At 42.9% G+C, this 254,706-nt stretch overlaps 8 protein-coding genes across 18 annotated transcripts; 5 read left to right on the top strand and 3 right to left on the bottom strand.

The window, feature by feature from the left end:
- Positions 1-57,684: 57,684 nt before the first annotated feature.
- On the bottom strand, positions 57,685-64,590 carry LOC129827737 (uncharacterized). The gene is made up of 9 exons (XM_055888848.1): positions 63,932-64,590; positions 63,146-63,374; positions 62,901-63,025; positions 62,731-62,767; positions 62,352-62,620; positions 58,668-62,116; positions 58,376-58,542; positions 58,174-58,255; positions 57,685-57,884 (listed from the first exon to the last, which is right to left on the bottom strand). Exons 1-9 carry the CDS (start codon positions 63,982-63,984, stop codon positions 57,727-57,729), a joined length of 4,569 nt encoding a protein of 1,522 aa, XP_055744823.1. The 5' UTR covers positions 63,985-64,590; the 3' UTR covers positions 57,685-57,726.
- A 17,838-nt stretch (positions 64,591-82,428) lies between these two features.
- LOC129827714 (carbonic anhydrase-related protein 10-like) lies at positions 82,429-113,375 on the top strand. Its single transcript, XM_055888810.1, has 9 exons — positions 82,429-82,861; positions 84,964-85,038; positions 91,641-91,786; positions 100,628-100,813; positions 101,556-101,651; positions 101,792-101,864; positions 103,998-104,152; positions 104,296-104,470; positions 105,599-113,375. The coding sequence occupies exons 1-9, from the start codon at positions 82,804-82,806 to the stop codon at positions 105,619-105,621; spliced, it is 987 nt and encodes a 328-aa protein (XP_055744785.1). The 5' UTR covers positions 82,429-82,803; the 3' UTR covers positions 105,622-113,375.
- Positions 113,376-116,593: 3,218 nt separating this feature from the next.
- LOC129827684 (SWI/SNF-related matrix-associated actin-dependent regulator of chromatin subfamily E member 1-like) lies at positions 116,594-123,341 on the top strand. Of its 7 annotated transcripts, XM_055888747.1 has the most exons (12): positions 116,602-116,701; positions 117,062-117,240; positions 118,412-118,463; positions 118,913-118,956; positions 119,409-119,513; positions 120,334-120,426; positions 120,788-120,919; positions 121,033-121,204; positions 121,299-121,471; positions 121,549-121,650; positions 121,919-122,189; positions 122,402-123,341. In XM_055888747.1, the coding sequence occupies exons 3-12, from the start codon at positions 118,457-118,459 to the stop codon at positions 122,620-122,622; spliced, it is 1,320 nt and encodes a 439-aa protein (XP_055744722.1). In that variant the 5' UTR covers positions 116,602-116,701; positions 117,062-117,240; positions 118,412-118,456; the 3' UTR covers positions 122,623-123,341. The 7 variants fall into 7 exon arrangements, with proteins under 7 accessions (XP_055744747.1, XP_055744757.1, XP_055744774.1 ...); XM_055888772.1 differs by lacking the exon at positions 117,062-117,240 and having other exon boundaries at positions 116,594-116,701; positions 119,409-119,507; XM_055888782.1 differs by lacking the exon at positions 117,062-117,240 and having other exon boundaries at positions 116,594-116,701; positions 120,334-120,414.
- Positions 123,342-123,613: 272 nt separating this feature from the next.
- si:dkey-283b1.7 (von Willebrand factor C domain-containing protein 2-like) lies at positions 123,614-130,411 on the top strand. Its single transcript, XM_055888823.1, has 3 exons — positions 123,614-124,043; positions 124,473-124,602; positions 129,595-130,411. The coding sequence occupies exons 1-3, from the start codon at positions 123,687-123,689 to the stop codon at positions 129,834-129,836; spliced, it is 729 nt and encodes a 242-aa protein (XP_055744798.1). The 5' UTR covers positions 123,614-123,686; the 3' UTR covers positions 129,837-130,411.
- A 1,138-nt stretch (positions 130,412-131,549) lies between these two features.
- Positions 131,550-135,979, bottom strand: LOC129827730 (60S ribosomal protein L23). Its single transcript, XM_055888834.1, has 5 exons — positions 135,880-135,979; positions 134,653-134,736; positions 134,262-134,390; positions 133,897-134,010; positions 131,550-131,678 (listed from the first exon to the last, which is right to left on the bottom strand). Exons 1-5 carry the CDS (start codon positions 135,890-135,892, stop codon positions 131,596-131,598), a joined length of 423 nt encoding a protein of 140 aa, XP_055744809.1. The 5' UTR covers positions 135,893-135,979; the 3' UTR covers positions 131,550-131,595.
- Positions 135,980-139,641: 3,662 nt separating this feature from the next.
- Positions 139,642-171,993, top strand: LOC129827663 (rho GTPase-activating protein 27-like). Of its 4 annotated transcripts, none has more exons than XM_055888718.1 (19): positions 139,642-140,009; positions 146,765-147,832; positions 161,129-161,620; positions 162,009-162,218; positions 162,325-162,408; positions 164,132-164,254; positions 164,767-164,853; positions 165,174-165,236; positions 166,747-166,814; positions 166,901-166,988; positions 167,157-167,258; positions 167,380-167,478; positions 167,568-167,652; positions 167,810-167,935; positions 168,042-168,140; positions 168,236-168,313; positions 168,430-168,564; positions 168,717-168,822; positions 170,879-171,993. In XM_055888718.1, the coding sequence occupies exons 2-19, from the start codon at positions 146,855-146,857 to the stop codon at positions 171,054-171,056; spliced, it is 3,201 nt and encodes a 1,066-aa protein (XP_055744693.1). In that variant the 5' UTR covers positions 139,642-140,009; positions 146,765-146,854; the 3' UTR covers positions 171,057-171,993. The 4 variants fall into 4 exon arrangements, with proteins under 4 accessions (XP_055744693.1, XP_055744703.1, XP_055744686.1 ...); XM_055888728.1 differs by having other exon boundaries at positions 139,643-140,009; positions 161,129-161,614; positions 167,807-167,935; XM_055888711.1 differs by having other exon boundaries at positions 139,643-140,009; positions 167,807-167,935.
- A 976-nt stretch (positions 171,994-172,969) lies between these two features.
- LOC129827656 (cytochrome c oxidase assembly factor 3 homolog, mitochondrial-like) lies at positions 172,970-175,917 on the top strand. The gene is made up of 2 exons (XM_055888698.1): positions 172,970-173,188; positions 175,393-175,917. The coding sequence occupies exons 1-2, from the start codon at positions 173,017-173,019 to the stop codon at positions 175,497-175,499; spliced, it is 279 nt and encodes a 92-aa protein (XP_055744673.1). The 5' UTR covers positions 172,970-173,016; the 3' UTR covers positions 175,500-175,917.
- Positions 175,918-176,003: 86 nt separating this feature from the next.
- On the bottom strand, positions 176,004-253,529 carry LOC129827646 (serine/threonine-protein kinase WNK4-like). 2 transcript variants are annotated; one of them, XM_055888676.1, is made up of 21 exons: positions 252,348-253,529; positions 217,797-217,969; positions 216,874-217,094; positions 215,330-215,487; positions 198,066-198,154; positions 197,081-197,300; positions 196,511-196,925; positions 195,374-195,573; positions 194,724-194,794; positions 194,100-194,144; positions 193,583-193,709; positions 193,298-193,414; positions 190,905-191,078; positions 189,083-189,137; positions 186,862-186,993; positions 181,806-182,701; positions 181,489-181,582; positions 180,399-180,999; positions 179,430-179,635; positions 179,249-179,343; positions 176,004-179,035 (listed from the first exon to the last, which is right to left on the bottom strand). In XM_055888676.1, exons 1-21 carry the CDS (start codon positions 253,077-253,079, stop codon positions 179,033-179,035), a joined length of 4,824 nt encoding a protein of 1,607 aa, XP_055744651.1. In that variant the 5' UTR covers positions 253,080-253,529; the 3' UTR covers positions 176,004-179,032. The 2 variants fall into 2 exon arrangements, with proteins under 2 accessions (XP_055744651.1, XP_055744659.1); XM_055888684.1 differs by lacking the exon at positions 194,100-194,144.
- Positions 253,530-254,706: the final 1,177 nt, after the last annotated feature.

Below are 254,706 nucleotides of genomic sequence, written 5' to 3'. Positions count from 1 at the left end.
TTATTTCTCCTAAATTTAAGTTTCCGTCCTCATTGGGTATTCTCTAACATATACACTGAGTGTACAAACCATTGACTGACCAAGTGAATCCAGGTGAAAGCTATGATCCCTTATTGATGTCACTTGTTAAATCCACTTTAATCAGTGTAGATTAAGGGGAGGAAACCGGTTAAAGAAAGATTTTTAAGCGTTGAGACAATTGAGACATGGATTGTGTATGTGTGCCTTTCAGATGATGAATGGGCAAGACAAAAGATTTAAAGATATAAGTGCCTTTGAACGGGGTATGGTAGTAGCTGCCAGGCGCACCGGTTTGAGTGTGTCAAGAACTGCGATGCTGCAATTGTTTTCACGCTCAACAGTTTCCGTGTGTATCAAGCAGTGGAGGTTCCTCAGAGGAAGAAGGGGAGGACCATCCTCTTCAGTGAATTTCATAAAAATAAAAATAGTGAAACATAAAAAAAAGTTATCCTTTTTAGATAAAACCATACTAAATATATTCACGTCATCAAATAATTAAATAAAACACACTGTTTTTCAATGGTATACAGTAGCCTCAACAGCACTCTGTAGGATAGCACCATGGTGTAGCCAGAGGACAGGTAGTTTCTGTCCTCCTCTGGTTATATTGACTTCACTACAAAACCTAGGAAGCTCAAAGTTTTCACTACCTTCCACAGAATTACACAGTAATTATGATGACTTCCGGAGGACGTCCTCCAACCTGTCAGAGCTCTTGCAACATGAACTGACATGCTGTCCACCTGATAAAAGGATCAGAGAATTAATCTAGTACTGAAAGAATAAGCTACAGCTAGCACTGCAGTGCATATATTGTGGTGAGCAGTTGATTCAAAGAGAGAGAAAGACAATAGTTGAACAGTTTTTGAACAAATTATATATTTTTTAAATGCAAGAGAGATAGAGAGATAGCTATATTTTGTTGTATTTCTTTCACTTTCACTTACTTAGTTAGCAAATGCAGCTAGTTAGTTTAGCCTACTCAACATCCCCCTCTGTTTTGAGCCGGGTGTTTATGTTAGCTAGCTGACTATGGCTGTCCAACACTGGAACTATTCCAAGTCAAGGTAAGCTTTTGATTTTATTAATTTATTGCCACCCGGTCCGCCGGTGTAACTGCTTAACTGCTGGCTGACTGTACACTGTACTGCATGATTGTAGCGGGTTTACTAACGCGTTAGTTTTAGTAACTATGTTGACTATGAAGTTAGCTAATAATGGTGACAACGATGTAGGCTGTGTGTAGCGGTTAGCGGTTATGATATGAAGGTTTGGCTTGGAAAGGTTTCTTCACCTGGTCACAAAGAGCTGTTGTGTTGTCCACAAGCGAAAGGAAATGGTGAGAGGAGGAGAGCGCATAGATGCAAGATGGAATTATATAACGAGCAAAGTGATCATGCTGTTTGTATATGATGCTATGAAAGTGAACTGTGTTTGCGGGTGATCAGGTGTGTATTCATTTCGCCGATTCTGTTGAAAAACAGTTCTTAAACGGAAGCAAACGGAACTAAACAGGGATAAAAATACATTAATTTGCAACTAATAATTACACCCTAGATCAGCTAGATGCAAGCAAGAGTGGGCAAGGCGGTATTGAATGTGTCACTGTCACCTTGATTACTCAATTTGTTCTCTCTACCTGTGCAGCTACGTTGTAAACTTTCATTCATAGGCTAGTTTGTATCAACCTCATGATGTGGTATAGGGAAAATGTGAGTATCATGTAGTAGCCTAAACCTATCTATGTTACATTGAGCTGGGTGAATGGAATATGAATGACAGTCATCCAATATGCTGTCATAGAAATAAGACTATGCTCATAAAAAAATAATAATCCAATAATCTTGCTCCCTCATTCTAAACAGCATCGACCGCCACTGGTATCAGGAATGGTCCACCACCCAAAGGACATCCAGCCAACTTGACACAATTGTGGGGAAGCATTGGAGTCAACATTGGCCAGCATCCCTGTAGAACGCTTTCGACACCTTTTCGAGTCCATGCCCCGATGAATTGAAGCTGTTCTGAGGGCAAACGGGGGCGCTACTCAATATTAGGAAGGTATTCCTAATGTTTTGTACACTCAGTGTAAACTTAACCTCCCAAAAGTTTTACATGCTTTTATTTTCTTTTTCTTTTTTAAATTTTACCCCCTTTTCGTGGTATCCAATTGCTAGTAATTACTATCTTGTCTCATCGCTACAACTCCCGTACGCGCTCGGGAGAAACGAAGGTCGAAAGCCATGCGTCCTCCGAAACACAACCCAACCAAGCCGCACTGCTTCTTAACACGGCGCGCCTCCAACCCGGAAGCCAGCCACACCAATGTGTCAGAGGAAACACCGTGCACCTGGCTCCCTTGGTTAGCGCGCACTGCACCCGGCCCGCCACAGGAGTCGCTGGTGCATGATGAGACAAGGATATCCCTACAGGCTGCGACAGAGCCTGGGCGCGAACCCAGCGTCTCTGGTGGCGCAGCTAGCGCTGCGATGCAGTGCCCTAGTGCCCACTGCGCCACCCGGGAGGCCAGGTTTACATGCTTAATTACTAACATCATGAGTAATTGCAGCTGCGTTGGTCGCCGCTGGTCTCCTCTATTTTGGTCTTTTATCATTAGGACCTTTTTAGGAATGTGAAATGGAAATAGACATTTAAATAAACACCCGAGACATGCCTTCATTGCTTTATAAGGGGGTGTTGAAAACCTGGGGAGAAATGTAATGGACAAAGATAGCCAACACACTGAACTGACACAGACAGATGCAGCCAGAGAGGATGGATGCATTGGAGTTTCTCTCTGGATGACAACGCACTGAAATGCTGACCATCCTCCCTTTCGGTAGCCACAGAAATCACTGGCAGGTTACCAAGAGTGACCCTCTGGAAGCATCAGACATTTACTGCTTTTGTGAGGCAGGGCTGTATATCATCCGAGGTCATGACCTTTAATGTGGGGGCTGGGTTCATTGGTGGGATTTTGTCAAGTTCGGCATTGTACTCACGCTCTGCACTGTTTGACTAACCAATATGATAACACAATAGATTATTGGTAGTAGCTCCTGGTTACAAACAGATTTTGTTCAAAACAAAATAACTTATCAAGGTTAGACCTAGGTCATTAGCTCATAATAATGTTTGTCCTCTCTTGGATTAAACTGTTGGTACTTTTTAGAGTGTCCAATAAAAAAAGCATATTTTGACCAATGGGTAAATTAAGATGTTAATTGTGATGGTGATCCTCTAAGAAAACCAATGGTCCAAGCCTCGTCTCGATCATAATCTGTTCAGAGATTGTTGAAGTTTTTACCCTGGTAGGGTGGTCAAACTAGGAATTTAGCGTGGCGTTAGCTGGGTCAGATGCTGTGCGAGAATTAAGGGCTACCACTGAACTTGTCATCTTTGTCCTCAAATCTGGAGGACATAAAACAGTATAAAGGTAAGATAGATATCGATTTTGAGACATGACATTTATTCATATTTTCGTATACGCTGTTCATATTAATGAGAAGTTCCTGTTCTTTTTCAAAAACTTCTCACAAAAACAAGTGTATCAATAGTTAGGTTTCCATCCAATTGGTGACAGATTTTCATGCAAAAATTCTGCATAAAAATATTATGCACATTTTTCTACCAGAGATGTTTCCAACAAATTGACTTGTTGCGGATAAAAGGCTGTGCGTGATGACATAGTGCACATAAAAATACCTTTTGCAGTTAAATTCCCATCTGTTCCATCACATTTTTAACTCTACTGATGGTTTTCTCACAAGAAAATGTGCGATATAGCAAGTGTGCCCACTCTGGTATTGGCATGTGTGCGTGCTGTTGGCTAGAGCGCATGCATAGCCGACATGATAAGACTGTTATGGACAAAAAAGCACGATTATTTTTATTTGTCAAATAGCAGACAAGCATCGATGATCATGTCACCAGAATAAGACCCTCGATATTTATTGGAAAGGAACATCTACCGTATTTTGTTTTGTCAACATTTGGAAAGTTTTCCAAAACAAATGATGTTTCCATCGGGCCTGTCATGAGATTTTTTTATCCGACGCACTTTACTCGCATAAAAAGGTTGGATGGACTTTGGTTTCTGTGAAATGTCAACGGAGCACGTAGGATACCCCAAGCTTTTTTTTTTCAAATCCTTTTACATTTAATTCAGCTCGAGTCATTCTAATTTTGCTATTTGCAACCTGTGGAAACAACTTGGAAGACTATGTCAACTAAATGTAAAATCCTCAAAGGTTTTGCCGATAAAGCTGCACAGCTCTGTCAACAGAGCTCGGTGCTTATTATCGGATGTAAACTCAGCAAAAAAATAAACGTCCTCACACTGTCAACTGCGTTTATTTTCAGCAAACTTAACGTGCAAATATTTGTATGAACAGAACAAGGTTAAACAACTGAGACATAAACTGAACAAGTTCCACAGACATGTGACTAACAGAAATGGAATAATGTGTCCCTGAACAAAGGGGGGGTCAAAATCAAAAGTAACAGTCAGGATCTGATCTGGAATGGCCCTAGCCCTCACCCTCCGATCCAACAGGTCCCAGGCGTGCTCAATGGGATTGAGATCCGGGCCCACGCTGGCCATGGCAGAACACTGACGTTCCTGTCTTGCAGGAAATCCTGCACAGAACGAGCAGTATGGCTGGTGGCATTGTCATGTTGGAGGGTCATGTCAGGATGAGTCTGCAGGAAGGTTACCACATGAGGGAGGAGGATGTCTTCCCTGTAACGCACAGCGTTGAGATTGCCTGCAATGACAACAAGCTCAGTCCGATGATGCTGTGACACACTGCCCCAGACCATGACGGACCCTCCACCTCCAAATCAATCCTGCTCCAAAGTACAGGCCTCTGTGTAACGCTCATTCCTTCGACGATAAACGCGAATCTGACCATCACCCCTGGTGAGACAAAACCGTGACTCGTCAGTGAAGAGCACTTTTTGCCGGTCCTGTCTGGTCCAGCAACGGTGGGTTTGTGCCCATAGGTGACGTTGTTGCCGGTGATGTCTGGTGAGGACCTGCTTTACAACAGGCCTACAAGCCCTCAGTCCAGCCTATCTCAGCTTATTACGGACAGTCTGAGCACTGATGGCTGGTGTAACTCCGGCAGTTGTTGTTGCCATCCTGTACCTGTCCCGCAGGTGTGATGTTCGGATGTACCGATCCTGTGCAGGTGTTGTTACACCTGGTCTGCCACTGCGAGGACGATCAGCTGTCCATCCTGTCTCCCTGTAGCGCTGTCTTAGGCAGCTCACAGTATGGACATTGCAATTTATTGCCCTGGCCACATCTGCAGTCCTCATGCCTCCTTGCAGCATACCTAAGGCACGTTCATGCAGATGAGCAGGGACCCTGGGCATCTTTCTTTTGGTGTTTTTCAGAGTCAGTAGAAAGGCCTCTTCAGTGTCCTAAGTTTTCATAATTGTGACCTTAATTGCCTACCGCCTGTAAGCTGTTAGTGTCCGAATGACCGTTCTACAGGTGCATGTTGTTTATGGTTCATTGAACAAGCATGGGAAATAGTGTTTAAACCCTTTACAATGAAGATCTGTGAAGTTATTTGGATTTTTATGAAATATCTTTGAAAGACAGGGTCCTGAAAAAGGGACGTATATTTTTTTGCTGAGTTTATTAGGTTACGAAATCTGACTTTTTGTCAATATAAGGTCCCACAAACTGAGCAATCGGGGAGAAAGCCCTTGGTCAGAGAGGTGACCAAGAACCTCCAGAGTTCCTCTGTGGAGATAGGAGAAACTTCCAGAAGGACTACCATCTCTGCAGCACTCCACCAATCAGGTCTTTCTGGTAGAGTGGCCAGACGGAAGCCAGTAAAAGACACATGACAGCCCGCTTGGATTTTTGCCAAAAGCCACCAAAAGACTCTCAGACCATGAGAAACAAGATTCTCTGGTCTGATTATATCAAGATTGAACTCTTTGGCCTGAATGCCAAGCGTCACATCTGGAGGAAACCTGGCACCATCGCTACGGTGAAGCACGGTGGTGGCAGCATCATGCTGTGGGAATATTTTTCAGTGGCAGGGACTGGGAGACTAGTCAGCATCGAGGGAAAGATGAACGGAGCAAAGTACAGCAAGATCCTCGATGAAAACCTGCTCCAGAGCTCTCAGGACCTCAGACTGGGGTGAAGGTTTACTTTCCAACAGGACAACGGCCTTAAGCACACAGCCAAGACAACACAGGAGTGGCTTTGGACAAAGATCTGAATGTCCTTGAGTGGCCCAGGCAGAGCCCGGACTTGAACCTGATCGAACATCTCTGGAGAGACCTGGAAATAGCTGTGCGGCAACGCTCCCCATCCAACCCGACAGAGCTTGAGAGGATCTGCAGAGAAGAATGGGGGAAAACTCCCCAAATACAGACCCAAGAAGACTCGAGGCTGTAATCACTGCTAAATGTGCTTCAACAAAGTACTGAGTAAAGGGTCTGAACACTTATGTAAATGTGATATTTCAGTTTTTTATTTGTAATACATTCTTTCTAAAAACCTGTTTTTGTTTTGTTATTGTGGGGTATTGTGTGTAGAAGATTTAATCATTTTTAGAATAAGGCTGTCACATAACAAAATGTGGAAAAAGTCAAGGGGTCTGAAAACTTTCCAAATGCACTTGCTCTTTAATAAACGTGTCTGCCCGTGTAATATCAAAGGTTTGACTTTGGCCTGACATGACTTTCTTCAGATCTAAGATAACTCTGAGACTAAACAAAAAAAACAGTGCTGGCCTCCGCAGTGGCACGGTGGTCTAAGACACTGCATCGCAGTGATAGCTTTGCCACTAGAGATCCTGGTTTGAATCCAGGCTCTGTCGCAGCCGGCCGTGACTGGGAGACCCATGGGGCGGCGGTGAACAATTGGCCCAGTGTTAGGGGAGGGTTTGGCCGGCAGGGATGTCCTTGTCCCATCGCGCTCTAGCAACTCCTGTGGTGGGCTGGGTGCATGAACGCTGACACTGTTCCCAGGTGTACGGTGTTTCCTCTGACACATAGGTGTGGCTGGCTTCTGGGTTAAGCGGGCATTGTGTCAAAGAAGCAGTGCGGCTTGGTTGGGTTGTGTTTCGGGGGACGCGCGGCTATTGACCTTCGCCTCTCCCGAGTCCGTACAGGAGTTGCAGAGATGGATACCACAAAATTGGGGAGAAAAAATGATAAAAATAAAAACAACAGTGCTGAATATTTTATCACATTGATTCACAACAACAGAAGGTTCTGTCTACTGTAGGTTTAGTCTGCACACAACACACAGGTTTCCTCCTGTGAATAATGCATCAACTTTACTGGTTTCGTACAGGGTGTGCTTGTTAGTGTTTGGAGACTTGTGAGGGTCAGTGTTAGTGTTAGGGTTGATATTGAAAAGGTTCCCCCTGGATGTTGCTGTATGTCTGAGTTGGGTTGTCTGGAGGCTTTCACTGTGTTTGTGTCTGGTGGTGCTACGTAGACAGATTGTATAAACAGAACTGTTTGAAGATATCTGTCTCTTTCAGAGTGAGGTGGTAGACCCACGCTTTAAATCAACGTGTAGGGGAACCTCAGCCTAAATAAAAGCCGGACATAACAGGGATGAGAAGGGTGACAACAGACTATAAATCCACAGACCTCTTCGATGTTGGTGAGTCCTTTGGTGTGGATAATTAGTCCACCATCCCCCGCAGAGGGGGCAACACCCACAACACTCCCACCCAACCTGTACCTCATCCTCACCCTGGCCGCCACTGAGCTCCTAAATCCTGGTCGTAAAGTGAGGGACCCTGTTGCATAGGGAGGTCACAAAATGTTACTGCCAATCAAGCAATGGCAACCCCCTATTCTCCACTTTTTTTCCACCTGCCTTTGTCCAAGTGCCTGTACTACTTTAATGAGATTTGGTGACAAACACTTCCCTTGGGGTCTCTTTGTACAAGCTGAGGACAGAGAAGTGGATATCACACAGAGGTTGTTCTTGGTCCATTGAATCTCAAACGTTGCTTTGTTGCACGAAGTCACACTTCATGGACAAAATTGATTTCTTTACAGTCTTACGGCTCTTTTTTAAAATGGTGGGGATCATAATCTTTACATTTCAACACTCGAAGTAGAACAATACCTTGAGAGTGGATGGCCTCTCTCAAAATCCGATATTCCTTCAGATGTGAGTGCCATGTAGCACAGTTAACACTTGGACTGGTCCCCCTCCATATTTTATCCACCACAGCTATTACAGCCCCAGCAGGAGAGACTGAACCATGTGTGGTACAAGAGGAGGGGGGAGGAGCAGGTGGAGGAAGAGGGGGAGATGGATCAGTCGGCCCCTGTAGAGAGGAGATCTCACCTCAGATCTGCTTATCTTGCAAAGGGAAAATGAAGGTCTCAGACTGTTTAGCAGCAATGCCACTGAAATACCCTGCTGGTTTTCCAACCTATTGGTTTGATTACCATTGGTACGTTCAATGAGCGCTTGGATTATTATTTGACTGTCTCATTTTGAAACAACTGAGCTCAGCCAGATGTGCTGGGGAACCAGACAAAACAACAGTCATAGCCTTGACATGGTAACACAACATGGCAGAATAGAGTAGAGACTACACAAGAAATAGTCACATAATAACACCATGTGAAGATTTGTTCTTCTGCACATTGGTTAAGCTTGGCATAGAACTGTAAATAAAGGGCAATTTTTGTAAGCCAATCAATGTAAGCCAATCACTGTCGGGTTTGTCTGCGTAATTATGACTGTCATGCACACACAAAAAAAGAACCTTGGTAAATTATATCATGCAAAAGCCTTCTTTTATCCAGGATAAAAAGCCACATTTTATGACAACCATGTTAATCCAATGAACGCAGGAGCTTTTTCAGATGAAGAAAACACTGTATGAAGTCAATATTACTGCCCACATATTTCTGTGGAACATTATACGTTAGACTGAAATGGAACCAGCACTGATGTGTGTAAAGACGAGCCTCCTCATACAGGCTGACATACGTACAGTATGCACACATACACGTTTTCTTCCTTATGTGTGTCAATAGGGTGGCATGAAAGATCCTTCTAACGTAGATTCACCTTGGTGAAGACATAAGGAGACATTTCAGCTTGGTGAAGACATAAGGAGACATTTCAGCTTGGTGAAGACACAAGGAGACACATAAGCTGGTGAAGACATAAGGAGACACATAAGCTTGGTGAAGACATAAGGAGACACATAAGCTTGGTGAAGACATAAGGAGACACATAAGCTTGGTGAAGACATAAGGAGACACATAAGCTTGGTGAAGACATAAGGAGACATTTCAGCTTGGTGAAGACATAAGGAGACATTTCAGCTTGGTGAAGACATAAGGAGACACATAAGCTTGGTGAAGACATAAGGAGACATTTCAGCTTGGTGAAGACATAAGGAGACACATAATCTTGGTGAAGACATAAGGAGACACATAAGCTTGGTGAAGACATAAGGAGACACATAAGCTTGGTGAAGACATAAGGTGACACAATTGTTTTCCTTTTTTGGATATTAAAAGGTTGGGGTGTTGGATCAGGTAAGACTTGCCTATAAGCATTTAGGCTCATGGCCAGGTTTTTCCCATAAACCTGTAAATGTTAGAGTTTTGAATGGAGTAGGTGAACCAGATCTGGGACAAAAATAGCGGTGCAGGGTGTCTTGGTTAAAACCCTAGGAAGTATCTATGGGATTGTGTTTCAAAACATGCAATGCCACATGATCCCCACGCTGCCACCATCTGTAAATATATACGTGTGAGAAATTCACTCTTTGCCTTTATTTTTGGGATCGTGCTGCTACTGATATACAGTAGATACGATTAATTAATTGAATTAGTTCCCCCCTCGAGAGATTTGTTAGCGCTTGCCTAAGATTACCCAGCAACCCATCTGGCCCTAGTCAGAACACATGGCCAGAGTCACACCACAGATTTGAGGGGGAAAATAGGACTCCAGAAACCATGGCTCTTATCCCACACACTGGTCGTCAGGGGATAGATGTTAAAGTACTTTGCCCCCTCTTTTTATGACAATCTGCAAATAACATTTTCTCCGAGACAGACAGACAAACTCAGGAGAGAGTGCCTTGTTGACTTTCTTACCAAAGCTAGTTTGGATATGGTTGTTACCCTATCAAGTGTGAATCTGTTTTTCCCATTTCAGAGATCATCCAGACGGTTTGACTTTGGATTTTCCACCCTGTGGATCAGTGGTGCAGACAGGAAAAAGTGGAACAGAGTAATAAAATAGGAATTCCACACATGTCATTTAGACATTTATTTAATCCTCTTTAGATTTCATATTTCTAGAACCAGGCAGTATCTTCTGAGAACATCCTCTCACATCCACCACTGATGTTATCCTTCTCCATATATATTATTAATTAGCCAACTTCCTGCTCTACTTTATAGTATACATACAAGTATGTGTATATATTTTTGTGCGGCTGCAAATGACAGTGTGTGTGCCTATGGAGGATATGTAGTATAAAAGTGTACATGCATATTTGCATACTGTAATGTAAGGCTAGGTAGAGAGTATGGGCTGACCAACTGTCAAGTGTCTTCACTGACATTTTCAACCTCTCCCTGACCGAGTCTGAAATACCTACATGTTTTGAGCAGACCACCATAGTCCCTGTGCCCAAGAACACCTGCCTAAATGACTACCGACCCGTAGCACCCACATCTGTAGCCATGAAATGCTTTGAAGGGCTGGTCATGGCTCACATCCACACCATTATCCCAGGTGTCGATGTCCCATTATCCCAGACCCACTCCAATTTGCATACCGCACCAACAGATCCAAAGATGATGCAATCTCTATTGCACTCCACACTGCCCTGTCCCACCTGGACAAAAGGAACACTTATGTGAGAATGCTATTCATTGACTACAGCTCAGCGTTCAACACCATAGTGCCTTCAAAGCTCATCACTAAGCTAAGGACCCTGGGACTAAACACCTCCATCTGCAACTGGATCCTAGACTTCCTGACGGGCCGCCCCCAGGTGGTAAGGGTAGGTAACAACACATCCGCCACTCTGATCCTCAACACAGGGGCCCCTCAGGGGTGTGTGCTCAGTCCCCTCCTGTACTCCCTGTTCACTCATGACTGCACGGACAGGCACGACTCCAACACTATCATTAAGTTTGCTGATGACACAACAGTGGTAGGCCTGATCACCGACAACGATGAGACAGCCTATAGGGAGGAGGTCAGAGATATGACCATGTGGTGCAAGGACAACAACCCCTCCCTCAATGTGATCAAGACAAAGGAGATGATTGTGGACTACAGGAAAAGGAGGACCGAGTACGCCCCCATTCTTATCGACGGGGCTGTAGTGGAGCAGGTTGAGAGCTTCAAGTTCCTTGGCGTCTACATCACCAACAAACAAACATGATCCAAATACATCAAGATAGTTGTGAAGAGGGCATGACAAAACCTATTCCCCCTAAGGAGACTGAAAATATTTGCCATGGGTCCTCAGATCCTCAAAAGGTTTTTACAGCTGCACCATCGAGAGCATCCTGACAGGTTGCATCACTGCCTGGTATGGCAACTGCTCAGCCTCCGACTGCAAGTCATTACAGAGGGTAGTGCGTATGGCCCAGTACATCACCGGGGCCAAGCTTCCAAGCATCCAGGACCTCTATACCAGGCGGTGTGAGAGGAAGGCCGTAAAAATTGTCGAAGACTCCAGCCACCCTAGTCATAGACTGTTCTCTCTGCTACCGCACGTCAAGCGGTACCAGGGCGCCAAGTCTAGGTCCAAGAGGTTTCTAAACAGCTTCTACCCCCAAGCCATAAGACTCCTGAACAGCTAATCGGCTACGCAGACTATTTGTACCCCCTCCCCCACACACTGCTCCTACTCTGTTATTATCTATGCATAGCCACTTTAACCAACAATGCAGTTTTAAGAAAATACCGGGAAAAAAGTAAGTGATAAGAAAAACAAATAATTAAGGAGCGGCAGTAAATAACAATAGTGGGGCTATATACAGGGGGTAGCAGTTCAGAGTCGAGGTAATTGAGGTAATTATGTACATGCAGGTAGGGTTATTAAGGGCTTGTAAGTAAGCATGTGACAAATAACATTTGTTTTGATTTGATTTGAGTCCACTTTTGTCTAGGGTGTCAATAGCGGTACAGTAGGTGTCCACTCAATAATGTAGGCATGGATGGAGAGATATCTGTTTCTCAGAAAGATGGAAAGGTAGATAAGTATAACATTTGCAATTGTGTGTGTATAAGGGAAAGGGGAATCCTAGTCAGTCGTACAACTGAATGCCTTCAACTGAAATGAGTCTTCTACATTTAACCCAACCCCTCTGAATCAGAGTGGGGCGTGGGGCTGCCTTAATCAACATCGTCGGTGCCCAGGTAACAGGACGGGCAGAAAAACAGATTTTTACCTTGTCAGCTCGGGGATTCAATCAAGCAACCTTTTGGTTACTGGCCCAACATTCTATCCACTAGGCTACCTGCTGCCCCTTAAAGGCCTGTGTGTACCTCTGCTCCCTCCATTATAGCTGTGTGAAGGAGAGCATTGCTCGTGTGAGCTGCAGTCCCCGTGACTGCACTACCCCGTGGTGCCCCCTCAGCAGCCATTACGGAGGGAGCACTCTCCGTGTGTGTGTGTGTGTGTGTGTGTGTGTGTGTGTGTGTGTGTGTGTGTGTGTGTGTGTGTGTGTGTGTGTGTGTGTGTGTGTGTGTGTGTGTGTGTGTGTGTGTGTGTGTGTGTGTGTGTGTGTGTGTGTGTGTGCGTGCGGGGCAGGGGTGTTACATAGTAATAAAGTAGGTGCATCAGTGTACATATGTCGACAATTGGTGGATAATTGTCTGTATGTGGGGGTACTAGGACACATGGACCTCAAACTGGCTCTGCTTTTACTTCAAAACCATCTCAACTCTACCAACACATATTCAACTAACCTCAGAGAGACCCTGGCATCTGACATCTCACTCTCTATAATGAGTGGGTGAAGAGTCTAGACACAGTGTCCATTTAAATCTTACACTTTCACACAAAATCCTTTAAACATTTTACTTGCATACAGTATTCTAAAATCTTTATAGCTATTTTGGGGTTATGTATCCAGTAGCACTTGGTTTGTCAGAAAAGACAGTGGTAAGTAAGATAGCTAAGTAGTGATTACACTGTGGTTATAAACAGACACTTGAGACAAATGGTATATGTGCAGTTGGTTGCTGTGTATCACTGTATCACATGATTGTCTTGACTCATCTGAGAAAAAACAATTATTACAGTATGGACTTACAGTATGGACCTATAAGCCAGCAGCTGACGTGTTTGTGCTCAGTCTTTGTACTGTCTGTACCAGTGCATACATGTCCCCTTACCTGGGGTAAATACAACCACAGCCTGAGTCAACAGTAACCCCTCTTTCTCACTGTGTATGTGTCAGATGTCGCCTTGTATGTGTTCTCCCTGTCAATGTGTCAAATAAGCAAAAGCTTTGTTAAACAATAAATAAATAATTAAAAATGAGAATGCATTTTGTACATATTCCATAAGTACAAGGGATAAATGATTTATCAAAGAAATGGTAAACATCATTAATATTGACAATGACAAAGCTTTTCATTTTTGACAGTGTTAATCCCCAGTCCTATGCATTTGGCTGACGATTGTCCCCTGCTGCCCAGTATTTGTCTGCTAGTGGATTCTCTCTCTGTCTTCTCTCCCATATGCCCCTATCCCTCATCTTCTTATCTCTCCAAATCTTTGAAAAGCTCTTTTCCCATCTCTGTTTCAACCAATTTCTCCTATTTTTCTCTTTCGCTGTGTCTCTCTATCTCTGAGTCAGCACTACATTGCTCTGTTCCTCTCCTCCTTTTCCTCCTTTTCTCTCTCTCTCTCTTCCTTCTCTCCCTCTACCTCTCATATCTTATCTCTCAATCACTTCTGCTTCCCTCCTCTTCCTCCTTGTCTCTCTCTCCCCCTCAATTTCTATCTCCTTCTCTGTCTCCTTCTCCCTTCTCTCACTCCCTCCCTCCCTTCTCTCTCTCTCCCTGTCTCTCTCTCTGTCTCCCTCTCTGTTCTCTCTCTCTCTCTCCTCCATGTAATTGCAGCCTATTGCAGAGCTCTTGTACTCCTCCACAAGAGCCCCTTTGTGTGTCACACCTGGGAGGAGGTAATCCACAGGTCTGTCATCCACTCGCCTGTCTGTCTCCTTCTATCCATCCCACATGGCCACACACTATCCTCATTGTCTTCCACTCTTCCACTGTAGCATCCCAGGCTCGCAAGGCTCAATTATCACAGTCTTTCGTATACGCACCCGAGCAACCCAAATTAACGGCCCTGTAATTATATTGTTAGTGTAGTGTTCTCGGTGTCGAGGTGTTCTTTGCATTTGTGGTTTGCATCACACATTGTAATGTGATGAGGAAGAAAACAGCTATTTTGATGGATCTCAGTCTCAGACCTGTGTATTTAGAATGAAAAGGACCCAAATTGGAGATGCATGCGTGCGTGAGTGCGTGCGTGCGTGAGTGAGTGAGAAAGAGAGCAATAGGAACACAAGCAAACATGTTTTGTATTGCTGTCCATCTGAGTCACCTTGCCTTTCGGGACTCATCATCTCCTTTCCTCTCTCACAGGCATTGGCCCTATTCCCCACTGGGAGAATATTATTGTGCTTATGCTAGCTAGCACCCTCTCCCACTGTGAGTGTTTGCTTAATAATTCTGGACAGACTTCAACTCCAAAATGACAGAATTTCTTGGAAAATACTCAAAATATATAGCGAACATTCCAATTAGCCTGTTCAACAGCAAGAAGATACCTCTAAAGGCAGTATGCCAACATTTCACTTATCAAGGACACCATTTCAGCACCAATGCTACGTGCAGGCAGGTTGACCTGAGCTTTAGTTAGAGCAGGTCTGTCTGCAGCCAACCTGGGCTCCTTTTCTTCTGACATACTGAGCTTCTGACATCACAGAGTTAAACCCTACACACCACCACAGGTCACCTGGGTCCCCACCTGAAGCCTGGCACCTGATAGGAGGAAAACACAGAGCCGGGAGGACAAGGACAGGAAGGGCTCAAGGAATACACGTCATAGGGACACTGTGTAGGAGTCAATTAAGAACGTACATTGTCATGGAAGGAAAAACATGACTGGAGACTGGGGAGTTGGGGCTGAGCCTTATATAGAGCCCATCGAAATTTGATGCACAATGCACCATGGGTCAAGACGTCTTTCCAATATGTCATCTTTTTGGCAAATACAGCTCGTAATGTTTCCTTAATGTTTTATTGATTTATTTATATTATTATTAGAGGTGCCCCCACCCTCCAATTGACCCCTCCACTCCTGCTCTTGAACCCTTCTTGACCCCTTCTAACAAGTCTCTGCAGACAGAGTCACTCAACACTTTCTACACAGCTCATTCCAGTTCCAAGCCTCTGACATGACACGATCTGAATAAAGGTTCTGAGTTCCGACTCAGCCATGACAGAGTTCAAAGGATCACGTCGCAGTCAGGCCACATACCCCACTCCACAATTAGCCAATGGAGGGAGAGAGAGGGAGAGGGAGAGAGAGAGAGAGAGAGAGAGAGACGGAGAGAGAGAAACGGGCAGATTAAGTGCTGGGGGGACAGCCAGGGCTAAATATAGCTAATACTGCAATTAGGAACCAACCGCCAAGAGAATGAAATACGGAGGGAGGGTGAAGTGGAAGGTACTGTCTTTTTATGGATGGTGGCGATGGGTGCCCGGGAGAGTTGAGCTGATTTGACCCTATGGAGTACGAGGAAGATAAAGTTTGTGGTGTATGCTCACAGTCACAGTTGAACCATTGCTAATCCTATTGATTTAGTTTAAACTCACCACAAGTTAATATCCAACATTTAAAACTAATTGTTACAATGCACATTTTTTGGCTCCTGCTTATCAACTGCCATATCTGTGCCAATGTTCATGGTATACAGTACCTCATTATCATTTTCAACTATTATGTTATTCATGTGCAGTGCTCCAGTTAATCTAGAATGTTTTTCCCTTTTATGGAAATCTGCATTTAAGTTACACATCAACAACGGAAGCTTGTTAGAAGTTCCAGTGGAGAGAGAAAAACATTTACGTCATTTCTATCTTTGATATGATCATGGTCCATTTAAAAGTCATCTGATTTGCATGTCTCCTGCCTGTCTGTCTCAGTGATAGAATGTCCTCTTCCTCTGTGCCACCACAAACCACACTCCCTGGTCTGCCTGAACACCCAAGCAAACACATAATTGTATGTTGATGCTATGACTTCCTGTTGAAGATGGTACACTAAACGCAACATACAACACGGTAAATTCCATGTTTTCCAACTGATCCTTGACAAACAACTAGGCCTACGTAATAATAAAAAAGTAACCTTCATTTAACTAGGCAAGTCAGTTAAGAACAAATTATTATTTACAATGACAGCCTACACTGGGCCAGTTGTGCACTACCCTATGGCACTCCCAATCACAGCCAGATGTGTTACATTCTGGATTTGAACCAGAGACTGTAGTGACACCTCTTGCACTGTGATGCAGTGCCTTAGACCACTGTGCCACACGGGCATTTTTTCACATTGGATATTCAACCTCATAACCATTTAAAATTATATTTGACACAATGTATACCGCCCTCACAAAAATGTCTACTTTTCTTCCAACTCCTATTTTCAGTAATGGGTTTTCCCATGTCAGGCCTGGTTGCCACAGCAACAGTTTGGTTTCCCTTGGTGGTTACAACATCTATTATCTCCCTGGAGAGGTTGCTCTCCCAATCTAAATAGCTGGAAATTAGGTTTATTTTTGCGGCTCTGTCAGGGTCGAGGGTTAAGTGACACATTTGGTGTACTCCTTTCCCTCAGTAAATGGAAGCTTTTGAAGACTGCCACCAAAAATGTTAGTAGACACTACTGTATAGAGAAACAACCAAGAACAAGTTGAGGGTATAGTTTTTCAATATCGTTTATGGTTTTTGGGAGACAAGCCGTAAGCAGTTGACCAGTTGACTAACCAGCTTATGAATCATGCAAGCCCTTTTAACTTGAAATTGTTTTCTCCAGGGTCGTCTTCTAGGGACATTTTGATCTTGAAAGGCGTGATATGAAATGGAGACCACATGAGAAGTAATGAGGACCACTTATGGGCCATTGTCATTGGCAGAGACAGGGTCAGGGTTAGGGTGACTCCCGCTTCCCCCCCTGCGGGCGAGCGTGTGCAATTTGTAAGCTCAAGGTCGAGGCTTGTCTTTGTGTCTCTTTGTTGTGGGTTTCCATCATCCCCATGCCTGACCCCCTCCCCTCCCCTCCCTGACCCCCTCTCCATAACCCCCAAACCTTCTGTTCTCCACTCTCATCAGATATGCAGGAGGCTCAGCTCCCTATACCCTCCCACCCCATCCCTTCAACTACCACGATGGCACGCCCCCACCAATGCCTTCTGGGATTTCCAGACCCATATGCCCGCAATATCAGCTGTGTTTGAACCTCTCAGCAGGCCAGTCTTATATCTCTGTGTGAAGGGCAGTCAAGCATATTAAAGGCCTAATGCAGCCGTTTTTATCTCAATATCAAATAATTTCTAGGAAACAACTAATACCTTACTGTAATAGTTTTCCATTAAAATGGTCAGAAAGAAACAAAAATGGCTTCAGATCCGCTTTAGCTAACATCCGTAAAGCAGTTGTTTTGATGGTATCGGAGGTGGAACTGCATTATATCTGTCAAATCCACAAGTGGCTCCTGGCATTACACCTAAAGTGGACGTTGCCATTGGCTGCACGGAGTCGCATTAACAGAAATCCCACGCAGCCTTTTTTATAAGTTGAAAAACTGGAATGTGAGATGTAATCTACACCTCAACTAGGATGATAGAAATCCTTATTATTTAGTTGATAGTTTTTTCAATTTGAGCGTAATTATTTTTATATAGCCTACACTTTCTTGTTCTGAATGGGTGGGTGTGGCTTCATGACAATGATCGCAAGAGCAGCTGCTCACAGATTTAATTTAATGGCTTCAATCCAGTTCTACCTTCGTTTAACCTCTGACACCGCCGAACCATCCCCTCAAATCAAATCAAATTTTATTGGTCACATACACATGGTTAGCACATGTTAATGCGAGTGTAGCGAAATGCTTGTGCTTCTTGTTCCGACCGTGCAGTAATATCTAACAATTTCACAACAACTACCTTATACACACAAGTGTAAAGGAATTAATAAGAATATGTACATACAAATATATGGATGAGCGATGGCCGAACGGCATAGGCAAGATGCAGTAGATGGTATAGAGTACAGTATATACATACATGAGATGAGTAATGTAGGATATGTAAACATTATATAAAGTGGCATTGTTTAAAGTGACTGGTGATACATTTATTACATCCAATTTTTAATTATTAAAGTGGCTAGAGATGAGCCAGTATGTTGGCAGCAGCCACTCAATGTTAGTGATGGCTGTTTAACAGTCTGATGGCCTTGAGATAGAAGCTGTTTTTCAGTCTCTCGGTCCCAGCTTTGATGCACCTGTACTGACCTCGCCTTCTGGATGATAGCGGGGTGAACAGGCAGTGGCTCGGGTGGTTGTTGTCCTTGATGATCTTTTTGGCCTTCCTGTGACATCGGGTGGTGTAGGTGTCCTGGAGGGCAGGTAGTTTGCCCCCAGTGATGCGTTGTGCAGACCTCACTACCCTCTGGAGAGCCTTACGGTTGTGGGCGGAGCAGTTGCTGTACCATGCGGTGATACAGCCCTACAGGATGCTCTCGATTGTGCATCTGTAAAAGTTTGTGAGTGTTTTTGGTGACAAGCCGAATTTCTTCAGCCTCCTGAGGTTGAAGAGGCGCTGCTGCGCCTTCTTCACCACGCTGTCTGTGTGGGTGGACCATTTCAGTTTGTCCGTGATGTGTACGCCGAGGAACTTAAAACTTTCCACCTTCTCCACTACTGTCCCATCGATGTGGATAGGGGGCTGCTCCCTCTGCTGTTTCCTGAAGTCCACAATCATCTCCTTTGTTTTGTTGACATTGAGTGTGAGGTTATTTTCCTGACACCACACTCCGAGGGCCCTCAGCTCCTCCCTGTAGGCCGTCTCGCCGTTGTTGGTAATCAAACCTACCACTGTAGTGTCGTCTGCAAACTTGATGATTGAGTTGTACACGTGCATGGCCACGCAGTCATGGGTGAACAGGGAGTACAGGAGAGGGCTGGGAACGCACCCTTGTGGGGCCCCAGTGTTGAGGATCAGCGGGGTGGAGATGTTGTTCCTACCCTCACCACCTGGGGCCGGCCCGTCAGGAAGTCCAGGACCCAGTTGCACAGGGCGGGGTCAAGACCCAGGGTCTTGAGCTTAATGATGAGTTTGGAGGGTACTATGGTGTTAAATGCTGAGCTGTAATCGATGAACCGCATTCTTACATAGGTATTCTTCTTGTCCAAATGGGTTAGGGCAGTGTGCAGAGTGATTGTGATTGCGTCGTCTGTGGACCTATTGGGACGGTAAGCAAATTGGAGTGGGTCTAGGGTGTCAGGTAGGGTGGAGGTGATATGATCCTTGAATAGTCTCTCAAAGCACTTCATGATGACGGAAGTGAGTGCTACGGGGCGATAGTCGTTTAGCTCAGTTACCTTAGCTTTCTTGGGAACAGGAACAATGGTGGCCCTCTTGAAGCATGTGGGGACAGCAGACTGGGATAGGGATTGATTGAATAAGTCCGTAAACACACCAGCCAGCTGGTCTACGCATGCTCTGAGGACGCGGCTAGGGATGCCGTAATGGCCGGCAGGCTTGAGAGGGTTAACACGTTGAAATGTTTTACTAATGTTGGCTGCGTTGAAGGCGAGCCTGCAGGATTTGGTAGCGGGCCGTGTCAGTGACACTGTATTGTCCTAAAAGCGAGCAAAGAAGTTGTTTAGTTTGTCTGGGAGCAAGACATCGGTGTCTGCGATGTGGCTGGTTTTCTTTTTGTACTCCGTGATTGACTGTTGACCCTGCCACATACGACTCGTGTCTGAGCCGTTGAATTGCGACTCTACTTTGTCTCTATACTGACACTTAGCTTGTTTGATTGCCTTGCGGAGGGAATAGCTACACGGTTTGTAATCGGTCATGATTCTGGTCGCCTTGCCATGATTAAAAGCAGTGGTTCGCGCTTTTAGTTTTGCGTGAATGCTGCCATCAATCCACGGTTTCTGGTTGGGGAAGGTTTTAATAGTCACCGTGGGGACAACATCACCGATGCACTTGCTAATAAACTCGCTCACCGAATCAGCGTATACATCAATGTTGTTGTCCGATGCTATCCGGAACATATCCCAGTCCACGTGATCGAAGCAATCTTGAAGCGTGGAATCAGATTGGTCGGACCAGCGTTGAACAGACAGGCGTTTACTGTTTTAGTTTCTGTCTATAGGCTGGGAGCAACAAAATGGAGTCGTGGTCAGATTTTCCTGAAAGGAGGGCGAGGGAAGGCTTTGTTTGCGTCGCGGACGTTAGAGTAACAAAGATCCAGAATTTTTACCAGCCCGGGTCGCGCATTCGATATGCTGATCAAATTTAAGGAGCCTTGTTTTCAGATTAGCCTTGTTAAAATACCCTGCAACAATGCAGCCTCAGGATATGTAGTTTCCAGTTTACATAGAGTCCAATGAAGTTCTTTCAGGGCCGTCGAGGTGTCTGCTTGGGGGGGGGGGGGGGGGGGGGGATATAAGGCTGTGATTATAATCAAAGAAAATTCCTATTGGTAGATAATGCGGTCACCATTTGATTGTAAGGAATTCTAGGTCAGGTGAACAAAAGGACTTGAGTTCCTGTATGTTGTTATGATCACACCACGACTCGCTAATCATAAGGCATACAGCCCCGCCCAGGGCCGGTTCCAGGCATAAGCGGCATAAGTGGTCGACATAAGTTAACTTTTGGGGGCCCTAAGCGACATTTTGTCTCCAGAGTCGGCCCTCTATCCTCTAAGCAACAGAATTTGAGGTTTGGAACTCTCTTTGTTATTGGTCTACATTAAATGATGATGTCACCAGACAAGCAAAAAACTCCACCCTGATAGATTGTATTTTCAACCAGCAACTATCAGGAAATAACACAGATCTAATTTATTCACACTTTTACAGTGTTAGTTTCATCAGCTGTTGTACAATATGATACAAAACAGAATTTCGACTGCACTGGGCCTTTAAATAGTGATTGAATAATGCCCTGTGATTAGCCTATGCTGTTTGAGACTCACAAAGGGAACATTTTTATTCAAGTCTGGGGATAAATATTTGGTCTTCAAATGCATTTTTTATTTCCAGACATATTATAGTGGTTCTAAGGAATGCAAAACTTCTGAATTTAATCTCAACAATTCTAGCAGACATTTTCAGGTTGCTGAAAGTACTGAAGAATCACTAATGCATTTCCCTCACATATTCCTAAAATGAACATAGCTATTTCTCTTCGATCAAAACAACATTATTTACCCCTTGATGGACATTAATTTACTGAAGGCCATCATCAGGGCTTCAAAGTTGTTTACAAGCAAAGATTGTCCGTCCAGACGTAAATAGAATCTTCTGTATATTGTGTATTGTATTGTTTTCTATTGTCATTACAGATGTAGGATCTTAATTTGAGCCAGTTTGCTACAGCAAGAAAAGAATCCTGCAGCAACAGGAATTGTGAATTATTATGTGGATTACAATTAACTGAACATTTTTGTAGGGGTGAAAACATTTTTCATTAGGACAAATCAAGTCTGACATTTTAAACTGGAAATTACAAACTTTAGAAGCCTTTTAAAACCTCAAATACACTACAAGGAAAATTCTCAGCAAAAAAAGAGTGATCAAATTAAGATCCTACATCTGTATGTACATTTACTGCCCAGGAATTGCAGTCTTCTACAACACTAATATTATGTGCATCACATTGAATCACATGGGTGCTTTCGTTTTTGTTTGATGGGATGTCCCAGTAGGACACAGGTCTATTGTTAACCTGTCCTTGAATCATGAACTCAATACCGGAACAAACTGGAGTTAGTAGAGGTGTTGTTCTAGATAAGAAAGCTCTGTAAAAACAGAAAGATCACAAAATAGGGTCAGTCAACACTAAAAATAGCCATCTCCCATACGCACACATACGTATTTACAGTCTAGTATGGTACCAACTATATGTGTTGCTATGTTGTGTTGTGTCTTACTGGTTCCTCTGAGGGACAGTAGAGGGGGATTCTAGGCCGGGGAAGCAGTTCTGACAGATGAACTCAACAGCCACAAGTGACTGGGACTTTAGGAAACGAGGGAGGGGTCTGTGTGAGAGGTGTGTGGTTGTGAGGGCCTCAGTGGAGTGACATGGGTTTTAGCTATGAGACGTATTCTTCCAATCGACCGGCTCTCAAACTCACTTTCAAGATGTGCACATTGAGACCACAGCAGGTTTTTGTTCATACAGAATGTGCAGTACAGTAACCCTGTGGTTATGATAAATTGATATGACCTTTTTCCTTATGAAAGCAAAATCATTTAAAACCTCTAACTCATACATCGCAAGAGACACCATTTCCTTTCAGTCAGGTGGAATGTTCTTGTCACTATATTTAGCTCTCTACCAAACATTTCCTATAGACTTGACAGGCAAACTAAAAAAATATAGCTTCAAAAATGTGGGAAACTGCAGTGGTCTATCTCAAATGTACACCTGTTGTCCAGTGCAATGGTAAGATAACTAAAGTGTTAACCATCCACCACAGTCCCCAGGTCTCTTGCCAAGTGTCTGGTAAAAACATTTCTCCTGTTTAGGCTACTGTATGTCACCAGCGACTAAAACAAAAACACTGCTGCAACTGGCCAAAGAAAACAAGTTCACAAGTCCCATCCTGCCTGGTCCACCATGGCTATATTTAGACAGTCTGTTGAATGGATCTCAGCGAGACAGAGCAACATCAGGACTGATAATCAGGGCCTTGGTGGCTGGAGCTGGCTGGCTGGGGAGTGTGTTTGTTTACAGGGGAATGGAATGAGGGGAATGGAGGCAGTTAAGCAGGTATAGTAAAAACCCAATAATGCTCCCATAGCAACCATGACACAGCCAAGTAAAAGTAATATATGCAAGAATTTCAGCGAGAGTAAACAGAAAGTTCTAGATGTTACTAAACCTTTGCTTAATGTATGTTCTGTATACCCAGATTTAGAATGTCACGTTATGACAATTGGAAACCATGTGTAAGATGGACAGGAATGTTACTTAATAACTAACCTAACGTTAGCTTAGCATAAAAGAGCCTAAAACCTGCCTGACTAACCTCTCTGCAAGCTTAGGACCCTGGGACTGAACACCATCCTCTGCAACTGGATCCTGGATTTCTTGACGGGCCGCCCCCAGGCGGTGAGGGTAGGCAACGTCACCTCCGCCATACTGACCCTCAACACTAGGGCCCCACAGGAGTGTGTGTTTAGTCCCCTCCTGTACTCCCTGTTCACACCCCCAAAACCATCATTTTGCTGACGACACGACAGTGGTAGGCCTGTTCACCGGCAACGATAAGAGGTCAGTGACTTCCTAAACTTATTTAGGCTTGCCATAACAAAGGGGTTGAATACTTATTGACTCAAGACATTTCAGCTTTTTCTTTTTTTATTAATTTTATTAACATTTTTAAAAACATAATTCCACTTTGGCATTATGGGGTTCAGGCTGTAACACAACAAAATGTGGAAAAAGTCAAGAAATGTGAATACTTTCTTGAAGGCACTGTAGCTTCTTTCTCGTGTTCTTCTTATTTTTATTTCTCGTGTTTTTGTTCTACCCTGTTATTTTTAGTGCTACATTGATATTGATCACTGCATTGTTGAGCTTGGAGCTGCAAGAAGGGCATTACACTGTACTTGTGCACGTGACAAACTTGAAACTTGCAGGGAGCAGCTGTGGATACAGAGGAATGACAGAAATGCAGGTTTTCTGGAAGAGAAGAATGAACCAGGTGGTATTTGTGGTGAGTCAACATGGGGAGGAGAAAACAAACAATAGTAACATAGTTTGTAGGGTTTCTTTAAGAAAACAATGGTATCATAAAAGTTGTGAAATACCATTTAGGTGAGATTGTAGACTGCATTGTGTTGTCATAGAAGTGTGTGTGTGTGTGTGTGTGTGTGTGTGTGTGTGTGTGTGTGTGTGTGTGTGTGTGTGTGTGTGTGTGTGTGTGTGTGTGTGTGTGTGTGTGTGTGTGTGACAATCCTTATCTTTTTTAGATAGCGATTGGGCTGAGGGACTAGGGCTCCTAGTCAGCTATCACACATATTTTTACCAAACACACAGTCTTGGAGTGTCAGCAATTGTGTTTTATTTATTAAATGTTTTATTTAACCCCTATTTTACCAGGTAAGTTGACTGAGAACACATTCTCATTTACAGCAACGACCTGGGGAATAGTTAGAGGTGAGAGGAGGTGGGATGAATGAGCCAATTGGAAGCTGGGGATAATTAGGTGGCCATGATGGTATGAGGGCCAGATTGGGAATTTAGCCAGGACACCGGGGTTAACACCCCCTACTCTTATGATAAGTGCCATGGGATCTTTAGTGACCAAAGAGAGTCAGGACACCCGTTTAACGCCCCTTCCGAAAGACGTCACTACACAGAGCAATGTCCCCAATCACTGCCCTGGGGCATTGGGATATATTTTTTTGACCAGATGGGCACAGTGGCCAAAAACAGATTGATAACTTATTTTCAATGTTACAGCAATGGATGTCACCAAATCTTTTTTTCTGATGTGACTGGTGACCGACATCCTTGTTCAAATATGTACTTAATCACCTTTCAGACAAAAACATTCCACAGCACTGCACACTGTGTGTTTAACCTACCTCACACACCTCCACCAATAGCACCCAGCTGAGTGATGCGACCTGCTTGCTTTATTGTTATAGAGAGAAGGAACCCGTATGCCCTCTCAACAGGGTGATCTTGTTCGTCAGGTCTGTGCAGTGTGGCATGAACAGTCCAAACTGTACCAGGCTACACAGCGCAGTGAATTCTCAAGTCATGCCAACACCTAGTTTACAAACATTCTCAACATACCAAATGACACCATGGCATTGTGAATAGGAAATTAGGTCACTAAAGTTAACGAGGTAGCCCTTATGATGGCATGAGGCTGTGTAATATCTTATTACGTCTGTCCCAAAACCTAGCATAGCAGTAGTCATGTATAATTAGACAATAACATTCAGTCATGAATGTAAAACCATAAGAAGAACATAAATATAGTTTATACAGCCAATGAAACGTTTCATGAACATCATGCTTGTTTGTTGACTATCAACAACAACTTCAATCTAACAAAGATCTGTGTGCTTCAAAAATGAGAACTCTTCATGACTTTGTAGAAAACAATGAAAGGATAACTTTTTTTTTCTAAAAGCCTTTGACTACCCAGGAAGGATTAACACAAAATACAAGTCTCCCTGGCATCTGCTTGGCACATGATTCATCCGGACATGATCCATCCCCCATGCTGGTTGCTAGTAGCACCGCCGACAAAACAGAGAACAAGGATAGGCTTGAAGCTGCTGCTGCTTTCATGCCATGGGTGTTCCCTGGTCTCTCCCGGCCTGGCCCAGGTAGACAACAAGCATTAGTTCTGACCTCCTGCTCCAGTTACCCATCTTTTTATCTTTCATCCATCTTATTTCTCAGACTCAAAACATTAAGATTGATTCGTCAAAGCTTGTCGTTACATTCATGGGATTAGCAAAGGTGTCTATGTTAGTGGGCTGTTAATGTGTGTGCTTCCTGTGTCAAGAGTTTCTGTTCACTGCTCGTCTACTGTTCTGCTTCACTCTCTCTCCCTCACCCTCTCTCTCTGTATGTGTGTGTGTCTGTGTGTATGTTCTGGTACTGTATATCCTGATGTACTGTGCTGTGCAATGACATGGTCCCAATCCAGAGGCTCATTGATTCCCAGAATGACAAGCATGGAATCTCCCGAATGGGCATGCAACCCCAGTATCAGTCTCTAATGCAAACAAGTATGAGTGGCAGGCTTGCATCACTTCAATCACCACCAGTGACCTCATTCACAACGACTGGCTGACCCTGGTTCAGTATCTTAATGTGTGGACTATGGCAGGGAACTGACCCAACTCACACAAACCTGAGCCTGGTTCAGCAGAATATAATGTGTTAAGCTGGCAGCCAACTCCCTCAGTCATACAGTACAGTAGGAAAACTAGGATTCCAGTAAGTGATTAAGTATAAAAGTGTTGTTTCTATCTCAAGGGCATTTTTATAACTGCAATGGCTTCCATTTTGTCTGTCCGGTGTTAGGTGGGATGAGAAATAGTGGCAGCGGTGAGATTTTCTAGAATACTCTCTTTTATCCAATTGCACAGAGTATTATTAGAGGAGGCATTTTACCCTTCCGATCTTTACTAGACCTTGCCACATGATTACGTTTCTGCATGTTTTCTTCTCCCTGTGCCGCAAACTGCAGCACACCTCCAGTCAAATGGCATATCAGATATCCACAAGCCCTCCTGCTGGAGCCCTGAGTCCTGGTGAAAAGGAGAGAAAAGGAACAGTGACTAACTAGAACCAGACACCAAATGTTCCTTTTATCACATTACAATTCATCTACATGAGCACAAAACAGACAGTATGTCATAACATCATTTCCTACTGTTTCCCCATCATTGCTGAATCAAGTACAAGCTCATAAATAATATAGCAAAAAATATATACACATAGTCATTTTAAATCCATAAAATGCATACAATACATAATAAAGGGAGATATGGTACTACAAGAGGCTGCAGACCTTGTTTGATAAAAGAAATGTGATGGTGGACCAATGAGTCAGCTCTTACAAAGAGGCCCAGGGCAAGGAGAAGTAGCATGGCTGGCAGATGCAGTGAATCATCGTTTATTATGACCGCTGCACTGGGGTGCCCCAGCTACTGCCCACATCTCAGACAAACAAGCTCAAACCAGCAGAGACCATCGTTGGGCATCACAGAGGTGTGGTAAACAAAGTATTTTACTGGCAGTCCACCTAACTCGCATTATAATGTGCAATATAAATGAGACAATAAAACACAGCATTGATTTGTGGTAGAAGAGAAATAAGTACTGGAGATCCAGAGTAAATGAAGCTTATGACCCAGACCAGATCAGATAATTATCTGTACATCACTTCTACTGTTACTTATCAGTTTATCCGATCTGGGAGGTGTTTCTGTTCTTTTGTGTGTAAAGTGCATTACATAAGTGTAGTTAGTCATTGCCTTATTTCCATATTCATTTGAAAAGTCAAGTGAATTTACATAACTGCACACTGCCTATTGTCCCTGAAGATATTCTTGTTAATGATACTTCTATGTACTTAGACGCCTACATATTACTCCACTTCATAAAACATGGAGCTTTGGTAATAGATTACAATTTTGTGTACAATTGTTAATTAAAAACATAACAGATTACCTTAAAAGGCCCAGTGCAGTCAAAAACATGACTTCCTATGTTTTATACAGTATATTTTTCCACACTATGCGGTTGGAATAATACTGTAAATTGTACAAAATTATGATAATGCCCTTTTAGCATAAGAGCTGTTTAAAAATATTGGCTGAAATTTCAGCCTGTTTTGGTAGAACGGAGTTTTGACCTGCCTGGTGACATCACCAGCCGGTATAAGTTAATGGACCATTCTGACAATAACAGCTAGTTTTCAGGTTACTTATCCAGGTTACTTATCCATTAGGCTCGTCCAATTAGGCCCTTCACTCAGACCATTCGTAGACAGTCCTGGAAAAATTCTTGCTGAGAAATTGCTCTTTGCTAAGAAGCTATTATTGTTTCTTTTTGACAATTTTAATTGAAAACAATCACAGTAAGGTACTTAATTATTACCCAGAAATGATTTGATATTGAGTTAAAAACGACTGCATTGAACCTTTCATACTGTAGTGGGTTAAATCAGGGTCACACAGAGTGATCCTTGGTTGTCTTAAAAAAATCTACTTTGAAAACAAAAGTATACACATCACACACATGGTTATGGGCTTAAACAATAATACACCTGTACTATGTAAGATATAGAGTTGAAATGTATTACATTTTGAGTTTGCATCCCAATATTACACTTTATATACATCACAGAAGACTGAAATGTAACAAAATTGTTATAAACATAGAAACACCGGACATAAGAAGCTTATTACCTAAAATGGATCAATTGAAAGTGTGGGTTCACAGCTCCAATCCAGATGTGTTGGTCATTACTGAGACGTGGTTAAGGAAAATTGTTTTGAATACTGATGTTAACCTTTCTGGTTATAACCTTTTTTGGCAAGACAGATGTCAGCAATCTTTACCAAGGATCACTTTCAGTGCTCGGTTGTCTCCACCAAGTCTGTCCCCAAACAATTTGATTTGCTGGTTTTAAGCATTCAACTTTCAAATAGCTCTTTATTGACTGTTGCTGGGTGTTATCGTCCTCCATCAGCACCGGCCTGTACCCTACCTGCCCTAAGCTCTTACGTTAAGGAGCAGTTCTCTATCTGTGGGTATAACCCCAAGAAGTTCTGGAAAATGGTTAAAGACCTGAAGAATAAACCCTCCTCCTCACAGCTGCCCATGTCCCATAATGTTGATGATGATGTTGTTACTGACAAGAAGCACAAAGCTGAGCTCTTTAATCACCACTTCATTAAGTCAGGACTCCTATTTGACTCAGCCATGCCTCCTTGCCTGTCCAACATTTCCTCATCTCGCACCCCTTCTAATGCGACCCTCCCCGATGCTTCTCCCTCTTTTTCCCCTGCCCCGCTACAAAGTTTCTCCCTGCAGGCAGTCACTGAGTCCGAGGTGCTAAAGGAGCTCCTTAAACTTGACCCCAAAATAACATCTGGGTCAGATGGTTTAGACCCTTTCTTCTCTAAGGTTGCTGCCTCTATCATCGCCAAGCCTATGTCTGACCTTTTTAACGTGTCTCTCCTTTCTGGGGAGGTTCCCATTGCTTGGAATGCAGCCATGGTTCATCCTTTATTTAAAGGGGGAGATCAAGCTGATCCTAACTGTTATAGGCCTATTTCTATTTTGCCTTGTTTATCAAAAGTGTTGGAAAAACTTGTCAATAATCAACTGACTGGCTTTCTTGATGTCTATAGTATAATCTCGGGTATGTAATCTGGTTTCCGCTCAGGTTATGGATGTGTCACTGCAACCTTAAAGGTCCTCAATGATGTCACCATTGCCCTTGATTCTAAGCAATATTGTGCCACTATTTGTATTGACTTGGTCAAAGCTTTTGATACGGTAGACCATTCCATTCGTGTGGGCCGGCTAAGGAGTATTGGTGTCTCTGAGGGGTCTTTTGGCTGGTTAGCTAACTACCTCTCTCAAAGAGTGCAGTGTATAAAGTCATAAAATCTGCTGTCTCTGCCACTGCCTGTCACCAAGGGAGTACCCCAAGGCTCGATCCTAGGCCCCACGCTCTTCTCAATTTACATCAACAACATAGCTCAGACAGTAGGAAGCTCTCTCATCCATTTATATGCAGACGACACAGTCTTATACTCACTTGGCCCCTCCCCGGATTTTGTGTTAAATGCACAACAACAAAGCTTTCCTAGTGTCCAACAAGCTTTCTCTACCCTTAACCTTGTTCTGAACACCTCTAAAACAAAGGTCATGTGGTTTGGTAAGAAGAATGCCCGTCCTCCCACATGTGTTATTACTACCTCTGAGGGATTAGAGCTTGAGGTAGTCACCTCATACAAGTACTTGGGAGTATGGCTAGACGGTGCACTGTCCTTCTCTCAGCACATATCAAAGCTGCAGGCTAAAGTTAAATCTAGACTTGGTTTCCTCTATCGTAATCGTTCCTCTTTCACCCCAGCTGCCAAACTAACCCTAATTCAGAGGACCATCCTACCCATGCTAGATTACAGAGACATAATTTATTGATCGGCAGGTAAGGGTGCTCTCGAGTGACTAGATGTTCTTTTCCATTCGGCCATCAGATTTGCCACCAATGCTCCTCATAGGACACATCACTGCACTCTATACTCCTCTGTAAACTGGTCATCTCTGTATACCCGTCGCAAGATCCACTGGTTTATGCTTATTTATAAAACCCTCTTAGGCCTCACTCCCCCCTATCTGAGATATCTACTGCAGCCCTCATCAGAACACCTGTTCTGCCAGTCACATTCCTGGGTCGCTCCTCCTTTCAGTTCGCTGCAGCTAGCGACTGGAACGAGCTGCAACAAACACTCAAACTGGACAGTTTTATCTCAATATCTTCATTCAAAGACTCAATCATGGACACTCTTACTGACAGTTGTTTGTGTGATGTATTGTTGTCTCTACCTTCTTGCCCTTTGTGCTATTGTCTTTGCCCAGTAGCGTTTGTACCATGTTGTGCTGCTGCTATGTTGTGTTGCTACCATGTTGTTGTCATCTTGTGTTGCTACCATGCTGTGTTGTCATGTGTTGCTGCCTTGCTATGTGGTTGTCTTAGGTCTCTCTTATGTAGTGTGGTGTTTTCTCTCTTGCTGTGGTGTGTGTTTTGTCCTATATTTATATTGTATTTATTTTGTATTTTTAATCCCAGGCCCCCGTCCCCGCAGGAGGCCTTTTGCCATTTGGTAGGCCGTTATTGTAAATAAGAATTTGTTCTTTACTGACTTTCCTAGTTAAATAACAGTTAAATAAATAAATAATGTAAAATATTAATGACAAAATGATGAAATCTTTTAATAACATTCCACCCATGAGGCCACAGAGGACGCTTTTGGTCATTGACTGCAGGGAAGGTCTACATGACTGTCTGCATCAATTTAAGGGGATTAAAATCCAAGTTGCATTCCATGTATGCCCATGGCCTACATTATGTTCCCAGATCTAAACCTAACCTTGACCAGTAGGATGTAATAACTTGGCTCACTGACTAAACATCAGCTTTATTAATTTCCTGTTCAAGTTTTACTGCCTTGGCATGATCTGACTTGGTCGAGGATATGACTTCATCACAGGATGATAAGCTTCCTGTTGACCCAGGTGTACATGTCATATCATTTTATATCACATCAAGTCATATCACAGAACAGTAGGCCTGCATCACACAGCAAAAATATGTTACAGCCTTGTTATAAAATGTATTAAATCATTTTTTTCCTCCTCATCAATCTACACACAATATCCCATAATGACAAAGCAAAAACAGGTTTATAATTTTTTTGGCAAATCTATAAAATATTAGATTTACGTAAGTATTTTTGCAACTTTGGCAGTGATTATGACGCTAAAAGCTTGGCACACATTTAATTTGGGGAGTTTCTCCCATTCTTTTAATTTAACTAGGCAAGTCAGTTAAGAACAAACTATTATTTACAATGATGAAACAGCTGCTTGTTCAGGGGCAGAACGACAGATTTTTACCTTGTCAGCGCGGGGATTTGATCTTGCAACCTTTCGATTACTGGCCCAATGCTCTAACCACTAGGCTACCTGTCACCCCACAACAGGTTACTCTCAAGCTCTGTCAGGTTGGATGGGGGGGGCACAGCTATTTTCAGGTCTCTCCAGAGATGTTTGATTGGGTTCTGGTTGGGCCATTCAAGGACATTCGCTGGTAGACTCAAATCGAGTTGTAGAAACATCTCAATGGAATCTCAATGGTCAATGGAAACAAGATGCACCTGAGCTCAATTTCGAATATCATAGCAAAGGGTCTGAATACTTATTTAAATAAGGTGTTTCTGTTTTGGATTTTTTATAAATGTGAAAAAAAAAATCCTAAAAACATTGTCATTATGGGGTATTGTGTGTAGATTGATGAGGAAAAAAATATATTTTAGAATAAGGCTTTAAGGTAACAAAATGTGTAAAAAGTCAAGGGGTTTGAACACTTTCCGAATGCACTGTATAATATTATACAGTATATAACATTATACTGTAGCTATTGAATATTGCACCAAAACGACTCAGTGATTGACTAAGAGCACAGCTATAGCAATGATAATACTGTAATGAGGGCACGTGATTATTGAACATGTTTGTGGTTGACATTGTTCATTCTTTGTTGAACAGTCATTTTGTTGACTAATGACCTCACCGAGACCTTCCATTAAACTTCATAGCCTCTTCGGCTCTGCTGTCTTGCTCTGATGTTCTCCTTCATTAGTTACCCATTCGTCCTCTGTGGCTCAAGAGGTGGTGTGTGTGTGTGTGTGTGTGTGTGTGTGTGTGTGTGTGTGTGTGTGTGTGTGTGTGTGTGTGTGTGTGTGTGTGTGTGTGTGTGTGTGTGTGTGTGTGTGTGTGTGTGTGTGTGTGTGTGTGTGTGTGTGTGTGTGTGTGTACATGTGTGCTTGCATGAGTGAATGTGTGTGTGAGGCTATATGGCTCTCTTAGTAAGTAACAATATGTGTTTGCGAGTGAGTGTGTGTGGTATCGACCTTGGCAGCCAATGCAACGTGTAGGTTGATGATGTCACAGTGCAATAGCCAATCCTGTTCTTTTCTTCCTGGTCGTGATTAAACATACTCTCTCTCCCTCCCTCCTATCTGCTGATGAATACAGTATGTAGGTCAAAGCTGGTAAGCAGAATCCTGCCCATAGTCACGCAGCACACCAAGGACACTTAAGGGGAAAAAGACAGGAAGGAAGTAAATAACCAAGCAGTTACAGAACCCAGCAGGGAGTCTGTGGAATTTTCGATTGCATTGACACCCAGAAAGACGGTGTCCTTGGTTTGTGCTGCTGTGATCTGTGGCCCGCCAACAGCAGAGCAACTTCTCTGACAAGATCTGAATGCAAACACACACTCACACACATTCATACACTGAGGCACGCACGCTCACAGATATGCACACAGGCACCCATCACACTCACACATACACATGTCCCATGGGAGGTGACAGCGGGAGTGTGCCAGAGCCTGAGGACATGCCAGCTGCTGGAGCCTCGTCCTGAGCTGGCATTGTTTGCTGCAATGCGGAGAGGAGGGAGAGAAAGAGAGAGTGAGGAAGAGTGGAAGAGTAGAGAGAGGGGCATAAACTCCCTCACACATAAGCACATTAATCCAAGAGCTCCTTGACCCCCCCCCCCCCCCCCCCCCCCACTCCCCACTACAAACCACCTCTCTTATCCAGGGTGAAAATTAGCAAAGACAGCCCTTTCACTTGAATTATTAAAGTCATGCAGCTTTAAAGAACAACTTTTCTTTTTTCTTTTCATTCAAGATGGAGCCCTCCTGTTTTCTTCCTTTTCTAAAAGGACAAAGATGAAGCAAGAAGACAGACAAGGATCGATAGGTTGACAGATCTGAGATTCTACATTGCCGTTTTTGAGTGTAGAGGTTTTTGACAGCTGAAACTATTTTATGTGATAATGCCGCCACTAAATACTGATCTTTAAGTACACAACGTCTTCTATCAGAATGGAAAGCTCCCTCTTTTATTTGTTCATTCTGCCTTTCTGACGGTTAGTTTTTCATTTTTCAGACTGCCTCCACTGTAGGCTCCATATCTAATTCATAACCTAAACAAAATAACCCTAGAGGAAGTGCTCACTGTAAAAGTAATGAGACTTCTAAATGCATCATATTCTTTCTTTCTACAACTATGAAGGAAAAAGCAACACAAAGTAGCAGGGGCGGATTGGCCATCTGGCAATTCTGGCAAATGCCAGATGGGCTAGACAATGTTTTTGTTGGGTGGGCAGGTCGAAATTGACACACCAAAATATTTGTTGGTATATAAAAATAAAACAATGAAAATGTGACATGGCCTGCAGCCTTTTAATAAAAATGTTTAAGGTTTTTGTGCAATTTCTCTGTTATACTAATCTGTAATGAGCCTTTGAATACCCATGACTACTGGCAGTGGGTATTCTATTTAGAGTTAGCGATCTAGTTAATGTGTTTTGAGTTTCAAACTCCTCAGGTGTTGAACCTCAAATTAATTAGCCTGTGATATTAGTTAGTACACATACGTAATTACGTATGTAATTTATCTCTATTGAAAAAAACCTGTAAATTCTGGAGTCTATTTTAATAGTAAAATATAGCAACTATAGACTAATTGTAAACACAAAATGCATGAAAATCACTGGATTAGGTTGCACATAAAAATATCTTTAATCGTGAATTCCTACTTGAACGTGATAGAAGAAACAACTTATTTATTGAATACCTCAGTAGTCAATGTATTACACTTCTTAATAAAGCACTATGAATTATTTTATAAGATGAATACTCATGACCAACTGTAAAAGTTAGTGGCACCAGTGACACCAGTGGATCATGTTATTCTGGATCCCTGTAATAGTAATTAACACTAAGGGTAGGTGTTGATTCAGGGGAACCTGTTAGTCTGGAGCCCTGTAATAGTAATTAACACTAAGGGTAGGTGTTGATTCAGGGGAACATGTTATTCTGGATCCCTGTAATAGTAATTAACACTAAGGGTAGGTGTTGATTCAGGGGAACCTGTTAGTCTGGAGCCCTGTTATAGTAATTAACACCACAGGTAGGTGTTGATTCAGGGGAACATGTTAGTCTGGATCCCTGTAATAGTAATTAACACCACAGGTAGGTGTTGATTCAGGGGAACCTGTTAGTCTGGAGACCTGTAATAGTAATTAACACTAAGGGTAGGTGTTGATTCAGGGGAACCTGTTAGTCTGGAGCCCTGTAATAGTAATTAACACTAAGGGTAGGTGTTGATTCAGGTGAACCTGTTAGTCTGGATCCCTGTAATAGTAATTAACACTAAGGGTAGGTGTTAATTCAGGGGAACATGATAGTCTGGAGCCCTGTAATAGTAATTAACACTAAGGGTAGGTGTTGATTCAGGGGAACATGTTAGTTTGGATCCCTGTAATAGTAATTAACACTAAGGGTAGGTGTTGATTCAGGGGAACATGTTAGTCTGGAGCCCTGTAATAGTAATTAACACCACAGGTAGGTGTTGATTCAGGGGAACATGTTAGTCTGGATCCCTGTAATAGTAACTAACACTAAGGGTAGGTGTTGATTCAGGGGAACATGTTAGTCTGGATCCCTGTAATAGTAATTAACACCACAGGTAGGTGTTGATTCAGGGGAACATGTTAGTCTGGATCCCTGTAATAGTAATTAACACAACAGGTAGGTGTTGATTCAGGGGAACCTGTTAGTCTGGAGACCTGTAATAGTAATTAACACTAAGGGTAGGTGTTGATTCAGGGGAACATGTTAGTCTGGAGACCTGTAATAGTAATTAACACTAAGGGTAGGTGTTGATTCAGGGGAACATGTTAGTCTGGAGACCTGTAATAGTAATTAACACTAAGGGTAGGTGTTGATTCAGGGGAACATGTTAGTCTGGAGACCTGTAATAGTAATTAACACTAAGGGTAGGTGTTGATTCAGGGGAACCTGTTAGTCTGGAGACCTGTAATAGTAATTAACACTAAGGGTAGGTGTTGATTCAGGGGAACATGTTAGTCTGGAGACCTGTAATAGTAATTAACACAACAGGTAGGTGTTGATTCAGGGGAACCTGTTAGTCTGGAGACCTGTAATAGTAATTAACACTAAGGGTAGGTGTTGATTCAGGGGAACATGTTAGTCTGGAGACCTGTAATAGTAATTAACACTAAGGGTAGGTGTTGATTCAGGGGAACATGTTAGTCTGGAGACCTGTAATAGTAATTAACACTAAGGGTAGGTGTTGATTCAGGGGAACATGTTAGTCTGGAGACCTGTAATAGTAATTAACACTAAGGGTAGGTGTTGATTCAGGGGAACATGTTAGTCTGGAGACCTGTAATAGTAATTAACACTAAGGGTAGGTGTTGATTCAGGGGAACCTGTTAGTCTGGAGACCTGTAATAGTAATTAACACTAAGGGTAGGTGTTGATTCAGGGGAACATGTTAGTCTGGAGACCTGTAATAGTAATTAACACAACAGGTAGGTGTTGATTCAGGGGAACCTGTTAGTCTGGAGACCTGTAATAGTAATTAACACTAAGGGTAGGTGTTGATTCAGGGGAACATGTTAGTCTGGAGACCTGTAATAGTAATTAACACTAAGGGTAGGTGTTGATTCAGGGGAACATGTTAGTCTGGAGCCCTGTAATAGTAATTAACACCACAGGTAGGTGTTGATTCAGGGGAACATGTTAGTCTGGATCCCTGTAATAGTAACTAACACTAAGGGTAGGTGTTGATTCAGGGGAACATGTTAGTCTGGATCCCTGTAATAGTAATTAACACCGCAGGTAGGTGTTGATTCAGGGGAACATGTTAGTCTGGATCCCTGTAATAGTAATTAACACCACAGGTAGGTGTTGATTCAGGGGAACATGTTAGTCTGGATCCCTGTAATAGTAACTAACACTAAGGGTAGGTGTTGATTCAGGGGAACATGTTAGTTTGGATCCCTGTAATAGTAATTAACACTAAGGGTAGGTGTTGATTCAGGGGAACCTGTTAGTTTGGATCCCTGTAATAGTAATTAACACCACAGGTAGGTGTTGATTCAGGGGAACATGTTAGTCTGGATCCCTGTAATAGTAATTAACACCACAGGTAGGTGTTGATTCAGGGGAACCTGTTAGTCTGGATCCCTGTAATAGTAATTAACACTAAGGGTAGGTGTTGATTCAGGGGAACCTGTTAGTCTGGAGACCTGTAATAGTAATTAACACTAAGGGTAGGTGTTGATTGAGGGGAACATGTTAGTCTGGATCCCTGTAATAGTAATTAACACTAAGGGTAGGTGTTGATTCAGGGGAACCTGTTAGTCTGGAGCCCTGTAATAGTAATTAACACTAAGGGTAGGTGTTGATTCAGGGGAACCTGTTAGTCTGGAGACCTGTAATAGTAATTAACACTAAGGGTAGGTGTTGATTCAGGGGAACCTGTTAGTTTGGATCCCTGTAATAGTAATTAACACAACAGGTAGGTGTTGATTCAGGAGAACCTGTTAGTCTGGATCCCTGTAATAGTAACTAACACTAAGGGTGGGTGTTGATTCAGGGGAACATGTTAGTCTGGAGCCCTGTAATAGTAATTAACACTAAGGGTAGGTGTTGATTCAGGGGAACCTGTTAGTCTGGAGACCTGAAATAGTAATTAACACTAAGGGTAGGTGTTGATTCAGGGGAACCTGTTAGTCTGGAGACCTGTAATAGTAATTAACACTAAGGGTAGGTGTTGATTCAGGGGAACCTGTTAGTCTGGAGCCCTGTAATAGTAATTAACACTAAGGGTAGGTGTTGATTCAGGGGAACATGTTAGTTTGGATCCCTGTAATAGTAATTAACACTAAGGGTGGGTGTTGATTCAGGGGAACCTGTTAGTCTGGAGCCCTGTAATAGTAATTAACACTAAGGGTAGGTGTTGATTCAGGGGAACCTGTTAGTCTGGAGCCCTGTAATAGTAATTAACACTAAGGGTAGGTGTTGATTCAGGGGAACCTGTTAGTCTGGAGACCTGTAATAGTAATTAACACTAAGGGTAGGTGTTGATTCAGGGGAACCTGTTAGTTTGGATCCCTGTAATAGTAATTAACACAACAGGTAGGTGTTGATTCAGGAGAACCTGTTAGTCTGGATCCCTGTAATAGTAACTAACACTAAGGGTGGGTGTTGATTCAGGGGAACATGTTAGTCTGGAGCCCTGTAATAGTAATTAACACTAAGGGTAGGTGTTGATTCAGGGGAACCTGTTAGTCTGGAGACCTGTAATAGTAATTAACACTAAGGGTAGGTGTTGATTCAGGGGAACCTGTTAGTCTGGAGACCTGTAATAGTAATTAACACTAAGGGTAGGTGTTGATTCAGGGGAACCTGTTAGTCTGGAGCCCTGTAATAGTAATTAACACTAAGGGTAGGTGTTGATTCAGGGGAACATGTTAGTTTGGATCCCTGTAATAGTAATTAACACTAAGGGTGGGTGTTGATTCAGGGGAACCTGTTAGTCTGGAGCCCTGTAATAGTAATTAACACTAAGGGTAGGTGTTGATTCAGGGGAACATGTTAGTTTGGATCCCTGTAATAGTAATTAACACTAAGGGTAGGTGTTGATTCAGGGGAACATGATAGTCTGGAGCCCTGTAATAGTAATTAACACTAAGGGTAGGTGTTGATTCAGGGGAACCTGTTAGTCTGGAGCCCTGTAATAGTAATTAACACTAAGGGTAGGTGTTGATTCAGGGGAACATGTTAGTCTGGAGCCCTGTAATAGTAATTAACAGAAAGGGTAGGTGTTGATTCAGGGGAACATTTGACAGGCACAAATGTGCAATATACTGTAGCCTCAGTTTTTTGCTTGGCTTTTAAAACGTATAAGGCTTGAGCATTGGCAACAACACCTCCACACTGACACAGGGGCCCCCCAGGGGTGTGTCCTCAGTCCTCTGCTGTACTCCCTGTTCACCTACGACTGTGTGGCTTTGCACGACACCAACTCCACCATCAAGTGTGCTGATGACACCATGGTTGTAGGCCTGATAACCAACGACGACGAGTCAACCTTTAGGGAGGAGGTAAGTGAACTGGCATTGTGGTGTGATGACCAAAACCTCTCCCTCAACATCAGCAAAACAATCAAACGAGGGTTGATTGTTTACTTCAGGAAGCAGAGGAGGGAACATGCCCCGATCCACATCAACGGGACTGCAGTTTCCACATCACTGAGGACATGTCATGGACCAACAACACCACCACTCTTATCAAGAGGGCACAACAGTGTCTCTACTTCCTAAGGCGGGTCCTCTCCAAGTACTATTGCTGCTCCATCGAGAGCATCCTGACTGGTTGCATCACAGCCTGGTACGGTAATTGCTCCGTCCACGACCGCAAGGCTCTCTAGATAGTGGTGAAGACGGACTAGTACATCCCGGGACCGTGCTCCCACCCATCCAGGACAGCCGTGAACTGTTCTCTCCCTTACACCCCATCGGGCAGACGGTATCGGAGCACGAGGTCTGATACCAACAGGCTCGGAGACAGTTTCTAAATACAAGCCAGTAGACTGCTGAGCACTTGAACTGGACTGACCACCTGTTCTGATTCTCCACACCTTAGCACACATGTACTCACTCACACACACACACACACACACACGCACGCACGCACGCACGCACGCACACGCACACGCACACACAAATCACAACTGATGCTACCAGACTCTTATTACTGCTCAGTTTATACACTGCCCCCATCCCCCTTTCCCAATACACATGTAAACATCGGACTATAAATTGTACCTTCCTGTATTATACTTATACTGAAATGTTTATTCTATTCTACTGAGCCATTTACTTTATGTTCATATTCTTATGTTTTGTTATTTCTTATTGTTGCTGCATTGTCGAGAAGGAACCTGCAAGTAAGAATTTCGTTAGACAATGTATACCATGCGTATCCCGTATATACGACTAATAAAACTTTAAACATATTTAGTACACTCATAGAAAAAAGGGTTCCAAAAGAGTTATGCGGCTCTCCCCATAGGAAAACCCTTTTTGGGTTCTATGTTGAACCCTCTGTGGAAAAGATTATACAGTTAACCCTAAGGGTTCTACCTGTAATCAAAATGGTTCTACATGGAACCAAACAGGCTTCTCCTTTATTTGGGAAAGCCAAATAACCCTTTTTAGTCATAGATATCATATTTTTTCTAAGAGTGTGGGTTGATGCCACAATATTGAAATGGCATGGCTTTGGTTGGCAGGGTTTGAACCTCAGGTCTCAGGTTGATGACGTCACAGTGCAATGCTAACTTGGCCATCCACTACATACTGTACTCTAAGGACCCACAGCAGCAGGTCATTTCTGGCCAGGTCAAACTGCACAACCCCAGAGGCCAGCAAGGACTATGTGAATGACCTAACAAGATTAGGACCATCTGATCCTCTTGACAGAAGTCTTTCCTTGACGTGACCCACAACTTAATCTCTGTGACGTCACTCGCAACATGGTGACACCAGTATTGACGGGAACAATCCGGTTCAGTTTCCGTTTTTTGGGGTGGAAGTCCAAAGCTGAGCCACAGCCCTTTTTGTGAAATCACATTTTCACTTGCGAAATAGCTGTTTTCACATGTTGAGCTTAAATTTCAGATACGAAACCATATTTTCACATGTATTAAATTTAGAGTTCAAATGTTAAAACCACCTTTGCACACACTGTATATAGATGTTTCTATTGTGTTATTGACTGTACGTTTGTTTATCCCATGTGTAACTCTGTGTTGTTGTTTTTGTCGAACTGCTTTGCTTTATCTTGGCCAGGTCGCAGTTGTAAATGAGAACTTGTTCTCAAATGGCCTACCTGGTTATATAAAGGTGAAATAAAATTAAAATAAACATGTGAAATTTGCGGTTTCACATGTTAAAGACTTTCTCCCTTGAGAAGCTCATGTTCACATGTGGAATTGCATTTGCAGTTTCACGTGTAAGAAAACTCCACATGTGAAAATCTTGGTCTAATGGTCAAGGTGTTGGCTTGTCCTGTAGAAGACCCTGGTTCTAATCCTAGCAGTGACAAAAACACATGTGAAATTGTGAAATGTTGGAAAACCACGTGTCTGAGTCATGTGAAACTTCACATGTGTCCGAAGACCAAGTGTCATGTCTCAATTTTGTCTTTTTTTCCCATGTGATTTGTTCTAGTTTTTTCACATGCTCTTTTCACGAGATTTTTTTGTAAGGGAGAGTTCCACTTGCTGTTTGTATACAGTATTTTGATGTCTACTAATCTCTTTGATTTAAATGTTTTGGTAAAATTGTCAGTTATCCTTTCATATAGAAGCTTAATGCTGAGACAGAGACACTGACAAGCTACTCCTCCTCCGGCCGCAAGATTTGTGTCTCCAGAAGAATTTATGTTTGTGTCTTTCTATGCTTAACAAACAATTCACATTGTTGCTTGCTGGAGTAGAGGCTCTTCTTGTGTGTGGGTGGATGTGTGTGTGGGATGGGAAACTGTGTCAAGGTTGCAGCCATTAGCTCATGTGGCATTCTGTTTTGAAAGTGCTAGCATGAGACAAGTCTATACCACTTTACTACTGTCCTCCTCCCTCTCTCCAGTCAGCCGCTGTACAGACAGCAACAGCAACCGAAGCCAAGTGAAGCATATTGAATTATCAACTTGGCTGTTATGGGCTGCGGGCTACAGCAGTATCATTATTTTTATTGTCGGCGGCTGAGGCAGCACTTACTGTAACAGATGGGACAATTATTTGTCAAGCTCCATTAAATATTAATGGTTGGGGGTTGGATATTGGGGGTGGAGAGACATTGTCTGCAGTTTAGCTTTATTGCTACAGTACATGCCCCAGACTCCACCATCTCATCTCAGAAACCCAACCTCAAGCTGAGCAGTTGGCACCTGTTTTTTCTAGTAACATTGTGACTGCCTCCACTAACTTACACACACACCCACACTGCCCACTGTTCACCCTTTCCTGCATATGTTAGCATGTACAGTACCAGTCATAAGTTTGGACACACCTACTCATTCAAGGGTTTTTCGTTATATTTACTATGTTCTACATTGTAGGATAATAGTGAAGACATCAAAACTATGAAATAACACATATGGAATCAAAAAGTGTTAAACAAATCGAAATATATTTTAGATTTTTGATTCTTCAAAGTAGCCACCCTTTGACCTTGATGACAGCTTTGCACACGCCTGGCATTCTCTCAACCAGCTTCACCTGGAATGCTTTTCCAACAGTCTAGAAGGAGTTCCCACATATGCTGAGCACTTTTCCTTCACTCTGCGGTCCAACTCACCCCAAACCATCTCAATTGGGTTGAGGTCGAGTGATTCTGGAGGCCAGGTCATCTGATGCAGCACTCCATCACTCGCCTTCTTGGTCAAATAGCCCTTACACAGCCTGGAGGTGTGTTGGATCATTGTCCTGTTGAAAAACAAATGATAGTCCCACAAAGCGCAAACCAGATGCGATGGCGTATCGCTGCAGAATGCTGTGGTAGCCATGCTGGTTGTGTGCCTTAAATTCTAAATAAATCACTGACAGTGTCACCAGCAAAGCACCCCCACACCAGCATACCTCCTCCATGCGTCAAGGTGGGAACCACACATGCAGAGATAATCCATGCACCTACTTTGCGTCTCACAAAGACACGGCGGTTGCAACCAAAAATCTCAAATATTGGACTCATCAGACCAAAAAACTGATTTCCACCGGTCTAATGTCCATTGCTCGTGTTTCTTGGCCCAAGCAAGTCTCTTCTTCTTGTTGGTGTCCTTTAGTAGTGGTTTCGTTGCAGCAATTCGACCATGAAGGCCTGATTCACGCAGCCTCCTCTAAACAGTTGATGTTGAGATATGTCTGTTACTTGAACTCCGTGAAGCATTTATTTGGGCTGCAATTTCTGAGGTTGTTAACTCTAATGAACGTATCCTCTGCAGCAAAGGTAACTCTGGGTCTTCCTTTTATGTGGCAGTCCTCATGAGATCCAGTTTCATCATATCGCTTGAGGGTTTTTGCGACTGCACTTGAAGAAACTTTCAAAGTTCTTGAAATTTTCCGGATTGACTGACCTTCATGTCTTAAAGTAATAATGGACTGTCGTTTCTCTTTGCTTATCTGTTCTTGACATAATATGGACTTGGTCTTTTACCAAATAGGGCTATCTTTTGTTTACCACTCCTACCTTGTCACAACACAACTGATTGGCTCAAAAACATTAAGAAGGAAAGAAATTCCACAAATGAACTTTAAGAAGGCACACTGTAATGAATACGATGGGAGACAGAGTGCTGGTTTCAAGCGCAGGGTGCAGCAGGAGTTTATTAGCAAAGGAACACAGGAAGAGGCATGTAGCTGGGTCCAGGGACAGGAAGAAGGTCATACACAGGGACTCCAAAAAGGTATCAGTACAGGCAGGGAAAAGGCTAATAATGTAGTCCGGGAGATCAGGCAAGCGGTTGACGACAGGAAATCTGATAGGCAAAAGTACAGGCAGGGAATAGGCAAAAAGCCGTTGTTAGTGAGGATGGCCAAAAACTATGATACACGGGAAGACTAATACGGCAATGAACAGCGCTCCGGCTAGAACGTGTAACAAAACAAACAATACCTCATATTGATGGGGTGCAAAGAACTGAACTAAATAGTGTATGAACAGGTGATCAGAATTCAGGTGATTGGGATCTGGAGAGTGAGCTGCGTTCAGGGGATCTACGTGTTTGAGAGTGTGAGTTGGAAGCAGACGTTACACACACCTGTTAATTGAAATCATTCCAGGTGATTACCTCATGAAGCTGGTTGAGAGAATGCCAAGAGTGTGCAAAGCTGTCATCAAGGCAAAAGGGTGGCTACTTAGAAGAATCTCCAATATAAAATATATTTTGATTTGTTTAACACTTTTTTGGTTACTACATGATTCCATATGTGTTATTTTATAGTTTTGATGTCTTCACTATTATTCTACAATGTAGAAAATAGTAAAAATAAAGAAAACGCTTGAATGAGTAGGTGTGTACAAACTTTTGACTGGTACTGTATATGTGTAAACACACACACACAATCACACACACACTACAACACAAGGACACACACGCACACAACATTATTCCCTGGATTTCACAGTTGTTCTAGGTTTAATAGAGTTATTGTGAACCCAAACAGAAAAAAGAAGAGAGAGAAAAATAATGAATGAGTCTGTCTTTAGACAGTAGACAGAGATTGGACAAGGCCGTTCAAATCTCTTCTTGACTGCAGGTGGAGGAAACCCTATCTGTAGTCTGAAAGCAAAACAATGGGTCTCTTCTTGAAGCAGTGAGCTCAGAGGGAGCCCAGCCAAGACAGAGTCTGTTCCACAGGAATAGACCTTGGCAGAGCCACACAGGTCATCTGCTGAACAACAGACTGACACGTAGACAACTGGGGCCCTGAAGTCCTCTGTACAGTCACTATAACACTTATCTACTGTACAAACAGACTGACACGTAGACAATTGGGCCGTTACAACAACAAAAAGGTGACATTTTGAGTTTCACATGTGGCTGTTCTCACATTGAGCTTAAATTTCAAATTTGAAACCATATTTTCACATGTACTAAATTCAGAGTTCACATGTTCAAGTTAACTCAAGTTAACTTTTTGTAATTGATATGACATTTCTCACATGATTTGTTCATACATGTGTGTTTATACTGTACATGTGTCCGAAAACCACATGAAGTCCTGCGTCCAGTTCCTATAACACATATTTTTCTCGTCGTCATATCAAGTGCATAGACAATATCGCTGTTGGTTTGTGTACATAGGCTACAGGTAGTATGTTTGTGTACATAGGCTACAGGTAGTATGTTTGTGTACATAGGCTACAGGTAGTATGTTTGTGTACATAGGCTACAGGTAGTATGTTTGTGTACATAGGCTACAGGTAGTATGTTTGTGTACATATCCTACAGGTAGTATGTTTGTGTACATAGGCTACAGGTAGTATGTTTGTGTACATATCCTACAGGTAGTATGTTTGTGTACATAGGCTACAGGTAGTATGTTTGTGTACATAGGCTACAGGTAGTATGTTTGTGTACATATCCTACAGGTAGTATGTTTGTGTACATAGGCTACAGGTAGTATGTTTGTGTACATAGGCTACAGGTAGTATGTTTGTGTACATATCCTACAGGTAGTATGTTTGTGTACATAAGCTACAGGTAGTATGTTTGTGTACATAGGCTACAGGTAGTATGTTTGTGTACATATCCTACAGGTAGTATGTTTGTGTACATATCCTACAGGTAGTATGTTTGTGTACATATCCTACAGGTAGTATGTTTGTGTACATATCCTACAGGTAGTATGTTTGTGTACATATCCTACAGGTAGTATGTTTGTGTACATATCCTACAGGTAGTATGTTTGTGTACATATCCTACAGGTAGTATGTTTGTGTACATATCCTACAGGTAGTATGTTTGTGTACATATCCTACAGGTAGTATGTTTGTGTACATATCCTACAGGTAGTATGTTTGTGTACATATCCTACAGGTAGTATGTTTGTGTACATATCCTACAGGTAGTATGTTTGTGTACATATCCTACAGGTAGTATGTTTGTGTACATAGGCTACAGGTAGTATGTTTGTGTACATATCCTACAGATAGTATGTTTGTGTACATATCCTACAGGTAGTATGTGCATGCGAGGATGTGCGGTACGTTCTTGTTCTGTCGGTTCTTGTGCCAATTGTAGTGAATATATGTTTATGAGGTGTGCGTGCGTGCTTGCAGGCATGTGCGTACGTGTGTGTGGATCAAAGTAGATTAGACAGAACATAGGGTTTTGTATTGTTTGACGCATACATAGTACCACTCACGGGTAAAACAAGCAGTGGTCTCAACTGTGAAGCTGTAATGGACCTTAATGGCCCTTGGAACGGAGACATGTAAACATGCTCAGACATTGAGCCACATGTCACGCTCTGGGCAAACATATCCCATTAAGTGCCTAAAGTAATCCTCACACAGTAATCTTCACTCTATCATCTGTGATACTATCCCCATGCCTAAGAATTTGTTTATCCAACATCTAGAGTGAGGATGTGGGCATTGTTCTCCATGCACCGTTTGCATCAAGGATTTATGTAGACACACGCACATACACACCACACGCTCACACATGCACCGCCATCCCCATCCCACAACCTGTCCCATCCTTTCCACTGTCACAAAAGTAGGTCCCAGAACCACAACAGACTTTTCCCATGGTGCGTCTGCCTGTTCCTGATCTGTCATATCACTACAAGTCATAGGCCGCTTTTCTGGCTCACCCACTCACAAGCCAGTCTCTCACAGAGCGTGCTACAGGCTGGAGGATCTGCCCGGTAACAATGCCATGACTGTACCCAGAGGGCCGTGCAAGAGGCAGCCTCTGCTGCCCTAAAATGAGCCTGTCGTGCCTCTCCTCTCAGCATCACGCTAGCGAGCAGGCAGGCAGAGGAGCATGCTCTCTGGGGGTGAGTCACAGACAGTCAAGCCATCACGACACAGCGAGAGGAGGGTGACGCTAGTCTGTTTACTGAGTAGCACAATATAGAATGGGATGAGAGATGAGAGAACCACTAAAGTGTCTCAGAAGTGCAAACAAACCTCACTTACATACAGCACAGTGGTTATGTCTTCCCAGTGGGTGAAAGGGACTGCAATGCCTCATGGTTCATGAAATGGCTAGCGCTTTAGGGCAACTGTCCAGGTTGGTTTACTCCAAGTAGATGTAGCCAGTTACTAAATATCTTTTTGTTTCTCAGAGAAGAGCAAAATTATGCCAACTTTAATCCACATATGTGTAATGGCTCTCGTTTGTGGAAGGAACAGTGGACCAAGGCGCGTGTGGTAGGCGTGTGGTAGGTGTACATCATCTTTTTATTGATGACACCAAAACAAAATAACAACGACAAAAAACAAACGCGAACAGTTCTGTCAGGCACAGACACTAAACAGAAACCAAGATCCCACTAAACAGAAAACACGATCCCACAAAACCCAAAAGGAAAATGACAACTTATATATGATCCCCAATCAGAGACAACGATAGACAGCTGCCTCTGATTGGGAACCACACTCGGCCAGAAACAAAGAAATAGAAAACATAGACTTTCCCACCCGAGTCACACCCTGACCTAACCAAACATAGAGAATAATAAGGATCTCTAAGGTCAGGGCGTGACAATATGACATATTTCATCTATTTATTGGGCATAAGGGATGATTGGCATTAGATCAGGAATGGCTATCTCCCTAAAGCCAGGAAAACGATTTCTGGGGAAAAAATATAAAAATTGGATGAAGCCTGTAATGGGCCTGGCACTCGTATTACTGGTGGAAATGAGTTTAAACCATTAAATAACTCATTAAATAACTCATTAAATAACTCATTAAATAACCCATTAAATAACCCATTAACCTCCAGATCTGTGCCCACCAGTGTTATGTTAGAGAAGAGCTTTGTGGCTATGAATGAGATCCGAATTTCTCTCTGTGGATGAGTAATAAGCCCATGTCAGGGGATACTGTTCTGCCCTCTTCTTGTGGTATAAATAGCCAGTTATGATACAACATAGTTGGCTCTGTGTTGTTGAAATGTCCTCTTTTCAATGTTATACTAGCTGATCATTATAAACCCCAGAGGTTCAAAGAGCCACGAGATTAGGCTGGGACTCAGGTCGGTTGAGCCACGGTCAACCTGCGGACCGTAAACTAGCCTTTAGTGTGTTAACCTGTCGGTCAGTTTAGAGCAGACCTCCTTTGTGAGAATATCAATTCTTGTCTCATCTTGGTGACTGCCACAGTGGAGTAATTGGGACCCATGTGGAAAGTGAGGTGTTAAGAGTGTTGTGGGGGACAGACAAGAGTCAAAACTTTCTTTTGTTAGCAGGATTTGGCCCAGATTTAGCGCGTGGTGGATACTGCCTGGCTGTGAGAAACTCCAACACACTGAAAATTGGCATGCTTTCAAAGGCGAGAATGCCTCTAGATCTACTCTGTGGGGAAGAAGGAAGAACAGCTGCTATGATCACATTGGCCCCTGAGCTTACTGTATATAGACCCAGTTTTCTTCATGTATTAATGATTACATTCATTATTAATAACATGTGGTTATTGTATAGGATTTATTCTGTAATGAATCTGCCTTATAGGTGATTAAAGGCCCAGGGCAGACAAAATGCAGTTTTTTCTGTGTTTTATATCATATTGTACAACAGCTGATGAAACTTACACTATAGAAGTGTGAAAATATTTGATCAGTGTTATTTCCTGATAGATGCTGACTGAAAATACAAATCTACACAGGACCTTCTAATCCCAAGGTTTACTGTACATGGGCAGAGTTTTGGCTATCCATGGTGATATCACCATGTGGTAAATTAGTTACTAGACCAATAAGCTCCAAACCTCTCTGTCAATAACAGTTACTTTTCAGTTTCCCCTTCCCACTCAGACCACTCCCATACAGTCCTAGATAACTTTCTGCTTGAGAAATAAAGTTTTGCTAAAAAGCAATTTTTTGCACATTTTAATGAAAATCTAATACAGTAGCTAGGTTTTCATCCAATTTGTGTCAGATTTTAATGTGAATATTCTAAAATCTGCATAAAACAATATGTGCATTTTCCCACCAGAGATGTTTCCATCTAACTGATTTTTTGCGGATAAAAGGCTGTGTGTGATGATGTAGTGTACATAACAATTACTTTGTGGTTAAATTCCCATGTATCAAATAAAAAATACAAGTTAAATGGGTTTCCATCGCATTTTCAACTCTACTGATGATTTTGTCAAAAAAACGGTTGCATTATATAGCAAATGTTCCCACTCTGGTCTTGGCACATGCGCCCAAGTCAACAGCCAGCCAATACAGTGTGGGTAGGCTACCTATATTACATTATGAGATTATTATGGATAAGAGCAATATTATTTGTATTTATCAAATGGCAGCCAAGAATCGATCATCATGTCACCAGAATAAGACCCTCAATATTTATTGGAAAGGAGCATCAAGCTCATCACCTTGCACATTCACCACCTTGTGAAGTATTTCATCTGTAGCCTAATGAACTACATGCTTTTCCGAGTCGTAGCGAGAGTATCACACAACACATTGCGTGTTACGCTCGTAGTCAGATGATAAATGACAGGACCAAGGTGCAGCGTGGTAGGCGTACATTCTCTCTTTATTTAAAAAACGGAACACCGGGAAAAAACTATGAACACAAACCGAACGTAAAGCTAGTCGTGCAAAAAGCAACAAACAAAGACAAGATCCCACAATACCCAAAAGGAAACTGACAACTTATATCTGATTCCCAATCAGAGACAACGATAGACAGCTGCCTCCGATTGGGAATCAAACACACCAACATAGAAACAGAAAACCTAGAATGCCCACCCTAATCACACCCTGACCTAACCAAATAGAGAAATAAAAAGGCTCTCTAAGGTCAGGGCGTGACATTGCGTTACTCCAAGTTTACTTCGATATGATGGTTATTATATCAATATTTGCGCATAAAGGCATTTCCACCACCATTTCTCGCATATTTAATTTTACCGACACAAAAAAATCCCACCATGTCGAAACAAACAGACATCTATACATTTGTACCGGCATTTCATGTTTCCATCAGCTGGGTTGTGACTTTTTTCATGCATCAGGTAATTCATCTGAATGAAATGGTTGGATGGAAATGTGGATAGTAAGGTACTTAATTGTTACCCAGAAATAATTTGATATTGATATTAAAACAGCTGCAATGGGCCTTTAAGAATTCCATTTACAGGTGCTCAAGTTAAAGGGTAGCTAAGCTATAATTATATCCTGTGAGTTGTGGGCAGGGCACGGCCCATTATTGTAGCATGAATGACAACGTATTAGCATACTCAACGGGAGACTTAATTTTCCCTCTGATTGTTTGATACTAATTATGGCTTGCAACAGCTGCTCAATCATAGTAAAGATGAAGTATCACATCACCCACGCCCCAATGTCTATTGAGATGTTGTTTGTGTAATGTTGTTGATACAAGAGCAGGGAGAATAGCATGGGAGGAGAGTGTGCTGTTCATGCATTAGAAACCATCAGTGTTACTCTAGATGAGCTTAGTGATAAGACCGGTGTTCCCGCCTTCTTTATCAGTGTTTCTACTTCGCTCTCTAATTTTTCACTTCCATTTTATGAATATCACTGAAAGAGCCCATTATACAAATCAGTTGGCCATAAAAATGCATCTACCTCGCATAGTCCTTCTAGACAAGACTTCTCATTTCAATATCGTCTGTCTTCTTACAGCAATGTAGTACTGCAGAATAGCCAGAGAACAGTATCTTTCAATCTATCTTAGACTCAGGCTACATATTGGACACAATGGTGTCAGTCGGAACTTGACTTATATAACTAACTATAACTGTATAGTACAGGGCCCAGGGCGAGGGTTACTGACTCCTCGCTCTTTGCACAGTATCAGTTCTGTTCCTGCAATACGATGTGTAATGATGTGCAGTGGCCCGTGGCCTGCCTCTCTCTCTTTCTTTCCATCTCTCCATCTCTCTCACTCTGCCTCATTCTTCCTTGCTCTCGCACATAACTGTGGAGCCATGCCTGTGTTTGAAGCGATAAGCCCAGGTCACTCACACACACAACAGAGAGGTTGGTCTTCCCATTAGTGATGCTGGCCTCATTGTGACCACACAAAGAACATGCCCTGGGCTCTCCCTCTGTGGAACAGATCAGCTGCCTCTCTTAAGTCCTTTATTAATGGAATCACAATCTCTCCATCAGCACCGAGCCCTCCGTTTATGTAACCAGAGTACTGTAAATCCAGTCCCAGAAAACCACATGAGTACAGGCCATGGTGGGGATCATCAGATGTACATACTGGTGCCATGCTACCCTTTATCTGTAGTGCTAATGGAGTTTGCCAGGTATGGTCAGTGTCCAGCGAAACAGCAAACGTTTTGGTTTCATTGTATTTTACAGTTAGTCCGCTAAAACGAATCAATGTCTTGATGCTCTGTGCTAGTCTAGAATACATCAAATAAGTGGTTCGGCTGGGTACACTCAAGGAGGGGTTAGGATTGGAAACACTGCCTTACTGTAGATATACTGACATGTACTGTAGCTATATGGGTCTGATTTATACGGGTGTCTACTTGGTGACTAGGTGACCTGGTTTCTATGGTCTGTTGAGCTCCAACTCTCTCATCTGAAATGTACTCTTCTTCTAGCGATTCAATGGCTTCTACCTGGCTGGAGCACGGGTATAGCTTACTGTGACCCTGGCTGGGTTGGTTGGCGTTTCTGCGTCAGTGGTTGGTGTGCCATAGAAGTGAGCAGTTCTGTCATTGCTGATCACGCTCAGGACCTGGTATGGAGATAGGGCTGAGATGGGCGTCATTCATGAGAACCAGTCCTGTTTTCCAATTCCATTTTTTAATGGCTTTATTAGTTTTGGTTAGTTCTGGGTCATTTGTCTATAACTCAGCCTGTGTCTCAGCTCTATTGAGCTGACCACGATGACTTCATAGCATGCAATGGCCAATGTTTCTTAATCCATTCCTGGGAGACCACAGTTTGACCACATTGGTGAAGACTACAGAAGTACATCTAGACTGTCTGGGGGGGGATGTGGCCATGTGGTAAACTGGTTCTAATTACTGCTGACCAGAGCTGAAGTCATCAGGTTTGCAGGCTGAGCTCTTTCATCAGTATGGATCCCATTAGATTACGGTAACCAGTCCCCTGAGAGAGGAGAAAGAGAACAGAGAGATGGATGGATGCCACTCACTTTAACTGCCGCTTGGATCTGCACAGTGCAGTCCTCAGTCAACTGTTGTTATGCCTAGTAGAGACACAATGGAATAGTGATCAAGTTAGCTATCCAGCAGATTTGTTGAAGATTGGTTCAGATATCTCCTCAGGAGATAAACTAATAATAAAACTTCTTGGTGGAGGACAAGTGTACAATAAGCTATAGATATAGCAGTACACACAATAACAAACATATTACCAAAGATTGAGTAGTTCCATTACCAACCAGCTATGATGACAGAAAACAACATCACCTAACAGGGAAACGGTTGTCAGGTTACGTTGACAGAGTAGTTGAGATCTAGGCTAACAGCGGGGGGACTAGCTTCGGTAAACACAATCCTAGCGCTGTTTGTTAGCCTATTTGTGTGGAACAGATCCAGCCTCTGCAACTCATTCTCCACTCTCACCCGATCATCCTGTCATTATACACAGGCCTCTCTCTCGTATCCTGCTGTTTCCCCCCTGCAGATAAAATTACTGTAATCTGCTCCTATCAGGCAAACAGAGAGAGCCCCTGCTAGCCAGCGGCGAGCTATCTAACTAGCATATTGCAGCTTTCACAGCTAATAACACCCCTAATGGGGTTATTTGTGCAGTGGAGATTGGAAATGTTGACAAGGTGGTTAGATAAAGCTGGAGAGGGGTCGGTGTGCTACAGTAGGTTACTGTAGGGAGGGTAAGGTATACAGATGGTTTATTCAACGTTTGTAACCCGAGTCTCCCTGACCATGTCAGAGCGTGGGAGTCATACCTGAGCAATTGGTGAAGTCTTGAAAAGTATAGGGATGATAGACTTATGTGGGGTATACAACATGAAACCCAACTATCAGGTCTTTATCTGGGTACTATGGAAACAGCTGTCCCAGTTCAGTGAGTCAAGACATGCTCACAGTGAACTAATAACATTAGTCTACTTCCCAATTTGAGTTATTGAGGCAGTCACACAGCCATATAGGAATAATGAATAGGATAAACACCCTTTCCCTCCTAGAGACATTTGTAGTAGGCTATAACAAGAAAACATATTAAAATACTTATGAATTCTACATGGGAAGGATTCAACATTGAGGATTCACCCAAATGTGCTCCTCTTCAGTATTCAGCCCAGTAACATCAGATGTGTAGAGTCTTCTGGGAGAACTCTGCTATCACAAGGCCCACGCAAAACCCACTCACTGACACCCTTACACTGCCTGATGACCCATTTATGTGTCTGTGTGTGTATATATATATATATGTGTATGTGTGTGTGTGTGTGTGTGTGCGTGTATATATATATATATATATATATACTGTATATAAATGTGTGTGCGTGTGTGTATATATATATATATGTGTGCGTGTGTGTATATATATATATATATATATATATATATATATATATATATATATATATATATATATATATATATAAGTGTGTGTGTGTTTGTGTGTGTAGGTGTTCTGTGCACGTTTATAGTATGTTTGTGTGGGTGGAGGTCACTGATGGGTGAAAGTGGTTTTTGGAATCCTTTCATTTTACAAATCCTTTGTAGAAAACTTTTCTTCAAAGCCTGTTCAGATTTCTGTCAGTACATTTGGAATCAATGTCAAACACTCACCCAAAATAGGTTGATTTTTTTTACCCCCTTTTTCTCCCCAATTCCGTGGTATCCAATTGTTAGTAGTTACAACTCCCGTACGGGCTCGGGAGAGACGAAGGTCCTCCGAAACACAACCCAACCAAGCCGCACTGCTTCTTAACACAGCACGCATTCAACCCGGAAGCCAGCCGCACCAATGTGTCGGATGAAACACCGTACACCTAGCGACCTGGTCAGCGTGCACTGCGCCCGGCCCGCCACAGGAGTCGCTAGTGCGCGATGAGACAAGGATATCCCTACCGGCCAAACCCTCCCTAACCCGGACGACGCTAGGCCAATTGTGCGTCGCGCCATGGACCTCCCGGTCGCGGCCGGCTGCGACAGAGCCTGGGCTTGAAGCCAGAGTCTCTGGGGTCACAGCTAGCTAACACTGCGATGCAGTGCCTTAGACCACTGCGCCACCCGGGAGGCACTTAAAATAGGTTGATTTTTAGGGGAATGATAGTCAGGGCACAAAAATACAATGGGTACAACAACTTCTGGTTGGTTCTCCAAATGCAGACATGCGCTACAGTATCAGCAACGTCTGGGTTAGGGTTTGGCCAGGGTAGACCGTCATTGTAAATAATAATTTGTTTTTAACTGACTTGCCTAGTTGAATAAAGGTTCAAATAAAAATATCAGAAAACTGCATCTCTGCCCAAAACTCACCAACACTTTTTGTTGAGGGCCAGGGAACACTACAATTGCATAGCTATTACACGGCATCATGTCAGATAGATTGTTGAAGCCATTTGGTGATGAGGCATGACAATCCAATAGCTTTGCTGACAGTAATGGCTTCATTTAAATGCAGAACTTTCACAGTGGCAAATCCAATTAAGTGACAGATGTTGTTTTTTTTTACATTCCTTTTTAATACACAGCCAGAGAGCTGTCTTGATTCAGCCTTGTAAAGTGCCAGAGGACCGAAATACTCTAATCTGGTTAAATGTTTGTTCTGTGTGGGGAGCCTTCTGGTGGGTCACTGAGGCTCAATGGTCCGGATATGTGGTTATCCCCTTCTCCCTCACTCACACACAGCCAGACTCACACTCCACACCCTCACAGGATTCAGCTGATAACCCCTGTGTGTGTGGGTCTAATCCTTCAAGTTGACAGACAGATGGTTATTAAGCACCGCTGTGCCATTGTTCTGAGGCCGGGTCTGTAGGAACTCCATTGTCTTAGAAAAGTGCCTGCTCGAGTAATTTGGCAAAATATCTCCTATACTGTCAACACGGACAATAGAGCCAGAGGACAGACAGGGGAGCTGCGCTCTCTAGAGCACCAATGATAGCTGGAATATGGGGGCTTATTGTGTTGTACAAAATGATGGCTAAAATATATGAGTTGTTCCAGTGAGGTTCAGCCATAGACCGTATAAACAACCGTACCTCTCAGGCTTCTTTGGTTATGGGCTGGGGAGTCTGTCGAGCCTAGCCTAATGTGATACATGAAACATAATGAGACAAATGTAATGCAGATGTGTTGTAATGAGTGAGAGAAAAAAAGGGCACATCATTTAAAAAAAGAATCCACAGACAATTTAGTCTCAATAGCTTTATAACTGTAATTTTTGTCTAGATATTCTGTATAAAGACATGAGTGATGCTGTTAAGACATTTTTGGACATTCTATATTTCTGTAATTCCTGATGTCAGTGTTGAGGCACTCTTTTTGAGCTCAGGTATTGTGCACAAAATGGAGGGCACCAACATCTTTCTTTCAGACGTAATGGAAGGATGAAAGTGGGTTACATTGCACACTCCTCCTTGATCAGCATGATGACAGCTGACTACGAAAAACTTTAGCCAACTTTTCAGCTACTTTTCCTCCAGACAAAGCTCATTTATCAGTTACGAATGAGAGCCATGCCCAGGAAGCTACCTAATGTACTGAGCCATGGAGAGGAGGAGGAGCCATGAGAGGAGGCTTAAAGGAGGAGCCATGGCCTGGCCTGTTCTGCACCTGACTGTGATCGCCCCCTGGGGTTGAGAAGGAGAGATACAGGACTGAGGAGGCAGGTGGTTCTTCAAAATTAAACAGGATGTAAAGGACTCACTACTACAGTAAAGGACTGACTACTGGAAAACATATGTCATAGCTACACAGGCATACATTTTAGGTATCCTAGTTAAGACATTTTAAAAATCCTAGTTATCACTACAAAATGGAAACAGTCACATCCAATAAATAAAAATGACTTCTGCACACACTCCTGTACACACATTTTATGATGTCAACATTTGTCAGTAGTATGACCAGTAAGACATTTTCTAAGTGTCAATAATAACACCCCCCCACCCCCCCCGTCCCAGCTGCTCCCTTTCTGCCCAATGACTAGATGCTAAATGATCTCACGTAGATGACCTCAGTCCTGCAGAACAACATGTGTCATCAGGCTCTATTTAGCTGTCTGTGTTTGGCTTATTGACTAGCTCAGGGCATTGAAAGGAAATCATTAGGATCTAACTGATTCCCATGGTGGCCATAGGAGCCAGTACCCCAATGAAGCTTTTCTTAATCAGGACCTGGTGAAGGCAGCTGACATCACTCTCATCCTTTTGTCCGTGTGTCTTTGTTCGAGTGATTGGCTACGTGTTTACTGTTTACAAAGCCAACTGTGTATGTGTCTTAGTGACAGGCACAAAAACTCACACTCTAGCCTCCCTCAGAGAAACATCCATAAAATTATACAGCCCACTGTCCTTAAAGACAATATTCCTTTTCAAAGGGTTGACCTTACCACTAAACTGACAATGCCACGGATGTGAAGAATGATTTTTAAAGTCCGTTTTTTTACCATTCACAGTGCCCAGTGAAATACCACCTGATTATAAAACATGGGTGTGAGAGGGGGTGGAAGTGGGGAGACAGAGTAGCCCCTCCCCCTAGGGTTCCTTTCCCGCCCACTGTATTAGCGGCAGATTGTTCCTCGCCGGTTGTGTCTGATTGGATAATGGAGGTTGATTAGGTTGGATGATCTTCACAGGGGGTTGTGTATCTGTGTGAGATGACATTTTATTTTGGAAATGAGGTGAGGGGGGAAGGGAGGGGTTAGATCCTGTGTGATACACACACACACACACAGTCACACACACACACAGTAGGGTGAGTTCATCTGTTTCCAAACCACTTGCTCTTGCCCTGGGAACTGGTGCAGGTAACTAATTACTAACGCCAAGGATGAGCAATGCGGGTGACTCATAATTGGCATTTTGTACGTTCAATGCTTCAATTGGCGGTGGCCCTCGAATGTAGAATTCTAAATAGGGCAGTTTAGGAACTAAATCGCTGGCAGATGACAGCAGCAAAGCACATCTGACAGTGGAAAACATAAGGTTTCATCCATAATGTATGAGACACATCCACAGACAGTCACTATATACCTCACAGCACCGTTACTCCTCTCTTCATCCTGGACCATTGGCTGATTGACCTCATGGGGCTCTGCTGTTTTTCCTTTGATCCCTTCCATTTTTTAGGGAGAGGGGAGTAATCATTTACTTTGCCTCATGCTGAGAATATTATTCATAGTGAATCACTGTCCAGGGGCGAGTGTACGTGTCTGTGTGTGTGTGTTTGTTGGGAGGCGTGTGTCAGTCATTTACCCTGTCTTCACAGATGACGAAGCAGCACCAGTATAAGCTGTTGACTACTGCTGAACAGAATATGAGGGTTGGTCCCAGATGGTATGTGCAGGGTTAGGGGGCGGATGCCTGTGTCACGGTCAGAGAGGCATATTCATGATTCAACAATGTTTTCCATCTAAGTGCTGTGGGCTCAGGGTCGTGTGGACAATATTACATTATTAGAATCCTGAGCAGAGCCCTCCGTCGAACAGCTTTCAGTGCTCTCTGAACTCATCAGTCAATGCCATCTGTCAAAATGCTAATGTCAATGTGAGTTCTAATATAGACAATTCTATGAATGTCAGAAATGGCTTGCTACTGGATTTCAGTTACCTGGTTTGAAGTCTACTTCCTTATTGTTGACATATTTTACACTCTTTTCCCTATTAAGACTAAAATACCATGAGCAAAGCCTTTGATGTCCTATATTACACACAAAAATAATCTGTCTGATGTTCCACTCAAACATGCAGAACTAAGATATGATCAACAGGGGTAAAAATAGAGTGAAATTCCATGATGGAGAAAGACATTTGGTGTTGAGAGTGACCCATGTAATGGATGGTAGGATGTGCTGTATACCCTTCGGAAAAGCCACACTGTTCGAGGAATTCCCATTAGGAAGACTTATAGTTTCATCACTCAGTCTTGGCCCATGTGCTCCTCCACACCTACTACATTCATTGTGTGCATCAAACTTATGAGGCCTCACCCTGTTTATTCTAAGCGATCCAGATCTAAAAAAGAATGATGAAGTACTATTGTTAAACCAGCCATAGCCAATAAGCTAGGAGTGGGATGAGTGTGATACTGTGAGAATTATCAGTGCGTCTCGGGAGTCTTAGAGGTGGGTAGGTGGGGATTCTCTATTAGACATTTGGAATATGGGCTTGCCACACTGAAGGTGTGGTCCCTATAAGAAGCAATATTTAGTCTTTATCAGTATTCCACAATCAATGACCATAAAAAGTCTACCACTATAAAGTACTAATAACAAGTACTAATCTTAAAATAAATGCAGTAATGTTTATTAAAATCAGGCACTTATCTAGTGCTTCTTCCCTAAAGCTCCTCTGAAGGGGCTGGTGATGGCTCGAGAGAGGGCCCGAAACACCCTAACCACGAAGGGGCATTTACGGGACTGGGAATCCTGTGCAGTAGGTGCAGGTATCAGGTCCTCCATGGGCGGGGAAGCGGAAGGAACCTCTGAAACCAAAAGTGTGCAATGCTGTCATCAAGGCAAAGGGTGGCTACTTTAAAGAATCTCAAATATACATATAGTCTGATTTGTTTAACACTTTTTTGGTTACAACATGATTCTATTTGTGCTATTCTACTATGTAGAAAATAGTACAAACTGGAGAAAAACCCTTGAATGAGTAGGTGTGTCCAAACTCTTGACTGGTACTGTATCTTTGTTCACTCTTGCCAAGATCGTAACAAACTGGTCATATGGTGATTAATTAAAATGACATAATCAATGCTTATTACTCACTCAGTGACATATCACTGAAACGTTTTGTTGGCAGCGCTTCCAGTTCAGGGTGCTTCTTGGCTTGTCCTTTTCTCTTGAACACCTGTTGACAAAATATATCCTGACATAAGAGCCCTCACAATATCTCATAAACACACTGGCTGTGGGATAATTAAATCCCAGCCCTAATTTAGAGGCAATTCCAAAACACAAAGCTCCCTACCTTGATCCTGATCTTCGGGATCTTAGGCATTTTGAAAAGGGAACGCCACTTCTTGCTATTCTTTTCACCTCCAGCAGAGCGAGGCATCACCTCAGCATTGCCATCAGCTGGGTTATTAAGGCCCCTGGTGGGGAATTCATCTGGTAGGACTAACCTGGAAACTAATTCTAGGAGAAGTAGAGACGATACATTAGGCACAGTTGAAGTCAGTAAACTTTACATCATAAGAAACAATCTATTGAGCACGTTACAAAAGATTCCTCTACAGAGTTAAAATGGCAATTTAACTTACCATCCTCTGACTTCACTGTGGGCTTGGACACATCAGTCAGGGTGTCCATCACTGTGTTGGTCATTATCTTAGTGACCTGATCCATCGTCTGCCTTACTCCGGTGGAAAAGAGCGACACATCTAAACACTGCCCCAGGAGAGTCCTAACAGAATTTTCGGCAAAGCTGTAGGCGAGCTCAGAGGCATCATTCCTTGACAGCTTTTTCAGGGCTGGCTTTGGCAATGCCGGTTCAGAGAAGCTCCTGTGGCCAGCCATGGATTGACGTTGCCGGCTTATTGTGATCTCCTGAATGAGACCATGGACCTTTGTGATGAGGTCGTCTGACACACCTTGAATGGTTTCAATGGAGACGAGCCTCTCAAGGTTTTCCTCTGCTGAAGTCTTCTTTGATTCGTCCTTCACCAGCGTTTCCATTATAGTTTGCAATATAATGTTGGTGTCAGACATGGATGTTGGTATCTGGCATGATGGTTGACACACAAGCTTTGCAGGGGAAGAATCATGGTTCCTCTCACGAGTTGACAAGTATTTTGTCAAGGATTGCTTAGACAGTGATTCTGGCACATCTATTGTGATCAAGCTGTGGGATGCTGTCCCCTTTATCTCATCTGCAGTCAACTGGTCAAGGCTCTCAAGAAGAGAGTCCAACATGTCAGTTGTCTTCTGTCCAACAGATGAATTATCCGAGGCAACCACTCTGCACTTGATCACATTTAGGATCTGGCTGAGGGTGTTCTTGGCAGATTTGGTGAAACTCTGCTTAGTGACTGGCACTGTTGAGTCTTGGAGAGCCAAAAGTGGTTGGCAACTTTCACTCAAGAGAGAAAAATCTCCTTTCAAACTGTGATCACTCAACACTGACATGCTCTTGGTGGGTGTCAATGTGAAGGTGTCAAAGTCTTGATTTTCTGTTGACGGGCCACCCTGAGACGCAAGGGATTTAGACCTTTCAACATTGGCTAAACTGTCTTTTGTCAACATCTTCTCACTCCTGACAGATTGAGGTCGCTCCAGGACATGAGCAGTGTCAGAGGCCTCAAAGTATCCATGTTTTTCCACAGGCATGGAATCCACCAAGACCTTCAGCCTATCCCTCACTCGGTAGTAGATGTTGTGAGCCACATCCAGGAACTCGTCAAAAACTATTTTAGGTGTGAGGTGGGACTCTGTATCCATGGTCTCTCTCTCTAGTTCTTCCACAATAATGTTCACAATGTCCGAGGCTGCTGCAAACAGATGTTGTGAATAGGTAGCAGGCATTTTCAGTAGTTCCAAATGGTTGGCCTTGCGAGGAATGAAAACAATTGCAGCTCCAGAGATGGCCTCACTCACGATCTGGTTAGCCTTTGTGTGGAACTCCACACTTAGAATACTCCGGATGGAAATATTAGAGGTTCTGCTGCTGCTGACTGCACTTTGTGGCTGTGTGAGCGAGGAAATCTCACCTGAAATGGGGAGGTCCTCCAACTTTGAGATGAGAGCATCCAACTTCTGACTGAACTCCAAGAATACATTTAATGTCCTCCCTCCAACGGAAGAAGAACAGTCTTCCTTAGAAGCCTCAACCTTCAGAACTGAGGCCACCTTTTTGATGACCTCTTTAGTGCATGTGTTGAGGGTTAGCTGGTTGTCTGAGATATCACTCAGACACCTGAAGGACATGCCAGAGCTGTTAATACTGGTCTTCTGCACAGGAGATACCTCCACACAGGCCTCAGTTAGGAGTGGTCCAGTTGCAGAGAGCTTGGTATTCAGAGGGACATCTTTTTCCTCAGTGAGATGATGTAAACTGAACCACTTATTTAGTTTGTTCCGCACATTGGTGTACAGGTTTTGTGAACTTGAATGTACTTCCACCCAGAACTTTTTGCGACCAGATTTTGTGGCTGCTGAGACCTTATTTGCCTCAAATGCCTCATGCAAGTCTCCTAATACGCCATCAAAAAGATCAACCGATGCCGCTGCAATACTTTCAGGGGAAATATGGGCAGATAAGATTTCCTCTAATCTATTAGTGTCGGTCGAAGGGGTTTCGTTCAGATTGGCAAACGTCACATCTTCCTCCTTAAGGCCCTGAATGATGTGAGAAACATCTATGTCCTTAAGACTCTGTGACAGAGAAAATACCAGGTCTCTGGCAGCAAGGTTACCCTGGGAGTCGGCCTCTGTGGCTGGGTTGAGACTCAGCTCAATCTCAAGCTCATTTTGAATTGCTTGGCAGGCAGTTGCCACAGCAAATGCTGAGTGAGAGCACAAGAACTTCAAGTCAGAGTCTGAGATGGGCAGAGATGGTGAGTCGTGAGTCATGGACATGGCCTCTAGACTGCTCTCAGAAACAAAGGGCTGGAGTTTTACGGAGACTTGTCTGACCATCTCCCCAGCAACACCGCTGATGTCTATTGATGAGCTGGCGCTGGTGCTCTGCGGCCTTAAATGTGTTTGGCTGTCCAAAAGTCCAAGATTATAAAGAACATCCCCAAACACAACATCCACAATATCAGTCGACAATGCTGTAATTCTGTTGCTAGACATAAACTTAGCTGGATGCACGTCGTCTGAGGTGAGAGTCCAATCACAAAGGGATTCTTTGGACGGGCACATGGACAGGCTCTGGATTGTTGGAGTTGCTGATATGCAGCTTTCATTGGTAGACTCGCCATAGAGTTGTGACATTTTAATTTGAACGGCTTTCACGATCTTGCCCTTGGAGATATTCAACAAGTGGTCACTGATTGACTGCCTGGAGGACTGTCTACTTGCAGATCTTTGAACTACCATGCTTTGAATTTCAGCAGAAACTGCAGTAAGGAAGTAACTCAAAGGGGTGGTCCGTTCCTGCTCAGATCTTCCATTGTCTTTAGTCCTGAGGATACTATTAATGATGGTGACTATTACCTGTCCAGCCAGAGGACCCAATATGGCTTCAAGCTCCCCCTCTAATTCAAGCGGAGACTTTTTGGACTGGCGACTGCTGAACTTGCTTCCGTGCGCAATATGCACCATGGCGTGGGCATACATTGATGCAATTGCCATGCTCAGCATCTCTTGAGCAAACTGAATGCTTGCTGAGTTGCTGCCATGACCTTCAGTTCCCTGATTACAACCCACATGTAGCATTAGCTGAGCTAGCCTGGAGTTGATGACTTTCATCACCATCTCCACGATTTCCATTACCAACCTGGTGTCTGCGGAGACGATGATGGGCATGAGCTTCCTCTGCCTACTCTGGCTGGACGGCAGTACAATCTCACTCAGCGACCTACATGCTCCACTGTGGACCATTTCATTGAAAACACAGCTCCGAGAAAGGCCAAACACAGACCTGAGTGGTTCTGAGCAGGGTCTGTCCTTCACCTCTCTATTGTCCCCCTCAGGTGTAGAGAGATATGTGAACTCTCCAGGGATCAAGTCTTCATCGTCCTCTTCACTCAGCAAAGAGGTCATGGACCTAGAGAATGCACACAACAGAGACATAGCAACAAAAATGTCCATAGCGATTTGGACTCAACCTCATTATTATTAATACTAAAAGGAAGTAAACCAATAAACATTTTAGAGCGCTTGTATCCATCTAAGCAGTATCTCTCACTAAGTAGGGATGGTTATTGGTACACATGGTGGGGGGTATGGGAGTAATGTGTGAGGGTAGAACTTCTTGGAGGGAAGTGGATAGTGGTGCTTACCTGTGAGTGGAGGGGAAAGGTGTGGGTGTCCGCGAGCTCCAGGAAGTTTTAGGGCTGGTGCTCCTGCTGGGGCCTTGAGTACAACTTAATCTCACAGTGCGGGAGAGAGAAGTTTCTGCCTCTTCACTTCCTGATCCAGGAGAGCCTGGCAACTCAGTCAGCTCTATCTGCATGGTGAGGTCAAGGGCTGGAACCACAACTGTCGATTTGATCTTCTTCACCCATGTGACAATGTCCATGCACTTGGCAGTAAACTCATCTCTGGTTAACTGCAATGAACATATAGAGAAGTTAGACAGTGTACTGATATAATGACTTAGAGCCATGTGATTACTCACCATTTCACTAACCAAGCAGACAGGAACTGACTTTAACTCACCTTGGCACGCATATTCTCACTCAACAGATTCCAGTGGCTGAAAAGTAAATAACAGATAACTTTTCTAATGAGGAACATATCAAGGAAGCCCAGTTGAGTTGGGCATCTAAAAGATTTATAATACAATCAAACAGTCAAGGGGAGAATAGGAAAGCCACAGAGCAACATACTTATCAGTCATGTCCTGCACAAAGGTGCAGAGAACTGGAGAGCTTCTTTGCAGCCTGACAAGGCTGTTCTGGGACGTTGCAGCCTGGGGGGCCGTGGGCGTGGTGGTGAAGGTCACATCAGTATCCTGGGGACGGCAGGAATTATAGTTAGGCTGGAATTCAATCAACTCTAGAACTCTCTCCTCCCAAACACACACACACAATGCAACTAGTAGATTAGATTGAGAATTGACTACAGTCCTCACCTCCAGTTCCAGGTCTCCAGAGTTGAGTAGAGAAGTCTGGTGTGGCTCCTGTACATGGGATGGGCCAGCTGTCTCTAGATCAGCCTGCATCTCACTTTCTATTTCAGCCTCTAGTGACTGGGTTGGGTCAGCTGACTTCAGATCAGCCTCCTGCATCTCTGCCTCCGGTTCAGCCGCTATTGACTGAGTTGGGCTGGCTATTTCTTGATCAGCAAAGAATTGGGCCAGGCTTAAATTTGGACAACAAAAAATGTCATCGGTAATTTGCTGCGTGATGCTTGTTTGATCGAATAGAAGTTTCGTAATGGTTAGGTTGTTTGGAATGCACTGATATAAGCGGACACTCGTGGCATTTCAGCAACTTTGAAAAAAATCGACTTTATATTGGAGTTGTGCCTGTTGTTCCCACATGCATCTGCCCTCTCCTTGGCTAGAATGGTCTCACCCCCTCCCGCCTGCCTTCTAGCGTATGTATTTCCATTGTTAGAGTGGCCACACGACTATCTTGTCAATATAATTGATCATCTTTGCTTGCACCCAACCTAAGGGTCATAACCTTTGACCCCCTGAAGTCATTAGAAAGAAGGCCTACATGCTACATCTAGCCTATCTTTACAGTAGCCTATGACTGGTCTATTACTTAAATGTTTTGGTCAATGACAGCCTATAAGCTACCTTTTAACCCACATAAATTAATACAATTGGATGTTATCCTGCTGTAAAATCTGTACAATGATTCTTCTTCTCATTTACAATAACCACAGTATTGAAAATAAAGTAACATACCTCAGACACTTTACTCTCCATGTCTTTTCCTTGTAAAATAAGAGAATGTGCATCCAATGATTAACACTAGGTTGTCCAGTCAACAACGAAGATAAGACTGACCAACCAGTTTTTCTGTTCGGTTTTAAACCTCATCAATTATGACGTAACAATGTTATGAGTATTTTACGCAGTGGTAAAATGCACCCCCGATTCAACGCTTTGTTTATGGCCTACACATTGAAAGTACTGAATTTTAATGAACGTTCTGGGGGTGGTAGGCCCATGTTTTGGGCTTTTGACGCAAATGTTGAGTGCGATGCAAAGCAACATAAAAGGTGATACACTAAGTTACATACCATAACGTCGCAGTTGAGCTGGAACTATCCTCCTATAAGATCATGAGAGTTTTTGAATAAGGTCGCAGTACACCAGTATCTATCTGTACGTTAGAGGTATCGTCGTCATTAACGCACGGGTACTGGGGCAGGTCGCAGGTATAGTTACATCCCTGCTCTGATTACTCCTGTAATTCAACCAGATATAAGGAGAACAGGACAATAAACTATCACTGCACAGTCAATACCTATTACTGACAATCTATATTCACCCTAAAATCGATAGTTATATCCAATCATTAACATCGGTTCAATAAACTCTGCCCAGCCTATATAGAGGACTTCAATAAATAAGGGTGGTACATAAAAAACTAACTAAAGGACATATTGCCCTCTTGTGGTTAGTAAAGGTAATGACGTGATCCCAGTCTTCAAAAGTTTCTGACACTAAACTCTCGCGAGGCTCGGTCCAGAAGTACCGCTATGAAATGAACACAATAGACTAATAGTCTGCTTTTATGGTTTAATGGATCTTTGAGGTTATTGACCTTTGGCCGAGTTTTTAATCAATAACAGACAGTGGATAGTAAATCAAAAAATGTATTCGAATACTGGACTTTGTTTCAAAGCATTGTGAGAAAATAATTTAGCAAATTCAAAAATATGTGGACACATAGTAAATCAAAAAATGTATTCCAGCAGCATACCACCCTGCATACCACTGCTGGCTTGCTTCTGAAGCTAAGCAGGGTTGGTCCTGGTCAGTCCCTGGATGGGAAACCAGATGCTGCTGGAAGTGGTATTGGAGGGCCAGTAGGAGGCACACTTTCCTCTGGTCTAGTAAAATATCCCAATGCCCCAGGGCAGTGATTGGGGACACTGCCCTGTGTGTAGGGTGCCGTCTTTCGGATGGGACGTTAAAACGGGTATCCTGACTCTCTGAGGTCATTAAAGATCCCATGGCACTTATTGCAAGAGTAGGGGTGTTAACCCCGGTGTCCTGGCTAAATTCCCAATCTGGCCCTCAAACCATCATGGTCACCTAATAATCCCCAGTTTACAATTGGCTCATTCATCCCCCTGTAACTATTCCCCAGGTCGTTGCTGCAAATGAGAACGTGTTCTCAGTCAACTTACCTGGTAAAATAACGGTAAAATTCAAATACTTGACTTTGTTTCAAAGCATTGTTCCAAAATTATTTAGCAAATAAAAAAGTATGTGGACACACCTTGAAATTAGTGGATTCAGCTATTTAAGGCACACATGTTGGTGACAGGTGTCTAAGCACACAACCATGCAATCTCCATAGACAAACATTGGCAGTAGAATGGCCTTACTGAAGAGCTCAGTGACTTTCATCGTGGCACCGTCATAGGATGCCACCTTTCCAACAAGTTAGTTTGTCAAATTTCTGCCATGCTAGAGCTGCCCCAGTCAACTGTAAGTGGTGTTATTGTGAAGTGGAAACTCTAGGAGCAACAATGGCTCAGCCGCGAAGTGGTAGGCCACACAAGCTCACAGAACGGGACCCCCGAGTGCGAAGCACGTAGAGCGTAAAAATTGTCTGTCCTTGGTTGCAACAATAACTACTGAGTTCCAAACCGCCTCTGGAGCCAATGTCATCACAAAAACAGTTTTTTCTGGCGCTTCATGAAATGGGTTTCATGGCCGAGCAGCCCCATACAAATCTAAGATCACAATGTGCAATGCCAAGTGTCGGCTGGAGTGGTGTAAAGCTCGCCGCCATTGGCGTAATGAGTCATGCTTTACCATCTGGCAGTCCGACGGGCGAGTCAGGATTTAGAAAATGCTAGGAGAACGCTACCTGCCTGAATGCATAGTGCCAACTGTAAAGTTTGGTGGAAGAGGAATAAGGGTCTGGGACTGTTTTTCATGGTTTGGTCTAGGCCCATTAGTTCCTGTGAAGGGAAATCTTAACGCAACAGCTTACAATGACATTCTAGACGATTCTGTGCTTCCAACTTTGTGGCAACAGTTTAGGGAATACCCTTTCCTGTTTCAGTATGACAATGCCCCTGTGCACAAAGCGAGGTCCATACAGAAATGGTTTGTCGCGATCGGTGAGGAAGAACTTGACTGGCCTGCACAGAGCCATGACCTTAACCCCATCGAACACCTTTGGGATGAATTGGAACGCTGACTGCAAGCCAGGCCTAATCGCCCAACATCAGTGCCCGACCTCACTAATGCTCTTGTGGCTGAATGGAAGCAAGTCCACACAGCAATGTTCCGACATCTAGTGGAAAGCCTTCCCAGAAGAGTGGAGGCTGTTATAGCAGCAAAGGGGGGACCAACTCCATATTAATGCCCATGATTTTGGAATGAGATGTTCGACGAGCAGGTGTCCACATACTTTTGGTCATGTAGTGTACATTAGGCCTACATGTCATAAAGTATATGGCATACTGAAGGAGGCATACTTTCAGTGCCAGTTCTGTTTTGAAACCTTGTACGCGTACGCATGATGTCCATTTTGCAATCAACTACTTTGAAAATCATGGAGAAACATTCAAGAAATTCCCTAAAACGTTAAGAGTCTGATCATTTGTACTATGACACATTTGTTGTTAATTATTGTCTCCTTTGATAAGAATTTGTGTTGTTAATTTCAGCAGACAGTTCAGAAGTCTCACTCTCTTTGTAGGGGAGAAGTATGTTGTGAAGAAGAAACATAACATTCTAGAATGGTTGAGGAGGAATGACATCAACTGTGAACCGGTATATGGATCAAATTGTCAGATAGCCCTGGATTTCTCCTCCTCTCATGGCAGCAAAATGAACTGCATGAAATGTATTCAACTTAACAGTGTGAAACTGAATTAAAGGTAGACAGTCACATGAGTAAGAGGTTTCCAAGTGTAAAGAACACAACCTTCATGATTGTTTGGAGTTCTTTGTTTATTATCTTTTCATATTGAAACAATCAGGATGTGCCACACATAGCGCTGCTAGGTTCAGCAGGTGGACAAAGGGCTGCAGTGGCCATGCTCGGGTGTTTTCATTAGATGTGCATGGATGACCTGCTGGACTGCCTCCTGTATGTGCATGTGGTGTCTGAGTCCACCTGGTAAGCACAGACAGATACCGTGTATTATTGTACAGTAAATATATCCATTAGAACACAAGTAGAGAGCAAGTAGGTTCATGGAAAGAAATCTTAAATATGTATTTAGCAGTAAGGAAAATGCATTGATTTTGATAGCACGTTATAACCCAAGATTCTCATTGCACTTACACACACACACACACACACACACACACACACACACACACACACACACACACACACACACACACACACACACACACACACACACACACACACACACACACACACACACACACACACACACACACACACACACACACACACACACACACATACACACACACACACAGGAACATGTCTTCCTTGTTCAAAGAAGCTGCCTGTGGTCCAGACAAAATGATTGAGACCATAAAGGGACCCAGTGTAGGCTTTGGAGAGATCCAGGGTTGGTTAACCGACAGAGTGGAGGTGGAGGGCTTTCTCTCTCACAGACGTCTAGGGTGTCTTCACAGCAGCCGGGGTCATGAAAGAGGTCAGCACCATAGACAAGCAGTAAAATCACATTACAAAAACATAAAAATACACCTTATGGAACAGCGGGGACTGTGAAGAGACACACACATGCACAGACACACTCATACACACACACACATGATAACGTACGCACTATATACACACACATGTACACATGGATTTTGGTTTGTAGATATGTGTGGTAATAGAGTAGTGGCCTACAAATGTGCATGTGTCAGTATATGGTCTCATAAGGGGTCTGAGGATCTCATCTCAGTACCTAATGGCAGTCAGGCTACCTCTGGCGAGCACATGGAGGGCTGTGCGGCCCCACAAAGAAATGCCACCACACACCATGACTGACCCACCGCCAAACCGGTCATGCTGGAGGATGTTGCAGGCAGCAGAACGTTCTCCACGGCGTCTCCAGACTCTGTCACGTCTGTCACATGTGCTCATGTGCTCAGTGTGAACCTGCTTTCATCTGTGAAGAGCACAGGGCGCCAATGGCGAATTTGCCAATCTTGGAGTTCTCTGGCAAATGCCAAACGTCCTGCACGGTGCTGGGCTGCAAGCACAACCCCCACCTGTGGACGTCGGGCCCTCATACCACCCTCATGGAGTCTGTTTCTGACCGTTTGAGCAGACACATGCACATTTGTGGCCTGCTGGAGGTCATTTTGCAGGGCTCTGGCAGTGCACCTCCTTGCACAAAGGCGGAGGTAGCGGTCCTGCTGCTGGGTTGTTGCCCTCCTACGGCCTCCTCCACGTCTCCTGATGTACTGGCCTGTCTCCTGGTAGCGCCTCCATGCTCTGGACACTACGCTGACAGACACAGCAAACCTTTTTGCCACAGCTCGCATTGATGTGCCATCCTGGATGAACTGCACTACCTGAGCCACTTGTGTGGGTTGTAGACTCCGTCTCATGCTACCACTAGAGTGAGAGCACCGCCAGCATTCAAAAGTGACCAAAACATCAGCCAGGAAGCATAGGAACTGAGAAGTGGTCTGTGGTCACCACCTGCAGAATCACTACTTTATTGCGGGTGTCTTGCTAATTGCCTATAATTTCCACCTTTTGTCTATTCCATTTGCACAACAGCATGTGAAATTTATTGTCAATCAGTGTTGCTTCCTAATTGGACAGTTTGATTTCACAGAAGTGTGATTGACTTGGAGTTACATTGTGTTGTTTAAGTGTTCCCTTTATTTTTTTGAGCAGTGTATATATATATATATATTTACACCTTTCTTCGCATATCTTTTACATATTTTATTTTCCTAAAACTCAACTTTAAAACACTCTCCTGCAACCCACCTCACCAATTTAAAAAAAAAGTATTATTTACCTCAAATCTGAAATCCACAATAGAAGCTAGCCAGAAGCTAGCCAGAAGCTAAACAGAAGCTAACCAGAAGATAGCAGGTTTACTGGCTAACGTTAGTATTCAGCTAACCACGGTTTGTGGTTATCAGCTATTCCTTTAGCTCGAAAATCTGTTGCCAGTTTTGTACAACGCGACTCAGACCAGAACATATCGGACCTATTTTTCTCTCCATATCCCCGGATTTCAAATGCAAGCTCTGGACATTTACACCTGGATTTCGCAGCTAGCTAGCTGCTATCCGTGTGACTATTGGCTTACGTCGATCCCGGAGCAAACATCAATTATTTAGGAGCTAGCCAGCTGAAGAGTTCCATCAGCCACTCCTGGACTACAATCACCTATCCGGACCCATTTTACTGCCAATGCGGAGCCCCAATGAGCCTTCACGACTGGACTACCAATGTTATCTGCCCGAGGGAGTTATCCAACTGGCCCCTCCGTCGCGACGTTACCTGAACGCCCATCTACGGCCCGCTAATCGTTAGCTGTCTTATCGGCTGCTATCTGAATGTCTATCGGACAGTTTGTTTTCTTGGGTCACTATAACTATATATATTTTGCCAATTTGATTGAACCCCTCTACCACACGGAACCCCACGAATCTACCGACGGAAACGCACGAGGTGGCTAAAAACAGACCTCCATCCTATGCTAGCTTGCTACCGATGGCCCGGCTAGCTGTCTGAATCGTCGGGACCCCAATCAACCTCTACTCACTGGACCCTTATGATCACTCGACTAAGCATGCCTCTCCTTAATGTCAATGTACCTTGTCCATTGCTGTTCTGGTTAGTGTTTATTGGCTTTATTTCACTGTAGAGCCTCTATATACCTTATCCAACCTTTCAGTTCCACCACCCACACATGCGATGACATCACCTGGGTTCAATGATGTTTCTAGAGACAATATCTCTCTCATCATCACTCAATACCTAGGTTTACCTCCACTGTATTCCCATCCTACCATACTTTGTCTTTACATTATACCTTGAAGCTATTTTATCGCCCCCAGAAACCTCCTTTTACTCTCTGTTCCAGACGTTCTAGACGACCAATTCTCATAGCTTTTAGCCGTACCCTTATCCTACTCCTCCTCTGTTCCTCTGGTGATGTAGAGGTGAATCCAGGCCCTGCAGTACCTAGCTCCACTCCTATTCCCCAGGCGCTCTCTTTTGATGACTTCTGTAACCGTAATAGCCTTGGTTTCATGCATGTTAACATTAGAAGCCTCCTCCCTAAGTTTGTTTTATTCACTGCTTTAGCACACTCTGCCAACCCGGATGTTCTAGCCGTGTCTGAATCCTGGCTTAGGAAGACCACCAAAAATTCTGACATTTTCATCCCTAACTACAACATTTTCAGACAAGATAGAACGGCCAAAGGGGGCGGTGTTGCAATCTACTGCAAAGATAGCCTGCAGAGTTCTGTCCTACTATCCAGGTCTGTACCCAAACAATTTGAACTTCTACTTTTAAAAATCCACCTCTCTAAAAACAAGTCTCTCACCATTGCCGCCTGCTATAGACCACCCTCTGCCCCCAGTTGTGCTCTGGACACCATATGTGAACTGATTGCCCCCCATCTATCTTCAGAGCTCGTGCTGCTAGGCGACCTAAACTGGAACATGCTTAACACCCCAGCCATCCTACAATCTAAGCTTGATGCTCTCAATCTCACACAAATGATCAATGAACCTACCAGGTACCACCCCAAAGCCGTAAACACGGGCACCTTCATAGATATCATCCTAACCAACTTGCCCTCTAAATACACCTCTGCTGTTTTCAACCAAGATCTCAGCGATCACTGCCTCATTGCCTGCACCACCAGCTTTCATATGTTCTCATGTTCTGAGCAAGGAATTGAAATGTTAGCTTTCTTACATAGCACCTATTGCACTTTTACTTTCTTCTCCAACACTTTGTTTTTGCATTATTGTGAAGGATGGTTTTGTTCTCTTTTAACATAAATATATGCCTTATAGAAGTAGGACATGTTAATCACAAAACGATTAATTACCACAAGATTTTATGCATTACAGGTGAATTACAGGAGAAGGTGATTCATGCAATCCAGTCCATAAGGTGAATAGGTGGAATGCAGCCCCGTTGGGAGGGGCCATACCAAGTATTCCTGGTGACAGCCTTTGCGGTGAGAATAGCTGAAAGAGCTACCTGGGGGCATATCACACATTGTATTAGGGTAAGACACACTGACACTGTCGAACAATCACAGGGGTAGGAGCAGAACCAGAACCAACAGGGTACTGGGGGCCAACTCTCTACTGAAGATTCCCTTATACCTGACCTTTCCCCGCTGTGAGCGTTCATAGAAGTGAAAGTGTGGCTTGGCCTCTGGCTGATGATGTGTTCTCTGGGAGAGGGAGGGACTTTACAGAACTGGTTGTTCTGAGCTGTTTGATTGTGGGAGCCATATTCCTGATACACCATGAGCCCCCGAGAAGGCTAAAGAGGGTAACCTGACCCATAGTTTAGACGATGAGGATTTTGTATTAACCAAGCATGAAGGATCATTTAATCTGGATAAGCAGGGAAGAAATTGAGATATTTGTGGAACCAGGAGAATTGAGCCAAAATGTTTGGTGTTAACACCTGTGTATAGGAGAGTGCCAGTGTATCTCTGTAATGGGCATGGGTGTCGATATTGGGATTACATGATAACCAACACTGGAGTAGGTTATCCATACAGTGAAGGGGATACTTCAAAAGTAGATAGAATGTCTATCTTATGGGGTGGGTCTGAGAATACGCAAGAACCATGTAAAGGTGATGAAATCCTACTAACCATCAAGTCTATTAAGCTCTCCGATGCAGGTACCTATACCCTGGGATTGGAAAGAAACGGGGCGGATACGATGGGAATGTTAACCATAACCGTGCTGCCAAAACCGCCACCAGCTCCAACTGGACAGGGACAGTCGAACTACTCCACCACTCCAGGTCCAACTCTAAATCCACCAACTAAAGTATTGAACTTGGTGCAGGTAATAAATGTTAAGGATATCACAGACAGTGACCAATTAGGCACTGAAACTGGTTATGAGGGGAGGAAAAATATGTGGTTAGCCTACATGAGGTATACAGCTAAAACACTCAACAGAAAAGACTGTGTTATCTGTGGGCATGCTAGACCTGTTCTGGCAACACACCCTTTTGCTCTAGGCACGAATTCCAGGCACTAAACCGGAATGATGGCCTGTGGTACTTATTGCCCATTATTGGCCCAGCCATTGTTGATGCTAAACAAACTGACTGGATCAATTATGTCTAGTACAATCAGCAACGTTTTGTTAACTACACCCAAACCGCACTAACAGACATGTCTGAACAACTACAGGCAACCTCCAGGACAGCTAGGCAGAATAGGCTTGCCCTTGACATGATCCTGGCTAATCAGGGGGGTGTATGTAAAATGTTTGGAGAACAATGCTGTACTTTCATCCCTAATAACACCAGCCCTGATGGAAGCATTTCAGAAGCTCTAAGTGGTCTAGATAAACTATCTGTGGAAATGAAGGGCTTGGCTAAAGTGGAGGAGGGGGGACTGTTCTCCTGGCTGGGTGGCTGGTTTGGTAAGTACACTGCATTGATGGTTACTGGATTTCTGACCCTAGTAGCTGTATTCCTTATGTTAATGTGTTGTGCTGCTTGCATCATACCTTGTTTAAAGAAATTTGTTACAGATGTAGCGAAGCCTGCTGGTATGATGTCTTTGTTTGATGCTCCGGATGGAGATGCTGATACTGAGTCAAACTACAGGAGAAAGATGGGTCTGGTTGAGGATGATCCTTGGTTCGCTGTATGTGAGGTTATGGAATGAAAAAGTTGATAATCAGTAGCTTAATGTAACTAACATACACCAAAGAACTTGTCCTCCCTTCTGTGAAGGTTTAAAGATCCTGGGTGGCAAGGAGCCCACCTGGTACAAGATAAGTGTAGCAGGGAGGACCAGATGGTTTTAATGTTTTCTACAAATATACTCTGTGTGTTTTCTAATATCAATAATGTTGTTTTTGGTGAGTGACACCCTTGCGGGTGTCAAAAGGGGGAATCATAAAAACACCAATAAAAAAGAGCTGTGTTCTGAATGGTCTTTAAATGTTTAAAGTTCCCGGGTTTAACTACAACCTAGTATGTGTGTCTCGATCATTGAACGTGATGGTATCGTTTTCTTAGTAGTTACACCCGCGAGGGGGATTGTGAAGGATGGTTTTGTTCTCTTTTAACATAAATATATGCCTTATAGAAGTAGGACATGTTAATCACAAAACATAGCGTGACTGCAGAAAAGCTGTTGTTAATCTAGGGTGTCGACTGTGCTAACCAGAAGGTTGAGACAAGATGGAAAAATGCTGAATAACAAGAAAACAGGAATTGAGGAATGTGTAGGGAAAATGCTGAATAACAAGAAAACAGGAACTGAGGAATGTGTAGGGAAAATGCTGAATAACAAGAAAACGGGAACTGAGGAATATGTAGGGAAAATGCTGAATAACAAGAAAACAGGAATTGAGGAATGTGTAGGGAAAATGCTGAATAACAAGAAAACAGGAACTGAGGAATATGTAGAAACCAACAAATCAGTTCAATCTTCACAAACAACATTCCGGACATTTGAATCCTGAGTGCTGTGTCTGGGCACCACCGATAGGCTGGCAAGTTTAAACCACGCTAAGCCTCTACTGTGACAGGCTAACTCTGAAGTTGGAACTACCACTGACACAGTATAAAAGAAGATGTCTGTACTATTTCAGTCAGTTCTCTGCTTTACCCTGCGTGGTGATACAGTGAACCCGTATATACGAAAATTGCATTTACCATTCTGAGCTTATGTTAAATAAAAACACTTAAAGTATATTCGGTGACTTTGAATCACATTTTATCCTGATACCAGATTTGATTGACGCAACCTTTCACATTATTTAAACCAAATTGAACATGTTTCATTATTTACTAGAAGCTCAATTGATTTTATTGATGTATTATATTAAGTTAAAATAAGTGTTCATTCAGTATTGTTGTAATTGTCATTATTACAAATAAATAAATAAAAATTGGCGGATTAATCTGTATCGGCTTTTTTGGTCCTCCAATAATCGGTATCGGCGTTGAAAAATCATAATCGGTCGACCTCTACTCTGGACGGCTCTGACTTAGAATATGTGGACAACTACAAATACCTAGGTGTCTGGTTAGACTGTAAACTCTCCTTCCAGACTCACATAAAACATCTCCAATCCAAAGTTAAATCTAGAATTGGCTTCCTATTTCGCAACAAAGCATCCTTCACTCATGCTGCCAAACATGCCCTCGTAAAAATGACCATCTTACCGATCCTCGACTTTGGCGATGTCATTTACAAAATAGGCTCCAACACCCTACTCAACAAATTGGATGCAGTCTATCACAGTGCCATCCGTTTTGTCACCAAAGCCACATATACTACCCACCACTGCGACCTGTACACTCTCGTTGGCTGGCCCTCGCTTCATACTCGTCGCCAAACCCACTGGCTCCAGGTCATCTACAAGACCCTGCTAGGTAAAGTCCCCCCTTATCTCAGCTCGCTGGTCACCATAGCAGCACCCACCTGTACCACCTGTAGCACGCGCTCCAGCAGGTATATCTCTCTGGTCACCCCCAAAACCAATTCTTCCTTTGGCCGCCTCTCCTTCCAGTTCTCTGCTGCCAATGACTGGAACGAACTACAAAAATCTCTGAAACTGGAAACCCTTATCTCCCTCACTTGCTTTAAGCACTAGCTGTCAGAGCAGCTCACAGATTACTGCACCTGTACATAGCCCATCTATAATTTAGCCCAAACAACTACCTCTTTCCCTACTGTATTTATTTATTTATTTATTTTGCTCCTTTGCACCCCATTATTTCTATCTACTTTGCACATTCTTCCACTGCAAATCAACCATTCCAGTGTTTTACTTGCTATATTGTATTTACTTTGCCACCATGGCCTTTTTTTGCCTTCACCTCCCTTATCTCACCTCACTTGCTCACATCGTATATAGACTTATTTTTCTACTGTATTATTTACTGTATGTTTGTTTTACTCCATGTGTAACTCTGTGTTGTTGTATGTGTCGAACTGCTTTGCTTTATCTTGGCCAGGTCGCAATTGTAAATGAGAACTTGTTCTCAACTTGCCTACCTGGTTAAATAAAGGTGAAATAAAAAATAAAAAGTCCTGTATTAATTCCTATGCTCAGAAATAATTTTGCCATTGTTTGTGCATTATTGCATTACTCGTTACAACCTCTGTTTCTTGTATCTTTTCCTTTGTCTTTGATCAGATTGACAAACGGTGTCTTTCTGAGGAGTCACAGAGAGATGCGACCAATCCCTACCCCATCTACAGTGTCATAGAAAAATACTGCTTCATAAATGAACCTATGGAAGGTACTGAACTTAGTGCAAGTTGACACATGACAGTCATTAACTACTTGATTAATTGAATTGCTTTTTGTGAAGGCAAATATACACTGAGTGTACAAAACATTGGGAACATTGAGTTGCACCCCCCTTTGCCCTCAGAGCAGCCTCAATTTGTCTGGGCATGGACTCTACAAGGTGGTGAAAGTGTTCCACAGGGATGCTGGCCCATGTTGACTCCAAAGTGTCCCACAGTTGTGTCAAGGCTAGATGTCCTTTGGGTGGTGGACCATTCTTGATACACACAGGAAACTGTTGAGTGTAAAAAAATCCAGCAGCATTGCAGTTCTTGACACACTCAAACCGGTGCTCCTGGCACCTACTACCCCATTAAAAGGCATTTCAATCAATCACTCAAATGTATTTATAAAGCCCTTCTAACATCAGCTGATGTCACAAAGTGCTGTACAGAAACCCAGCCTAAAACCCCAAACAGCAAGCAATGCAGGTGTAGAAGCACGGTGGCTAGAAAAAACTCCCTAGGAGACAATTCCCTGTCTTAGGTCCGTTAGGATCACCACTTTATTTTAAGAATGTGAAATGTCAGAATAATAGTAGAGAGAATGATTTTTTCAGATTTTATTTATTTCATCACATTACCAGTGGGTCAGAAGTTTACATGCACTCAATTATTATTTGGTAGCATTGCCTTTAAATTGTTTAACTTGGGTCAAACGTTTCAGGTAGCCTTCCACAAGCTTCCCACAATAAGTTGGGTGAATTCTGGCCCATTCCTCCTGACAGAGCTGGTGTAACTGAGTCAGGTTTGTAGGCCTCCTTGCTCGCATACACTTTTTCAGTTCTGCCCACAAATTTTATATGGGATTGAGGTCAGGGCTTTGTGATGGTCACTCCAATACCTTGACTTTGTTGTCCTTAAGCCATTTTGCCACAACTTTGGAAGTATGCTTGGGGTCATTGTCCATTTGGAAGACCCATTTGCGACCAAGCTTTAACTTCCTGACTGATGTCTTGAGATGTTGCTTCAATATATCCACATACTTTTCCTGCCTCATGATGTCATCTATTTTGTGAAGTGCACCAGTCCCTCCTGCAGCATAGCACCCCCAAAACATTATTCTGCCACCCCCGTGCTTCACGGTTGGGATGGTGTTCTTCGGCTTGCAAGCCTCCCCTTTTTTCCTCCAAACATAACGATGGTCATTATGGCCAAACAGTTCTATTTTTGTTTCATCAGACCAGAGGACATTTCTCCAAAAAGTATGATCTTTGTCCCCATGTGCAGTTGCAAACCGTGCAAACCGCTTTTTTATGGCGGTTTTGGAGCAGTGGCTTCTTCCTTGCTGAGCGGCCTTTCAGGTTATGTCGATATAGGACTCGTTTTACTGTGGATATTGAAACTTTTGTACCTGTTTCCTCCAGCATCTTCACAAGGTTATTTGCTGTTGTTCTGGGATTGATTTGCACTTTTCGCACCAAAGTACGTTCATCTCTAGGAGACAGAACGCGTCTCCTTCCTGAGCGGTATGATGGCTGCGTGGTCCCATGGTGTTTATACTTGCATACTATTGTTTGTACAGATGAACATGGTACCTTCAGGTGTTTGGAAATTGCTCCAAAGGATTAACCAGACTTGTGGAGGTCCACAATTTTTTTTCCTGAGGTCTTGGCTGATTTCTTTTGATTTCCCCATAATGTCAAGCAAAGAGGCACTGAGTTTGAAGGTAGGCCTTGAAATACATCCACAGGTACACCTCCAATTGACTCAAATGATGTCAATTAGCCTATCAGAAGCTTCTAAAGCCATGAAATAATTTTCGGGAATTTTCCAAGCTGTTTAAAGGCACAGTCAACTTAGTGTATGTAAACTTCTGACCCACTGGAATTGTGATACAGTGAATTATAAGGGAAATAATCTGTCTGTAAACAATTGTTGGAAAAAATGACTTGTGTCATGCACAAAGTAGATGTCCTAACCAACTTGTCAAAACTCTAGTTTGTTAACAAGAAATTTGTGGAGTGGTTGAAAAACTAGTTTTAATGACTCCAACCTAAGTGTATGTAAACTTCCGACTTCAACTGAATCTGTCAATGGGGCTAGGGTTTATCTTGCATAGTAAAATGTAAAAATGTTAAATAACATGTTGTAAATTTTTACATTATATACATATAGACAAGTGGTGAGCACCAATATCGATAAAATTTTTATTTAAAAAAAAATGGATATATTTTTTCATGTAACCTTTATTTAACTAGGCAAGTCAGTTAAGAACAAATTCTTATTTACAATGACGATATCCCACGATATCAATATTGTTTGATATCAATATAAGCAAAGAATATCATGATATCAGTTGATCCTTTCTGTTAACCTACACTATTATGCAACAAAAAACAACAACACATGACTGTTCTGCATGCACAAATTCCTCCCACAGAACTTCTAAATAGGGCTCTACCTGTACAGAGCACATGCCCCTTCAAAAAAAAAACATCTATACAGTTTTTGTCCTTGTTGTTCTGAACCCACATCTCGCAAGTCGTCGTTAAATTCGTGTTAAATATGTGTCATTTAATTAGCCCTTACGATGTGGCCATCTATTGCTTCTATGTAACTAAATAATCAGTCAAGTTTGTTCAAGGAGTCTGTGACCGCGGTTGCAGATTTTTTGGTTTGAGCACCTGCTCCCCAAATGGTCTGTGCACCGTAGGTTTACGCTCCTAGAACATTCACTCCTGGCCCAGGTGGCAATTAGCGAGCAGTTCTCTTCCCAGAGACATTTGCAATCTTTTTTTGTAAACCAATATCAAAATTGTATCGAAAAATCTAACTGATCGATAGATTTTCCATATTGGTGCCCATCTCTAATAGATGGTACATAGATACAGTATGTTGCACTTTTACATGTTATAGTTAGTGTTGGCCCTGTTATAAATACTATGTAACAGATACATGAACACCTGTGATTAATTGAATCAGTTTGAGCCACACAAACTGTATGTTCTTCAATGGTGATGTCACTAATTACAGATATCTTGGGATGTGCTTTGGCAGATGAAAAGGAGATCACAACCGACTGGATTAAAGGTATTACTCTGTTACTCTGTGAGAGTAGCATTACTATAGCAGTATTCCATCTGTCTACTTTGCGGACAAACCAAATTAAACCAAGACACATTTTACACTGGAGCCAGAGAGCTTGAAAATGAACTGGTGAAGTGTTTGGAGATGTGATGTTCAGCGCAGTGGAAATATGTGAGGCAAATCTAACCTTAATTCTCACTTAGAAATCTCCTTTGACGTATTATACTATATTTCTATCCAAATGTGACACCCGCAGCCTAGATGGTTCGGCCACATTCAAGGCTGCGTCCGAAATGGCACAGTATTCCCCTATGTAGTGCACTACTTCTGAACAGAACCCCTGGTCTCGGTCTAAAGTAAAGCACTATAGGGAGTAGGGTGCCATTTGGGACGCACCCTAACACCATCTTTACCCACAGATAGTGATGCACTCCGGGACTATTAAAAAAAGATGGCAAATCCTTTCCCCAAAATAGGCGACAGTGTGACAAAGGAAATAGACCATCCAAAGGACTGCAACGTGTTTGAGGGCAACCGAGTGACCCCACCATCATATACATGCCCCTCTTCGATATCCATAATTGTAAAGGTATTTCATCTCATTCTATGCTTTCCTTCTCTTTGTGTATCCTTGGTTGCTTGATGTGTCTGATCCTGATGTTTCTTATCATGTCTCTAGGTGAGGAGGAAATAAAGAAGGAGATGGTTGAGTACACCACATTCGTACTGTCTTACATTGTAGGGAAGATGTATCACCTTCTAGAAAAGGCATCTGCAAACATGAGAAACAATAAGGGGAAAATCCTCAGGGAGATTGAGAAGGCTATCAAGCGCAGGCAAGAAAATAAGTGAATTTCATATGTAACAATGAAATGGCTATTGAATTACTAGCCTGCAATTAGAATATTAGTATTGACATTAGTGGCAACATGAGCAACATGAGTTCTCATTGGAACCCATAGTTGCCAGTGGCCCCAAACTCCAGTCTGTCATACAGCATAGGCCTACCCCTTAGTCCAGCACCTGATCCAGGAGAAAGCTGACTACCAATTATAGGTTCCCAACAATAATTGTTTTCTCAACTCAATTATATCCAAGCCCTATACGTGTTGCAGTGGGACTATGTACAGTATAGTCTACAATGGGTGGAGTACCTCAATGTTTGTATATCGGCTAACATTTTTCCTGAAGATGTACTAGTTAAGTACAACCACCAGATGTCTCTAAGTGTTCACATTATCCATTAATTTGCATTGAACTTGTATTTTCTAGCTATGTGGGAAATTATGAAATGTATCTACATTTTTCCCAATATTATGGGCTAGGTAGGGGTTAAGTTATATTGTTGTATTGTGTAGGCCTGTCATCTTTTGTGGGTATCATAAGCACAGATTTAATAACACAAATTTATACTTGTAGCCTTATGAATATGGGCATTGGGCAATACATTACAAACTGCCAAAACGTAGGGTACATGCCCTTCCTGCTAAGATGCATTACTACATGAATTAATAAAAGTAAAGAATACAGATTCAGAGTAGCTTATCTATTGACTGATGATCATCATTCTTTTTTCACACCTTGCTGGTATGTCACTGTCTCATGGCAACAAGGTCTCAGAGCATTTCGTATTATTCTATACAAAAACCAAGACACTACATTTAGTATGATATGTTTCCTTTTGTATGGTATGTATTAATTTGTGGATGTCCATCATCCATTTTGTATGATATGTTACAAATTACAATTTGTATGATATGTTACGAATTGCAATTCATACAATATGTTACGAATAGCAATTTATACAATATGATATTATGAAGTAGCAAAACGTATGATATGTTACGAATTCCAATTTGTTGTGGCTAACGTTAGCTAGCTCTAAGGGTTCGGGTAAAGGTTAGGGTTAAGGGAAGGATTAGCAAAAAAAGGTTAAGGTTAGGGGAAGGGTTAGCTAACATGCTAAGTAGTTGCAATTGCGTGTAGTCATGGTTGCCAAGGGAAGCCAGGCTTCCCAAAATATTTGACCAATAAAAAATAACAATTTTTAAATAAAATGTCTATTTTGTCTCTGTGTTTTCATAATCTCACGGGAGAAATCATCCGAGCCCATGTATCTGATTCTGTCTGGAACAAATTAGTATGACATGTTGCCGCCGTAGCATTTGATTGATTGATGCCAGCAAGTATTTAATCTCCCTTGATAAAAAATAATAATAATAATTAGCCAATCAGCATTGAGCTGAGCGAAACTGTGGGTTATCCTGGCACAGCAAAATACCCCCCATGGGAGGCCCGTTTGGATTTGGCTTCACACCAATCAAGTCACATCCTAAGCAAAACATCATTGTCAGAAAAACGTGTCTGTTTTTGGTCTGCTTGTGTTGATGTCCTGCAGTAGCTATCTTGCTAAATCGGCCCTTTCCTAAGCCGTGAATGGAGATGGGGATTTGGACTTGTGGTTTTGACTTAATTCTCTGTACAGGCCAATGATTATGACAGCAATCTAAAAAATTCTAACCATTTTTTAGATTTTATTTAACCTTTATTTAACCAGGAAGGGCTCAATGAGATTTGAAATCTATTTTTCAAGAGCATCCTGGCCAAGATAGCAGCACCAAGTCATTACAGAATTACAGATAGACTACAAGTAATCTAGTAAAAAAACTAATTCATATATTGTGCCTGAGACGATTGAAGTTCAATAATGTAGCCTAGATGTAGCATAGTAGGCTCACGTTAACTAGCTGGTTCATTGTTGACCATACGAGGAAGTTAGACTAGCAAGCACTTTAGCTAGGTAGCCAATGACAACAAAAATGAAAAGCGTACTACTGTATGACAGAGCCATAGACCGTTTTTGCCAACATGAAATAGAAGAGGATGGCATTTGTGTTCAAATATACAAGTAGGGTGAAATCCAATGTTATTTTTTTTTTTTTTTACTTGAGCACACACACAGACACAAATCGGTACCATGGACAGCCATATGATATTTAGCAACATTTATTAGGCTAAATTGTTTTTGGTATCTTTAAGTTTGTTTTCAGTGAATTAAACTAAGCATATATAGCCTTGCTGATTTGATGATGTTTAAATTGAAATGGTGCTTGCTGTAACTCTGTGGTTCTAAATCAGTAGTTGTTTTAGTAAACTGTTGAAAACATTAACACGCTTGACCATGCTGCAGGTCATATAACTGCTTGTGACATGCAATATTTGCTCTGTGGACTTCACTGGACAGATGTTGCTCTCTGGTTTTGAGACGAAACTAACATATGTGTATTTGAATTTAATTCCGCCACTGTGTGACTGTTGTCTTTTTGTTGTCACTGCCTTATTGTATATCACGGTGGCGTATGAACTAATAGCTTATAAAGCTTATATAACGCAATTATCACAACATAGGTAGTAATATGGCTTTTGTACTGCCTTGGCTTCCTCAGTGATATTACCCATGCACCGCTACAAAGTAGTTGCAAAGTAACTAAAAATAAGTAAGTAGTTGCAAAGTAACTAAAAATAAGTAAGTAGTTGCAAAGTTGCTAATTAGCTTAAATGCAAAAGCTGTCTGTGATAAGAATTGACCATGTAACCTTTGAGTTGCAAGACTTTCGCGTTATGTCACTCATCCACCACGACTAATCCACGTGTTACGTACTAACGTCTACTATGCTACGTCTAGTCCACGAGACCAGTCTGCCCATGGTGATGGTCTGCGGCACGCAGTGACAAGTTGAGTCCACTCAAAGATAGCCAATCATGTAGCTTTAGTTCGTACTCGGTCTTCAAACACATTCAATGGCGAAGCGAACGACGGCATCGTGTCGTAATTATAGAATATATTTTTTTATGGCTCACATTACAACGTGTTTTGAGTGGTAGTGGTTTTTGATGCGCTTTCTTTTGGCATACCATTTTGGCAGAGCGCGCACCACTCTGAATGTGACACCTTGGATAGTTGACGGATTGGGAAAATGCCTCATCAAAGTTTGTCATCGTTAAGAACTCAAACTTTACAATTAATATATTTAAGCTTTTGCAAAATTAACTTGGAATGAATGAAGAATGCATATCGTTTGGGAAATATTTTTGATTTTTCAAGCATATTTCATCTGTACATCAGGTAAGCCTTGAAGCCTGCAGTTATTAAATGGAATACATGAGATGAAGTGATGAGCTCAACTGCAGGGTTTGAACAAACCCCAGAATATTGTGGCACATTTAAATGTATTTGGATAAAGAAATACAGAATAGTCTTCTGTTGATGATACGGTTGCATCTGTAAACCGTGCAATGTAGGGCACGGGTGTTGCAGCTGTCTACCAATAATTGTTTCAATGTAAGTTTAAGCATGACAAGTCTTTAAAGGTCCCTAAAGCAAATATTTTCTCCACTTGCGCGTGAGTTGGCAACACAATTACTGTAATCGTTGATTATCTAGCCATTCTCGTGAATCTTAGTCATAATATTGTATAATAGGCTATTTGTGTTTAGGATTATAGATTTGCTTTGTCCCGCCCCCAATTTGGTACAAATGAGAGAACATTTTACAAAATCTTTTTGCGCCTGTCATATTTGTAATGCTGAGATTAGATTCAACATTAGGCGTGTTCCACATACAGATGCTCTTTACATGTTGCATGGATATCATTATTACCCACATCTTACATCATCGCAAACACATCGAATATCTTGTCTGCATCCTAGGAGGCCTATTTCCCAAAATAAGCTATGACAGAGACCCATTTGTCAATAGATGGAACTTTTCAAGTATGTTTAATTTCTGTTCTTATTTACATCTGCCAGACAGCAATAAATTGTATCTTATGTTCTTACCATCATGACCACTGACATGATGTTTAGTGGGAAGAACAGCTGACCGTGGGGCTTGACCCCAAGATCCAGAAGTGCAGAGGGCAAGTGATGTACCACAAAACCCTGGGCCTGGGATAGAGGCAGTAGAACACTCACATAACGTTTTTCAGTATTCTCTCCCTTCGAGACTTGTCCATTCGCACAGATCACCATCTGCAAACCAGCGCCCTAGAAACCTCCGGAATGATCCCATTGCTGCCTGCCACCAATGTAGCGAGAGAGGAAAACTGACAGGGGGCACGATCCTCAGATCCTGTGTGGTGCAGAGGCAGGTGCTCTACTACCTGTACCACAACAAGTTGGCCTCGGGGCAATTCATAGGATTTGGGATCTAAATTTGTTTCCCTCCATTAAGTATGATATGTTATGTTATGAATGGAATAGCTGTTGTACAATAGCATATGAATTGGAGGACGTGTAGTATCACGTCTTACCCGGCCGAACAATATCATACGAATTGGATGATGAAATGTATAATGCATCTTGGAAGACGTATTGGGTGGCAGTAACATAGTGGTTAGAGCGTTGGGCCAGTCACCGAAAGGTTGCTGGATCAAATCCCTGAGCTGACAAGGTAAAAATCTGTTGTTCTTCCCCTGAACAAGGCAGTTAACCCACTGTTCCCCGGTAGGCCTTCAATGTAAATAAGAATTTGTTCTTAACTGACTTGCCTAGTTAAATAAAGGTTAAAAAAAGGAAGTACTATACATCTTGCTCTGATTCCAGGCTGCTTGTTCTTTTGTTAGCATTTGTGGTAAGGACAAAGGTTAGGAGAATGTACGTTGCAGGTTAGTAGAATTAGGTTGAGGTTAGGGAAAGTGTTAGCTTAAATGCTACAGTTGTCCCCAACCCAACTCGAACACACAACCTTTGGTTGCTTTATTTTTATACTTTTTTCAGACTTTTCAGGGGGTGCTGCCGTACCCTCAGCACCCCTAATCAAAATCAAATCACATTTTATTGGTCACATACACATGGTTAGTAGATGTTATTGTGAGTGTAGCGAAATGCTTGTGCACCCTACTTCCCTTGGTTATGGACCAACCTCCCTACTTTTCATTTCTGTCTTAAGTAACCAGACCATTATTATTTGTACCGTAACGTAACATATCTTATTAAATGGAGGTATCCACTTGATCATTCCAAACCCTACGTCTCTTTAATGTGGTCAGGCTGACCACAAAAGCCAGGGCCTCAATTCAGTTTTTATCTCTAATCTCTCTCATTGTCTCTTTAAAGGTAATATTAGACTTAAGAAGAAGTGAAAGTAAATAGTGTTCTAACAAGTGAGTTGATGATCATTTTCAGCGACACGATAGTTACTGTGGTTTTGCTTTTTTCCTACTGCAGCACAGCTAATTTCACCAAAGATTCATGACGGTTGGTGGGCGTACAAAGATGCTGTCCAAGGGAGCTTTGTTCCAGGTAATTATTTGAAATGTTGAACAAACACTGACATCACATGAACTCAAAGCCTTGGTGTCCCATGGCCCACTATTAAATTCGGAGATGGTCCAATCAGTTTTCCACGTTGATTCAATGTCATCACACTGAATAATTTTTGTTGAAATGACATGGAAACAATGTTGATTCAACCAGTTTTTGTCCAGTGGGTTGTTTTGTAACAGAAAACCAGACCAAACATTCTTTTCTGTTTTGGGAAGGGAACATTTCTTGTTAACCAGGAGGGTTCGCTTGTTACCAACTTTCTTGCTCTTGGGCAGTGTTCTTGACATGGGCTGGTTTCTTCCTCCGCTCTCTGTCTCTGCAGCAGGAGCTTCAGGTTCACTACTGTTCTGACTGCAGGTCTTATGACATTTTTATCACAGCCCTCTCTCCATCTTCCTCCCTCCCTGTGCTTCTTTACTCCATAATCAAGGGGAGCACAGACATACAAGTATACAGAAGAAGAATGGCAGCACAATGAATAAAATAGAGGTCTCAGACCTTTTCAAGGAGGAAGGATCGAATGACCAATAGAACTGTGGAGTCAAGTGTAGTCTGGTAACATTTCAGTAATACAACATAAGCCCAAATTCTGGCGACATTTCTTGTTTGAGGCTGTTATTCGTTAAAAGGTACATTTGACATCACTATTATATCATACAAAGAAAGGTGAATTCCTGTTTGCAGGAATCAACTTCCTGTTTTGCAGGAATCAATTGCCAAGACTTACACTATTGTCAATAGGGTCAGGGCGATACCAGTATGTCAATATTTTTTCCATAGCAAAAATGAACATGAAGCAGACCAAACTCTGTTGTCCTTTATAAACCTGCTCTATATAAAATAGTATGTGCTATAGCTTGGGAAATAAATACATGTGACTCTGGATCGTACCTGGCTCCACGGGGGGGGGGGGCTAAACGGGGCCTAGCCCCCCCCTGTTCCTGTTTTAGTTTTAAAAAGAGCAAAAAAATCTATCTTCGCTGTCAGCACAATGGACAGGGCGCGCCACTGTGTGTGTAGGGGGGCTATGGAAAGCCACTGGGGCAGTTAGGTATGACTCCTTTGAGTTTCCATAAAAAGGGGGGAAAAATGCGTCTCATCTCTGTGGTAGGCTTAGTGAATAACGTTATACACCTCGGCATGTAATATTTGATTTTGATTTATAAGGACGGGGTCAAGTTTACCAGTTTAAGTGTTGGAGGCCCAATTGTCTCCTTCTTGCTCCTCCGTTCTTCCTATGAGGGGTTGCTCTGCAGGAGTGTCTGCCCTATGATTGGGTGTGTGAGGTTTTCATCCCGACATTGACTGACACTACTGACTGTCACTTCAAAAGCACTCAATGATCTCGTAGTCTCTGCATTTGAACTTTATGTTTATTTTGGTATAGCGTGATAAGCAGAATTCAATATAATTCCAATGCAAGAACACCCCAAAATGTAGCCCCCTCACCGATTTCCACTGCCCACTTAGTCACTTTATCCTGGCGCCGGTTCTGCTCTGGATGACTACCTAATGATGTTTGTTTCCAACATTAGCGCTGTTTTCCTAAAGAAGTTAACATCCGCTTTGTGTTTTGTTTCCTTTGCCACGATACTAACGAGTATCACGATACTGGTATCATCCCACCCCAAATGTCAATGTGGGCCTCAAGGAATGGTGCAAATTTGGATGAGCCAATGGGCTCCTATAAGGATATGTGACACCAGCAGAAACCGCTGCCTCGAGGGCCAGCGCTGTTCTCAACTGGTCCATGTGTAACCCTGTCATTGGATTACCTTAGGAGAAAGGCCTATTTATTAGCTGTGACAGATAAGCACAGCAGGTGACACAGAGGTCTTTGGAAGTCTTTTGTAGAAGGTTGTGGGATGCTCCCTGACCTTTTACTTTGTCTGCTGCTAGTGTATCAGTGTGTGGACTCAGGGGGGGAGCCGTTTCAGCCTCTCAGCCTAGCAACAGGGAAGCTTCCTGTCTATCACCACAGAGACCTTTACACAGGAGAGGAGACATCCACACACAGCAAGTGACAGTGATTCTGTGTATGTGCTGTGTGTCATATGGGTGTAAACCAAGTTGGTGGGATGTTTTTGCTATTGTAGATTAATTCGCCTTTTCTCCCCAATTTTCGTGGTATCCAATCGCTAGTAATTACTATCTTGTCTCATCGCTACAACTCCCGTACGGGCTCGGGAGAGACGAAGGTCGAAAGTCATGCGTCCTCCGAAGCACAACCCAACCAAGCCGCACTGCTTCATAACACAGGCGCCTCCAACCCGGAAGCCAGCTGCACCAATGTGTCGGAGGAAACACCGTGCACCCGCCCCCCTTGGTTAGCGCGCACTGCGCCCGGCCCGCCACAGGAGTCGCTGGAGCGCGATGAGACAAGGATATCCCTACCGGCCAAACCCTCCCTAACCCGGACGACGCTAGGCCAATTGTGCGTCGCCCCACGGACCCCCCGGTCGCGGCCGGCTGCGACAGAGCCTGGGCGCGAACCCAGAGACTCTGGTGGCACAGCTAGCGCTGCGATGCAGTGCCCTAGACCACTGCGCCACCCGGGAAGCCCACCTTAAGCCCTTTTTGAAGAAAACGTGAAACTCTACAGCTAGAATGTACATTTGTAGCCCTCTAATTAAAGACTTTACTTTTTGAAATAGAAAGGAAATCGAATTGATCTAAACAGGCTCAAGAAGAGTGCAATTATGCCTTGGCCCATTCACTTTTTGATACAGATTTCAATTCAACTGGACCTTTTGTCAGAAACAAAGGTATCACCTTCCTTCTGTATATTCTTACAGGAGCATAACTCTGTATTATTATTTGTATGTGCTGCAGTCTTGGAAAGTAGGTCACCAAGTTAGTGATCACAGCCAGCTATCTCTCTCTCTCCCTCTCTCTCTCTCTCTCTCTCTCTCTCTCACACACACACATACACAGATGCCCTTGCAAAGACTGAGGGGCAAAAAAGAAGTGCGGAAGGAAGAAACAGAATCCCTCCCACGCAAAGGGTTATGAGGGAATTTAAATGGAATGGGAAGAGGCTAGAATAGAATTATGATTACTATGCTCTCAATAATCTTCTAATGGTATTAAAAGGCCATATTCACAGGACACTTTACATTTTCACTCTCACTCAGAGCTATAATAATGTTAAGCCCCTCTTCCTCCTTTTCCCACTCACCGACTAATGTGATGAACATCCTCATATGTTCTAGCATATTGCTGCTGTATTTCTACCTGCGGGTATGGCGGCCTGGAGGATGAGCGGATAGGTTTTGTATTGGAGCAACATTAGCTACAACATTGTCCTCAAAGCTAAAAGATTGTGTGAAGGTGTAGATTATGGCTGACATTTAAGACTGTTAACAACCAAATCATTTATAGGCGAGCCAGCCAAATCATTTACAGCTGTGATAAAGGAAGATTCTCAAAAGGTCAGAAAAACAGTGGCTTATTCCTCCTTGCCATGTCAAAGTAAGATTTGATTTGTTTGAGGGCTGAGCAAAATAACCTCCGACAGCAGATGGTGTTAAATCCTCTATGATGAGAAGGTCTAGACCTAGGAATATTATCCTGTCAAACCAGAAGCTTGTCAGTAACCAGGTTTACATTCAACCTTTTCCATCGCTAGAGTTGAAAATGTGATGGAAACCCATCTCACTTGTATTTTTTTTATTCAGTACATTGACATTTATTTTTATGTGCATTACATCATCACACACAGCCTTTTATCCTCAAACAAGTCTGTTACTTGATGGAAACATTTCTGGTAAGAAAATGTGTATGTTGTTTTTATGCAGATTTTAGAATATTCGCATGAAAATCTGTCACCAACTGGATGGAAACCTAGCTAGTTGTTCTACATTGTCAGGCTCCTCCTTTGGAATTGGTATTGCTACCTGCCCACCAATACCCAAAACACCCGCCTGCCTTTTAAATAAATTGCTCCATGGAATTACCCCTTGGCTTACAGCACCCTTTTAAGCACTGTTTATTGAAGAACAATTCTCCCTTCATCATTACTCTCTGATTGTCTCACACTCCATAGCCTATAGTTTTCATGAGTCGGTTGTCTGAGTGTGAAAAGGTCTACCTTGTCCTAGTATTTGGCAAACAATATTGCAGTTGCAACACAGTTATTTGAACTAATTGTAGTTCCATCTGTAGTCCTCTCACATCCCAAGACATCTGCTCTCTGATGTTAACTGCATGATGGATCATCAGCTATTCCTCCACTTTAATTATATCCACAGGACCTTAGGAAAGCATTACACTGGAGTCGGGAGTGTCTCTGCACAGTTCAGCAGGTTCAATAGACGGCAACCTGTCCCAATTTTGTCTTCTTTGTTTATGCTGCTTCGAAAATTGGAAATGTAATCCCTACGATCTGAGGGGAGGATTTCCCTGGTCATTTTGATATAAAATCAGAGTGAATTTTGTGAATTGTGATTGCTGTGAATTGGCCAGTCCTCAGTCCTAGTGGTCTCTCCAGACCCATTGACATTTACGTTCTCATTTTAGTTTGTTCTCTGTAACGTTATGTTTATATCCTGACTATTTTGCTCTGGAAAAAACCTCTAGACCTCAATTAGCTGCATATCCCAACACGTGTTGTGAAGTCTCCCTAGAGGTAGTTGTACTGTAGGGTCTGGTTTTCAGCTCTTGGCTGGGACATACTGCATTGCACCTGCTGTATGCACCTGCTACCTGATCCAATAATATACCTGTACTGGAATAGAGATCATGAACACTATGCAGCATGGGTAAAGGGGGTGAGAGTTCACACGTGAGGGTTTAGACATACTTATACTTTTCTAGCTGAGTTTTCTAATGGAAATTGTTGTCTTTGCTGCTCAGCCTCAGTAATGTCCAGGTGCATCTCTAAGCACCTTTCGCTGCCAAAACAATAGCGTTTGTTTGAATCTGCCCTATGAAGCATCCTTAACAATGAATGCCTTGTCATTTATTTAGACGTTTTTATCACTCTTGCTCCACCAAATCAACAATCAATTAAAGTGGTTAAAAAGTTAATACAACAGTTAGCAATACACAACTCATGGCAATCTATCTTTTTTCCCCTTTGAGCATGGTTCTCAACAGTTTGACATAACCTCTCTTTCTTGCGACTGTTGTGCTCACCAAATGTCACTGAGTGGGATTACAACACAGTTACATCACTGTTTTAGGACACAAAGGCTTTTATGTACTGTACGTCACATTACCAATTTTTTGGGGCAAAAGTAATAATTGTTGCCAAAATACTGCCATCGAAACTATCAACAACAGTGTCAATTTTTCCCTGGATCAGTTCGTTAAAACGATGATAGTTTAGTTAAAAATGCCTAGGCTTCATTTTGTGATCATTTTACTAAACATTGTGCTTTTTTGATAAACACTATATTGAACCCACTATACATGCAGCTACAACTGGTAAACAAGAAAGCAGGAAGATATGCAACAGGAGCTTTGTTGACATTCAGAAATTCCAACATCATTCCAGATCCTCCTCTACTGTATTTCATTATTATGCATTAAGAGTAGTTTGGCCAAGATAGGCATGTAATATAGGTCACTGATCATCTTAGGGTGGCTAATCCATTGCTTATTTGCTAGTTGAATCTTTATTCAGATTATTTTGAGATTTACCTACTTAGCAGATTCACTAGCTGATTCATTAGCTGATTCTTAATTCTGAAATTGACTCCTATTCATGATTTCCTCTTATTGTAGAAACATCTATAAGGGGTTGTGGCATTGATCTGATTGTCCTTAACCACCATTGGGCTTTGCCCATGAAGGCATGCCCCTTGCCCATGAATTAAGAGCAATGAAAAAGTACTGGTTGTCCCAGGAGTCTCCGTCCGGCAGTTCAGATGAGTATCAGTCTCTAATCCCTATGCTAAGGGAGAGAACGTAATAGTCCTGAACCCTCATCTGTTTCACAGCTGGACGGCCCACTCCATTCAAGCCGACCCACGTGATGTAATCACGGCTGGGTGATGTCACACGTGTCAGAAAGGGGTAGTGATGGCACTCTTGAGGCCTGCCACATCTGTCACAGCTGCCCTGCTCCTGTGCCACTGCCAGGCTCTGAGCCATACTAAGAGGAGAGGAGGGGTTCTCCCCAGTCCCTTCTGTCATGTGCAAGTAACGAGGGACGGATAACTAAGATTATTTCAGCTGATCTTAAATCAGATTCTGGAAGCATTTAAACTGCTTCTGATATAGAGGGATTCTATCTAAATCCATAGTAGGATCTACATACATACATAATCAACTTTGGCATTACTCTCGTGCCCTTTTCTCAAAATAGCTCTTCCTAGTACTGTACAATCATAATATGGAATGTTGTGCTGATGGCATACTCCATACTCTAACTGCTGCTGTTTGGTTACAGTAAGGCAAGGACTTTAAAGGGATATCTTTACTTCGTTTCCTTACTCAGTGTTTCTTCCTCAGTGTGTTCCGGTCAAAGTTTTTATAGTCCAAGTGCTGTTTAAGAACTTACTCATCTCACACATCAACATGATATTAGACATTATACATGATAAAGGACATTGAACTGTGCTTGTTGTCCACAGTACCATCCTTCTGGGGGCTAGTGAATTCCGCCTGGAACCTGTGTGCCGTGGGAAAGAGGCAGTCGCCGGTCAACGTCGAGACCAGTCACATGATCTTTGACCCCTTCCTCCCCCCTCTACGTCTCAACACAGGCGGACACAGCAAGGTAAGGAGATTGTGGAAAGCCTGATCTTGAACTCCCAGATGACTCTTGAGCTTGTAGATCTGAAGGGCATCAGGACTTAAACTTCAGGAGATGTTGATCATCTGGAGGCTATTATTGGATTCCAGTTGTTTGTGTTCATATTACATTTACAATGCGTAATGAGGACTAGTATGCTCAGCCATCATCAAAACGAGGTGTAGGTGGGAAAAATTCTGTTTACAGAATAAACGTTTCTAGATTTATAGTATGAAGTAACATCAAATTAAAAAATCTTCCCTCAGAATTCTTTCGACTACACTGACAGGGTGAATTTTCTAAATGCCACTAGCAACACCCCCGCTGTCTGGCCTCATGGCTCTCCTTTAGTTGTACATCATGCTCTGCTTTCACAGTTGCCTTCTGAATCTCTCCCATCCCGATCCCATCAAATGACCCATATAGCAGATAGTATTTATTGTAGGATTTCACTAACATTATGAAAGGGTGTTGGCAGGATGCCCCAAGCTCAAGCTGCAAGCTGGGGACAAGGGGGCATGACCATCGTTCACCACAGGGCATAAAGTCCGCTAGGGAATAGGGGAAATCACTAATCATGTAAAATGAGAATGACAACAGAATTACACCCAGTACTATAGTTCAAATGGTGACAATTTAACTATTACCGAAACTATTTGATGCAATTACATTTTATTGACATATCTTTTGGTTCTTAGCGGTGTTGTGTAAGAATGAAAATGGACTTACTGTAAGATATGTGGTAACCATTTTTCAGAGGACAAAAACCTTTGATTAAGATAGTCCACCTCCCCCAGCATTTGGGTCCCATGAATAGTTCGCTCATTTTGTTAGAATCAGAAAAATACCACAAGGAGCCAGGGAGGATTGGCAAAGAACAGTACATGTAAGGGAGGGTTAAATTCTCTTTGTAAGTCTTGTTTTATGATTAATGCTAGTGTGCATCTGCTGAGCGAGAGCACAGAGAGCTGGGCCATCTGTGCTGGCGTGTGTCTGTGGGAGGACTGTGGGAGAGGGGATAAATGAAGTTAGCCAGGATGTTTTTACATTCGCCACAGCTCGTCTACTCGATACTCCCAGATATATGTCCATCAACAGATGGACATGTTTACTCTCCCAGTTAATTGCCTCTTTTCCTGCAGCTATTTATTGAGATGTATACACCATTTTAGTTTTAAATATTGTCATGTGCCATTTACACACACATACTGCACCACACACAAACAAACTCAGCTCACACACAAGTAGAATACATGTTATTCCTGATTAACATTGAGCTTTGATTTACAGCTTGATGAAAGGCGGTTGCTTGAAAAGGTGGTTGTGTAAATGAATTCCCATCTTGTTATTAAGCATGGGATGTTAGACCTTGTGGAGGAGTCTTACTTTACCACAGAAAACTTCAGATGGAGAGAGATGCTCAGGTGGAGGGGATGCTGAGATTCTGAGGAACCTGTTTTGTAAAGACATTTAACTGTTAGAGAAAGTGTGACATAGACTTGTTATGGTCAAAGATCAAACGATAAGATGCAGTTGCTGCACTCCAAAAACTGCACTTTTACAGAAGTGTATTTGTTCACTTCACTTGAATATTAAGGAAATATTTTCAACTTGTATGCTCAGGCAGCGACTGAATAGCAATTTGCATTTAGATACTTGATACAGACAATTAATCCTAAGAAGTGATTTAGTGTGGCAATCTTTGTCATGAAAAAATACAACATGAAACTGTGGTGATAAGCCTTTGCTTGATAAATGGTTCTGTTCACAGCATCTTTAAATTGACTTCAACGTGTTGACATTTAGTAATAATTTGGATGCTGCGACAGTCAATAGCAGGACATTAGTCATTTCCTATCTCACTTGCTCCCATGTTGTCCACAAAGCCATACTCACTCGCACACACTGTCACCAAATTCACTCATGAAGATGTAGTTTCTCATTAACTTACCCTAGTAAAGCACAAACAGTTGCTCATAGAAAACATTTAGTAGGCAACAAGTTGGCATTTTGCAAAGCACCCATGAGGAAAACTGTCAGTCGGGAAATGTCGGTCCTTTGAACATATTGGTGCAATTTTACAGTATAATCTATTTCATGTAATGCAATCCTGGGCTAGAATATCCTTATTTTTTTGTTTATCCAGAAAACAGCCTGCTATTACCAAGAGACAAGTTTGAGATAAGATTAAAAAAAGATACCTTAGTTCCTTTCGAAGGTTGAAGGACTTCAATGTACTCAATCTGTTCACATCCCAGACTTTGAAGCCTCAAGGAAGGGAGGGATTGCAAAGTGGCTTAGGAGCGACAGAGACTAAAGGAGAAGTAAGGTGGGTGAGGTGAGTGTCAAATAACAGGAGGATTCATCATTCTGACAGGCTTCACATGGAGTGTCACCACTTAAAGACATGCTCCGGAACTTTGGTGACTCATTCCTACATTGCGGTCCCTTTTGGACCTCAATTTTTGTATTCTACCAGTTTGACTTTTGGAAAAACATATTGGTCACTTATTTTTTTGTGCATTTTCCAACCTGTTAGGTGCATAATCCTACCAGGGTGGAACCTAACAGGGTGGAAATTTGGAGCCTAAATTAGCCATAGCTCTGTGAGTGAGCAAGATTGAGTTAGCATAAAGAGATTAAGGTTCTCACTGTTCAGTAAGAATAGGAGCAAGGCAAGATTCATTCCATCAGCCATAGGGCTGCTGAACAGTGGGACATAGGATAGATGCAAGATGCTGAACAGTGGGACATAGGACAGATGCAGGATGCTGAACAGTGGGACATAGGACAGATACAGGATGCTGAACAGTGGGACATAGGACAGATACAGGATGCTGAACAGTGGGACATAGGACAGATGCAGGATGCTGAACAGTGGGACATAGGACAGATACAGGATGCTGAACAGTGGGACATAGGACAGATGCAGGCCCAATACACGGCCGGTCAGTAGGCCGCAGAGACTTTGAATATGTGGAAATGTAAATGTCTGACTTATGTACTAACTTTCCATTTTTTTGTACTGCATGTAGTTTATTGTGTTGTGTTTGTATTTATATTCTGGCGTCACAGAATGAATTTCCATTTAAATGTACAATAAAGTATATCATATCGTAATGGTGAACACTTGAACAGGATTAAATAAAATTGAAATAAATACAATAATCATGGAAGAAAATGATTGAGAGAGAATTTAACTAGGACTATAAAAATAATTAAAAAATATATTATTATACAAAAGTACTGAGAGTCTCTTTAACAAAGATGTTTAGGGGTTGTCTGAGGTCCACACAACATTCAAACAGACACCATGAAAAGGGAATTTAGCAAACACAGTTTATTGGCGGAGATGTTTTAGAATATTTTGTCTTTCATGTTGCAAAATGATGGTTAACCAGCCAAAGAGGGAGCTACGGGTGCGCTTCTCGTGCACGATTTTGTGAGGATTTCTATTTTGCATATTGTAACCTTACTGTGTTGGCGGAACAAATAACATGCCTTCTGTTGCTTTACCACCCCAACTGCATTGAACTGCCAGGAACAGGCAGTGTTTCTGTCAACGTGTGTTTACTGGAGATTCTCTCTGCTGCTCGTGTTGAGCCCCAGACAAAATTCTCTCCATTATACTACTATTGTGGATCTCATGCTGAGTGTGTGTGAAGTTCAGTAAAATCCCAACTTTGAAACAGAGCCAGTAGACGTGCCTCAATGCATAGAATGAGTTTCCCCACAGAGAGGAGCTCACTTCAGAGTGTAAAGGCCACAGTTAGAGGGCGGCAGGTAGCCTAGCGGTTAAAAGTGTTGGGCCAATAACTGAAAGGTCACTGGTTAGAATCTCCGAGCCGACTATGTGTCACGTTCCTGACCTGTTTTCTCTTGTTTTGAATGTGTTTATTGGTCAGGGCGTGAGCTGGGTGGGCATTTCTATGTGTTGTGTTTCTATGTTGGGTTAAAGGGTTAATTGACCTTGTATGGCTCTCAATCAGAGACAGGTGTTTTCGTTTTCCTCTGATTGAGAGACATACATAGGGAGGTTGTTTCTCACTGTTTGTTTGTGGGTGATTGTCGCTGTGTCTATGTTCTATGTTGCATGTATGCACTAGTTCATTCTTGGCTTCACGTTCGTCAGTTTTGTTATTTTGTTAGTTTGTTAAAGTGTTTCGGTTCATGTTCATCTAAGTAGAGAAATAAAAGAAGATGGCTTATTTTCCACATGCTGCGCCTTGGTCCTCACTCTCTACCTTTGACGATCGTGACACTAGGTGAATAATCTGTGCTGTGCCCTTGAGCAAGGCACTTACCCCTAATTGCTCCTGCTAAATTATATAAATGTAAAATGTGTATTTTTCAGGCAGAGACAGTAGAGGGCCTCCAGGGAACCGAGAGAATTGATCGAGGATTTAATAATCTAATCAAAGCTAGTCTCTTCTCAAAACATGGTGGAAAACCAAAACTACCTCCCGTTCTCACTGTTTTGAGGGCAGTCACTGCAATTTACTTTTCATTGATATAATAATGGGAGAGTCTTGCGTTCTGCATAAAAGTGAGGTATGACATTTACAGTGCCTTCAGAAAGTATTCACACCCCTTTACTATTTCCACATTTTGTTCTGTTACAGCTTGAATTTAAAATTGTTTACATTTATATTTTTTTGTCACTGGCCTCACACACAATACCCCATAAAGTCAGAGTGGAATTATGTTTTTAGACATTTTTACAAATTAATAAAAAATTAAGTCAGTGAGTATTCAACCCCTTTCTATTGGCTAGCCTAAATAAGTTCAGGAGTAAAAATTGGCTTAACAAGTCACTTAATAAGTTGCATAGACTCACTCTATGGGAAATAAGTGTTTAATTTAATAGTTGAATGGCTACTTCATCTCTGTACCCCACACATACAATTATCTGTAAGGTCCCTCAGTCGAGCAGTGAATTTCAAACACAGATTCAACCACAAAGATCAGGGAGGTTTTCCAATGCCTCGGAAAGAAGGGCACCTATTGGTAAATGGGTAAAAAAACAAAACAGACATTGAATATCCCTTTGAGCATGCTGAAGTTATTAATTACACTTTGGATGGTGTCTCTACAAAGATGCAAGCGTCCTTCCTAACTCAGTTGCTGGAGAGGAAGGAAACTGCTCAGGGATTTCACCATGAGGCCAATGGTGACTTTAAAACAGTTAAAGAGTTTAATGGCTGTGATAAGAGAGAACTAAGGATGGATCCACAACATTGTAGTTAATCCATAATATTAACCTAATTGACAGAGTGAAAAGAAGGAAGCCTGTACAGAATAAAAATATTCCAAAACATGCATCCTGTTTGCAACAAGGCACTAAAATAGTGCAAAGCAATTTTTTGTCCTGAATACAAAGTGTTATGTTTGGGGCAAATCCGATGCAACGCATTACTGAGTACCATTCTCCATATATTGAAGCACGGTGATGGCTGCATCATATTATGGGTATGCTTGTAATCGTTAAGGACTGGGGAGTTTTTCAGGGTGGAAAATTAACAGAATGGAGCTAAGCACAGGCAAAATCCTAGAGGAAAACCTGGTTCAGTCTGCTTTCCACAAGACACTGTGGGATTTCTTTTTTTACAAATGTTTGAATTTTTCTTCTACTTTGACAGAGTATTTTGTGTTGATCATTGACAAAGAAAATTACAATTACATCCATTTGAATCCCACTTAGTAACACAACAAAATGTGGAAAGTCAAGGGGTGTGAATACTTTCTGATGGCACTATAGAACCTATCTCTTAAGCCCGAGGGACAGTCCACTGTACAGCAGAGGGGAAAAGTTTCACCTAACCTGATACAAAACAAATTTCAAATTAAAATCAAATGTCCCCAAAATGTAAGCCCTCAATATTTGGACTCAATTCACTGAAGCAGAACAGCAATTAGTCCCAAGCCTTTTTAACTCAATGAAGCGTGGGGGGATTTTTGGTCATGGTAAGCAGCTTTTATGCTCTGTTTGGAAATGCTTAAAGCGGACAGCAAAATCGGTAAATCCCTCAACAGGAGTGTTGTGTCAGCTCCTCCTCTAGCATGACTTTACGTCCAAATACATTGCATTCAAGGTAGCTAGAGCATTGTACGTTGTCATAATCAATGATCATTGTGAATTTGAATGGAATTGAGGTTCATCTGCAGAATTTCTGCCTGTTAGGTAGGCCTAGTCTGTGGTGTCAATGAGACCGCACAGAATGGAGAGCATTTGAAAGACACTTTGTGATAGAATATCCAATTGATTGTCCATGCTACTCCTAATAAATTGAAGTTATGTTAAGAGATTTGATTTGGTTTGATTGAATGACCATGTGACCATACCCGTCCAGTATAAAAGCACTGATTTAGAGTATAGTCGGTCGCTACACAAGATGAATACAGGAACTGAACAACTTTAAACATCTGCTGCTATAAAAAAAAATCTATACCCTGTGAAAAAATGTAATATGACCTAAAATCTGTCTGCAACTATTTAAAAAGAAAAAAATAATAATATATATATATATATATATATACAGTACCAGTCAAAAATGTGGACACACTTACTCATTCAAGGTACTCATTCTGTACCTTAAATGCACTGTTAAGTGGGTACTCTAAATGTTGTTATTATATCTTTGTCTATCAGATTTTAATGCACCACTGTTATCAGAAGGATTTTGAAGGCTGTGTGGGTGAACAGTAGGTGGATTTAGTGAAAACATATTTTTATGACAAAGCAAGCCAGCTACATTATCACATCCCAAAGGGCCTCATCACATTTCTTTGCTTACTAGCCAGTAGAGATTATATCATCCCCAAAACAGAACCTACAACTCCGAACCCATATTGCCGTCTTCTCATGCACAAAGTATTGGCCCCAGTGCCAGCTCAGTGCCAGCTTAGTGCCAGCTCAGTGCTTATTTTGCCTAGTAATTAGAATAGGTGTCAGTGGAAGATTTGGTCTAATACATAACACTGTTGAGGAATTGAATTAATGTTCAGCTTTCACCATTTTGCTCATTTGATTACATGCATTATGCACTAAGAGGGTGTAGAAAGGGCCCCTGTTTAAAGGGCCATTAAACATGTCAAGTGAAATATATTACTTTTCCTACTTCATTTAACCATCGGCAGTATTTGTTGTATATATTTTTCTGTATTTTTTTTGTCTCTGAATAAATTAAGTGGATCACCCTATGATGAATGACTCCATCACGATCTACACAGGCATATCACTGAACTCCCTCCCTTCACTTTTTCTCCTTACTTCCCTCATTTTATTATAAGTCTTGATGTTATCCTAGTTTTATATGAAAGAATGGAACAAAGCTTTGAAGGTCTTCCTTTACCTGTTGGTCACTTCAAACAACGTGAGAGTTGGTTTCTCAGTTTATTATTCATTTCACCTGCTGCCTTAATGAGATGAGATTTGGAAGATGATTTTCTATTTTATTTTATTTTAATCCACCTTTTAAAAACCTAATTTACTGCAGGCCTACAGCCAATCCCAAAGGATTATTCTGTGATTATGAGCCTGAGGAATATTATAATTTTACATCGCAGTAATGGGAAAGTGCAATTGGAGCGTGAGTTTTTTTTCTTTTTCTACCCATAATGGAAATGATTAAGAATTACACTGAACACAAATATAAACGCAACATGTAAGGTGTTGGTCCCATGTTTCATGAGCTGAAATAAAATAATTTTGTTTACATCCCTGTTACTGAGCATTTATCCTTTGCCAAGATAATCCATCGACCTGACAGGTGTGGCATATCGAGAAGCTGATAAAACAGCATGGTCATTATACAGGTGCACCTTGTGCTGGGGAAAATAAAGGACCACTCTAAAATGTGCAGAAACCGTCTCAGGGAAGCTCATCTGCATACTCGTCATCCTCACCAGGGTCTTGACCTGACTGCAGTTCGGCGTTGTAACAGACGTCAGTAGGCAAATACTCACCTTTGATGGCCACTGGCACACTTCACGGATTAGTCCCGGTTTCAACTGTTTCAGGCAGATGGCAGACCGTGTGTATGGCATCCTGTGGGCGAGCGGTTTGCAATGTCAACGTTGTGAACAGAGTGCCCCATGGTGGTGATGGTATGGGCAGGCATAAGCTACGAACATAATTGCATTTTATCAATGGCAATTTTAATGCACAGAGATACTGTGGTGAGACCGTTCATCTGGTGCCATCACCTCATGTTTCAGCATTGTAATGCACAGCCCCATGTTGCAAGGATCTGTACACAATTCCTGGAAGCTGAAAATGTCCCAGTTCTTCCATGGCCTGCATACTCACCAGACATATCACCCATTGAGCATGTTTGGGATGCTCTGGATTGACGTGTACTACAGCGTATTCCAGTTCCCGCAATATCCAGCAACTTCAAACAGTCATTGAAGAGGAGTGGGACAACATTTCACAGGCCACAATCAACAGCCTGATCAACTCTATGCGAAGGAGATGTGTCGCGCTTCATGAGGCAAATGGTGGTCACACCAGATACTGACTGGTTTTCTGATCACAACCCTACCTAAGGTATCTGTGACCAACAGATGCATACCTGTATTTGCAGTCATGTAAAATCCATAGATTAGGGCCTAATTTATTTATTTTAATTTACTGATTTTCCTTATGTGCACTGTAACTCTGTAAAATCTTAGAAATTGTTGCATGTTGTGTTTATATTTTAGTTCAGTGTATTAACATGAGTTATCTCCATTTCCTCTTCTGTAGAGGTCTCTCAGGTGAGAAACTTGCCCCCCTTCTCTTTTACCAGACATCCACCACACCTCACTTGACTCCTCTCTGTGCAGATGGGAGGCACCATGTACAACACAGGGCGCCACGTGTCGCTGCGGCCAGACAAGGCTCACCTGGTGAACATCTCCGGTGGGCCTCTGGGTTACAGTCACCGGCTGGAGGAGATCCGCCTGCACTTCGGTAGCGAGGACGGCCAGGGCTCGGAGCATCTGCTCAATGGACAGTCCTTCCCTGCAGAGGTGAGAGGAACGAGCCAATGAGCCGAGAGGGATTATCTTTATCTTTGTTGTGTCTATAAACAATCCAATCCACTGCAAGTTGCTTTCATTAGACTAAGAGCTCAATTCAATCAAACGTGCATTACAGTTAAGGCTTCACTACTTTACACAGCCCTACTGAGGCTGGTTTGTGTGGAAGATTTCCTCAAACAATGGACAATGATCAAATATGCTGAACTACCTCTATCACTCAGTCCACTAATCACATGCACAGGGCCTTTGAAGGGTGGGGTAGAAGAGCAACAGCAAAGGCTGGATCGATATATGGCAGTAAGTTTTTAGTGGCAGTGGGTTTTTTCAGTGGAGGAGGGCGATATTATAATGACAAGAAAGGAAAAACAGTAAACTTATCAGGTGCCAAACTGAGTTTGTCTGTCACGATTTAAATGAGAATTGGCAGACACTTTCCAGTCCTTAATCACCATTTTTAAGTGAGGAAGATATGTTGCCAAAAGTAAGCGGCTGCCCAGATAATTAGAGCTGAATCCTGTTCTAAATTGGAACTCTACTGAGCAGATAAGTGTCAAAGTAAAATATTCCTGAATTTCTTGAGTTTGTCTTCGAGTGAGGATGGGTAAGATTAGTTTAATCTGACATAATACTTTCTTGTGCAAGACAAATTCACATTTCTATCTCACATGGTCTAACACCAGGAAATGAAGGACTCACTGTTTGTTTTGTCTTTATCTCGCCTCACTTACAGGTGCAACTTATACACTACAACCAGGAACTCTATGCCAACTACAGTGAGGCAGCCAAGAGCCCCAATGGCATAGCAATTGTGTCCATATTCATAAAGGTCAGTTTGTGCTTGATGCAGACAATCTCCTTCTCTGTGGTGTTCTATTGTAGTGATAGTGGTCTTTATATTCAGAATCCCATGGGACTGTGCTGTGGATGCTGAATATTTCATGTTCTTTTAAATCTCTTCCCTCTCAGATATCCGAGTCTCCAAATGTATTCCTGAATCGCATGCTGAACAGAGACACCATCACGAGAATAACATACAAACGTAAGCACCCTCGGGCATTTAAGATGTGTGGGTTTATGCACACACGTTGTCAAATCTACAGTAGTCAAAGATAGAATAGTAGTCAGTTCCATTTCTGGATCCGTCATAAAAAATTATATCTAGCAACTGAATTAATTTGGCTAATTGGAAGGTTGCCAGAGATGGACTTAATCAGAGATTGAGTGAAATTCATTCCAACTTCTGAATTAATCAGCTACATTACCAATGTGATCCTCCTGGTTCAATATGTAAGATGTGTAACAATGGAAACTGCCCCCAACTCTGAGAGATGTTTGAGTCATCTCCTGTTTCTAACTGACAGAAATAACTCTGTGGCACTTTCAGAATGTTCTAAGCTGATTAAGTCTGGTTAATTTAATTGTCATTCCTTTTTCATTAATGAAATTAAATTAAATGAATTACATTAAATAAATCACTAATCATCCTTTTATTTGTATCCCATTACTATAATAATAGGATGTTATACTGTATTACAAGTCCCTGCTGACCAGGGAGGTACTATCATTCGTCAAAACAGATGCAGTCACCCCCTTACTGAAGAAACCCAACCTTGACCTCTTATCCAACTACAGGCCCATCTCCAACCTCTTCCTATCAAAAGTACTGGAAAAAGTGATTGCAAACCAGCTTCAATCCCATCTGTCTTCCAATTAGCTGAACACATTTTTCCAGTGAGGTTTCCAGTCCTTGCACAGCACTGAAACAGCTATGGTGAAAGTTACCAATGACCTACTGATGGCTGCAGAATCTGGATCACCTAGCCTCCCACTTCTCTTAGATCTCAGTGCTCTTTTGACACTGCTGACCACAACATCCTCCTGCGCCATCAGAGAGCACACTTCAGTCTCTGGAACTGCTCTGAACTGGTTCTCCTCTTACCTCTCCAATAGGAAGCAATACATCCCGATTGGAGAGTCCAGATCGGTGGAGTCTACAGTCACATGCGGCGTCCCACAGGGGTCAGTTTTGCATCCTATTCTGTTCCTAATCTACATGCTCCCTCTCAGCCAAATCTTCAGAGTCTGTAACATCAACTTCCACTGCTGCACTGACGATTCCCAAGTATATATTTACATCAATCCGGACACATCTCAGCCCTAGCAAAACTTGGCAGCTGCCTAGATGACATCAGGGCATGCATGAAAGAGAACTTCCTCCGGCTCAACAGCAGCAAGACTGAGGCTATGCTTATTGGGACACACAAGCAGATCACTAGTGCTGGAAACATCTTCCCTACTAGTGACGGTCAAGTCATCCATATGTCCTCTGTCATCTCTAACCTGGAAGTTAAGTTTGATCCTTCTCTGTCCTTTGATGCCCATATAAAACATATCTGCAAACATAATTTTTCCATCTAAGAAACATTGCCTGGCTCAAACCATCGCTCTCCCAGCCAGATGCAGAGAAACTCGCCCACGCCTTCATCTTCTCCCAGATCAACTATGGCACTGCTCTGTTCGGGGGCCTTTAAACCAAATCACTTCAGAGGCTACAACTTCTCCAGAAGAGTCCTGCCAGGACCAAGAAGTCAGCCCACATCACCCACATCCTTGCTGAACTCCACTGGGTACCGGTCAACTATAAGATTGACTTTAAAATCCTCCTCCTAGTGTTTAAAGCCTTGAATGGATTGAGTCCCACCTACATCAACAATATAATTTATATCAATGAGCCACCTCGCACACTCCACTCCAGCAACTCACCACTGCTTCAGGACCCCAAGACACGTCTCAGTACTATAGGGGACCGAGCCTTCTGCTCCTTTGCCCCTCGCCTATGGAATACTCTCCCTGGCCATTTGAGAGCCGCTCCATCAATCAGCGCTTTTAAAATGGGTCTTTAAACACATTTCTACAGACTGTCTTTCTTATAGTCCTAATCTGGAGAGTCCTTTAAGCAACTAGTCTACTATTGCTATTTCCTGCCTTGATTTGTTTTTATTGTAGTTTTTATTTTATCATATATTTTTGCCTATGTATAGCTTTGGGATAACACTGTAATGAAAAGCGTTATACAAATTAAATTTGTTATTATTATTCTGTAATACAGTGTATAAAGTGTTGAGGATGGTACAGTATGAATCTGATTACCTCTGTTTTGGTCCACCTCCAGATGATGCATTCTTACTCATGGGGCTCAACATAGCAGATCTATATCCAGACACTATACGTTTTATAACATACGAGGGCTCCATGACTATCCCACCCTGCTTCGAGACAGCCACCTGGATCCTCATGAACAAACCTGTGTACGTCACACAGATGCAGGTAACTCACCCTCGATCATAGACTCAATAATAACATTAACTCATGTTTGCCAGAAGTTACTTAATAGTTGGCCGTATTTGAGACTGTAGATTCTTTACCATAAACCTTATCTGTCCAACTTTCTCTCACGCCGTCTCTTTTAGATGCATTCCCTGCGACTGCTAAGTCAGAATGAGCCATATAAGATATTCCTCAGTATGAGTGACAACACGCGGCCCGCCCAGCCTCTCCTACAGCGCTGTATCCGCACCAACATCAACTTCAGCAAGCAGGGCCGAGACTGCCCCAACAACCGTGCCCTGAGGCCCCAGTATCGAGGTGGGTCTGAACGCATGTGTTTAGGATCTTTATTCAATCAACAAGGTTACTTGAAACTTTCCGTTAAATTCAGGTATTGGTAAAAATAGACTGTGAGAAAGAAGTTTGTCATAGTAATATAAACTGCACATACTGTATTCAGAAACCGGTTTGTGTTTTTAGAAATTCGATATACACTCAGTGACCAGTTTATTAGGTACACTACCCCATTCACGAAAAATGGTTCCCTCCTACAGACCGTGGCATCGAAGCATTCAGTTAATGTTCGATTGAACGTTAGAATGGGCAAAACCAGTGACCTAAGCGACTGAGCGTGGTATGATCGTCGGTGCCAGGTGCGCCGGTTCCAGTATCTCAGAAACATCCGGCCTCCTGGGCTTTTCACGCTTGATAGTGTCTAGGGTTTACCGAGAATGGTGCAACACACAAAAAACATCCAGTCAGTGGAAGTACTGTGGGCGAAAATAGCTTGTTGAGGAGAGAGGTCGAAGGATAATGGCAAGAATCGTGCAAGCTAACAGGCTGGCCACAAATAGGTAAATAATGTTGCAGTTCAACAGTCGTGTGCAGAAAGGCATTGCACCAGATGACCACACCGGGTTCTACTCCGATCAGCTAAAAACAAGAAGAAATGTCTCCAATGGGCATGCGACCACAAACACTGGACAATTGAGGAGTGGGAAAACATTGCCTGGTCCGACAAATCCTGGTTCCTGTTGTGTCATGCTGATGGCAGTCAGGCTTTGGCGTAAGCAGCATGAGTCCATGGCCCCATCCTGCCTGGTGTCAACGATACAGGTTGGTGGCGGTGGTGTATGGTGTGGGGAAGGTTTTCCTGGCACACATTAGGTCCCTTGATACAAATTGAGCGATGTTTCCATGCCTTGGGGAATTCAGGCTGTTCTGGAGGCAAAGGGGGATCCAACCCAGTACTAGATGGGTGTATCTAATAAACTGCCCACTGAATGTATGTTTTCTGTTTTCTATAGTTCTGAGATGTCTATAGAGAAATGCCTCGTCCATCAAAATGAACAGGTTCTTTGTAGGTTCTATGTCTCAAGCATTGCCTTTGTGTTTCCAGTTCAAGCAGTTCATGCTAACCTCCACATCACTTTGTTCTCTTTCCAGTAAACCAGTGGCTTCTGAAGTAGGAAAAAGATGAACATGCTGTACAATACAACAGGATAAAAACTAAATATGGGATCCTGATTCTCAAGACTTTATTTGAATGTGGAAATACTACATTATCAGCAGAGGCTGTTTTTTTAATGTGTTTGAGATTGCAAAGTAAGACAAGGAAAGATTGAAAGGTGTAACTTTTAAGAATGCACAAATGTAATTCTTCTACAGAGCTTATGGAAATGGACTGTACCGAAATTCAGCAGGCTCCGCCATTTACTGACCTCTGCAGTGGAGACAATGAGGACCTCTTTCATGACATCATCATCATCAGATTCACTTGAGTACCCAAAGATCCCAAAGGACCAACACTTCTTGAAATTAGCTAAATGTAATCACAGATACAACCATAATGTGTTTTGATACCAACAGCATTCCATCAGATCTAACAACAAGCTAAGAATCTAAATATGATGGGTGCTCTTCTGGTGATGAAACCTTCTACATAACCACGTCACAAGCAAAAGGTGTACTGAATAAATGTCACAAATGCAGAAACATTTCCTGACCATGTGACCTAACCAGGAAAAATTCTGGGCCCCAGTAAAACACTAGGGCAAGAGATTTTCCTGTTCAGGCCACATAGTCAGGAAACACTCCTAGCCATAGACTTGGGAGATCCAGTATTTTATACTGTATTTGCTAAACTTTTCTAGACATTTTGGGCCATTTGCCTTTTCTCTGTTTAATTGTTTACAATTTCATTCACTCTGTTTATTTCAATGATAACAGCCCAATTAACATTTTTCAGATAATTATCCAAGATAAAATCACACTTTACATAAGGCCTATATAGTATATGCTGTTTAAGAATTGTATATTGTCTAGCACTGAATAGAGCATGGGACGTGATTTGTCTGCAAATTCTTTACGCAGTCACAAGGCATTCCTTATCAATTATTTATCCTCATTTTAAATTCAGAGCTGTGTATGGCGTTACAGGCAATGTGGGTGTGTGTGTGTGTGTGTGTGTGTGTGTGTGTGTGTGTGCGCGCATGTGTACATGACTGTATGTGTGTGTGTGTGCGCTTTCTGCTGAGCATTGAATGTCTCATTAAATAGGGTAAATCTCCTCGTTTTGTGGCAACGAAACAAATACAATTGTATTTGTCACATGCGTCAAATACAACAACAGGCCTAGAGTGATATGCTTACTAACGAGCTCTTTCCCACCGATGCAGAGTAAAACAAGAAGATAAAAACCACAAGAGAAATAACACACAAGAATGAAGCTAAATACAGGGAGTACCAATATACCATATCAATTTACAGGGGTATGAGGTAGTTGAGGTAAGTATATACAGTGCCTTCAGAAAAGATTCACACCCCTTTTTTTATTTTTTATTTTTTTATTTCACCTTTATTTAACCAGGTAGGCAAATTGAGAACACGTTCTCATTTACAATTGCGACCTGGCCAAGATAAAGCAAAGCAGTTCGATACATACAACAACACATAGTTACACATGGAGTAGAACAAACATACAGTCAATAATACAGTGAAAAATAAGTCTATATACAATGTGAGCAAGTGAGGTGAGATAAGGGAGGTGAAGGCAAACAAAATATATATAAAAATAAATAAAAATATAAAAAGGCCATGGTGGCGAAGTAAATACAATATAGCAAGAAAAAAAAAATATATATATATATTTTAAACACTGGAATGGTTGGTTTGCGGTGGAAGAAAGTGCAAAGTAGAGATAGAAATAATGGGGTGCAAAGGAGCAAAAATAAATAAATGAATACAGTAGGTAAAGAGGTAGTTGTTTGGGCTAAATTATAGATGGGCTATGTACAGGTGCAGTAATCTATGAGCTGCTCTGACAGCTGGTGCTTAAAGCTAGTGAGGGAGATAAGTGTTTCCAGTTTCAGAGATTTTTGTAGTTGGTTCCAGTCATTGGCAGCAGAGAACTGGAAGGAGAGGCGGCCAAAGGAAGAATTGGTTTTGGGGGTGACCAGAGAGATATACCTGCTAGAGCGCGTGCTACAGGTAGGTGCTGCTATGGTGACCAGCGAGCTGAGATAAGGGGGGACTTTACCTAGCAGGGTCTTGTAGATGACCTGGAGCCAGTGGGTTTGGCGACGAGTATGAAGCGAGGGCCAGCCAACGAGAGTGTACAGGTCGCAGTGGTGGGTAGTGTAAGGGGCTTTGGTGACAAAACGGATGGCACTGTGATAGACTGCATCCAATTTATTGAGTAGGGTATTGGAGGCTATTTTGTAAATGACATCACCGAAGTCGAGGATTGGTAGGATGGTCAGTTTTACAAGGGTATGTTTGGCAGCATGAGTGAAGGATGCTTTGTTGCGGAATAGGAAGCCAATTCTAGATTTAACTTTGGATTGGAGATGTTTGATGTGAGTCTGGAAGGAGAGTTTACAGTCTAACCAGACACCTAGGTATTTGTAGTTGTCCACATATTCTAAGTCAAAGCCGTCTAGAGTAGTGATGTTGGGCAGGTGCAGGCAGCGATCGGTTGAAGAGCATGCATTTAGTTTTACTTGTATTTAAGAGCAGTTGGAGGCCACGGAAGGAGAGTTGTATGGCATTGAAGCTTGCCTGGAGGGTTGTTAACACAGTGTCAAAAGAAGGGCCAGAAGTATACAGAATAGTGTCGTCTGCGTAGAGGTGGATCAGAGACTCACCAGCAGCAAGAGCGACATCATTGATGTATACAGAGAAGAGAGCCGGTCCAAGAATTGAACCCTGTGGCACCCCCATAGAGACTGCCAGAGGCCCGGACAACAGCCCTCCGATTTGACACACTGAACTCGATACTTGACAAAGTAGGATTTATATGAATTGAATTGTAATTTTTTTGGCAACAATCTAAACAAAATAGTCTAATGTCAAAATGGAAGAAAAATTATCATTTTTAATTTATTTATTTTTATTTTTAATTAAATGGAAAATAAAACACTAAGTATTCAACCCCTTGAGTCAATACATGTTAGAATCACCTTTGGCAGTGATTACAGCTGTGAGTCTTTCTGGGTAAGTCTCTAAGAGCTTTGCACACCTGAATTGTACAATATTTGCCCTTTATTCTTTTTACAATTTTTCAAGCTCTGGTTATTGGTCTTTGCTAGACAGCCATTTTCAAGTCTTGCCATGGATGTTTTTTGCCAATTTAAGCCAACTTTAACTAGGGCACTCTTGGTGAGCAACTCCTGTGTATAATTGGCCTAGTGTTTAGGCTATTGTGCGGCTGAAAGGTGAAGGAACCAGGTTTTCCTCTACGATTTTGCCTATGCTTAGCTCTATTGCATTTATTATTTTTTTTTTAAACTCCTTAGTCCTTGCCAATGACAACCATACCCATAACATGATGCAGCCAACTTCATGCTTGAAAATAAGAAGAGTGTTAGTCAGTGATGCTTTGTATTCAGGACAAAAAGTAAATTTCTTTGCCACATTTTTTGCAGTATTACTTTAGTGCCTTATTGCAAACAGGATGCATGTTTTGGAATATGTGTATTCTGTACAGGCTTCCTTCTTTTCACTCTGTCATTTAGGTTAGTATTGAGGAGTAACTACAATATTGTTGATACATCCTCAGTTTTCTCGCATCACAGCCATTAAACTCTGTTTTAAAATCCCCATTGGCCTCATGGAGAAATCCCTGAGCGGTTTCTGTCCTCTCCGGAAACTGAGTTGGGAAGGAAGCCAGTATCTTTGTAGTGACTGGGTGTATTAATACCCATCAAAACTGTAATTAATAACTTCACCATGCTCAAAGGGATATTCAATGTCTGCTTTTTATTTTTACTCATTTAGGTGCCCTTTGTGTGGTATTGGAAAACCTACATGATCTTTGTGGTTGAATCTGTGCTTGAAAGTCACTGCTCGACTGGGGGACCCAGATAATTGTGGGTTACAGAGATGAAGTAGTCATTAAAAAAATCATGTTAAACACCATTATAGCACACCGAGTCCATGCGACTTATTATGTGACTTGTTAAGCAAATTTGTACTCCTGAACTTATTTAGGCTAGCCATAACAAAGGGGTTGAATACTTATATTGAAGTGACTTCAGCTTTTCATTTTTTCTTAATTTGTAAACATTTATAAAAACATAATTCCACTGACATTATGGGGTATTGTGTGTGTATATCAGTGGGTGTGAATACTTTCTGAATGCACTGTACATGTAGGCAGGGTTAAAGTCACTAGGCATCAGGATAGATAATAATAAGAGTAGAAAAACAAAGTAGTAGCAGCGTATATGATGAGTGTACACTCTTAGAAAAAGGGGTTACAAAGGGGTTATTTGCGGAGGGATAGAGTTCTACCAAGAACCGTTCTGATCTAAAGAACCCTATTTGGAAGACAATGATTATTTGTAAGGCAAAGGGTTCTACCTAGAACCTTTAACATCCTGAGAACCGTTTTGGGAAGAAAGGGTTATTTGATGATTCTTTGGAAGATGAGAAGGATTCTTTGGAAGGCAAGAAGAGTTCTACATAAAACCATACATAATATTTCCCAGTATGCTCTATTGCAGGGAGATTAAGAATTGTTTGTTTTACTGTATTATCTGTGTTTTTGCAAGTACATTGAATGGTTGATTAATTTCATGCTACACAAAGATAAATAACATACAGTTTTCTAAAATAATCCAATCTGATAGTAATTGGATTTATTGCACCTATTACTGAGATGGCTGTTCCAGTTTAGATGATTGAGATAGGTTATGGAAGATTGAATACTGAGACTGACAGTCATTCTGAATGCAGGTTGCGGGTGATTGAACAATTCCACTTGTTGGATATACTAACTGGCTGGATTCCAATAGGAATTACACATCACTTTGCAAGCCAGCATAATGTTACTTGCAGGCCTGATGTGGCCTGTAACCAGGAGTTTCCTAACACTACTGTTGGGGTATAACTAGGCCCTCAAAGAAAGGCCTTGTGAAATGTAATGTATTGCCATAGATCATTTGATTTGGAAGGCTAGTAAGGTTGGTGGAATTGTTTATAGGGGTTCTAGGTAGAATCCTACACAGGGGTTTCTTTGAATAACCCTATGGGGACAAACTGAAGAACTCTATATGGTTCTACTTAGCACCTTTTTTTCAGAGTGTATGTGTACATGTGTGAAAGTGTGTGTTTGTGTGGCGTCAGTATGCGTGTTTGTGTGCGTGTTTGTGTGAGAGTGTCAGGATCAAGTCATGTGAGAGTGCAAAATAGTGCAGTGCAGATAGTCCGGTTAACCATTGGATAGCTATTCAACTGTCTTATTCTTGGGGCGTCAGTATGCGTGTGCCTTCGGAAAGTATTCAGACCCCTTGACTTTTTCCACGTTTTGTTACGTTACAGACTTTACAATCCTTTCTCGGAGCTCCACGGACAATTCCTTTAACCTCATTTCTTGGTTTTTGCTCTGACATGCACTGTCAACTGTGGGAAATTATATAGACAGATGTGTGCCTTTCCAAATCATGTCCAATCAATTGAATTTACCACATATGGACAACAATCAAGTTGTAGAAACATCTCAAGGATGAAACAGGATGCACCTGAGTTCAATTTCAGTCTCATAGCAAAGGGGCTGAATACATATGTAAATAAGGTATTTGTTTTTTATTTTTAATAAATTATGAAAAATGTCTAAACCTGTTTTCACTTTGTCATTATGTGGTATTGTGTGTAGATTGCTGAGAAAAAAATATTGAATCCATTTAAGAATAAGGCCATAACGTTACAAAATTTGGAAAAGGTCAAGGGCTCTGGATACTTTCCGAAGGCACTGTAGAAGCTGTCTCTGAGCCTGTTCGTCCAAGACCAGATTCTCTGGTACAGCTTGCTGGACGGTAGCAGACAGACCATCCATGGTTTGGGTGGCTGAAGTCTTTGTCTAAACACAATATCATACATGTACTGTTTCTGTATGATAATACCACTATGCCTAAAGAGATATATATATATATATATATATATATATATATATACATACATACATACATACATACATACATACATACATACATACATACATACATACATATATATGTACAGTTGAAGTCGGAAATTTACATACACCTTAGCCAAATACATTTAAACTTAGTTTTTTACAATTCCTGACATTTAATCCTAGTAAAAATTTCCTGTTTTAGGTCAGTTAGGATCACCACTTTATTTTAAGAATGTGACATGTCAGAATAATAGAGAGAATGATTTATTTCAGCTTTTATTTCTTTCATCACATTCCCAGTGGGTCAGAAGTTTACATACACTCAATTAGTATTTGGTAGCATTGCCTTTATATTGTTTAACTTGGGTCAAACGTTTACGGTAGCCTTCCACAAGCTTCCCACAATAAGTTGGGTGAATTCTGGCCCATTCCTCCTGACAGAGCTGGTGTCACTGAGTCATGTTTGTATGCCTCCTTGCTTGCAAAAGCTTTTTCAGTTCTGCCCACAAATTTTCTATAGGATTGAGGTCAGGGCTTTGTGATGGCCACTCCAATACCTTGACTTTGTTGTCCTTAAGCCATTTTGCCACAACTTTGGAAGTATGCTTGGGGCCATTGTCCATTTGGAAGACCCATTTGTGACCAAACTTTAACTTCCTGACTGATGTCTTGAGATGTTGCTTCAATATATCCAGATAATTTTCCATCCTCATGATGCCATCTATTTTGTGAAGTGCACCAGTCCCTCCTGCAGCAAAGCACCCCCACAACATGATGTTGCCACCCCCGTGCGTCACGGTTGGGATGGTGTTCTTCAGCTTGCAAGCATTTTTCCTCCAAACATAACGATGGTCATTATGGCCAAACAGTTCTATTTTTGTTTCAACAGATCAGAGGACATTTCTCCAAAAAGTACAATCTTTGTCCCCATGTGCAGTTGCAAACCGTAGTCTGGCTTTTTTATGGCGGTTTTGGAGCAGTGACTTCTTCCTTGCTGAGCGGCCTTTCAGGTTATGTTGATATAGGACTTGTTTTACTGTGGATATAGATACCTTTGTACCTGTTTCCTTCAGCGTCTTCACAGGGTTCTTTGCTGTTCTGGGATTGATTTGCACTTTTCGCACCAAAACACTGTCATCTCTAGGAGACAGAACGCATCTCCTACCTGAGCGGTATGACGGCTGTATGGTCCCATAGTGTTTTTCCTTGCGTACTATTGTTTGTACAGATGAACTTGGTACCTTCGGACGTTTAGAAATTGCTCCCAAGGATGAACCAGACTTGTAGAGGTCTACAATTTTTTTCTGAGGTCTTGGCTGATTTCTTTTGATTTTCCATAGATGTCAAGCAAAGAGGCACTGAGTTTGAAGGTAGGCCTTGAAATACATCCACAGGTACACTTCCAATTGACTCAAATTATGTCAATTAGCCTATCAGAAGCTTCTAAAGCCGTGACATTTTCAGAAATTTCCCAAGCTGTTTAAAGGCACAGTCAACTTAGTGTATGTAAACTTCTGACCCACTGGAATTGTGATACAGTGAATTATAAGTGAAATAATCTGTCTGTAAACAATTGTTGGAAAAATTACTTGTGTCATGCACAAAGTAGATGTCCTAACCAACTTCCAAAACTATAGTTTGTTAACAAGAAATTTATGGAGTGGTTGAAAAACTAGTTTTAATGACTCCAACCTAAAATTATGTAAACTTCCGACTTCATCTGTATACTGAACACAAATATAAACACAACATGTAAAGTGTTGGTCCCATGTTTCATGAGCTGAAATAAAAGATCCCAGAAATGTTCTTAATGTACAAAAAAAGCTTTTTTCTCAAATGTTATGCACAAATGTGTTTACATCCCTGTTAGTGAGCTTTTCTCCTTTGCTAAGATAATCCATCCACCTGACAGGTGTGGCATATCAAGAAGCTGATTAAACCACATGATCATTGCACAGGTGCACCTTGTACTGGGGACAGTATAAGGCCACTCTAAAATTTGCAATTTTGTCACACAACACAATGCTGCAGATGCCTCAAGTTTTGAGGGAGCGTGCAATTAGCATGCTGACTGCAGGAATGTCCACCAGAGCTGTTGCCAGAGAATTTAATGCTAATTTATCTGCCATAAGCCGCCTCCAACGTTGTTTTAGAGAATTTGGCAGTACTTCCAACCGGCCTCACAACCGCAGACCACGTGCAACCACGTCAGCCCAGGACCTCCACATCCGGCTTCTTTACATGTGGGATCGTCTGAGACTGGCCATCCCGGCCAGCCCCATGAAACTATGGGTTTGCAAAACAGAAGAATTTCTGCATAAACTGTCCAAAACCGGGTTTGCACAACAGAAGAATTTCTGCACAAACTGTCCAAAACCGTCTCAGGGAAGCTCATCTGCATGCTCATACTCACCAGGTTCTTGACCTGACTGCAGTTCAGCGTCATAACCGACTTCAGAGGGCAAATGCTCACCTTCGATGGCCACTGGCACGCTGGAGAAGTGTGCTCTTCATGGATGAATCCCGGTTTCAACTGTACCGGGTAGACGGCAGACACCGTATGGTGTCGTGTGCACGAGTGCGGATGTCAACGTTGTGAACAGAGTGCTCCTTGGTGGCGGTGGGATTATGTCCCAGTAGGCATAAACAATGGACAATGAACACAATTGCATTTTATTAATGGCAATTTGAATGCAGAGATACCCTGACAAGATCCTGAGGCCCATTGTCCACCGCCATCACCTCATGTTTCAGCATGAGAACGCACAGCACCATGTCGCAAGGATCTCTACCCAATTCCTGGAAGCTGAAAATGTGCCAGTTCTTCCATGGCCTGCATACTAACCAGACATGTCACCCATTGAGCATGTTTGGGATCGACGTGTACGACAGCGTGTTCCAGTTCCCGCCATTATCAAGCAACTTTGCACAGCCATTGAAGAGGAGTGGAACAACCTTCCACAGGCCACAATCAACAGCCTGATCAACTCTATGTGAAGGAGATGTGTCGTACTGCATTTATTTAATATTTATTTAACTAGGCAAGCCAGTTAAGAACAAATTCTTATTTACAATGACGGCCTACCCCAGCCAAACCCGGACGACGCTGGGCCAACTGTGCGCTGCCCTATGGGACTCCCAATCACGTCCGGTTGTGATACAGCCTGGAATCGAATTAGGGTCTGTAGTGACGCCTGTAGCACTGAGATGCAGTGCCTTAGACCACTGTGCCACTCGGGAGCCGAGGCAAATGGTGGTCACACCAGATACTGATTTTCTGATCCATACCCTTACCTTTTTTTTAAGGTATCTGTGACCTTAAGGTATCTGATTAACAAGCATATCTGTATTCCCAGTCATGTGAAATCCATAGATTAGGGCCTAGTAAATGTAATTCAATTGACTGATTTCCTTAAATGAACTGTAACTCTGTAAAATATTTGAAATTGTTGCATGTTGCGTTTTATATTTTTGTTCGGTGTATATGTTCTCTCTCAAAGAGAAATCTTATAAGTATTCATCGGATGTATTATCTGCAGGAGCCCCAGCCTTGGTCAGCTAGCGTTACCTAGCAACCTATTTTACTACACCATCTGTGCCCCCGGAAATGAATATTCATTATTCTTCAACACGCATGTCTGTGTGCAGGTGATTGGTGTTCACGGTTACTATGGCATTCCTCAGACAACAGAGATATTAATCTCAGACAGAGATATTCATCATTCAGATTTATGTTCAAGTCATATATTGTCGCTATCTTTGGACCATATTAGTTCTATGCACTCCAAGTAGGTCTACATTTTAGTATAATTGTACTATGGTATCAAGTCCTCATCTTGAAGCTATGTTTCAATGACTTGACAATCCTGAAGGATATTGTTGGTTTCATGATTGACTGAAAATAAATGATGCAGCTGCTGGCTTGAAAAATAAGCACAGAATCATTGAAAAAAGTATTGCATTCTGCTCTCTGCTATGTTACTTTGGGGACGTTTCCATTTGGAGCAGTTTGTAAAAGTACAGACAGAGCAAGAACAGCACATTCTCTCAATGCAGTCTAGCCAGAATGGAAAAGTGGGAGTGGGAAAGGAGGTTAAACACCCCTGGGAAAGGACACTCCATATTGGAAATACATGTTTCAACATCTGACAGCATCCATCTGTCTGTTCAACTATGTCAAATGAAGACAAATCCCAGTTCCCCCTCTTCCACAGACTCATCACGCACACACACAAGTGGCACCATTCAAACCTTGAGCAGAAACATAATATAGCACTCATACATATTACATCTTCATTAAGCTCACAGGACAGTAAGAATGTAAAAAGACATAAGTAAACACTCATGGGGACATTTTGCGCCTTGGTGTTGGGCAACATACACACAAGGTTTAGCCTAGATGTCTGGTCTTCAGGAGAAAAGCTCCCCTTTATTATTAGGGCTTACTTCACAGTCCTGTCTGCTTCTTTCTGGGGATGCACTCTAGCAGCAATACTTTGAATGAACAGAGAAGACTAATACATATCCAGGTCACTCACAGCAACATGGAAGCTCTGGTGACGTACTACCACACATCTCGCCCTCAATCTGGTCAAGAAGTGGTGGTGTTATACAAGTGAACTGAAACTGTACTTTAAGTTTACAGGGCGTTGTAGGGGCTAAATAACTATAATTGAGCTTGAATCTCAAACATAACATTTTTATGTGTTCTGTGCATCTGTGTGCACAGAAGTGTAAGAAAGACAAGAGGTGAAACATTTGTGTGAAACATCTTAAGGAGGGGAGGACAATCGGGACAAGGTATCTATCTGTCTGTGCTTGAACTTCAACAATAACGGTACGGGATTGAGAGCTGACCCAATATCAGTTTTGTTTTATCTTTGCTCAAGCCATGAGCAAGGAGGGCAGCCATGCAATACCTAAAAGCAGTCTGCATAAAATCAGTAGCGGTGTTCTGCAGCCACCTAGCGGTAAGCAAAGATTAAGCATATTAACTCACTGGGTGCAAATCAGCGGTTCCTCTCCGAAACAGTAGACGGCGTGTTCTACGAAATCGTGTTTTAATCCGCAGTTATTCACCAGCGAAAAAAATTACAAACGCGCTTTTGAGGGAACAAAGAAAAGAGCTCGGGGTGAGTTTTTTTTCAAGTGTATATCCTTTCGATAGTTTTGCATTTTACTTTTCGAAAAGGTCAGATGAAGGTGGAGATCAACTGAATAGAATTGTATTTTCATTCAAACTAAATACAATCTGCATTTACTTGCAAGGCTTAGCTTACATTCGCTAGCTAACTGTGACTCCATTCATAGACGCTAACTGCTTTAGCTCATATTAACGATAGCTTCTGACCAGGGTGGGTTTTGTTAAGAGCCCCGGCGCCTGCTCTAAACATTAACACGCATCGCCTGCGGTACGTTTTTGGAAACTTGTCTTTCATATCAGCGATAAATAATTGAAGAACTAAAGGTTAAATTACTACACCTTTTTATAGGGTTGGTGTTCCCACAAGGCCATATCTCAATCTCTTGTTTACGGAAGCCAGACAGAAAACATAGGCGTCCACCTGTGCTAATGAGCTTTCTAGCTTGCTTCGAACACCTGGCTGTGTATACAACAGTGGGGAGGAAGTGTAGTTCTTCAACTGGAGAAACACAACTTCTGTGCAATACTGTAAGTTTATATTTTGTATTTGTATAGTTGATTTCTCACTGATATGAAAGTTAAGGGACATATCAGCATATGTTTAGAAAATCGGTTTTGAAGGAGTGGCTATTGACTTTGAACTTTTAGATAAACACAGCGTCGGAATTGTAGTTCACATGGAACCAAATGTGGGCGAATGTAACCGCTGAAAACCCTACATATGGAAAAGGGTTTAAGAGTTAGCTAACAGTAACTGTTAGCTGTTATCGTTAACTCTGCTTACTAGATTATCTAGCTAACTACATTTTGTAACTTTGCTAGTTTGGATGTTTAACCAACGTTAGCGTATGTTTTGAGATCACGTCCTTCACGTAGCTAGTTACAACCTATAATTATTTAACTATAGTTACTGTAACTATCTCACTATGCGGCTAGCTCTCTTACTAGCCACTTCTCGACATTTTCCAACCATTGCGTCATCACATTGACATTGTCGGGTAGATTCTCACACACTGGTATCTTGTATTTGCATCTGTCTCTAGTCAATTGCTAATAGCTTAGCATTGCAATTGGTTATTAAAATCAATCTAAGTGTTAAACGCCTGACGCAATTTTGACGTAAACAAAAAAAGTTTGATAGGCCGGTTTCAACCAACGTGGGGTCTACCGCCTCCCTCCAGTTGCTAGTTTGCTCTGTTCACATCGCGGTGATGACAACTAAAGTTAACGTTATTTTACTTGGCTCAGTAAATTGGGGCTCTGCGTTCATGACTAGCTTCACTATACTTTATTAATTTATGGAAGTAAAGATGTTGCTAGGGTTCTAGAGAACGTGTTTATGTATGCGTAGGGTGCCATTAATCCCAAATACGAAATGTTTTTTTTAGCATTTTCTATACCTCCACACTAGGTCCGGTCCATGAGTTTGCGTCGGATCTGCCAAGATGCATGCGTAGACGAGAGCTATTCTGTTAGTATAGAAAGTGCTTTAAATTTGTTAATTTCGTATTTTAAGGAAATTACACCATGTTTTGTATGCAGCCTACTGGTTACATTGTATTTATGGAGCCAACAACAGTGTGAATCCTACGGTCTGTTTCCCAGATGCCATAATCTTTCAATCTCTTGCAGCACTAGCCATTTTTGGCATTGATATTATTATTATTTGCCTATAACAAGCTCAATGTTTTTATTACAGCGCCAATGACGAGAATAGCTTGAAATCCACAATTCCTCAGCCAAGATGTCAAGTAAGTAGATATTTATGTCAATTTGTTTTGATTTGGGGTGGCAGGTAGCCTGGTGGTTAAGGGCGTTGGGCCATTAAAGTCTCTGGTTAAAATACTGGGCGCCGACTAGGTGAAAAATATGACTAGGTGAAAAATATGTCTATGTGCCCTTAAGCAAGGCACTTAAACCTAATGCTCTAGATAAGAGCTAAACGACAACCCTGAAAAACGAAAGGGGTCCAAATGAAAATATCGCACAGATTCACCTCAAGCGTACAAATAGACTAAAAAGCGACAAGGTTTGAGATTTCACCAGTTTAAAGATTTCTGTGACCTGTATTGTAAAAACATGTAGGTTTAGATGCAGGTTAAACGCTAACTGCATTATAGAACTTAGTTTACACAGGGAGTCCAATTTACTCTTTTTGTTTTGTATGTCTAAACTTTGTCTTAACATTTATTTTACACAGAAAGGCCATCATATGCACCTCCCCCCACCCCAGCCCCCACAACTGTAAGTATCACACCATTCAACATCAGTCCTCCCATTTTCTCCCATTGCCAGGGGAGTGGGTCTTCTATACAATCAACATGAGCTCAGTAATGTACGGTTGGGCTGCAGGACTGCACAGACATATTAGCTCAGGATGTTCTGTCAATACATTTGCAAGTATGTGGCTCACAGACGAACATTTTCCCTTCATCTAAATCACATGCTGCTATACATTTTGAACATCAATAGATGGAAGTAGAACTGGCCAGTTACCAGCTGTTTACCTCCCTCTTTGCTATCTTTTTATTTTGTGATGCTCCTATGACAGAAACAAGCCAATGACTATGCGCTGCTTTCGCATGACTATGCTATGTAAATCATTACCCCCAAAACTCTCCTTTTCATTTTTTGTTGTCCCTCCCCCTTGTTTGTGTCATTTCTCATTTGTGTTTTGTCTCATTTGTCTCCATCAGCAAGTGCCCAACACCCCTGGGTTTGTGGGGTACAACCCATACAGCCATCTGGCCTACAACAACTACAGGCTGGGAGGGAATACCGGCAGCAACAACAGGGTAATGGTAGGACCAATGCCATCCAGGGCTAGAGCCCAAGGAGTAAGGCTGGCTATTCCCTGAGTGAGACAAGGATAATTGGGAGAAAAGAGAAATGAGTGTTTGGTACAACAATAGAAGGGTGGAAAAAAAAAAAATATATATATATATATATATATATTCAACATGCAGGAAAGGATACTTTTGGGGGGGGATAAATGGTACAACAAAAACAGCTGCTGGCCGTGGTCAAGTGAGGTCAGTAATTGTCCCAAAGTCCTCCTATAATCTTCTGTAAAACAGACACGATCATCTTACTATCAACTGATTTGATGCTCTGCTTGATGACCCACCAACCACATGTGATTGTTTGTTTGAAGTGTCACCAGCTCCCCTCATCTTGTCCCACTCCTTGATGCAAAAGCATTTCATGTTAGAGCAGTTGCCCCTCTGACATGCCCCTCCCCTGCTTGTACATCCTGCTAGGGAGCAGCAGCATGTTGCCCCGTCCATCCAAGTCTCATGACTTGGCATGTCAGAGGTTCATACTGGTTGGTGTTTTAATCACAAGGCAGCCAAAACTGATAGCACTATTCGTTTGAATTATAGCCCTTAACACTGAGAGGGCAATAAAGTGTCCTCTACATACCAGCTATGCATGAAACACTATCCAAAAAATAAGGTGCAACATTTTGGAATGAGTCTCCTTAAGAGCTTCACTTAAAGCAGATTGTGTCATTTTCAGTTGTGGCCCTGCCCCTTTTTCATAGTAGTACATAAGTGCTTTCTGTAATCACTATGTCTGTTGGTTTGACCTATTGATCTTTTCTTTGGCTCTCTTTCCCAGAATTCCTCAGGAATCACTGTTCCCAAGCCGCCCAAACCGCCAGACAAGCCGCTGATGCCCTACATGCGGTACAGCCGGAAGGTAAGCAGGAAGGTAAGACACCCACGGTGTCTACTTTTACTGCTTGTACAGGGGGTCACCCAGCCAACCGTCTGGATGGCCGGGGACCCCACTGTTGATGACCCCTGGTGGTATGTTCCTCACATTTTACCCCCTCTGGATTGGAGGTCGGAGACAGCTGAGTTACACCACCATCCGGATCCACTCCTCTTCAACACCTGTCTTCATTGTTGATTCTGTCTGTCCTTGTTTCTGTGTGACCTATTGTGCTTGCTTTCCCTTTGTCTCCTCCAAATCAAATCTTTCTCTCCCTCTTTCTTTCTCTTGTGTGTTTATATACATTTTCCGGTTTAGTTGCTGCTCTGTTTTGACCACAGTGCCTCCTTTTTGCCAGGTCTGGGACCAAGTCAAAGCCTCTAATCCGGATCTGAAGTTATGGGAGATTGGAAAGATTATTGGTGGCATGTGGAGGGACCTCACTGAAGAGGAGAAGCAGGACTACTTGAATGAATATGAAGCGGAAAAGGTGAGGACAGTTTGCAGTTGGGAGCTTCAGTTTTCCAATGCCCTAGCTATTTCGCCTTGGGTAAATGGGTCAAGTCTTTTCACCGAGATTTTATAACTACTGCCTCTCTATAGATTGAGTACAACGACTCCCTGAAGGCCTACCACAACTCACCGGCTTACCTGGCCTACATCAATGCCAAGAACCGTGCCGAGGCGGCTCTGGAGGAGGAGAGCAGACAGCGGCAGACCCGCGTTGAGAAGGGAGAACCTTACATGAGCATCCAGCCTGCTGAAGACCCAGATGGTAATGGCCTGGGGCTAGAAATTCTGTCTCCTGTACCTTTTTTGTTTATGCATATTGTGTGTATTGAAAGCCAACGTTTGTGTCCTTTCCGTAGACTATGACGATGGGTTCTCCATGAAGCACACGGCCACCGCTCGCTTCCAGAGGAACCACCGGCTCATCAGTGACATCCTTAGTGAGATTGTGGTGCCAGATGTGCGCTCTGTCGTCACCACTGCACGCATGCAGGTCCTCAAGCGCCAGGTCCAGTCCCTCATGGTGCACCAGGTAAGCAAAGCTAGTGGAAAACACACACTGGACTGAAATCACATAATAGTCTGGTTTGACACTGTTCCTTTCCACAGAGGAAGCTGGAAGCAGAGTTGCTGCAAATAGAGGACCGGCACCAGGACAAGAAGAGGAGATTCCTGGAGACTACAGACTCCTTCAACAGTGAGCTCAAACGGGTATGTGCCCCCACCCCACAGTGTCCAACGTGAGAATCACCTCATACAAAGTGCAACAGCTTGATAGCCTTAGTCTTTTTTTGTACTAGTGAAGATAAAAGTTAACAAATTATCAGCAGCCGTGCTGAGATGATAGGTTTGTATTCTGTACCACTCTGTAGCTGTTCAAGTTTGTCTTTGTAGCGCTGGTGTGTTGTACCAAAGTCGGATTTGTCGTAACTGCTCAAAGCTGCCGTGTCTAAAACTAGATGTGTTTGTCTGTGTGCAGCTGTGCGGTCAGAAGGTGGAGGTAGACATGGAGAAGCTGGCAGCAGAGATTGCTGCGGCAGAGGAGGCTGCTAGGCGGCGGGCGGAGGAGAGGGAAAAGGAAGCGGCGGAGCAGGCAGAGAAGGCTACCCAGGCCCAGGAACAGCAAGAGCAGCAGCAGGCAGCAGCAGCCTCCCCTTCATCTACCCTGCCCATCACTGAACAGAACAACACCACCCCACCAACCACAGAGACCAAGGAGGACCAGGACAAGCCAACCCCTATGGAGACAGGTCAGTCATACCAACATCTCACTAACTACAGCATTTTCTCTCTTGTTATTTCAGTAACTTGCTGTTTGGAGTAAGAAAAAGCATGATAAAAGTAGTGCTTTTATTGCAGTAACATGTTAACCATTGTGGCATTCAGACTGAGCATTGTGATCAATGATCATTACAATCTACACAAAGACACCTGACCTACACACTTTCCTCCTTTCCTTCAGAAGAGACTCCTGCATCAGATACATCTGAGACCCAGCCTGAGGCTGAGGAGGGCACACCTGCTGCTGAGAAGCAGCAGGGCCCGCCGGTGGAGAGCGTCACGGACGAGGGCACCAGTGACAGCACCGCCCCATCCGAGAGCAGCACCGGACCCCCTGCAGACCCCCCTGCTTCAGCTGAGCCTGCCCCAGAGGAACGCCCAGCCAGCCAGCCCTCCCAATAACAGCTCTGTAGAAGGGCACACCCTCCAACCTGTAGACTAGGGTCATGTTTTGTGGGCACAGTGCTGCATATCAAAAACATTGAAATGTATAGAAGTGATTTCATGGGTAGAGATGTCCATAGTTTTGTACATTCTGTATGTTATTTGCGATGTCGTGCAACCCTGTGCCCATTTAAATATGACCCTGTGATGTTCTTCCACCATCTCCACACTCAGTTTGTGTGTTTTCTATTGATCTTATAGACCTTTGGATTCATACCACAAGCCAACCGTTCCTCTTTAGCTATTTGCGTTGATAGAACAGGGAAGGGCCTTGGCCTAATTTATTCCATACCCAATTGACAATGGTTTTTACATGCTATTTTTGTTGCCTATTTTTATCTAACTTTTAGTTAGTAATCAATATGGTGTGGACTGTTAGTGATCGATTAAATTCAGAATTCATATGAAATGGCCAGTCCTTGAATATCACCTATTATATCACAGCAAATGGATGATTTGTGAACTGTTTTACATGAGCTGTTTGCAACTGCACAGCTGTGTCAAACCCTGTTGCTGTGTTACACCACTAGAGAAATGGTCATGATGAACCTCAGATAAAACATCACACATTCAAATGGCTGTTTTTACTTGAATTTGAATGATTTTAGTATGCCTCTGCGATTTGCATCTTTTTTTGTACTGTCAAGCCTCTTGCCCAAATAAAAGTAATTTCTGTCTTTCTGACCAGTGGCTTATTTCAAATGGTTTATTGGCTTTCTATAGATGTAGGCCTACTGATTGCTTAGACTGCCTAGTCAATAATAACTCGGCATTGTAATTCTGATAAATCGAGAATGTATTATCAAACATTCCTTAATTATTTTACAATTATTTCAAATTGAAGAATAAAAAAAAGTCTGACTTTTGGACTACTACTGTGAGTAAAATCTCGTTGACCATTGGGGAATGTGGTTGCATGCCCACTTTTCTTGCCTCATCGCCTTCTCTACCATCCATGCGTCGTCACACCTATTGAAAAGAGCACGAGGGAGCACCAGACCGCCACAGTGTAGATATCAGGAATGATGAACAGCCGCGCGCTTTGCCTCTACATCGCGCTCCTCTACCCGATTCCCAAAACATTGACGGAATACTCAACCAATACTGATTCGGAATACGAGTTTGGGGATTACCGGGGCAAATGGTGCTTAGACGACCACGGATTTGTGTATAGCATCGGGGAGGTGTACTATCCCAGTCCATCTGCTTGTCCGTGCACCTGCACTGAAGACGGACCCGTGTGCATACGACCCAAGTGTCCTCGCATTCATCCTCGATGTACGCGGATTAAATACAAGTCCTGCTGTCCAGTGTGTGAGGCAGTTAGCAAAGTGTGTGTATATGGTGGCAAAATGTACAGAATATTCGAGGAATTCAGGGTGAGATATATTTTTGAAAGAAACATGACAAAATATGTTCCATCTACTTTAAGTGACTGTGTACATTATCCAAGGTTGGATCTTTGAATTTGTTTATTATACTCATGTCAAAGCAGTGTTTTTTGTGTGTCTAGCCTGATGGTGAAGACAGGTACATTGGTTATTGATTTATCCTCTATTGCATGAGAGATGTAGGCCTATTGTCAAGTGTAATCATAACTACTCTCCATCAACAAGGGGTCATGTGGGGGTCAGCAGTTGAGATGGCAATTGAAAACAGTATTCAGGTATTACATTGATGCATGCTTCATCGGTTTCTCAAGTATTATGCTTCCTTCCAAATGACAGGAGAACACAGAGTTTAACTTCAGAGAGAAAGAGAGTGTGGTAGAAAATATGTCTAAAGGTGTGTCTAACCTGCTGTTTCAGTTGTCCCGCTGTGAGAGATGTCGTTGCGAGCCCAACAGGGAGGTGTACTGTTCCATCTCTGACTGTCCTGCACCACACTGTGTCAACCCTACATATGAGCCCAACCACTGCTGTCCTGTCTGCTACACTGGTGAGTTCACTTCTACAAACACACAACTTTCCAAGACAATTAATGGTCTCTACCCTCAGAAACACAATTTCTTGCACACTAGTTTGCATGCTATAATGATAGGGTGGACATACACACACACACAGATGTGTTCTGTATAATTTGACCTGAACATACAACGCAAATATACAGAATCCATAAGCCTGGTCATACAGTTGAAGTCTGAGGTTTACATACACCTTAGCCAAATACATTTAAACTCAGTTTTTCACAATTCCTGACATTTAATCCTAGTAAGAATTCCCTGTGTTAGGTCAGTTAGGATCACCACTTTATTTTAAGACTGTGAAATGTCAGAATAATATAGAGAATTATTTATTTCAGCTTTTATTTAATCACATTCCCAATGGGTCAGAAGTTTATATACACTCAATTAGTATTTGGTAGCATTGCCTTTAAATTGTTTAGCTTGGGTCAAACGCTTCCCACAATAAGTTGGGTGAATTTTGGCCCATTCCTCCTGACAGAGCTGGTGTAACTGAGTCAGGTTTATAGACCTCCTTGCTCACACACACTTTTTCAGTTTCACCCACAAATTTTCTATAGGATTGAGGTCAGGGCTTTGTGATGGACACTCCAATACATTGACTTTGTTGTCCTTAAGCCATTTTGCCACAACTTTGGAAGTATGCTTGTGTAACAGTATAACTTTACGTCGTCCCCTCGCCCCGACACGGGCGCGAACCAGGGACCTTCTGCACACATCAGCAACTGACACCCACTAAGCGTCGTTACCCATCGCTCCACAAAAGCCGCGGCTCTTGCAGAGCAAGGGGCAACCCTACTTAAAGTCTCAGAGCAAGTGACGTAACTGATTGAAATGCTACTAGCGCGTACCCGCTAACTAGCTAGCCATTTCACATCCGTTACACTTGGGGTCAACTTAGTGTATGTAAACTTCTGACCCACTGGAATTGTGATACAGTGAATTATAAGTGAAATAATCTGTCTGTAACAATTGTTGGAAAAATTACTTGTGTCATGCACAAAGTAGATGTCCTAACCGACTTGCCAAAACCTTAGCATGATAACAAGAAATTTGTGGTGTGGTTGAAAAACAAGTTTTAATGACTCCAACCTAAGTGTATGTAAACTTCCGACTTCAACTGTATGCAACTCAAGCATTTCGCTGTACCTGCTATAACATCTGCTTAACTGTGTATGCGACCAATAAACATTGATTTGATGTCAACCATTAATAATTAGCTTTGACACAGCTGCAGCTCTTCTTATGTAATGTTTACGATGGCAGTAGTTGGCTGCTGCCCCCAGTTGGAGTCTAAAGTCATCAATATCTTCAATGTTTCTTTAATCACTGCTCCACTGCACTGGTACCAATCTGTACTGTGCGTTCAACATGATATGTACATCATATTTATATCAAGCTCAATTATTAGTTAGAGTCAAGCCAAGGAGTTTTGGAAATATTTCAAATATTTAGTCACTGATGTGTGATCCAACCATTCTTAGAACTAAACTATGGAATTCAGCATTGCACAGATTACATAACTGAATTTAGATACTGGATAAAGAGGGATGCAATGAAACAGCTCGATAGTGCTCTGTCCAACACAGTAATAGTCACTAGCCCCCAGCCTGGTGGGATAGTGGGGCATGGGGCTAGCCATCCAACAGCAGGCAGTAAAGGAACAGCTTGTGTGTGTGCTGTATATAGTTCAATCAGTAAATCAATCACATTTATTTATAAAGCCCTTTTTACATCAACAGTTATCACAAAGTGCTTATACAGAAACCCAGTCTAAAACCCCAAAGAGCAAGCAATGCAGATGTAGACTGAACACAAATATAAACACAACATGTAAAGTGTTGATTCCATGTTTCATGAGCTGAAATAAAATAAAAATATAGGACAAAACACACATCACAACAAGAAAGACACCACAACATTAAATAACACTACATAACACAACACAACACTACAATATCCAGCTACTTCGCAAACCCATTGAAGAGGAGTGGGACAACATTCCACAGGCCACAATCAACAGCCTGATCAACTTTATGCGAAGGAGATGTGTCGCGCTGCATGAGGCAGATGGTGGTCAGATACTGAATGGTTTTCTGATCCACTCTCCCACCTTCTTTTAGGTATCTGTGACCAACAGATGCATATCTGTATTCCCAGTCATGAAATTCGTAGATTAGGGCCCAATGAATTTATTTCAATTGACTGCTTTCCTTATATGTACTGTAACTCAGTAAAATCTTTGAAATTGTTCCATGTTGCGTTTATATATTTTTTCAGTATATATTGGCACCCTTCCACTTTTCTTAAATAATTCCCTTTTTCTTCTATAATAAATTGGAATTAAAAAAAAAACGTTTGGTCTCCACACATTGGATTTTCAACATTGAAGAAGCAATTTTATTTTTTGAAACTTAAGTTTACAATTTTAATTGAGAAAATGAAAACAAATGTCATGGACTCAATTATTAGCACCCATGAGCTTTTTATTATAATTGTGTTTTTTTTCACCTATATTTAACCTGGTAGGCCAGTTGAGAACAAGTTCTCATTTACAACTGCGACCTGGCCAAGATAAAGCAAAGCAGTGCTAGAAAAAATCTATATACAGTGTGTGCAAATGAGGTAAGATTAGGGAGGTAAGGCAATAAAATAGGCCTTAGTGGTGAAGTAATTACAATTTAGCAGTTAAACACTGGAGTGATAGATGTGCAGAAAATGAATGTGCAAGTAGAGATACTGGGGTGCAAAGGGGCAAAAATAAATAAATAACAGTATGGGGATGAGGTAGTTGGATGGGCTATTTACAGATGGGCTATGTATAGGTGCAGTGATCTGTGAGCTGCTCTGACAGCTGATGCTTAAAGGTAGTGAGGGAGATATGAGTCTCCAGCTTCAGTGATTTTTGCAATTCGTTCCAGTCATTGGCAGCAGAGAACTGGAAGTAAAGGCGGCCAAAGGAGGAATAGGCTTTGGAGGTGACCAGTGAAATATACCTGCTGGAGCGAGTGCTACGGGTGGGTGCTGCTATTGTGACCAGTGAGCTGAGATAAGGCAGGGCTTTACCTAGCAAAGACTTATAAATTAATTGGAGCCAGTGGGTTTGGCAACGAATATAAAGCGAGGGCCAGCCAACGAGAGCATGCAGGTCGCAGTGGTGGATAGTATATGGTGCTTTGGTGACAAAACGGATGGCACTGTGATAGACTGCATCCAATTTGCTGAGTAGAGTGTTGGAGGCTATTTTATAAATGACATCGCCAAAGTCAATAATCGGTAGGATAGTCAGTTTTACGAGGGTATGTTTGGCAGCATGAGTGAAGGATGCTTTGTTGCGAAATAGGAAGCCGATTCTAGATTTAATTTTGGATTGGAGATGCTTAATGTGAGTCTGGAAGGAGAGTTTACAGTCTAACCAGACACCTAGGTATTTGTAATTGTCCACATATTCTAAGTCAGAACCGTCCAGAGTAGTGATGCTGGACGGGCGGGCAGTGATCAGTTGAAGAGCATATATTTAGTTATACTTGCATTTAAGAGCAATTGGAGGCCACGGAAGGAGAGTTGTATGGCATTGAAGCTCGTCTGGAGGTTAGTTAACACAGTGTCCAAAGAAGGGCCAGAAGTATACAGAATGGTGTCGTCTGCGTAGAGGTGGATCAGAGAATCACCAGCAGCAAGAGCGACATCATTGATGTATACAGAGAAAAGAGTAGGCCCGAGAATTGAACCCTGTGGCACCCCCATAGAGACTGCCAGAGGTCCGGACAACAGGCCCTCCGATTTGACACACTGAACTCTGTCTGAGAAGTAGTTGGAGAACCAGGCGAGGCAGTCATTTTAGAAACCAAGGCTGTTGAGTCTGCCGATAAGAATTTGGTGATAGACAGAGTCGAAAGCCTTGGCCAGGTCAATGAATACGGCTGCACAGTATTGTCTTTTATCGATGGCGGTTATGATATCGTTTAGGACCTTGAGCGTGGCCAGCTCGGAAACCCGATTGCATAGCGGAGAAGGTACGGTGGGATTCTAAATGGTCGGTGATCTGTTTGTTAACTTGGCTTTCGAAGACCTTAGAAAGGCAGCTAATACTTGGTTGCACAGCCTTTGGCCAAGAGACAGTAACTGCTGACAAACGCTTCTTGAAGCCTTCAATTAGCTCTTTTCTACTGGAAGTTTGGCCCACTCTTCAGCTGCGAACTGCTCCAATTCTACAATGTTTGAGGGGTGCCTTCCACCAACTGCTGTTTTCAGATGTCACCATATGTTTTAGATGGAATCAGATCTGAACTCAATGCTGGCCACTCCAGAACAGTCTAGTGTTTCTTCTTGAATGATTCCTGGGTGCTTTTTGATGCGTGTTTGGGTTTGTTGTCCTGCTGGAAGACCTATAACCTTCGACAGAGACCCAGTTTTTGTACACTAGGTTGTAACATTGGACTGATAATCTGCAGATTTCATGATGCCTTGCACATGTTCAAGGCCCCCAGTACCAGAGGCAGCAAAGCAATCCCACAGCATTATTGAAACTCCCCCATGTTTGATTGTAGGAAGTGTCTCTTTGAATGCTTAATTTGGTCATCAGTAGTGCTGATTTGTATTGTATCGGTCCACATAACATTTTTCCCAGAATTTAGGGTTGTTTAAGTGGGTTTTTGCAAAGTTCAATAGGCGTTTCTTGTGTAGGGAATTATTTAAGAAAAGTGCAGGGGGCCAATTTATTTAGCCACAACTGTATGTCTGCCTTTATGGATGTGTAAGTAACTCTACAAAGTATAGCATATTGGTGCTGCAAATGACAGTAGGATGATTTTAATAAGACTACAGAAGTTTCTCATTGCAATGCTGATAAAAAGAGCACATTAAGTACACAGTTAACTGTCAAAAATGTATGCAATTCACATTTATGGTGACATCTGATATAATATCTATTTATTCTACATAATTTTTCTGCATCCTGCTTACAGGGCCCAATTGTTTTGTGGGCGACAGAGTGATCTCGGCAGGGGAGTGGGTAGAGATAGACAAGCAAACTGTGTGTTACTGCACCTACCGGGACGGCACCTGGCAGATGCACCCCCATGCCACCTGCGAGCAGCGCCCGCTGCCGGACCCCGATCTCAACCCCAGCCCCTCTGAGCCCCCCGAGGAAGACGAGACCAAGCAGATGGACAGGGACTTCCGCCCCAGGCTGGACTGGATCCCATGAGCAGGCAGGAGGGTGGGTGTGAGAGGGTAATGGTGCGCCAAGGGGAAACGGGGAGATGATGGGGCAGGTTGATTTCCGTGCCCTGCTGAGTGCAGTCTGCATAGGGCTTAGGGCCAGGGATGACCTACTACACCACATTATACAACCACAATAACATTACTAGCTAGTAGTGTTTGTGCAACATTATGTAAAACTTTGCACACAGGGACAATATATGGTGCACATTCAAGACAATACACAACTATAACATATAGTTTGTTGAAATTAATGGCTTAATTTTCCTTCACTTGCACTAGTCTGGTTTTGTCGTCAAAGGGCTGGTGTAAGTGGACACTTAATAGATGGTTGCAACATTCACCCTTTTATTAATCTCAGGTTTACACTAGTGCACATTAACGTTGCTCTGTATATTTCTCTTTGACTACTGTTGTTTCTTTAATAACTTAAAGATATCCATCTTAGAATTGTTCTAATGCTGAAATGGAAATGTTCCTTTTTCTGTATGTAAATTGACTTGTGGTTCTATGAAGTGTAGCTTTAATGGGCATATTTTCAAATAAACGCCAGGAACCGTATGTATCAAGCGTCTCAGATTTAAGCGACAATTTAGGATCAGTTTTGCCTTTAATAGATTACAATTAATATAAGATTACATGGATAAGGGGCCCTGACACCAGATCAACACTCCTACAGATGCTTGATACAGACCCAGTTGAATGACAATGTCCCATCCTTATACTTGTTTACATGCAGGCAAGCTCCTACACCAGGGGTAGGTAACCCTGTTCCTGGAGTGCCAGAATTACTGCAGGGTTTTGTTCCAACTAGGCACCAAATGACCAATTGATCAGTGATTACCTAAATTCAACACACCTGGTCTTCGAGGTCAGTTAAATCAAAAACATGAAGTGGCTGCGGCACTACAGGACCAGGATTGCCTACCCCACCCTACACTTTTCCCTGGACAAGGATTCTATCGGATCTCAGGGCTCTTGGCAAGGTTTCTTACATTTATTTGTCTTGCCTTCTAGGTTACCCACTTGGTCATTTTGTGAATATATATTTTTTTCTGGTACATGTACCCATCTCATTATTAAATACAATTTGTTTTTGTGTGGGCCTTCTTGTTCTATACTCTTAACAAGGTGGCCCATTCATCATATCCCTCAATGGAAACTTAATTTAGGCTCTTAGATGAGCAACCTCCTGCAAAATAGATTTGCATTTTAAGCCGTGAAGATAAATTCTCCATAAATAATTTACCTCTAATATCCATAATTTAGTCATCCATTAACATGGACAAGTTATCAAATACATCCTGACGTGAACCACAATTTACTGGCCCCTTCTGACAATTTTTGGGCTCCCGAATTGTACAGCAGTCTAAGAGACTGCATCTCAGTGCTAGACACGCCACTACAGACCCTGGTTCAATCACAGGCGGTATAACAACCATCCGTGACCGAGAGTCCCATAGGGCGGCGCAGTTTACCCAGTGTCGTTAGGGGAGGGTTTGGCCGGGGTAGGCAGTCAATGTAAAATATCAATTTGTTCTTAACTGACTTACCTAGATAAATAAAAGGTAAAAAAAAGAAAAGCGGCGTCAATATTGTTGAATGTGCTCCTGTTCTTATACCCAGTGAGACTAAACAGATGTATACAGTAGATACGGTGTAGTTTGACACTGCCTTGGGATCTTGCAAACAGGACACGTACTTTACAACGGTTTTTATTGAAAACAACAAGCCAGGGTCAAGGATCACGCTATGCTGCCAGCATTTGAAGCAATCCTGGGCCACAGGTCTGCACATTCCTTGGCCACCGGACCTGTGATGGCCGAACCTGTGACACAGAAGACAAAAATTAGATAAAATAGTGGACAAGATGCCTTTGGCCTTGCATCAGAGCAGTAACATTTCACTCTTTGCAGACCTGCCACTTACTATGTGAACAAAAACATAGTTATGGAGCGCATGCATCCACAAGAAAACTACAGACTCAATTTGACTGTATCGTCTTGATTTGAACATCCACACTTTACTTTGGTTGCTGACGAACAACTCACTACCGTTTCAAGGTCAATTCCTATGTTACCTAGAAAATCACCCCACTTGGCATTGTAATATCAAAATATGACATGTAGCAGTGAGATTCTCTACCCATCTCCCCATGTGAACTTGAAAGGAATGGACAGGTGTGCATACCAATCTAATGTTTTTAACTTCTTATGGCTGCAAGGCAAAGTGTTGAGTAGCCAGTGAAATCGTGCCCATTTCAAACGGCCTCCTACTCAAATCTTGCTCGTACAATATGAATATTATTATTCTTTTTGGATAGAAAACACTTTCTAGTTTCTAAAAGAGTTGGAATTATTTCTCTGAGTGAAACAGAAGTCCTTCTGCAGCACTTTTCCTGACCAGGAAGTGAAATGTCAGAAATCGATGCTCTTTTCAACTTGATGCCTATACATGGTCTTAACACTTAGGAGTCTGCTGACACTCTATACGCCTTCCTATTGGTGTAAAGAGGATGTCAGAGAAGATTGTTTTTGCTCCTCTTGGTCTGTGGTGGGAAAAAAACTATTTCTTTGACGTGACCGCCCACTTCCGGTACTCTGAAGGAAGTGGGATTGACTTCTGTTTTGCCTTGGTAACGAACGGCTAACGTCTCCGGCTCTAATTTTTTTTGATACATGTGACCATATCATCGTAATGTATGTTTTTTCAATATAGTTTAATCAGATTATTGAAACTTTATTAGGGAGTTTTGCCGTGTTCCGTCCTCTGACTGTGTTTACGTTGGAGAAATGTATGCCACTCGGCTAGTGCCAATGCTAATTGAAGAGGGACATTTGCCATTCTGAATCGAAACAACGACTCATCTGGACAGAGGACACGTTCTTCAACATTCTGATGAAAGATCAGCAAAAGTAAGACCCATTTTATGATGTTATTTCATATATCTGTCGTGCATGTGAACTGGCCGTGGGCGCCCAATTATTTCTGTCTATTGTAGCTACGCTAATATAGCGATACATTTTGTTTGCGCTGTAAAACATTTAATAAATCGGAAATATTCTTTGGAATCACAAGATGCCTGTCTTTCAATTGCTGCAGACTATGTATTTTTCACAAATGTTTTATGATGAGTAATTAGCTATTTGACCTTGGTGTCTGTAAATATTATGGCTGCTTTCGGTGCAATTTCGGATTGTAGCTGAAATGTAAACTATGGTTTATACATGAAATATGCAAATTTTTCTAACAAAACATATGCTATACAATAAATATGTTATCAGACTGTCATCTGATGAATTTGTTTCTTGGTTAGTGGCTATTTATATCTTTATTTGGTCGAATTTGTGATAGCACCTGATGGAGTAAGAAACTGATGGAGTTAGAAAAAGTTGTGTCTTTTGCTAACGTGGTTAGCTAATAGATTTACATATTTTGTCTTCCCTGTAAAACATTTTAAAAATCGGACATGTTGGCTTGATTCACAAGATGTGCACCTTTCATCTGGTGTCTTGGACTTGTTAATGTGTGAAAGTTAAATATATATAAAAAAAAAAAATAGATTTTGAATTTCGCGCCCTGCACTTTGAGCTGGATGTTGTCATAAGTGTACCGTGTCGGGCTGCCCCCGTAAAAGGTTAAATCAATGACTGAGTGAGGACGTACACTTACAGGAGAAAGGTAGTGAATCACACTGCCTCCATTATTTCACTATATCTAAATGTATTCAAAGGATGACCACTATCCAGTGAACAAATGTTTCATCACTGATTGAGATTGGTCAGCCAAAATGAGACTGCCATCTCACCCACAGTGATGATCTTACTATACCCTTCTTCGACAACTCACTGAGCTACTGACCAGACAAAGCAAGTGCTTTATGAAGGGGTGTCATTTATATTTAGCAACAGAATATTAGAAAATAAAATGTACTACTCAAAATCCACATCCAGAATTTGAGAAGCACTCAAAGCCCAGCCAAACATTCGTATGAAGAACCTTCATGACCTGGGATGGGGGACCAAAGACACAAAATCCCAACTCACCTTTCATTTCTCCTTTGACATTCACTATGACCCCCGCATTGTCTTCAAAATAGAGAAACACGCCATCCTTTCGCCGATACGACTTCCGCTGCCGTATCACAACCGCAGGATGCACTGTGGGAAAGAGGAAGACAATCAGAATCCAGCAACCTGACATAACTCACATCGCTACACTGTTGATTTTCACCATTCAGTTAAACGATTGGTCTGGGACTACTACTGTACTGTGGTGAAAACTACAAGTCATTTTAAAGACCAATCAAATTACTATGCCAACCACCATTAGCAAACCACCATAATATTTTGATTAGCTAGTCCCAGTTCATCCTATTCTAGTAATTGAATACATAATGCAGAACACTCACCCTTTTTTCTGAGTTCTGGTTTGCCTTTCTTGACAGTGGCCATGACCATGTCACCCACACCAGCAGCAGGCAGACGGTTCAGACGTCCCTTGATGCCCTTGACAGAGATGATGTACAGGTTCTTGGCACCTGGTGAGAAAGGGGGAAGATGGTTCCACTGCCCAGGCTTGGTTCAAGGTACAGATCCTTGTAGGCCATTTCAAGACAAGGTTGAAATACATGACATGTTCCATCACTGATTGAGACTGCTCAGCCAAAATGAGACTGCAATCTCACCCACAGTGATGATCTTTCTATTCCCTTTCTCGACAACTCGCCGAGCTATTGACCAGACAAAGCAAGTGCTTTTTGAAGGGATAAAAATATTCGAACAGATCTGAATGTAACATACCTGTGTTGTCAGCGCAGTTTATGACGGCGCCCACTGGAAGACCCAGCGAGATGCGAAACTTCGCCCCAGATGACCCACCACGTCCTTAAGAGAAGAGATTCCATTGAAGTAAACTTTGCATGGTGCAGAGACTGAAAGCACACTACTTAAATCAAGCAAATATTATCCAAGTTGTTCCATCACGGATTGAGATTGTTCAGTATAGGTGACTGCCATCTCACCCACCAGTGATGATTACTATACCCTTTTTCGACAACTCACCCAGCTACTGACCAGACAAAGCAAGTGCTTTTTGAAAGGGGTTCAACTTCACATTTTGTAATTTTCTTTTCAGATTTAAACTACTGCCAAGAACATGCAGCCACAGCACTGTGGGAGGCATGGTAAAGTCACCATACAACCAACCCATAAGGCCTCAAGATTAGAAGTGACTTAACACTGGCTAACATTACTGCTTGCACTACAAAAAGGCAGTCCATGTTGACAGTTCTACACCTTGTCTAATGCACCCAACTAGGGTAGCTTGCAAAGTAATTGGCCAGCTAGTTGTGAGTAGACTGCTGTAAGGTGATAGCTAGCTAGTTAGCAATTACTTGCATGGCCTGGGAAAAGAGTTGGAGGAAACTAGCTAGTTGGCAAGGAAAATAACGTTCAATCACAGATGAAATCAGTGCCTTTGGTTGAATGTTTTGGGGGAAGAGTCTCCCTTTTTAAAAGTTAAAACAATACACCGTGGCCCAACTTGGCTAGCCGGGGAAATCATTGCTTACTCTGCACACGTAGCTACAGTAGCTAGTCAGCCTAGGGCTTCAGCGGTGTCCATGATTTGCAGTCATGCCTTGCTTTTAGTCAGAGACGCTATGCTACCACGCACTGACTATAACACTCTCAAATAAGTAGTTCACCTGCCACTCATTTGTTGGACATTGTACTGGAATGGCAACTGTGCTTATACGTGAGACGGATTAACGTTAGAACATACGCTCACCAATTCATGTATTTTAGCTAACACGCCAAAAGCTAATCAGCTAAATGACAGCAAACATGGCTTCCGTAACAAGCGCCTAAAATCATCCCTCTGAATAATGCTCAGTACTTTACATTTTCAAGCCAATATGAATGACAATTATTCATAAAACGTCCATTATCCAAATAACATTCTGCTCCTATGTTAGACATTCTTCAAACGGGTAGATGAATGTGGATTTTTCTTAGCAAGTCTCTTACCTCTCTTAGACATTGCTGCAAAAGGGAAAGAGGAAGACGGAAAAAGGAATCATGGGATATAAAGTTCCGCAGACATACCAGATATTTCACGTCCGGTAGATTAAGCCTATATCGCCCTCTGGTGTTGGCTACAACAGCCTACAGGTGGCGGTCATAAACAACTACCAGAGCGCCTCTGCTTTCAAAATAAAAACAAAGTAAAAATTGTGCAACTTCATGTGCAATTATTTACTAATTGTCCAGTCATGAATGGCAGGGGTCACACGTGGAACATTGAAGACAGTAAAGAAAAAATTAGGTGAGTGAAGAACAATTGTGTGTATAAACCCTTGGTGACTGACAGGGGATACTGTATTGAAGCCCCCTTGATACTCCTCAATTGTAAAAAATAATATTTTTGGGAGCTATATAAAAGCATTTGTTGATGTCTACATTAGTTTTTGACATTTTACAGACACATATTACAGACACCTTAATGCATACTTTTACATTACATTTAAGTGATCTAAACATAAAAAATATATATAAAAACATTTTACTTGAAAACATGTAAATACTTAAATAAATGCAATTTTGTCCTTGAAACATTTAATTGAAATACTGTAGAATTCCATTAATTCCTGGAGTACTGCGCCTACTAGTGAGTGCCAATATAGCTTCAAGGAACTCAATGGCCAATACATAGAATTAGCAATCCATGGTTTATATACACTATATACTGCTCTGGAAAAAATTAAGAGACCACTGCAAAATTAGCAGTTTCTCTGGTTTTACTATTGATAGGTATGTGTTTGGGTAAAATTAACATTTTTGTTTTATTCTATAAACTACTGACAACATTTCTCCCAAATTCCAAATAAAAATTATGTAATTTAGAGCATTTATTTGCAGAAACTGACAACTGGTCAAAATAACAAAAAAGATGCCGTGTTGTCAGACCTTGAATAATGCATGTTTATTCAGCGCATATGACAAATACAATTCGATTTGATTGGACTCTGGAACAGTCGAAACGCGTTCTCTGGAGTGATGAATCATGCTTCACCATCTGGCAGTCCAACGGACGAATATGGGTTTAGCGGATGCCAGGAGAATGCTAACTGCCCGAATGCATAGTGCCAACTGTAAAGTTTGGTGGAGGAGAAATAATGGTCTGAGGCTGTTCCAGTCAAGGGAAATCTAAACACTACAGCATACAATTGACATTTACATGATTCTGTGCTTCCAACTTTGTGGCAACAGTTTGGGGAAGGCCCTTTCCTGTTTCATTATGACAATGCCCCCGTGCACAAAGCGAGGTCCATACAGAAATGTTTTGTCGAGTTCAGTGTGGAAGAATTTGACTGGCCTGCACAGAGCCCTGACCTCAACCCCATTGAACACCTTTGGGATGAATTGGAACGCTGACTGTGAGCCAGGCCTAATCACCCAACATCAGTGCCCAACCTCACTAATGCTCTTGTGCCTGAATGGAAGCAAGTCCCTGCAGAAATGTTCCAACATATAAGTGAAAGCCTTCTCAGAAAAGTGGAGGCTGTAATAGCAGCAAAGGTACCAAATCCATATTAATGCCCATGATTTTTGAAAGAGATGTGTTGACAAGCAGGTGTACACATACTTTTAGTCATGTAGTGTACATCATTGGTGAAGACAGATGGGAAGAGGCGAAGCTTATCTTTGTTGAGAACAAAATTCAAGAGAACAGAACTAGACATAAGGCGCACAATTCATTAGACACTTGCGATCAAAAAGTATATTATGAGAAAAAGCGATATTGCCTGCTTGTCTTTGAAGTCATTTCATGCAAGTATTTTATCTTTGTGATAGGGATGATAATTATAGCAGGTGTTGATAGGAAGAATAAGGATGTGGTCTGGGTGAGAGGGGGAAAAGGATAATGGAGTTGGAGGAATAGTCTAACAGTAGGAAAGGAGTGAGGCTGGGGAAGATAGGATGTGTGGAGGGAGACATGGAGGGAGTGGATGATGTTACCTAAGGAGGGAGGTTTTGGCTAGGGTGAAATAGTGATTCCTCACGAAACCCAGAGAAACCAATATTTTGGTGATTTTTTGAGTTGAGAACAAGTTCTCATTTACAACTGCGACCTGGCCAGAAAGAATAAATAATAATAATAGTTAATTAATAATAATAATTACAGAAAGAGTAAATACATAGTTGCTAACATACAACAATATTCTGCTTTTACTTAACTAGCTACAAGACTAATGCTTAGCAAGGCATAGAGGAGTTTACAGGGATGATATTGTTGCAGTTTTTAGAGGAAGCTTGTTTGCTTGATACATTTGTTACTGTTTCGTTCACCTACGTCATCATGGACCACTTTCATGCGATGACAAATACGGCCACTAGAGAGCGCCAATGCTTTCTTCAATAATAAATAAAAACGTAATGATAGCGGTTCTATGGCGGTTCCAATGGAGCCCTTATGGGTGTGAGTCGTTGGTTGGTATGAATTAATTTCACCCCTGGAAACTACATTTATAATTTTTTAGCTCCATGGTCCATCTGCAAGGTTTCTATTTTTGATGGGCATCTCAGTCATCAAGCCAGAGTTGCTAACTGTGTGTGTATAGTCTCTTGTCCATTAGTCATGTGCCTTACTACACTGCCTAGTCTGATGTCACACAACCATAGCTGCTGGAATTCGTTTGGGACTATTAAAGGCCAGAGTGAGTGCACTACTTTTGTGAAATAATCTATTTTTCTAAAATAAAAACATATTATATATGTACATATTTTTTTTTTAATTGCCCCTACTTCCCCCAGCTATGCACACAATGCAAACTCAGTCAGATGATGCAGAATCATTTTTGACATGATTTTTGCTGCCTCCCACAGGAAAAATAACTAAGTTGGCTACATTATATGTTCACTTATAACCCAAATCACTTTATTTGGCTCACACACTAAATTAATGTTTCCCCCAGGATAAAATAGGGCATTTAAAAGGGCGTTTCTGTTTTGGCAACTGACACAGAATTGAATTATTATTAACTTATCATTAAAGAACTTATTGGATAGACATAATCTGTTGTTTAATGCTTTTTAGCCCTCACTCTACAACTTCATAAAGACAACTAACTCCCTTTTGTCTACATCCTAAAATCATTTTGACCAAATCAACCTTGCCATTTTTCAATCATTTAAATGCTGTTGTCGAATAATAGCTCATTGCAGCCAGTCATATGGCTTCCTCTATCTATTCATCAGAATCTTTCAAAGACCTGTGAATGAGAGACTAGCTGCCCTCATAATGCCCACACATAGACCCCAACCTAGTGCTCTCTCTCTCTCTCTCTCTCTCTCTCTCTCTCTCTCTCTCTCTCTCTCTCTCTCTCTCTCTCTCTCTCTCTCTCTCTCTCTCTCTCTCTCTCAATTAAATTACATTTCAATTCAATTTAAGGGCTTTATTGGTATGGGACACATATGTCAACATTGCCAAAGCAAGTGAAGTAGATAATAAACAAAAATGAAATAAACAATACAAATTAACAGTAAACCTTACACTCACAGAAGTTCCAAAAGAATAAAGAAATTTCAAATGTTATATTATGTCTATATACAGTGTGTAACAATGTGCAAATAGTTAAAGTGCAAAAGGGAAAATAAATAAACATAAATATGGGTTGTATTTACAATGGTGTTTGTTCTCTCTCTCTCTCTGTCTCACTCTTTCTTCCTGTCGCTCTGCCTCTCACTTCTCTGAAGCGGGGATGTGCGCGCTAGAACAGGAAATGAATGCAGACAGAAGAAGCAGGCAAGCTGCGACCGGCACACACGCAAAGAGCACTCTCCCTCCCTCCCTCACACACATACACACACACACACACACACACATACACACATTCTCTCTCTCACACACACACTGCCCAGAGCTCCTCCAACCAGAGCTGGAACATTTTAGCCCCAGGTGAAAAGACAGAAAGCGGAGGAGGGGAGTGGAGGCCGGCCAGAGGAAGAAGAAGGAGAGGGCAGGGGGGGATCAGTGAGAAGAAAAGAGTGAAAGACAGAACAGAGCAACCTGTTAGTGAGATCTGGGACTCTGCTGAAGAAACCTTGGGAGCTGGGAACACAGGCTATAGGATGGTTTTGCTGTCCTCTTGTTCCAGGTACATTTTCTGCAAAAATCTTTTAATAGACTTATTTATGTGGTGATTGTTGTACCTTATCACACCTTGTTACTCAGAAGTGTATGTTTTTTTTGTTTTTTTGTTGCCATGGCAGAAATGTTGTTTGAGGGTTCTGTTGGGAAGTGGGACCTTTTTTTAACAAGCCAGGGGCGAGGGCTCTTATTCAAATGTATGAAAACAACACATGTTTAACGCTAGATGCCCAGTGTGGGACTGCTGTTTGGCTGTTGTTGTCTGTGTTTGACCAATCACATACTTAGTGAAAGGGTGAAAGTTCACCATGGATGTTGTTGTGATTCTGTCACATGCCAATCACTCAGGAAAATTACGATTGTGTCACATGTTGATCTCTGAGAATGATCTTGTGGTGTTTGGTCAACACCCCAGTGGTCATGATTCATATACATATCTAAACCTTCACCTTCAGGTTAAATCTTTCATCGCTTTCTGTGGCTAATCTCAGCATTTGATTTTATGACAGCCATAAATTCAGAGATAGTATGGGTGTCCCTTTATATTCCTCTCTTTCTCTGTTTTGAGTGTGTTGTTGAGTGCGTTGTTGGGTGTGTTTACAGGACAGGAACATATTGAGTGTATGTGTCCCTGGAGCGCTCACACTACATTCCTGCCCCTGCCTGGTTGGGGTGGGTGTGGATGGAAAGAGGGTAGTGCCGCGGGCTCGGTTATACACATATAGGTGTAGGATCTTAATTAGATCCCTTTTTTTGTTGCTGAGAGTGTTCCTGCACCACAGGAAATGAAGATGAGCTTTACATACATTCACTGAAAACACACACTCTCACATAAGGTTGTTTTAACAGTATTAGACTTTTCATGTAGCCTACTTTTGGCCAGCTAATACCATAACCACCGATCAAGCAACATTATGGACTTAACTTTCAAGTCCTGTTGCTACAGGATTAATTTGCTGCGACAATATAGATCCTACATCTGTACAGGACACATTCCAGCAAGTCCACCCTCCCTCCTATTGAGACACTTCTGTGTCCCACAAACCAACATCACCTTGTTCAGGTGTTTTGGTTCATTTTTGAATGGCAGAAATGAACCATTGGTTCATATTGGTTATGTGACTACTTTTCTTTATTTAACTAGGCAAGTCAGTTAAGAACAAATTCTTATTTACAATGACAGCCTAGGAACAGTGGGTTAACTGCCTTGTTCAGGGGCAGAACAACAATTTGTTTTACCTTGTCAGCTCAGGGATTCGATCTAGCAACCATTCGGTTACTGGCCCAACGCTCTACCCACTCAGCTACCCATTTAATGTGGTTGCATTAACCACCATCACTGCTTTTCTCTTGAATCTTTCAAGCTCTAAGATTATGCGCCATTGTTCTGCCTTGAGCTCTGCATAGCCTTATTTGAAAGGTTAACAAAATTAGAGAATAGAGAGCAGTGCTAAATTTGGAACAAGGTTTAGTGTCGAGGCCTGGGAGTGTGGAGCGCCACAGTTCAGAGGTGTCCCATATTTGCAGGGGTAAGCTAAGCAGTGCAGCCTTACTCTTTTCCATCCTAGACATCCGGCCAGGAACCAGAGACACTGAGCGAGGTCAAAGGGAGCCCAACCAGAGGAAAAAGAGAGGTTTCCGTATTTAAACACAGGCTGAATGGGATCTGCCTCCTCCAATTGTTCTCCCTTTTCATCAGCCTTTTCGAGTTGGAGGGTGTTCCTCAACAGCGTAGATACCAACCCAGCAAGGATGTTCGTTGAGTGTTAGATACTGTATTTGTTATTTTGAGCCAATGTTAAGACATTAATGCTACAACAGACACTTTCTGAACACAAAAAGTCTACAATCACACTTGATAAAGTTATGAAAACATTGTGCATTGTAAGAAATAAATGCATGTGTGTGATTGAAATGGTACAGTGAAAGGCAAGAACAATGTACAGAATCTGTTCTGAAAACATTTTATAAACATTTTGGGAACGTTTTGAGACCCAGAAAAAGTTTGCTGGGACAGGCACTCTTTTCTGACTTGCACTGACATGATGAATCACTGCATTGAGCATATCGATCATTCTTCTCCCTTTCTGTTCTTTCCCAGAGGGAGGGAGTCACTGAAATGTTATCAAGTCGTCAAACAGATTACTTTTCTTTACTAGAAGCGCCCTAGTTCAATCCTATGAAACTCTGCATTTTCACAAAGCCCTATTTGTTATGTCATGTTACGAGATATGGATACATGAGCAGTGAGCTTGGCACTGAGAGTTTGTGTGGCTTTATCTCTGGAGCCGGGCTAGGCGCTCCCTTCTTGGGTTTCTGTTCCTTTGGTAAACCACAGGATTGCCATTCCGTTGGGCCAACTCCCTCCCTCTGTTCAGTGTAGAAGCAGTGGTTGGGCTGTTCCACTCTCTCCGTCTCCACCCTCTGCTCTCTCAGGCTGTGGTGGTTCTGACCTCTGCAGAGGACCCACTCTGCTATTCGGGCATGCTGGAGCAGGTTGTCAGTGATATAGGGAGGATGGCTCGGCTGCTACAGATGTAGGTCTGACTCTGAACAGATAATCCACAAAACATCCCCAAGGCCTAAAAATGACTATGGAATGGTGTAGGTTATTCCATTGAAATGCACTGCCTTGCACTGGAGTTCCATCTAATATGTCATCCAGTCTGTTAACCAGTTTTGTTGTTAGGTTGGAGTGAATGATGGGAGTGGCTTCCAGGTTCCATGCAGAGGTGAAGCTGGAAGGGGCCAGTGTTTACAGTGTAAACAAAGTAGAGAGGGATAAAGGGAATAGCTGGCCAATGATTTTTTTCTCTTTTCCCCTTCTCTATCTTTCTCCTCTCTCTCTTGATCTCTAAACCCTCTTTCTCTCATTTTCTCTTTCTCTAAATTCTCTCTCATCTCTCTTTCATCCCACTGCAGCGAGACACAGAAAGGATATATCACATGACTAGTCCTGCCTTGTCCCCTCTCCCTCCCCAGAGTTATTTTTGATTGTCAGTCCTTCGTCACTGGTTAATTACCTGAGCAGTGAGCACATCTGATCACGTAGCAGAATCAGGTTAGACCAGAAATACAAGCCAGACACATTGTAGCATTGGCAGACGTGCTCCGTGGGCTGTTCTACTGGTCTATGGGAATTGCTCAAGCTGCACTGTTTTATTCTAAGAGAATATTGGTGCATAAGACAAATCTATTGAGAGGAGACACCTGTACAAGAACATGCTGTATGCTATGTATTGTTAAAATACACTGTCACTGTGTTTGACTACTGGTATTTGGGCCTGCACACAATGGCAAGCAGTATGCAGAGTATCAGTCATTAGTAATAATGAAGAAAGCCGTTCAATCTACCTGCAATTGAGAATACTGATATAAAAACATAGAACAAGCATACAAATGCAATGTATTTTAATTTTCAGTGTTGAAATAGGCAAAAACCACCCTTTCCCTTAGGTTAAATAGAGTTGTGTTTCCTTGAGTGGTAGACAGTGTGTGGTTTAGCGCTGTGGTATGAGATAAGAGAGACATATATGTGTGTGGGTGTGTGTCTGTGTGATATTCTCAAAATGTGAGAGAAAGAGGGTTCACTTGGTTTCTATGACAACATGTTTTGACTGGTCTAAATTGGCATTGAGGAGAGAGGTCAACTTGTTCTCACTTTAACACATCACGGTAAGCTACTCTTAAACAAGACCAAAACAGGCTATGATGTCAAAATGGATATGCAATTTTTCTATTGTGTGTGAGGTCTGTTTATGCACATGTGTGGGCGTGCATTGTATGTGCATGCATGTGACCTTTCAGCTGATCTAAGGTCAGTTTTGACCCCTAAGGATTACAGTTAGTACAAGGGTATTAGTGTAGGGTATGCTGCTCCCAGATCTGTGATGAGGAACGATTTCCATCGCAAGCACATCCTGTTTCATGATGTCTGGCCCGCCACGGATTGGTCGGTGTTATGATATATTTTGTCATGTTGCTGAGAACGACACTACTTTTTCCTGCTTCTCTCTTTGTGTACGCCCCATCCCAGCCAGCCCAAAGAGAGGATGGAACTACCACTAAACTGTCACACTCGCAAATCAAGCAATGCAGATATTCATTAAAATCCTGAAAATAAGGGTTAGCCAAATGATTGACTGGGACAAACAAACACGCAGAGGAGAGGCGAGACAGAAGGTATTTATAGGATGTTTAAAGCTTAGGAAAGGCTTCCGGTGCTGTGATTTTTCACCAGTCAGGGAAAATCTGTAATATTTACAATGACCATGAAAAACACCATGAAAATATCATACCTCTACCAAATTACATTATACTCTACCAAACTAGTTAGTCAGTGCAACAAGAGGTGACTACGCTTGTGTGATGAGTAACCTTGCCAGAGACCTGAATACTTGCATTGGCTCCCCAAGAAAATACCTAGGGTTTAGCTTAACAGGCTAACACAATCTGGTGACATGCATAGTCAGAAAAATCATTTAGGAAAGCTAAAAGGGAACATATGACATGTTCTGCTTTTTTCATGACATAACACTTGTCCATTTTAGGGCTTGAAACAGTACATTTTAAGCCCTAAAATGGACATGCATATCAACCAAATCAAATTCATTCCAATCAACTTCCTGAAAGGACTTATATGAAACTTCTAAATGGAGAACAGCATTATCATGACATGTCATTTCCACATTTGCTGGATTGACAGATGTCCAGATGTGTCACAAGCAGTGATCTATGTGCTGTCATGATATAGAGCTATAGGGGGTTGACTATTATATCTACTGGTAGTGTATGTGTGACCACTTGGCAGCTGGGTAATCTTTGAAGTTAAACAGTATCTGTTGACAATGGGCGTGGGTCGTGGCCATCGAGAGATCTGCCGTGTTTGCTGAACACATATTTTGTAGTGTTAGTGCTTCAACTGGAATGACCTAATGTACACATTCCCATGTACATATATACTTATATACTACCATTTGATAGTGACAAGATCATGTGTACTGCAATATGTATATGTATATTTAAAAACATGAAGATGTACAGTTGAAGTCGGATGTTTACATACACTTAGGTTGGAGTCATTAAAACTAGTTTTTCACCCACTCCACAAATTTCGTGTTAACAAACTATAGTTTTGGCAAGTCGGTTAGGACATCTACTTTGTGCATGACACAAGTCATTTTTCCAACAATTGTTTACAGACAGATTATTTCCCTTATAATTCACTCTATCACAATTCCAGTGGGTCAGAAGTTTACATACACTAAGTTGACTGTGCCTTTAAACAGCTTGGAAAATTATGTCATGGCTTTAGAAACTTCTGATAGGCAAATCGACACATAATTTGAGTCAGTTGGAGGTGTACCTGTGGATGTATTTCATGGCCTACCTTCAAACTCAGGGCCTCTTTGCTTGACATCATGGGAAATCAAAATAAATCAGCCAAAAATTGTAGACCTTCACAAGTCTGGTTCATCCTTGGGAGAAATTTCCAAACGCCTGAAGGTACCACGTTCATCTGTACAAACAAAGGTACGCAGGTATAAACACTACGAGACCACGCAGCCATCATTCCGCTCAGGAAGGAGACGCGTTTTGTCTCCTAGAGATGAACGTACTTTGGTGCGAAAAGTGCAAATCAATCCCAAAACAACAGCAAAGGACCTTGTGACGATGCTGGCGGAAACAGGTACAAAAGTGTCTATATTCACAGTAAAACGAGTGCTATATCAACATAACCTGAAAGGCCGCTCAGCAAGGAAGAAGCCACTGTTCCAAAACTGCCATAAAAAAAGCTAGACTACAGTTTGCAACTGCACATGGGGACAAATATCGTACTTTTTGGAGAAATGTCCTCTGGTCTGATGAAACAAAAATAGAACTGTTTGGCCATAATGACCATCGTTATGTTTGGAGGAAAAAGGGGGAGGCTTGCAAGCTGAAGAACATCCCAACAGTGAAGCACGGGGGTGGCTGCATCATGTTGTGGGGGTGCTTTGCTGCAAGAGGGACTGGTGCACTTCACCAAATAGATGGCATCATGAGGCGGGAAAATTATGTGGATATATTGAAGCAACATCTCAAGACATCAGTCAGGAAGTTAAAGCTTGGTCGCATATGGGTCTTCCAAATGGACAATGACCCCAAGAATACTTCCAAAGCCGTGGCAAAATGGCTTAAGGACAAGAAAGTCAAGATATTGGAGTGGCCATCACAAAGCCCTGACCTCAATCCAATAGAATATTTGTGGGCAGAACTGAAAAAGCGTGTGCGAGCAAGGAGGCATGCAAACCTGACTCAGTTACACCAGCTCTGTCAGGAGGAATGGGCCAAAATTCCCCCAACTTATTGTGGGTAGCTTGTGGAAGGCTACCCAAAACGTTTGACCCAAGATAAACAATTTAAAGGCAATGCTACCAAATACTAATTGAGTGTATGTAAACTTCTGATCCACTGGGAATGTGATGAAAGCAATAAAAGCTCAAATAAATCATTCTCTCTACTATTATTCTGACATTTCACATTCTTAAAATAAAGTGGTGATCCTAACTGACCTAAGACAGGGAATTTTTTACTAGGATTAAATGTCAGGAGTTGTGAAAAATTGAGTTTAAATGTTTTTGGCTAAGGTGTATGTCAACTTTCGACTTCAACTGTATATGTACAGAACATACTGTATATTTACAAGAACAGTAAGGTAATGCAATACCTTTGAAAAGTATGAGTAATGTAACAATTTTTATATTTTTTTGTTCCCTTTAGGAGGGCTGTAGTGGAGCCTTGACCGTCCTTGGGGAAAGGGAGGGGGTGGGTGGCCACATCAGACACTGCCACGGCCACCACGCTGCCACAATGTCCTCCTTGGTGTGCAACATGGGGCTGGTGCTGGTAGAGTTTGAGTACGAGTACACGGGCCGCGACGGGGGCCTGGTGTCCATCAAGCCCAACGAACGATACATCCTGCTGGCCAAGACCAACGACCACTGGTGGCACGTGAGGAAGAACGAGCAAGCAAGGCCCTTCTATATACCTGCTAAATACGTCAAGGAGCTCCCCACAGAGTTCCCATCCCCGCTGGACTTTGCTGACCCACCCAGTCCCGATTTGGTCCCGGTTCCTGCGCCGGTGCCAGTGCCAGTCCCAAAGCACTCCGTACCAGACCGGGCAGAAACGAGGGCAGGAGATGAGGTGACTATCCGTCTCCGCTCCCCGAAGAGACATCAGAAGACTGAGCACCGCATGTCCACATTTGGCGTACCCTTAGAATTCCACGACCCGTCTCCCGGGGCATTGAAGCGCAGCGGACTGAACGACTCTCTGCCGGGCCTTCACTCCAACGTTGCCCTTGAGGTTCCCTTAACAGTGCCCTCGCCTCAAGCCAACAGTAGTGCCAAACACAAGAAGCAATTAAGCCTGAGTTCCGGTGTGCTCTTCGGCTACTCCCTGTCGGTGGAGGAGCCTCTCTCCCTGAACCCCCGAGCCCCCAGCTTCAGCCCAGCTGACCCCCTCCAACGGCCCTCCCAGGCCGTCCCAGTGGAGAGGCCCATCATTCCTGATGCCGAGGTCACCGGTGACGGGATTCCCCATCAGGAACCTCTGAAAGAGCCGGAATGTCCTCTGGAGCTGGAGGAGGGAGAAAATGAGAAATCTAGTGTGGAGGCTGAGGATGAATCAAAGGAGGACTCTGAGAATATTTATGAATCCATATTGGACCTGAAGCTGGATGAGTCCCCTATAATAGTGGAGAAGGCCCCGACAGTGAGTCCCCCTGCTGTGGCTGAACCTACACCTGTTATCGCTCCCACTTCTCCATCTCCAACACAGACACAGGTAAAAGTATTATCTGTAAAGTGTTTGTAAGTAGTGACCCTGCAGTGCGACTTGCCTATTTGATCGCATTGGGGCCACAGTCTTTCCCTCATGCTATGTATGTGCCTATGAAGGGATGACTGTTGATTAAAGGTGAAGCACTTCATTACATGGGGCCTTTATGGGGCCTTTTACAGTTAATAGAGTAATAGTATCCCATGAAGTTTAATATCTGGGAGGCCCTTCCATAGGAAGTGGCTAGCTATTATATGATACATGTTGGATTAGTCTGTATGGTAAAATGCAGCTGTTTTATGAATATATTGTTTAGAAGTGATCATGTTTTTATATTGCGAGGCTCTAACGGTCAAACATGAAAATGAACAATATGACCTCCTTTTGTGACAATTACTCCGTACCATCTGTCTCAAGGAAGTAAGAATAGGAGGAAGGGTGGGGGAGTTGTCCATCGAGCTATACAGCAAGGCAGGCAGATAAACAGACACTCATTGGCTTTGTACATAGCAATTACAAATACCAAGCAAATAGTTGGAATTGCATATCAAGTCAGACAGTTAACACTGTGGGCAGGGTGCAGAAGAACCTGTTCACAGATGGTGGACATTTTCTTTCCTCCATTGCTTAAGATACCACAGGGAGGCACTGTCTGCAACTAAACGTTGTTGAGGAAATCAAGGTAGTTCCAGGCAACATCCACATATTCAGCTTCTATCCCCAAGCCATAAGACTGCTAAATTGTTTGCTAAATAGTTAACCAAATAGCTACCCGGACTATCCGCATTGACCCTTTTTGCACAAACTTTTTGGCTCATCACATGCGCTGCTACTACAGTTTTTATCGGGCATAATATTCCTAGTTATATGTACACACAGTACATGATCAAAAGTATGTGGAAGCAAAATTATGGGCAATAATATGTGGTTGGTCCCCCTTTTGCTGCTATAACAGCTTCCACTCTTCTGGGAAGCTCTCCACTAGATGATGATGGAATATTGCTGCAGGGACTTGCTTCCATTCAGCCGCAAGAGCATTAGTGAGCTCGGGCACTGATTAGGCCTGGCTAGCAGTTAGTGTTCCAATACATCCCAAAGGTGTTTGATGGGGTTGAGGTTAGGGCTCTGTGTAGGCCAGTCAAGTTCTTCCACACCGATCTCGACAAACCATTTCTGTATGGACCTCGCTTTGTACACGGGGGCATTTTCATGCTGAAACAGGAAAGGGCCTCCCCTGAACTGTTGCCACAAAGTTGGAAGCACAGAAACATCTAGAATGTCATTGAATGCTGTATCGTTAAGATTTCCCTTCACTGGAGCTAAAGGGCCTAGCCCAAACCATGGAGCTAAGGGGCATAGCCCCAGACCATTATTCCTTTTCCACCAAACTTTACAGTTGGCACTATGCATTGGGGCAGGTAACGTTCTCCTGGCATCCGCCAAACCCAGATTTGTTCGTTAGACTGCCAGATGGTGAAACGTGATTCATCACTCCAGAGAACGCGTTTCCACTCCTCCACAGTCCAATGGCGGCGACCTTTACACCACTCCAGCCAATGGTTGGCATTGCGCATGGTGATCTTAGGCTTCTCGGCCATGGAAACCCATTTCATGAAGCTCCCGACAGCTCGGTACTGGCACCCTGTGTATATAGGCAAGTTATTGTTACTCATGTATTTATTATTACTTTTATTATTAAGTGTTTTACTTTTCTATTATTTCTCTATTTTCTTTCTCTCTGCGTTGTTGGGAAGTTGTTGGTAAGTAAGCATTTCACTGTTAGTCTAAACCTGTTGTTTACGAAGCATGTGACGAATGCAATTAAATATTCAAGTTAAAACTTCAGGAAGAGATTTGTTTACCGTATTTCTGTCTGGTAACTTGACTTTTTCACTGAAAGTTGCAGTCAACTGATTCGTTGAACAAGTTCAACGAATCAGGAGACTATAGCTATAGTTCAGTCTTGAATCTGTGACTCCTCAATTGCCAATAGTGGTGAAGGAAGTGTGTTCAAAAGAAAAGAGCAGGAATACAATGGTGATCAGCATGACCACTGCTGTCAATGACACCACACACAATAGTCAGGAGAAACACATGAGGTTCTGTCTGCTAGCGTTAGTCATGAGGTTGTGGCCAGTCCGTTTAATGCTTTGGCCACAGCGATAATGAAATAGGAAGGACAGAGGAAACCATGGAAGACAAAGGAAAAGAGGGTCAGTTACAGGGCGGCACTGCTGAGGTAACGTCACCGGAGAGTATGCTTTTTTGAGCCGTGGCGGCAGGAAGTGGTGAGTTTGACTCCAGGGGAAGAGGGGAATCAATCCAGGACGCTTTTCAACTTTTCAAACAATATTAAAATGTAAAAGTTCTCTGGTTATACCACTCACGCTCACAGTGATTTAAAGAGCTGTAAAAAGAGCATGAACATGTTTTTAGGTCAGAGAGTAATAGAAAAATTATAGGAGAGACGAGAGGGATTAGGGAGGATTTAGATCAGGGTTGTTCAGTGGGCGATTCCACGCCAGTGGGGGTGATCTTGCAAAGAGATTGTTTTGACAGATCTCGCATAGAAACTTCAGAGAAAGGATGTTTAACATGCTTTTTACATTTGTATCACAAACTATTTTTTTGAAAATCATGATGAAAGTGGCCATTTTAGGCCCTTTTAGACCTTACATGCCTCCTGTTAGACCCTATGATCTATGAACTGTACATGATACAGACAACATCTTGGTGTCATTATCCTCCTTTATAGTGTGCTCTAACATATGGAGTATGTCTAGATTCTGAAATAAAAATGTTCACATTAATTTGTTCATTAAAATCATTTATAAGCTATCCTGAATCACCGCTTTACATGAACTGCAGAGATGATATGCATTACACCGCAGTCTAATGTTGTACTTGAAACAAGATACTTTGAAATACACATTTTCCTCAGAAAGCCTGAACTTCTTCTCCCAAATGAACTTTATCAGGCTTGGATCTGACTGGGAAGGGAGATATGTTATGATGCAGGAACCATGCAATTACAACGCTCAGACACAAGTATGTTGTGTAGAGAGGAGGGTCAAAGGCTTCAGATCTCTCATAGGCGCAAAGAGACAAACTTATTCAGGTGTCAAAAGTGGAGTCCCATGGTTTTGTTGAGTTTGGATTACAATTGACAGGCATTTATGTCAGAAGTTTGTGATCTGGTGACACTGAGAATGAGATAGATAGAGCCAGGGTAAGTTCAAAGTTCATGCTGTACTAATGTAGTTTAAATATAATAACATTTAGTTTAATGTTTGACTTTTGAGTCATTATTGCCTGCCTGTTTAAAATTCTCTGATGATAATTTAAAAAAATGTAATCTGCATTTTATGTTTAACCTGCTGCACCAGTGTTAAGTTAACAATTGAATGTGTGTAACGCTCTTTGTCCTGCCTACTATCTGTGTAAAGTAATTCACATGTAACCATTCTATGTATTCAATATCTTATCTTTTTATTGACTACAAGTCACCACGTACCTATAGACTGCTGGGGAATATCTGAACCTGCACAAAGATTAGTAACCTTGGGTTACATTTTAGTCAACATAGTACTACTTTTAGACTGCAGTGGAGGCTGCTGAGGGGAGGATGGCTCCTAATAATGTCTGGAATGGAGTTAATTGAATGGTATTAAACACATGAAAACCATATATTTGATACCATTCTGTTCACTCCATTCTGGCCATTATTAGCAGCCTCCACTATTTTAGAGGTGTTTGCTTCATTCTCACCTGCACAGTTTGATTTCTGTTATATTTAAGCAGGTTTAGTTCCAGTAAGAAACAAACGGAAGTCTCTTTAAAACATGGCCACTCACTAAAAAGGACTCTATGCATATCTGCACAATAACAATCGATTGGATTTCAGCCTCATTTTGTGTCTGTTCACCTCTTTGCGTTTGACACAAAATAAACATTGTGTGATTCCTCGGTTTCGGCTTTTGATTCTGTGGCCTTTCGTCAAGTGACTCGATATAGGTTCTACTTACAGCAATAAACAATAAACAATAATGTTTGTTATATGGAAACCGAACTGTAGGTGACATGTAGAATTACATTATCATTTATCATGGTTGAGAAACATGGAATCATTCAATTACATTTGGAGTAGTGGATATTATATTTAGAACTTGACAGCCAATGAGTTGGTCAACTTCTGTAAGCAGCTACATAAGGAAGAATCCATTCATCATTTATAAAGACTGTATCCCATCCAAATAATTTAAGGTATGCACCCCTTAACCTGATAACTCACTATTGTAAACCACCCAAGCTGTATGAGTTAAAAACTTTACGCTCTATATCCATTTTCAGAAATGTCGGTAAATTAGCATTTATTGTTTGAAGAAATTATGAAAGAGATTGGTCTGTTTTTTCACTATCTAATCATGGCATGGGGTTGTTCAATGACAGACATGTATTTGTTTCAAATCTATCACTTGATGGTTTAATTTCAGAGAGACAAATAATCATATTTTTTGCAAAATATTATATATCCACCTCACTCTCAGATAAATAAGTAGTACTGCTAGGTTTTACACAGTTAAATATAACAAATAAATACATGTTGTATAAAGAAATGTACAAATGATACATTTGTGACATCAATATATACAAACATTGTTTAGTCATTGCTTATTCAGAGCGACTTGCAGTAAGTGCATTCATCTTAAGATTGCTAGGTGAGACAACCAGATATCACAGTCAAATATATAGGATACGAACATTCCATTCCGGCTAAAGAATGGATATACTGTATAACATTTAGCAAAAAAATACATTTTCATACACATCTAAAATCTTTTAATAAAAAATCTGAGACCAGTAATATTTTACACACACATGAAGGTACCCATAAGCAACCAAATGTGAAAAATGGGTGGATATAGCATTTTGTAAATAAACTCTTCAAGTGTAAACAGTCATGAGAGCATGAACTTTTTTTCTTGCCTTAATAGCTAAGTAATTCTAAATGTAGCCTGTGTCTGACTGCAACATGAGAATAAATAACTGCTAGATGCTTTGTGGTAGAGGTATAATTAGCAACATACATATTGGACAGGATGTAACATGCAGTATGACTCAATGAGCTTTCGATCATGTGATCATGTCTCACCCACAGTACCATAACATTTTCTGTAGCTCTTAAGCAATAAATGCACTCTTCTCTGTTTCTGTCAGTGAGTGTATTGGATACAAATCAAATGAAATTGTATTTGTCACATGCGCTGAATTCAAGTCTATGACTTGGGTGGCTGGAGTCTTTGGTCATTTTTAGGGCCCTCCTCTGACATTGCGGCAGGTAGCCTAGTGGTTAGAGCATTGGACTAGTAACCAAAAGGTTGCAAGATTGAATCCTTGAGCTGACAAGGTAAAATGTCTGGAGTTTTGCCCCTGAAGAAGGCAGTTAACCCACTAGGCTGTCATTGAAAATAAGAATTTGTTCTTAACTGAATAGCCTAGTTAAATAAAGGTAAAATAATTACATATAAATAAAAATCACCTGGTATAGAGATCCTGGATGGCAGGAAGCTTGGCCCCAGTGATGTACTGGGCTGTACACACTATACTCTGTAGCGCCTTGCGGTCGGATGCTGAGCAGTTGCCATACCAAGCGGTGATGTAACCAGTCAGGAGGCTCTCGACGGTGCACCTGTAGAACGTTTTGAGGACCCAAGTCAAATCTTTTCAGTCTCCTGAGGGGGAATAGGCATTGTTGTGTGCCCTTCATGACTGTCTTGGTGTGTTTGGACCATGATAGTTTGTTAGTGATATGGACATCAAGGAACTTGAAGCACTCGACTCGCTCCATTACAACCCTGTTGATGTGAATGGGCCCTCCTTTTCCTGTAGTCCACAATCAGCTCCTTTGTCTTTCTCATGTTGAGGGAGAGGTTGTTGTCCTAGCACCACACTGCCAGGTCTGTGATCCCCTCCCTATAGGCTGTCTCATCGTTGTCGGTGATCAGGCCTACCACCATTGTGTCATTGGCAAACTTAATGGTGGTGTTGGAGTCGTGCGTGGCCACGAAGCCGTGGGTGAACAGGGAGTAAAGGAGTGGACTAAGCACGCATCCTTGAGGGGCCCCTGTGTTGAGGATCAGCGTGGCAGATGTGTTGTTGCCTACCCTTACCATCTGGGGGCAGTCCGTCAGGAAGTCCCGGATCCAGTTGCAGAGGGAGGTGTTTAGTCTCAGGGTCCTTAGCTTAGTGATGAGCTTTGAGGGCACTATGGTGATGAATGCCAAACAGCATTCTCCTGTAGGTGTTTTTTTTGTCCAGGTGGGAAAGGGCAATGTGGAGTGCAATAGAGATTGCGTCATCTGTGGATCTGTTGGTGCAGTGTGCAAATTGTAGTGGGTCTAGGGTTTCTGGGATGATGGAGTTCATATGAGCCATGACCAGCCTTTCAAAGCACTTCATGGCTACAGAAGTGAGTGCTACGGGGCGGTAGTCATTTAGGCAGGTTACCTTGGCATTCTTGGGCACAGGGACTATGGTGGTCTGCTTGAAACATGTAGGTATTACAGACTCGGTCAGGGAGAGGTGTAAAATGTCAGTGAAGACACTTGCCTGTTGGTCAGCACATACATTGAGTACGCGTCCTGGTAATCCATCTGGCCCTGCAGCCTTGTGAATATTGACCTGTTTAAAAGGTCTTACTCACATCGGCTAAGGAGAGTGTGATCACACAGTCGCCGGAACAGCTGGTGCTCTAATGCATGGTTCAGGGTTGCTTGCCTCAGAGCAAGCATAGAAGGCATTAAGCTCATCTGGTAGGCTTTCATCGCTGGGCATCTAGCGGTTGGGTTTCCCTTTGTAATCCGTAATAGTTTGCAAGCCCTGCCACATATTGAGCGAGTCACTGGTACTTCCTGCTTGAGTTTTTGCTTGTAAGCAGGAATCAGGAGGATATAATTATGGTCAGATTGGCAAAATGGGAGGTGGGGAAGAGCTTTGTACATATCTCTGTGTGTGGAGTAAAGTTGAACATGTGACATGCTGGTAGAAATTAGGTACACCCACCCAGCCATAGTACCCAGTTAGCAGCACCCCTGGGCCACTGTGCTGTGTGTTTACAAAACAAAGGAGGAGCCCTTTCCTGTACTGTAGGGCTGCAAGCCTTGCCCCAAACAACTGGAAACAAACACACACAAACACATGTTTCCATACTCCGCTCCAATAGGCTAGCCCCCATGCCACGCCAGGCCGCACACAAACACTGACACACACACACACACACTCAAGTTTTTGAGCAGAACTGTTTGCAGAGCTCCTGAATCCTGAAATGTTCTCATGACATAATTATTTAATTAGCAAAATGTAAACAGGCGATTGAGTAAAGATACTCCCTTCAGTGTTTCTTCATTACTTCATTACTTCAGTGTTTCTCAATTCTGAAACGTTATTCTTTAGTTATGCAAGGTATCAGTGTTGTGTTGGCTGCATTCTGTGCATTATGTGTGCTCGCAATCTATGCAGGCAAGAGAGGGTTAAACTGAGGAACATCGCAACCACTCCCAAGACTTGCTGCTGCTAGGCAGTGGCTTTACCTGTACTGTAGCGTACCTGACAAGGCATGGAGTGTGTGAGTGTACAGTGTGGAATAGTGAGGTGAATACTGTACTTTAAAACTGGATTAAGGGAAAGCTGAAGTCTATAAGTGGTCCTGTGTGGCTCAGTTGGTAGAGCATGGCGCTTGCAACGCCAGGGTTGTGGGTTCAATTCCCATGGGGGGACCAGGGTTCAATTCCCACGGGGAGACCAGGATGAATATGTATGAACTTTCCAATTTGTAAGTCGCTCTGGATAAGAGCGTCTGCTAAATGACTTAAATATAAATGTATAACTTCTAAATGATATCTTTGAAGGATAGTCTACTCTACATTGAGCCTGAGATTAACCAAACAAACTTTAAACAGGTAATTTGCCCTTTTATGGTCATGATGGCTCCATTTGTTGTTTAGGTTTGGATTGAGGTTTTGGTCTGTTTAAATAGGATTTTATGCGCATTAATAGCTACTAACTGTAACAGTTTTAATACATGTATAATACATGTGGTGTAAATTACAGTGATTCAGAGTAAGCATTAATTTCTATCAAATTTCATTTTGGTCACTGGCAATAGCCTGGTATTATTTGAGCACACATTACATTTCTGAAAACATTACCTTCCTCCAGTTGACTTATCTTGTCAATATACTGTATATTTGTACATGAAAATGACATAGACCACAGTGCCGGTCAATGACCTCTGACATACACAGTGTTTGACCCTCAGATGCAAAATAGCTCAGGTATAGATTGTGATTATGCATTAGCCCAGACCCATATGTTCTTGTTCTGTAGGGGGGTATTTATGTCATGCTACTATTACTCTAAATATCTACAGGCTGAATATGGGTCCATAACTCTTGTCTATTTAGATCTTGATAGTGTCAGCTGTTTTTTCTTCAGTTTATCAATATGAGGAATTGATGAGTCAGTCCACTGTTGATTGAATGGAAAGGGACATCAACCAGTAAACCATGTGGCACTCACTGCCATGCAGCATTCAGTCACCTCATCTGATTTCTAGGGTCAATACTGAGTGAGCGTTCGAAGAGTTAAGATGAAGACAGTATAAAGCGAGACTGAGATTATGCTCTTATATAGTTCCAATCTGTCCATATACACTGAGTGTACAAAACATTAGGATCACCTTCCTAATTTTGAGTTGCATCCCCTTTTGCCCTCAGAACAGCCTCAATTCATCGGGGCATGGACTACAAGGTGTCGAGACCGTTCCACAGGGATGCTGGCCCATGTTTTATTTATTTTTGAACCTTTATTTAACTAGGCAAGTCAGTTAAGAACAAATTCTTATTTACAATGACGGCCTACCGGGGAACAGTGCCTTGTTCAGGTGCAGAACGACAGATTTTTACCTTGTCAGCTCGGGGATTCGATCCAGCAACCTTTCAGTTACTGGCCCAACACTCTAACCACTAGGCGACCTGCCGCCCCAACATGTTGACTCCAATGCTTCCCACAGTTGTGTCAAGTTGGCTGGATGTCCTTTGGGTGGTGGACCAGTCTTGATACACATAAGAAACTGATGTGAGTGGAAAAACCCAGCAGCATTGCAGTTCTTGACACACTCAAACCGGTTCTCCTGGCACCTACTGCCATACCCCGTTCAAAGGCACTTCAATATTTTATCTTGCCCATTCACCCTCTGAATGGCACACATACACAATCCATCTCTCAATTGTCTCAAGGCTTAAAAATCATTCTTTAACCTGTCTCCTCCCCTTCATCTATATTGATTGTAGTGGATTTAACAAGTGACGTCAATAAGGGATTATAGCTTTCACCTGGATTCCCCTGGTCAGTCTATGTCATGGAAAGAGCAGGTGTTCTTAATGTTTTGTACACTCGGTGTATCTCTATTCCACTACAGTGATTTTACAATAGTACATTTTAAACCATCAAGTGTCAATCAGTTGTAATTTCTCGAATATTCTGGCACATTATACGCAATTACGTTATCATAAATGACACATTGGGTACAGTATGTACATCTGTAATTGTCTTTGACTTCCTTGGTCCTGTTTATGCAGTGTCAAAAAGCTTGATGTAATTGTAAGTGTGATAATATTATGATGATGGGCATGACAAGGTTTGCCCCAGCCCTGCCAGGGAGAAGGAGTCAAACTACAAGGGAGGAATGCCATCTTGGTTTTCATTGCTTGTAGATATAAATCATTGACAATGAGTCACAAGCAGAAAGTTAATACTTGACCATAACCTGCTTGGATACACGCAGCCAGGAACATAATCTGATGTAAAGGTGTGTTATCTCTTCTCCTTCTGTGACAGTAGTCCTTTCCTAGAGAGATTACAAAAAGTCACTATATTGCCACTATCCACTTTGACTCCAAACAAATGGTTGGCATGACAGGTATTGCTGACTGACAGAAAATGTTCATGTTGCTGTGTGTGAACTAGTCATTCTGCTATCCTTTCCATTTAGTTTGGTTTAAGGAGGCTGGTATGCTATTTAGCTTGGAGGCTTTAGCGCATAAGAAACAATGTGCTTCCGGTTGATTGAAAGATAATCATCCCCACAATCACTTTTATTACTATTACGCATCTGTTATTAATATCATTTTAGATTCTTCTGCTACACGCACCTGCACTTGTAGCTTATTGTTGTGTTGCTACTGTAAAGGAAGAGGGGTAGGCTAAGCTTCATTAATATCTTCTTTAGAAAAACTGGGGCTTTCCACAGCCAGGTTTTGATGTTTTAACCTGAATGTGTAGCCAGTAGTCACTGCCACATTCCAAAGACAACTCTCCCACCACAAAGAAGAACTTATCAGGTGGTGTTAACCGAAACCTGAAAGTGAGTGAGTGTTTGTTTTTAGTTTTGCTTGCATATTTACTGCTGCTCATGCTCTGCGTTGCCCAAGGCATGTTTATTAATTTGTAAGGCGCGTTTATTACTAGGTCTAATGAAGCAGAACTGTATAGTGATTATTAAATAATGATTCTAGGATTGTACCTATCAACCTCTAGCCTGCAGCTTTGTAACCCAGGTGGTTTCTAGGGTGTGTCTATCGCAGGTACCATTTGAATAACAAAACAATTATGTTGGTACAAGAGTCTGGAGTTCTTTTTATGATGTTGTCATCTGTTGCGTCATGCACACACATACCCACCTTCCTAATATTGATTTGCACCCCTCTTTGCCCAGAACAGACTCAATTCGTTGGGAAATGGATGACAAGGTGTCGAAAGCGTTTCACAGGGATGCTGGCCCATGTTGACTCCAATGTTTCCCACAGTTGTGTCAAGATGGCTCGATGTCCTTTGGGTAGTGGACCATTCTTGACACACAGGAAACTGTTGAGCATGAAAACCCAGCAGCGTTGCAGTTCTTGCACCTACCAGGCACCTACTACCATACCCCATTCAGTATTTTGTCTTGTCCATTCACCCTCTGAATGGCACACATATACAATCCATTTCTCAATTGTCTCAGGGCTTAAAAATCATTATTTAACCTGTATCCTCCCCTTCATCTACACTGATTGAAGTGGATTTAACAGGTGACATCAATAAGAGATCATAGCTTTCACCTGGATTCACCTGGTCAGTCTATATCATGGAAATCGCAGGATTTCCTAGTGTTTTGTACAATCAATGCCAGCTGTTCATAGAACATGAACAGTGGGCAGACTCGCATATCACAGGTTGACCTTTAGGTACCACCAAACCAGGGAACCACAGCTTCTGACAGACACCTCAGGTCGCAGAGAAGGTGATGTCACAGAACAAGGAAACACTATTCACACTATCTGCTACAGCATCATTCCAGCACAGAACTAATTCTCTCATTGTGCACATGTGTATTTTAGATGTTAGAGTACCTTCAGGCATAGAGGTAAGTGTGTATCAATGTGTTCTGGTGTTTTACTTTATACTTGCATAAGTATTACGCAGGTACTTTACGGCCGAGATGTTGTAAGCAGTATACAACAAAACAACCCAATTGGGATGTGTGTTTATGTTCAAAACTTCCATTAGCCCATTTTGAGAGGAAATGACAGTTGGACAGTCGACTCCCTCCCTCCACCCACCCAGCCATGTATCTTATTTGTGTTTTTCTTGCAAGTATTTAGGTCGGTATAGTCTGTCTGTGTGTTCAGGCCAGTGTACGTCCATGTGTGGTACACAGAAGAGTCTTGCCGATACCAAAGAAACCTTACCTCTGAGCCAGGCTTTTCTTTTAAAGCTATTTTTTTCATGAAGAATGTCTGTTTTACAAGGTGCGAATTGGGCAACCCGAAGACAGTTATTCCCTGGTCTCTGGCTTTTTCAGTGTTTCTTAAGAATGTATTCAAACCTAAAAAAAAAAAGCCCCTCTTCAAGCCAGGTAGTAATCAAAAGAAGGAACTGGTACATGGTCTGAAAAACCTGTGGTATGTCCTTGCCAATAGTTCTGCTTTTGGATCTACTAGTTAAAATGTTATATCCCCTGATGGGATGCAACATATTTGATCATTACGTTGTCCGAAGAGGTGCCTTTTTCAGGGAATATGACCGACATGATCTTCAAGGCTTGCCGTAGCTTCAGGCACAGGCTTGTGACTTTTCTGGGTGTCTCCCAGGTAAGTACCTAAGAGTGTGCGTCCCAATTATGGTATTTTCCTTCATGACCACTAATCTAAGACTTTATGGTCATTTCACTCAGCCTGTCCTAATTTTTGTGTCTGTGCCAATTGAATTACATGTTCAATTCTATGCCTGCAGTACTTAGCCTACATGTGAGGGCGGCAGGTACAGTACTCTAGAGGTTAAGAGCATTGGGCCAGTAACCGAAAGGTCAACTAGGTGAAAGATCTGTCTGTACTTAACCTTAATTGCTCCTGTAAGTCGCTCTGGATAAGAGTGTCTGCTAAATTACTGAAATGTAAATGTAGCCTGTAGTACTGTATTTAGCTGTGACATCATCTGCGTTGTCGTTCAAACTTCCCCAGTCTTTATAGCTTCTTATCATGTCTGGCTCATGTTGAAATGTGCTTGTGTTTGTCTATGAAGTGACGGTCTGCCACACAGCTCCCTGTGGTCTACTCCACTCCACGTGGTGGAAATCTCCTCTGTTTGAGATGGGATGTTTTGCTCTTCACTTCCACACCCCTGAGATGTATGTAGGGTTCGGGAAAGACATTAATAGGACAGATCACTTTTTTGGATGCAAATATTACTGACGTATGACCATTTCCACTAAAACTGAAAAAAGGCTTACAATATAATGTTGATGTCTGTACTCTTCAAAGAAAGAAAAAAACCCACTAAAAAGCGAGATCCACATATAGCTCTTTAAATGCATGCATTTTGTAAGAATGGGCATATTGTGATGAGTTGGGTAACAGCCTATTCAAACAAAGGGGTTGGGAGAATGATATTTGATCCCAAGTCAGTGCTTTGTTACTTGATGGGAGTAAAGGGAGGTGCAGGTAGAGAACTTTTTCCCCGTCTGTCTTTTGTGTTGTGGAGGTTCTCACAGATTGTTTTCATAGGGGCTGATGGGGCCATTGGCTTCACTGCAAATAAGGTGAGGTTGGGGAGTACTACGCAGGCAGTCTACTCTGTTCATATAGAGCACAAGATATTATTGACTGGTGGCTCGTGGCCATTTAGGACTGGGGGTGAAATGTTTCTTCATCCTCATGTTATTCCTGATGACTGACCTGACTTTTCTTTCATCTCTGTCTCCAGGTGGAGAATGCCAGCCCCAACACTGCTGTTTACGCCAACGTCACCGAGCTGAAGAAAAACATCCCACAATCCCCTCCGTTAGTAGCTCTGAGTCCTGACGTGCCCCTTACCCAGGAGGGATGGCATGTGCACACTGACAAGGACAGCGGGAAAGAGTTCTATTACCGCCCAGCCACGGGCCAAACCACTTGGGCCGACCCCCGCAGCACCCTCCCCTCCACAGACATGGAGCTGCCCAAGGAGGCGTTGGCTATCCCAGCCCTGTCCATGGCCCTTTCCCCTGCCCTGTCCCCGGCCCTGTCCCCGGCCCTCTCACCGGCCTCATCCCAGGGTTCCAACTGGGAACAGGTGTTGGATGAGACCACCGGTCGAAACTACTTCTATAACCCCACCTCTGGGGCCACGTCCTGGGGCGCTCCGGAGCCCATCGCCCCCTCCTCTCCTGTTACTGAGCCTCCTATGCTGAAGCTCCCAGACAGAGGACCGGTAGGGGTTAGCTTATGCTTTATTTGACTAATATGGCCATTGTTTCAAGCTCATCAACAGATAAGGCTTCTAAAATACAGAACCGTGGAAAGTGTTGTTGGATTGTTGACTGCTAAAGCAGTCTCTGTCAGACACCAGCGCATTAACATCTGCTTCATGGTCTTGAGGGGGTCTTGTTTTGTTAGTTCATTAGCTCGGAATGTCTAAAGCATGTTATGGCATACACATGCTTTTTGCTGTTTATTCTCAAAGTGTTACTAGCGAAGTTATTAAGAACATTTGCCATTTGAGCAGAATCGCTAGCATGTTATGAACCATGTCATAAACTTTTTATAAATAGGCCACTCAGTTTGAGTTCCATCTTAAAAGCCTTTGCGAATCTTCTGTTCCTCAGCCTCCTCTCCCAAAGGAAGACTACCTGACAGAAGACCACGAAGCTCCAGACACCTCCTCCTCTGTGTTCCCCAAAGACCTCCTGCCCGTGCCGCAGGCTATACTGGCCGTCATACCCCGGGCCATTCTAGACAGTGTCCCGGCGGGCTGGAAGCGCTCCATAGATGCAGATGGGAAGACCGTATTCACCAGCGAACGCACACAGGAGCAGGTAAGTGTATTGAATGGAGGTCCAGTGCTTTGAAAGGGTAGCGGTTTGAGAAACCATGCAGTGTGTGTCATATGCTGTTTTGTCCTGTGTGTGTGTGTCCTGGCAGTGGCTCAAGTCTGTGGATCAAGAAGGAAAGACGTACTACTACCTGAGAGACGGCTCCAGATCCCAGTGGAACCTTCCAACAGAGGTGAAGAGAAGCAATATTGTAATTTCAAGGAATGGTTGAGTGGCTTTTTACCAGGTCTCAAAGAGCTTGACATTGTATGGGGTAACTCTGTACTGCACATACAGTTAAAGTCGGAAGTTTACATACACCTTAGCCAAATACATTTAAACTCGGTTTTTCACAATTCCTGACATTTAATCATAGTAAAAATTCTCTGTCTTAGGTCAGTTAGGTTCACCACTTTATTTTAAGAATGTAAAATGTCAGAATAATAGTAGAGAGAATTATTTATTTCAGCTTTTATTTATTTCATCATATTCCCAGTGGGTCAGAAGTTTACATACACTCAATTAGCATTTGGTAGCATTGCCTTTAAATTGTTTAACTTGGGTCAAACGTTTCGGGGAGACTTCCACAAGCTTCCCACAATAAGTTGGGTGAATTTTGGCCCATTTCTCCTGACAGAGCTGGTGTAACTGAGTCAGGTTTGTATGCCTCCTTGCTCGCAAACGCTATAGGATTGAGGTCAGGGCTTTATGATGGCCACTCCAATACCTTGACTTTCTTGTCCTTAAGCCATTTTGCCACGACTTTGAAAGTATGCTTGGGATCATTGTCCATTTGGAAGACCCATTTGCAACCAAGCTTTAACTTCCTGACTGATGTCTTGAGATGTTGCTTCAATATATCCACATCATTTTCCTCCCTCGTGATGCCATCCATTTTGTGAAGTGCACCAATCCCTCCTGCAGCAAAGCACCCCCACAACATGATGCTGCCACCCCTGTGCTTCACGGTTGGGATGGTGTTCTTCGGCTTGCAAGCCTCCCCCTTTTTTCTCCAAACATAACAATGGTCATTATGACCAAACAGTTCTATTTTGTTTCATCAGACCAGAGGACATTTCTCCAAAAAGTACAATCTTTTGTCCCCTTCCTCCTTGCTGAGCGGCCTTTCAGGTTATTTTACCTGTTGTTTTACTGTGGATATAGATACTTTGTACCTGTTTCCTCCAGCATCTTCACAAGGTCCTTTGCTGTTGTTCTGGGATTGATTTGCACTTTTCGCACCAAAGTATATTCATCTGTAGGAGACAGAACGCGTCTCCTTTCTGAGCAGTATGATGGCTGCATGGTCCCATGGTGTTTATACTTGCGTACTATTGTTTGTATAGATGAATGTGGTACCTTCAGGCATTTGGAAATTGCTCCCAAGGATGAACCAGACTTGTGAAGGTCTACAATTTTTGGCTGATTTATTTTGATTTCCCATGATGTCAAGCAAAGAGGCCCTGAGTTTGAAGGTAGGCCTTGAAATACATCCACAGGTACACCTCCAATTGACTCAAATGATGTTAGCCTATCAGAATCTTCTAAAGCCATGACATCGTTTTCTGGAATTTTCCAAGCTGTTTAAAGGCACAGTCAACTTAGTGTATGTAAACGTCTGACCCACTGGAATTGTGATACAGTGAAATAATCTGTCTGTAAACAATTGTTGGAAAAATGACTTGTGTCATGCACAAAGTAGATGTCCTAACCAACTTGCCAAAACTATAGTTTGTTGACAAGAACTTTGTGAGATGGTTGAAAAACAAGTTTTAATGACTCCAACCTAAGTGTGTGTAAACTTCCGACTTCAACTGTAGGTGAAAAAAATATGTCCTTACCTCAGATAACCAGCTACTGGGTTTGATTAAATAGGCCAGGGCCTTTACACTGTTTGTTTCTGTTAACCCTCTCAGCTCCCAGGTGCAGCCAGTCTGTCCAAGGTGGGGAATGGAGTGGACCAGGACAGCCCGCTGGTTCTGAAGAACTGGAGACACACCATAGACCACCATCAGTTTGGACCCTCACAAGAAGACAACGTGAGTAGCTGGGGAGCCCAGAGCATGGACAGGGACGTTGAAGGAGGTTTCACACCGTTGGTATAGCAACAGACGTTTATAGGCCATTAGAATCTCTTTTTGGAATCTAGACTGAATTTGGCACTACGGTATAGGAACATAGAAACTGCAGCATTGGCCATTCTGGTAGTCCCAAGCAAACAAGCCATTAGGACAAGTTCCTGACATGAGACACCTGGCCCTCACAGCTTTATGCACAATGCCCTTGTGGAAGGATGTCGTTGTGTATGTGTCGTTGTCGGCCCCCTCAACAGGAGATGGAAACACCTGCCCTAGTTGATTTCCCCTCAGGGGGTCACTTACAAACCGAAATGGGAGAAACTACAACAAGAATGGAGGGGGCAGGGGAGAAAGCGGATAGAATTATGACTCATAAAATTTGACAGGATTTCTGCTCTGTTCGAACAATAAGGCCCTATCGACTACTGTTGACTAACCAACCTGAACCCAATTCCCTCCCTTGCGTTTGGCAGAGGTTCTTTCCAACACATAGTAGAAACGTTTCGGACGTCACCAGTGAAGCATCCAGCTCAGGCAACTCCCCCGAGATGCCACACCATGTAAGTACAGTAAGAACGTACGACACGATAAGGTTTTGAATCGATAGGGATCTTTGTCAGGTCATTTTCTACTGGCCCTCAATAAGAAATTATATGTGTTGGACTAGTACACAAAATAATTGAATTGGAAATTGCATTATTTTTCAACAATGATTTTATTGTTAATTTTATGAATTTAATTAATTAATTTCCCGACCCTTCTACTAACTCAATAAAATGTACTCTACTGTACAGACAGCACACATAGACTTCTAAATGACAAAGAGCCTGAAGACCCATTATCCCATTCATTGAAGACTTGTATTGTTTTCTCCATAAAGACTGATAGGTTGGGAGCACGGAGTAGACTGTCACATCTGAGCACAGACTCACATCATGAGCACGTAGGTTCTTACGGCCCACGTCAGGCCTGATAGATGCATAGTGTAGTTTGCCAGACAGGTATTGCATTCTGGTGGTGTGTGGGTGTTCTGATCTAACTAACATACTATGATATAGAATTGGATAGGAAAACTAACGGCACTTGGGAAGGGGAGCTAATGGATTAGATATTGGTTACAGTACATACTATATACATGTATGCTCTTAAAAGGGCTGATTAAGAGTTTCTTATGTGGTGTTTAAGTGAAACTACTAACTTTGAATGGGTTGTTCTCTCTCTTTGCTTCGTGTGTGGATAAGAAAGCGATCTGGAATACAAGCATCTGCTAAATCAGGGTTTTACAAACTCGTCCTGGGGCCCCCACTGGGTGCACATTTTGGTTTTTGCCCTAGCACTACACAGCTGATTCAAATAAACAACTCATCATCAAGCTTTGATTATTTGAATCAACCCTGTACTAAATGATCGTGTCATGATAGACCACCATTGACACAAACCCTAGTGGGGAGAGGGAGTGTTTGTAGTTGTTTTTGTTGGACCTTGTGGTCCAAGTGGTGGCTTGTTGGGTAGTACTTTCAGATCTGATTGACACCATATTTTATTGCATTGCCTTTCAAAGCATTGTGCTGAATGTACATATGGCGCTGTCTTATGTAGTAGGCACAGTAATGTCAAAGTGCTGAATGTCAGTGCTATAAGCAAAGTCAACCCCAAAGGACTATTTCCCATTTTATGAATCCATGCCAACAAACACACTCACGCCCAAGCATGTATAATTGTGCACTCATGCACAAAGATGCACACACACACACACACACACACACACACACACACACACACACACACACACACACACACACACACACACACACACACACACACACACACACACACACACACACACACACACACACACACACACACACACACAAAGATTGACCACTCCCATGTTGATAGCTGACTCACATTTCAAAGCTGTAAAGAATCTGCTACTTATACTCTTTGATCTTTACCTGTGAACTCATAGCCCAAGAATTCAGCATAACCCAGAACACTGCCAACACAAACATTTGTTGCTGCCACCTAGTGGCCTAAAGTCACAACAATACTTTATCTAGGGCTAAAATTATAGCCCGCAATTACAATAATCTGCTAACATGAACAGTTCAATGTTCATATCAGCCAGTAGGCCAATGGGCAATGTCCAGTAGCATATGGCCCAATGTGGGTACTAACTGCTTAACTCATTTACCTATGTATGTCAGTGAACACCATGAGAACCATGTGTTTGATACCATTCCATTCACTCTATTGAGGACATTATAATGAGCCGGCCTTCCCTCAGCAGCCTCCACTGATGTACGTACAGTACAATATAACTAACAAAATCTTTAAACCTGATCTGGGGTCTGTGGGTTCCTGGTAATCACCAATAGTAGAAATGTTCATACACTCTCCCTCTGTCATTTGTGATATTTTGTTAACATTTGTCTCTATTTTGCTTATTTTAGACACATCTACTAGAGAAGGCAGGGATCCTAAACAAAACCAAGGTGGCTGACAATGGGAAAAGAATTAGGTAATGTCAAGTCAACTGCAAAAATTACAACACATTGTGATTTGCGCAATGGACCAATGATTCCTTATTTTCTGTTTTTCTAATAGGAAAAATTGGAGTCCGTCATGGACAGTGCTGCATGGAGGCATTCTCACGTTTCACAAAGACCCAAAATATGCACCCTCGGGAAACTCAGTAAGAACATTTTGCTACAATAACCACTCACAGCCACCACTTTTGAAAATAAGGTCATTGTATTTATAAAGAATGATTTGCTTGCTTGTCAGGATTGGGTGTCCTACAACCTGCTATTACGAACCACCAGGTCTGTTGAATGATTGTCATTTGTCCGTGATTCCTCAGAACAAGACCAATCAGATCACCCCAGAGTACACAGTGGAGCTGCGGGGAGCCACTGTGGGCTGGGCCCCCAAGGACAAGTCCAGCAAGAAGAATGTTCTGGAGGTATGGGCTCTGTTTAAGGTCTATCAGGGTTGAAGTCAGTTCTATTTCATTCAATTCAGGAACTGAATCAAAATGAATTTAATTTAACTCTTGGTATGGCTTTTTCCCTCTCCCGCTCCAGTTGAAAACGCGTCATGGGTGTGAGTACCTTGTCCAGTATGACACAGAGAGCATCATTTGTGACTGGCACAGGATCATACTGGACACCGTCAGACAGCTGGTGAGTATCCAGGAGGTATCTATATAACAAGTTCTAATTAGAGTAGGACAAGGGGGCGTCGGTCTTCATTATAACCTCTCCTCTCTCAGGACCAAGATCACTTGTCGGAAGAGGAAGAGGAGGAGCCTATGGAGAAATCTCCACTTGCTTCAGACAGAGACAAGAGGACCAGCTGTAAGTATGAATGTCCTACAACCTACTATTACGAACCACCAGGTCTTTCAATGCTTTTGAGGTGGAAATAGGTGGAAAATTTCAATATTTGATAACTGGGCATTAGATCAGGTAGTTAACGAAAGCTGCACCCATCATTAATTGCCCCCTCCAGCAGCCACTAAAATTTCGCCAGGCATCAGTGCCGAGTCATCAGATCAGGGGCGTGTCCGCACCAAACTACGCAAGTTCCTCCAGAAGAGGCCCACACTGCAGTCAGTGAAGGAGAAGGGCTACATAAGAGGTGAGACTGGGCTTTATAGCATGTCTATATGACATAGCAGAGTAACCTTATTGTACCTTATGATACCTTTACGGCACTCAGAATGTTTTTCATCGTGGTTCTCTAGATAATGTGTTTGGTTGTCATCTGGACACGCTGTGCCATCGAGAGAACAGCACTGTGCCCAGGTTTGTGGAGAAGTGCATCAGGGCAGTGGAGATTAGAGGTAGGTATTCCTTCTTTATCCTGAGACCGTAATATCAACCTTTACCTTTACCACTTCTAAAGAGGTAACACAATTGAATTGTACATTCCCCTTAGGTCTGGACATTGATGGGATCTACAGAGTTAGTGGGAATCTAGCTGTCATTCAGAGACTACGCCACAAAGCGGATCATGGTAAAGCAAGTTTCAAGGACTAGTAATTCATTTGTGGATGGAGCATCTTGCAGTATTATCAACCATATTATCTGTCCTCATGCTCTCTCTCTCCCTCCCTCCCTCCCTCCCTCCAGAGGAAAATCTGGACCTAGAGGATGGTCAGTGGGAGGAGATCCATGTGATCACGGGGGCGCTAAAGCTCTTCCTGAGGGAGCTGCCTGAACCTCTCTTCCCTTTCAGCTTCTTCGACAAGTTTATCGCTGCCATCAGTAAGTCTAGGCCAGGCCCTAATAAAACATTCTGGATGCATCTCAATAGTCAGACTCAAATTACATGATAGTAATGAACTGACATAGTCTGACCTAAATAGCATGAAAGGATGTGAATAAATTGACATTTGGGATGACTCTTTCTCTGGTAGAAATCCAGGACTATCCTCAGAAGGTGTCGTACTTCCGTGACCTGGTGAGGTCCCTTCCTCTGCCCAACCACGATACCATGCACCTCCTTTTCAAACACCTCCTCAAGTGAGTGCGTGTTGTGGTAGAAACTGGCATTTTTTTATATACAGTTGAAGTTTGCATACACCTTAGCCAAATACATTTCAACTCAGTTTTTTTTTTTACAATTCCTGACATTTAATCCTAGTAAAAATTCCCTGTCTTATGGGCCTCCCAGGTGGTGCAGTGGTCTAAGGCACTGCATCACAGTGCTAGCTGTGCCTCCAGAGATTCTGGGTTCGAGCCCAGGTTCTGTCGCAGCAGGCCTCGACCGGGAGCTCCATGGGGTGACGCACAATTGGCCCAGCGTCGTCCGGGTTAGGGAGGGTTTGGCTGGCAGGGATATCCTTGTCTCATCGCGCACCAGCGACTCCTGTGGCTGACCAGGTGTATGGTGCTTCCTCTGACACATTGGTGCGGCTGGCTTCCAGGTTGGATGTGCGGCTAGGTTGGGTTGTGTTTCGGAGGATGCATGACTCTCGACCTTTGCCTTTCCTGACTCCATACAGGAGTTGCAGCAATGAGACAAGACTGTAACTACTACCAATTGGATACCATGAAATTGGGGAGGAAAAAAGGGGTAAAATAAAAAATCACATTCCCAGAAGTTAGTATTCCCACACAATTAGTATTTGGTAGCATTGCCTTTAACTTGGGTCAAACGTTTTGGGTAGCCTTCCACAAGCTTCCAACAATAAGTTGAGTGAATTTTGGCTCATTCTTCCTGACAGAGCTGGTGTAACTGAGTCAGGTTTGTAGGCCTCCTTGCTCACACACGCTCTTTCAGTTCCTGCCACAAATATTCTATAGGATTGAGGTCAGGGCTTTGTGATGGCCACTCCAATACCTTGACTCTTGTCCTAAAGCCATTTTACCACAACTTTGGAAGTATGCTTGGGGTCACTGTCCATTTGCGACCAAGCTTTAACTTCCTGACTGATGTCTTGAGATGCCATCTATTTTGTGAAGTGCACCAGTCCCTCCTGCAGCAAAGCACCCCCACAATATGATGCTGCCACCCCCGTGCTTCACTGTTGGGATGGTGTTCTGCGGCTTGCAAGTCCCACCCTTTTTCCTCCAAACATAACGATGGTCATTATGGCCAAACAGTTCTATTTATGTTTCCTCAGACCAGAGGACATTTCTCCAAAAAGTACGATCTTTGTCACCCATGTGAAGTTGCAAACCATAGTCTGGCTTTTTTATGGCGGTTTTGGAGCAGTGGCTTCTTCCTTGCTGAGCGGCCTTTCAGGTTATGTTGATATAGGACTCGTTTTACTGTGGATATAGATATTTTTGTACCTGTTTCCTCCAGCATCTTCACAAGGTCTTTTGCTGTTGTTCTGGGATTGATTAGCACTTTTCGCACCAAAACACATTCATCTCTAGGAGACAGAACGAGTCTCCTTCCTGAGCGGTATGATGGCTGCGTGGTCCCACGATGTTTATACTTGCGTAGCATTGTTTGTACAGATGAACGTGGTATCTTCAGGCGTTTGAAAATTACTTCCAAGGATGAACCAGACTTGTGGAGATCTACAATTTTTTTTCGGAGGTCTTGGCTGATTTCTTTTGATTTTCCCATGATGTCAAGCAAAGAGGCACTGAGTTTGAAGGCAGGCCTTGAAATACATCCACAGGTTCACCTCTAATTGACTCAAATGATGTCAATTAGCCTACTAGAAGGTTCATTTTTGGGAATTTTCCAAGCTGTTTAAAGGCACAGTCAACTTAGTGTATGTAAACTTCTGACCCACTGGAATTGTGATATAGTAAATTATAAATTAAATAACATGTCTGTAAACAATTGTTGGAAAAATTACTTGTGTCATGCACTAAGTAGATGTCCTAACCAACTTGCCAAAACTATAGTTTGTTAACAATACATTTGTGGAATAGTTGAAAAACAAGTTTTAATGACTCCAGTCTAAGTAAACTTCCGGCTTCAACTGTATATATACAATTATATGTTTTATATAAAACTATACAAATGATATAAATAACTGATATACTAAACACTTTCCAACCTCCTCATACTTCCTCTCACTCCCTCTTCTCCTCATCCCCTCTTCCTCTCTTCCAGAGTGATTGAGTTTGGGGAAAAGAACCGTATGTCAGTCCAGAATGTGGCCATCGTGTTTGGCCCTACGTTACTCAGACCCCAGACTGAGTCGGCCAACATCACCGTTTACATGGTCTTCCAGAACCAGATTGTGGAGCTCATCCTCAAAGAGTTTGAGACAGTATTTGCCCCCAGCTGAGACATTTTCTATGACATCCATGAGTCAAGAGGGACAGAGACAATGGGGGTTGCCAAGTCCTGGGAAAAGACTGATGGTTACATGGGTTGCTAGATTTGGTAAAGGGAGTTTTTTTTCTGTCAGTGAACTAGCCTTTAACTGTGGTAGCTCCAAGTCTTCAACTTTCATCCCAAGTTTCAAACTCGTGCTGTCTACCCATCCAGTCATCCATCTGTTTTGGTACTTCCACTCACAAGAACATTGACAAAAAAGGAAGTTGAGAGAAAAAGGGAAAATGGATGAACATGTTGACATACCAAAGTTTACCATGGATCCGTTGACAATACCTGGCAATAGGCATCATGTTTAGTTTTACAAATAAAATATATATTACATGTAGGTGTACATGTATTTGGGGGAATATTCTGATGTTGTATCCATGGTTTGGATTGACATAACTGAGACAGATTGGTCTTTTTAGTGGATGACCTCTTAACTATATGATAGAGTCTTTGAAAAAGCTTAAATATTGTATACCTTCCCAAATGTTACCTTATCAACAATACAACTATGAGAGATTGTTTATCAAACCAATTAAAATGGTTGTTGTTGCTTTCCTTTTGGCGAGCCATCCAAATAACATACCACTGCCTTGACTGTACAGTTATTTGATTACTTCCTAATTTAGAAAAAGGCAGTGAATCTATCAAGGAATACCACTTGCGACTATATTGTGGTTCATTATGCATAACGTGGCTGTACATTATGGGCAGTATATATGAAAATATATTATGATAGAGCATAACTGTACCTTATGGCTGTTTTATAGTATTATTGTTATTACAGAACAAGGACAAGAACAATATATCAAGATATTTTGAACAACTTTTTTCTCTGTACATAAGAGTTCATCTTATAAATGAATGTTCTTCTAATAAAAGAATGTCATTTCTGTCAATGTTTCTGTCCAAAAGGCTGTGAAGTATTTGTAGTTAATCATATCAGTAATGTTAGTTCATCAAATGTAGCTGTAGCTCTGCCCACCGATGAAGTGGAGCAGAGCATGCTGGGCGATCTACAGCTCAGCGAAGAAGATCAGTAGTCAAGTGAGAGAAAGTTACAGCCATCCTTGTTTTTTCCCACCAGTTAGCTTTCATTGTGTTAGCCAAGACCAGTGTGTGTCCTTGTTCATATACCACACACACACACACACACACACACACACACACACACACACACACACACACACACACACACACACACACACACACACACACACACACACACACACACACACGCACGCACACACACACACACACACACACACTTTGGTTAAAGCAAGTCGCCAGACCACTAAGTGCCTTAGCCCATTCATACTACATACACTGTGCGGTGCATCTTCAGCATTATTAAACTGCCTCAACTGGAATCCTACCTGTCTGTCATCTGTGCCCAACCAGCACACGGGAATGAACACATGAAGTAAAACCTAACCTAAAGAATATACAGTCCACCAAGTCCTCACTTACAATTATTTATTTTACCTTGAAAATGATTGAGGATGAATGAAATTGACAACGTGATGACAATAATTAGCTTATAACACACTGCAATTCATTACCCAAAGGTTTTGAAAGTATTTGCAAAGCATTTCACTACACCCATAATATAATCTGCTAAACATGTGTATGTGATCAATTACATTTGATTTGATTTTGAAGACAATGTTTAGACAGAATAATATAATTTGAATGAATTGTGAATGGCTGGCGTAAAGTCTACTTTCCACTAATTGGTGATCTGCGCAGCGCGACTGCAATAAAAACGTGCTGGAACGCAGCCAGAATGTGTGGGCTTTGTAGGCTACTCCAAATCGATAGAGGGCAGAAATGCACCAGTTGTTGGGCTGTCCAGTAGTCACAAACCAAAGAATGTAAAAAAAAACGTACGTCACTTCTATCAGACACATAACAACACTGAAATGGCGGCTGAAGGAGTTGAAGAGATCGCTTCTAAGGAGCAAATTACAGCGGCACAGAAACAACTTCTCAGGAAAAGACAAGATCTCGACTATTGGAAGAAAAACGCGCTAAAAATACGTAGTCGCAACCGCATAACTGGACTAGCTATCGGGGCGTTTGTCATCGGCATGTGTATCCTTCCATCTAGGGTGTCATACATATCTCAGTCGGACCTTTAACGTTACAACTGTTCCAGCTGGATGATAGCGGTTATTACTTAGTGTAAAGCATAACACAGAGAATTTGACAAACATTTACTTGACAATACTTCCTCAATTCCTGACTTGGAAGACAACGCATGCTTCTAAACTTCCTTGGCTAGTTGCAAGTGGTTTGTTTACGCAATAAGTCCCGAGGAGGTGTGGTATATTGGCCATATATCACAAACCCGTATTGCTATTAAACTGGTTACCAACGTAATTAGAGCAGTAAAAATAAATGTTCTGTCATACCCGTCTGATATTCCACGGCTGTTAGCAAATCAGCATTCAGGGCTCGAACCATTCAATTTAGATTATGCTCTTATTAAATAATAAATGTCAATTTTTGTTCTCCATGAAGTAAAGCAAAAATGTGTACACCATCTTGTCTATTTCAAATCTTCTCATTGATGATCCTTGCAATCTGGATTCCTTGGAAGTCACCCCCCCCCCCCCCCCCATTGAAGTTAATATAAAGGGTAGGGACATCCTAAGGATCCAAGTTAGCACGAACAGTCATTGATCGAGACAGGTGAGTGTCAGAGAGGAAGAGGTGAAGCAAGATGGATTACTGGGCCCAAATCTGTCTTCTCCAGCAGGTGGTGTTTTCCTTTTTTTCTGCTCACTACCTGAGGAGTTTTTGTATGGAGGTCAATGTGTGTCGAATTTGGTTAACAAAAAATGTAGTGGCTTATTTGCTACATCTGGCTCATTGAAAATACGTTTTGTAAAGCATAGGTTGGTACAAGTGTACTGATATAAGGAGGACATGACATCCTGCCAACTCAGAGTCCCCACCAGTTTTATCACTGAAATGTGATACAGAACAAAGCAATGGTGTGCTTTAGGACCATGCGGATGCCACCGTGCGGTCAGGTAGGCTGTTTGGAATGTGTATCCCACTGGATAAAAAAATTAAATAATTGTCCCCCCCACTTCTAAAACCAAAGTTGCGACCCAGATATAGGGCCTTTGGGGTGGACATCCAGCTGTCTCAATCAATGAGAGAAGATTTTAAATAGACAAGATGACAGCATACACATTGCTGGATTACTTATTGGAGCAAAACATTTTTTTAAATAAATTCTAACAAACCACCTGCAACTAGCCATTGACGTTTAGAAGACATGCGCTGTCTTCCAAGTCAGGAATTGAGAAAGTGTTGCTAAAATAGATTCCAGATTCCTTATATATATTTTTTTTTTACATTTACAGATAGCTAGGGGCACACTCCTACACTTAGACATCATTTACAAATGAAGCATTTGTGTTTAGTGAGTCCGCTAGATCAGAGGCAGTAGAGGTGACATGGGATGTTCTCTTGATAAGTGTGTGAATTGGAATAAGCATTCAAAATGTAACAAGTACTTTTGAGTATCACAGAAAATGTATGGAGTAAAAAGTACAACTTGTCAAAAATATAAATAGTAAAGTACAGATACCAAAAAAAAATCTACTTAAGCAGTACTTTAAAGTATTTTTACTTAAGTACTTTACACCACTGGGTACATTACATTGAAAATTGTACACGGTCTCTAAGAGCGAAATGGTTTATGAATGTAAAGTCAATTCATGACATTTTTTGCTGTAGTAATGGTGCAGTCATGACAGTAACGAATCTACGCCCACTTTTATCTCTAGGGCACTTATACAACAGTACAGCGAAGCTTAATCATTACAACAATTATTGTCTGTGTGATTATTTTTCTAGGTGCACGGTGCTCCCAAAATAAAATGGCAGGTCGCACAACAAAAAATTTAGGAGCATATGCAACCAAAATGGTTGCACTTTATAGCCCTGGTCGAAAATGATCTGGTCTACGCTTTACATGATCTAAGTAACGCCTTTCTTGCCAGTGGTAATGGTCTGAGACTAGGTAATATTTTCATAGCTACTAACTAGCTAGCTGCTAATTTGGTGACCATGCATGTCATGGTCACCAAATAGGTTCCTAGCTAGTTTGCATGTGGTGTGTGTCTTATCATTTCTCACTGCTCTAAAATGATCCACAGCACTCAATATGGCACTGTAATGAAAACCACAACTCTCAGAAATATACTGAAATGCTCTTTGAGAGGAAAAAGGCAAAGGTTACTCCTGCCTGTTTTGTGGCCTTAACCATTTCTTGTCTTCAGTCAGCTACACTATCCTCTCAGTGAAGCAGGAGAGGATCATGGAGGACATTGATAACGAGGCAAAGATCAATTACATCAGAGGCCCCAGGACCGGGACCAACTCTTAGTGATGTTCCCAGCTCTCTCACCTGCACAGGAACAGTGGAAGCTGAGCTCACACGGGACTGGACTGTCAATCTGTCATACACAACTGTGGCCAAAAGATACACACTTGTTTTTGAAAGGTGGAGGCTCCTATCAATTTCTGTTATTTCAATATGCATTGTAGAGATAGATGTAACCATGCACATGCTCTAGACCTGGATACCCTGCAAACTGGTTTCTGAATATAATATAACTTGTTATATAATAAGAGGTTGTTTAAGAATATTACATGGTTTGTGTATTGTGCAACTAATTGGCCTCGTAATATAGGAGAAAGCTTACGTGTTGGGCTATTCCATGATATTTGGATGTTATAGAATGAAATGAAACGTAAAGCTGCAATCAGATGATTCGTGTGTAATAAATTATTTACTTACTTGACGGTGTACCCGTTTTGAGTTTTTAAAGTCAATGCGTGATGATTTTGGACATCAACCTACAGGGAAAGAAAACTCAAAACAGTGCAGGATGTTGAATAGTCATTTATTAGCAATATTTACAAATATGATTTAGGAAACAATCACGCTTGAAAGGTAAAAAAAATGGTAAAGGCACAGAATCTGCATGGCAGTATGTTTTCTAGAAACATGATTGACAACAAAATAGAGCTCATGACATCCTAAATATATATTGTATTTTTGCTGTTGATGTCTTGATTTAGAAGAACACAATCTGGGTAATATATTTCATGTGTTCTAATATAATCGTTCCCCATGTGCATACTTTAAGGCAAATAGCTCAGAATTCTTCACAGCTTCAGATCTTTGTCATTAATCAAATAATTACCAACACTAAATGCATAGGCACGCATACCGATTTAAAATATATAACTATACATCTTTACCCCGCTATTATTTATAGGGACGCAATTGTTCAATAGCAATAGTGAACGACCCCTATGGAAAGTGCATTGTATCAATCCATAGATTAAAAAGATAAAATACGTTTTTAAAGCATAAGTGTCCACTCTATGCTTAAAAAAATGAAGGCTGATAAGTGACACCCAGTATCTTTACTACTAGGTCATAGAGAGTGAGTAACAAATGAACAACGTGTAGTATATTATAAGATCTGGAGTGTTTGTATACTGAACAAAAATATAAACGCAACATGCAACAATTTCAAAGATTTTACAGTTCATATAAGGAAATCAGTCAAATTAAATAAATTCATTCGGCCCTAATCTTTGGATTTCATTTCACAGGGAATACAGATATGCATCTGTTGGTCCCAGATACCTTAACAAAAAATGGGTCTCGCAATGGGCCTCACGATCTCGTCACGGTATTTCTGTGCATTCAAATTGCCATCGATAAAATGCAATTGTGTTCGTTGTCCGTAGCTTATGCCTGCCTGCCCATACCATAACCCAACCGCCACCATGGGACACTCTGTTCACAACGTTGTAATCAGCAAACCACTCACCCCACAACGCCTTACATGTGGTATGTGGTTGTGAGGCTGGTTGGATGTACTGCCACATTGTCTAAAACGAAGTTGGAGTCGGTTTATGGCAGAGAAATTAACGTTAAATGCTCTGGCAACAGGTCTGGTGGACATTCCTGCAGTCAGCATGCCAATTGCACATGCCTTCAAAACTTGAGACATCTGTAGCATTGTGTTGTGTGGCAAAACTGCACATTTTAGAGTGACCTTTTATTGTTCCCAGCACAAGGTGCACCTGTGTAATGATCATGCTGTTTAATCAGCTTCTTGATATGCCACACCCGTCAGGAGGATTGAATATCTTGTCAAAGGAGAAATGCTCACTCACCGGGATGTGAACAAATTTTAGAGAACTAAGCTTTTTGTGCATATGGAACATTTCTGGGATCTTTTACTTCAGCTCATGAAACATGGGACAAACACTTTACATGTTGCGTTTATATTTTTGTTCAGTGTACGTTCATAAAGTGACATTTAGTTTTTCATTGCTTCATTAACATTTGTTTACACCAAAGACAGCTCTGATGTTTTGCTGATACTTGCAGGCAGCTTGGATTGACTCTTATTTAGGTGTATTTGATTTAGTTCGCCAGGCACACCAAGTAAGCGGGGCTGCAAAATGGAAAACTGCTTACCTGACTTGACGGTCAATACATTAGATAGATGCATATTTGTTCATCCCATTCCTTACGCAATATTATAAACCCTACAAACACACTGTTTTGAAGGCAATGATTACATCTCATCCTGCTAAAGCTATCTTATCTCCTGATTCATAACATCTGGACAGTAAAACACTGTCTAGCTAGGGCTGGATTCAATGCATATCGTCGAAGTATTGCAGATGACCCGCGTAAAAAATTTACGTTTTTTTCAGATTGAGCAGACATGCAGCGTTTACCGTGAATAGTCTCCGTGACCGCAGGAACATTGCCTTTAGTTGTCAATCGCAACATTAAGCAGAACTTCAGCACTTCGGATTGAATAGGGTCATTTTGTATTAAGGGGAGTTCCTGCTTGCAGCAGTTGGATGACCAGGTGCAGGAGAGAGCAGGGCTTCTGGGATGTGTGTTTTCCAGGGCAAGCACACGCAGGAACACACACCTTTAGCCTTCCTATCCTCACTTTCCATTTGACCTGACGCTACACACAGCTATAAAAGCTTAGCATCCTTAAGATCGGGAGGGGGACTTCCTTGGCTTGGTGTCACAATACTAACTCATGGTATTGCACATGAACCAGATGGCAGATAGGGTGCTTTGGTGCTCTGACAATGAGATCCTTATCTATCGTCGTTAGGAGTGTTTAGTGAGGCCCATTGTGTGGATGACCATGGCCTTTTCTCATTTGGGATAAAGTCCGTCCTCCAACCTCTCCTTCGTCCTCTCTCTTCCGTGACTCAGAAACTGTTAAGGGGTCGAGGCAAACAGAAGTGTATTCTTCCTCCTTGTTAGCCATCTTTCATGGATGATAGTCATGTGTGTCCTACCTGAGTCCTTCACGGAATAATTTTGAAATCTGCCACACCCCCTTTGAATCAGCTTTTGTTTTTTTTGATGGAGAAAAGCATGCACATGTTTACAAACAATATGCTACCTATAGTTGTATCTATAAAATGTCTTGAACAACTAACTTCATTTGTTTTTATCACTCTACACATTTATTTTGGGATCCACCCCTGTAAACGTCATTTGCCTGAGTGGAGAAGAAGTCTAATTTCTTACAAGCGCATTTTCGTCCTCGTTCACTCTCCTTGCTACCTCTCCTCAATTACCTTTTTCAAAAGGAGGCGAGAGAGGACAGAGGAGAGAGGACAGAGGATGCAGGAGTTGAGCAAATCCAATTGAGAAAAGGCCCATGTCTTCTGGCCATCCGGTTTCCCCATCCCAAGGCTCAGGCTGGGAGCTATCTGTTCAGCACTGGGCTTGGCAACTTATTGGTCATCATTGGGCTCCCTCTTTTCCTGGTTGGTGGTTGGCAGGGGAGGCGGCTGGCCACAGTATCACCTGCCCCAACCCCCTGTCCTCCGGATCACATAGGGAGACGAGTCTCACTAGTAGGAGAGAGGTTAGAGGTCAGAGGGCGTAGTGTATTCAAGTTACCAAGCAGGTTAACAAAGAAAAACCAAGGTGACTACGTTAACATATTATTTCCATCACTGCACAGGTTTTTAGAAGGATTACACCTGTCAAAATGTTCTACGTTATTGTTCAGACTGACACGGTCAGGGTTCAGGGATCATGGGTCAGACAGGGTGCTTGCTCACCATCCGGTTGTAGTCGGGGGCAAAGGTCACCCCTTTACTGGACCTCTCCTGAGAGCCACTGCTGCTGCCACTGACTGAGTTTTTACGCATGATCCCTGTGTTTGTAAGACATGGAGGGAATAGCTAAGTCATAACGAACTCCCAACCAGACAGCAACATAACTACTACAATACCAACTGACCTGCAGGGGGCAGTATATCCAGTCTCTGCAGGCTGTTCCTACGCGAGCCGGGATAGTTGCCGCTCTTGGAGAGGCGCCTCTGGCGGTTGTTGAGCATGGCGGCGGGGGACATGATGCCAAGGGGAGGCACCTTTCCCATCCGCTCATACAGTGCCTCAATCTCCCTCTTCTGAGTGAGCTGGAGGGCCTGCACCTCTGACAGGTGCCTGAGAGAGAGAGAGAACAGAGAGGGGGAAGGGAGGAAGGACAGAGAGAGGGAGGGGAGAAGAAGAAGAAAGAGAGGGCACAGAACATGAATATAGGACAAGGAGGAGAGAATACAAGAGAGAGTGAATGGGACAGAGAAAGAGTTGAGAAAGGAGAAGATGGTCAAGGTCAGGGGTAAGAAGAGTTTTATTAAGTTAGCTTGAATTGGTGTTTTCACAGTCAGGTCGTGAGTTTGGAAGATCATTTTGGTTTAATGACCATTTGGTGTTGAAAAACCAAGTTCTAAGAATGGTCAAAACCTTATGTCATGCTCTAATGATGACAGTGGAGGCTGGTGGAAGGAGCTATAGGAGGACAGGCTCATTGTAATAACTGGAATGGATTGAATGGAACGGTATCAAACATATGGAAACCACATTTGACTCCGTTCCATTGATTCCATTTCAACCATTACAATGAGCCCATCCTCCTATAGCTCCTCCCATCAGCCTCCACTGAATGACAATGCTTATGACCTTATTACACATGTTGATGTCAACAGTTCTTTGAAGTCTTTTTAATTCAACTAGAGTGATAAAGACACACTTCTACTTCCTATCAACAATGTGGCCATAACCCGTTTGTTTTGTTTTGGAGGACTGGGGAGGAACCGGTGACCTTGATTGGTGGAACAACGTTTTCTACTTTGACTGTGTGTTTGTTCACAACCTCAGAGACTTAACTTCAAAACCAGAAATGGTGCGCCTCCTCTCCTCCACTCACCTGTCCCTGAGTTCCTGTAGCTCCTCGCACATATCCTCGTCCTCACTCTCTGTCTCGTCACTGCTGACATACGAGGCGCTGCGTGTGTAGCTCATCCAGGGCTGGTTCAGGTTGCTCCCGCTGAACTGGGGGCTCCCCGCTGTACCCTCCCACAGGCTCAGGCTCAGCCTCCGGCCCCCCCTTCTCCTCAGCTCCTCCTCCTCATCCTCCTCTCCCTCCTTTTGCTCCTTGTCGGGCTCTTTGTCGGGCTCCTTGTCGGGCTCCTCCTCACTCTTCTGCTTGTCCTCCTGCTCTGTCTGCTTAGGGCCTCCAGTCAAGGACTGGGCGATGTCTATGTTACACAGGGGCCCGCCGGGGGATCGCTGGGGAGGGGACACGGTTACAGTGCTAACGCTGCTTTCTGATTCGCCCCCCTGCTCCTCGGTGCTGGTATCAGATTCACTGTCCCGGGAGGAAGGGGTGGTGCTAACGGTGACTGTGGGCGGGGTTTGGTGTTGTGGGTGGGTTTGGGGAGGATCCTGGGCGGGGCTAGCGGAGGCTGCAGGGATCTCTCTGCTGGGTGTGACCTGGAAACGGCCGACGGTAACTGTAGGCTTTTTCTCTGTTGGAGGGAGAGAGAAAGAGAGAAGAAGAGAGTGGGGGAGAGTGAGAGTTATGTCACGTTACGTAATTGACACCCATTATAATGGTGTCTAGAATGGTCATTGACATTAAGCCAACCTACTCATCTACACAACAAAGTATTTCTCATCAAAGTTCATACTACAGGTTGGGCACATGGGGGGCAGACTTAACTGTACAAAGATTTAAGTCATGTTGCTTGAGAGAGTACCTTGGGGTCATACAAGTACACAGTAAAAAGTTAATTGATAAATTAATGATCCACAGTATCGTATATTAAGTTGCCATGGACACAGCAGGTGCAAAAATACAATGTGGTTTTTCCTGACATATCGGCTACCTTGGAAACAGACAGTGCTTAAAAATGTACATGAGTTAAAAATGAATTGACGTGATTGACCATTATTAGCTCATCATGCCAAATGCATACACAATGAAAAGGTGTATGGCATGGAGAGAGAGAGCTTACCCTCAGAGATAGGTGACAGTCTGTTTTTGGCAGCGTTTGCTCCCGACTCTGACACCACCAGGGGTGAAGAGGTTCTTAGCCTGGGTGAAGACACCTGCAGGGTAAAATAACAACAACATTTTTTCAGCTTTACCAGATCAGTACTGTAATAATACACTATGCCAAAACATGTTACAGGCGTGTCTAATCTATACAACACTGTAGAGGAACAGGTTTGAGGTTTTAAAGGTAAGGCAAAACAGGTTGAAGCAAATTCATATCCTACAGTATACACTTCTTCTTCATGTTTATGAGCACATATTTATTAAGTGACTCACGGTGCTCTGTGGGCTGTCTGGAGCTGAGGAGGAGGGGGAGCTGGTGATAGAGGTGGAGGCTGAGCTGTCTGTCTGCTCCTGGAACCCCACCCTGGGCCCCAGCTGGCAATACATCTGGGGACTCGCCCTGGATCCTGGAGGAGAGAGGCTGGAGCCAGCTTGCCTGAAAGCAGTCCCATCCACTAGTCCGCCAGGCTGGGGTGACCCTGGGACTACGTTGGCTTTCAACAGGCTCTGTTGGTGTAGAGCCTGGGTGTCTGCATACTGCTGGCACATGTCCAGATACTGGCCCGCTGTTATCTTGCCCTGGGGTTGGTAGGGGCCCTCCCCTGGCATCAGCTGGGGAGGGCCAAACATGGAGGGGTGATAGGAGCCAGACTGGGCTGGGTTCAGACCGCTGGGCATGGAGGTGGGGGGCATGAAGGACTGGGCCACGCTCATGGCCAGGGACAACACGTTGGCCAGGGAAAAGAGGGGCTGGTTGTGGCTGTTTGGGGGCCACATGCCTGGGTTCTGCTGCTGTTGAACTGGAGGGGTAGGCTGGGGGGTACTGCCCACTACCTCACCGCTCAGAGGTAACGTTTCACCCCTCTGCTGCTGCCCTGGGGTGGCCGGCTTGGCCGGGGAGGAGGAAGGGGATGGGGAAGAGGAGGAGAGGTTGGAGTTGCTTAGGACCCGGTGGAGGGTCTCGGGGGTGAAGGTGGCGCTGGTGGGCTTTGAGGAGTTATGGGTGACAGGGTAAGGGAAGGGGAAGTGGGTGTTGGGGACATAGGGGGGCTTGGGGTACTGCTGGGGCAGGGGAGGCAGCTGATTGAGGGGCATCATGGGGGGCACGGCCTCGGGGTGGGAATACTGGGAGTAATGGGAAGCAGGCGGGTGGAAGGTCTGGGAAGAATCTGCAAGGCGCATAAGAAATATTGGGGTTAGACTCATAAGTAGGGTAACAATCTGACTTATGACTGGTTGAATGGGTTCCATCCACAAACAAAATAAAGACCTGTTCTAAAGAGTTCATGTTAAGTAGACAGCATTCCCTTCTGCCTAGCACCACATCTAAAGTAACCAATCAGTTATTTACAACATAAATCAAACTGGACCACCTGAGGAAAGACCTACTTTCACTCAGATACAGATACAGTGACACAGTATTGGTTACATTCGATTTTCCTCTCACAAATGTAGATACTTCTTTCCTTTTTCATTCTTACCAATGGACAGAGATATCATTCTGCAGCACAACTTCAGCTCAGTTAACTTCTTTCAGCTAGGGGGCAGAATTTTTATGTTTAGAAAAATAACGTTCCCAAGGTAAACAGACTATTTCTCAGGTCCAGATGCTAGAATATGCATATAATTGGGATAAATTAATTGGGATAAATTAGGATAAAAAACACTCTAAAGTTTCCAAAACTGTCAAAATATTGTCTGTGAGTATAACAGAACTGATTTTGCAGGCGAAAACCTGAGGAAATCCAACCCGGAAGTGTTTTTTATTTGGAAAAATCCCTGTTCCGTTGCCTGCCCCTCCTCTATTTTAACCTGTTGGGGATGGGGGCGCTGTTTAGACTATTTATGCTAATTGGGTAATTTTTTAAACGGCTTCCCACAAAATCCTTGATCGTACAATATGCATATTATTATTATTATTGGATAGAAAACAGTCTATAGTTTCTATAGGAGTTGAAATTTTGTCTCTAAGTGGAACAGAGCCCATTCTACAGCAATTTCCCTGACATGGAGTCAGATTTCAGAAATGTTGGCCACTGTTCTGAAGTCAGTTAAAAGGGCACTGTTATTGCTATGACTATACGGACACTTCTTACGTCTTCCCCTGGATGCCTTTACGTGATGACGATTCCAATGGGGTCGATTGCGCGTTCACAGGCCCTATAAATTAAAAAACCCTGTAGCTAGCAAGTCTTTCCTTGGTGCGTAACGCGCGTGCTGGACACCGACCCGCTCCTGTTCCAAGCGTTAGTTTAGCCTGTTATATTTCTCCGGTCATCTTTTCACTCGTTATAGGAGTTAAAAACATCATAAGGTAGTTAATTTAAAGCGTTTTATAGCAATTTATATCCGTTTAGTGCGATTTTGGGACATTTATTTTTGAAACGATGTGAATAGCTGGGCACGCTTTTCAGTTCATCCCGAACGCAGTTGGCATTTCCACATGGCAAGAGGACAGCTTTCCACCAAAAGACGATTACTCCCAAGAAAGGATCCTTTGCCCAAGATACTGATGGAAGAACAGCTCAAGGTAGGACATTTTTATTATGATAAATCGTGTTTCTGTCGAAACATTTTAGTGGCTTAGGACGCCATGTTTTTTGACGTAGCTTCGCTTGGCGCAAACTGTATTGAAAAGTAAGGATAAATTAAAAAATGTAATTCCGCAATTGTATTAAGAATTAAATTGTCTATCAATCCCTGTCCACCCTATATTTTTTAGTCACGTTTATGAGTATTTATGTATAAGAGTAGATCACTGTCTAAGTGGCGCAAGGACATTTTCTGACCAGCTTGTCTACATTTCACATTGTCTAACCATGATTTTGGTGGCTAAATATAAACATTTGCGATCAAACTCTATATGGATTGTGTAATATGATGTTACAGGAGTGTCATCGGAAGAATTCTGAGAAGGTTAGTGAAAAAATTAATATCTTTTGGCGATGTTGACTTTTATCGCTCACTTTGGCTAGAATCAATGCTGGGCTGCTATGTGCTATGTGCTATGCTAATATAACGATTTATTGTGTTTTCGCTGTAAGACACTTAGAAAATCTGAAATATTGTCTGTATTCACAGGATCTGTGTCTTTCGATTCGTGTATGCTGTGTATTTTTACGAAATGTTTGATGATTAGTAAGTAGGTAAACACGTTGCTCTAAGTAGTTTTTCTATTCCATTTGTGACGGTGGGTGCAATTGTAACCTATGCCATCTACCTGAAATATGCACTTTTTTCTAACAAAACCTATCCCATACCATAAATATGTTATCAGACTGTCATCTAATGAGTTTTTTTGTTGGTTAGGGGCTATAAATATCTTAGTTTAGCCGAATTGGTGATGGCTACTGGTGTTGGTGGACAAATAAAAGATGGTGGATTATGCTAATGTGTTTTTAGGTAATAGATGTACATCTTTACATATTGTGTCTTCCCTGTAAAACATTTTAAAAATCGGACATGTTGACTGGATTCACAAGATCTGTGTCTTTCATTAGCTGTATTGGACTTTAATGTGTGAAAGTTAAATATTTTAAAAAAATATTTTTTTTGAATTTCGAGGCACTGGTTTTTCAGTGGGGGGGGGGGGGGGGGGGGTGTGCCGCTAGCGCCACGCTGATCCTAGACAGGTTAAAGGGGTATCAACCAGATTCATTTCCCAATGGCTTCCTCAGGCTGTGACCAGGCTTTAGACATAGTTTCAAGCTTTTATTTTGAAAAATGAGCGAGATCTTTCAAAACGCATCAGGTGTCCTTTGATTCGATCCTTTGATTAGTTCCTGCGTGCGAGAGATGTTGCTTGACATTTTCTTTCTCTGTAGTATTAAATAGGTTACCGTCCGGTTGAAATATTATCGATTATGTATGTTAAAAACAACCTGAGGATTGATTATAAAAAACGTTTGACATGTTTCTACGAACATTACGGAAATATTTGGAATTTTCGTCTGCCTTTCAGGACCGGAACGAGCCTGTGGTTTTCTGAACATAACGCGCAAACCAAATGGCGGTTTTTGGTTATAAAACTAATCTTTATCGAACAAAAATAACATTTATTGTGTAACTGGGAGTCTCGTGAGTGCAAACATCCGAAGATTATCAAAGGTAAGCGATTCATTTTATTGCTTTTCTGACTTTTGTGACCAAGCTAATTTGGGGCTAGCTGTTCTTACTGTTTTGTCTAGTGATTGATAAACTCACAAACGCTTGGATTTCTTTCGCTGTAAAGCATATTTTCAAAATCTGACACAATATGTGGATTAACAACAAGCTAAGCTGTGTTTTGGTATATTTCACTTGTGATTTCATGATTATAAATATTTTTAGTATTATTTTTGAATTTGGCGCTCTGCAATTCAGTGGTTGTTTACGAAAATGATCCCGCTAAAGGGATCCATGCGGCAAGAAGTTAAGCACAGGTTCCCATGAAATCAAGGCATGTCAGTCAAAAGGAAATTTGACTCGCCCAGAGTTTCAAAAGTAATTACAGACCAAAAATAAACAAAAGCTAAAACGTGTCAATGATGGATGGATTATGTAACTCACTTAACTCCTGTTTCACATTGCAGCTGCACATAAACCTCACACCTGTTAAAAGAGACTGAATGGCAACTCTAAGTAGAGCAGAGACAGAGTGGGAAAATCCCCACTGGATCGGTCAGTAAACATTCTGAGAGAGCAACTGGAGAGGGGGGGGGGGGGGGGGGGAGAGAATAAGAGAGGGCATTCAGGCCTGAACCGTCCCCCCTCTGGGTGGTTGAGGTAAATACCCAGGGGACCCTGCTGTGGGCGAACTCAGACTCTGAGTTGCCTGAGAGGAGGAAGTGACGCACAGCGCTGGCTGATAGCATTCTGCTCTACAGTAAACCTGAACACTAGAGGTGAGTGGGTGTGTCTGAGTGGGGATACCAGTTCTTCGAATAACCTTATGCCCATATATGCCCGTATAGAGTATCACATGTTTTGTCTCCAATTGCCAGACGGCCTATTGTTTCTAATGGAAATCTTCTTTCCTTCTTATTCTGCCTATCTCAATGCCCGATTGGTAAACAAATATGCAGTATACTTTGGCAATATCAAAGTATATCAACACCGCTACTCAGACTACTACTGTAATAATCATTCAAAGTCTAAGACTCAAAGTCTGATGTCCGAGGGGGAAAAAAACTGTGTTTGTTGTTTGCAGTAACTTTTTTGTTATTTTAACATCCCAAACTGACATGGCAGCTTCACCTATTAAGGATTCCAGCTATAAATGAAAGGTTTTTGTTTGTGGTTGATGGTGAGCAGCCAGACAGTTTTTCTGGGGTTGGAGTGTGGTACGTACTTGACGTGGTCTGGAAGGACTGAGAGCGGAGGGGACGAACAGAAGGGACCGCCTTTGGGTCGATGTAGAAGTCTCCAACAGGCGCCACAGGAGACGAGCCTCGGAGCTGAGCAACACTGCCCTCAGCAAAGTCTGGCCCAAAGAGACAAATAAACCCTTAAACATGCGCAGATACACCAAAGTGACATTGATCATACCGTATCGATGTGTTTGTGGGGACTGATGACAAATCTATATGTGATGGACGTCACTGTGCTGCTTCGGTTACCAATTCATCTCAGTTGATTGATTGATTGATTTTATTAGCCGGTTAAAAAAGTACATATACACACAGTACATACATTTACAAACGTGACAGGGATAGAGCAATAAAGTCAGATAATTATTTCCATTATGGTCCCTAAAGTACAATGTGCAAAAACATTATAGTTACAGACATACAGTGCCTATAGAAAGTATACATCCCGGCCTCCCGGGTGGCGCAGTGGTCTAGGGAACTGCATCGCAGTGCTAGCTGCGCCACCAGAGTCTCTGGGTTCGCGCCCAGGCTCTGACGCAGCTGGCCGTGACCGGGAGGTCCGTGGGCGATGCGAGGGTTTGGCCGGTAGGGATATCCTTGTCTCATCGCGCTCCAGCAACTCCTGTGGCGGGCCGGGCGCAGTGCGCGCTAAGGGGGCCAGGTGCACGGTGTTTCCTCCGACACATTGGTGCGGCTGGCTTCCGGGTTGGAGGCACGCTGTGTTAAGAAGCAGTGCGGCTTGGTTGGGTTGTGCTTCGGAGGACGCGTGGCTTTCGACCTTCGTCTCTCCCGAGCCCGTACGGGAGTTGTAGCGATGAGACAAGATAGTAATTACTAGCGATTGGATACCACGAGAAAAGGGGGTAAAACATTTTTTTTTTAAAGAAAGTATACATCCCCTTGGATTTCTTTACATTCTATTGTGTTACAAAGTGGGATTAAAATGGATTTTATTGTAATTTGTTGTCAACGATCTACACAAAATACTCTGTAATGTCAAAGTGGAAGATAAATTCTAACATTTGTCAAAGATGAATGAAATATAAAACACTCATATACCTTGATTAGTATTCACTCCCCTGAGTGTTGCTACATGTTAGAAACACCTTTGGCAATGATTACAGCTGTGAGTCTTCATGGGTAAGGCTCATAAGAGCTTTGCCCACATGTATTGTGAAATATTTGCCAATTATTATTCTCAAAATTCTTCAAGCTCATGGCTAGACAGCAATGTTCAAGTTTTGCCATAGATTTTCAAGCAGATTTAAGTCAAGACTGTAACTTGGCCACTCAGGAACATTCACTGTCTTCTTTGTAAGCAACTCTAGTGTAGATTTTTTGTGTGTTGTAGGTTATTGTCCTGTAAAGCAGGTTTTCCTGTGCTTAGCTCCATCCCATTTTTTTCATCCTGAAGAACTCCCCAGTCTTTGCCGATGTCAAGCATACCCATACCATGATGCAGCCACCACCATACTTGAAAATAAGGAGGCAGTTACTCAGTGATGTGTTGTGTTGGATATGCCCCAAACATAAGGCTTTGCATTTAGGCCAAAAATTGTAGCCCTTTGCTGTGTTTTTTTTGCAGTATTACTTTAGTGCCTCGTTGCATACATCTGCATGTTTTGGAATATTTGTATTCTGTATATTTGTATTCTTCTTTTCACTCTGTCATTTAGGTCATTATTGTAGAGTCACTACAACGTTGTTGATCCATCTTCAGTTTTCTCCCAACACAGCCATTGAACTGTAGGTGTAGCTGTAAAATCATCAACGTCTGATTTGTTATTCTTACCCATCTACCAATCACTGCCCTTCTTTATGAGGCGTTCGAAAAGCTCCCTAGTCTTTGTAGTTGAATATGTGGTTGACATTCAATACCAGACTGAGGGACCTTACAGATGTTGTATGTAGGGGGGACAGAGGAAGGGGTAGTCTAAACTAAGGGGGTATATACTTATGCAACGACTACATTTTAGTTATTAAACTTTTACTAATTTGTAAAATGAGTAGAATTTTCTTTTCGCTTTGACATTAGAGTATTTTGTGTAGATCAATGACAAAAACATACAATTAAATCTATTTCAATCCCACCTTGTAACGCAACAAAATGTGAAAGAAGTTCAAGGGGGTGCAGAACTTTCTATAGGCACTATAGAAACATACATACATATATTGCACACGCACACAGGGAATCTTCCTTACCGGGCAAGGATGAAGAGGAATGTGTCCGTTCCAGTCCATGTGCATGTATGTTTGGCTGAAATACAATCACAAAGCAAGTCAACCAATCAACCGTTAAAATCACTCCATGTCATATGTTGTCTTGCTGCAGAGGATTGCCATGCACTTGCTTTTGTTGTTAAGTTGTTCTAAAGATCAGGGGCAAATAACCCAGGGCCTTAAAGTTGTTGTTCATTGTAAGTGGGACCAACAAGTGCACAACTTACAAAACAACAACAGACAAAACCAACCATCTGTTTCAGGGGTGCATATCTCTGGTCTTTGAGTTCTCCAGTTGTGCTGATTAGATTTTTCACCAGGCAGTTGATTGATGTTACTGATTAGCTGGAGAGTGCCAATACCTCCTTTCCCAAGTAGAAATCAATCCCATTGTTAAATTGGGACTGTGGCCAACACAGGACTGTGGCCCTCAAGGACTGGAGGTGTGCACCACTTATATACACTGAACAAAAATGTAAATGCAACATGTAAAGTGTTGGTCCCATGTTTCATGAGCTGAAATAAAAGATCCCAGAAATGTTCCATATGCACAAAAAGCTTATTTCTCTAAAATGTTGTGCTCAAATTTGTTAATTTCCCTGTTAGTGAGCATTTCTCCTTTGCCAAGATAATCCATCCACCTGACAGGTGTGGCCTATCAAGAAGCTGATTAAACAACATGATCATTACACAGGTGCACCTTGTGCTGGGGACATTAAACGGCCACTCTAAAATGTGCAGTTTGGTCACACAACACAATGCCTCAGATGTCTCAAGTTTTGAGGGAGCGTGCAGTTGGCATGCTGACTGCAGGAATGTCCAACAGAGCTGTTGCCAGAGAATTTCATGTTAATTTCTCTACCATAAGCCTCCTCCAACGTTGTTTTAGAGAATTTGGCTGTACATCCAACCGGCCTCACAACCACAGACCACAAGTAACCACGCCAGCCCAGGACCACCACACCCGGCTTCTTCACCTGCGGGATCATCTGAGGAGGGGGAGGGGTGTGTGCTGAGGACTATTTCTGTCTGTAACAAAGCCCTTTTGTTGGGAAAAAGTCATTCTGATTGGCTGGGACTGGCTCCCAAGTGGGTGGCCCTATGCCCTCCCAGGCCCACCCCTGCCCAGTCATGTGAAATCAATAGATTAAGTCCTAATGAATTCATTTCTAGTGACTGATTTCCTTATATGAACCCAAACTCAGTAAAATCTTAGAAATTGTTGCATTCATGTTGCATTTATAGTTTTGTTCAGTATAGATGGTTGGTTTTGTAACTATTGGTTTTGTAACTAAAAAATAAGACTTTTAACGCTTAAGTTTTCATGAACCCTACATAGATGCTTCACAAATGATTGATAAGCAGGTTCTACTGGTGGTAATAGTACAGGTTTTTAACACACTGTATTGTGTTGTGTTTGGTCTGTGTACAGCTGTATGCACGTGTGGACCATGCCAACAATGGGCAGCAGTGGTTAACCGCTGCTGTATTAACAGTATTTCTACTTGCACATCATCATATGCACATCTATCACTCCAGTGTTAATTTGCTAAATTGTAATTACTTCGCTACTATGGACTATTTATTGCCTTACCTCCTCACGCCATTTGCACACACTGTATATAGACTTTTTCTATTGTGTTATTGACTGTACGTTTGTTTATTCCATGTGTACTCTGTGTTGTTGTTTGTTCTGCTTTACTTTATCTTGGCCAGGTCGCAGTTGTAAATGAGAACCTACTTGGTTAAATAAAAACCTGGCATCGTGGCACTGACCAATTATGTATATTTCTATGGCACTGACCTGCGAGGCGGAAAGGGTGCCCACTTCGCTGAGGTAGGGGTAGAGCTGGTGGGCAGCGTCCCCCAGACTCAGGGGCTCGCCCCTCCTCATCAGGGCCTCTGCACGCTTGATGATGTCACGCATGCGGTAGATGAAGCCCTCCTGCTCAGAGGGAAGGATGAACTCATTGTGGACCTGAGGGAGTTAAATCAATCAGTCAATCAATCAGTAAATGAATCATTCAATCAATAAAACAGATATGAGTGAAGGAACAGTTAGATTTGACAGATTTGACGATTGAGACAAACACGGACACAGATGGACTAAGTTAGGGAAGAAAGAGAGGAATATTTTGAACGTGAGTAAACAATCATCTTCGCTTGTTGTTGACAGGATTTCATAACAGACACCCACTTAGCTAGCCCTGAAACATGGCTGTAGACTCCTAGGAGTCTATAGCCATGTGTCAGGGCTACCACTTAGGCAGATGGCTATTGGAGCAGTGAGTCGATAGCTTTCAACTAGTTTTGAAACTAGTTTCACAGGTCTTGAAATTCCAAGTGCATTGTACAGGTAACTGCCAAAATAAAGTGGAACATCAACATAAAGTGTCTTAATAGGGTGTTGGATCACCATTCTGCCATAAGAAATTTCATAATTTGGTGTTTTGTTGATGGTAGTGGAAAACACTCTCGGGCACCGCGCCACAATCTCCCATAAGTGTTCAATTGGGTTGAGATGTAAGGGAGTGCGTAACTGGCGGCAGGAAAGTCAGGCGCAGGAGAGCAAAACTGAGTAATCAACAGAGCAGTTTTATTCATAAAACCACCGGAAACCAGAAAAACAAACAAATGGGTACAAAACCCGTTGCGTATCAGAGAAACGGTGCACATGCACTTACAATAAACAATCCCACACAAAGACATGGGGGGAACAGAGGGTTAAATATACAACAAATAATTGAGGGGATTGAAACCAGGTGTGAGGAAAAACAAGACAAAACACATGGAAAATGGATCGATGATGGCTAGAAGACCGGCGACGCCAAGCGTCGCCCGAACAATGAGGGACTCGACTTCGGCGGAAGTCGTGATATGAGATCTGGTGAATGAGACAGCCATGGCATATGGTTTACAGTGTTTTCATGCTCATCAAACCATTCAGTGACCACTCGTGCCCTGTGGATGGGGGCATTGTCATCCTATGAGGCATAGCCATGCTAGTCAAAATAATGGCCTGCCCAGCATTTTTGGGATGTTAATTGCTTAATTAACTCAAGACCCACACCTGTGTGGAAGCACCTACTTTTAGTATACTTTGTATCCCTCATTTTAAGTGTTTCCATTATTTTGGCAGTTAATTTTGCTTATGGAACCAAAACAAAGTATAATACAAGTAATTTATCTCATTTCAAGACATTTTTCAAGATATGTTATACTATTTCATATTAAGGTAAAATATCTTGGAAAATATCTTGAAATAAGATAAATTACTTGTATTAAGCCTTTTATAGGTTAAAATAAGCAATCTGCCAATAATTTCTCTTGTTATTGTCACGGTTGTCATAAGAACGGGACCAAGGCGCAGCGGATATTGAGTTCCACATATTTATTCCAAAGTGAAACATAAGCCAAAAACAATAAATCAAATAAACGAACAACGGAACGTGACTTCGTGGTGCACATGCACGAACACAAAATAATATCCCACAAACACAGGTGGGAAAAAATAGGTACTTAAATATGATCCCCAATTAGAGACAACAATTACCAGCTGCCTCTAATTGGGAATCATACAAAACACCAACATAGAAAATATAAACTAGAACACAACATAGAAATTATAAACTAGAATACCGCCTAGTCACGCCCTGACCTACTACACCATAGAGAAACAAGGGCTCTCTATGGTCAGGGCATGACAGGTATGAATTATCACTCAATATAAGATATTTCGGCTTGTTTAGATTTCACTTTTTGCAGTGCACCAATGCAAAATTGTTCTCTCCGGTCATTTTCAGCTTGTTTTAATCCCATCAACTCCATGATGTGAGCAACTGCTATGAAGTTTTAAGAACTAAGGAAATGTTCCCCCATGACTGAGGCATATTCAATCAAAAACGTTAACCATGCTTTCCCAGGCCAAACAACATTCTTTCCAAAACTGTGAGAGATCTTGCTGGAATCCATGGTCAGTTTCACTTTCTTACACAGTAAACACTATTTCATTGATTGGATAATTAGATGTTATATTCTCCAAGCACAGTGTTCTTCTGTGTTCTCTGGGAAGTTACAGTTCTGCTTGAAAAAAGCCCGATGTTTTGTAACACTGGAAGAGCTTACAGTAGCTCAGTGGATAAGAATTAGTTGAGTTGAAGATACACGCATGCACGCACAAACACACAGTGCACTCACCATGACAGCAGCAATATCCTCCGGGTTGTCTCCGTCCAGGTCAAACTTAAAGGTCACCATCTTACTGTTGTGAGTCTGGAGCTGACACTCCACCACACGGTCCACTTTGTCAGACAACTGGAAGGACAGGAGAAAAACAAGTGTTTATCCACTCAGAACACGTAGCCACTTGACAAGACCAAGGATGACTTGGATTGCAATCCTCTTTGTATGTGATTAATTCATTACAACTGCTAACTGACAGACAGACAGAGACAGAGAAACAGACAGACAGACATTCCATACCCCAGTGATTCGTAAGCGTGAGCGGGCTCTCCTCCTGAAGAGCTTGGTACCGGTACGTTTGTTGGCACTTTTTTCTGATAGGCCCTCATTGCTATCACTCAAGCCTGACGTCACATCAGAGGCATAGCTGTGGGGATAATCAGGAAGTGGTTATAACAACTGACCAGGAGATGTAACACTGTGTCCTTTTATTATTGATAATACTAACTATTGCTATAAGAACACCTACACTACTACCACCACAAAAATGTGCAGTACCAATACAACTACTACTACTGAAAGTACAACAACAACAACTACTACTACTAATGTCTACTTCTAGTCTTATTTATACTACACAACTAATAATGAACTGGTTATTAATGAGGCTGTAGTGTATGACCAAACAAACCACTGAGAGTCTTCTAACTCCTATTAAAAGGTTATTTCCATCCCACCCAGCTCCCAGAAGGAAAAGCCTATTAAGACCATTGACCTTCTCCCCCGAGACCATTATGGATTACAGTCAGAAAGGCACCTGAAGGGAAGGAAGTGCTCTGATGCCTCTTGCTCCATTCTCGTTCTAATTGCACACAGGAAATGGGGTGATTGGGGGACGAGGGCAGGGGGAGGATGGGGGAGAGAGAGTGTGTGTGTGTGTGTGTTAGGTGAGTCACAGGAGAAAGGGAAGCACACTCCAATGGAGCGCTTTAAACAGACATTCACGTGGCATCAATCATCAAAGTGTTGTTCGCCACGTCAGACTCGCTGGCTATTTCCCATGGGGATAGAGAACCACACACAGGCTCTATAAAAGATCGCCTTCAAGTTCACACACACCTGTCCTGTTTTAATGGATACTACTGGAATTGTGTGTTAACTAAAGGTCACAATTGATTTATTTTATTTAACCTTTATTTAACTAGTTAAAAGCAGCAAAGTGCTTGTATAGTGGTTGTATACTTCTATAGTACATTTGAAATGTTTGTTCCTTTGTTGGGCCTTTGTTGTCTTGAATGCAACACTGCCATACACACATCACATTATACTTAGATACTGGCAATAAGGTGTGTGGTGCAGGCCTTTGCCTTTCTTTATACCCTTTATACCCTTTCTTTATACCCTCATCATGGCAGAGGGGTTCTACATGTGTTTGGGTTACCTGTCGACAGGAGAAGAGAAACCACTGGCGTTTCCTGACTGGGGCATGATAGTGTTGGATACAGCGATACTCTGGGGGGGGGACAGAGGGTCAGAATTGTCTGTTGAGGTAGGGTGCTAAAATTACACACTCATGGCTATTCTGGGTATTAATGGCTTATCCACTCATCACTCTAATCATAAACACATATACCCGCTATATAACTAGTAGGGCCCAGAAACTTTCCTGGTAAGGTGTTGTGTAAGAGTCCTAACTGGATATAACACATTTTATAAACTATCTGGTTCGAGCCATGAATGCTGATTGGCTGACAGCCATGGTATATCAGACTGTATACCATGTGTATGACAAAACATTTATTTTTACTGCTTTAATTACATTGGTAACCAGTTTATAACAGCAATAAGGCGCCTCAGTGGTTTGTGATACATAGCCAATATACTACGGCTAATGGCGATGTCCAGGCACGCCGCGTTGCGTTGTGCGTAAGAACAGCCCTTAGCCGTGGTATATTGGCCATATACCACACCCCCTCGGGCTTTATTGCTTAAATATAACAGTTATAAGAAGTCATGATAATTAATATTTGAACTGTTGAGCTCTACATACATAGAAATATAAACTTCAAGACCTTCATACATGCTACCTACCGAGGGAAAGCAGAGATTCGGGATTGGTGGAGCGTCAGGGGGAGGAGCCTTGATGGCCAGGGCCTCGATGCGAGGGATCTCCAGGGGCAACGGAACAGGAGTGATGGAGGAAGGGGCAGAGTTAACAGGAGGCTGGAGAGGGGAATCCCCGGGATCCTGGAAGCCAGAGGAGCTCAGGTAGCCGTCCATCTCGCAGTCGGCTGCCATGGAGACATCATGGTTAAAGGAAGGGAAGTGGGAGGGAAGAGACAGACAGGCGTTAACATGTTATCAATCTCTTCTTTATGTCATGTACCCCTGACTGTGTTCAACATATACTGTAAAGGATATGTCTTGTCTGGAAATAATAATAATAATATTATTCATTAATAATAATATACTCAATGTTTCTTGTTATTTGATAATGAAAGAAAAATCCTAACATGTCCTGAGGGAGGGGTCCTTTTTGGGCTCCACTAACAGGCACCGTGAGGGACGGCTACATGGATTAGCAGGGCTCGAGAGTAACCACAACAAATGGACAGAGGCACAACTGCAAAAGATTAGTCTACTTAAGAGATATATAAAAAACACATGGGATCTACACAGGGCTATGTAGCACGTGCCCTAGGCAAAGTCTGTTGAGCCAACAGTTTCCAATACACCCTCCACTGATACCCCTTTAGCTGTACAGATAAAAGGAAACACGTGGGCCCATGCACACACAGTGCAGCTGTGATACTGTAATACCGAATCCAGGGCATGAGCATGTCAGCAATGAATGTTTGAAGCATGTTTTGGCTAAACCTTCCACATATATCAGCGAGTATGTGCCTCAGGTACTAATCTTGAAGGTTGTGTGAGAAGGCTCGACTGTACATACTGTCTGTGGGCAAATGTGTAGCTTCAGGAGCTCAGCTATGAAACGACACAAGGTTGGGATAAATGTCTCTGCTATATATAACCATGTGATTGCACTATAGTGCAGCGGTTCTCAAACCTCCCCTCGGGGACGACCAGCCACTCCAGAGCTAGCACACCTGATTCAACTTGTTAACAAATCATCAAGCCCTTGAATAGATTAATCAGTTGAGCTAGTTCACGTCTGAGGGTCCCCGAAGGAGAGGAGAACCACTGGTATAGTGAGTGTATCCTTACATGTGGCAGAGGAGTAGCTGGCGTGTCTGATGTTGTAGTGCAGCCGCTGGTCTGCCTCCTGCTCCTCCGTCTCTGCTGTGAAGCTGGCGTTTATCCCCGAATCCACCGAGCCGTTAGCCACGGACATCACCGGCCTCGACACCGTCGGAGTGGGCGGACTCTGGTCAGGGGGTGACGAGACAAGGGCGGGGTTGGGCGGTTTGATGGGAAGGGCTATTTGAGGTTTGGGGGTGGGCGGTTCTGGCTCAGGGGCCAACTCTGGTTCTTCCTCAATGACAGTTTCCTGTTGTTGGCGCAAGGCCTCCTCGGCTATCCGGCGCTGCTTCTCCCGCTGCCGCTTGATGGCGGTGGCGCGGTCCCGGATGGCTTTGGCCACCAGCTTGTAGTCTGCCTCACAGACGAAGCCCAGCACCACCTAGGGAGAGGGGGGAGAGGATGAGGGAGAGGGAAGGAAAGGGGGTGAGGGAGAAGATTAGGAAGAGGGAGGGGGGAGGGTGAGAGCAATCAGTGAACTTGACACTTGAGATCCACAAAATGTGAAAGGGGTACGGAAATCCATCAACAACCCACCATCTCCTGGGCCACCTCCTCGGGTACATCCTTGTAGAGTTCAAACAGGAACTCGATGGCGTTGTTGTCCTTGTACTTCCCATGCAGCTTCTTGGTGTCGTCCATACGCAGCCACAGCTTCAGGCCAGACTTCACTGTGTCGTCCTCCTCCGCCAGCTCAACATGGACGCCATTGTTCTCCTTGAAGAAGGTGTGTTCCAGCAGGTCTTGGATGGTGTACCTGGAGAGGCCACTGTTTTCTTAGTTCTATAATCCATTGGATATTACTGTATTTTCGCAGTCTGTTCTTTTTATAGTCATTAACTAAACATAAAAACAACAGTATTTTACTATAGGTGGGTGGATGTGGTGAGTTAGACTCTGTGCCACTTTAGACAATTGACACACAGCCAAAGGAGAGAGATGGATAGGTGTGTAATGTAATGTGCCCCCCTATTTAACAGCAGGTCAGGTATCATCTCATTAGAACCCCAGGGGGCCTGAAACCTGACACCATTAACGATGGTCGATGTGTGTGTCACCCAGTTCCCTCGCCATAGTAATGTGGCAACATTTGAATTATGTATGTCTGAAGTCGTTTCTCACTGTTATTTTTAGCTCACACCATCATTCGATCAATGCTTTGAAAGAGAATGAGAAATTAGAAAAGCTAATTTAATCATAAAACTGTTCTCGTCAGGGCATTTACACAGTTGTTGGCTGAGACTGATACAATTTATTTTGTTCCAATGTCAGTGCCCTTAGATTAATGTTGGAGAGAGAGCGACAAAGAGTCTAGACAAACTAGCCTGACAGGTATAATATCCTTTGTCTAGGAGGAACAAAACTGTCTGTCTAATGTTTTTCACACATTAAGAAATACACACACACACACACTTCGACCTAGAATCTATCCAACATTTGATACCACACCCACGCAGTGACAGACTGAATGCGGATGTCTGAGGTAAGGTGAGTAAAGAGAATTCCTATCTGATTACTCTACCTCTGGTCTGTATTTATGCGGATGCATCCCTCTATGATCTCTTTCAACTCAGGGACTTTTACTTTGAAGAAGCTGTCCGGCTTAATTCCCTGTGAGGAGAAAGAAGGAGGGGAAAAGAGGAACGGTTAAATATGTCACCGACGTCAATCACTCCACCATTTGGGAGAGGAGAGGACTGACGCAGGCAGAAGGACCCCTGAAGCAGAGTATGTGAGCAGAGCGGAGTTGGAGCAGAGCAGGGAGTGGAGCGTGCCCAATTTGACTGGAGTGAGGAGCGAGATTCCCAAAGGCTGGAGCGTCGGCCTTCGCGCCCGTTCCAGTAGAGCTCACTTCACGAGCTCAGGGCATGCCCGGCCCAGCATGCATTTGTAGTCTACTTGGGTGCTGCTATAACCCCTTGCTTTAGCTACTGTCATGGAGTTCCCTAAATATTTTAATAAAGAAACACACAGGTGCAAAATCAAGGTGACTTACAAAGATGAGGGCCAAGAGCAAGAGAGGGAGTGTGGTGATGTAGTGTCCACAACTAAAGAATCATTGTGGAATCTGAAAATACAAATTTCCCGAAAGCATGATGGTGTAGGCTACTTACTACATGCATATGCTAAAAGAAAGGAATGAGGTGGATAGCTAATTAAGTGTGTCACTGTAGCAAAGTATTTCTAAAATAATAATCTGATCTCTTAAAGGATTCCTTCATTTTTGTTCCATTATCTATTCAATAGGCCATAATTGATTTTGGCCCAATAGGCCTGGCATATTCCAACTTTCAAGGAACTTTCTGTTTTGATTGGGTTATTTTGAATAAAAACATCCCTGCCCAGCCAGGCAAGAGTATCCATAGTCAAGATCCCACAAATCACAATGGGGAAATGGCTACCTAAATATGATCCCCAATCAGAGACAACGATAACCAGCTGCCTTTGATTGGGAACCATACCAGGCCAACATAGATATATAATTCCCCTAGATAACCTACCCTTAATCACACTCCGACCTAACCAACATAGAGAATAAACAGCTCTCTATGGTCAGGGCGTGACAGTAGCCCCCCCCCCCCCCCAAAGGTGCGGACTCCGACCGCAAAACCTGACTCAATAGGGGAGGGTCCAGGTGGGCATCTACCGTCGGGGGTGGCTCCGGTGCGGGGCGAAGTACCCACTCCGCTCGTGGATACGTTATCTGAGGAACCGGACCGTGGATTGTCGCCGGAGGCACCGGACCGTGGATCATCGCCGGGGACTCTGGACCATAGATCGTCTCAGGAGGTTCCGTACTGTGGACCGTCTCAGGAGGTTCCGGGCTGTGGACCGTCTCAGGAGGTTCCGGACTGTGGAACGTCTCAGGAGGTTCCAGACTGTGGACCGTCACAGGAGGTTCCAGACTGTGAAACGTCGCCGGAAGCTCTGGACTGTGAAACGTCGACGGAAGCTCTGGACTGTGAACTGTCGACGGAAGCTCTGGACTGGGAACTGTCGCCGGAAGCTCTGGACTGGGAACTGTCGCCGGAAGCTCTGGACTGGGAACTGTCGCCGGAAGCTCTGGACTGGGAACTGTCGCCGGAAGCTCTGGACTGGGAACTGTCACCGGAAGCTCTGGACTGGGAACTGTCGCCGGAAGCTTGGTGTGTGGTGCCGGCACTGGTGGTACCGGGCTAGTGACACACACCTCAGGACGAGCATGAGGAGCAGGCACAGGACGTACTGGACTGTGGAGGCGCACTGGAGGTCTAGAGCGTAGAGCTTGCACAAACCGTCCTGGCTGGATGTTCACTTTAGCCCGGCAAGTGCGGGGCGCTGGCACAGGACGCACTGGGCTGTGAAGGCGCACTAGAAACACAGTGCGTAGAGCCGGCGCAGGATATCGTGGTCCGAGGAGGCATACTGGAGACCAGGAGCGCTGAGCCGGCACAACCCGTCCTGGCTGGATGCTCATTTTCGCACGGCAAGTGCGGAGAGCTGGCACCGAGCACACCAGGCTGTGAATGCGCACTGGAGACACAGTGCGTATCACCGCATAACATGGTGCCTGAACGGTCACACGCTCCTTAAAGGAGTGCGGGGAGTTGGCTCTGGTCTGAAACCTGGCTCCGCCAACCACCCCGTGTGCCCCCTTCCCAAAAAAATCTGGGTGCTGCCTCTCGTGCTTGCGTCGTGGTTGCGAACCCTGGAGTTGTCGTTGATCGTCCTTCGCTGCCTCCGCCTGCTTCCATGGCAGGGTCTTGTATCTCTCCAATACTTCCTCACAAGTCCAGGCTATTCTCTCCTCAACCTCCTCCAAAGACCAGAATGCCATCTCCTCCCGGGCACGCTGCTTGGTCCAGTTGAGGTGGGATTTTCTGTCACGATCGTCGATGGAAGGATCGGACCAAGGTACAGCGTGGTAGGCGTACATTTTAATTTATTAAATGAATCCCGAAAAAACAACAGAAACGTAACGTCTAGTAGAGCTAAACAGCACAGTACCAAAAACAAGATCCCACAAACTACAGGTGGAAAAAGGCTGCCTAAGTATGATCCCCAATCAGAGACAACGATAGACAGCTGCCTCTGATTGGGAACCATACCCGGCCAACAAAGAAATAGAAAACATAGATTGCCCACCCTAGTCACACCTTGACCTAACCAAATAGAGAATTAAAAGGATCTCTAAGGTCAGGGCGTGACAGTCATGCATAAGAACAGTCCTTAGCCGTGGAATATTTGCCATATACCACACCTCCTCGTGCCTTATTGCTTAAGTAAGTTACAGCCTATGTAGGCAATTTATAGACTATAATTATTTAGTACAACGAAATGTTGTTTAAATGCTGAGCGCTTAATGTCCCTGACTCCCTACCAGCCTTGTGTGTCACATTCGCAAATGCTTCACAATTTATTTCTTTGTAGCTATAGCCTTGAAATAATACAGCCTAAATAATCATTTTTGTTCCTTCTTAGTCTCTGCCTGGCGCCTGACCTATTTAGAGTGTTAATATGCTGTTTAATATGACATGTTGCCTATTTGAAATGATGAGCGCTTCTTACATTCACCTTTTCATGTTTATTAAAATACTTTTCATTCAAATCATATCAAATGTATTGCTCACATACACTTGTTTAGCAGATGTTATTGCGAGTGTAGCGAAATGCTTGTATATGGTTTGGTTTCAATACTTCAAAACCAAATGGTAGGTTCAGGTAGCCACAAAAATAGATGGGTGTTGGTTAAATTGTGATGTTAATGAATGGGGGAATTTGGAGAGGCAGTTTTTTTTCGTGTGAGAAAAAGAGGTTTTTAGTGGAGCGGTTGGAAAGGACGTGGAGTGCCGAAGCGGTGCACAAGCACTGCTCCATGAGCGATGAGCGGGATAGCCAACCGCTCAACTCCGCTCACCTACTCTGTCCTAAAGGAGCCAGGGTGATACGGGAGTGAGGAGTGAGGGACAATGTGGAGATTATTCCCTAGCCTTCCCTACACCACTATGATGGATGGAATACTTTATAAGTGTGTCTCTATGCTTCAGAGACACAGTAGATGTACATCCTCTATTCACATTGGTAGATCTCCTGGGGAGAATACCTTTAAATATGAAATATATATATTATAAATGTCTAAATGGAGTTAAAGGTTTCGTTGTTATCAGTAACTTTGTCACGACTCCGACCGAAGGTGACTCCCCTTCCCGTTCGGGCGGGGCTCGGCGGTCGTCGTCACCGGCCTACTAGCTGCCACTGACTCTTTTTCCTCCCCCTCCTTATGTGTTTATTTGTTACACCTGTGTTGAGGTGATTTATAATTAGTGGGGCTTTATTAGTCAGCCAGCCCGTACGGTTCTTTGTGAGGGATTGTTCAGCTGTATGTTGGATTCGGGAGTAGATGAACGTTGGTTTGTTTCGTTCATCAATTGTATTTTGGACTGGGTTTTTTTGTCCTCCGTGTAGGGGACATTTGTTTGTTGCACCCAGTGTTAATTCGTGTGGACATTGTTTGCCAGTTGTGCATTAAATGCACCATATTTGAACTGTCTGTTGTTCCTGCGCTTGACTTCACACCCCCCGACACCCAGAGCGTTACAAACTTTAGGTCGTGATGTCATTGGTAACAGTTGCCCGGACACCCTGCCCAGGGGCACAATGTCAAAAAACAGGGTGTTCCCGTCAGAGACATTCTCTGTGGGCCATCGTCATAGAGTTCAGACATAATGGAGCATGGCTATGCACACAAACAAACACGAACAAACGCACGCACCAACACACACACAAAGAGGAGGGTTTGACTGTGTCCCAACTCGTTCACTGTTAAGTTTCTCTCTGAGTTCTACAGCCAGTTAGAACTAAAGTTCAAATGTGGTGAGAGAGTGGTGGTGTGTGTAAGAGTATTGCGGTGCTAGCCTGTTAGCTAATGGTTTTGTACACAAACACTCAGGTCATGATACATAATGTCCAAACCCATCGAGAGCATGCAGGTCTGTGTGGGTGCAGAGCACTGAGTACTAACTACCATGTGGTTTCCTAAAGGGCAGTCAGCTCATAGCTCTTGTTTATTTGGTTAGACACAAATGTTCAGTGACATAATACAAAATGTACAAAACCATCTAGAGGATAGTGATGGATATAACAGGTGTCCATACAGTAGCTGTCGTGACCGGATACAAGTAGAGCGAGACTTCCTATGGGGCTGTTAGCTAATAGCTAACGTAGCGTGAGCATGAATACCAAGCAGCAGTCAGATACTCACTACATAGTAGCCTTAGCATGTGTGGCGGTGAATACAATGACTGGGTTACACAGGTAAATGGGATACTTCCTGTAATGCTGTGTGTTAATGCTTAGAGGTGATGCATGGCCAATATGCTCTTTAGGTTTATGAGGTAACTATCACCAGACACAGCGCAGGGAGTTCCGGTAGGGTGAGAGAAACAACCAACAGAGCTATGTCCTACTGAACAATATGCATGAACAAACACATTCACTCACTATAAAGCCAATGTCACACACAGAACCACACGCGTATACAGACATGGCCACATCACTAAACCACAGGTCTTTTCTGTGAAAGTATGGGAAACATGGTGTGGGTGGAAAGAGGATAAACGCTTCAAGAAGAGGTATTACCACAAGAAACGATTGAGTCATTCTCCCCTTTGAAGCTTCATGAACAGAACACGCAAGTGTAGCGGAGGAGATTAACACATTTCATTGAGGTGATAAGTCTCCCCGACAGAGAAACATACCACTATTTCACAGTCTGTCGCCTCCATGGCCTCCACAGATTAAACAAGGCCTGGAGGGTCAAGGTCTGGAGTTACTGAGCGGAAAAGCAAGGTAAACCTCCTCCGTGTAAAATGTACGAGGTGGAAACAACAAGATGATGGCAACGAGATACGAAATGGGAAGCCTGGTCCGCGTTTATCACACACACACACACACACACACACACACACACACACACACACACACACACACACACACACACACACACACACACACACACACACACACACACACACACACACACACACACACACAGAAATCGTTTAACACAGATCACAGAGGGTGAGCGGAGTTGATCACAAGGTTTTCAGCAAAAGGAACCTGTCTGCACAAAGTGAGTGATGTGATGCAGCTTGTTTTTATTACATAACTCCTCAAAAAAAGACTATAAAAACCATGTGACATTATATTGGATTAAAGAACACAGTGGGAAATTTGTGGAGGAACTTTAAGTTGCTCAACCGGTTCCATGTGACGAATAGGGTGAAATACGTAGCAGTAAAAATAAAATATTGGAGAGGACCAGTGTGATTTGAAAAATGTGTTTTTTTCCCGGTGGTGACGAAATGCCCTCTTTTCCCACTAAAGTGAGGGGAGGCAGCGGGACTTACTAACGGAAAATGGACTCTATCGAATTCTCTGGTGTTATCCGAGCAAATAATTGCAGCGTTTAACTACGTAAGAGAAAAGGGAAGGGAAAAGACATAATAACAAAACAAACAAGACATTCTAAGCAACAAAAATGTAGAGAAAAAAAAGCTAAATGATGTCCGTCTTAATGGCTGATATGAAAACCATCTGAAGACATGAATAAACCTTTCAGTCTTTAGAGAGGCTTAGGCAGGAGTCACAGAGCCTGCTCTGTACAGTGGCTTTTGTTGGTCGGTGACATCAGCCTCTAACACAAACAAACAGTGACCTTGTGTAATGAGATGAAAAGACTCCATTTTCCATTGTGCTATAGCTTCTTGACTTCTAGCACTCAGAAAGCCCTTTGAAAAATGGCTTGATGTGAATGCTTTAATCTTCTCACGTAAAATAAATAAATGACGATCAAATTGAAAATGTTTCCCATGGAAATACTATGACTTGATGACTGAAGTTTTATGAGCAGACCACTGCAATAGTTATTGCGCTACTGGCCTTTTTAATACAAAGCTTACAGGCTGGCTCCCTGCTGCTAAAACAAGGGTATAATGCTAGTGGTTCTGAGATCAAAACTAGAGTAGAACCATAATCTAACTCAGTCAGGGAAACGTATGTACATGAAACATGTGTGGGAGGATATGGGCCACAGGTCTGTGTACATGAGTACACGCGTGTTCCTTAAAACATGATTCAATCACACAGACGGATAGAAATGAGACAGAGAGAGAGAGACAGAAAGAGAGATAGACAAAGAGAGAGACAGAGAGAGAGAGAAAGAGACGAGGAGAGCAAGAGAGAGAGAGCGAAAGAGACAGAGAGAGACAGAGAGAGAGACAGAGAGAGAGAGACAGGGAGAGCAAGAGAGAAAGAGACATAAACAGAGAGAGAGACAGGGAGAGCAAGAGAGAGAGAGACAGCGAGACAGACAGAGAGAGACAGCAAGACAGACAGAGAGACAGAGTGAGACAGCAAGACAGAGAGAGAGACAGCGAGACAGACAAAGAGAGACAGCGAGACAGACAGATAGAGACAGTGAGACAGCGAGACAGACAGAGACAGGGAGAGATAGCAAGACAGAGAGAGAGACAGAGAGAGAGACAGCGAGACAGACAGAGAGAGAGAGCGAGACAGAGTGAGAAACAGTGAGACAGAGACAGCAAGACAGAGAGAGAGACAGAGAGAGAGACAGCAAGAGAGACAGCGAGAGAGACAGCGAAACAGAGACAGAGAGACAGCGAGACAGAGACAGCGAGACAGAGACAGAGACAGCGAGACAGAGAGAGACAGCGAGACAGAGAGAGACAGCGAGACAGAGAGAGAGACATCGAGACAGAGAGAGACAGAGAGACAGAGAGAAACAGAGAGAGACAGCGAGACAGACAGAGACAGTGAGACAGACAGAGACAGTGAGACAGAGAGAGAGACAGCGAGAGACAGCGAGACAGACAGAGAGAGACAGCAAGACAGACAGAGAGACAGAGTGAGACAGAGAGACAGAGTGAGACAGCAAGACAGAGAGAGAAACAGCGAGACAGACAAAGAGAGACAGCGAGACAGACAGATAGAGACAGTGAGACAGAGAGAGAGACAGCGAGACAGAGAGAGACAGCAGGACAGAGAGAGAGACAAAGAGAGAGACAGCGAGACAGACAGAGAGAGAGAGCGAGACAGAGTGAGAAACAGTGAGACAGAGAGAGACAGCGAAACACAGAGAGAGAGACAGCAAGAGAGAGAGACAACGAGACAGACAGAGAGAGACAGTGAGACAGAAAGAAACAGGGAGACAGAGAAAGAGAGACAGTGAGTAAGAGACAGCGAGACAGAGAGAGAGAGAGGGACAGCGAGACAGAGAGAGAGAGAGAGACAGCGAGACAGAGACAGCGAGTAAGAGACAGCGAGACAGAGAGAGAGACAGCGAGACAGAGACAGCGAGAGAGCAGGCGAGACAGACAGAGAGAGCGAGACACACATAGAGAGACAGCGACAAAGAGAAAGACATCGAGTAAGAGACAGCGAGACAGAGAGAGACATCGAGACAGAGAGAGAGACAGCAAGACAGAGAGAGAGACAATGAGACAAAGAGAGAGATAGCGAGACAGAAAGAGAGAGACAGCGAGACAGAGAGAGACAGCGAGACAAAGTGAGAGACAGCGAGACAGACAGAGAGAGAGAGCGAGACAGAGTGAGAAACAGTGAGACAGAGAGAGACAGCGAAACACAGAGAGAGAGACAGCAAGAGAGAGAGACAACGAGACAGACAGAGAGAGACAGTGAGACAGAAAGAAACAGGGAGACAGAGAAAGAGAGACAGTGAGTAAGAGACAGCGAGACAGAGAGAGAGAGAGGGACAGCGAGACAGAGAGAGAGACAGCGAGACAGAGACAGCGAGTAAGAGACAGCGAGACAGAGAGAGAGACAGCGAGACAGAGACAGCGAGAGAGCAGGCGAGACAGACAGAGAGAGAGACACACACATAGAGAGACAGCGACAAAGAGAAAGACATCGAGTAAGAGACAGCGAGACAGAGAGAGACATCGAGACAGAGAGACAGCAAGACAGAGAGAGAGACAATGAGACAAAGAGAGAGATAGCGAGACAGAAAGAGAGAGACAGCGAGACAGAGAGAGACAGCGAGACAAAGTGAGAGACAGCGAGACAGAGAGAGACAGCAAGACAGCGAGAGAGAGACAGCGAGACAGTCAAGGACCATATCACCTCCACCCTACCTCACACCCTAGACGCACTCCAATTTGCTTACCGCCCCAATAAGTCCACAGACGACGCAATCTCAATCACACTGCACACTGCCCTAACCCATCTGGACAAGAGGAATACCTATGTAAGAATGCTGTTCATCGACTACAGCTCAGCATTTAACACCAAACTCGTCATTAAGCTCGAGACCCGGGGTCTCGACACCGCCCTGTGCAACTGGGTCCTGGACTTCCTGACGGGCTGCCCCCAGGTGGTGAGGGTAGGTAACAACATCTCCACCCCGCTGATCCTCAACACTGGGGCTCCACAAGGGTGCGTTCTCAGTCCTCTCCTGTACTCCCTGTTCACCCACGACTGCGTGGCCATGCTCGCCTCCAACTCAATCATCTCATTTGCAGACGACACTACAGTGGTAGGCTTGACTACCAACAACGACGAGACGGCCTACAGGGAGGAGGTGAGGGCCCACGGAGTGTGGTGTCAGGAAAATAACCTCACACTCAATGTCAACAAAACAAAGGAGATGATTGTGGACTTCAGGAAACAGCAGAGGGAGCAGCCCCCTATCCACATCGATAGGACAATAGTGGAGAAGGTGGAAAGTTTTAAGTCCCTCGGCGTACACATCACGGACAAACTGAAATGGTCCACCCACACAGACAGCGTGGTGAAGAAGGCGCAGCAGTGCCTCTTCAACCTCAGGAGGCTGAAGAAATTCGGTTTGTCACCAAAAACACTCACAAACTTTTACAGATGCACAATCGAGAGCATCCTGTCGGGCTGTATCACCGCCTGGTACGGCAACTGCTCCGCCAACAACCGTAAGGTTCTGCAGAGGTTCTGAGGTCTGCACAACGCATCACTGGGGGCAAACTACCTGCCCTCCAGGACACCTACACCACCCGATGTCACAGGAAGGCCAAAAAGATCATCAAGGACAACAACCACCTGAGCCACTGCCTGTTCACCCCGCTATCATCCAGAAGATGAGGTCAGTACAGGTGCATCAAAGCTGGGACCGAGAGAGTGAAAAACATCTCAAGGCCATCAGACTGTTAAACAGCCATCACTAACATTAAGTGGCTGCTGCCAACTACTGACTCAACTCTAGCCACTTGAATAATGGAAAAATGTATGTGTATAAGGTAGTTGTTGTGAAATTGTTAGGTTAGATTACTTAGATATTACAGTGAGAGACAGCGAGACAGAGGGAGAAATAGTGAGAAAGAGAGAGACAGCAAGACAGAGAGAGAGACAGCGAGACAGAGAGAGACAGCGAGACAAAGAGAGATAGCGAGACAGAAAGAGAGAGACAGTGAGACAATGAGAGAGACAGCGAGACAGACAGAGAGAGACAGCGAGACAGACAGAGAGAGCCAGCGAGACAGAGAGAGAGACAGTGAGACAAAGAGAGAGACAGCGAGACAGACGGAGAGAGACAGCGAGACAGACAGAGAGAGCCAGCGAGACAGAGAGAGAGACAGCGAGACAGAGAGAGAGAGACAGTGAGACAATGAGAGAGACAGCGAGACAGACAGAGAGAGACAGCGAGACAGACAGAGAGAGCCAGCGAGACAGAGAGAGAGACAGTGAGACAAAGAGAGAGACAGCGAGACAGACAGAGACTGCGCGACAGAGAGAGAGAGACAGTGAGACAAAGAGAGAGACAGCGAGACAGACAGAGAGAGACAGCGAGACAGACAGAGAGAGCCAGCGAGGCAGACAGAGAGACAGAGAGAGAGAGACAGCGAGACAGAGAACGAGACCAAGAGAGACAGCGAGACACAGAGAGAGACAGCGAGACAGACAGAGAGTGACAGCGAGACAGAGTGAGAAACAGCGAGACAGAGAGAGACAGTGAAACAGAGAGTGAAACAGCAAGACCGAGAGAGAGAGACGACAAGACAGAGAGCGAGACAGAAAGAGAGAGACAGCGAGACAGACAGAGAGACAGAGAGAGAGAGACAGCGAGACAGAGAACGAGACCAAGAGAGACAGCGAGACACAGAGAGAGACAGCGAGACAGACAGAGAGAGACAGCGAGACAGACAGAGAGTGACAGCGAGACAGAGTGAGAAACAGCGAGACAAAGAGAGAAACAGCGAAACAGAGAGAGAGACAGTGAAACAGAGAGTGAAACAGCAAGACCGAGAGAGAGAGACGACAAGACAGAGAGCGAGACAGAAAGAGAGAGACAGCGAGACAGACAGAGAGAGCTCCGTCTATGTTTGTTTCTCACAATCTTATTATTTTCTCTTTGACAGGGGTCTTTGTATTTTGAATTTGTATTTATTAGGGATCCCCATTAGCTGTTGCCAATGCAGCAGTTACTCTTCCTGGGGTCCAAACACATTAAGGCACTTACATTACATATAAAACAAAAGATAAAACAGTACAACATTTTTACAATGTACGTGTGTGTCGAGTACGTGTGTTAGTATGGTTTGCCTTGGGAGATGACCACTAAAACAGGGATATCTATGTCAATTATAACACCCTAATTAAATTCTCTATTCTTTATGTCTCTCTTCATCTCACCAATCTCCCTCCTCCCTCTCTTTGTCACTGGAAACAAGCGCTGAAACATAATAAACGACTAACCGGTGCACCACACATTGACTCTGTACCGGTACCTCCAGTACATAGCCTCGCTAGTTATATTTTACTGCTGCTCTTTAATTATTATTTTTTTGAATTTTTGAATTTTTGACTTATCTATTTTTGACTTGACACTTGACTCTTAAAACTGCATTGTTGGTTAAGTAAGTAAGCATTTAACTGTAAGGTCTACACCTGTTGTATTCGGCGCATTTGACAAATCAAATTTGATTTGATTTGACTTCAAACACAATCAGCATGAATAGAACATTTCTGAATCAGCGGCAGATCCTTTAACACCCCCACACCACAAACACACACACACAGAAAGGAAGTGCGTCAGAGCTCCTTATTGCCTGATGTGTGTTCGGTGTGTGTGGGCAGAAAGGAGGGACAGTGATGGTGTGGTGGCGTCCATGGCTCTGCTAGCTAATTATAACCCAGCAGTGGAGTAGAGGGATAGAGGAGGGGCTGTGGAGTTACAAAATCTACACAACACTGGCTGGTTGGGAGGCAGAAAATAGTAGAGGCTAGAGAGGGCCAGCGCAGGGGTGGTGGAGAGAGGGCCAGCGCAGGGGTGGTGGAGAGAGGGCCAGCCAAGGGGTGGTGGAGAGAGGGCCAGCCCAGGGGTGGTGGAGAGAGGGCCAGCCCAGGGGTGGTGGAGAGAGGGCCAGCCCAGGGGTGGTGGAGAGAGGGCCAGCCAAGGGGTGGTGGAGAGAGGGCCAGCGCAGGGGTGGTGGAGAGAGGGCCAGCCCAGGGGTGGTGGAGAGAAGGCAAGCGCAGGGGTGGTGGAGAGAGGGCCAGCACAGGGGTGGTGGAGAGAGGGCCAGCCCAGGGGTGGTGGAGAGAGGGCCAGCCCAGGGGTGGTGGAGAGAGGGCCAGCCCAGGGGTGGTGGAGAGAGGGCCAGCGCAGGGGTGGTGGAGAGAGGGCCAGCCCAGGGGTGGTGGAGAGAGGGCAAGCGCAGGGGTGGTGGAGAGAGGGCCAGCGCAGGGGTGGTGGAGAGAGGGCCAGCCCAGGGGTGGTGGAGAGAGGGCCAGCCCAGGGGTGGTGGAGAGAGGGCCAGCCCAGGGGTGGTGGAGAGAGGGCCAGCGCAGGGGTGTCTGTTCCCTCACACCCTCACTTTCTAACTAAAAAGGGAAACAGGCAATGTACCCCCATAGCAGCACAGGAGGGTTTTGGTGTTGTGGGCAGTACGTAGGAAGTTGGCAATGTACGGATTAGTCTGACTCTCCCATTGCCTTTAATTGGCCCTCAAGATGTCATTGCATGGAGTCAGGTCATGTTCAATAAGGGGAAAGGGGGATACCTAATCAGTTGTACAACTGAATGCATTCAACTGAAATGTGTCTTCTGCATTTAACCCAACCCGTCTGAATCAAGGCATGGTAAGACCTTGTTCACCCCATAGTTGGACCCCATGTTGAAAACAATATGACTGCCACTCAGTGAAGACTGTGCACTTAGGTATGGGGCTTCAGGCAATGACTTTCAATCACACCTCCCATTACTGTGATGTAAACGTCACCATACCACACAGACCTACTGAAATCCCACAAGCCTCTTAGCTTTATCCTCTCAGCAATTGTTCCAGAAAGTTGAATGAATGGCTCAGTGGCGCTTGAGATCTACTCATTTGATTCAACAAGATTCATCACAGAGGTGACTCTCGCCATTCAGTCATTTGTTACTCATTGGACAATTGATAGAGGGAGGGTAAGGGGGTAAACCCTAGTGACTTCTTGTTTAATGGTAATATGTTGTGTGGGGGAACGACAAAGGTTCCTGGAATTCCTAGAATCCTACAATGCAATTTTCTCCTTACCATGTGAAACCACGAATGTGTTGAGGTTGTTGGTAGGATCAATGGGAATGTATAATATTCTGTATTCTGCACATTGAATGAACATACACTATATTTGCAAAAGTATGTGGACACACCCCTTCAAATTAGTGGATTCGGCTATTTCAGCCACACCCATTGCTGACAGGTATATAAAATTGAGCACATAGCCATGCAATCTCCATAGGGAACATTTGCAGTTGAATGGCCTTCCTGAAGAGTTAAGTGACTTTCAACCTGGCACTGTCATAGGATGCCACCTTTCCAACAAATCAGTTTGTCAAATTTCTACCCTGCTAGAGCTGTCCTGTCAACTGTAACTGTTGTTATTGTGAAGTGGAAACATCTAGGAGCAACACCGGCTAACCACGAAGTGGTAGGCCACACAAGCTCAAAGAACGGGACCGCCGAGTGCTGAAGTGTGTAAAAATCGTATGTCCTCGGTTGCAACACTCACTACCGAGTTCCAAAATGCCTCTGGAAGCAACGTCAGCACAATAATTGTTCATCGGGAGCTTCATGAAATGGGTTTCCATGGCTGAGCAGCAGCACACAAGCCTAAGATCACCATGCGCAATACCAAGCGTCGGCTGGAGTGGTGTAAAACTTGCCGTCACTGGACTCTGGAGCAGTGGAAATGCGTTCTCTGTGATGTAACCCCATCAAACACCTTTTGGGATGAATTGGAATGCCAACAGCAAGCCAGGCCTAATCGCCCAACATCAGTGCCCAACCACACTAATGCTTTTGTGGCTGAATGGAAGCAAGTCCCTGCAGGAATGTTCCAACATCTAGTGGAAAGCCTTCCCAGAAGAGGTTCTGGATGTTATAGCAGCAAAAGGGGGACCAACTTCATATTAATACCCATGATTTTGGAATGAGATGTTCGATGAGCAGGTATCCACATACTTTTGGTCATGTAGTGTATCTATTATTGAGTAGATAGTACACAGTCAATACATGCCTCTTTTTCAAGATAACAAAGGGGCACATTTGGAAATAAAACTTCAGTGAGTGACTTAAGTTAGTGTACATTAACGTTTAAAATTGGGATTCCCCCCAGAAAGGATTACTGTAACCTGTATGCCACTCCTTGAGTATACCTCTTTAAACACCTGCCTTAGTACTGTTGTCTTAGGGAAGGTCCTGTGTATCCAATTGGTACTGTACTGTATATAGCTGGCACAAGCTATCCTATCCTAGGAAGTCCCTAGGTGGCTTTACAGGTACATATCCTTAGCCAATTAGAGTACATTCTTATGAGGACCACCTTACAATCATAGATTTTATGACGACTTTTAACAGGCCAGTAACCTCCATAGATACACCGCAGTAAACTGGTAGTACCTACTTTTTAAGAGGCGCAGCGGGCATCCGCTAACGCCTTGGTCACAAGGCTGTGTCTGTCTCCTCACACACTCAGTCAGACCACAGCACAGAGACGGCTTTGAAGAGTTGGAGGAGTGATGCTGGGCCAGTTCTGCTCACCGTATCAATGTCCTTTGTCAGCGGCGGCAACCCCTCGTCAGCTGACGCACTGGGTAATGTTCTGCTTCTGTAAGAACTTCTGTAAACTTCCAGACAAGACAGTGTTACTGTCCAAGTTAACTTGCTGTAGGTGTATTGGCTAAAGGATTTACTCTGTTGTTTTTGAAAGTTACTTGGGGGCACTGTCTTGGCTTTTGTGCACCCACACACTGGCGTCATTCCGCCGCCCACACACATGCTCATACTGATACACGTTCACACACAGACACAAATACACAGACACACACAGACACACACAGACACACACAGACACACACAGACACACACAGACACACACACACACACACACAGACACACACACACACACACACACACAGACACACACACATTTCAACGAATGTGTCTGAGAATGCGCAAACACACACAATACACACTCGCAGACATGCAAAACACACACACACACACACACACACACACACACACACACACACACACACACACACACACACACACACACACACACACACACACACACACACACACACACACACACACACACACACACAGGAATGAAGGAGGACAAAGCTTTTACACCTACTTGAAAAGGCAATGTATCTCACCTGAAGGAAAAGCAAATAATTTCTGTGCAGACACCATATAATATCTCATCTCACACGTCACACAGCACAGGGGAAACTTGAGCCATATATAATATCCACTGTTTGTCCTGTTGGTGAAGGCTACTAAACATGACAGTGATATCATTCCAGCAATAGACCACTTTGTTCCTCTTTCACCATCAGGTAAACAAAGATATACAGCTCTCCTATCATAGCATAAATATATAGCTCTGAGAAAGGGAACAAGATCATTTGATGACACAGACATTGTCATAAAATGATGTCAGTCAGTTGCCAAGTGTAGGAGCAGAATGGTGGCCATTTGCTGTAGTCTAAGTAATAATCTACTATTCACTTCCTTTTTAGGTCAAGCCCCATGGCTGAATTAGAACTGTGATATGTACGAAGCATGGAGATCCTTATCTGCTGAGGTCAACACAAATAAGAAACAACAGTGCAAGTAAGCATGTAAGTCTGAATACAGAGGCTGGCTGGAGAACGTCTGAATACAGAGGCTGGCTGGAGAACGTCTGAATACAGAGGCTGGCTGGAGAACGTCTGAATACAGAGGGTGGCTGGAGAGAACGTCTGAATACAGAGGCTGGCTGGAGAATGTCTGAAATCAGAGGCTGGCTGTAGAACGTCTGAATACAAAGGCTGGCTGGGGAGAACGTCTGAATACAGAGGGTGGCTGGAGAACGTCTGAATACAGAGGCTGGCTGGAGAACGTCTGAATACAAAGGCTGGCTGGGGAGAACGTCTGAATACAGAGGCTGGCTGGGGAGAACGTCTGACTACAGAGGCTGGCTGGGGAGAACGTCTGAATTTAGAGGCTAAGGGAGAACATCTGAATACAGAGGCTGGCTGGGGAACGGCTGTATACAGAGGCTGGCTGGGGAGAATGTCTGAATACAGAGGCTGGCTGGAGAACGTCTGAAATCAGAGGCTGGCTGGAGAATGTCTGAAATCAGAGGCTGGCTGGAGAACGTCTGAATACAGAGGCTGGCTAGAGAATGTCTGAATACAGAGGCTGGCTGGGGAGAACGTCTGAATACAGAGGCTGGCTGGGGAGAACGTCTGAATACAGAGGCTGGCTGGAGAACTGCTTTTGTGGTTCTGGCAGAAAACCCATAACGGAGTGAGAGCCTTGCTTCCTCAAAGCTATAACACTCCTTTGGACTCTAGCACTAAATACTGCTTATGTTGTTCCAGGGCTGTAGCGTGCTCAGACACACACACACACATACATACAGCTAATACGTGGGTTCTTACTGCGTCAATCAAGTTGGAAGAGCTGCATGTAAATTAATCCACGACGTGCATGATCGTCCTTGGGGATTTCAGTTTGTTTGGCCAAATGACCGCAAAGAAATCCAGAATTGTGGAGTGGAGTAAAAGACTTTTAAAGCATAATTCCAATTCCAGTAATTAGCAATCAAGTCCGAGCCCTTCAGCTCTTCCAAATCTGGTCGTTACGGTGTAACAACTGATTATAGCAGTGAAAGAGAGGCGTCCATTTGGTAAATACCATTATAGCTCCACAGAGACCCTGTAATTGACTCTGCTGAGGAGAAATGTCACAGCAACATTGCATAGAATGAGAGATGGTAGATTAGCATTAGTGGTGTGATAAACACTCAGTAACAGAGATAACAGGGTTGGGTACAAAGTGGGGGTTTCTATTTTAGGAGACCGGATGGGATGGAAGTGTGGCATTCACAATGAAGAGAGACCTACAAAATGCTCAATTGAGAGTATGTAATTGAGAGTGTTTTTGTGTCACATTAGTGATGCAGAGCAAGCAACTTCAAAAGAAAGACTGAGAGGGGGGTGGATAGAGAAAGAGAGAACAGCAGTTAGTTGAAAGGAACAAGAGATGATGATGTTGTTGCACGCCTTTTGAATGTCTCTTTCCTGCTTACCTCTTCCCAGAGGCAAGCAGCACTACACTGAACAAGTGGTGCTGTCAAACTGCAAACTGCAACCAGAAAGATGGCCAAGTTTCTCTTCAGATCTGACCGACATCTAGCGAAACAACAGACAAACTGAACAACATGGACTGGACACAGAATCCACCAGAGACAGAGAAATCCACTCACGCTGGTGACTTTACGGTAGATCTGGGCAGCGTTCTGGCACTCAGAGTAGGGGTACTCAGACGTGGTCATCTCAAGCATGCACATCCCAAAGGCATAGACGTCCACCGCCTCATCATACTTCTCCTCGTACATCTCTGGAGCCATGAACTCAGGAGTCCCTACAGAGATGGGGGGTAGAGTGAGGTGAGGAGAGGGTTTAATGGTAGTGGTTATGAGAACGGCGCAAAATCTGGTCCTACTTCACTGACAACTGCAGTTACACTTCACAATACAGTGGCTTTATTCATTCTCCCTTTGACCACTTTGGAACAAGTAGCCAACTGTGTGCCTTGTAATACAGTGTGGAAAATGTGTATTGGCAACAAACTGTTCTGGTATTCATTTACAGTACAAGTGTATTCAAATGGAAAAAAATAATCAAGGCAGTTGTCACGACTCCCACCGAAGGTGGCTCCTCTTCCTGTTCGGGCGGCGCTCGGCGGTCGTCGTCATCGGTCTACTAGCTGCCGCCGATCCCTTTTCCCTTTTCTGTTGGTTTTGTCTTATTGGTTACACCTGTTTCTTGTTTAGGTTTTTAGTTGGGCTATTTAAGCCGGTAAGGCCCGCCTGCTCTTTGTGCGGGCTTATTTTTCCTCTGTGTATGTTTGTGGTAGTGTGTTTCCCTTTGTTTTTCCTCCGGACTGGTCCTGGTTTTGGGCCGGTCTTGTATGTGCGCCCGGTATTGGCGTGAACATTCTTCTCTGTGCCGGAATAAAACATTGTTCTGTACCTTCTGCTTCCTGCGCCTGACTCCGCACCCACTACGCCTAAAGTGCGTTACAGCAGTACAGAAACAATGCAGGAGGTAATCAAAAGATAAGTTATTTATTGATACAACACAAAATCTTATACTAGCGTGATAATGTAAAACAAATGTTAAACGTCTGTAGGTTTGAAGGTTCCCAAATGGGACTTAGATGACCCACACTATTAAAAAGTCACTGAGACCAAACACTGTGATAGCAGTGAGATAGATTAGAACATGTTGGGCAGCCGTGCTGACGTCACTACAAAGACTAGCCGTCATGCACCATGACAGTATAAATATAAACACCTAGCCAAATAAATAAACACAGTGGCCAGCCTAAAACATGGCATTGAAGGCTTTATTTACAGTTGCTCCAGTTTAAGGTCGCACCACACTAAAGGGACAGCAGTACACAGGTAGCAGTGGGACTGGGACTCTATTTGACACTGAGTGATTGCCACTGGAAGGTATGATTTATTCATTGAAATATTGAATAACCGTTTCACACAATACTGCATCTCTGTAATAACATTTTAAAAAGACATTAAAGCAAATAGCAAAGAGTAAGTGTTGTAGGTGGCAAAACGTTTTAACATCCTATATGAGGTTTCAACTATTACGTACGTCTCACTTTAAAACTTTAGTAGTATCCTACATTGAGAAATATTTAATAGTCACAAGGTCTAGAATAGATCCCTGATGCACTCCATCATGCTGAGTGTCAGTTGAAGTGGATGTGGATAGTTGGGAGACTCACCAATGACACTCTTGGCGAACGAGGCACTCTTTAGTGTGGCCAGGCCCAGATCGCCGATCTTGACGGAGCCTGTGGGGCCGGTGATGAAGATGTTGTCACACTTGAGGTCCCTGTGGATGATGGGCGGGTTGCGGGTGTGGAGGAAGTGGAGGCCCTTCAGGATCTGGTGGCTCCAGCGCTGCAGCAGCTTCAGCTTCATCTCCTTGAACCTCTTCAGGTACCTGCAGGGTGAGGCTGATATGAGCTATACATGCGGCCTATGCAGGACTCAAACCCACAACCCTGGTGTCCAACCAACAAAGAGATTGGACCCATGGGGTACAACAGTACAAGTGTTACTAAGTTACAGAGCACCACAGACCAGGGGTGCTCACACTGAATCTGAGAGCCTGTGGATGAGGTAGCATTTTCCATTCCATCTGTCTCTGGAAACAATTTTCTCCTGTCATGCTCAAATTGAGAGTGACACTTAATTTCGACAGATGTTAGCCACACCAATTCAGTAGATTCACTAACATGAACAGAAGAAAGCATATCTGCTTTGAGTCTTTTGCACACCCTTTTACAAGGAGATGACGTAGGAAAATGGCACATACTTTTCCCCATCTGCTATTTACTCAGGCAGTGGGGATGGACTTAAAGGGATAGTTTGGGATTTTGGCAATGAAGAGCTTTATCTATTTTCCGAGAGTCAGATGAACTCATGGAAACCATTTTTATGTATATTCCTCCAGTATGAAGGAAGTTAAAGGTAGTTTTGTGAGCCAATGCTAACTAGCTTAGCACAAAGACTTTAAGTCTTTGGGTACAGCTAGCATACTTTCAGTCTTGGTGCTAAGCTAGTTAGCATTGGCTTGTGAAACTACCTCTAACTTCCTTCAAACTGGACGTAGATACATACAAATTGTATCCCTTTTTCTCACGTCTTGAGGGTGCCTGACGTCATGAGCTCGGTGACCAGAAGGATGCACTTGTGGCCCTTGCAGTTGTCCTTCCAGGAGTCGTAGAAGCGGACGATATTGGGGTGCTGCAGCCCCTTCAGCATCTCCACCTCCTCACTGAAACGCTGGCGCTCCACCTTCGTCAGCCTCCGCGTCTGGAGAAGGAAGAGGAGAATACATTATTATAGTGGTGAGACTGTTCACATAGTAGGTTATAGACGTACAATAGAGTAGACACAAATATAGCATTAAGAGAGGGAAGAAGGGAATACATTGTTATATACAGAAGTATTGAAAATAGAGGTTAAATGGACGAGACACAAACATACAGTATATAATACACAATGTACAGGCCAATGCTAAGTCATCTATTATGCAACGATGCAAATGTATCTAGGCCCCTCAATGTAATTATAGGGGGCTGGGTTTCATTGCATAAGGTTACACAATCATGTGAGTTTACTGCATAATACTTGCAGATGAACAGATATAGCTTTAAATATATATACAAAAATCTAGATGTGAATAGATGACGGTATTGATACAGTAGCCAGTACTCTAACTATCAGCCTGTGGTGGGAGGAGACGTAAAAGACCAGTGCCAGAGACCAAAGAGGAAGAGCTGTGCCAAGCCAGAAACCTGCCATCCCCAGCCCTCTCATGAGGCACGCATTACTCTACCAGGGGCTTGGAAACACTGACGCGTAACAGTTCTCTAATGGTACCAAGTGTTCTCTAGCTTCAATGTTGTTGGAGGGGGTTAGAGCAGAGTTTTCAGAAATCAATGCATCAACTATAGAGAAAAGGAAAGTGATTGTTTCAGAGAGGTTTAGCAGCGTGTGTTTGTTTGTGTTTCCAAAATGATGGATGGGGTTTTTACACACGACAACAGCCCCGCCGGTTGTTTTCAGCACAAAGCAACAGAAGCCTCTCTCTCACTCTCTCTCCCAGGAGACAAGTGCTGTTGGAGACCAACTGTCCACACTCACTCTAAAGATTACGCAACAATAAGACGGGGATATCAGGCCAGTAGTTCTCACTGCCCTCTGCTGTCCCACTCAGAACACAGGCTGTCCTACTGCATGCCTGCTCTGTCCACAAACACCAAGCTGTCATTTTCTGTCAAGTGTGCTGATCCAGGAGCCAAGCTCACAACAACAAGGAGCACTATTGGTAGAATTTGGCACCCGGGCATCGTGACACTAACGCACAGTGACAGTGCAAAGTGGGTGCCAAAGTCAACCTGAATGAGGGCTGTCCTGTTTACAGCACACACTAGGGCCATTTTACTAAGTTCACAGAGAGCCAAGATGATGCGGGATGTCCAACGATGCCACCTAGCTTATGTAAGAGTGGCAATGGGAGAAGGTCATGACTGGCTGGTGGGGGGATGGAGGGGTGATGGGGGTAGAGAGCAGGGGGTTGATTTCTTCCTTCACTGGACAACCTATTTTTGGGTTTGCCGCCTCCAGGAATGAACCCCACATAAAGAAAAACAGCTGTGTGAGGCTCCTCACTCAATCACTTCATCTCACTCTCCCTATCTCTCTAGATCTCTTTCAACCCACCAGGAACGGATTTGGTGATCAAACACCAGCCAGTGAAATTATTTAGTAGGGAGCCGTCAGAAGCAGCATATGGTCTCACAAGGGGTCTGAGGATCTCATCTCGGTACCTAATGGCAGTCAGGCTACCTCTGGCAAGCACATGGAGGGCTGTGCGGCCCCACAAAGAAATGCCACCCCACACCATGACTGACCCATCGCCAAACCGGACATGCTGGAGGATGTTGCAGGCAGCAGAACGTTCTCCACGGCGTCTCCAGACTCTGTCACGTCTGTCACGTGCTCATGTGCTCAGTGTGAACCTGCTTTCATCTGTGAAGAGCACAGGGCGCCAGTGGCGAATTTGCCAATCTTGGTGTTCTCTGGCAAATGCCAAACGTCCTGCACGGTGTTGGGCTGTAAGCACAACCCCCAGCTGTGGACGTCGGGCCCTCATACCACCCTCATGGAGTCTGTTTCTGACCGTTTGAGCAGACACATGCACATTTGTGGCCTGCTGGAGGTCATTTTGCAGGGCGCTGGCAGTGCACCTCCTTGCACAAAGGCGGAGGTACCGGTCCTGCTGCTGGGTTGTTGCCCTCCTACGGCCTCCTCCACGTCTCCTGATGTACTGGCCTGTCTCCTGGTAGCGCCTCCATGCTCTGGACACTACGCTGACAGACACAGCAAACCTTTTTGCCACAGCTCGCATTGATGTGCCATTCTGGATGAACTGCACTACCTGAGCCACTTGTGTGGGTTGTAGACTCCGTCTCATGCTACCACTAGAGTGAGAGCACCGCCAGCATTCAAAAGTGACCAAAACATCAGCCAGGAAGCATAGGAACTGAGAAGTGGTCTGTGGTCACCACCTGCAGAATCACTCTTTTTTTGGGGGTGTCTTGCTAATTGCCTATAATTTCCACCTTTTGTTTATTCCATTTGCACAACAGCATGTGAAATTTATTGTCAATCAGTGTTGCTTCCTAAGTGGACAGTTTGATTTCACAGAAGTGTGATTGACTTGGAGTTACATTGTGTTGTTTAAGTGTTCCCTTTATTTTTTTGAGCAGTGTACATACAGGATGGCTCACTTCTTAGGATAAATTGTACAGATCCTCTTCTGTCAGTTGTTTTGCATGGAGTTGGCTGTCAACATTGTAATGTAAAAATGTTGGGTCGCTGTCTAAGAAAAAAATGAATGGCTGTATTCATCAGAAAATGCTATTTCTGTAATAGTGTCAAATCACTGTTCGGCTCCAAATAGAGATATGTAGAGTATACTGTAGCTTGTGGGCTGCTATGACGATCTGACCACAGACTAGCCAAACAACATTGGGTCTTATCTGCCTATAGAAAGAGGTGCACTCCGCGCCTGTTCCTGGACCTGCTAGTTTGAGTATGACTTATCTAACAGGAAACTGAGCTTTATTTTCTGTTGAAAGTGAATGGGAGCGAGGGGAGCTCACTGGCTCCATAACTCAAATAAAATACTGCTCACATTTGATTAGGCCTTTCAAAGTTGTGGTTTAATATACCTAAGTCCTGCTGTGCCAAACTTGACCAGGACAAAGTCAAGCTTTTAGGAGGGAAAGATCTTTAAGAACGAGAACAGTGCCCAGGAGCTATGAGAGAACGTCAGAATTCAGCCCAAAATGCCCTGGCTATAGACACTGGCTAGTGTCCACCAAAGGAACCAATACTAAGGAGAATGCTTGCTGGATTAACAGTAGCTTTGGGGAATGTTTTCTGTCAATGCATACAGAGTGGATAAAGGGTCTATGTCTGAATCATTAGCAGGAGATCAGTCCAAGTGGCTGTGGTTTCTCAGTCGTTTTTTTCTTGGATGACGGTGCTGTTGAACACATTCCGGCAGAAAGATGCCAAGAGCACACAGGGTTTTTTCTGCATAGAAAAGTCTTGGCGGGCCGCCTATGTCCAAACAGTAATTTTCCGTATGGAAAAACGTTTTTTAGTGTAAACTTAAATGACTAAAACCAGATAAAAACTATGTAGAAAATATAATGAACCTTTACATGTTTTAATAAGACCATCTTTGACAACTTACAATCACCAAAATAAAAGCTAGACAATCAGGGAGAATAAAAACTTCCCAAACTATGCATTCAGGAGTATTTTTGTCATGACATGGGACTCCCATTGATTTTGTTATAATATTTCAGTCACTCAGAAAGCATAAGCCATGGCAAAAAAATATATATTTAACCTTTATTTAACCAGGTAGGCTAGTTGAGAACAAGTTCTCATTTACAACTGCAACCTGGCCAAGATAAAGCAAAGCAGTGCGACACAAACAACAACACAGAGTTACACATGGAATAAACAAACATACAGTCAATAACACAATAGAAAAAAAGTCTATATACAGTATGTGCAAATGAGGTAAGATAAGGGAGGTAAGGCAATAAATAGGCCATAATGGCGAAATAATTACAATTTAGCAATTAAACACTGGAGTGATAGATGTGCAGAAGATGAATGTGCAAGTAGAGATACTGGGGTGCAAAGGATCAAAACAATAAATAACAGTTCTACAAAATGTGTAGAACTGCAGAAAATTAGCTTTAAAACTGCAACATTTTATCTCCGCCACATGAAAAAATGTGTCACTATGGCCAACAGGAGTGCCTCGAAGATTTTCGGTTGATGACCTCACCATTGGCCATGACCATGGCCATGCACTCGCCACACCCACCACCACCTAAGCCCCAGTTTGATCCAGAAAAAACCCTGGCAAGGCAGCAGAAAAAAACAGCCCTTTAACTGTTAATGCCTTCTTTCCTGAGGTAGAGACTGCAGCAGAAAAGTAATACCAGAAACAAAAATGCAGCACCGTGAAGCCTGTGCATGTTTGTGTGTAATGTATGTGAGAGAGTGAAGGAGTGGACGTTTTAATCTTTATCAGGAACAACCTGTTTTTTCTCGAGGACACACTGATTTTAACCTGAGGGAGTTGACACCGTGTCACAGTGACACCAATGCCCCTTTTCTTCAACCATGCAACCTGACCCCAGGGCAATTTGTAAGATTTGGTACGTAACTCTGTCCTCCCATTTAGTATGATACTTTATGTTAGGTTAGGTTACATTATGAATGGAATAGCGGTCGTACAATATCATACGTCATTCCCAGTTGTACAATAGCATACGAATTGGATGATGTAACTTATTATACATCTCTGATGATCTTGTATTATACCTATTTCTCTGAGACCAGGTTGCATCGGAATAACAAAGGAGAATTATAGCGAGAATTTATGTTGGTGGTTTTGAGAACTAAAGACAAAGGTTAGGAGAATTTACAGAAAAGGTTTATTGGGTTAAGGTTAGAATAAGGGTTAGGGGAAGAGTTAGCTAAATGCTACAATTGTCCCCGACACGACTCGAACACACAACCTTTAGATTGCTAGATGGTTGAAGTATACGTCCAGCCATACTCCCTGACCAACCTCTCTCCTATCGTTTCTGTCTTAAGGAACCTTCTGTCTTTGGTAACCATACCAAACGTAACATATCATACTTATTGGAGGTACAAAGATTTATCTAAAATACCAAACGTCTGTTCAGCGAGTCCAGTCGGAACCGTCAGGTTCTTTTAAGAACTCCAGCAGTTACAGATGAGACTCTGTGAAACATTTATACTTAAACACTGCAGTCTTTTTGAAATTAGTAGAGAAACAATGCTTTATTGTACATTACGTTACAATTAGGAAAAATGTATTTACTTCAGATGACTGTGCTTTAGGTTTGCCTCTGAGGCAGGAGAACATTTAGCTATTTTCTAGGCAGGATTACTGATTGAGCAGTAGTGCAGTCAGTTACTGTAAGAATCTGTATAAGACCACCATAGCTTCAGGGAGGAGCACAAGAAACTACTAAACAACTAACTGTCCAAAAACATGTTTGCATATCTTCTTTATTCTAACTAATATCATAACATTTATGTAGTAACTTATATTTACAGACAATCAGATTATTATTATTTAACCTTTACTTAACTAGGCAAGTCAGATAAGAACAAATTCTTATTTATAAAGACAGCCTACCCTGGCCAAACCTGGACGACGCCGGGCCAATTGTGTGCCACCCTATGGGACTCCCAATCACGGACGGATGTGATTCAGCCTGGATGTATCCCAGAAGATTCAAAGTGAATCTCCAAATCCAGACAGTTCTGGACAGCTAGTTGCCACTATGTAATCCCAAGGAAACATAGGGTCACTTTGCTTGCTGTCTGAACTACATTCTCAATGCTAGGGTGGTCAAACTTAACTTCTGGGCCGAGTGTCCTCAAATCACATGAGGCGTCAGCCTCCAAAAACTAACCCAGAGAGGGGAGGGACCTGGCCCCCTTTTGTGGGACGCTGAAGGGGGATATTATTAGTCCCAGAGGATGTCGGCATGCGCCGCAAAGCCAGGAGGTATTTGGCCGGTGAATGCCACCTCACCCTTACATTAGCACTGTTTGGTGGTTTGCAGGGCCTGGCAACCCACAACCAGCTGGGAAGGGAGAGAGTGTGGTGGGAGTGGGAAGGGTTGTTGTCAAAGATCCTGATAAGTAACACTTTAGAATAAGGCACATTGTATGTAGCCTATTAGCAGCTAATTAGCTATGAAGCCATCATGGGAATGAATGTGTTCGCAGGTTATTAGGCAATTCATCATACATGGACAACTAACTAGAGGTTAGGGGCTGGTAGAGATCAGAGACTCGTGAGCTAATAGTATTAAACTATTTAACTACCGGTAAATTACAAATCTTAATTCCCATGAAAACAAACCAGTCAAATCCACCTGCAGAGATTTGCTGAGAAACCTGCTGCACTACTGTAGTGATTTGCACGTGATTGCAGTCCAAACTGACAGACATTCGCTTTTGACAGTGAAAGGCCATGAAACAGACATGAGATTCTGTGTTTGGGTCTTTTTGTGCGGAGTGCCTCATGGTACGTCTTTAACCTATAGCCACTTTTCTCCTTCCTGAATCTCAAGAGCCAACCAGAGACAAGGTATACTGGTGCTTCTCTGTGGCTCTCATGACCCACACAAACCATTTAGGGTTAACTGAGTCCCTGTGGCTGTGGTGTTTGTTCAGGTAAATAACAGCTGGAGGGACACACACTGGGGTATAAATATCCAAGGGAGGAGAGAGAGATATCTGCCAGACTGAAAACATGAACCTCTGTTAATTTCAACTGTTCTGCCTGCGGCTATGGAACCCTGACCTGTTCACCGGACGTGCTACCTGTCCCAGACCCGCTGTTTTCAACTCTCTAGAGACAGCAAGAGCGGTAGAGATACTCTCAATGATCGGCTATGAAAAGCCAACTGACATTTACTCCTGAGGTGCTGACTTGTTGTACCCTTGACAACTACTGTGATTATTATTATTTGACCATGCTGGTCATTTATGAACATTTGAACATCTTGGCCATGTTCTGTTATAATCTCCACCCGGCACAGCCAGAAGAGGACTGGCCACCCCTCATAGCCTGGTTCCTCTCTAGGTTTCTTCCTAGGTTCTGGCCATTCTAGGGAGTTTTTCCTAGCCACCGTGCTTCTACACCTGCATTGCTTGCTGTTTGGGGTTTTAGGCTGGGTTTCTATACAGCACTTTGAGATATCAGCTGATGTAAGAAGGGCTATATAAATACATTTGATTTGATTTGTTAAAGCCATTCAGGTTCCTAATTGGGGGGCAGCTAAGACGTAGTGAAGAGGATATCACTGACTAAGACAAGTGAAACTGATGTCATAGGGGCTAACTGATTCAAAAAACACTACTAAGGCCTCAACTCACACTCCAAGGAAGCACTGACGTTGCATGTTTCGACTGTTGGAAAACATCAGTGGTGGAAAAAACAAACAATGAGAGAAAGCGAGTCACAGCTGATTTGATAAGGAAACTGACATTATATCTCCCTCATCGACCTTGGGGGCTGGGGCCAACTCACAGCATGCCTTGCTTGCTCCTTGGCTCGCTCCTTGTATCTGAGCACAGAAAAGATCTGCAGGGTGGAGGGACTGGAGGAGGTGTAGGATCTTCTGTTTTAACCCTGACAATGTGTATCTGTAAACGGCTATGTTGATAATAAACCATGTCACTAGGACAGACTAATGTTTTCACAAAGTTATGTGATTGCTTAGATCCTGACACGAACCAAACAGGTTGATGAATAAAAGGTTTCGGAATGACTATGTATGAAAATGATAAGAATGAGTGACACATTGAAAGAAAAATCAATACATCCCTGGTCTCTTATTAACTTGACACAAATGGTACCAGGCATAGACCAGTGCACATGTGTCTTCATCAATAAATGTCACCATTAAGTTGATTCAACAACACTTTCCGTATACTGTCACACCAGACCATTCTTTGTACAAATCAATACAGAGACAAAGACTGAACTGTATCCAAGGAAGAAGTAAACAGTAAATGACAATAAAGCGGGCCTGTAAAAGGTGAAGGCCTGAAGCCCCCCCCCCCCCCCCCCCCCCCCAAGTTTCTCCATAGAAAATCAAGCCGTGCGAGGGTGCGTCAGGGACGGGCAATTCCAAAGCCCTGGCCAGAGCAGTGGAGAATGTCTCATTAAACCGGCCTCTATCTCGTAAAGCCTCCGGGTTCTCTGGAAAAGCCTGGTGCATCTTTACCCCACAGATGTTCCCCGTCAAGGGCTTTAACTAGTGCCTTTGGAGGTACGGAAGCAGAGCCTGTCAGGGCTACAGGATTACTATGTCCACCAGGAGAAGAAAGGAAGAACAGAGAAACAAGAATGTGTCTGTTAAACACTAAAACACAGGGTGATAAGATTCGCTTTGAACTACCAGGTCCAGGAGTTATTGAACACTGATACTGTAAATATTGTAGGGCTTTACTTTGATAGGTAGTTTGTAGCAGATAGAATTTTCAGATAATTTCACACCTGCCACTTTGAATCAAAGTTGAACTAAACTAGAAATAGGTTAACAACTAGCAACTAATAGTAAATGTGTAATAATAAGTCTGAGGTTAAGAACTATTGATCGCAGAGTTTGATCCTAGATAAGCCATTTAGCGTCAGAACTAAAGGGTGTATGATATGAATGGGATCATGCTGGTGTAAAGGATGTCACGCTGCCTGCTTAGCGAGTACCACTTCCTCCTGTTCGGCTCACCCGGAGGCTCAAACCCAGGGACCTCTGCCTTGCTAGCACACGTGACCACCCTCCTGAATCGTCTTACCAGGAGATCTGCTCGTTAAATCCCATTACAATTATCCTCCTCCTTGTTTACTGGTTTGGTGTCACTCTGACCTCAGGTAATCCCAAATGGATGGAGCCAGAGGCCATCTCCAATTACAATTATGCCTCATCAAACATAACACTGTCACTGCAAGAAGGATGTTGAAAATCGAGTCACAAAAATAAGCTTAAAAATTACCAGATTCCCCATCTGCAGATTTTTTAAAGGAGATCAATTTGTGCTAAATGTTAAGTCAACCTCTGGTCACAGTGGTAGTGAAGCTACACTGAGAAACACAAAATACATGTGGGACAGTGGAGGCTCTTTAGTGAAACATTAAGTGAAACATTAACGTAAATTTAGTGAAACATTAAGTGAAACATTTAAAAAGTTATCCTTTTTAGATAAAACTATACTAAATATATTCACATGTCACCAAATAATTGATTAAAACACTGTTTTGCAATGAAGGTCTACAGTGGCCTCAACATCACTCTGTATGGTAGCACCATGGTGTAGCCGGAGGACAGCTAGCTTCTGTCTTCTTCTGGGTACATTGACTTCAATACAAAACCTAGGAGGCTCATGGTTCTCACCCCCTTCCATAGACTAATTATGATAACTTCCAGAGGATGCCCTCCAATCTATGAGAGCTCTTGCAGCATGAACTGACATGTTGTCCATCCAATCAAATGATCAGATAATTAATCTAGTACTGAAAGCATACGCTACAGATAGCTAGCACTGCAGTGCATAAAATGTGGTGAGTAGTTGAACACATTTTTTAACAAATGTATTTATTTACAAATTAAGGAGAAGCAAGAGAGAGAGAGGGATAGCTATATTTTGTTGTATTTTTTTTCTTCCACTTTCCCTTAGTTAGTGAATGCAGCTAGCTAGGTTAGCCAACTCAAACACCCGGCTCAAACAGAGAGGGATGTTATGTTAGCTAGCTTTTGATTTTATTAATTTATTGCCACTGGGCCCGCCGGGGTAATTGCTAAACTGCTGGCTGACTGTACACTGTACTGCATGATTGTAGCGGGTTTACTAACATGTTAGGTCTAGTAGCTATGTTGACTAGCTATGACATTAGCTAATATGGTGACAACGATGTAGGCTGTGTGTAGCAGTTAATGGTTATGATATGAAGGTTTCGCTTGGAAAGGTTTTTTTGCTTGGTCACAGACAACTAATGAGTTGTGCACTGAAGTCCACAAGCAAAGGGAAAAGGTGAGAGGAGGAGAGCGCGTAGATGCGAGAAGGAATTTTACAACGAGCAAAATGATCATGCTGTTTTATGTGGCTGCTATGAAAGTGAACTGTGTTTGCGTGTGATCACGGGTGTATTCATTCCGCCGATTCTATCCAAAAACTTTTCTTAAAAATGTAAGCAACTGGAACGAAAAACAGGGATAAACATTTTTGAATTCGTCCAAAATAAAGTATCTTTTGCAACTGTTGGACTAATGATTACACCCTAGATCAGCTAGATGCAGACAAGAGTGTGAAAGGCGGTATTGAACGTGTCACTGTCTGATTACTCAAATTTTTCTCTCGACCTGTTGGAACATTGGAAACTTGGGAATATACATTTAGCACCTAGTATCCTAATTCAGGGTGAAAGAGATACACTCATAGTCAAGTTCCACTCCACCACACAGTAACAGGCTGACTACACCGCTCGCGTCGCGTGCGTGAGCGTTGCAAAATAAATTTTGAAATCTATATTATTCAGTTATTGCACTTGCACTGTTCGCGCGCGCCAACGAGCATCTGCGTTGCCAAGGGCTAAAATAGAAATCCGTTCTATTTGTGACAAAGATCGCACTGCAAGTCCTGCCTCTCCCATCTCCTCATTGGTTTATAGAAGCAGGTACTCATGTGCCATCTCCTCATTGGTTATACCCATGTCGGTGACTGAAAGACGAACGAGGTAAGTGGTGGTAATGCACCTAATTTATGAAAGTTTCCAATCGCAATATAAAGTCAAGAGAAGAAAAAGCCAGGAAGGAGGAGAGATGACTAGAAACGATTCGGTTGACCGTTTTATGTGTGGATTAATTGTCGGAGTAGAGGACCTTGTGCATTTCAGGTAAAATAACAACTCAATGTTTATATCCCAGGACAAATTATCTAGCAACAGCAAGCTATCTAAATAGGACAAATTAGCTAGCAAGTGCAAGATAGCTAGCTAAATTGCCATAAATGTTAAATGCTTTTCGACCTGACCCCAAATGAATGTAATTGGTTCAGAGTTTGTTTTGATATTTTAACCTGCGTGTGATTGCGTTTGGTCTGGGGGGACTGTCACGCCTCCCGCGAAGTCGGTCCCTCTCCTTGTTCGGGCGGCGTTCGGCGGTCGACGTCACCGGCCTTCTAGCCATCACCGATCCACTTTTCATTTTCCATTTGTTTTGTCTTTGTTTTACACACCTGTTTTCAATTCCCCAATTACATGTTCATTATTTAACCCTCTGTTTTCCCCATGGTTTTTGTGGGTGTTTGTTTATTGTAAGTTCGGTCCGTTGTTTGTGGGCCTGGTGTTACTTCACGTATTTTGATATTTTGAGTAAAGTTCCTTGTGTTACTCATCACTGCTGTCCTGCGCCTGACTCCTCTGCACCAGCTACACCCAGATCCTTACAGGGACAAAATAAATGTATCCACGATGGCGCACACACGCAGCCGGTTTGGATTCCGTGTAACACTCCCAATCCTGGGCTGTTTGTATATGCACTGCAGACCCTCAAAATAAGAGCCTTGGCTTGATAAAGCAGCTTGGCTAAGCTGATAACACTCACGGCTAATATAAAAAGTCCTTAGCTCCTACGATTTTGATTCACTAGGAGTTATTTCTTGGCAACTGTCGCATAAGACTTCCTTCCGCTACCATAAATCAGACAGAAATACCCTCAGATGGATATTTGCATCTAAACAGATCCACAAGTGCAACAGGAACCACACCAGCAGTGGTAACGGTGCAATCTATCCGTCCTGTCCTGTCAATGAGTAATGGAGCATGATGATCTGAAACAGAGGATGTGCATGATGTGTCAGCAGAGCCGGCTCCAGGCATTAGCAACATAAGCGGTCGCTTTGGGCTTCAAGCCGCTAGGGGGCCCCCAACATACACATACATCATAAAACATTTCTTAGGACCTCAGTTGGGGTCTCAACTTATTGTTGAGAGTTAAAATAGCAGAATATACAAGGCACAAGTTCGATATTTGGTTGTGGATCAGCAATTTTTCTCTTGTTATGTCAGTCACTTGACAGTCAGTCAATTAGCCATGTCAGCTAACAATTCCTTGATTGGTCAATTATAGCCAGCCATCTAAAATTGTATTAATCATGGCCAAATATCGACCAGGCACACAGGGCATGAGGCACGCAGGGCATGTGCCCAGGGGCCCCATTGATTTTGTTAGTCACTTTCACTCAGATATTATTAACATGGCATAAGTCCTGGCAAAATGTGTAGAATTGCAAGAAATTAGCTGTAAAACTGCAATTTATTTCTCTCTGCCCCATGGCAAAATGAGTAGAATTGCATGAAATTTGTCATAAAATTGCACAAAAAAATCTCTGCCCAATGGTAAAATGTGTACAATTGCAGGAAATTCACGTTAAAAAAAAGGGGGGCCAAATCTCGCTTAGGGCCCCTAAAAGGCTAGAGCCGGCCCTGTGTGTCAGTATCTGAGTGTCTCTGCTTTCAAGCTTTCTCTACAGTGCCAATCTGTGTGTGTGTGTGTGTGTGTGTGTGTGTGTGTGTGTGTGTGTGTGTGTGTGTGTGTGTGTGTGTGTGTGTGTGTGTGTGTGTGTGTGTGTGTGTGTGTGTGTGTGTGTGTGTGTGCGTGCGTGTAACCAGGAAATAAGTACACTCTTAATTGTATATTGGGCTTCTGCCGGGACAGTCACATGGTTTAAAAGGTTAATAATGCTGAGCGTGGACCAGATCCCAATCCCACAAACAGCTGTTTCTTTTCATTACACTGAAGTAAACAATGGGCATATTTCAGGCGCGCTTCCATGCTAAAAACAATGGGACTTTCAGGCCTGTAATTGGAGTGAATCATGAATATGAATGACCTTTGAGATATTCTGTTGTTTGTAAACATCATTGTAAACGTCATGACAGCTCATAGGTGTTTGTGATAAAATGTCCAGGTGTGTTAAATGTAAAACTGGGAGGTTTAATGAGTCATTACATATACATGTGATGGCAACTGGCCACTCAAGTAAAGAACACTACATGCTAGTAGCACTGCAAAACCATGCCCACTCTTATAATAGCACAAAACAAAGCTCAATGACAATTCAATTATTATTTCATTATACCTTTTGTGACACGTGGAGACACCTTTAATGCAGTTCACTTGGAAAGTAAAGGGTGGAACTATAGAAGAAAATACTCAGCAGTTAAAATTAATGGTTTGAGTTGTTGAACTACGACCCCGGGTCATTCACAGATAACCTAGATGAGCTTAGAATGATACGAAGTAAAGTGACCCATTTCTTTGAGTTTAGTGAGGTCATAAAATGATTAAACTGCATTATCTTTTGTCACATATGTATTATACCTGAATATCTCTCTCATATGTATGTAGCCCATTACTGTACTGACACATGATATTTCCGATATGCGTCGCTCTTGCTCAATTTGTCGAGTGTCGACTGCCAGGAACATCTAGATGGAATGGTCTGTTACAACTCCCTTCTGAGTATGTCAATGTCTAGACAGAACATGATACATCCATGTACACATGTTCAACTGTAAGTGTATAAGGACCCCTGAGCCTGTTTAACCAATAGGGTGTTAAGGTCAGGGACATGTAAGGATTATGACAGTACCGTTGGAACTGTTGCTATCCACACACTATACAGGTATATAGCCACATGTGACGATGAATATATTGTACAAGATTGTTCACCTTACACTATATGATTTGGGAGGTAATAACAGTATAGGCAATAAACGCAGTAAAGAGATAGATACCATGGGAGGAGAGGGAAAAGAGACTGCGATAAAGACCATGAGAGAGGAAGAGAGGGGAGGACAGAGTACAAGAAAGATGGATGGTGGGTTGGAAAATAACTGGTCTACGTCCAGTCGTTGTTTTTAGGAAGAGATGTCATAAGGGTCTATGTGTCCCGCCCGTCGGAAGAAGTGGACCAAGGTGCAGCGTGTTGAGCGTACATTTTCTTTTATTATAGTAAATGTCGCCAACAAAACAAGAAAACAAAGAAACGACCGTGAAGCTTAACAGGGCATTAGTGCCACTAACAAAGATAACTACCCACAAATGCGAAAGGAAAAAAGGCTGCCTAAGTATGATTCCCAATCAGAGACAACGATAAGACAGCTGCCTCTGATTGAGAACCACACCTGGCCAAACACAACGAAATAGAAAACATAGAAATAAAGAAACTAGAATGCCCACCCTAGTCACACTTTGGCCTAACCAAAATAGAGAATGAAAGCCTCTCTATGGCCAGGGCATGACACTATGGGTAACACAAATAGCTTTTACCATCCATATTAAGTTATAGTGAATTTTGGATCCCTATTGAGAAGATACTGAAGGAGGTAAAATACTCTAAAAGACAGCAGATCAGAGAAACATGAATTATATATTTCTGAAGGCAAAAGTAATTAATGTCTAGCTAAAAAATGTGACGAGATAACGAGAAATATGAAAAACATTTACAACCGACGGACAAGGCATCCTCCGAGGTGTTAAAACAGGCCGATTCAAAATGAGTTGTCAAACCTCTGTGGCTCTTGTTCTTTGAAGCAAGTAACCTTTGTCCATCTGGAGCACAATATAAACCAAAAAAAGATGTACTATGAACTGATAAAGTTCCAGCAGTTCCAAAGTTCCAAATTCCAGTAGAGAACTTGAAAAAACTGGACTGTCTCATTGAACATGATATGGCCGGTAATGACATAGAGCTAGTGGTATCTCCTTGTGAGAGAATCAAACAAACTCCGAATGGCAGGATGCAAAGAACACAATATAGCCCAGTATAAACTAAAATATGAATTTGACGTAATGTCAATCCATCGTATTCTCCATCTAGTTTTTTGTGTGGGTTTCCCAATGGCCTATACCGTGACAGAGTGTTACGGTCGTCGTAATCCTCCTCCTCGGACGAGGAGGAGAGGCGAGAAGGATCAGACCAATATGCGGAGTGGTTTGTGTCCATGATTATTTATTAACAAAATCAACGGAACACTCACGAAACAAAATGACAAAAGAGAAACGAACCGACAAACAGTCCCGTGTGGCACGAATACAGACACGAGACACAACCACCCACAACCACACACGTGAACCCCGGCTGCCTAAGTATGATTCTCAATCAGGGACAACGATTTACAGCTGCCTCTGATTGAGAATCATACCCGGCCGAACACAAACAACCCGACATAGAAAAATAACACATGGACAACCCACCCCAACTCACGCCCTGACCAACCAAATAAATACAAGATAAAGGAAAAACTGGTCAGGAACGTGACACAGAGAGAGAGAGTAAAGTACACTTTATCTTGGGGAACTGCTGTAGTTTTTTTCAATAAGCTAAATGCTTTTGTCATCCGACCGGCAGAAAATTAGCTCAAAGGAGTACAGCTCAAAGGAGATTGTGACTTTCATGTATGGTCTGCCATTTACCTGTTGCCTAACTGATAATTAGACAGGGTGGCTGGGGAACCAGGAGGACAAGGAACATATTATGACAGTGTTTCACAATGTGTTTCACAATGTGTTTTATGTGCTCTCTCTCTCTCTCTCTCTCAACTCAATTCAATTCAATTCAAGGGGCTTTATTGGCATGGGAAACATATGTTAACATTGCCAAAGCAAGTGAGGTAGATAATATACAAAAGTGAAATAAACAATAAAAATGAACAGTTAACATTACACTCACAGAAGTTTCAAAAGAATAAAGACATTAGAAATGTCATATTATGTATATATACAGTGTTGTAACGATGTACAAATGGTTAAAGTACAAAAGGGAAAATAAATAAGCAGAAATATGGGTTGTATTTACAATGGTGTTTGTTCTTCACTGGTTGACCTTTTCTTGTGGCAACAGGTCACAAATCTTGCTGCAGTGATGGCACACTGTGGTATTTCACCCAGCAGATATGGGAGTTTATCAAAATCGGGTTTGTTTTCAAATTCTTTGTGGATCTGTGTAATCTGATGTGTCTCTAATATGGTCATACATTGGGCAGGAGGTTAGGAAGTTCAGCTCAGTTTCCACCTCATTTTGTGGGCAGTGTGCACATAGCCTGTCTTCTCTTGAGAGCCAGGTCTGTCTATGACGACCTTTCTCAATAGCAAGGCTATGCTCACTGAATCTGTACATAGTCAAAGCTTTCTTTAAGTTTGGGTCAGTCACAGTGGTCAGGTATTCTGCCACTGTGTACTCTCTGTTTAGGGCCAAATAGCAGTCTAGTTTGCTCAGTTTTTTTGTTAATTCTTTCCAATGTGTCAAGTAATTATCTTTTTGTTTTCTCATGATTTGGTTGGGTCTAATTGTTTTGCTGTCCTGGCGCTCTGTGGGGTGTGTTTGTGAACAGAACCCCAGGACGAGTTTGCTTAGGGGACTCTTCTCCAGGTTCATCTCTCTGTAGGTGATGGCTTTGTTATGGAAGGTTAAGGAATCGCTTCCTTTTAGGTAGTTGTAGAATTTAACAGCTCTTTTCTGGATTTTGATAATTAGCGGGTATCGTCCTAATTCTGCTCTGCATGCATTATTTGGTGTTCTACGTTGTACACAGAGGATATTTTTGCAGAATTATGCATGCAGTCTCAATTTGGTGTTTGTCCCATTTTGTGAATTCTTGGTTGGTGAGCGGACCCCAGACCTCACAACCACAAAGGGCAATGGTTTCTATAACTGATTCAAGTATTTTTAGCCAGATCCTAATTGGTATGTTGAATTTTATGTTCCTTTTGATGGCATAGCATGCCCTTCTTGCCTTGTCTCTCAGATCGTTCACAGCTTTGTGGAAGTTATCTCTCTATCTCTCTCTCTCTCTCTCTCTCTCTGGTCTGCTAACGCAGCTCTTGAATCATGGCAGTTGTTCACTGTTTGTTTAAGGAACAGGTGAAATCTCTTAAGGTAACCATGGAAATCGCAACTTGACTTCTATTCACATTTTGTACTGCTAATAGCCTTCAACTCAGAGACTAGATTGTCACTTTTCAGCTCTACATTCGTAGTACTAATACTGTCGCGTTCAATTCGGAGACTCTGACAGCTATGGGAATGGAGGCTTTCAGAACCCAATCGTCATTCATAGCGAAGCTGAGGTGATTAAAAAAGACACACAGGGACTTCTAAGTTCAGTTAAAATTATTAAATTCTGCTCTCTCTCTCCTTCCCACCTCACGTTTATCTTACTGGCTACTTCTCAGTCTCTATCTCGCTCTCTCTACTGGTAGTTAGATAGATAAGAAGAGGAAGAGCCATGTTGAAGGGTGCAATCCACAGTACATACAATGCTGAGTTGCAAATTTCACGAGTCGTGATACACACTGTGACAGGTTATATACAGTTTGAACAGCATTTAAAGAGTTTCAGCAAGCACTTAGTTTCCACTGCCTGAAAAAACAAGCTCTGAAAAACTTTCCTCTGATCCATGCTGCTCTGTAAAAATATGAAAGGAGGGAAAAAGTGATGTTTGTGAATTTAAAAAATGCTAAGGGAATATGATAATGTTATTCAATTGGCAAAGGTGCCAGTGGAGGATTAGCAAAGCATACTAAACAGAATCTCACCCATTATCCCAAGCACATTTATAGAATGTTTTAGAATCCAAGATGTCATAGCAGTCGGTCGTGTGTTTGTCTAGTAAGTCTCATCGGTTTTTTTTGTATATATTTTTTAGATTTTAATCTCACTTTCCACCTACGATCTAAATATACTTTCCTGCAACCCGCCCCACCCAATGTGGTACGGATCTGCTAGTTTTATACGTTCTAACTGGAACCTCTATCAGAAGCTAGCCAGCTAACTAGCTACTAGCTAGTAGTCACTGTTAGCTACGGCTAGCGGACTTTACCTTTAGCTCGGTCACCAGCCAGCTTTAGCTTGGTCAATACCTGCCAGTCTGCACAGCACGATATCGGACTGCTTTTCTCCACCACATCACCGGATTCCTGCCGCAAGCACTGGGCCATTACGCCGGATTATCGCAACTAGCTCGCTGCAATCGAGTGGCTATCGCTGGCTAACGCCTCTGTCCCAAAGCAAGCACCAGTTAGCCTTGAGCTAGCCTCGAGCTAGGCCCATCTCCCGGCTAGCCGAAGAGGTATACCCGCTAATTCGTGAGCTACAATACCTCTTTTACGCCAATTGGCCTGGACCCTTTATTGCCGACACGGAGCCCCACCGATCCACCACGACTGGTCTGCCGACGTAATCGTCCGATGTGGTTTCAACAGGCTTTTCCATTGCGTTGTCACCGAAGACCCTTCAGCTAGCCCCGGCCTGCTAGCTTTCTGAACGTCGTGCCTCCCGCTCGCCTAGCATAGTAGCGACTACCGAACGGCTCCCGGACTCACCTATTGCTGCTCATTGGACCCTATGATCACTCAGCTACACATGCCTCTCTCTAATGTCAATATGCCTTGTCTTCTGCTGTTTCGGTTAGTTATCATTTTATTTCACTGTAGAGCGCCTAGTCCAGCTCAACATGCCTTAGATAGCTCTTTTGTCACACACCCCACACATGGGGAGACCTCACCTGGCTTCGCTGGTGTCTCCAGAGATGCAAGCTCTCTCATCGTCACTCAATGCCTAGGTTTACCCCCACTGTACTCACATCCTACCATACCCTTGTCTGTACATTATGCCCTGAATTTATTCTACCACGCCCAGAAATCTGCCCCTTTTATTCTCTGTTCCCAACACACTAGACGACCAGTTCTTATAGCCTTTAGCCATACCTTTATCCTACTCCTCCTCTGTTCCTCTGGTGATGTAGAGGTTAACCTTGGCCCTGTAGCCCCCAGCATCACACCTATTCCCCAGGCACCCTCATTTGTTGACTTCTGTAACCGTAAAAGCCTTGGTTTCATGCATGTTAACATCAGAAGCCTCCTCCCTAAATTTGTTTTATTCACTGCTTTAGTACTCTCCGCCAACCCTGATGTACTGAATCCTGGCTTAGGAAGGCCACCAAAAATTCTGAAATTTCTATCCCCATCTACAACATTTTCCATCAAGATAGAACTGCCAAAGGGGGCGGAGTTGCAATCTACTGCAGAGATAGCCTGCAGAGTTCTGTCATACTATCCAGGTCTGTGCCCAACAGTTCAAGCTTCTACTTTTAAAAATCCACCTTTCCAGAAATAAGTCTCTCACTGTTGACGTTTGTTATAGACCCCCTTCAGCCCCCAGCTGTGCCCTGGACACCATATGTGAATTGATTGCCAACCATCTATCTTCAGAGTTCGTACTGTTAGGTGACCTAAACTGAGATATGTTTAGCACCCCGGCTGTCCTACAATCTAAGCTAGATGCCTTCAATCTCACACAAATGATCAAGGAACCTACCAGGTACAACCCTATATCAGTAAACATGGGCATAGATATCATCCTGACCAACTTGCCCTCTAAATACACCTCTGCTGTCTTCAACCAGGATCTCAGCGATCACTGCCTCATTGCCTGTGTCCGTAAGAGGCCCGTGGTCAAACAATCACCCCTCATCACTGTCAAACGCTCCCTAAAACACTTCAGCGAGCAGGCCTTTCTAATCGATCTGGCCCGGGTATCCTGGAAGGATATTGACCTCATCCCGTCAGTAGAGGTTGCCTGGTTGTTCTTTAAAAGTGCTTTCCTCACCATCTTAAATAAGTAAGCCCCATTCAAAAAAATGTAGAACTAAGAACAGATATAGCCCTTGGTTCACTCCAGACTTGACTGCCCTTGACCAACACAAAAACATCCTGTGGCGTACTGCATTAGCATCGAATAGCCCCCGCAATATGCAACTTTTCAGGGAAGTTAGGAACCAATATACACAGTCAGTTAGGAAAGCTAAGGCTAGCTTTTTCAAACAGATATTTGCATCCTGTAGCACTAATTCCCAAAAAGTTTTGGGACACCGTAAAGTCCATGGAGAATAAGAGCACCTCCTCCCAGCTGCCCACTGCACTGAGGCTAGGAAATACTGTCACCACCGATAAATTTACGATAATCGAGAATTTCAAAAAACATTTTTCTACGGCTGGCCATGCTTTCCACCAGGCTACTCCTACCCCGGCAGCTCTGCACCCCCCCCCCCCCCCCCCCCCACAGCAACTTGCCCCACCCCCCCGCTTCTCTTCACCCAAATCCAGATAGCTGATGTTCTGGAAGAGTTGCAAAATCGGAATTCCCTACAAATCAGCTGGGCTAGACAATCTGGACCCTCTCTTTCTAAAATGATCCGCCAAAATTGTTGCAACCCCTATTACTAGCCTGTTCAACCTCTCTTTCGTATTGTCTGAGATCCCCAAAGATTGGAAAGCTGCCGCGGTCATCCCCCCTCTTCAAATGGGGAGACACTCTAGACCAGGGGTCGGGAACCTATGGCTCCCGAGCCAGGTGTGGCTCTTTTGATGATTGCATCTGGCTCGCAGATAAAAATAAAATAAAAAAAGTGTGATTTATTTTTTTATCCCCTTTTCTCCCCAATTTTCATGGTATCCAATCGCTAGTAATTACTATCTTGTCTCATCGCTACAACTCCCGTACGGGCTCAGGAGAGACGAAGGTCGAAAGCCATGCGTCCTCCGAAGCACAACCCAACCAAGCCGCACAGCTTCTTAACACAGCGCGCCTCCAACCCGGAAGCCAGCCGCACCAATATGTCGGAGGAAACACTGTGCACCCACCCCCCTCGGTTAGCGCGCACCCGGCCCGCCACAGGAGTCGCTGGAGCGCGATGAGACAAGGATATCCCTACCGGCCAAACCCTCCCTAACCCGGACGACGCTAAGCCAATTGTGTATCGCCCCACGGACCTCCCGGTCGCGGCCGGCTGCGACAGAGCTTGGGCGCGAACCCAGAGACTCTGGTGGCGCAGCTTTTCAGGGAAGTTAGGAACCAATATACACAGTCAGTTAGGAAAGCTAAGGCTAGCTTTTTCAAACAGATATTTGCATCCTGTAGCACTAATTCCCAAAAAGTTTTGGGACACCGTAAAGTCCATGGAGAATAAGAGCACCTCCTCCCAGCTGCCCACTGCACTGAGGCTAGGAAATACTGTCACCACCGATAAATTTACGATAATCGAGAATTTCAAAAAACATTTTTCTACGGCTGGCCATGCTTTCCACCAGGCTACTCTTACCCCGGCAGCTCTGCACCCCCCCTGCGCCACCCGGGAGGCCTATTCTCACTTGTTTTAATCCATCCATTGATTTTTCACTGCTCATGTCCTGTTCAGGGCTGCAGGAGCTATTGTCCATTATTTGAATTAAATGATACTGGCCTACGTTGGCCGTTGCTAGGTAAAACAGGTAAACGCCTCCTTTTGAATCAGTCTGCTCGGTCATTAGCTCAAAGCTAACCCTTCGATGAAGAAGATGGCGAAAAGAAAAAAAGATGACGAGTATCGTACATTTCAGGACGAATGGACCGAAGAATTCGCCTTTGTTGAGAGAGCAGGTTCTGCGGTGTGTCTAATTTGCAATGACAAAATTATATCGATGAAACGGTCGAATGTAAAGCGGCACTTCGACAAATTCAGAGGCTTATTATACTGACATTTAGTTGAATTCACTTTTAAAATATATTATATGGCTCTCACTGAAATAAATTTCCAAATTATTTGCTTTCATGGCTCTCTTAGTCAAAAAGGTTCCCGACCCCTGCTCTAGACCCAAACTGTTACAGACCTATATCCATCCTGCCCTGCCTTTCTAAAGTCTTCGAAAGCCAAGTTAACAAACAGATCACCGACCATTTCGAATCCCACCGTACCTTCTCCACTATGCAGTCTCGTTTCCGAGCTGGTCATGGGTGCACCTCAGCCATGCTCAAGGTCTTAAACGATATCATAACCGCCATCGATAAAAGACAGTACTGTGCAGCCGTTTTCATCGACCTGGCCAAGGCTTTCGACTCTGTCAATCACCGCATTCTTATCGGCAGACTCAACAGCCTTGGTTTCTCAAATGACTGCCTCGCCTGGTTCACCAACTACTTCTCAGATAGAGTTCAGTGTGTCAAATCGGAGGGCCTGTTGTCCGGACCTCTGGCAGTCTCTATGGGGGTGCCACAGGGTTCAATTCTCGGGCCTACTCTTTTCTCTGTATATATCAATGATATCGCTCTTGCTGCTGGTGATTCTCTGATCCACCTCTACGCAGACGACACCATTCTGTATACACTGTCTTAACAAACCTCCAAACAAGCTTGAATGCTCCTTCCGTGGCCTCCAACTGCTCTTAAATGCTAGTAAAACTAAATGCATGCTCTTCAACCGATTGCTGCCTGCACCTGCCAGCCCGCCTAGCATCACTACTCTGGACGGTTTTAACTTAGAATATGTGGACAACTACAAATACCTAGGTGTCTGGTTAGACTGCAAACTCTCCTTTAAGACTCACATTAAGCATCTCCAATCCAAAATGAAATCTAGAATCGGCTTCCTATTTCGCAACAAAGCCACCTTCACTCATGCTGCCAAACATACCCTCGTAAAACTGAGTATCCTACCAATCCTTGACTTTGGCGATGTCATTTACAAAATAGCCTCCAACACTCTACTCAGAAAATTGGATGTAGTCTATCACAGTGCCATCCGTTTTGTCACCAAAGCCCCATATACTACCCATCACTGTGACCTGTATGCTCTCGTTGGCTGGCCCTCGCTACATATTCGTTGCCAAAACCCACTGGCTCCAGGTCATCTATAAGTCTTTGCTAGGTAAAGCCCCACCTTATCTCAGCTCACTGGTCTCCATAGCAACACCCACCCGTAGCACGCGCTCCAGCAGGTATATTTCACTGGTCATCCCCAAAGCCATCACCTCCTTTAGCCGCCGTTCCTTCCAGTTCTCTGCTGCCAATGACTGGAACGAATTGCAAAAATCACTGAAGCTGGAGTCTTATATTTCTCTCATTAATATTAAGCATTAGCTGTCAGAGCAGCTTACCGATCACCGTATCTGTACACAGCCCATCTGTAAATAGCACACCCAACTACCTCATCCCCATATTGTTTTTGTTTTTTTGCTCTTTTGCACCCCAGTATCTCTACTTGCACATCATCATCTGCACATCCATCACTCCAATGTAATGCTAAATTGTAATTATTTTGCCACTATGGCCTATTTATTGGCTTACCTCCCTAACCTTACTACATTTGCACACACTGTATATAGATGTTTCTATTGTGTTTTTGACTGTATGTTTGTTTATCCCATGTGTAACTCTGTGTTGTTGTTTTTGTCGCACTGCTTTGCTTTATCTTGGCCATGTCGCAGTTGTAAATGAGAATTTGTTCTCAACTGGCCTACCTGGTTAAATAAATGTAAAATAAAAAATAAAATAGAAGCCTACATCTGCCAAGGTATTTTGTCAATTATCCCTGTCCACTTTGAGGCTTAAAATAATAGTTTATCAGCACAAAGCATGAACAGCATGAACTCTGTTCCTAAAGTTATGTGTGCCTTGGTCTGTACCAATGCAAATTCTCTTTGTAACTTCATAGACAATGAGGTTCAGGGGCACTGATTTTGACCTGAAAACAGAATCAGAACATGTTTCAAATTCGTCTTATAGTCAGTTAGGAACTACAAGTAAAAACAAGACTGATCACAGCATATATTTAGGCTAGTTTTACACATGCAATGGGTTATATTGGTTGGTTTAGGAACAGAACTACTCGTGGTTTTAGCCGGTATGTTTAGCAGGTTTCAGTCAGACAACAAAAGGAAAAGTACAGAGCTGAGGCACTGTTGCTCTTCTTCTACATAATGAATAAGTGTTGACGGGACACCTGGTTCACGGTTTAAGAGACCACAATGGGAGGTACCCTAAGGGGGTCGATGTTTTCTGCACGAGTTTATAAAGAAATACTACAAAAACCCATTCATGCCTCTACTGTGCCTTACAAAAGTATTCATACCCCTTGTATTTCTTTCTTGTATTTATTTTATTTTGTTACAAAGTGGAATTCAAATTGATTTAATTTACATTTTTTGTCAATAATCTACTGAAAGTACTCTGTAATGTCAAAGTGGAAGAAAAATTCTACAGGACCAGTCAAACGTTTGGACACACCTACTCATTCAAGGGTTTTTCTTTATTTTTACTATTCTCTACATTGTAGAATAGTAGTGAAGACATCAAAACTATGAAATAACACACATGGAATCATGTAGTAACCAAAAACATGGTAAACAATTCAAAATATATTTATATTTGAGATTCTTCAAAGTAGCCACCCTTTGCCTTGATGACAACTTTGCACACTCTTGGCATTCTCTCAACCAGCTTCACCTGGAATGCTTTTCCAACAGTCTTGAAGGAGTTCCCACATATGCTGAGCACTTGTTGGCTGTGATTGATGGGTAACAATAACAAATCAAACATTGATGTCTTTTTAAGCATGATCAAGTTAATAACTATGCTTTAGATTATGTATTAAACCACCCAGACACATCAAAATACAGTCATCCTTCTGAACTGAGCTGCAGGAAAATAATTAAACTGCTCAGGGACATTACCATGAGGCCATTGGTGATTTTAAAACAGTTACAGAGTTCAATGGCTGTGATAAGAGAAAACTGAAGGTGATAAGAGAAAACTGAAGCTGAATCAACATAGCAGCATACCACCCTGCATCCCACTGCTGGCTTGCTTCTGAAGCTAAGCAGGGTTGGTCCTGAATGGGAGACCAGATGGTGTTGGAGGGCCAGTAGGAGGAACCCTTTCCTCTGGTCTAAAAAATATATCCCAAAGCATCAAGGCAGTGATTGGGGATATTGCCTTATGTAGGGTGCTATCTTTCAGATGGGATGTTAAATGGGTGTCCTGACTCTCTGTGGTCACTAAAGATCCCATGGCACTTATTGTAAGAGTAGGGGTGTTAACCCTGGTGTCCTGGCTAAATTCCCATTCTGGCCCTCATACCAACAGTCACCTAATCATCCCCAGCTTCAATTGGCTCATTCATCTCTCTCCCCTGTAACTATTCCCTGGGTCGTTGCTGAGAATGTGTTCTCAATCAACTTACCTGTTAAAATAAGGGATAAATAAAAAATAGTTACTCAACAATAATGACAGAAACAGAACAGAAATATTCTAAAACATGCAACAAGGCACTAAACTAATACAGAAAAAAATAAAGCAAATTAATATGCTTTTTGGCCTAAATGCAAAGACTTATGTTTGGAGCAAAATCCAACAAAACACATCACTGAGTAACTGCCTCCTTATTTTTAGGCATGGTGGTGGTTGCATCATGGTATGGCTATGTTTGACATCCGCAAATACTGGGGAGTTTTTCAGGATAAAAAGAAACGGGATGAAGCTAAGCACAGCCAAAATCCTAGAGGAAAACCTACTTCAGTCTGCTTTACACCAGACATTGGGAGACCAATTCACCTTTCAGCAGATCAATATGCTACAACACAAGGCCAAGTTACAGTTTAGACTTAAATCTGCTTGAAAATCTATGGCAAGACATGAAAATTGCTGTCTAGCCATGATGATCAACATCTTGACAGAGTTGAAGAATTATGGAATGAATAATGGGTTAATATTGCACAATCCAGGTGTGTAAAGCTCCAAGAAGACTCGCAGCTGTAATCACTACCAAAGGGGTTTCTGACATGTATTGACTGAACACTTATGCAACAACTATATTTCTATTCATCTTAAAAAATAAATAATATTAATCTTCCACATTGACATTCAAGTATTTTGTGTAGGATGTTGACAAAAAGTTACAATTAAATCCATTTCAATCCCACAACACAATAAAATGTGAAGAAATCCAAGGGATATGAATACTTTTGCAAGGCACTGTATAATCAACAAAAGGTAGTGTTGCCTAAATAAGCATTGGTCTAGTTTTGATGTGATCATACCTCATAAGGGGACATTATGTCAACATTTGACCTAAAACCTCGGTCAGAAGGCCAGCGCTGTCTTAATACTTACATAACAGATGTCATTGGGAATCATAAACAACTGCTATGACAAATCAAATGCATCACAACAACATAGAACATATTCATGGCAGGCCTCGTGTGCTTTACCCCCTCACCTCCCTCAAAAACAACAACAACACAACCCTAACCCTAACCCAGGTGCTGCTACAATAAATCTTGTGGTGACATTCCACAGTGCAGGGCTTCTCCTTGAAACTCCCAGTATGTGAAGTGTACAGGAAACAAAAGAGATCAGAAAAGCCCAACAAACATAGGACAGATAAAGAAGGACACCCCACACACACAGACACACAGACACACAGACACACACACAGACACACAGACACACACACACACACACAAACTATACATGGCCTGGGCACATCGTTGTTATGGTTCAATCAGGTTTAGAGTTAGTTACTCTGGAGGTAGTAACGGTTTCACCCGCCCCTCCTCAAGGGCCATTCCAAGGATTCTGAGAGAGACCAACCCGAGGCATGGGAGGGACAGGAGTGGTGCAATGCTGAGTTTGAATAACACAAGAGAGCTATGACGAGGTCCCTTTAAGGCAACTTGTTGTCCACCAACTACTGCATTTTATCTATAGTGAACAATTTCTTTGTAACAAAAGAAACATGTACAATGCCTTCGGAAAGTATTCAACCCCCTTTACTTTTTCCACATTGTGTTACGTTACAGCCTTATTCTAAAATTGACTAAAGTTATTTTTTCCCTCATCAATCTACACATAATAACCCATACTGACAAAGCAAAAACAAGTTTATATACATTTTTGCTCATTTATAAAAAAATATAAGTATTCAGACCCTTTATTCAGTACTTTGTTGAAGCACCTTTGGCAGCGACTACAGCCTTGAGTCTTCTTGTATATGACGCTACAAGCTTGGCACACCTGTATTTGGGGAGTTTCTCCCATTCTTCTCTGCAGATCCTCTCAAGCTCTGTCGGGTTGGATGGGGAGCGTTGCTGCACATCTACTTTCAGGTCTCTCCAGAGATGTTCGATCGGGTTCAAGTCTGGGCTCTGGGTGGGCCACTCAAGGACATTCAGACTTGTCCCAAAGCCACTCCTGCGTTGTCTTGACTGTGTGCTCTGGATCGTTGTCCTGTTGGAAGGTGAACCTTCGCCCCAGTCTGAGGTCCAGTTTGGCCGGGCGGCCAGCTCTAGGAGGAGTCTTGGTGGTTCCAAACTTCTTCATTTAAGAATGATGGATGCCACTGTGTTCTTGGGGACCTTCAATGCTGCAGAAATGTTTTGGTACCCTTCCCCAGATCTGTGCCTAGATAGAATCCTGTCTCTGAGCTCTACGGACAATTCCTTCGACCTCATGGCTAGGTTTTTGCTGACATGCACTGTCAACTGTGGGACCTTTTATAGGCAGTTGTGTGACTTTCCAAATCATGTCCAATCAATTGAATTTACCACAGGTGGACTCCAATCAAGTTGTAGAAACATCTCAAGGATGATCAATGGAAACAGGATGCACTTGAGATCAATTTTGAGTCTCATAGCAAAGGGTCTGAATACTTATGGAAATAATGTATTTCTGGTTTTTATATTGAATCAATTTGCTAAAATTTCAAAAAACCTGTTTTCACTTTGTTATTATGAGGTACTGTGTGTAGGTTGCTGAGGATTTAAAAAAAAATCAATTTTAGAATAAGGCTGTAACGAAATAAAATGTGGAAAAAGTCAAGGGGTCTGAATACTTTCCGAAGGCACTGTATTTATGAATGTATTGGATGAGTTGTATCGGACATAATCAGTGTCCATTATCGTTCCCCATGAGAACTGGCGTCCAAGCCCCATTTCCCAAAACGTGACAGAGAATGTCTTGTGTAAGGGGGGACTGTCGTCAACACGTACATAAAACACAGACATCACATAAAGATAAAGCTAGTTCCCACCTACTTTGTCCCACCAAAATTGCGCCACCTCCCACCCCTAACCCAGCCACAACCAATCAAGCCGTCTGAGATGAATGAGGACTATATTCAGTACTAAGAGCACTGCATGATAGATATCATAGAAGTAATCCGCATTTATAATCAATTTCTACCTCCATGGCTGCAGTGTTATGTAACATTGGGCAAACTGAATCTGCCCCAGGTGAAGGAGAGATGATTGGCTTTCCTGCTAGCAGGCTCCATTCAAATGGTGTTTGCTTTTTTTCACAGTTAGCACGGCTTATGAACCAGAGCCAAACGGATGTAGTGCTGCTTGAGTGTGTGCAGTGCTCCCCTCTGTTTTCCTTCACACTCAGTGAAGGCAATGAAACATTATGAGCCCTAAACTGCATGGTAATGAATGGACAGGGGGTGTGGGGGCAAGCCTGCTGAGAGGCTGAGTCACTCAGCCAGCCAGTCGGTGTTATCCTTGATAAGAGCCACGCAGTCAGCAGTGGCCACGGTGGCATCACTACCGGTAGCCTTGGGCAGTCTCATTAGCTGCGCTGAAGGCCCATGAGTACGGTAGTGTTTGTCTCGCTTACACACGTTTAGGGATGGGGTGTGGGAGCTGCGCTGATGGCCCATGAGTACGGTAGTGTTTGTCTCGCTTACACACGTTTAGGGATGGGGTGTGGGGGGGTCAGAGCAGACCACCATCACCATGGTAGCCCTTGTAGAGACCGTCAGCAATTTATCAGGGCTAATTAAACTGGGTATTGTGGGTAAAATAAATGAAGAGGGAAAGTCGGATTAGCTCAATCACTCCACAGGCGTTAAGAGCGACATTCTGAAGTGGAAAAGGCTGACGGAAAAAAAAGGTTCAAGCTGGAGCAGCAGAAGAATGTGTCCCCTGGAGAACAGTAACACCACGGGAGGAAAAAAATCTTTGTTTGGGAAATATATAGGGGTAAAGGACGCTTATTATTAGGGGCTACCAGCCAGGGAAGTTCCAGACTAGTCACCAACTCTCTTGTCACCTAGTGTGGCACAGGAATACGCTTATTCAAGTGACGAAGGGACTGAGAGACACTTCAATGGACTCCTGGCCTCAGTCTGGGGTTTGTAAATCCTAGTCCCATGTTTAGTATGGCAAATGCTTTTACAGCTAATGTCAGTTCTGGCCTTAAACCCTCCTTGTTTTCTTGTAGAGGTGGGGTAAGGGAGGGTTCAGTTAGTTCAGCTCATACTTTGTATAAGCGGCCTCTCTCTCTCTCTCTCTCTCTCTCCCCATGGGTCTGATTCCCACTGACATCTTGACATTTTGAAAAAGGAAACACAGCTGTATGAGTGTGTGTTCTTGAGAACAAGATCTCCCAAGCAATATCTAGTCTTCTTTAACTGTGTCATTTGAATGAGTGTCTAAAGGTTTTGATTGATTAGTGAAGGCTTTAACATGCAAGCAAGCCTTGCCATGGACAGGTAAACCAGATATCCTCTCTATATCATGCACTGAGTTACTCTTACACAGGAACAGACAGCATGAAGTTCAATCAGTGCACAGAGATAAGACAAAGAAAGGAAAAATCCAAGAGATACAGATTTTATATTTCTAGGCAGTGTTGCCTAAATAAGCATTGGTCTATTTTTGATGTGATCATACCTCATAAGGGGACATTATGTCAACACTTGACCTAAAGCCTCGGTCAGAAGGCCAGCGCTGTCTTAATACTTACATAACAGATGTCATTGGGAATCATAAACAACTGCTATGACAAATCAAATGCATCACAACAACATAGAACATATTCATGGCAGGCCTCGTGTGCTTTACCCCCTCACCTCCCTCAAAAACAACAACAACACAACCCTAACCCTAACCCAGGTGCTGCTACAATAAATCTTGTGGTGACATTCCACAGTGCAGGGCTTCTCCTTGAAACTCCCAGTGTGTGAAGTGTACAGCAAACAAAGGAGAACAGAAAAGCCCAACAAACATAGGACAGATAACGAAGGACACCACACACACACACACACACACACACACACACACACACACACACACACACACACACACACACACACACACACACACACACACACACACACACACACACACACACACACACACACACACACACACACACACAGTAACTATACATGGCCTGGGCAGGTTGTTGTTCTGGTTTACTCATGTAGTTAGTTACTCTGGAGGTAGGAACTCAAGGGCCATTACAGAACTCCCAAGAGAGGGAGAGAGAGAGACCTTGTAATTATGCACAGTGTGATTTGTTTTAGGCCAGGGAGTCAGAAGAACTCTCTTGCAACTTCGATCTTTCTCTATGAGCCCTAGGACCATGCCTCAGGACTACCTGTCCCTGTCCCCAAACCACCCGGTCGTGCTGCCACTATCAAACCCTGACCGGTTTCACCGGACGTGCTAATTCGTCCCGGACCTGCTGTTTCGACTCTCTCTCTCTCTTGGACCTGTTGTCTCGACCTCTGAATGCTCGGCTATGAAAAGCCAACTGACATTTACTCCTGCGGTGTTGAACTGCTTCACCTTCTATAACGACTGTGGTTATTATTTGACCCTGGTGGTCATCAATGAACATTTTAACATCTTGAAGAACAATCTGGCCTTAATTTCCATGTGCTCTTATAATCTCCACCTGACACAGACAGAAGAGGACTGACCACTCCTAGGAGCCTGGTTCCTCTCTAGGTTTCTTCCTAGGTTCCTGCCTTTCTAGGGAGTTTTTCCTCCTACATCTGCATTGTTTGCTCTTTATGGTTTGAGGCTGAGTATCTGTATAGCACTTTGTGACAACTGCTGATGTAGAAAGGGGTTTATAAAATATATTTGATTGAAATTGGATTGATTGCTGAGGAGGTTGTTCAACCGAGTTGACTGACTCCCTGCACCTTGCTCATCCTGCTTGCAAACCCTGTAGCCAACAAACATCGACACTCAACAGGTCAGTGCAGCACCACCAACTTTGTCTTTCAGTGCACAAAACCTGTTTCATAAAGACACACCAGTCTCTGCCGTCTTTCACTCCCCTGTACTATATCATGTGGCTTGTTTTAGAATGACGCCTCCTGGTCCCTGCTATTCCCTCCAGCTTCCCAGCTGCCCCCTGGAGGGTTGGGGGCGGCTCCTGTTACAATGGCTGCTGCCTGGCCAGGGAGTCTGCTGCTGCTATAAACAACTTTCTGCAAGCTGTCAGTGGAGGCTCTGCTGAGGGACATTGGGAGAGATTAAGATGAGTTATAGGCATTTTAAAGATGGTGGATCTGTCCTGAACACTGATTGCTTTACCATAATAATTTCCGAGTGAACCATAAATATATTAAATCTGTCTTCTAGGGTGGTGGAACTCCTGGGCACAGCTATGCTGATATTAGTTTTGCGTTTGCAAGAAAGGCATTTTACTGTACTTGTGCATGTGACAATAAAAACTTGAAACTTGAAAATGAATGATTGTCACTTTGGTGTGAGTAATTATGATCTTGATTTTCACTTTGGTGTGAGTAATCTTGATCTTGGGCAAGTGGCAGGTGTTAGAAGATAAACGGGAGGCCAGGCAGTCAGTCTCAGTAATAAGCATTTCTGTGAATGAATGAATGTGTTGCAAATTTTACAAATACATGTAATAACAAGTTGCTTGCTGTGTATCTGTTCTAAACTAGTATTGCTCAAATTTGGGTGTGAGAAGCAGCTCTGGTTGAGTGCTGGCTGGCGCCAGTGGTTCTCAATGAAAAGAAAAATGGCCAGGCAGGATGACAGTCAGGCCCTGAGTGTCACACTACCACTCATCTCTCTGTCCCAAGCACCACCAAAAGGTTCAGCTTTCCCACTATGAGGTCACACATAGATAGATTACAGAATGTACTGGTACTCTCAGCATGAAAAGGGCTTTTCCTCAGTACAGTACATGGAAACAGTATCTAGGAATCATTGGCCATGGTAAAAGGTCACTCAATACGGCTCCCGAGTGGCGCAGTGATCTAAGGCACTGCATCTCAGTGCTATAGGCATCACTACAGACCCTGGTTCAGTTCCAGGCTGTATCATAACCGGCCGTGATTGGGAGTCCCATAGGGTGGCGCGCAATTGTCCGGGTTCGGCTGTCATTGTAAATAATAATTTATTCTTAACTGACTTGCCTAGTTAAATAACGGTTAAATTTTTTTTTATACGAACTAGATGTGTACTGCAAAAAATATGGGTCTGATTCCCACTGACATCTTGACATTTTGAAAAAGGAAACACAGCTGTATGAGTGTGTGTTCTTGAGAACAAGATCTCCCAAGCAATATCTAGTCTTCTTTAACTGTGTCATTTGAATGAGTGTCTAAAGGTTTTGATTGATTAGTGAAGGCTTTAACATGCAAACAAGCCTTGCCATGGACAGGTAAACCAGATATCCTCTCTATATCATGCACTGAGTTACTCTTACACAGGAACAGACAGCATGAAGTTCAATCAGTGCACAGAGATGACAGAGAGAGGAAAAGTCCAAGAGATACGGATTTTATATGGCCATGGAATTTGGCGCAAGGAGGGGATTTCATAGAAGCAAACCAAGTCTGTTCTGTTGAGTGTAGACTTAGTTTTAATTATTGCTGTGTTTCATCTGTATTTGTCAAAATTTGTAATGCACTCGCCCCAAACCTCCCACTTTACCCCATTGCCCACACTTCTTAGTCATAGGACAGCTGCTAGGATACTACTTGTCATGGGGATTGTGACAATTAGCGAGAAACGATCATTAAGACAATGCAAGCATTTTATGATCATTAAGACCATTCTCACCCCGCATCTGGTCTGGACTAAAATCCCTTGTGTCAATTGTTAGTGTGCATTCAGCGAAACAATGATAGAAAAACATTCCAACCTCACCCCTTGTCATAGGCTTTATATGCATTAACAGTGACAGCACAGTGCCCTTCATGAAGGGGTTAAAGTAAGTAAAGACACATATAATATGCTTCCCAGTTGAAAATAGGCCTATAACTGATTTTGCAATTTTTCAATTGCTTCAACATCAGTGTTGATACTCAGTTGTGGATAACTGTTTAAAATGCAACTAAAATCATACAATGTTTGTTTTCGATTATCAGACATCATAATATTTCCTTACTACAAAACCCCTGAAGCCTCAATTGATGGCAGGTGATCTGCATATGAAAGCTAAGTGGGGCAACTGTTTCCTACCCACTGGGCACACACTGATAGAATCAATGTTGTTTCCACATCCTTTCAATGAAATGATGTGGGTATTCTGTCTGCAATTATCAACTATCAAGTGGTTTGAAAGACACATTTCAAATCACTTGATAACTCTGCTGTGGTATACAGCTCGCAAGATGCGCTTCCTACCACTCTCTATATCACAGCCGAGTTATAGGTGCCAGTTTGGAGAAGTACAGATATTCATACATTATACAATGCAGACGAAGAGTTATGGATTGTTTATTTGCCGTCAGTAACATGATTTTGGGAAAGAAGTACCCCCCCCTTAGAATCTTTCGCCAGTTATTTCTTTGGCCTCCGGAATTGTAACCACCTAGCGCTGGGTTTTGACCAGAGTTGGCGCCTCCTCTTAACAACGCTGCGCTCCAACACTTCGCTTCGCTTGAAATTTGCATAAAGTAGAGCACAACTCAACTTTTTCTTCCGCACGACTAGCTAGGTTCTCGCCGCTCTCCTTCCCACAATCCCCCGCACATTTCTCTGTGTGTACTCGTTGAAAACGTATGGGGTGGAACTTCTACTGCTGTTTTCACCAACAACGAATTCAGCAGGAGAAGTTCCGCCCCTATTAATTTTCAACGAGGGTACCCAGAGAAATGTGCAGGGGATTGTGGGAAGGTGAGCGGCGAGAACTCTGCTAGTGGAGTGGTAGAAACATTTTTGCTCTCCTCTACTTCATGCAAATTTCAAGCGAAGCGATGCACTGAAGCAAAGCATTTTCAAGAGCAAGCGCCTCTGATCAAAACCCACTGTATGTAAGACATCCATGTGTGGAAACGCAGTGTCCTTTATAGGGCTATTTGTATGATTACTTTGAGGGCTTTAAACTCAGTAGGTCCACACAGGTTCTCAAAAACAGCAGACAAAAACTGATAGGCCGAAACCAAAATAGCACAGAGATTATAAATGAAGTCATGTATGGCATCTTATCTGAGTGGCTGATAATGTCGAGAGAAGGTGTGGGCAATTGTAATTATCACCTAAACACTTGTATAAAAAAACGATGGATTTGGCACACTTCTTGATCTGGTGAAGGCATAACTGCCTAAACACATTACCCTTCCCCGACAATAAAGAAGTGAAATGAGCAGATGTCTTTCTGTCCTTTTTTTCATTTGACCTTCTTTTTTAAATGTTTTCTAGTGTCTCAGTTTACCAATGTTCTTGAACTTGGGATTTCATTTGATGTCATTGTCACATGTAGCAGAGAACCCAGATAATTAAACAAGACAGCACACATGGTACCCACTCCACAATTTAGAGATAACTTTGTTTGGCTGAGCCAAAGCCTTTGTAAACTATTTTTTTTGCGGTGGCCCAAATAAGATTTTAAGAGAATGATGTGTGTTCTTTTGAGTTTTCCCCATCTGTACACAAAACATAGCAAATTCATTATTTACCTGTAGCTCACACCATGCCACTTCTACTGTTGTCTCCGTATCCAGGCCTTTGTACACCGTCTTGAACGACCCTCTCCCAATTTCAATGTTGAATTTGAGGAACCTTCCATCAGGTGACGTCGCCACGGCTTTGGTTTCAATTTCATCCTTTTCCTCTTGCTCCCGTTTGCTTTCAAATGGAGCTCGAGATAAAGTTACCTTTTTGTCAGTGATTTCTTCCTCGGAATCTGAACTTGTGCCCTGTGCTTGCGAGCTGGGCTGTGGCGCGTCCCAGGTATCAAAAGGTGGTTTGGGGTCTGATGCTTGGGTACCAGGAGGTGAGCACGTGCTCGTTCCCGGGCTTGAGACAGGTGAGGCTGGTACTGATGAGTCCACCTTTTTATCCTCTGCCGCTGTTTCTGCTAAAATATCATCAGCAGACCAGGAGTGAGTTTTGGAGAGAGGGGCATCATCATAAACTTCAAGCTCCAAATCCAAGGTATTTATTTTGCTCAACCTGTACGAGTTTCTCCTGGAGTTTGCCGAGTGTCTTCTTCGCCTTGGTGGTATTCGGCCGGGGAAACAGGAATTGGCGTCGAACCCAGTAGGTAATTTGGAGAAACCCAGTCCGGCCATGTCGACCTCAAGCTGTGACATGTCTGTTTTATGAGTTTTGCCGTGAAATGCAACAGGTGGGTCTTGTGTCCCAACTTGTGGATAGTGCAAATCCGAACGAAGGCTATTCAAAAACATAAACGGGACAAGGGAACATAATAGGTTGCAGGGAATGTGAATTATGTCGAAAAATAAAAACTGGCAAAAATCTACAAAAATCCAAATGAGACAAAAATAAGTACAGGCTACAGATAAAGTGTCTACATATTTGGCTTATACATTCGATTTTGTATGTTCAATTCAACTATAGGCTATTAGACTATTGGCTAATAATACAAAAAAATATTTTACAAATCAACAAGTGTGCTGACAAGTCTCTTCACCTCAACCTGAATGAAGGTCGTTCTCGAGTTCTCCCTAGTAAAAAGTGCATGTTTAAATCGGCCAAATATAATTTACTTGGTCGTGTTCTTGCTCATAGACAGACGAAAAATAAATCACATCAATCCGAGTATTCCTCAAACCGTGTCTCTGGTCGCACGTCTAACTGTCCGCTCCCAATGTTGATTAACGCTGTATCAACAACGGGTAGACTTCTCGAGCGCACAGTGAACGCTCAATGGGCTCCACCCCCAAAAACACATTTCGGATCTGTGTTTTGCCTGCAACCATAGACTATTATAGGTTGTGAAGCTATCGTTCCCTTGAATGTACACTGAACAAAAATATAAACGCAACATGTAAAGTGTCGATCCCATGTTTCACGAGCTGAAATAAAAGATACCAGAAAGTTTCCATACACACAAAACGTTTATTTTCCATTCCACAAAAATCTTATTTCTCTCATATTTTGTACACAAATGTGTTTACATCCATGTTAGTGAGCATTTCTCCTTTGTTAAAATAATCTAACCACCAAGCTGATTGAACAGCATGCTCATTACACAGGTGCACCTTGTGCTGGGGACAATAAAAGGCCTCCCTGAAATGTGCAGTTGTCTCAAGTTTTGAGGGAGCGTGCAATTGGCATGCTGCCTGCAGGAATGTCCAACAAAGCTGTTGCCAGATAATTACATTTTAACTTCTCTACCATAAGCCGCCTCCAACATCGTTTTAGAGAATTTGGCAGTACGTCCAACCGGCCTCACAACCGCAGACCATGTGTATGGCGTCATGTGGGCGAGCAGTTTGCTGATGTCAACTTTGTGAACGGAGTGCCCCATGGTGGCGGTGGGGTTATGTTATGGGCAGGTATAAGCTACAGACAACGAACACAATTGCATTTTATCAATGTCAATTTGAATGCACAGAAATGCTGTGACGAGATCCTGAGGCCCATTGCGAGGCCCATTTCTTTTAAGAGATCTGTGACCAACGGATGCATATCTGTATTCCTAGTCATGTGAAATCCATAGATTAGGGTCTAATTAATCCATTTAAATTGGCTGATTTCCTCATATGAACTGTAACTCAGTAAAATCTTTGAAATTGTTGCATGTTGCGTTTATATTTTTGTTCAGTATATATTTTCTTAGTTAACATTTGCTAAAAAAATAAAACATTCTAACGAAGTTTACTTTGAAATTAGAAAGCTGTTAGTTTGTGGTGCGTAGTAGCCTAAACATACTGTACAGTAGTACCTGCAAACTTACTATTCAAGGTAGCCTAATAAGTCACAAGAATCTTGGTCCAAGTGTGATATGAATGCATTCTGGCAATGTGCCAAGGCTTTAGATGCCAGCTTTTGGTTTAGAATGTTGGATTT

The sequence above is a fragment of the Salvelinus fontinalis genome, chromosome 2, assembly GCF_029448725.1.
Source record: "Salvelinus fontinalis isolate EN_2023a chromosome 2, ASM2944872v1, whole genome shotgun sequence".
NCBI lineage: Eukaryota > Metazoa > Chordata > Actinopteri > Salmoniformes > Salmonidae > Salvelinus > Salvelinus fontinalis.
Note: the sequence above shows the minus strand (reverse complement) of the source record. Positions and strands in the feature narration are given on the sequence as shown.

Bases quoted from the DNA above. Each gene is read 5' to 3' on its own strand.
- LOC129827656 (XM_055888698.1), top strand. From the start codon at position 173,017: ATGGCGGCTGAAGGAGTTGAAGAGATCGCTTCTAAGGAGCAAATTACA. The intron at 173,189-175,392 runs GTATCCTTCCAT...TCTTGTCTTCAG, and splicing joins GGCGTTTGTCATCGGCATGT to TCAGCTACACTATCCTCTCA.
- LOC129827663 (XM_055888711.1), top strand. From the start codon at position 146,855: ATGTCCTCCTTGGTGTGCAACATGGGGCTGGTGCTGGTAGAGTTTGAG. The intron at 162,219-162,324 runs GTAAGTGTATTG...GTGTCCTGGCAG, and splicing joins GCGAACGCACACAGGAGCAG to TGGCTCAAGTCTGTGGATCA. The intron at 162,409-164,131 runs GTGAAGAGAAGC...TAACCCTCTCAG, and splicing joins AGTGGAACCTTCCAACAGAG to CTCCCAGGTGCAGCCAGTCT.
- LOC129827730 (XM_055888834.1), bottom strand. The intron at 134,391-134,652 runs GTATGTTACATT...CTTTCTCACCAG, and splicing joins AAACTGCGCTGACAACACAG to GTGCCAAGAACCTGTACATC. The intron at 134,011-134,261 runs GTGAGTGTTCTG...TCTTTCCCACAG, and splicing joins ACCAGAACTCAGAAAAAAGG to TGCATCCTGCGGTTGTGATA.
- LOC129827737 (XM_055888848.1), bottom strand. From the start codon at position 63,984: ATGCACATTCTCTTATTTTACAAGGAAAAGACATGGAGAGTAAAGTGT. The intron at 62,621-62,730 runs GTGAGTTAAAGT...TGTTCATTGCAG, and splicing joins GTGAGAATATGCGTGCCAAG to TTAACCAGAGATGAGTTTAC. The intron at 58,256-58,375 runs GTAGGGAGCTTT...TTTTGTCAACAG, and splicing joins TCCCGAAGATCAGGATCAAG to GTGTTCAAGAGAAAAGGACA.
- LOC129827714 (XM_055888810.1), top strand. From the start codon at position 82,804: ATGCATATCGTTTGGGAAATATTTTTGATTTTTCAAGCATATTTCATC. The intron at 91,787-100,627 runs GTAAGGAGATTG...CTCTCTGTGCAG, and splicing joins ACACAGGCGGACACAGCAAG to ATGGGAGGCACCATGTACAA. The intron at 101,865-103,997 runs GTAAGCACCCTC...GTCCACCTCCAG, and splicing joins CACGAGAATAACATACAAAC to ATGATGCATTCTTACTCATG.
- LOC129827684 (XM_055888747.1), top strand. The intron at 121,651-121,918 runs GTATGTGCCCCC...GTCTGTGTGCAG, and splicing joins TCAACAGTGAGCTCAAACGG to CTGTGCGGTCAGAAGGTGGA. The intron at 122,190-122,401 runs GTCAGTCATACC...CCTTTCCTTCAG, and splicing joins GCCAACCCCTATGGAGACAG to AAGAGACTCCTGCATCAGAT.
- LOC129827646 (XM_055888676.1), bottom strand. From the start codon at position 253,079: ATGTTTTTGAATAGCCTTCGTTCGGATTTGCACTATCCACAAGTTGGG. The intron at 194,795-195,373 runs GTAGGTAGCATG...TCCCCCCCCCAG, and splicing joins CGAATCTCTGCTTTCCCTCG to AGTATCGCTGTATCCAACAC. The intron at 191,079-193,297 runs GTGAGTGCACTG...TAACTCCCTCAG, and splicing joins AGGATATTGCTGCTGTCATG to GTCCACAATGAGTTCATCCT.
- si:dkey-283b1.7 (XM_055888823.1), top strand. From the start codon at position 123,687: ATGATGAACAGCCGCGCGCTTTGCCTCTACATCGCGCTCCTCTACCCG. The intron at 124,044-124,472 runs GTGAGATATATT...CTGCTGTTTCAG, and splicing joins GAATATTCGAGGAATTCAGG to TTGTCCCGCTGTGAGAGATG. The intron at 124,603-129,594 runs GTGAGTTCACTT...TCCTGCTTACAG, and splicing joins CTGTCCTGTCTGCTACACTG to GGCCCAATTGTTTTGTGGGC.